This window comes from Thalassophryne amazonica, chromosome 18 (assembly GCF_902500255.1).
Source record: "Thalassophryne amazonica chromosome 18, fThaAma1.1, whole genome shotgun sequence".
NCBI classification, from domain to species: domain Eukaryota; kingdom Metazoa; phylum Chordata; class Actinopteri; order Batrachoidiformes; family Batrachoididae; genus Thalassophryne; species Thalassophryne amazonica.
This window is the reverse complement of record NC_047120.1, coordinates 46,001,508-46,222,639: the sequence shown is the minus strand read 5'-3', so window position 1 is coordinate 46,222,639 and position 221,132 is coordinate 46,001,508. Positions and strand designations below refer to the sequence as shown.

Below are 221,132 nucleotides of genomic sequence, written 5' to 3'. Positions count from 1 at the left end.
TTGAATTAACCACTGTGGTCACGTGAAAAGCTTGAACGGAAAAAATAATTAAGCAGGTATAAGAGCTCCAGGTCAGTCAAATATTGAGAAATGCAGACAAATCTCAGCACACAAGGTGCCCTGGCAAAAACACCCAAACATAGATGCACCAAGCTTATGGCATCATATTCAAGAAGACTTGAGGCTGCTGCCAAAGGTGCATCAACAAAGTATTGAGTAAATGCTCTGAATACTTATGTACATGTGATTCCTTAGTTTTTTTTTTTTTTTATAAATTTGCAAAAATTAAAAAAAGAAAAACTTTTTTTCATGTTGTCATTATGGGGTGTTGTGAATAGAATTTTGAGGGGAAAAAATTCATTTACTCCATTTTGGAAAAAGGCTGTAACATAACAAAATGTGGAAAAAGTGAAGTGCTGTGAATACTTTCCAGATGCATTGGAACATCCACCAATGAGAGAGGAGGCAGGTCAGTAAAAATCAAAGTTGGACTTCCAATATGTAAACCTGGGTTTGATTTCCAGTCACCCAACTTTACATGGGTACTGGCCTTGGCTGTGGATGTAACCTGTGACAGACTGGCATCCTGTCCAACAGGGAGTTGTAGACTCTCATCCACCTCATGCTATGGAGTCCAAAGATAAGTACCAGCACCAATGGGCCTCATGGGCCTGTAAAGCAATAACCTGCTATACTAAGCTAACAGTGAAAAGCTGCTGCTCCGGGCTTCATATTGGCCTGAACTACTGCCTCCAGTAGGGAAACAAAATTACAAAAGCAAACAGGTCTGATACCGTCTAAAAACTGTCAAACTACTGACATGCAGCAGTGCAGAAAAAAACCAGCACTAAGTAATGAAAAAGACTGTAGACTAAACAAGAAGTACAGAAGCTTTTGAGTAAACTTATAGCTACTGTAACAAGTTTCATTTCAACAGCTGGAGTACTTTTTTACATTGCCACTGTATCTGTGAAGGAGTCCACCACTATAAAAATGGTCAGTCTAGTCTGTGAGGTCCAGGCTCCACGACTGCTCTGTGCTCTGAGTCTGGACTCCACTGCTTGACCTTCGGGAAGATGTACTTCCACTGTCCCTGCTCTCCACAGAGTCCCTGTTACCCAGTAGGCACTCGAGACTAGTGTGCACAATAGTAGATGGGTCGCCCAGTGAGAATTGGGACTCAAGAGCAGTCAGGCTTGGTGAATCCTGGAGTAGAGGGTGCTGGTTGGAAACTGTGGGTGGAGATGATGAGAGAGGGTGGATGTTGAGGTGTGGTTCCTGAATCAGATTATGAGATTCTGACTTTGGATCACAGAGATCTTGTGCGAAGTGAAGATGGGATTCTGAGGGCAGGCAGAGATGGGGGTAAGAACTGTGAGATGGTGCCAGCAGGCCATGCATAGAAGCAGAAGAACTGGACCAAAGGCAAGAATATTCACCACTGTCACCAGGAATCTGCAGGCACAAAGTCGGGTGGGACTGGCTGATGGTTGCCCGGGCAGCACTGAGAGGTCTACTGCTAGAGTCTTCATGCCCAGTTTGAGATGCAAGTCCTGGGTTGATGCTAAGAAGACATGGACCAGTCCGAGGATGTGTGATCACATTTCCAGAGCTATGACACAAGCCTAATGTAGGTTCAGAGTTTACAGTGAGGGGCAAGTAGGAGTTGGGATTTACTGTACTCAAAGATGAAGACTGGGAGTGGCTTTCTGTTTGGGTTTCTGCAGTGGCACTGTAACTCCAGTGGCTGACAGGTGGGGTGCTTTGATGGCCACTGCTCTCATGGATGTCCGGTTTGTGACAGAGGTACTGGTTTGAAGCCAGGTTGAATGATGTACCCGTGTTAGAAGCTGCGGGAGAGTTGGATACCCTGTGGACACCATGTGGGTAGGATGGAAGGGCGGCTTGGTGGTGGTGCACAGACACATGGGCCTGGAGGAGGTGCATCATGTGGTGCAGGTCCTTGGTGAGCTCAGACACCTCTTGGTTTAAGGTGCCCATCTGTGTTGAGAAAGCAAACACGTTTATTGTGACAAAGCAAAATCCTATTTTGAAGGTTGAACTCAAATTCAGCTTCAAATTACAGTTCTAATCAATTAAGCAAAAAATTAATCGCCTTCTATCGTTAAGACCTGTTTACAGAGTTGTGCCCAGACATAAATCTTAATGATCTCCCTAAAGAGTACTAAACAATTTATAATCTCCTCCACCGACTTGAAGAGGTTGTTTTTTTACGCAACTGTGAAATCCAGAGGGACCAGGATCCGAGGCGAAGTGACGTAAATAGGGAAGAGAAAAAAATACCAAAAACCAGGGAAACTGAGGAGTGAAACAAATGCCAGGGAAGACCCACATCCAAAACTAGGTTGTCATCATAAAAAAAAAAAAAAAAATCCTCCTATAGACTGTTGAGTCAGCGTTACTAACTTTTCTCTGCATTGCAGAAGCTTCCTGCAGATTAATTAACATCAACTTCAGACAACACCTAACGGCGCCCATCTGGATCCCGGCTCTGCACCTGCTCTCCCTTTATCTTCACAGACAAAATCCGAAAACAACGTGTAACCTTAAGGGCAGCACATGCATAAAATAACACATAACTGCTGGATATATGAAATAAATATGTAACAGAATAATGAATGCTAAACAAAGATTAAATAATTCTGTGATGTTTCATCTTAACTCTTCTCCGATCAGCTGTTTTGCAGCATTATCTGTCCAACGTAATTCTAATTTGGCCTTGGCTGTTTTTTTTTTGTTTGTTTGTTTTTTTCACCTTTTGGGTGAGCTGACTGATGCTCTGTCTGACCTCCTCAGTCTCCAGCAGCAGGGTGGCATGAACCTGTACAGCATCTGTAAAAATAAGGTGAGAAATGTAAGCGGCTGATTTAGGAGTACTCACCTTATGTGCACGACTAAAACATGCAGAATCCGCGATGCGTGACTGAAGAGGACATTAACTTTGTGCCTTTGTTGACTGTGTACACCTGTATCATCTCTTTCAGAGGTCGACACAATACAAAACAGCTTAAATGGGTCATATTGTGCAAAATCTCCTTTTGCAAGAAAATGTTTTTAATTTAAGATGGGTAAAGTTTGTCGTTGTGGGACTTCAACGACAATCCTGTGCATGCACAGGATTGTCGTTGCAGGATTGTGCACACACTATCCTGTGCATGCACAGATAGATATACCTTAGTATATACTAGTAGAGTTGTACCTTAAAATTGGAATGTATTATAGGAGACATACCTTACTGAATTTTCATGCACTATCCTGTGCATGCGCTATTGTCTCTGCTGCAAGCAAAATTTAAGCACTGAAACAGCCCATTTTAGCCTGCTGTGACATATGGCGCAGACGTCCACATGTGAACTTCTGCATCTTTTCCTGGACACGCCCACATGTCATGTTTGATGCTGTATATTAGCTTCCACAGAAAGGGAAAGCTGTGAAAACTGTATAACCTGTGTGACAGCAGTACTGCATGTACTCCAGTGGGAGGCGCTGTAGAATGACCAGAAAACTCACATCCAGATGTGAAATCTAGCTTCTGACAAAGAGAAGATGTACTGGATAGTTCAGTAGTGTGTACTGCTATATACTTTGTATCATATATTTTGCGGATGCTTTCAGTGATTAATTACTCTAAGTTCTGCATCCAATGCCGCCAAAATGCTTTAATTAGGCGTATTTTATCTGAGCTGAATTCTCTGTCAAGTAAAAAGGTCAGGTCAGGTAGCTGTTAGCCTCCTTTGACATGTTGGATGACTTTCTGGGCACTTAGTGGCTATCCTATCCCTCTGCTTGGCGTACTGTAGTAGCCGCTGCTTGAACTCTACCTCCAGTAAACTGGCACCGAGGGCGCCCTTGCAGCTGGTGGCGGTTTTACTTACCCTGGGTGCTGCCTCTTGTGCTGGCTTTCAGCCCACTGTGTTCCATGTTGAAATGGAATGTGTGCCCATTGTCTTCGATGCCGTCTACAACCCTGGAGGGAGGAGTGAAGAGGGGGAGCTGATGTTAGTGTAACAGTAGAGCTTTTTTAATCATCATCAGAGCCAGCAGGTGACCTCAGAATGAGTCATGAGAGCTGCTGCTGGCAGACGCCCATGTGGAGTTAACGTGAGGAGAAGAAACCGGCCTGGACGAGCAGACACCTGAGATGACTGCACCGAGGCTTACCCATATCTGGTGGGACTGGGTGAACGGGAGACACGTTAGGAATACACATGGTGCAGACAGGTGGCAGCTGCTGAAATACGCAATCCAAACGCTCTATTTACATTAAGTAGATGGTGCAGGTTCCTTTTGCTTGATATCAGGTGTCTCGTGCCCTCAGCTTACTAAGATCATCTCAGAGGTTGTGACACAATTATACTCAGGACTAACAGCCACACTCAGTGGGTTCTAACTAGTTCAGTGGAACAGGTTTTTTTTTTTCCCTTAAAGCACTAACTCAAAATATGCTGTAAATGTTACATGGAAACTAGATCCCGGTGTGTTTTTCCACTATTGCATCAAAAATAAAACTTCTTCAAATATACAGTGCATCTGGAAGGTATTCACAGTGTTTCCCTTGTCCCACATTTTATGTTACAGCCTTAATCCAAAATTGATGAAATTAATTTTCCTCCCCTCAAAATTCTACACACAATACCCCGTAATGACAATTTGGAGGAAAAAAAAATCTGTAAATTTATTAAAAAAATAAAAACAAAACAACAACTAAGAAATCACATGTACGTAAGTATTCACAGCCTTTGCCATGAAGCTCAAAATTCAGCTCAGGTGTGTCGTGTTTCCACTGATCATCCTTGAGATGATTCTACAGCTTAACTGGAGTCCACCTGGGGTAAATTCAGTTGACTGGACATGATTTGGATAGGCAAAGACCTGTCCAGACCTGAATCCAATTTAAATCCTCTGGAGAGATATGAAAATGGCTGTGCACCGACGCTCCCCGTAAAATCTGATGGAGCTTGAGAGATGCAGCAAAGAGGAATGAAAAAAACTCCCCAGAGATAGGTGCACAAGCTTGTGGCATCATATTCAAGAAGACTTGAGGCTGTAATTGCTGACAAAGGTGCATCAACAAAGTATTGAGCAACTTTGGAGGAGGTTATGTTTTTTTAATAAATTTGCAAAAATAAATACTTTCATGTTGTCGTTATGGGGTATTGTGAGTAGAATTTGGAGTGGGAAAAAAAAAAAATTAGTCCATTTTGGAATAAGGCTGTAAAATAACAAAATGTGGAAAAAGTGAAGCGCTATATTCCACATTTAGTGGTGGCACAAACAAGCCTTTTAAAATTTGAGCCAAATAGGCCAATTTCTTCAGTAAATTATTTTCTATTTAGTAATACTCAAAAAGAAATGTCAAATGTCTGATTGATTATAAAACTGATTTGAAACAAATTCTTAAAAGTGTTAAATTGAGCCACTTGGAGGTAACCCTGGGGGTATGTCAGATGAATGACTAAAAAATGAAAATCATTAACCATTAAATCTCCTTTTTTAGTTTTCACTTTTATGATTTATTACAAGTGTTTTGTGCTTCTATTTTCCAAAGAGTTGATGGTGATGGTTTTTATTTTACCTTGGACTGAGATCTGGGGGTGCAAAGCACGCGACGGTCGGGATGAGTAGCTTGGAGGGTTTTTGCTCGTTCCCCAGCTGCGTGTGTGCTGAAGGTGAAGCTATGGAGGGGGCTGAGGTGTGGATGCTGTGTTCTTTTTTTGGTGGTGGCTGAGGGGACAAACTGTGTCCGTGAAGGGCACGGCTAAGGTTGGGTGAACGGCATCGTCGCAGAGCGTTAAACTGGCGCAGCTCATCTCCCAGCAGGTTCCCCAGGGAGGTACGACGAACAGGGCTGGCGAAGCTGGGCAGCAGTAGGTTACGACGCGAGCGCGCAGCCGGAGAAAGATGGAAGGGTTCGTCGAGGTTATCACCTTTGGATTCCACGATAGATGGCAGCCGGTGTTCCTGTGTGTTTTGGAGTACAAGAAAACAAGTAGATAGGCAAGATGTTGTTTGTTCAATCAGCTAACACAGTAACAAATAGGGGAAGAAATGCACGCCACTTAAAAAGACAATTGGTGTGGACAGACATCTACACTCTGTGAGCGCCCAGTGGAACCCTGGTAGTTGTTACTACCAGACAACTGCCAGACAGAAAATGCAGATAACATTACAGTAGAGGAGCACCCAAAACTAAAAAGCCAAATATTCAAAATGGTATTCAAAATTATGCTGCTGGTGTTCTGTTATTATTAATTCTATGTTTTGTTGCATTTTAAGGGCATTGAAATGGAAAAGGTTATTTGGCTGTCATATTGGATGTAGTTCGGATTTAAAACTTGTGAATGAAATTATTTAGGCACAAATGTATTTATTTTAACTTAAAACTGGCTTCTGTCAGATTTTTCTTTTTAAAACTGAGGCCTTTACATGTCGTTTTAATGCATTTTGTTCCAAAATAGCTGCCATTTTGAATATATGCACTGATATGAGGCCAGTTTTAATTTTGGGGAACAGCCTGTTTTTTTTTTTTTTTTTTAAGGGTTGTCTAAGAAACCTAAAAAGAGTTTCCTAAATACATAGCACTGGTACCACAGTCTCTTATACAAAGAGACTGATAGCATTTTTGAAAACGTGGCTGTGATTGGTTCATCTGATACGTCGGCCGCTATTGGCTATCACGCCACACTCTGTGATTGGCTGTGGCGTAACCACCGAAAATGTACTTTGGTTCCACTTCTCCAGAGACTGTGGTACCAGTGCTACATTGTAAACAAAGGCTGCAGCCAATCAGAGAGTGGCGTGTCTCAGCCAATCAGCAAAATGTCAGAATCCTGACTAAAAGTCACGTGACCAAATAACCCGATACCGACTCCTTTGCATTGGCTGGAGGAGTGGAACCAACTTACCAAAAACATTTCCTGAAGGAGGCAATAATCCAACCTGCTTTATTTAAAAGAAGGCAACAAATGTTATTTAACATGTAGTGACCAACAGCCACTTCAATTAAAGAACAGGGTCATCTTTTTAGCAACACAGTCATATTGAAACAGTGTTAGCAATCAAGTCTCTGGGTGCCCTACTCAAGTTTGACAACTGCTTCATGTGAGAGAAATCCCATTTTCAAAAACTGCTATAAAAGGAAATACATGGGGATTAATGGGGGATCCAGCAAAAGAGCTTTAAATGAACTCAAAACCACATTTTTTCCAAACCTTAAATTTGCCTACTATACTTATTAACATGCTTCAGCATTTTATTTATACTTAAAATGTCTATTGATGGTGATATTATTCAATGAAAAGATGAATTTTTTAACATATACTCAACAAAAATATAAACGCAACACTTTTGGTTTTGCTCCCATTTTGTATGAGATGAACTCAAAGACCTAAAACGTTTTCCACATACACAATATCACCATTTCCTCAAATATTGTTCACAAACCAGTCTAAATCTGTGATAGTGAGCACTTTCCTTTGCTGGGATAATCCATCCCACCTCACAGGTGTGCCATATCAAGATGCTGATTAGACACCATGATTAGTGCACAGGTGTGCCTTAGACTGCCCACAATAAAAGGCCACTCTGAAAGGTGCAGTTTTATCACACAGCACAATGCCACAGATGTCGCAAGATTTGAGGGAGCGTGCAATTGGCATGCTGACAGCAGGAATGTCAACCAGAGCTGTTACTCGTGTATTGAATGTTCATTTCTCTACCATAAGCCGTCTCCAAAGGCGTTTCAGAGAATGTGGCAGTACATCCAACCAGCCTCACAAGCGCAGACCATGTGTAACCACACCAGCCCTGGACCTCCACATCCAGCATGTTCACCTCCAAGATCGTCTGAGACCAGCCACTCGGACAGCTGCTGAAACAATCGGTTTGCATAACCAAAGAATTTCTGCACAAACTGTCAGAAACATCTCAGGGAAGCTCATCTGCATGCTCGTCGTCCTCATCGGGGTCTCGACCTGACTCCAGTTCGTCATCGTAACCGACTTGAGTGGGCAAATGCTCACATTCGCTGGTGTTTGGCACATTGGAGAGGTGTTCTCTTCACGGATGAATCCCGGTTCACACTGTCCAGGGCAGATGGCAGACAGCGTGTGTGGTGTTGTGTGGGTGAGCGGTTTTCTGATGTCAATGTTGTGGATCGAGTGGCCCATGGTGGCGGTGGGGTTATGGTATGGGCAGGCGTCTGTTATGGACGAAGAACACAGGTGCATTTTATTGATGGCATTTTGAATGCACAGAGATACCGTGACGAGATCCTGAGGCCCATTGTTGTGCCATACATCGAAGAACATCACCTCATGTTGCAGCAGGATAATGCACGGCCCCATGTTGCAAGGATCTGTACACAATTCTTGGAAGCTGAAAATGTCCCAGTTCTTGCATGGCTGGCATACTCACCAGACATGTCACCCATTGAGCATGTTTGGGATGCTCTGGATCGGCGTATACGACAGCGTGTACCAGTTCCTGCCAATATCCAGCAACTTCGCACAGCCATTGAAGAGGAGTGGACCAACATTCCACAGGCCACAATTGACAACCTGATCAACTCTATGCGAAGGAGATGTGTTGCACTGCATGAGGCAAATGGTGGTCACACCAGATACTGACTGGTATCCCCCCCCAATAAAACAAAACTGCACCTTTCATAGTGGCCTTTTATTGTGGGCAGTCTAAGGCACACCTGTGCACTAATCATGGTGTCTAATCAGCATCTTGATATGGCACACCTGTGAGGTGGGATGGATTGTCTCAGCAAAGGAGAAGTGCTCACTATCACAGATTTAGACTGGTTTGTGAACAATATTTGAGGGAAATGGTGATATTGTGTATGTGGAAAAAGTTTTAGATCTTTGAGTTCATCTCATACAAAATGGGAGCAAAACCAAAAGTGTTGCGTTTATATTTTTGTTGAGTGTATATATGTGAGATGTGCCAAATAACTCGAGCTAGCTTGTAACACTAGCGCAGCGTTGATATACCAGCATATTCAAAGAAAATGCACAGTTAACTGTAATTTGTGAAATGTTTCATACCACTAAACATATCACAGGTTTGAAAAATGCAAACTAAAGTGTATGTGTTGCTGCATTGCTATCGTGAGCATATGGTGTTTTGTTTTATTTTGTTTTTAACTGGCTGTCATACTGGCTCACATGTGGGAAGCTTGAATCCTAACAATGTTTAATAGTATATTGGCACTAATCTTTTTAAAGTTGAAGTCATGAAAATAATTTTCTTTGGCACCAGTACAATTTTATTTATTAGCCTTTAAATGGGTAATTCAAAATATGACATTGGTAATATGATCAAAATTTGCATTGTCTGAAAAAAAAATTAATTATTTCCCCTGAGGGGAAAATTTCGAACAAACAGATGGTGTTGAACTACTTATGGCAGCTATGTTTGCGACCATAGTGATGTTATCGATTAATTGGGGGCTTTCCCCAACCCACGCAAGGGATGCTGGGAAGCACAAGGTGGCAGCCAATCAGAGTAGACATTAACTGGCTGCTCGCTCAAACAAAATAAACAAAGATGGCGGGAAATGCGCTGAAACAGCTTATTGCTGTATAAATGTAATATGTTTGTCATATAATTTGTAAAAGTTACCAAATTGACATTATAATGCTTGGATATGGAGATAAACTATATTTTGTCAGTTTTGTGAAATTTCAAAGACTGTACAGCTTTAATATGACAAGTGCTATTATCAGGGTTTGTAACATGAAATGGTTGGACGCAAATGCTTTGCTCAGAGACAGAAGGGATTCATTCAAAAAAGTTTACTGAAGGAACAAGCAGGGTCCGGTACACAAAAAGACAGTCAAAAATCAGCAACGGTAACAGAATCATGACAAAGGCACGGTCCAAAAAACAAGCAGTAGGTCAACAAAACACAGAGAGGCAAACAGGATGAGAAAAACACAGAGATCAGGACTGTCCTGGCAGGGAAGACAGGGAAAAGAGAAGCTTAAATGCAGGGTGTGATGAAGAGGTGATGAGGAACAGGTGTGCAGGGGCGGTCCAAAGCGGGCGTGGGAAACAGAAAGGGAACCGCCCACCACCAATCATCCAAGTGACAGACAAGAGAAGGCAGTGACACAAACCACAAGCAGAAAAGAGAAAAACAAACACAATCCACAACCCATGAAACGATCTCCAAATCAGACAAACAGACAAAATAAAATCCACAACACATGAACAATCCCCAAACCTGAGAGCTATAAAAAAAAAAAAAAGTGAGTTTATTTTTTAATTCTGCTATAATACTTTTACTCACAGCTGAATATGCGGTTAATAAAAAAACAAAAACAAACTATTGCATTTATACATGATTTTAATGAGACAAAAATGGGAGGTAAGCGTATGGTATGTCGCGAGAAAAGTAGCACATAAGGTTTTCAATTCAAAGCACTATTGTCCCAGTTAGTGGACAACAGCAGTGACAGAACTGCACCATGTACCAAATGAATTTAAACCTGTAGGGAAAGTTATTGCACAGATCCTCCTATAGCCACAGCACTCGCTGGCATAAACCCCAGAAAAACAAGGGAAGGTTTCTAACATGAGTCACCAAAAAAAAAAAAAAAAAATCCACTAAATAAACAAGAACTTGAACACACCGCAAGTCACAATCACACTCGCTACGCCATATGTAATAGGGTTTCAAATAAAGTCTTAATCAGTTATGTGGAGGATTTCCTGTCGTGTGGTGGAGAAAAAAAAAAAAGATTCATCTGGCAAAGAGTTGAAAAGCATGTTGGACTCACGTGAGCAAGCCTGGGTGACCTTGAGATCCTGCTGATACCCTGCAGTGAGAAGAGAAAGCATCAGATGCAGGATGCTGGGATAAAACTATTCTGCATCTTTGTTCAAAATCCAATTAAATTTAACTCAAGCAATGGCATCTTTGCAATTAATTAATGTGTTGTCCAACTGCTTGTTTTATGTCCGTGTGTGTTTAATCTAGTGGAACTGTTTTCTCATTTTCTACTGCTTAAATGACCTTGGCAAAAGATGCAGAAACAGAAGCTAATTCACATCACAGAGCTTTGCTTTTTTGTTAAATTATTATTAATTGCAGAAGGGTTCGGCGATAGTTTTCCTTTCAGCCAATGTTGGGCGAAATGGTAATTTACCATACTTACCAGGTTATAATTTAGATTATGTAACTCAGATTATAACACAGATAGATAGATAGATAGATAGATAGATAGATAGATAGATAGATAGATAGATAGATAGATAGATAATCATTACAACAAGCACAACAAAATTTCTTCACACTCAATCACCTCAGACAAAAATACAATTAATCCACAATTACTACAAGTTGAACGTAATAATGGGACACATCAGAATTAAAACAACCATACATATATATATATATATATATATATTTGATTGTTTACATATGTACGCTAAACATTAAGACAGTCCGTCATCCGAATTGAGGCAATGTGAATGTGGAGGGCAGCAGCAGTGTCCCGTGCAGCCGCGAGCTCGAAGGGGCGTGCGTCATGCGTGCAGATGAGATGAGTTCGTATCAGTCAGATGAGTTTGTATCGGTTTCTGTCAGTGTGTGCATAATGTCTGGAGTTGCCTTGACAACATAAGACTGTAGGGGAGGGCAGAAGATAAAAGGGGCAGCCGAATGGTTCACCAAGGCTGTAGAAATTCTTCTGAAGGAAAAGAGCAGGGAATCATAGTAACAGCCCAAAACACCCAAATTTACACACTTTTCATATCTCAGTAACATCTAAGGTTCCACAATGTTCAGGAGAAATCTGATTGCTGGGAGGGTTTGAGTCACCCGATATTCACATGGTATTGGCAAAACATCCCAAATGTTCCCAAACAGTGTCAAACAAGTGGTAAATACGTAGTTGCTAATCATCACAAACACTATGTTTGTCCATTGTTATTCACAAGCACTTTCTCAAACATTCATGTTCATGTTGCTAATTGTCGTTAAATTTTGCTAAATGTCACTAATGACAGAGACCAAACCCTGATTTTTGCCACAAATAAAAAGAAAAAAATCACAATGTTCATCAGCATTCACCACTCTGTGATACTAGGAAACAGCTCTTGGCCTGAGATTACTGAGACAACTGAGTTTTCATTTGTGATCATGAAACATTTTAGCCTCAAAATGACCAGAAAGACTTGACCTGCCTGTTGACTCCCCCAAAAAATGGCAAAATGGTATCAGGTGTGGATCCAGCTTTGTCATGGAGGGGTTGACTACGGGGGTGCAGGGGCATCCCCCCCCCCAGAAAATTTCAGAATTGAAGATGCATTTCCCTGCAATCTGAGGTACTTCAAGCATGTATTTTGGACATTTGAAACATTTAATTATAATTTTATGAACAAGTTAAGAGAAATGATACACAAAAAAATTATTTCAGTATCTGACATCAAATGTCACAATATTGTTTTAAACTCTGCATAATGGTCAGGTTCCACACTAGCAACCAGGCAGTAGAAAGTTAGAAATAGCACATCACTATTTGGAGATATTAATGAGCCTTTACAGGATTTTTAAACTGTCAAAAAATTTGAATGAAGGCCGCCGAAAACCTCAATTTGTCCGTATTTCTTTTTGCTGTAGTTCTTGACATTTTTTTTATCGTTTGCTTCGTTTTTGTAACGTTAGAGTTTAGTTTGACTTCGTTCAACCAGCTGAATGTTTTCATTCAGTGCAGAAGCCGGGTGCTGCTGCTGGTGCGTTCATATGCCGGGCAAACTCAGCCTGTTTGCTTGGATTTTTTTTTGTTTTTTTATCTTTTTTTGTGGATACAATTAATTATTTTGCCACAAGCAACTGCTGAATTTGAAACAACAAAAAAGTTGTGTAATTTCCGACGGTACTGTGTACGCAGCATCAGTCTGCTCTCGGACATGCCTTAACGTGCCTGGACATGCAGATGTATGTCTCCTATTGGAAAAACGCAGAAGACGCTATTTTCAGGAGACAATGGAGTATTTAATGGGCCACTACTGGACGAGTGGACATTTCCACGCACATGACCTGTGCGTGAGGCCTTCTTTTTGCTGTGGACTTTATTTGGATATCTTTACACTGGGGTGAATGTTTTTTTTTCCTTCAACTTTTGCTTTGTGTTTTCAATGATATAGAGCCCTGGAAGTGTCATCGCAAAATGTTTTGCATATAGAGAGAATGTGCGCACGTTTTATTATCGTTGCGTGGAGATCAACATTGGCTTCGGTTTAGTTGTGTTTCAGTTGTTCAATTTTCAATTTATTTTTATTTATACAGCGCCAAATCACAACAAAGTTGCCTCATGGCGCTTTACACAATTACACAAGAACCCACTCTTGACAATCTGTATAATGCATGATCTAAAGTGCATTTGGGTTATGTCCAATTACACTTCGTTATTTACATAAGTAATCTGAGCATAAATTAAGGTGCAGGGTGCAAAAGGGATGAATGTAGTCACTTAATTAGACAAGGGTTGTGTTTTGAACATAACATGAATTACACCAATCAGACATCTGTCATCACCATGAAGAGGGTGGACACATGAATCTGGCATATTGCTATTTAGATCGTGGACTCGGATGGCATAAGTGAAAGGCATTCTGACAAGGAAACAGATGTGCACTTTGACATGCCTCCGAACATTTACAGAAGCGCCAGTCATCCGCTACAAATTCCTGACATAAAACACTTGAGCGCTCTGTTCTTGAAACACTTCTTGTTCCTTCCTCCATCTCCATTCACCAGAAATAGAAGAACAATAAGGACTGCATTTCTATAGCACTATTCTATCTGTCATATGATCAAAAGCGCTTTACAGTGATGCTTCACATATCCCCAGCCAAGGCCAGTACCCATTTTTAAAGCTGGGTGGACAGAAACAATGCAGATTAAGTGACTTGTCCAAGGACATAGACAGGAATCAAGAGGAGAATTTAAACCTAAGTCTATATATTAGCAGGTCAGCTCAACACACACACACACACACACACACACACACACACACACACACACACACACACACACACACACACACACACACACACACACACACACACACACACACACACACACACACACACACACACACACACACACACACACACACACACACACACAGGGCTTGTTCCCTGAAAGGGTTGTACTTTCAGTTGTACTTTACTTTCGGCACTTTTTATTTTCACTCCTCAAACACTTCTGCTTTTTTAGATCCTTAGATGTTTTTGTGTTCCTACCACCAGTGGGTTCTCACAGCACTGTTGTCTTGCTGGTGTATCAGGCTTAAAATGAGGCCGTGTACACAAAGCGCTGTCTGACCAACCTGTATTGCAAACCCCGTGACCACTGCCGAGGTAATTTTCCCTGTGGCAACTTGGTCATTACACTCTACCGAGCCTCAACTCTCTGCTGGCTCCCTGGTGGTGACACGACCTTCCCGCTCTGTCCAGGACAACATGATCACTTTGTCTCTTTTAAAACTCACCTCACTTTGAAAATACACCATATTTCTCTGGCATTTCAAGCAGAGCCTATTGTAGTAGCCTCAGTTTCTCGTATTCACCAAATTATGCACCCCTACAAGTAGTTTCTTTTGGATTCTCTCATTTTTGTTTGGAAACAACGCAGTGGATCCAGCATAGATCTAGATGTTGACTTGCAATTTTTGTTATGCTGGATACCTTTCATAACGCAACTCCAGATGTACAAGGAGTATAGGGCATCGGTGACTTTGAACCAGGGCGCTTCCTTTTGGAAGCCATGTATACAAACAAAGCCACCGTGCTGCTCGATTTCAACATCATCCTATTACTTGTGTTCTGCAGTGGGATCAACTGGTCAACTGGCTTCGTTCCAGATCCAGACAAACGATCCAGATTTATGCTTTTATTTTATTTTTATTGAGGACCACAATGGAATTAAGTTTAATGCTTTATTTTGTTTTCCTCAGGAATTGTATATACTGTATTGTTGAGACGCAACATTCTTCAAGTCGGTGAGAGCACTGCCATCCACAATTTCTTCCTTTTTTCTCCTCTGTGGAGCCACCCTAGGCTTTTTATTATTATTTGCAGGGCTCTGCCTTCTGTGGCTACAGTCTGGGGTATTTCCGCACCCTCTTTTACATTATAACAGCATCATAGCAGCCCACAGCCACCCTGAGCACTGTGTTCACAGATGTGTCATAACGTGCCACACTGAAAAAAGAGAACAGTTAAACCAACTTAAAAAAGCATTATAATTGGTAAAACATGAATGAATTAAGTTGTTTGAACTTATGTTTATAAGTTAGATTTTGATCTAAGTTACAATATAAGTTTATACTTAAGTTGTGTGAACTTAACTTTGTAAGTTAACTGACAAACTTAAGTTCAATCAACTTAATTCAGGTTTTACCGATTGTAACGCTTTTTAAAGTTGGTTCTTTTTTCAGTGCACATGCGAAAATTGACGAGATCCTCGCACCTGTCAAGGCATCTGTGAAGGTTACGCTCAACATTCACGAGAGTGCAGTGCAGCATTTGAGTGGCACTCGCTCGATACGCATGCGATTTTTGGCCCTAATTTCATAGACAGTCCATGTGACATTCGGGCTATATTTGGGCAACATGCGCTAACATGTTCTAAGTACCAATTCAGCGAGATTCCTACTAAAAAATGTTGCTATTTCACATGTTTTGTTGCAAATTTGTGTCTCCTACTACTCCTAAACAGTCGCAGCCCAGTGAGATGCGATCCTAAGCACTGATACTCTGAGACTTGAATGGCAACTCAATGACAATCCAAAACCATGCTCATTCCATTTGTGTGCGACCAGAAGACATGATGCAATTAACGTGGCAGGCGTACACGTCCTGTATTGTGTCTTCCAAGTCAAATCATCCTACAGAAATGAATAAACTAATGAGCAAGAAAACCTTGACGCTATGAGAAGCCTGTGGGAGCCGAGAGGGATGCCTGGAGTGGAAAATCCACGGGGAGCTTTGTCACTTTTGTCAATCACACATCAAAACCACAGTGCCGTTAATTTGGTAGTTCAACAAAATGCGACGTGAAACAGTAACTGTACCTCAGTGTTATGCTTCTGCAGCATAATGACAATGGTAATTAATATTTTTTTAGCAAAACGTGTGAAAGAAGTGATGTTTTCGTGCTGCACAGTGGGAGCTCGCCTTGTGTCATACTTTCTTAGATAACTGTCAGGAGTAATAGCGGGCAGCGCTGAGGTCAGTGTGTGGATATAAAGTGATCCTGTTCTTCTCTGGGGTGGTAACAGAGAAGCGATGTGGCTGCCAGTGCAACCCACGCACAGTAATTGGTGTGACAATCCAGCTACCAAAAACCCTTTGGTTGTTTGGACAGAATGAGAGTCATGGGGAGAGTGGGGGAAAAAAAAGTCTTCTGTTATGTTACACACACTGTTCACGAGTCAGATTGATGAAAGAGGAAATGGTACTGATACACAACACACAAAGTAATAACCTGTAATACTTTGTTTTGTGCACTGTAATAGAATGCAATATCCAAACACCAGAATATATGTTAGATACATTAAGCCCCCTCACACAGACGCCATGTTCGTGGTGTTTCCAGGTGCGTGTAGCACGCGCCACCCAGTTTGCTACACAACTTGCCACAAACACATCCCACAACGTCAAGTCAAGTCTGTGAGCATGCGGTAGTGCTCCATACTTTCAGACACATCGAGGACATCGCGGAACTGCCTTAGGTCATGGATGGCAACCATCTATCTGCCACAGTCAGGCCGGGTCCTCAACTATCAGGCACCTGTGTGCTGAATCATGCATAGAGAAATGGTTCACATAGCCAAAATGTTGAAGATAACATTTACTCACAGTGCAAGTGACACTCTTAGTCTCCCCAAGTAACCACTCGTTTGATACAAAGTCATTCTAGAGGTGCCCAAGGATCCTCCAAAGAGACCTACTCCCCTTAGGTCACTGGTTAGTGTCCAGGTCTTGCAACCATACAGTAAGGCTACACAGTAAATTTTAATGTGTAGTAAAATAACTCTGCTGGGATAACATTCGGTCCCTGTCGAAATAGAGTTAAATACACTCTATTAGCTTTACCCTTCTGTCAAATCAAGTTTTTCTACGCCAATAAGAGTCATTCACAGCATGATAGAGTTGATTTTATACTGTGATAGAGTTGATTTACCACTGTGATAGAGTATATTTAACTATTCGGACCAGGACCAAATGTTATCCCAGCAGAGTATATTTTACACTGAAAAATTTACTGTGTAGTATCTGATTAGGTTGCGACAGCTTGCGAGTGGCATCTGTGAGAAAATTCGCAGTTTGCCACGAGGTTCGCAGCTGTTCACCGTCCCCTCGCCTCAGTCGCAGGGCGGCGCCCACGCATCCCTTGATTGTTGAACAAACCAAAAAAAAAAAAAAAAAAATCACAACGATGATCCTGAACTCCCTTGCCAAATCGTCAGGTGGGCACATCGTACCCCCTCATTACGTCGCCTCTGCAACTGAATGTATGTTCTGAGTTGCAGAGGTGACGTAAGAGTTGCACCCCTTACAAGCTGTCTCAGAACATGCAAGACAACTTGTGAGGGGTGGACACACACACTTTCCCTTTTATACAAACGGAGAGTATCAGCACTTCTGGAAACGACTGAACACTCCAGCAGCCTCCAGCCAGGCTGCTCTGCAGCCAGCCAGCACCCACCCCACCCAACGTGCACGTTCATGAGCAAGCTGGACACATCCTGTCCAGCCACAGACAACCTGCACAGACTGGATTTATTGTATTTATTGATTTATATATTTATTTTTCTGAGGAAAGAAGTAGAAATTAAGTTTAACGCTCCTGGTTGATGCACACCCCCCGTGCATGCGTGCACGCTGTGCTGGACGGATGATGGCAGCACTCTGTCTTCCTTCTTTTATTTTATTTTTATTTGAGGACTTCCAAAATATCACAGTGCCCGTGCATCTGTTCCTGCCACAGATGAGCCTTGCCATCTAATGCAACTCAGTTTTATGCGGGGCCTGGCCGCAGATTCACATCTATTTATTTATTATTTTATTATCATTTACAGTGCTTTTCTGCCTAAAGTCAGAGGAATTGTCACAGCCTCTTTCACATTACAGTGCATGAGAGTGCTGCATATTCATGCGCAAATCCATGCGCCTGCAAAGACTGCACAAGTGGCGCTCGACTTTCGCGCGTGTGCTGTGCGCCATGCCAGTGGCTCTCACATGGTATGTGTGCAGACTGCTCAAGATTTGTGTCCGTAATTTTTGCCGTCACTTTGGATGGCATTCGACATTTGGCTGTCGTGTGCACTTGTCGGAAGGACCAGTTCAGTGAAATTCCACATCAAAAAGTTATCGCCTTTTCACCTGTTTTTGCTCGATGTTGCGTCTCTGCTTCCTCTCCATCAGTCACACCTCAGTGAGATACTACCCTAAGACAGGAAGTACCAAGATGCTAAAGACTTGGACCTTGGACCAAGTGGATAAGAAACTGGCTTGCCAATATGTAGACCTGGGTTTGAATCCTGTTAATGTTATGTGTCTGTGGACATTGTACGTCATCTAATTTGTCGCAGTCTGTCCAGTTGTACAGTGGGGTAAGAAGTATTTACTTAGCCCCTGATTGTGAAGTTCTCCTGCTTAGAAAGATGAGAGAGGTCTGTAATTTTCAACATAGGTACACTTCAACTATAAGAGACAAAATAAAAAAAATCCAAAAAAATCACATTGTAGGATTTTTAAATAATTTATTTGTAAATTATGGTGGAAAATAAGTATTTGGTCACCCACAAACAATCAAGACTTCTGGCTCTCACAGACCTGTAACTTCTTCTTTAAAAGGTTTTTCTGTCCTCCACCTGTTACCTGTATTAACGGCATCGTTGGAACTCGTTATCTGTATAAAAGACACCTATCCACAGCCTCAAACTCAACCATGGCCAAGACCAAAGAGCTGTAGAAGGACACCAGGAAGAAAACTGTAGATGTGCACCAGGCTGGGAAGAGTGAATCTAGAATAGTCAAGCAGGTTGGTGTGAATAAATCAACTGTGGGAGCAACTGTAAGAAAATGCAAGACATACAAGACCATTGATAATCTTCCTTGATCTGGGGCTTCACGCAAGATATCATCTCATGGGGTCAAAATGATCATGAGAATGGTGAATCTCAGAACTACACGGAGGGACCTGATGAATGACCTGCAGAGAGCTGGGACCAAAGTAACAAAGGCTACACACTATGCAGAGAGGGACTCAAATCCTGCAGTGCCAGGTGTGTCCCCCTGTTTAAGCCAGTACGTGTCCAGGCCCGTCTGAAGTTTGCCAGAGAGCATATGGATGATCCAGATGAGGATTGGGAGAATATCACATGGTCGGATGAAACCAAAATAGAACATTTTAGTAAAAACTCAACTAGTCATGTTTGGAGGAAGAAGAATGCTGAGTTGCATTCCAAGAACACCATATCTACTGTGAAGCATGGGGGTGGAAACATCATGGTTTGGGGTTGTTTTTCTGCCAAGGGGACAGGACGACTGATCCGTGTTAAGGGAAGAATGAAGGTGGCCATGTATCATGAGATTTTAAGCCAAAACCTCCTTCCATCGGTGAGAACATTGAAGATGCAACGTGGCTGGGTCTTCCAGCATGACAATGATCCCAAACACACCGCTCGGGCAACGAAGGAGTGGCTCCGTAAAAAGCATTTCGAGGTCCTGGAGTGGCCAAACCAGTCTCCAGACTTCAACCCCATAGAAAATTTGTAGAGGGAGTTGAAAGTCCGTGTTGCCCAGCGACAGCCCCAAAACATCACTGCTCTAGAGGAGATCTGCATGGAGCAATGGGCCAAAATACCAGCTACAGTGTGTGCAAACCTGGTGAAGACTTACAGGAAACGTTTGACCTCTGTCATTGCCAACAAAGATTATATTACAAAGTATTGAGTTGAACTTTTATTATTGACCAAATACTTTTTTTCCCACCATAATTTCCAAATAAATTCTTTAAAAATCCTACAATGTGATTTCCTGGAATTTTTTTTTTCTCATTTTGTCTCTCACAGTTGATGTGTTCCTATGTTGAAAATTACAGACCTCTCTCATCTTTATAAGAAGGAGAACTTGCACAATCAGGGGCTGACTAAATACTTTTTTACCCCACTGTAACTGGGTACAGTCCTTGGTTGGGGAAGTGACCTGCATCATACTGACATCCAGTCTAGGGGGAGTCATATAAACTCTCATCTGTTTCATTCTGTGGAATCCGGAGTTAAACACTGGTGTCGCAGACCAAACGGTCCGCCCTGCCTCCACTACGCATGCATCAATTGTGACCAGCGCAGCTCGTCTGAGTCTAGCTCTCTTCACCCAAAGTGATCACAGGGAATAATGTGATTATTAACCATCAGATGGCAAAGTAAAACGTCTTAAATTATTCTAAAGTCAGTTTTAAGCAGAAACGAGGGCGTTTTAAGCAGAAATGCGGTGAAACGAGGTGAAACGAGATGACGTTTTGAAATAACCGATGCGCAGTGAATGCATCAACTGTGATAATCGGTGTACCGCACCTAATGACGCATACACAGCAAAGGCAGGGCGGACCAATTTTTAGTGAGGATCGTTTGCCTACTGAATGATCCCCCCGATGACGCGGTTCACAGATTAACACCTCGTTTCTGCTTAAAACTGCACTCCAGTCATCATCTATCTCAGCGACAGATATCTGAAGCTTTTGTACAACAATCATTTCCACATAAATTCAGCATTATTTCATCATAAAAGGCAGCGGAAGCGATCACTGTGTGTTGGTCATTTCTCATTTTCACGGAATTTCATCGAGTTTCTGCTTAAAACTGACTTTAGAATGATTTAAGAGGTTTTACCTAATATCATCTGATGGTTAATAATCCCACTAATCCATTTGATTGCTTTGGGTGAAGAGACTTCATCTCAGACGCGCTGCTGTGGTCCGAAATGACACATGCGCAGACCGCTTGGTCTGCAACACCGGCATTGACAGGTGTCATGGCCTATACAGAACTTTCTTCCTCTGTGTGTTTGATAAACATCTGTGTAAGATGACCCTTGAAGATTTGGTCATGCAGAAGTCAACACAGGTGTTGAGCTACAAAATACGTGACTGCAACAAATACGCAACTCTAACAGTTTATCTTCAGTTTGTAAATGTATCGGAGTGTAGTCGCCCACCTCATCCTGGCTGCCCTCACGCAGGTTATATGTGAGGTTGTTGTGGATGTCAGTCGTGAACACACTGGCGTATTCCGGGTAGAGATCCAACACCTCCCTCAGGCCGCGCACGCTGATATACTGGAGGTCACAGTAGGTCAGGGCCTTCACATCAGCATTGGTCTTGATTGCCTGATCTGTCCCAGGCAGGTCTGAGCCAATCAGGTCTCCCTTTTCTAAACTCCAAAACAGAAATATTTGCTTTCCTGCATTGCCAGTGTATTACAAGGACCACAACTTTGTGCAGGCAGTACTGAACCTAATACAAACCTAATATGGCCAGCACCATGCTGTCTTTCAGCACCTCCAGAGAACCGGAGCAGACAAAATAGGTGGCGTGCAGTGCATCGCCTTGACGGATCAGGTACTCTCCTGGAGCGCAGAAGGAGGTTTTTATGTGGAGGGAGAGTGAGCGCAAGCAGCCGTGACTGGCCCCTTTAAAGACAGGCAGTTGGAGGATGTCTTTATTGAGATGCATGGCGATGTCTGCCCGTAGCTCGTCAGGGAAGTCATGCAGAAGCTGTACAACAAACAGCACAGAATGTTGACATTGATGGGTGACTAGGGAATAGAGGTTGGTGCTACCAGTTACCCTCTGTTGGATTTCAGTCAGTTAATCCTGTGGAGGCCTCAGAAACAGAGAATGAGTAGGAGAGTTTCTTTGGCGCCTACCTCGTTGGCGTCTATGCCGTTGTTCACGGACCACGTGGTCTGAAAACACTCCAGCATACGTTGTTTGAGCTGCTGGGGCAGGCGATGGACACGGATGAAGTCCTTCAGGTCCTTCATGCGCGTGTGGTACAGAGAACGCCGCGAGTACATACGCTGAATGATGGCTGTTACGTTACCGAAGACAACAGCGTGCATCAGCGCTGTGTGTGAGACAGACAAAAAGAAGGAGCATGAAAGACAGCAAATGCAGGCAGGCACATTTAAAATTTGGATGTACAGATGTTGCATGTGCTTTATGACAAAAATGTCAGACATGAAAAAAGGCAACAGTTTGTTGTTGTTGGGGGGGGGGGTTAATTAACATTTGCAAATTTCATATTTGGTCTTTTTCTGGCACAGGAATGAAGAAAAATCAGTAAAATATTTTGTCAAAAAAAAAAAAAATCCTATGGTGCATAAAACTTTTGCACAGTACCCTGTAATCTGAGATTAAAGTTGATTTCACTGGATTAACTTCAATCTCATTCCCTTTAAACTCTTTCTTATATGAATAATGACAAGCTTATCCAAATGTATTGTGGAGTACTTCTAAAAAAAATTGCACATAAACAAACAATAATTATCATCTGGATTATAACACCAATATTTCTCTTATATAAAATTATCTGTTTAGTGGCGTAATAAACATTACAGCCCACTTTGTCTTTAAGGTCTGCCAAATCATCCAACCCACTTCCTGCTGAGTTTCCTGCAGTGGCCTGCCAACTGAAGGTATCATCCTGCCAGGATGCTGCAGGGTGACAGTACGTTATAGTGTCAGACATACCACCGATGAGCATGGTGCAGATGGAGAAGATCTTCTCGGCGTCTGTGTTGGCGCATACATTGCCAAAGCCCACACTGGTCAGACTGCTGAGGGTGAAGTAGAGGGCAGCGATGTAGGAGCTGCGCACAGACGGGCCGCCCACTGTGCTGTTAATGTAGGGCGTCTCCAGACGTTTGCCCAGCTCATGCAGCCATCCTTGGATGAAGATGCAGAACATATGAGAAAGACAATTTTTCAAACAGTTCCCATCAATTCTGTTTTCTGTAACGTGCAGTGAGTGAATGAATGGACAGATAAATAAATTAATGTGTATATTCCCTCCAGTCTGTTACATGATAACTCAAAAAAAAGAAATGCGATCATGTTCTGTGTCTCCAAATTAAAAGGCCACATAATAATCTTAAACTGATTAAGATTTGAGGACCTTTCAATCAAAAAAGCAAGTTTGTTTTGCTTGTGCCTGCTGAACACTGCCAGCTGCTGGGTGGAATACTGAATAGATAATGAAAATCAGGAGCAGGTGTGGTTGAACTGTGGGCGTGTCTTGTCTGAAAGAAAATTAGGAGTAGGCGTAGTCGAATTTATATGTAGCTTGAAATTAACTTGTTTGTCAGTTTCTCTCAACTCCAAAGCCAAGGTTTTTCATCCATTAAGGTCACTGTTGCCTTTCTGTTGATTTATGGGCGACGTACTTGTGCATTTGTAACAAAAAGAGCTTCACGATAGCATCAGGAAGCTAGCATTCCAGTGTTAAACAAAGCAGAATCAAACGTGCTTCTGAGTATTGATATAAAATCCGGGGGTGAGCACCGGCACCAGTTGGCCTCATGACCTATACAGCACTTACTTCTGAGTTCATAGTTTAGGGTATTTGATTCTAACTATAGCCACCAGGTGGCTGAGTCTGTAAAACCTTGTATACACAATGTCTTGTGAAAGACTTTCTATCAAGATGAAGCTTGATACACATGGTCTTTTCACTAAGACCTCAGATAAGTTTGACATTGGGCATGCTTTGGGTCTAACTGTGGCCATGAGTGGGTTGAGTCTTGGGAACATTAGCGGTATCTTGAAAAAAGCCAGAAGACTTTTTATATCAAGGACAAGTCGGAAACAAAAAGAAACAAGAATGTGCAAAACATCAATAAAATCACAGGAACTTCCTTCAGTTTGGGGTTAGCTCATGATGCAGTGCTAGCTACAATGTTTATTCATAAAAACAGACAAATAAAGATAACATTTACTTATAATGTTGGGCTGTTTTCTGTGAAAGTGTGTTATATTTGAATTTTCTATTAACAGATCAGCTTCTATAACTTAAATTTTGGTGTGGATCTGGACAGAAGAGCAAACTCTGACTTCAATCCTGAATGCTCATCTTTGATCATGATTCCTTTGATCCTGAATCACATCATTCCATAAATTGTATCTTAGTTTAGCAATCAAGAACAAAAGTATGGATCAAAGACAAATGATCAGGATCACAGGTCAGAGATCATAAACAGGTGTTACCGACCCCATGATTGTCTATCTACAGGTTGTACTTTGGTCCAGAGCCAGATACAGATACCGATCTTGTGAACAACAATGTCGTTTTGCGGACAGGAGTGGACCATTTGAGTGAACTAAATCAAATCAAATCAATTTTATTTATATAGAGCCAAATCACAACAGTTGCCCCAAGGCACTTTATATTGTAAGGCAAAGCCATATAATAATTACGGAAAAACCCCAACGGTCAAAACGACCCCCTGTGAGTGGAATTTGCTTCGGGACTTATTTAAATCAAAGGGGACTTTGGAAACTTGGTAGAGGCATGCACTTTATCATTTCCAAATGTCTCCTATTATCATTCTGGCACAAATGAAAAGCTACACTCTGAAGATCTGTAGATTTATATATCTAATGGAAACATTTGTCGAGATTCGCCTTCATGTTTCAAATAATTCATACAAAAGAAAAAAGTTTTTGATTATGACATATCAACACTAATTAAGTGCTAAGCTGCTACTTGCGCTGTCATTTCTTATTAGGAGGAAACAGCCTTAAGAATATAGAAAATACTGTCAGATTTTCAATGAGGGTTTTTCTGGGTCTCTGTGTTGAATCACATTTGAAAAGAGGTATAAGCAAGACATTTGTGTGACTCCAACTTTGAGCAATTTTTTACAGTAGCGTTTGATCAAGATTCAGACAGTCCTCATTAGAGCGCCAGCTTCTAGTGTCACTACATTGCTCCGCTGGGCAGAGCCACACGTCCCAATAGGTGAACCAAGACTATTTATAGCTGAGGACAGAGCGGAGCTACAACAAACCTCGACACAGCTTATTGGCACAAGCCAGAGTGTAGCTTCATTTACTGACATATTTGTCAAGTTAAGCAAGGAAGAAACTCCCTCATGTAGCATCTCTGTGCTTGAACTACACAACAAACTCTTAATGAAATGGCATTACAATCAAACTTATGTGAAATGGAACTTTTTTTGAAGATACCCACGTGTCAGGAGTGATTTGATTCAATTCAATTTATTTCATTTATATAGCGCCAAATCACACCAATTTTGTGTCAAGGCGCTTCACACAAGTAACGTCTAACCTTACCAACCCCTAGAGCAAGCACACAGGCGACAGTGGTAAGGAAAAACTCCCTCTGATGATTTCAGGAAGAAACCTCAAGCAGACCAGAGGCAGATACTTAAAGCAATATGTCTCAAAAATCGAAAAATGCACAACAAAACAAATGAGGAACGAATGGGAGGAAACTGGAGTCAACGTCTGTGACCGAACTGTAAGAAACTGCCTAAAGGAAATGGGATTTACATACAGAAAAGCTAAACAAAAGCCATCATTAACACCTAAACAGAAAAAAAACAAGGTTACAATGGGCTAGGGAAAAGCAATCGTGGACTGTGGATGACTGGATGAAAGTCATATTCAGTGATGAATCTCGACTCTGCATTGGGCAAGGTGATGATGCTGGAACTTTTGTTTGGTGCCGTTCCAATGAGATTTATAAAGATGACTGCCTGAAGAGAACATGTAAATTTCCACAGTCATTGATGATATGGGGCTGCATGTCAGGTAAAGGCACTGGGGAGATGGCTGTCATTACATCATCAATAAATGCACAAGTTTACGTTGATATTTTGGACAATTGAAAGGATGTTTGGGGATGATGAAATCATTTTTCAAGATGATAATGCATCTTGCCATAGAGTTAAAACTGTGAAAACATTCCTTGCAAAAAGACACATAGGGTCAATATCATGGCATAGGGTCAATGTCAACGAGCAGATCTGATTTGATGCAGGTGTTAGTTTGGGGGATGAAAATTTACAGGGTGATTCCATAATTTATTCCTCAGAATTGAGTGATTCCATATTTTTTCCTCTGTTTAGTCTAAAAAAGTAACCGTTACTGCCTGTCACAATCTTTTTTTCTTGATTTCTTATAGTGTTTCTTAAAGCCAGAAAGTTGCCATTTGAAATGACTTTAGTTTTGTGTCATGTCTGTGATCTGCTTTTTTTCTACAAAATTAAACAACTGAATGAACATCATCCGAGGCCGGTGATTCCATAATTTTTGCCAGGGGTTGTACATTGTGGTTCCCGTTTTAGTTCAGAATTTAATTTTGGTATCTGTATGTTTTCTTTTCTTAGGTTTGTCAGTTTGTGTGTATGTTTGTAGGCATGTCTTTGTTACCTGGTCTTCCACACAGCTGCGTTACATTCCCAAACACTCCACCTGTTGCTCGTCTGTTCGTTTGTATCACTACTTTAGACCTGCACTGTTCCCCTTTGCTTTGCCAAATTATACTTTGACACCTCCTGGTTGTTTGCTATTTGTGACGTCTTCATACTGATCGCCTTTTGTCTGACCCCAGTTGTTTGTTGCCTTCCACCAGTGGTGGGCACAGTTCCGCTAATTATCGAAGATAATGTTTCCATTATCGGATTAGCTTTTCAGATAACTTTGAAAACCATTATCGGACTAATTATCTTCTGATAAGTTTTGGTCTGATAATTTTTAGACTGCTAACATATTTTTGCAGATGTGGTAAACAAAGCTGAATAGTTGCAAACATTTATGAAGTCTAACATCAGTTGAGTACCTACCTGTTAAATGTTTTGTAGTAGATGTGCAGTTCTATCCTCTGCAAACAGAGGAGAGCTGGTTTCAGAAGAAACCACTCTATCCTCTGCAAGCAAAGAAGAACTGGTCACAGAAAAGAAAAAAGCTCATTTCTTTTAACCCCATACTGGTACGCTGGCAATATCACCGAAGTCATCCAGAGGCATACAGTTTTAACTTATGGTTAAAATTTTAACCAAACTAATTTCGGACAAGTTATTTAAATTAACGTCACATCTGAAGTTTTATAATGTGAAAATATCAGATATATGTTTTAGTTTTAAAGTAATGCATTAGTTTTGAAGGTTTTAGTGTGGACATGCTGTCTCCAGGGGCATTATGGGTAATATCAGTACATTCACGACAGAAGAAATGCATTTGAGATGCTCTGATCAGGCTCCACACGGACAACAGCATTAAACTCTTTGTATATTGTGCCTAAAACTCATGAATATATTCTCTGGGTTTATAGATGTTGTTATTGTGTTTGTTTTATATAAAAATGCCAGAAGAAGCTCAGGTTGCTTCTCCATTATTTTCAATTGGATTCATTGTAATCGATTCCTGTTTTCTATTTAGGGTCCTGCTTTATTAAACACTGTCTGTTGTCTTTGTTCCACAGTAATATACATAAGATGTCTGAAATTCAGTTTGCATTTATTAAATTCCACGCAAGTTAAACGTAGCAGACACGGATTATCTAGAATTTTGTTTTGTCAAGATTTCACGGTCTCTACTGCCATCTACCGGCCAGTAGTATTCATGCCAATATTCGCCCTAAAGCTGGGCAGACACTGTACAATATTTTCAATCATTGTACTCGGCTCCAGCTCAAACTGTACAACAAAACCGCATGGTGTAAAAGTTCAGAGCACACGATTTAAGTTCTCACACTATACAGCCTGATGCTCACATTGTACATTCAAAAACCACACGTCGTAAACAGAAGCTTTTTTTAAAACTTTATTTACATTTCTTATTTTTACAAGAACTCTCAATGGGAGACATCAGTTTAAAAAAAAAAAAATCAATACAAGACTTTACATGAGTTGAAGAAAGGAGGGAAAAGATACGGAAGCTGCTCTCCCAAAGAGATAATCACTGTTTATGATCTCTCCAATTCCACATCGGTGTTTGCACATGCACAGTGCAAGAGGTTTGGACGCTTGTAGCGCTTCAGCAGCGGGATACCCTCACGACAGCCGACCAGAATATCAACAGGTTTGATTTTCTTCTGACCATACGATTGCCGATCAGGAGGTGGTCGTGAGAGGTTAAACGCAGCTCGTTGCTCCATGTATACTACACGATGCAGGATGCGCGAATAAGATGAAACTTTGCGACCCAAAAAAATTCTCTCATGAGTGAAAAATAGACTGAAAAGGAGCCAAAACTCGCACAGTGTAAGCCCAGTTTAAGTACTGAGCATCTGGGCAGTGGCAGATGGCAGTGTTCTATTTATTTTGACACCGGTTATATCAGACGGTTATCCAATTACAAATTGGCGCCTTTTTTTGAAAATGGCTTTTTTTTTTATTAAAAAATGGCATATTTTACAAAAGCACATTTATATGTAAACACCAACACACACCTCACAATAACGTGTTGATTTTTACATAGAATGAATGAGTCAACCAATGAGTGTTAGCGGAGGCACATTTTACCCATAATCCCTTTGGGATCTGTCTGTTTGTTACAAAACTTCAGAATTAGTGCATTATTCAACATTAAATGATGACAGAAATGACATTAATAGAGTTATTCTATCGGTATTAATTTTATTCATAAACCAAACTATAAGTCAGCACTGCTTTATTTCCAAGACCTACGCCTCACGGCGATGCTGTTATTGAGTAGAGAGTTGAGCTTCGCTGCTCCTCTCAACTGCTTCATTGCTGGAAGCTATGTAATAAACAGGAGTTTCCAGTAGTGGGCAGGGCGCTCAAAGGCAGAAGTGCTGACTCATTGTTTGGGTCTGTGGTCGTCTTTGTTGCTACCAGAAGCGATCATGGTGTTAAAACTCAAAATCAGCTTGTTAGTAGTTGCAACTTTACCGCAGACAATACTGGAAGTTATCGGTTAGCTGTAGCTTCCGATAAATTGGTGATTATCTGTTATTGAAGCTAAGTTTTTGTTTAGCTGTACCCACCACTGCCTTCCACTGCCTGTGTTTGTTTGAATTCTACACCAACTCCTGTTGTGCTTATTGGATGCCTTCTGTTTGTTGGATTGGACCTCTACTCTAATAAATAAATCACCTTTGTTTTCCCTTAAGCTGCATTTACACATAATGACGGCAAGTCACAAATGCCACGAATTATACATTCTTCATTATTCGGGGCAGAGGCACCAAGTGTCCTCAGGAACTGTTGCAACCTGTTACCACGCATTATGATTAATGGCAAATGTTGCTGGAGAATTATCAGGAAAAATTACACACGGTCAAGAATAATGTTCAGCGCTATCGCAGGCAACAGCGCATCGTTAAGTTCTGTCACGTTGTGAATGAGGTGAATTGTCTCCACACACACCCATATCCATCCTACCGTCAGCTGCTGAACATTTCAGATCGCTCCAGTTTGCTCCTCAATCCGCACCATAAGAACTTTGTGACTGCATGCTTACTTGGGTTCTGTGCCATAGAGTGGCGCAGAGAAGAGGAAGAGACGGAGAGAGCCAGATGTGTGGCTTCACGCAGCTCTCGTCTCGCTCGTTTTCCCAAACATCAGGCACATGCAGCAGGTGGAACACCTGCAGGAGTGCGCAGGAGCATTGGAACGAGACTTTTAGCCGTCTTGGTGTCACTGTCCTCCTTCAGCACGCTGCAGCAATGAAACTGAATGCAGTGCAGCAGGGTTTAATTGTGCACACGTCAGAAAAGAACGCTGTCACGCTCTAATAAGGATCACCAACCAAGACGGATCAACACGCTCAGTTGAGACGAAATGAGGGTGGTGTGTGACATTTGTGGAAGATTTTTTGACAGCCAAAAACATGCTCCACGAAAATCACAAATATCACACACCAACACGAACTACACTCAACAAAAATATAAACGCAACACTTTTGGTTTTGCTCCCATTTTGTATGAGATGAACTCAAAGATCTAAAACTTTTTCCACATACACAATATCACCATTTCCCTCAAATATTGTTCACAAACCAGTCTAAATCTGTGATAGTGAGCACTTCTACTTTGCTGAGATAATCCATCCCACCTCACAGGTGTGCCATATCAAGATGCTGATTAGACGCCATGATTAGTGCACAGGTGTGCCTTAGACTGTCCACAATAAAAGGCCACTCTGAAAGGTGCAGGTTTATCACACAGCACAATGCCACAGATGTCGCAAGATTTGAGGGAGCGTGCAATTGGCATGCTGACAGCAGGAATGTCAACCAGAGCTGTTGCTCGTGTATTGAATGTTCATTTCTCTACCATAACCAAAGGCGTTTCAGAGAATTTGGCAGTACATCCAACCAGCCTCACAACCGCAGACCACGTGTAACCACACCAGCCCAGGACCTCCACATCCAGCATGTTCACCTCCAAGATCGTCTGAGACCAGCCACTCGGACAGCTGCTGAAACAATCAGTCTGCATACCCTTACCAAAAAGTAGTATATGCAAGTATGTTTCAAGTATACTTCTAGTTTACTTTTTATATACTTATCAGTACTATTTTTTGGTAAGGGTAACCAAAGAATTTCTGCACAAACTGTCAGAAACCATCTCAGGGAAGCTCATCTGCATGCTCGTCGTCCTCATCGAGGTCTCGACCTGACTCCAGTTTGTCGTCGTAACCGACTTGAGTGGGCAAATGCTCACATTCGCTGGCGTTTGGCACGTTGGAGAGGTGTTCTCTTCACGGATGAATCCCGGTTCACACTGTTCAGGGCAGATGGCAGACAGCATGTGTGGCATCGTGTGGGTGAGCGGTTTTCTGATGTCAATGTTGTGGATCGAGTGGCCCATGGTGGCGGTGGGGTTATGGTATGGGCAGGCGTCTGTTATGGACGAAGAACACAGGTGCATTTTATTGATGGCATTCTGAATGCACAGAGATACTGTGACGAGATCCTGAGGTCCATTGTTGTGCCATTCATCCAAGAACATCACCTCATGTTGCAGCAGGATAATGCACGGCCCCATGTTGCAAGGATCTGTACACAATTCTTGGAAGCTGAAAATGTCCCAGTTCTTGCATGGCCGGCATACTCACCGGACATGTCACCCATTGAGCATGTTTGGGATGCTCTGGACTGGCGTATACGGCAGCGTGTACCAGTTCCTGCCAATATCCAGCAACTTTGCACAGCCACTGAAGAGGAGTGGACCAACATTCCACAGGCCACAATTGACAACCTGATCAACTCTATGCGAAGGAGATGTGTTGCACTGCATGAGGCAAATGGTGGTCACACCAGATACTGACTGGTATCCCCCCCCAATAAAACAAAACTGCACCTTTCAGAGTGGCCTTTTATTGTGGACAGTCTAAGGCACACCTGTGCACTAATCATGGTGTCTAATCAGCATCTTGATATGGCACACCTGTGAGGTGGGATGGATTATCTCAGCAAAGGAGAAGTGCTCACTATCACAGATTTAGACTGGTTTGTGAACAATATTTGAGGGAAATGGTGATATTGTGTATGTGGAAAAAGTTTTAGATCTTTGAGTTCATCTCATACAAAATGGGAGCAAAACCAAAAGTGTTGCGTTTATATTTTTGTTGAGTGTATTAAGAAACCTATTCAGATGTGTTGTCACGTTAAGAATGTCAGGAATGTGCCAAGAATGAAGCAAATATCACATTCGTAATGCGTCTTGCCTATGTGTAAACGCAGCATTACATCCTGTGTGGTTACTGTCTGCATATATTGGGTTCATGATCACACAACATAAAATAACAAATAAAATAAAATTGACCACACAAAACATGAAATATGTTGGCTTCATACTGACTGCAGTTACGCAAATAGAAATCAAAGAAAATGTCAGGATCATTATGAGTCAACCCCACCACCACATTTTCCGTATCATCCAAATGTTCCTGATTTGGGGTCACAAAAAAACAACAACTAAAAAGAACAATTAAAAAATAGTTATACTGTATGTAGAAAAAACATATAAGCTGTGTTATCTTTATTCATTCATTTTCAAGGTCAAACATGCTTTGTGGCTCCAGAATTGTATTTGTGAAAGATGGGACAAAAATTTCTCTTCTGACACTGACAGTAAAGGTTGCAGACCCCTGTCCTGAGCCCTTAGAATATTCCAAGTCCCTACACTCATCACTAGTTCCATTCTGTTTTAAAACACATAAAAGCTTATTGGAAACACGCACAGGATGACTGAAGGTGGGAAAACTAACATAACCTCATACAAAAGAACCTCTGAGGAGATGAAACGTACGTCAAATGTCAGAATTGCGAAAATGAATATGTGCAAAGTACATTACTGAGTTACAGTCTTGTTTGAAATATTAATTTCTCAAGGGGAAAAAACCCTATTTATAAATTATTTAGTTGTACATTTTATGAAACAGCAACGTCTTTGTGATGGCAGTCGACAGAAATTCTGCTGTGCAGGATGAACGTGAGGTCATTGATGACAGCCAGCGTGTGAGAGAGAAAACGCTCTGCTACTGTGCCGACTGTCAAAACTGTGGCGCTACAAGACTATTTAATTAAATTATACTTCTCTGAGTGCAGGACCAGTTATCAAATACATTTCAGATACTTCATGAGGGGACGGAAGGGATTTAGAATTGTTTCAGTTTTCAGAGTTCAGTATGTTGCTCAAGAACACTGAGCAAGACACACAGTCAACAAACAAACCACTTTACTACCTGAACTCTAAAATGAGCAATCAAAATAGACACAAGATAAAAACCTGGAAAAACTAGACCAAAAGACAGCACAGTGAAGCCACACCCACATTTTAAAGTATCAAATGTAGAGTAAATGTCACCTGAGATTTTAAACAGTCAAGTCTGGGAGCATGCGATAGTGTCACACTTCACCACATCCTTGAACTTGAACTTATTTATTTGGCACACAACTCGTCAATAACAAGACAATTCCACAGTGACATGTGTGACCAAAAAGGGGGTGAGCAGAAGCAAAGCTTATAAACGCCACCCCATATATACATACATACATATATACACATTACCTACCCCCAGAGCAAGCACACAGGCGACAGTGGTAAGGAAAAACTCCCTCTGATGTATTGAGGAAGAAACCTCAAGCAGACTAGCCTCTAAGGGGTGACCATCTGCTTGGGCCATGCTACAAACACATTTAACAACATAACCTCAAATCCCATTATCATAAACATATCAAGTGAACACTGTCGTCTACATACATATTTACATACATATCCTCAACACCACAAAATCACGCTGGGTCCTTGATGCCAATCACTCAGGCAAACAACCGGTCCATCCATCCCCTTGACTTCTCAAGCCAAGGGGATCTTCACCACATGGCCAAAATGTCAAAGCTGACATAAAATCACAATGCAAGTGATACTCTTCTTCTGAGTTTCCTTAAGCAAGCCTTCGTTCGTCATTCAATCGGTACCCAAGGATCCTCCAAAGAGACCTTGTACCAAAGACATCCAATCATTGCCTTAGGACACTGGTTAGTGTCCAAGTCTCACAACCATACAGTAAGACAGGCAGCACCAGGACCTTAAAGACTTGGGCCTTCATTCTCCTGCAAATACATCAGCATAGCCAAACACCTCTGTCCAGTGACCTCAGGACTCCATCAGCTCTTCCCATATGTCAAGTTCACCAACAACATAACATCTAAATTCATTTCCATAAAATTTGATATTTTCTCATAGATTAGCCTGAAGATAGAAAGTTGACCCTAATGATTGACCTTCATTATCAACCAATCCTTACCTCCCTTCCATAGGCCCATTGTATCTGCCAAGATTGATAGAGATTAAGACATAAACATAGATATAAACATAGTCACATGGAAACCAAGCCAGTGGCATCACGAAAAATTTAATTTCACTGCCACCTTAAGCCATATTAAACATAACAAATGGCACGGTCTGGAAAATTAGTAAACATTACTACGTCATTTATCTTTTACTGAAAAAAGCATAATTGTACCCTGTATAGCTATTGTGATCTGAACTGATCAGAACTGGCATGGAGGCCTCACTCAGACTCACCGATATCCCATGTGTCTTGATTATTTGTCTCTATCTCTTTGCGTCCAATCATGTACCAGATGCAGGCCATCCAGTGGGCCAGCAGGGCAAAGACGGACATTAGTAAGGTCAGAACCATGGCACTGTACTGAGAGTAGCGGTCCAGCTTCTGAAGCAGACGCAGGAGGCGCAGCAGTCGTACTGTCTTAAGCAGATGGACCAAAGATGTCTTGGGAGGGCAGGGCAATTAATAAGGAGGCAAAGAAAGGAGGAACATACTGTTTAGAACAAATTCCCTTTGTCGTGTTCTGGAAACTAATTTCAGCGTTATCGATCTACACACACAACTGAATATCACAGCTTGAATCCACACCTCCAACTAACTAAGTACTTTGTTCTGGTCTCACAAGTGGGCAGTTAAAAATAAAGCCCCAAAGATGCCAACTCATGCATTTCCAAATTCTGCACATTTCAGAGCAAAGTGGTTTGTCATCAGTACTCACCACGGTGATGTTAAAGGCATAGAGGAGGTCAAAGGGCAGTGCAGCCACCAGATCTACAAAAAACCACGTGGTGGCATAGTGGATGCAAATGGACCGCGGCTCATATACCACCTGACCCGACTGGCTTACGTAGGTTGTACGGAAGTTGAGGATAATGTCTGTAAACACAAAGGATTATGTTAATTAAAGTGGACATAATATGCACCTTCTCAAAAGTGGAGCCCAGTGAGCAAAACGTAACATGTCCCCATGCAATGTCAGAAGAACCCCCCGCCCCAAATAGATAAAAGAAAACAAAGACATCTGACATGTGCACATGTACCACATGACAAGCAGAACAAATCAATCACACCACATTTCCAATTCTAACTACTTGAACTGCGTTTTGAAAGCAGGTTGCTTTCTTTGACAAGGCCAGTACCTTTTTGTAGCTGTGTGGACTGAGACGATGCCAATAAAGTGTCTTATCAAATGACCGAAACAGGTAGCGTGCCTGGGAATCAAACCCAAATCTATATATCAGGAGTCCAACTCATTATCCCACTGATCAACACGCTCTAAAATGGCTTAAAATTAACGCAAGAGGGAACAGCGTGTATTTGTGGTCATTCCCATGTGAGCACAAACCAGGTGGCGATGTGGAGCAGCTGGAACACGTTTGTGTTTAAAGGCATCGATATGGAACAGCGCATTTGCCAGACAAATAATCTAACTCATGTTTCAAAGCAAGCAACCAATGAGCAGAAGTCAGAGTGTCTGATCTCATGTACTGTAGAAAAAATGGCACCCGTCATCCCAGCTGTTGATGCATAGCGAGAGAGCTCATCACTCAATAAGTATTTAATGTATGGGGTGTTGGAATAATGATTATTATGGTGGTAAAATGACTGTATATAAAGGGAACACAAGCCATGAGGAGGAACACTTGATTTGGTGGTTGTGATTGATTTCCAGCCATGCTGGGGAAGATCAGGTGTGTCAGGACTTAGCAAATGGGTGAGGAGCATGTCACATCATATGTACGTGGTCCCTGCGCGTGGAGTTGGGCACCCTGGAGCTTGGAACTCCTGAAGATACTTGTGTGATGGGTGGAGCAACATTTGGTTGGGGATGGAACTGGGTCGTGTACTAAATTTGGTTACTGAACTAGCACTGGCCTAAATTCTGGTTGTCCTTTCAGGCCATCTGTCCTTGTGAACACTGGACTATGTGTGGTTTTCAGGATTCCTCAATTCTATGGCCAAAGCAGATGGTCATCCTACTGGGTCTGGTCTAATTGAGGTTTTTTCCTATTGTGACTGGAGGATCTTTGTGGCTGGGACGGCGGTGGGATCAAACCTCGGACTGCTTGAACTAAAGACCAGAACTCTACCAGGTCAGCCAAAGGAGACTTCCCCATTAGACAAGCTAGCGGGAACATCTTTTCAATCCGGATTTCACCTTGCTACATACCTCCCCACCATTTTTGACTTTGTCCCGAAGTCACAGGTGCATTTAAGCATGTTCTGTGACTACCCACATCCTGCCGACAACACCAATTGTGACCGGAGGACCTTTGTGGCCAGGACGGCGGTGGGATCGAACCTCAAACTGCTCGAACTAAAGACCAGAACTCTACCAGGTCAGCCAAAGGGGAATTCCCCGTTACCCAAGCTAGCGGGAACATCTTTTCAATCCGGACTTCACCTTACTACACTATTATTAAAAAATGTCTGAGGTAGTCTTTCTTTACCAATGTCACCAATTTGCTTGCTCATGGGGTGGGTAAAGTTTTAACTTTGCCCATGTATTATATCTATATTGTAATTTTGGCCGTATCAGTAAATTGGATTGACACTCATTATTCCAATTAACTAAGAAGTGACCAAGATGAAGTTTGCAGACAAAAAGAACAAATGGATTCTGGCCTCCCTCTGAGTAACAGGCTGATGGATTGAGAAATTTGACAAGACCTCCAAATTAAATCAATGTTGATTTATACCATCAATTCATCCCATGGCTGCCAGCATTTCAGAGATTTATGGTCATGATCAACTGGGAGAAGTAACTAATAGAGACCCAGGAGATTCTACAAAATCCATCTCGCCTACGGGGTTAAAAGGGGGAAACAGCATCTTGGGATGCTGGAATGCTGGAATGCACGAGCTTGCGATGACAAGAATATGGATGGATGGAACGGCACAATTGAGTCTGATGATTACCCCAAAATCAAATTAACAAATGCGTCCTCTCTTTCCAGCCTCACCTAAAATAAACAGCATTTCCACCACAATGTCGCTGACGATGGTGGAGCGTGCCGTCGCGTCCGTGACATACGTGGTGAAGCTGACATTGTAGGGCACGGTCACGGCCACGTAGAAGGTGGCGAGCAGAATGAGCCAGTCCCACAGGGCCTTGGATAAGCTGTAATGGAGCAGAATGAAGCGGGACTTCTCCACTGTTGCCACCTTGTACTCGGGCACCGTGGGCTTATCAAACACGTTCTGTTAGAGGCAAACACAGGGAGGGAAGAAGGGAGGAAAAGAACAAAAGCCTCTTGAATTTCAATCTGCAGTTGATAAAGGTACAACACAGAAATGCACACTGGAGAAGCTGCATACATGAATATCTTGATAAGCAGATGGTCAGGAGGTGAAGTGCTTGGGGTTTTTTAAGATAATCAGATGGACACTGTGATGCCAGGATTTTTGTGGGGAAAAAGGGGATAAAAATGTCAGCGGTCAGCGCCTCTCCTGTGCACTGACCACTGATGTTTCTGCACACTGCAACGGATATGATAATGTTGCGAGTTATCTGTTCTGCACAGCCGTGCACAGACAGTGATTACTTTGTTAAATGATTGAGAATTAACATTGCACAATGACAGGAAAAGTGCTGTGGTCAGTCAGGGGGAAAGCCTATTGCCAACACTGCCACCTGGTAATTTCAGACATTGCTTGACCTTTACTTGACTTCAAGCATTTCAATATCATGAGTGCTTTAAGTCTCAGCTGATACAGCACAAAGACAGCTGTGCCAGTCCAACAAAATGAGAAGGTCCAGAATACTGACTGTGCACTACTGCGAGTTTCAAAGGTTATCCTCGTTGCGTCATTGTTTTTTTTTTTTACTGGGAAAATCAAACTGCAACACGTATGAACGGTTATGGCCGATGAGCTGGGGAGTTCATTTGACGCATAGTGAGGCGGCAGGTCTATAATGCGTGTGTGTAGTTGGAACAAAATACCCTTAACCATGTTTGGAAGTCGGCAGGAGGAGAAGCTATTACCTTTGAGAGTGGTGAGAAGAGTGAGGAGAGATAAATGAGCCATAATCCATCCAAAAACAGTGTGGTGATTTCACAAATGAGAGAGATAAAAACAATTTTGTGTGATTGTGTTCAGGAGCACTTAAATTGCTTGTGAGTATAGAGGGAACAGATCGACTCCACCGGAAAGTAATTGGGAGACGGTGGCCAACCATTGCTTTTACTTCAAAATGAAAAGAAAGATGAGAGGGAAAAAAATGACTCTCTCCCAATCTCATGAAGCAGGGAAATGTTTAAACTGCTCAAAATAACTTATCATATGGAATATTACATTACAAAGACAAGATGCACTTGAAATCCCTCAAGTTCTGCCAAATATTAAGGTCCCAAGAACCCTTATAAAAACTAGAGCGCAAATCTGCATCAACACTAGTTTCCAACTCCACAAAATTTTACCTTGGAAAAAAATTTCAAGGTCAACGTTTTGTTTGAAGTGGCTTTTCATAAGCTAAATTAGATGTTCATGCACTTGAATCAAAGTTTTTTGTGGTGTTGTCAGGTTTGTTTGTTTTTGTTCAAAGTTTTTGGTTTCTGAATTCTTTTTCATATAATTTTCACAGAACATTGGTCATTGCTTCTATGCACAATTTGTCATTGCTTCTGGGCACTTGGTTTCTGGCTGTTAACTGGAAGATAGACAAGCAGTCATAAAATGGGAACCTCCATCCAATTTTAGTGGTGTAGGTAAATCCATAACAGAGAAATGAGAGTGACTGAGGCACTTTTGATTGAGATATAATGCAAAATATACACCAAATGGACTTTTCAATATTAAATTCAAATGTCGACAAAATCCATAATCCGGATCAGATCCGGATCAAACTTTGTCAAGTGATAGTGAGTGCCAGTCTGCACCTCACACTCACATATGAGAGTGATTGGTTTGTGTTTGATTAAAATATAATGTAAAATATACATTATTGGTTTTCAATGTTAAATTTAAATGGCCGCAAAATCTGTAATCCGGATCAGATCCAGATCAAATGTTGTCAGTCGATAAAGGATACCATCCTCAGGGGCGTAGCACCAAATTCTGGGCCCTAGGTACTAGCCATATTTAAGACCCCCCACCCCCACCCCCCCACTCCCACTGTTATGTTCTTTTTTCTTAAGGCAAACACCAAATTTCTAATGCGTAGTCAAACCAGGTCTAAATCATGTATACCTTAGATCACACCTGAGAGTCAGAACCCTTTTTAAAGTTGGGGGAGCAATACTGAGTTGGGGGTCTGGGGGACCAAACTGCACCATTTTCTATAAAAATGGTGCAATTTGGTGCATTCCCGTCTGTTAAAATGCACAGGAATGCACCAAATTACACCATTTTTCTAGAAAATGGTGCAATTTGGTCCCCCAGACCCCCCATCTCAATATAGCTAGCTTTCAAGCTCACGTCTCTTTTCAAAGAATTTGGTTAGGAGCTGCTTTCCCTCATTTAGTTTTCCTTCCCTGTCCTTTTTTCTCTTCTTTTTTGAAATACGGACTTTGATTTTTTTAGGAAAGACATTTTATTTCAGCCTAAACACTAGGGCTACAACTAACGATTATTTTACTAATCATTTCATCAGTCGATTATTTTTTTCAATTAATCGTTTTGTTTTTTTACTTACATGTACGTTTTGCCATTATTTCTTTAAGTGAGTTATTATTAAAAGGCCTTTGTCACACAACATTAACGTTTGACCTTGTAACAAAGTTATGTTATATTCTCGTCAAAAACATACCTGGAGTAGTGTTTTGTTTTATTTTGCATACGAGGGCTGTCAATAAAGTAACGGTCCTTTTTATTTTTTTCAAAAACTATATGGATTTCATTCATATGTTTTTACGTCAGACATGCTTGAACCCTCGTGCGCATGCGTGAGTTTTTCCACGCCTGTCGGTGACGTCATTCGCCTGTGAGCACTCCTTGTGGGAGGAGTCGTCCAGCCCCTCGTCGGAATTCCTTTGTCTGAGAAGTTGCTGAGAGACTGGCGCTTTGTTTGATCAAAATTTTTCTAAACCTGTGAGACACATCGAAGTGGACATGGTTCGAATAATTAATCTGGTTTTCAGTGAAAATTTTAACAGCTGATGAGAGATTTTGAGGTGATTCTGTCGCTTTAAGGACTTTTCACGGTGCGAGACGTCGCGCAGCTCTCTCAGGCAGCGTCATCAGCCTGTTTCAAGCTTAAAACCTCCACATTTCAGGCTCTATTGATCCAGGACGTCGTGAGAGAACAGAGAAGTTTCAGAAGAAGTCGGTTTCAGCATTTTATCCGGATATTCCACTGTTAAAGGAGATTTTTTAATGTAAGACGTGCGGGCGGATTGCAGCGTCAGCTCGCAGCCGCAGCGACGCTCCGTCACAGGAAAAACACCTCTGCTGGAAGCCTTAAGGACAAGTTGGAACATCTCCAGCTGATAAACAATTTCTCATATACTCACTCCACTGAAAGCCATCAAAAGCCAACTGGATTTTACAAATGGTTATCAACACGGAGGTGTTTTTCCTGTGCCGCCGCACCGCGCCGGTTGCGTCCCGACGCGCGGACCCGTCCGCACGTCTTTCATTAAAAAAAATCTCCTTTAACAGTGGAATATCCGGATAAAATGCTGAAACCGACTTCTTCTGAAACGTCTCTGTTCTCTCACGACGTCCTGGATCAATAGAGCCTGAAATGTGGAGGTTTTAAGCTTGAAACAGGCTGATGACGCCGCCTGAGAGCGCTGCACGACGTCTCGCACCGTGGGAAGTCCTTAAAGCGACAGAATCACCTCAAAATCTCTCATCAGCTGTTAAAATTTTCACTGAAAACCAGCTTAATTTTTCGAACCGTGTCCACTTCGATGTGTCTCACAGGTTTAGAAAAAATTTTGATCAAACAAAGCGCCAGTCTCTCAGCAACTTCTCAGACAAAGGAATTCCGACGAGGGGCTGGACGACTCCTCCCACAAGGAGTGCTCACAGGCGAATGACGTCACCGACAGGCGTGGAAAAACTCACGCATGCGCACGAGGGTTCAAGCATGTCTGACGTAAAAACATATGAATGAAATCCATATAGTTTTTGAAAAAAATAAAAAGGACCTATACTTTATGGACAGCCCTCGTATACAACCCCTGGCAAAAATTATGGAATCACCGGCCTCGGAGGATGTTCATTCAGTTGTGTAATTTTGTAGAAAAAAAGCAGATCACAGACATGACACAAAACTAAAGTCATTTCAAATGGCAACTTTCTGGCTTTAAGAAACACTATAAGAAATCAAGAAAAAAAGATTGTGGCAGTCAGTAATGGTTACTTTTTTAGACCAAGCAGAGGAAAAAAAATATGGAATCACTCAATTCTGAGGAAAAAATTATGGAATCACCCTGTAAATTTTCATCCCCAAAACTAAGACCTGCATCGTATCAGATCTGCTCGTTAGTTTGCATCTAAAAAGGAGTGATCACACCTTGGAGAGCTGTTGCACCAAGTGGACTGACATGAATCATGGCTCCAACACGAGAGATGTCAATTGAAACAAAGGAGAGGATTATCAAACTCTTAAAAGAGAGTAAATCATCACGCAATGTTGCAAAAGAGGTTGGTTATTCACAGTCAGCTGTGTCTAAACTCTGGACCAAATACAAACAACATGGGAAGGTTGTTAAAGGCAAAGATACTGGTAGACCAAGGAAGACATCAAAGCGTCAAGAGAGAAAACTTAAAGCAATATGTCGCAAAAATCGAAAAATGCACAACAAAACAAATGAGGAGCGAATGGGAGGAAACTGGAGTCAACCTCTGTGACCGAACTGTAAGAAACCGCCTAAAGGAAATGGGATTTACATACAGAAAAGCTAAACGAAAGCCATCATTAACACCTAAACAGAAAAAAACAAGGTTACAATGGACTAAGGAAAAGCAATCGTGGACTGTGGATGACTGGATGAAAGTCATATTCAATGATGAATCTCAAATCTGCATTGGGCAAGGTGATGATGCTGGAACTTTTGTTTGGTGCCATTCCAATGAGATTTATAAAAATGACTGCCTGAGCAACCCAGTCAAGTCGAAGATTCAAGCTTCTCTACTATGGAAACCACCTGGACAACTGAGAGCCTACACAGAAACATGACTGCCTGAAGAGAACATGTAAATTTCCACAGTCATTGATGATATGGGGCTGCATGTCAGGTAAAGGCACTGGGGAGATAGATGGCTGTTATTACATCATCAATAAATGCACAAGTTTACATTGATATTTTGGACAACTGAAAGGATGTTTGGGGATGATGAAATCATTTTTCAAGATGATAATGCATCTTGCCATAGAGCAAAAACTGTGAAAACATTCCTTGCAAAAAGACACATAGGGTCAATGTCAACGAGCAGATCTGATTTGATGCAGGTGTTAGTTTGGGGGATGAAAATTTACAGGGTGATTCCATAATTTTTTCCTCAGGATTGAGTGATTCCATATTTTTTTCCTCTGCTTGGTCTAAAAAAGTAACCGTTACTGACTGCCACAATCTTTTTTCTTGATTTCTTATAGTGTTTCTTAAAGCCAGAAAGTTGCCATTTGTGTCAGTTTTGTGTCATGTCTGTGACCTGCATTTTTTTCTACAAAATTAAACAACTGAATGAACATCCTCCGAGGCCGGTGATTCCATAAGTTTTGCCAGGGGTTGTACATACATCACCGACACACCACAAAGAGATTTCTATCAGGTTTAGATGCCTGCAGCAACCATCTCAACCACTGACAACATATTACAGCAAGAGTCCACGAAAGTATTTTAAAGGCCTGACGAAAGTGTGTTATATTTAATAAGATATTTTCATGAAAAAAGACACAATGTGCAGTTTACTGCATTTTATTTTTTTCTTGTGTAAAAACACAGCTTAGATGTGGTTTGACTGAAACAAATTGTCATTAAACTTAAATAAAACAGGGATGAAGTGGAGGTTTAAGAGTCAATAGGTGTTCACAGGAAACAGTTATTTCTATATTTATTTATGTTCATTGTTAGTTGGTTTAATCTTTTCTGTTTTATCAGATTCTTTTTGTCTGCTTCTCTAAAACTGTATTGTGGCATTATTAGTTATTATTATTACTTTATTGTTGCTGTTTATATTATTATTATTATTATTATTATTGATATATAAACAAAAATGAATGAATAATGAATAAAATGAATAAAATATTACAACTTGTCATACATTTGACTCTTTTATGACAACAAACGCTGAGCCATGAATTATTATACAGAAAACAAATGTGCTGACAGCTGCAACAGCTTAATGCTAACTTTAACATTGAAAACGCCATAGACATGCTAATGCGTTAGCATCGGTCCCGTTTTTAAGTTATAAAATACATCTATCAACTGTTTCAGAAGACCATAACAGGTCAGATTAACATAAAAAGGTAAACATTACTCTCAGACATATACTCTTTGGGGTTTTAGTGGGGAAAAATTAGATTAAGCGAAATAAAACACTGAATCAACAAAGCACCAGATCGAAGCACTGCTTTGATCTGCGAATCACTGCTTCGATTGGTTCAATGTTCAAAGCAAAGCCGCGCTGCAGAAACGGTTGATTTATATGGAAGAAACAAAACATTTGCGGTAAAAGAAAGTTATTTAACAACTAACTGATGACTAAATTAGTTGACAACTATTTTAATAATCGATTAAAACGATTAGTTGTTTCAGCACTACTAAACACCTCCTCTTTCTGTCAGATCCCGTTTGGGGCGTGTGTGTGTGTGTGTGTGTGTGTGTGTGTGTGTGTGTGTGTGTGTGTGTGTGTGTGTGTGTGTGTGTGTGGGGCGCAGAGTGCCACCTGTGTGCCTGGACTAAACCACTGTACAACTGTGCAGGGGTGGAAGGGCCCTCAGAGATCTTTCAATATTATTGTTAGAGCAGAATTATGTTTTGCAACATTTATACATTCATTCTAATTATATTCTTTTACAACATGAATTGTATGGACATTAATAACATGCCACACAAAAATGTATTTAATGCCAGTTTTTTGTGGGCCCCCCCCCATGCTCTGGGCCCTGGGTACATAGTACCCTTTACCCCCCCCCCAGTCCGACGCCCCTGACCATCCTACATAACACTCTCAAATATAAAAGAAATTTGATCTTTTTTGACAGTTATGCATTTTTGAAAATTCATTCAATGTAAAAGATAGGGATTTTTCCAAATTTCCAAAATTTTTTCCTGACTTTGACCTTTAACCTATAACTTTGAAATTGTAATCAGTTCTTGCCTATCAGGATATGAATCTTCAGTAAAAAATTTCATAACAATATATGAAAAATTGTGGGCTCCAGGCTGTTCACAAACATAAAACATAACCTCCTCCAACTTGGCTGGCAGAGGTAAATATAGCATCTGTAATAAAAACCCCAATTAGTACCCTCACACACAAATACAAATACACACACGCCCAGATACGTAGCTTTCTTGAGACAGCTGGTCTGTGCATTTCCCTCACACCTTACTCTTTCAACTGCATTTCCCAGCATGCCTGAGGCCTTACCACAAATTAAAAAGTAGATTGTGAATGACAGGAATGAGGATAAAAGCGTGGCTTTCCACAAGAATCAGGCAGTAAACAATCCCTCAGTTTGCTAAAGAACAGAATCTATTCCAGATCTGACTGTACTGCAGAGACTGGATCATCAGCCTTGTATTTTTATCCTCCAATCTTAACTTTTCTTTCCAAGTGATTTCTCTTGATAATAGAGCAATGCTGCTGCAGAAGCGCTGAAATCATTACAGCTCTGCTCCGGCTTAAAGCCGCATTCCTTTTAATGCAAGCTCAAAATCAAGTATTGTTTACTTCCAGAGTTATAGGGGCGGTCAGCAATTTCTGCTTGAACTTGTTTAATAGAAGAATTCATGCAAAGTCCTTAAACAAACACACACATAAAAAAGAGACTTGGAACAGATTGCGTATGAAGCCGATTATGGTTGAGTAATTCTAGGTCAGTCAAATTTTATATAGATAGATAGCTTTTATTATCGTTGTCATTACAACAACGAGATTTCTGCACTCACATTCCACATACAAACAGCAATTAATCTACAATTATTACTTGTTTACCGTAATAATGGCACACATCAGAATTAGGACAACACATACGAGGGCTGTCAATAAAGTATAGGTCCTTTTTATTTTTTTCAAAAACTATATGGATTTCATTCATATGTTTTTACGTCAGACATGCTTGAACCCTAGTACGCATGCGTGAGTTTTTCCACGCCTGTCGGTGACGTCATTCGCCTGTGAGCACTCCTTGTGGGAGGAGTCGTCCAGCCCCTCGTCGGAATTCCTTTGTCTGAGAAGTTGCTGAGAGACTGGCGCTTTGTTTGATCAAAATTTTTTCTAAACCTGTGAGGCACATCAAAGTGGACACGGTTCGAAAAATTAAGATGGTTTTCGGTGAAAATTTTAACGGCTGATGAGAGATTTTGAGGTGATACTGTCGCTTTAAGGTCTTCCCACGGAGCGGGACGTCGCGCAGCGCTCCCAGGCGCTGTCGTCAGCCTGTTTCAAGCTGAAAACCTCCACATTTCAGGCTCTATTGATCCAGGACGTCGTGAGAGAACAGAGAAGTTTCAGAAGAAGTCGGTTTCAGCATTTTATCCGGATATTCCACTGTTAAAGGAGATTTTTTTTAATGAAAGATGTGCGGGCGGGTCCGCGCGTCGGGACGCAGCCGGCGTGGTGCGGCGGCACAGGAAAAAACACCTCCGTGTTGATAACCATTTGTAAAATCCAGGCGGCTTTTGATGGCTTTCAGTGGAGTGAGTATATGAGAAATTGTTTATCAGCTGGAGATGTTCCAACTTGTCCTTAAGGCTTCCAACAGAGGTGTTTTTCCTGTGGCGGAGCGTCGCGGCGGCTGCGAGCCGACGCTGCAATCCGTCCACACGTCTTTCATTAAAAAAATCTCCTTTAACAGTGGAATATCCAGATAAAATGCTGAAACCGACTTCTTCTGAAACTTCTCTGTTCTCTCACGACGTCTTGGATCAATAGAGCCTGAAATGTGGAGGTTTTAAGCTTGAAACAGGCTGACGACGGTGCCTGGGAGCGCTGCGCAACATCCCGCTCCGTGGGAAGTCCTTAAAGCGACAGTATCACCTCAAAATCTCTCATCAGCCGTTAAAATTTTCACCGAAAACCAGCTTAATTTTTCGAACCGTGTCCACTTTGATGTGCCTCACAGGTTTAGAAAAATTTTTGATCAAACAAAGCGCCAATCTCTCAGCAACGACGAGGGGCTGGACGACTCCTCCCACAAGGAGTGCTCACAGGCGAATGACATCACCGACAGGCGTGGAAAAACTCACGCATGCGCACAAGGGTTCAAGCATGTCTGACGTAAAAACATATGAATGAAATCCATATAATTTTTGAAAAAAATAAAAAGGACCAATACTTTACTGACAGACCTCGTATACATTTGACACTGTTTATGTGCACTAAACTTGAAACAGTCCGTTTTCCAAATTGAGGTGATGTGAGTGTGTTGGTAGCCGCTGCAACTGAAGTTGTGCCGCCTGCCAGCTTGGGAAGAACGGGGGCCTGCCGCGGGAGTGGGGGGGCAGGAAGAAAGGTAAAAGGAAAAACTGGAGCATGCTTCAGTCCATGTGTAAGTCAGTTATTGTCTTTGTGGGTTGAGATAAGAATGGAGCCAATTGATCTCACCAAGGCCTGAATAAATTCTTCTGGAGATAAACAGTGGGCAACTGACCTTGAGGCTAGATAGTCTGTAGTGTTGCTGCTGAGCAGTGAAAAACACTAACAGTTCCACTTGAACAGCCAAATCCCAATTATGAATTAAGAATATTCACCGGCCTCCGAAACCTTCAGCTTCAATTGCAAGGCATGCATCAGCTCCAAGGTGTCATCCAATTTGCGTCTGAGTTCAAGAGTCAACGCAATCTGAGAATGCACTGCCTTGCTAACCTTGTTAATCATGACGGACAAGCGAGGGCCCGTGGTTCTTGATGCCGCCATCTTGCCAATTTTCTGGTAGATCAGGGCAGCACATAAGCCAAAAAGTATGAGACCAAAAATGAATAAATCCTCGACATCCTCAACGGAGAAAGGCGCCAAGCATGCAACACACCAAGACCCCCAGGAGTCGAGGACATAGCCCGCAGGATACGTTCCATCTGGGCAGGTAGGATCCCCCGGTCCTGACCTTCTTGTAGAAAAAATGGTATCAATAGCGTTCAGAGACAAGCTGATCAATTCCATGGTTAATCCAATAGTAGTCCAATAGATCCAGAATCCAATATAGTTTTGAGGAATTCACAGTCTGGTGAAGTAGGGACTTGAAGGTTAAAGGCAGAGAGATAAGGGAGAGTGGAGGAGATGCGACCCAAGCTACTGCAGCTATCTGCAGTAGCTTTGATAATCTATGACCATCCCCCCACAGTGTTGTAGAATATGCTTAAATTTGGTGGTATGAAGAAGTGACAAAATGGAAAACATTATGCGATAATGGATTCTTGATAGAGTCCTTCATAGGAAGGGTTTAACTAACAGACATCTGTGCCAGTATAGTTGTTATATTTGGTGATGAATCTCCAGCTTTATCAACAGCGTGAAGTGAGTTCGCCTAACTTACAGTTGTAACAAGGGTAGACAGAACCTTGAGGAACCTGTGTCACCACTGTGATAAACATTGAACGCTTTCAGCAGATGGTGATGGATGACGGGAGACTTAACTATCAATCACATCACAAATGCTGTTGGAATCTCCAGTTAGAGAGTGGAGAACATCCTGTATACACAACTTGGAATGATAAAGGTCTGTGCTTCATTTGTCAACTCAGGATGACTGCTGGGTCCTTCACTTTGATACAAAGTTAGAATCTGTGCAGCAGAAAAATGCATCTTCTCTTATTCCAAACACAGTCCAAGACATTTCATCTATAGGGGAAGTGATGACCTCAGTTTTCTTCCATGCAAAGGGAACTGTGTTCACATCTTTAACTCGCTTCAAAAGGGCCAAACCATTAAGAAGCAAAACCATGCACAGTTACTGAGGCAGCTACACAATGCCATCAAGACAAATGGCTCAGGAAAGCTGAAGAATGTGGCCTTCTTACATCAGGATAGTGCCCCAGCTCACAAGACGTAGTTGCCACAGCTGCTGTTGGTAACTGTGACTTGCACTATACTCTCCTGATATGGTACCATCTGACTTTTATTTGTCTCAACACTTGTAAGAAATATTGCAGCAATGATAACATAATATATCCATTTGATGGCTTTATTGTCCATGAGGATTAAAACTTGTATGCTAAGAGGATCCAATAGCTGTAGCACTACAGCAAGAAGTGCATAAACATTAAAGTAGAAGAAGAGAAAGTCCTAAATAGGCTCTGAGGGTCCATTGGTGCTGGAGGATATCACCAGATTCTGTACTTTGAAGCAGATTGGTGCCTTAGACTCAATTGTGAGGGATGCTAATTTGACGCAAGTTACATCCCTCGCCAAGGCCCGCATCCATTTACAGTTGGGTGGACTGGAACAAAACCAATAAAGTGTCGTGTCAAAAAACCCAGACAGGTAAGATGACTGAGAATCGAACCCAGTGAACTACCTGCACTACACATCAAAGAGGACCAAGTTAAAAATCTATATTATGTAATTTTCCACAGACCCTCATAATCTGTTTTGAGTCTGATCAACATCCAGAATAAGCTGCACACATTGTCAAATGCCTTTAACTCTTCCAAAGGACATTATTAAGTACAACAAGGCTGCATTACTGATATAACTGTCATATCTGTCAGAGAGATGTTGTTAAGAGGTGTGATGGTCGGGTACCAACCCTCCTATGTGATTCCAGTGTGGTTTAGTACGGGGAACTGGGACATGGTGAATCATGGGGCACAGTGAGTCAGTAGCTATATCTGCAAAACTACATATATATTTGCAGCAGTTATGCCATATTTTTATGCATAAAGACATCCCCCTTATAAATTAGTGTTTTGTTTTTGGATACATTAAGGGTAAAACTAAGTGGCAAGTGAAGTCAGTCTTTTTACTATCAAAAGTAAATTTTGAGGATGTCAGTGTCTTTGTATTTATTTCTCACAACAGAGGAAAGGTGGCCCAAAAAATTTTGTTAGTTCAAAGACTAAAACCCCGTCCAACTGATGAGTATGTGTTATGTCTTCTCCAGACTATCAGCTATTTGATAACATGACTCATGTGTCACATCCACCCGGGGCACAGTTAATCAGTCTAGAAAGTGATTTACTAAGCCCCAGTATCAAGTGGATGACAAATATTACTTGTTGCAGCTTATACATTTATTTTTTCCCCATGAATTATTTCTATAATTTTTGTATATAAACAATTGTTTTCACGTTTGAACAGAAATGACGACAGTTGTATTTATAATAGTTTCTAAAGTACTTATATCTCTATATAAGACACTCACACATTACATAGCTGGTTTGCTGGATTACAGCTTGTATATGCATCAGCATATATTTCATCATTTTAAAGAAATCTTTATAATCATGTGTTTTTCATTATATTCTAAGTTGATTCACTGTGCCCCGTGAATTAGTGTCCGGGGCACAGTGAATCAAAAATTTTAAAATTGATTTTAAACAACTGTAAATTACACTTGGGGAAGAAGCAAATAACACACCCTTATAAACAATAACTTGCTGTATTAAATCCACAATAGAATGACCTAAACCTATGCATAATGTGTTTATGCTGCCACAAAACATTTCTGATCCACTGTGTCCCAGCTTCCCCAAAATGTGAGAATCTATTTTGAAACATCCCCAACACATCTTATGTTTTGTTGTGGTTGAAGGCCAAAGACAAGTGGCAATCATAGAGAGATCCATTATGCTTTTCACAAGGAGGAAGCCTCTTCCTGATAAACAGACCTGCCTGAGCCTCTCATTGCCTGTAATGGTGAGTTAGGATATGAATGATACTTGGTGGTCCCGGACATGTGCACAAACTGGTTCGCTGCATGGAGGCTTGTCAAAGAAGAGCTCAGCTGTGACGGGTATCTTGGCTGTGTGGCACAGGAGGTGCCAGCTGTTATCGCTGATTGTGAGGAATGTATGCTGCATTTCAAAATAGTGAATCTCTGAATGTATTCAAAATATGTGCAGATTCTGGTGTACAAAGAAAGAAAGGATAAAGTACAGTGGAAGCATTCAGGACATTAAACTCAATATTATGCGCTCTCTGTATTTCAAAGTCAGGCGAAGAATTATTTGCATCATAACTTAAAGGGCTTTAAGACTGAACTCTTTTTCCCTCCATAGCCATTTGACAAGTGCACCGATTGAGAGAGAGAGAGAGAGAGAGAGGGGGAAAAAAAAGCAATTGCGGCTCTCCTCTGGGAAATAGAGCGGCTTCAAATAGAGTCTGAGCTACTTGCCAGGATGCCACGGATAATAGTAGCTGCTAGATTCATGGGTTGACAGCATCAAAATTGGCAGAACAGACATAGAATGCTGGCATTGGCAAGGAACCTTAAAAACTCTCATTTTTTTGCAGGTGATGTAATATTATAAATCATTCTTATTAGTTTTCAATCTCGACAGGGATGTGTAGAATTTCATAAACTGCAACATATTTCCAGTTGCAAAGGGTTGAATCTGTAATTTGGTTTATTAAAAGTCTGAGGAGTAACTATCACCCCAGTCTCTTCACCATCTTTTGATGGTTGCCCTCTCATTTAAAAATCCAGTAGTGACTCCGAGTTGCGCAGTTAAAGATAGCACCGTCCTTTTTTATTGTGTGATCGGCAGGCTACAAATAGACTCTCGGTCAGGGCCGACTGGATGGCTGTGGAGAGGAAGCAGCGAAAGGCACTGATGTTGAGACTGTTGAGGAAAAGGAGAATGATGGAAGGATGAGGGAGAGCGAGAAAAAGATGTATGAATGACAACCTATGGTTTCATTTAATGAACCATAGCTACATTTAAAATGTCTCTGAATGCATTTTAGCGAACACACGTTTCTGCATGGGCAGCACGACAGCTTAGTGGTTAGCACTGTTGGCTCACGGCATGAAGGTCATGGGATCAATTCCCACCTGTGGCCTTTCTGTGAGGAGCACATTTATGAAAATAAATAAAAGTACTTCATTTAGTCATATCTGGAGTCAGTTTGGGTAAACTGCTGGAGTCAGTTTGGGTAAATCGCCGCACTGCTGTGCTCACATTCAGGTGCAGCCTGATTGACTGAGGATTACACTGACTGCCTCTTCTTATGGTCCTGTGTCAGGGGAGGGCTGAGCTCCTGACACTGGGAAAGATCAAAAACTTGTAAAGATGTGAAAAAATAAATAATTACCCAGGAAAACAGAAAAGGATACACTAAATTTTATCATCTGCATTGTGGAGCAGTGACATTGTGCCATTGCTTGGGGAGAGCCCTGGACTATTGATGTTGTTTAAAAATGCAAAAGTACTTTTTATCCGATTACTAGATTAATCACCAGAATAATCGATAGAAAACTCGATTACTAAAATAATCAATAGTTGCACCCCTAGTCATAAATACTGTTTATTACAAGAGAAGGCGAGTAAGCATGAATCCCTGTTGACAAAGACACAAAAGGTAAAGGGAAACAAACTCAAAACCGGCTATGGCATAATGCAATCTGCAATCTCACCACTAGATGGCACTAACTCCCCCACAGTGTAGCTTTAAATGACAATATGTGGAGTTTACATTTCTTCATGTCAAAGCTGAACTCTGACGTAAATATCTTTAATCAGAATACTCATACAATTCAACAGATCATTCTCATGAATCAAGACATCCATATAGATGCCAGATTTGACTGTTACTAATAACCTTTGGATATCTATAATGTGATCCTTATCTACTAATAAATATTTCAAAACAAAAGTGGTTGCCAAAGAAAACAGCATATGAGACACATGGTGACACAGTGCACAGTCAGAGGGGTGGAGGCGGGCAGATGGATGGAAGACGAAAGTAATCGAGCTGTAGCAAAAAAGTGGGGGGAGGAAAAGTGAGACATAATAAAAAGAAGGCAAGAATGCATGAGGACAGATAGGCAATGAGAGAGAGAGCGAGAGGGCACAGTCCAAAGACATGAAAGTAGGTAAGTAAGTAGGTAGGTAGGTAGATAAGTAGAAAGATAGATAGATAGATAGATACACTCAACAAAAATCTAAACGCAACACTTTTGGTTTTGCTCCCATTTTGTATGAGATGAACTCAAAGATCTAAAACTTTTTCCACATACACAATATCAAAATTTCCCTCAAATATTGTTCACAAACCAGTCTAAATCTGTGATAGTGAGCACTTCTCCTTTGCTGAGATAATCCATCCCACCTCACAGGTGTGCCATATCAAGATGCTGATTAGACACCATGATTAGTGCACAGGTGTGCCTTAGACTGCCCACAATAAAAGGCCACTCTGAAAGGTGCAGTTTTGTTTTATTGGGGGGGATACCAGTCAGTATCTGGTGTGACCACCATTTGCCTCATGCAGTGCAACACATCTCCTTCGCATAGAGTTGATCAGGTTGTCAATTGTGGCCTGTGGAATGTTGGTCCACTCCTCTTCAATGGCTGTGCGAAGTTGCTGGATATTGGCAGGAACTGGTACACACTGTCGTATACGCCGGTCCAGAGCATCCCAAACGTGCTCAATGGGTGACATGTCCGGTGAGTATGCCGGCCATGCAAGAACTGGGACATTTTCAGCTTCCAAGAATTGTGTACAGATCCTTGCAACATGGGGCCGTGCATTATCCTGCTGCAACATGAGGTGATGTTCTTGGATGTATGGCACAACAATGGGCCTCAGGATCTCGTGACAGTATCTCTGTGCATTCAAAATGCCATCAATAAAATGCACCTGTGTTCTTCGTCCATAACAGACGCCTGCCCATACCATAACCCCACCGCCACCATGGACCACTCGATCCACAACATTGACATCAGAAAACCGCTCACCCACACGACGCCACACACGCTGTCTGCCATCTGCCCTGGACAGTGTGAACCGGGATTCATCCATGAAGAGAACACCTCTCCAACGTGCCAAACGCCAGCGAATGTGAGCATTTGCCCACTCAAGTCGGTTACGACGACGAACTGGAGTCAGGTCGAGACCCTGATGAGGACGACGAGCATGCAGATGAACTTCCCTGAGACGGTTTCTGACAGTTTGTGCAGAAATTCTTTGGTTATGCAAATTTTGTTATTGTTTCAGCAGCTGTCCGAGTGGCTGGTCTCAGACGATCTTGGAGGTGAACATGCTGGATGTGGAGGTCCTGGGCTGGTGTGGTTACACGTGGTCTGCGGTTGTGAGGCTGGTTGGATGTACTGCCAAATTCTCTGAAACGCCTTTGGAGACGGCTTATGGTAGAGAAATGAACATTCAATACACAAGCGACAGCTCTGGTTGACATTCCTGCTGTCAGCATGCCAATTGCACGCTCCCTCAAATCTTGCGACATCTGTGGCATTGTGCTGTGTGATAAAACTGCACCTTTCAGAGTGGCCTTTTATTGTGGGCAGTCTAAGGCACACCTGTGCACTAATCATGGTGTATAATCAGCATCTTGATATGGCACACCTGTGAGGTGGGATGGATTATCTCAGCAAAGGAGAAGTGCTCACTATCACAGATTTAGACTGGTTTGCCAACAATATTTGAGGGAAATGGTGACATTGTGTATGTGGAAAAGGCTTTAGATCTTTGAGTTCATCTCATACAAAATGGGGGCAAAACCAAACGTGTTGCGTTTATATTTTTGTAGATAGCTAGATAGCTAGATAGATAGCTAGATAGCTAGACAGATAGCTAGATAGCTTGTCATTACAACAAGTGCAACAACATTTCTTCCCACACAGTCACCTCAGACAAAAATAAAATTAATCCACAGTTATTACAAGTTGAACATAATAATGGCACACATCAGAATTAGAACACCCATACGTATACATTTCATTGTTTATGTACGCTAAACTTTAAGACAGTCCGTCATCCGAATTAAGGAAATGTGCATGTGGGGGGGGCAGCAGTGTTCCGCACAGCCGCAAGATTGGGGGGAGTGGTAAGGAGGAGGCAAAGGGGAGTAGTAGAGGTGGTGGGGGGGGAGATGAGGTGTGCGTCATGAGTGCAGATGAGATGAGTTCGTATCAGTCAGATGAGTTTTTGTCAGTGTTTGCATAATGTCTGGAGTTGCCTTGAGAACAACAGACTGTCTGTCAGGGAGGGCAGAAGATAAGAAGGCAGCCGAATGGTTCACCAAAGCCGTAGAAATTCTTCTGGAGGAAAACAGCGGGGCGTTTTGACCTTTGGAGGCTGATAAGCCTGTCATGTTTAGAGTTGAGCAGAGAAAGCACATTTGCAGCTCCTCTAACCAACCAAATCCAATTTTGAGTATTCCCTGATCTCAGACATCTTCCTTTGCAAGGCAGACATTTGCTCCAAGATGTTATCCAACTTATGTCTGAGTTCAAGGGTTAACGCAGTCTGAGAATGTACAAGCTACTTTGTGTGCCTTCACAAGATGAAAACCATCAGTGAGGGACACAGGCCTGGTTTTTGTTGTGACCTTTAATAAACTAAAAATGAGGAATACAATGGTTTGGTTCTTGGTAAGCGGCAGTAAATTACATGAAAGAACCGGGTAGAAATAACACTGCTCAAACGCACATGCACAGCGTATCATTTCCTGCAGTAAATCAGTTATTATTTTTAAATTTGTAGAGTACTAAATAAAATCAGCTAAGAAGATAATGGCCACTTACCATATCAACCTCTTTGGAATAATTAAAATGAGCTTATTAGCTTGCTAAATTTTGCTAGTAACAGTTAACTGGCATGAAGAGCAAGCATTGTTACCATGGTTACCCTCAGTAACTACTGGTACAGTTATAGAAATGCATGTTTGTAATTTTGAAAACTTACAGACTTATTACAAATGGTCTAATGGGACAGAGCAATAGCAAAGTGCAGTAACAAATTAGCGCTAACGACATGGGTCAAAATGAGCCATTCTCATGTGCATCTATGAGTTACGCTACTTTTCTCAACATTTCTGTCATTTTATCATCATTTCTTACGACTTTCATGTCTTAACAGCAACAGCACAAGCTATAAAACACTAATTTAGTGTTCACATTATGATTTTACGATTTATGAACATATAAATGAAATGCACCATTTGAGAAGTGCATGAAGAAACTGTTGAGAGAAACTGTGTCTATTAAGTCTGAGGCTGTGAGCACTGGAAAATATATTTGTCTGTGTGTAGCCTTCTAAAAAACTGTCTGAAATACAAACACAGAGGATAAGAAATTGCTAGATGCACATGCATTACGAACCCACCTCCATATGTGTGTCATGTTTGGTGGACAGTGAAGTGTAACTATACATTTTGCCATTTGATCTCAATGACTTTGACCTTTTCCAATAAATGGAAATTGGACCAAAGACTTTGGAGGAGTAGGAGAAAAAATTATTCATATAAACAGTGCTTAAATGACAACACAATATTAGTTTAGTAAGAAAGGTAAAAAGCAGGAACAGTGGGGGTTACAATGTTTTTGTTTATATCTTTAAATTTGTGTTATGTTTTATTTTTGGTGTATATACATTAGATTACAAAAAAAAAATTAAGTGCGAAAAACAAATACAGAGCAAGCTGCGGACCTTCACTGTATAATTTAATATCCCTGGACGGTACATTTTGCATATCGGCGGCTGGCATGAGAGTGAAAAAGAACGAGTGTAGGTGTGAATAACTGATAACTGGGATCCAAAGCACTGTGAATCACTTTTATGATAGCTCCGTGTTGATATTGTGCCATATGTTTTTTGCTGCTCTCCTCAAAGTGCAAGTCATCACTTACAGTCTGCCTCCATATCTGTGTGAATTATTTTGCATTTGCACATGCACTTTTACAACAAATGTGCACCTGCATGTACCATTCCAGTGCCATCTGCAAGTACGTGGGATTGGAAACGTGGCAGCAGGAGTTTTGGCAAACATTAGAGCAGGTGGCAGCACACTGATTTTCAGGATTGCACTTTCAGGATGACAGGTCAGCCTTAACCCTCTGGGGTCTGGGGGCATTTTTTTGGACAGTTCACTCGCCTGGCATAAATGTTTTATTATTGCTGTTAACAGCTCTCCCTGCATCCCACAATCAAGTTTTATGTCTTTTTTTCAGGACAACCTGTGCTTTCAGAATATACAACCCCTGGCAATAATTATGGAATCACCGGCCTCAGAGGATGTTCATTCAGTTGTTTAATTTTGTAGAAAAAAAGCAGATCACAGACATGACACAAAACTAAAGTCATTTCAAATGGCAACTTTCTGGCTTTAAGAAACACTATAAGAAATCAAGAAAAAAAGATTGTAGCAGTCAGTAACGGTTACTTTTTTAGACCAAGCAGAGGAAAAAAAATATGGAATCACTCAATTCTGAGGAATAAATTATGGAATCACCCTGTAAATTTTCATCCCCAAAACTAACACCTACATCAAATCAGATCTGCTCGTTGACATTGACCCTATGCCATGACATTGACCCTATGTGTCTTTTTGCAAGGAATGTTTTCTCTTTTAAGAGTTTGATAATCCTATCCTTTGTTTCAATTGACATCTCTCGTGTTGGAGCCATGATTCATGTCAGTCCACTTGGTGCAACAGCTCTCCAAGGTGTGATCACTCCTTTTTAGATGCAGACTAACGAGCCGATCTGATTTGATGCAGGTGTTAGTTTTTGGGATGAAAATTTACAGGGTGATTCCATAATTTATTCCTCAGAATTGAGTGAGTCCATATTTTTTTCCTCTGCTTGGTCTAAAAAAGTAACCGTTACTGACTGCCACAATCTTTTTTTCTTGATTTCTTATAGTGTTTCTTAAAGCCAGAAAGTTGCCATTTGAAATGACTTTAGTTTTGTGTCATGTCTATGATCTGCTTTTTTTCTACAAAATTAAACAACTGAATGAACATCCTCCGAGGCTGGTGATTCCATAATTATTGCCAGGGGTTGTATATGTTTTTGTTGTGTGTTATAAGTGTAATAAAGGTTTACAATCAAAAATAGGCAAGTAAAAAAAATAAAGCAGAAAATAATTTTCCACACACATTTATTTTCCACACACAGCAAACTATAATAAACAACTGTTTTGACACTTTATAAAAGTAATTTGAGGTCTTGTGTGAAAGACTGTACAACAAAAAGGTTCAAACAATAAACACAAATGCACATTTTGAGCAATATATACAAAATGGTCTATGTGTTTTGTTGTCCATTGATATGGTAAACAGTGCCTTACGCAGAGAAAGCAACAGAGTTATCCATTAACATTCACATGCAAACTAGTGGAGCAATCCTGATAGTTACACACTCTTTGTTTGAGCACGTGAGATTGTCATCAGAGGCTCTCCGTGTGCTCCTGCTTTCACTGATCGCTGTGCGTAATGGCGCAGGGCGCACTGAGTATGTACTCATAGTATGTACTCATTGGAGCACCCAGGGAGCTATTCAAATGGGCCAACTAGTAACATATCACTCCTGAAAATGATCTTTGGCTTTTCACGTGAGGAAAATCTGCCCTACAATTGGATTTTGGAAAAACCATGTGACGGTGAACCAATTCCGATTGGACACTCACATTGTGCACGTCATCACACAGCTTCTATGAGGATTACAAAGATGGCCGCAGAGTTAACTTTTCAGCAAAAAAAAAAAAAAAAAGAGTAAGTTTCTATCTCATATCATTCAAAAGTTATTTATAATTTAGTAAAGCTTGGTCTTAGCCGTCGTATATGACGGCATCGGCCCCAGAGGGTTAAAACCAACAGCTCAACGTACACTTCTGGAAGTGTTAAGTCTGCTGGCAGCTCAGATTATTATTGTCTGCCTTTTCAGACAACGTGTCAGTGTTGGCTTGATTGTTTTTTTCTTTCTTTCTTTTTGCTGTTGCTTGAATTCAGAGCAAACAGTATTTTTTTTTTTTTGAAAAAAATTTAATGCATCCCTAGTCCCTTAAAAAATATAGAGTAAACTCGACCCTATCCTCCTTAAATGCTTTGGTTGGATTATACGCTCATATTCAGAATAACTCATGAAGTTATGGATGGATTATTATGTAATTTTTTATTTTTCCCTTTTTTGTGGTGGAGGTGGGGAGGCAGACTGGAACCAACTACTTAAATTTTGGGTTACTCAGGATTTCAATATCTGAATATTTTCAACATTTGGCTCCTATGACAAATTAAATAAATTCAACTAAATGTAAAACTTGATACAAGGTCACTGAGACTCGGTCCTTCTCTAGAATGAGTCAAATCTAGGAGTAGCTCCAGCATCTAGGCTATTTGACCTGTGCGACAGCAGTGTGGCAGGGTATTTTGTCTTATTGGTCTCTCGACTGGCTCCTTCTATATCTTGAAATGATGATTACACTCATAGTAGTATCTGTTTTCAAGACTTCTTTCCCATCTAGGTGTAAAACAACTGTCTATGTTGACTGCAATGTGTGTCTCTTGAAAAAATTCCAACAACAAATTTTAATAAGGTGTTAAAATGTCTTACATAGATTGTTAACCAAAAAGAAACAGGACAATTTTAAATATTTTTATCTTTGATATGTGAAATCAATCTTGGGGGGGAAAAAAGTCTGTTCAATAACCTTTTTATAACCTTTATCATTTTTTCTATTGGTTCATTCTCAACAAAATTGGTATTGGAACATTTCAGGTTTTTGTTTGCAACTTAACACTAATTTATTTTTGTTCCTTGAAAAAGTTCAAATACTTGCGTTATACTGTTAAATTTAACGCCGCAACTACTACATATGATCACATTAAAAAGTGTTAAATTTACTCTGTTAGGGAGTGGCAGGAAGTGATCAGTGTTAATTTACACTAATAATAATTTAAATTGCACTGCATATTTACAACATAAATGCAAAGTGCTACACAGCATAAAGTCAATAAAAGAACAATAAATGAGCAAATATTAAAAATAATTATGTTAGAACTGATTCAACAGTATGTTACATTGAACTAAGTGTTAATTTAACACTCCAAAATGTACTCTGTATTTATACAAAAAGAATTGCAACAGAATCATCCTTCATGATCTGGTGTGCAGAAATGTGTGCCATAATTGTTATAATCTATTTTACTGTGACATTTGTAACACTAAAACTCCTCAAATGGCAGATGTGTTTATTTTATAATTTTTAAATGTCTATTTTTAGGCCTTTTGCCATTATTGACAGTATTCAGGTCAAAGCTTTAATTTGGAAATAATATTTTAATCATCTATATTTTTGGAAAACAAAAATGCAGAATTGTAAGATTTTTTTTAATCAAGTGAACAGGATACATGCTTCTTGTATCAAAGGTCAAGATCCCAATTTTAATCTCATTTCCTTTGCCTTTTGTAATGCAGATAACCTTTCTGGAGTTGATAATCCCACATGCACTGAGGAAGACAAAGTTAAGATTTACAGATAGATATGCAGGGACTACTTTATTTTAAAATGTGCGACAGCCCCTGGCTTTCATTTCTGTTGTTTTCAAATGCCATATTAATTCCCTGAATGAGTCACAGACTTCTCTCAGAGGCTTTACACTTTTTGAAATTTTAATTTAGCCCAATTAAGTTCTGAATTGCTTTTAGCCTCCTGAGAGGAAATGGCTCTTTATGAAGGATGGATTTGAGTACTGACAGGGAGGGAGACTGTCTCAAAATGGTTTGTTCAACTAACCCAATAATTGTTGGGAGCAAAACGTGAGTTTGAAGCTCTGTAATGCTGCACGACTTTAATATTCAGTACTCATAGAAGCTTTTGTTGTGTTAAAGCAAAAAATAAAAATAAATAAATAAAAACCAAGTGTCAGTGGAACATGACAGAACTAACGTATATTTCTGCACAACAAACACCCTCCTGAAAGACAAATACAAGTGGCAAACAGACAAAAGCAAGCAATTCCACAGTTAAGTGGCACACTTAACTGAAAGGGTTTGAAAACTATTCCACGTGGAATGAACCAATTTTGTGCACGTACTGCTCTAACCAGCAGGCTGTAAACACCGCAGAAATGTTATTGGATTGAAGCAACAGCAGCTTTGTTTGAACATAATGGTGACGTAAAAACCTCCTGTATATCCTGGAGGTTCTGCTGAGATGTTGGCGTATCCACACAGTTCCACAGTGACAGAAGCCACATTCACACATGGAACCGAGTACATTTACATAAGAATATAAACCCGGCAGCAGCAGCAGCACTGATTTGCATTCATCTGGAGTTTTTACCGAGTACATTTTCTGTATCTGCTCACAAATTTGTGTGGTCATATTTGTAATGACGCGAGTACCCGACTCTGCTGTGGTGTGCACCACAATAAAGCCATTTTGAAGGAGGGTAAGGTGCCAATGTGTGGCTACAGATCATTCAAATTTCATGCTGTGAATTTTGATGTTGACATTTGTTGCCCCCCTACTGGCTGCATGAAGCCTATGATATGTAGCCACCCTTACAGGTTGTCTGAGGTGCTGATCTGGAGATATGAATCACTTGTGACTGAATTTGTTCCACTTAAATCTAGTGTAAAGTGATAAGTTTTCACTGTTTTTTTTAGAAAATTCAGAGTGGTACTTAAAACATCTCAACATTACACAATCTTAACACTTTTGTTTTTGCTCCCATTTTTCATGAACTGAACTCAAAGATCTTAAACATTTTCTATATACACAAAAGACCTATTTCTCTCAAATATTGTTCGCAAATCTGTCTAAATCTGTGTTAGTGAGCACTTCTCCTTTGCTGAGATAATCCATCCCACCTCACAGGTGTGGCACATCAAGATGCTGATTAGACAGCATGATTATTGCACAAGTGTGCCTTAGGCTGGCCACAATAAATGGTCACTCTGAAATGTGAAATGTTTACAGTATATATCGTCAACCAACCCACCCTGACCTACACACACAACCCCTCCCCTAAACACACAACTCCCCAGACACATACAACTCCAGCATACAACTCCCTTACCCCCCCCCCCCCCCCCCCCCACACACACACACATCTGAGCAGACATGTGAGTACAAAGTCTGAGGACCTTTTCACCACAAGTTTAATTTTTCAATTTCTGCTCCTCAAATCCTGCGTGATGTGATTTTAAAGGGATCAATTAACATCAAATTATCATCAAAACTGCGCAAACACAGCAGACGTGGGGTTAAAATCCACATAATTCAGGAGACATAAAATAGCAAACCCATTTGATGAATTTTCCATTGAGATAAGCCGCTGATTCAAAATCTGGGTCAAGACTTTCCTCATATTGTCTTCCTAAAAACCCATCTTTAAGAAATCAATGTTAATAATTGAAGCCTGAGCACGAAGGCGCTGCATGTGTGAGTAACTCCCGACTGGGTGCTTTCACAAAGGGTTAGGTGTTGAACATGCTCACGGCTACCCTGGCAGCCAACCAATCAAAGCACAGCGCGTGCAAGTGGTAAAGAGACTCACTCGGCCCAGGTTGACCTCTCCTTTGCCTCCTCTGGAAAACTGGCTGGTCAGCTGGTACAACATGGTGCGCCCACGCTTCCTGGCCTCGCTGAAGTGAGAGCTGCTCTTCCGTCTGCGCCTCTTGTCATCTGGAACTGAGACACAGTCACAGAATTGGGATCATGTCAGTTGGTATCACAGACTGGATATAAATACTGGCCAAACTGTCCGTGATGTCGTCCATCAGTTTTCTGGAAAGCTGGTTTGAAATTCAAATAGTGCAGCTCTAGATGCTGCCATGTTGGCAGTGCTTAACTCTGCCCAACTCACAGTCAGCCCATGAACAGGTGTAACATGGGAAACATGCATGAATTACACCAGAACACATCCCCCATCTCAGAGTCTCTACAAGCTTAAGCTAACAGGTGAATCTTGGGTATTGTTTTTGCAGACTGGGTGGTGGTTTTATAACAGGGAGCTTGGGTGCGGGCATTAAAAATCATGACAGGCTTACTGTATCAGTACCCGTGGAGGAACAGGGGAGCTAGCATCACCAAGCTACCGACCACCATGCTAACAGTGCTAACATACAAATTAAATACAGGCAAATTTCACTCAATGGAAATACTGGGGCGCAGACCTCTTAAATGGTAAGTTAGTACAATTAACTAATTGCTAGTGGGGCTCTGTTCACTGGCACACATTAGCTGTCATTCGAAGTGACCACACCCCTAATTATTGATAACTTTATGGATTACAATGTCTTAAACTGATGAGTATAGAAAAAACAAATATTCAGTGAATGGGGAAACTAGTTATCGAGGCCAAAAAAGTTGTTTTGTTTTTTATTATTATTATTATTATTATTATTTATTTATTTATTTATTTATTTGTTGTTATTTTGTTTTGTTGTTGTTTAGGCTGTAAACAAGTTAGTTTCTGTTGTAAATCTGGGAATCTTAACTATGGGGGTCCATGAGGAGTGACATGTTTTGGAGCCAGCCACAAGGGGCCATTCAAGGATCTTGAAGTATTTCCACTTTTGCATTGGCTTCATTTATAGACACTGGAAGTTGGGGTTTGGTCAGTCTAAAACATATGGAAGGGTGTGAATGCCCAGGGGGGATATTGTGATACTTCATTCTAAATGGTGTCAAGTTGTATGTTCAGCTGTACTTACAATGTTTCAAGTCTACAGCCACCAGTGATGTGCTTTATTGCTCGACGGTCTTTCTGTCCATTGCATTACAACAAAAAAATGCTCTGCTTCCCTCTCTTATTTGTTGCAGAAAGTGTCCAGGTTCCTCTGCTGCCCAAACTAAACCCTCAATTGGAACAAAAATTGTCTGACTTCAGAGCACGAAAGGCAACCCAAACAAAGCGAATGTGTAGAATGTGACAGTGATGAACAAGTGTGCAAGGAGAAAATGAAGGCTGGGGGGCAGAAGACGGCCTGCTCATAAATCATGACCAAAGTAAACAAATAAGAAGTGCACGGTTTGTTTTTTATACAGGTTGTAGCCTACCTTCTTTCTTGTTGTTGTGGTGCCCTTTTCCGTGGGTGTCAGTGATGTCCTTGAATGAGAAAAGGAAGAGAACCATCTCCCCTTTCTCATTCTTTATGGGTACGATGTCCAGAAGACACCAGAAAGCAGATCCTGAAACCAAAAACATATTCAGAAGACATACACACTGTGTAAATATTTTAGGCATCACAGATAATGACAATAATGATGATGATGATTTTACATGAGTAGGTCAACAACAACAAAATGTCAAAATATACCACAAAAGTCACATCAGTTATGTTGTCTCAAATTTCATTTTCAAAAATAGACTAGTGCAGTGCCTGTAGGAAGTTTGTATTCCTATAGAAAATTGGGACCATCCATTCTCATGGATGGTTATATGAGGCTGTGTTTGAAGGTGGGATGTAGAAAGAGGTGTACTTATATTATTATTTTAATATAGTATTTCATATTGTTTAAAAACATCTGTTTTATTATATGAAATTAAAAGGACTCCTATTAAACAGGTTATTGGAAGAGACTCGGGCAAAATTAAACAGAACATTTCGAATATTTGAAACAGCAAATCCCATCTCCTGAACACAGTTTATTTAAACTTGAACTCTCAGCAAATATAAGCTTTTATTCAGCTTATGTACTTAATGAAATGTTGTACAAATTGTGGAATAATATATTTTATTCAGCTTATGTATTTACTGAAATGTTGTACAAATAGTGGGAAATTTGTTGGTGTTATCAAACAGCGGATTTTAGCTAACGTCTCCTCAGTGTTGTCAAGTGAAACTCAGTCGCAAGGAACACTGACACCACACCTTTCATAGTAAAATATTTTGGCCGTGGCTATTTGCACGGCAGCCGTGTCCATAACTCTCATTTGGCTATTCGCATGGCAAGACTTTGGTGGCAAAACTTGGAACTACTTGTATAAACAAACATACTGCATTCAGGATGTCATAACTCCTTTAATATTTTTCGATTTGGATGATTTTTTTATTTTTTTTTTATTTGGCTGTGTCCATAACTCTCATTTCACTATTTGCACGGCAAGACTCTGGTGGCAAAAGGCCGACCCTATTCGAACGGCGGCCGTGTCCATAACTCTCATTTCATGCAGTATGTTTGTGTATACAAGTAGTTCCAAGTTTTGCCACCAGAGTCTTGCCATGCAAATAGCCAAATGAGAGTTATGGAAATGGCAGCCGTGCGAATAGCCACTTCCAAATATTTTTGCTGGGATGCTAGCATTAAACATCTTATTGTGAAACGGTGCAAGCAACATGAGCTATCTGATATTGTTTAACTTTGCTACCAGTAACATCAGCGAGCCACGCCATCTTGGAAGTATGAATGTTTCAATGTTAATCAAAATAAAGGAAGGTTTTGAGAATTAATTTCAAAAATTTTCATAATAAAGGATGCACATCATCATGCTATGCACAAGCCATATCCGAAAGCTGAGGTTGATCTGACAAATAGAGATATACGAGCCACATACACATACTGCTTAGTAGGTCACAGAGACAGTCGAGATAGTCAATACATACACACACACACACACACACACATATATATATATATATATATATATATATATATATATATATATATATATATATATATATATATATATATACACATATACATATACACATATATATATATATATATATGTATATATATATATATATATATACACACATATACATATACACATATATATACACACATACACATACATATATATATATATATATATATATATATATATATACACACACACATTATATATATATATATTCTTATGCATGAGTGAGTGCATCAGTTGCTAGCAGTCAGCCTTAGAGTGAACACGTGTATTGAGCACCTGTCTGATTCTCATTTGCATGATGGAACAATTTCAGCAAAAGTATTTTATCAAACTACATGGCTGAGCCATGCATGTGTGCGCATAGGTTTCAAAGATGATAATATTGTTATAAAAAATACACCTCAGGTTAGATTAGGAAGGCATTGAGTGTGCATGAAAAGAAACAGTGAGTCTGAAAGGTGAGGACGATTACAGCGAGTCAGGCAGAGACGGAGCCGCACAGATCTGAGACTTCGCCATAACCCAGTCTGCTCATTAGCAACTCTGCAGAAACTGTTCTCTGCCACCAAACAGATGTTTCACATCTCCACAGTGTCCCGTGTGTGTGTGTGTGTGTGCGTGTGTGTGTGTGTGTGTATGTGCATGGGTGTGTGTGTGCTTGGCCTCCAGAAAAAGAGGGAAAAGAAAACAATGTTTGTATTTTAGCTCCAGTTGTAGGCGTAAATTCAACATGGGAGAAGATGTGTTTTGTGTGTGCATGCTCAAAGCAACACTGCACATCCCCTGAATGAATGAATCCCTTTAAAAATTGGATTTTTAAAAAATTACTACCGGTATTTGTAAAAGAAAATATCTCTCCATATAAAATCTCCTCTCAAATAATTCTGTTTGGTGAAGAGTGAGATCGTTCACGTTCATGTTTCCGAGAATACTGTATTCTGCCCGAACGGCTGTTTCCCCTCTGTGCCGTGTTGTTGTGTCTCTATATTATTTTGGGTAAACAATGTCATCGACTCTGTCAGCTGCAGCTAATTGTTTCAGCTGCAGGAGGAAAAACATGGCCATGCTTCCAGCTGTCATGGAGCTTTGGTAATCCATCAGAGTAATTATTGCTTTGCACGCTGATGCTGCAGGTTTTGGGGATCTGTTGGAGAAATGTAAGCTTCTCTGCCAATAAGCGCGGCTTATGCTTGCTCTCTCAACACGATATGTTGAATCCACAACTTCAGCAAGCTTAGAAGCTTGCAGTTCAATTTCATATTTAAGCAACACTAAAAAGAGATGGTATAGTATTTTTTTTTTTTCTGCATGGAATCCTGCACCAGAGTTGATGTTAATGAGTCCTCTAACATGCTATTTACTCCTACCAGCTTTGGAGTAAAAAGGTTCACTTCATTTGATGGTGTTGTATGACAATGATAACTACGCTGGGGTTTTCAGTGACTGTTTTCAAAACTGGGAGTCATTTATGACCCCAGGCATATATTTTTATGCACAATTTTCCTAATTTTAATTGGATCAGCTGATCGTGTGGCGGGAAGATCTGTGAGATTTTCAACATTATAGCTTCAGATGGTATTGTAATTTGCTAATGCTAATTAATATATTTTACTGTTTTGTAGGGAAGCACAGCCAACAGACCTACAACAGCAAAATTTACAGCTGCACAAACATTGAGACTGATTCTTGATGGCCAGAATGAGGATGAAAATAGCTCGTGATTGTCACAAAGGATGACTGATGGGTTCACTGAGATTTGTGTTAAAGAACTGGTATATTTGCTAGCAGTGTTGCCCAGTAACTTTGAAAAGTTACTTTATACAGCTACATTTTACAGTTACTTTATACTGTTACTTCATTAGCAGCCGCGGACAACTTTCGTCAGCTGCTGAATGTAACTAATTAAGTACCCAGCAATCTAACTTGGTTATTTTTAAGGGCCCTGTCCCACTGGCGTTTAGGAGGATTTGCGCATGAAATGAGGAGACAAAAGCTGAGCGTCCGCAACAATGGTGGGCGGAAATGACAAATGTCCCGGGGTGGATCAGCGAATACATGAGGAAGAAAAGCGGATATAACAGGGAACAGAAGCGAAGATGACCGCGGAGGCGCCCCCATGAGGGGCACAGCGGGCGTGAGGCACTCGCTTCATCCGTGCCCACTCTGTCTGCATGCGCGACATACCATTTGCGACCGTGATGTGGCTGTGCTGGGCACGCGTCATATCTGTTTTGCACGCTGTCCTGGTCCGCCGCCAAGCCACGCCAACCCGTCGGTTGCGGATATCAGCGGATGACAGGGGATATGCGGCGCGTTGGTTGTGTATGTCCTGCGTATGTCTTCAGTATGTGTTCAGGCAGTGAGGCGGATCTCATCCGCAGCAGGATTTTTGAGCCGCTCAAAAATCCTGGCTGCGGACATGCGTGCCTCTGCGGATGATCACGGACGTGTTCAGATGGCGGCCGACTTATACAGGAATGTTACATGGTTATTGCGGTTGTTTGGCGGATGTGGGCCACTTTTGTGCGCATTCCATCCGCAAATCCTCCTAAACGCCAGTGGGACAGGGCCCTAAGATTGTGTACTCAGAAAAGTAATGATTAGTTACTTTGCTGATTAGTTGTTTTGCTGATTACTCAATCTTAAGAGTAACCAAGTTAGACTGCTAGTTACCTTATTAGTTACATTACTTATTAGTGGTTAAAGTTAGAGTTGGGGGTAGGAGTAGGGTAAGTAATAGTGAGTTTAACCCCCCGTCACAAAAATTTGAAACATTTTGTGATGGGGGCACGAAAAAAAAACCAAAACAAAAACGTGAGACTGGGCTGGCTGCTCACAGGACACACGTGTCAGGCTGGGCCCATGCCCCTGTCCTGTCAGACAAATGTGACATTCAGATCACCTGCTGCGTGTCCACATGAAATGACAGTCCGTTTCTCCAGCCCGTCGCAAAAGCAATATAGGTTTTTATGTATTTCCACGTGAGGACAGCAAGCACACACGCACGTGTCCGTCAAAACAGGGTACGTGTTCTGCAGCTGTGATGTCCAAGACCAGAGATGTCTCAACACCTGCAGCTGTTGGCAGACACACCCCGTCAGTCCAGCGCACACACCAACACACCATCTGTCATCCATATCAGCAGCTCAACCAAGCGCGCAAAACATGCACGATTCACATGCATGGCACAAGTGTGTGAGGGGGGAGCTGACACTCTGGCACCTCACGTGTATTGCTGTTTGCAAAGCCACGCTCGTGGGGGCACTTAAACAAATTTCACCGCCAGGTCAAAAGTGATCATCTGCAAACTGTTGTCGTGCTAACAGCGCAAATGGCCATACATTTTCTAAGTGCCAAGCAAGCAGTTTTACTTTTGAATAATAATTTGAAAAAGTTTCACAAGTTAAAAATACTCTTGCGTCAACTATTTCGGAAAGTGGCACAGGCATTACTTATCACTTATCATAAAGTATATTTATAAACACTAATAAAATTGATAACCAAAAAAAAAACATTTGTACGGCTTTATTTTGAATAAAAGTAATTTACAGATCTGTGATTTATGTTTGCACAACATGTTCCACCTTTTTGGTAACTGATGTTTGCAGAAAATCAATGTGAAGTATCTCAGCCTTTCCGGCCACTCACCATTCTTCTTGTAGAAGCGGACCTCGGCCTGGTACTCTTCTCGGCCCTCTAGGGCTTTCGCCATCTGGTGTGCAACATGTTCGCTGGTGTCCGTCCCGTACAGGAAGCGGCAGCTGCAGTTCTTCTGCATCACCTCAGTGCGTGTGAATCCCGTCAACTCACAGAAGCCGTCCGAGCAGTAGACGATGGGGTAGCCGCGGTGACCCTGGGAGTTACCCAACAGGAAGTTACTGTCTGTGATGGAAAGTGAGAATGGAAAAACAGTTAGTGGCAGCGGGGCATCACACATTTTAAGAAAGCTGTAAGTTCACATCCAAAGTGTCGCTGGCTGAACATGAAGGCTTGCTGAAACCTGAAATGGCAAACAGACTACCTTTTTAATTAATCCTATGTAAACACTGTTCAATAACTCACTGCGGTCTCCCAGTGCACCTTATGCTAGACTGAATTTGGTGGATCTTTTTTTCTTGGCACCAATATCCGGTTCTATTTCCATTAGCTCGAATCAAAGACTGTTTAGCTCTCTGAACTCACGTCAAAGCTTTGTAAGCTCGGCCCAACACAAGAAACAAGTTTAAGATTTCAAAGCAAACATCATTCACACTTTGTTGTGTACTCAGTTTCACACTAAATTTTCCCCAGGCTGTCAAAGGCTACTGAGTGGATAAAAATGGGAAAAAATTCTTGGACACGCTGAATCAATAAGAACCCATGACAGACATCAGCCTAGAATTTAAAAATTGATTATATAATAATGAGGGAAAGGGATTAGCAAGGAAAAGAGATTAGTATGAAGATTTAAGATGATCTGAAGTTATTATAAGCTTCAGTGTACCTTCAAAAAGTCAAACTGAAGTCAATTTAATATGTCAATGTGTAAATAAAATATATTTTGTATAGATCATGTCAGTTTTTGGTTTTAGTGCATTATATACAGTACAAAAATATAAATGCAACACTTTGTTTAAGTCAACACTAAGATTTCTTGTAAGCACATGTTTAATTTCCTTGAATTTTGTTCACAAATTTGTTGAAATCCATGTTAATGAACATCTGATCTTTGTCAAGATCATCCAGCCATCTCACTGGTGTGTCAGATCAAGATGCTGATTAAGCAGCATGATTATTGCACAGATGTGCCTTGTAAAAGCCCACTTTAAAATGTGTGGTTGATCTTGAAAAAAGGTCTTCCATAGAAGAAGTCAGATGTGGTGGTCTTGGGCTGTCATGGTCACATGTCTCATTGGTTGGAAACAATTTTAGCTGTGGCTAAGGGCCCATTCACACTATGAGGTGAAGTGTCTGACACTGGCTGATGAAGCAGATTCTCAAAGGTCTCTGTGAAACGCCAGAAAATGCTCAGTCCAGGGTCCAAATTTCCCGTCTTCAACACAGGTTGATGAAGCTCAGCAGAGGGCAACATTGTACTAGCGGAGCTCAACGTTTGGTGAAGGTCCACTGATTTACTTTTGGACGTAGTTCAACTTTCGCCATTAGAAGATGAGCACTTTGGTCGCACACACTGCAGAACAGTAATACAGCTTGGCGGAGCTGATTGTCAACTCAGCATTTGATAAGGCATGTGACGTAGCCTATATTAACTAGTCGTAGATCTGTGATTGCGTCACTTGCCATTGGTGCGCCATTGAGACGAGTTCTAGATATTCGTTTGCATTTCTTCATATTTTAACATATTTCTTCATGCCCAGGGGATCCAGAGGAAGTGGTGCATCCTCTGATGTTCAGTGGAGGCCGACAGAGGGCAGCACAGCAGTAATGGTGCACTAGCAGAGGTGATGTAACAGTAGCGGAGCTCAACTCTTGCCGCCGTTTCAGCATGAACGTCGAAAATTTTAAACATGTAGAAGATTTTTCTGGGACTACGACATCAATGTTGCCCAGCTGATGTCGACTTAGCTCCTGTGGCAGACTTAGCTAAGTCTGCCGCTAAGTATGGGAGCGCGCTCCCTCAAAACTTGTGACATCTTGTGTGTTAAAACGGTACATTTTAGAGCAGTCTAATCGTGATCAGTCCAAGGTAAACCTGTGCAATACTCATGGTGCTTAATCGGGATCTTGCTCTTCCACACCTGCCACATGGATGGATTATCTTGACAAAGATGAAGTATTCATTAACATGGATTTTAACAACTTTGTGAACAAGATTTGAGAGAAATAAAACTTTGATGTGCATAGAAATCTTAGTTTTTACTTCAATGTATGAAAAAATGGGAAGAAAAAAAAAACAAAACTGTTGCATTTATGTTTTTGTTGAGTATATGACACCATTTTGGGTCTGCAAATATGTCATGCCACACAGGTATGTCACCTTTTATTTATTTATTCATTCATTTTAATTTGAGGAGCTTTGTGAAACCCCCATCACATCTCCTCACCACCAATGAAGCTCAACTTGCAGAACATTTAATAACCGGATCAGATTTTTAAATCATAATAAGTTTCAAGCACAAGTTAATTTGCTATTGCAATCAAAAAGCAAAAGTAATTAGTGGAAAAAAACGATTGGTGTTTGTGGTCCTTGTCATTATGTATGGTCTGCAAGCTGAAATAAATTAAACTAAATGAAAGAAGTCCTGCTGTAAATTTCAACATTCCTTATGAATTACTATTAGATGACATTAGGAATTTATGCAAACCATTACGACATTAAAATGTAGGTGTGTCTCTGAGAAATTCAATACTCTCTTGAATTACTACCTCGGGGCATGATGGTGCAAGAACTCAGATGAAAAAATCCGGTATAATTATCCTGTTTCCAATATCATCTCCTGTGTGAGTGCCTGTGTTCAGATCTAATGTGTGTGATCAGGGACTGATGATCTAACCTGTGTGTCCACATAATACAAAGCAATGCTTTGGGACAATGCAGTGACGAGGGTCTGTAGAGGGTGTGGGACATTAAATATCCGGTGTGGTGTACACATTTCTCTTATCGTTCCACTAATGTGATTGCACGCGTTTAGTTTTCTGCTGCGCTTTCAGTGCTGCAGACATTGAAGTGCTGAGCTCCTCCTTTAGTCATCTCACATTACTGCATGTTGTTTACCTACAGCCACACGTTCCAGCCGTCTGCTGTGGGACCTCGGACTACCAGTCCGCAGGCCATGCACACATTCTAAATACCGGCAGATTAATCATGGTGCTACAGTTTGACGTCATATATTCCCCTGGTTGCAAGTCGCCTATGTCCTTGAGAAGCTGAAAGAAGTTCCTGCTGCAGTGTGGCTTTATTGTTAAAGCAAGATCCTTCAGCATTTAAATAGTCTATCATGACAAATTCATCATCTTTGGGTGTTTGAGATTGTTGTCAAGGCAAAACAAGGAGCCTTCAGATCTCACCACGGTATCACTGCAGGTTGATCAGTCATAAAAATGGTTACTCGCACTCACATCAGCCTCGGGAAAAGCACCAAGACGTTAAAGTAAAGTACAATTAAGTAAAACATTTACAGAGCTTAACCCATTACTTCTATTGTCACAGCACTACACCAAAAACTAATTGTGAGGCTGTGCACAGCTGGAGCATCAGATCCACACCAGAGGTGAATGAGTTTTTCTTCTAATTGTGAATAAATTTTGCGTTAATTGTCATAAGCATCTGTTCATTTCTTTTTGAGGAATCCTGCTAAAATAAAAGAGACAAAATGACAACTGTCATAACCTGCAACTGTCATAACCTGCAGATGTGTTGCAATAATTTATGCACATTTTTCTGTATGGTTTATGCCGATAAAAGATGCATCACAATAAAGCATTAAAGGTGCACTAAAACCCCCCAGAACACACTCACACACTCATTTATCCATCTTTTGAATGATGTGTAATTATATATTACAGGAGCTATTTGTGGATATTAGCATGTGCCTCAACAACGAACATGATCATTAAGGCCATGAACTTTACTGAATGCCAACAGGGGTGGGTGGGTTTGGGGGGGGTGGGGTAGTACAAAGACAAATGTGCACAATTGCTGCAGAGTGAGCCTCCAAAGGAGGAGCATTACACAGCTGCTGCCAGGCTTTCCATAATCGAACACCTTAATTGGCCACGGAGAACAGAAGGCAGTCCATAGGGGACGTCTTTTCTGAGCACAGACAATGTTTCTTGGTTGTGCAATGAGCAGCAACTAAACTGTCATCGTGGAATTATGGGAAAGGAGGCAAACATCAGGTGGAGAGCAGCACGAAGTGGGAGATTTACACCCTGCCTGGTAACGCCGTTGTTCCGAGGCTCCAGCAATGAGAAACTGAAATATTTATTTTATTGCCTGCTGCAGATGTTTGACAAAGTGAGCTGTCTGAAATCGCCCTGAAAACAACAGCTGAAGATGTGTTGCTGTGAATAAGCCTCCTCTTAATGGGTGTTCAAAAAAATAAAAAAATAAATAAAAAATTTCCACCACCTCAACTTGGTGAGCCAGCAACTGTTTGAGAGCGAACACATTCATCTCCGGTTTACGTAAGATTTAACCAAGAATAGGTACATCTCTACTCAGCATCCTTAAATCAGTCTTTCAAATAGGTCAAGGCCAGGTGTAGTCATAAATCATTTTGTAAGGATGGACCAAAACCCACACACAGCTGGGGGGAGGGGGCAAACCCTGCTGCGTTTGGTGCTTTGCAAACTGTGCTGCTTCACATCATCGATCAGAGTATTCTCTTATCTGCATGAATCAGAGCAGTTTTATTGAAACAGAGATGGAGATCCAGTCATCCAAAAAAAAAAAAAAAAAAAAAAAAAAGGATTTGTTTAAATAACAAAATCAAATGTGTTTCTGGTCTTATTTTGAGCCAAATTCGTATCATGTTGATGCTTGTCATGACACTCAGCATCCTCACTCACCTCAGGTGCTACCAAAACCCGTGCACGGGTGCAACAGTGCCCATGTGGACCATGTTTGATAATTGGTGTGTGTGTGTGTGTGTGTGTGTGTTAGAGAGACAAAGAGAAAGAGAGAGAGAGACTGTGACAATGCATCAATTCTTTGGCAATAATCCTCTCAGGGATATTGCTCCGAGTGGCCGCTCCACTGTGCCGGCTTCCTTAATTACACATCTGTGCTGAGGAGCTACAATTGTAATCTAACATGACGTGACTTGCTCCCGCTAACACTGAGCAGCCTGCGTCGTGTCCGTGTCATGGCATGTGCAGGGGACAAAGCCCATGAGGTTTTTCCTGTTCCTCTGCAGCTTCAGTCACGCACAGGGGCAGATTAGTCGATGAGAGCTCCTGCAGAAATGTACCTTACACCCAGGAATCATGTACTTAAAATCAGAGAGTTTCAGGTCTTTCAACATCATACCCTCTCACTCAGGTGACCCAGGCAGGGTTGATTGCACCCTGTCTTGTGCCCCAGCAGTCCCTCCTTTTAATCCTAAAATAAAACACTAGGAGGCCCTCCCTGCAGCCTCCGTGGTGGACTTGGGGGGACCTATGTTGTGATTTGACACTATAAAATAGAACTGAATGCATATGCACCTATCGACCCAGGTCTACATTTTGGTACCCCAACCCAATGGATCTCAACATGGGCCTATGGATCTATAACTATGGATCTTACCAGGTGGTACCATATATAGAGGAGGAAAAAAAAATGAGGAAAAAGAAAGGGCCCAACACAGAACCTTGGGGCACTCCATATTTAACTACAGACAATTTAGACGTAATGCATTATAGAAAACAGACCATCCCCTCCCCCTCTCAGATAACTATGAGCTGAACCATAAGTGGACCTGCCAAGCAAGATTTTCCAAATCTATATGCAACAACCAACAATGACAAAACTATACAGATACTGATGAAGTGGAACACACACTTATACCAAGCAAAAGATAAATGGTGCAAAGAAAGTGCTATTTGACAGGTGTGCCAACTGAGAAATAAGGATGGCTAGACACACATTCAATATCAAAAGTCAAAACAAAAGAGATCTTGCACATAATTTGATACCAGAATTAAGACAGTATGACCAGCAGTTCCTTAGATATGGCGTACCATCCACTGAAGCACACACTGATGGATGAACAGGCAGAACATAGTGCACTATGTCTAACGTTTTTGGTCAATATGCAAATTGTACAATGACTATCCCTGGAAACATAACAAAAAGTGTAGCAAACCTTTACTATTATGTTTTAAGTACAACAGTGAGAGACTACACTGTTTTTATTCACTTGCACACTGTGATAAGACAGATGAAAAACCAAAACAACATCTTGACACGATGCAGAACAAAAAGGTCTATTCATTTGACTGAAGTATCCTTGGTGATCCGAACCTGTAAATAGTAGGTGGACATCATTTATGCAGTTTTTTTAATCCTGAGAGCAGTGCAAGATCCTTTATAAAACCTCGCACCCACTCACACCCATATTTATACACACATGGTACCGGAGGTGCCGTGTGAGGCGCTGACCTGCAGGTTTGGATCACAGTATTTTGCTCAAAGGCACTGACATGGGGTTATGAGGCACCAGAGATTGAACCTCCACCTGTGTGGTTGCTGGGAGACTTGCTTTCACAGGACAACGGTCCTGTCAAATCCACATCTAAATCAAACTTGGCACCTCTAGAACGGTTTTGGATTTGGTATGTCTGACTAAAAATGCAGCAATGATTCTGGCTCGTTTCTGTCCGTCTGCAGGCTTGTGATTTCGCAGCTGCTTGTTCAACAACCGGGCAACAATAAGCGCTTGTAGGAAAAGTCTGACAAGGCTTTGGTCGTCTTTCAACTGAAAAGTATTCCGGTTGAAAATAATCCCGGTTCTTATCTCTGCCTTCAGCTGCACGGCGGTTATGACGTCCCACAGGGCGGAGGCTGGCATCAGTGCGGAATCGTGCCAGGGAGGACAACTAGAGGCGCACATGCATGCTGTGACACATGCATGCACAAGCCAAGCTCAGCATGGTTGTGCTGCAAGTAGACAAGTAGATGCACCTGGTTTTAGCCCATGTGACAGACGTCTGTATTGCTGAAGCACCCTGGAGCAACTCCGGGTGTGCTGCAGTGTGACCTCTGGCAATTTTCCTTCAGGGGATCAATAGACAAAGAGCACAAATGTGCATCCTGCAAAACTGTTCCCGATTCACACAACAAACAGCCACGGAGCCTTAAACGTAGACACATTTCTGCAGAATTCATTTGCAGAAAAACAACCCTGACATAGGCGACATCTCCAATATGGGCAGTGATGGTCTAGTGGTTAAGCGTTGGGCTTCAAACCAGAGGATCCTTGGTTCAAACCCCAGGCTGACTGGAAAATCACTAAGGACCCTTGGGCAAGGTCCTTAATCCCCTAGTTGCTGCCGGTGTGTAGTGAGCGCCTTGCATGGAAGCACCCTGACATTGGTGTGAGTGTGTCTGTATGAGTGGGTGAATGTAACCCTTACCAAAAAATAGTACTGATAAGTATATAAAAGGTAAACTGGAAGTACGTATACTTGAAACATACTTGCATGTACTACTTTTTGGTAAGGGAAGGCATAATTGTAAAACGCTTTGAGTGTCTGATGCATATGGAAAAGTGCTATATAAATGCAGTCCATTTACTGTTTACATGGCTCAAGGACAAATATGGTGCAGTGTTATTTATTGACTCCTTCTCATATTTTGCTTTTATACACACCACGGTCACATTTTTGTCATTTGATTTGTTAGCCTGAGCGCAACGCAATTCATATTTGCGAAGTTTCGGCCAAGGCCGGAGAGTGTGTTGGGGTGGAGGGGTACGTTATGTCATAAAAATGATTAATTTGTAGCTGCAAAATGGATGATGAAATACCAGTGTTGTGAAAGTAACTTTGACAAGTTACTTTTTAGTTACTTTTTCAGTTGATTTATATAGTTACTTTATGCAGTTACTTCATTAGCAGCTTTATGCAATTACTTTATTAGAATCTGCCGAAAACCTGCAACTAATAAGTAATGTAACGAATAAGGTAACTAGTAATCTAACCTGGTTACTCTTAAGATTAAGCAATCAGCAAAGTAACCAATAGTTACTTTTCTGAGTACTAAATCTTAAAAATATCCAAATTAGATCACGAGTTACTTTATTAATTATATTCAGCAGCTGCTGACAAGTTGTCCGCAGCTGCTGATGAAGTAACTGTATTAAGTAATTGTAAAATATAACTGTATAAAGTAACTAATGAAGTAACTTTCCAAAGTTACTTTGCCAACACTGTGAAATACCAACTTTGACTTCATGAATAAATAGATTTAGCCAAAAGGTTAGTTTTTACCTAAAAGTAAAATAATAATAATAATAATAGATTTATTTATTTATTTTTGGCCAGGTGATTCTTACTTGCCCTGTCAACGTAGATTTGTTTTGACACCTTTCACTTACATCTAGTCAATACCACATTGTTGTGTGCCTCACACTGTAGATTGACAAGTGACACTGATTTGTTGATTTTATGATATGCCTACAAAACGCCTACGAATAATGAATTGGATGAACCTAACAGCCCTTTGAGCATCAAGAGTAACCACACTGAAAAAAGAACCAACTTAAAAAAAACATTACAATTGGTAAAATCTGAATGAATTAAGTTGTTTGAACTTAAGTTTGTAAGTTACAAACTTAAGTTCAAACAACTTAATTCATTCAGGTTTTACCAATTGTAACGCTTTTTAAGTTGGTTCAACTACTCTCTTTTTTCAGTGCAGGAATCAAACCAATAACATTAGGTCATATGTGCAGTAATTGACACTCAACCCTCTTCATTATATACTCAAACTGAGCCGCATGTATTGACAGATGTGGCACATCTGTAAGCAGTGAAATAATTAAATACGAGTCAGCAATGTGTTGGGATTGTCAGGAAAAAAAGCCCTCTTTTGTTATGAACAAATTCAATATTGAGCAATCTGCTCAATATTCATTCTGGATTGGGACTTTAAGGCTAAATTGAACATTGCAGAAAACTGTAATTACCAGCTTTGCAAAGTAATAGATAGGAAGAAGATGTATTTTCTCTGCTTTTCACTCCATTACCTCAGGCGGCCAGCTGCACCACCTACATACAGCACTGCTTGTTTTAAGATGTACTTTTCCAAACAAAGGCACAGCTGCATTTTAAAGTCTGCAATTGGACGTTTAAGTGTTATTGCTTTAGCCGACTGTCTCTTCTCAAACATCCGAGTGTTCAAGCATCATCCACGTCAAGTAGCGGGACCCCATCTCCCGGGCAACATGGATGGAAGCTATTTTAAACCATGGGCACTCTGCCACTCATCTAGGAGCCACAGCCTTCTGGTGACTTTGAAAATGGCAAAACTGGTATGTCATTTCAAAAAGGTGGCCCTTGCTGCTAGCGGCATGTTTGCTCTGTCGGATACAGACAGGAAGCTATGCAATACTGATTATATTGTGAAGTGGTTATTGTAAATGTAGAAAATATTCGTTGTTACATTGGTACCCATCTTAAAGCTGCAGTGTGTATGATTTAGTGTCATCTAGTGGTGAGGATGCAGATTGCATTATGCAATCCACAGATATGATTTTGTTTTCTGTGTTTTTTTTTTTATTTTTTTTTGCTTCTTTGGTGACGGGGATTCATGCTCACTTGCCTTGTCTTGTGATGAGCAATATGTGTAATCCTATATTTTACAAAAATAAGGGTTCTCAAACTTGTTAGTGTTGTGTATTCAGTGTCTGAGTGAACCCAATATATGCAGACAGCAACCACACAGGATGTAAAGGGAAAACAATGGTGATTTATTTACCAGAGTAGAGGTCACGTCCAACAAACAGAAGGAGTCCAGTAAGCTCAACAGGAGTTGGTGTAGCACTCAAACAAATGAAGGTAGTGGAAGGCAACAAACAACCGACCAGGGTCCGACAAAAGGCAATCAGTACAAAGACATCACAAATAGCAAACAACCAGGAGGTGTCAAAGAATAACCTGGCCAAGCATTGGAGACAAGTGCAGGGCTAAAATAGTAATGCAAATGAACAGACGAGCGACAGGTGGTGTGATTGGGAATTTAAGGCAGCTGTGAGGGAGACCAGGTGACAAAGACAAGCCTACAAACATACACAGAAACTAACTAAGTGTCACAAACCCTAAGGAACACTGGGGATGAGTAGAAAACTAACACATACCGAAAATAAATACTGAAATAAAAGGGGAACCACAAGGTAAAAAATCCACAAACCAAAGAACAAATGACTAACAACTAAAGTGGAACTCAAAACAGGATAAAGTGTGCAAGGACAGAAAAACAACATGTCTAATAGATAAAACACAGACAGGGGACAGACCACAATGGCAATTAACACAAGGGCAAAAGACACAGACAGGGGACAGATCACAACAGTTAGTTTACGAAACCATTGATTCCTCTTGTCATCTTCCAGCCATACTGCAAACTGCTGAGTAAATACGACCCTTTTGGGCTCCTCTATCAACATGGTGGCCTCCATGAGGGAGTCCGCATAGATATGAAAGGCAAATTCAAAGCTTGGGAAAACATATTGACTCATTGTTGCAAGTAACTAACTATACACTAATGAACAGATGGCAATAAATGTTAGATTACACTACAGCTTTAAGTAATATTGACAATGATGACTGTGGGGATCCAATTCATGTATTGTTTACATTATTAATAACCTGAATGAGTCATTATGCTAAACTGGATTGAATGGTTTCATGTTAATTCACAATGTGTATTTTACAGGGTACCTGCCAAGGCATTTCCAAAGCCTAGGAACCTGGACATTCAGCACTAATTCTGGTTTCAAAATGCAAATATTCAAGCACACCAATAATGTTTACACATGCATGTGCATGTCTTTTCCTTATCGATGTAGGTTGCAGCTTCCTACACCAGCAAATGATGTTTGTAGATGTACTGTACATCTGACACTGACATGTTGGCAAATCAAAACATACAATATTACATCTGGATCAATAGGGGGCAAGTAGACAGGTTCATTTTGTCATTGTAATAGTATTACTGTGGTGTCACTTCCATCAGCCACAACAGGGAAAGAAGTGCAAATGATCCACTTCAGCCTTCGCAATTCCATTTTGACAGGGACCGATCACGTGAATGATGACAGCCTACTTTTTTTCTGTAATTGTCTGGAAGTGCAAATCAAACATGAAAAGCAAACCAAATTACAACTCAGTTTGATCACAGATACGGACCACCTTGTTTAGTTGAACCACAAATAAGCTCTTGCCGTGGCCACTTTAACGCCTCTCTGACCAAACCGAGCAGTCCAATAGGCCAAACCAAACATGGCGCATGTTGAGAGCACCGTTGAAGCTACAGTATGGAGAATTTAGTGGTGTTTATAAGCATAAAGGGAAGGGGGACCCCCCATATTCTTCCACCATGTCCATACAACAGCCCAAAAGGGACATACTTACTCCACCTTTCACATTTTGCAGCATGGCTGGAAGACTAAAAGAAAACAAGGAACAATAATTGTTCTGTCCCGTGTCCACTGTCTACTGGTCACTAGTGCAGGCTAACAACTTTGACAACCTTCATTTTTGTGAAATAGAGGATCATACATATTGCTTATTACGAATCATCAAAGAAGTGAAAATGTTAAGCAAGGGGGGAAAAATGCGGCTGATGACAGCATAATGCAATCTGCAACCTCACCACTAGATGACACTCAAACCGTCATAATGTGGCTTTAAAATTAATCAGCAACAAAGCTAAATGATTCTACTTGAGTGTCAGTGTTTCCAGGCATGTCTTTCAGTAATATAATAGGAAACAGAAATAGATTAGAGATGCCGTCCTTGTGTGTCTAAGGGAATGCTGCCTGTGGACAACTATTCTTAGAAAAAACAGAAGGCAAAAGGGTTGTTCTTCCTTCCTTTCACAGCGAGGCCAGAGAGCAGGTTTGCCCACAGATCATCCCCCTGGAGTTGGACAGGACTTCAAGAACTCATCAGTAGAGAAGACAGAAGATGGGGTCATGACTTATGGTGCTCTATTTGAAATGTATGACATTACAATTAGTGTGTGCATCTTCTCATTTCATCAAACTCCTAATTTGCTTTCTTTTTTTTTCTTTTTTTTTTTTTAGCTGTAGTGAGAGCTCTGGTATGGTTCTGGATGGGAACTGTGTCAGTGCTTTAAGCTCTTCTTCCACCTCATTAGAAGGACTGACTCCGGAGTCAAAGCTCTAATTACGTAGCTCACACATCAATTACACAGTAATACCATCAATTTCACTTTCCCCGCTGTGGAAGTCAGAACAAATGCAGGCCTGGCTCAGAGACAGACGCTCATCTGGGCTGCTACGACTGACAGAGGGACGACAGGCTGGATCAACAAGTGCACAAACACAGCCGTCCCCGTGGTATTTATTTACAATGAACCCCGCAGCATCCCCTGAGGAGGTATGAGGTACAAAACAAAAGGCACAAGCCACGCAGAAATGGATGTACTGGTGACTTTAAAGCTATGTGAAAGAACAGATCATGGAGGTAATCGATTATATTTAAGAGGATTATGTAATCAAGCTGCAAGTAACTAGATTCTATTAAAGAGTTAAAAGTCATGTAGCCAGAATACATTTTGAAAAAATAAATTTTTTTGCACAACACCACAACAGATCTCTCGCCACTGTGCTGTCGAGTGGCGTTACAACAGGATATGTCTATAGTAACAGAATTCCAATCAGAGCAAATTTTTAAATGGTGGGCTAAAATATGATCACATTATGCTTTAATCATATAGTGTATCCAGAAAGTATTCACAACTCTTCACTTTTTCCACATTTTATGTTACAGCCTTATTCCAAAATGGAGTACAATAATTTTTTTCCCCTCAAAATTCTACTCACAACACCCCATAATAACATGATTTTTTTTTTGTAAATTTATTTTAAATTACATGTACATAAGTATTCACACCCTTTGATCAATACTTTGCTGGTGTACCTTTGACAGAAACTGCAGCCTCAAGTCTTCTTGAATATGATGCCACAAGCTTGGCGCACCTATCTTTGGGCAGTTTTGTCCATTCCTCTTTGCAGCACCTCTCAATCTCCATCAGGTTGGATGGTCCAGAGATGTTCAGTTGGATTCAGGTCTGGGCTCTGGCTGGGCCACTCAAGGACATTCACACGTTGTCCTGAAGCCACTCCGTTGATATCTTGGCTGTGTGCTTAGGGTCATTGTCCTGCTGAAAGATGAACCGTCACCCCAGTGTGATGTCAAGAGCGCTCTGGAGCAGGCTTTCATCCAGGATGTCTCTGTACATTGCTACATTCATCTTTCCCTCCATCCTGACTTGTCTCCCAGTTCCTGCCTCTGAAAAACATCCCCACAGCATGATGCTGCCACCACCATGCTTCACTTTAGGGATGGTGCCTGGTTTCCTCCAAACATGACGCCTGACATCGACGCCAAAGAGTTCCATCTTTGTCTCAGCAGACCAGAGAATTTTGTTTGTCATGGTCTGAGAGTCCTTCAGGTGCCTTTTGGAAAACTCCTGGCGGGTTGCCATGTTCCTTTTACTAAGGAGTGGCTTCCATCTGGCCACTCTACCATACAAGCCTGATTGACAGACTGCTGCAGAGATTGTTGTTCTTCTGGAAGTTTCTCCTCTTTCCACAGAGGAGTGATGGAGCTCTGACAGAGTGACTATCAGGTTCTCCATGGTTAAGCCCCTTCTTCCCAGACCCCTCAGTTTAGAGCAATCGGAGCTAACCCAGCTCTAGGGAGGGTCCCAGTGGACCAAACATCTTCGATTTACAGATGATGGAGGCCACTGTGCTCATTGGGACCTTCAAAGCAGCAGAAATGTTTTTGTAGTCTTCTCCACATTTGTTCCTCAAGACAGTCCTGTCTCAGAGGTCTACAGACAATTCCTTTGACTTCATGCTTGGTTTGTGCTCTGACATACACTGTCAACTGTGGGACCTTATATGTAGACAAGCACGTGTCTTTCCAAATTATGTCCAATCAAGTGAATTTACCCCAGGTGGACTCCAATTAAGCTGTAGAAACATCTCAAGAATGATCAGTGGAAACAAGATGCACCTGAGCTCAGTTTTGGGCTTCATGGCAAAGGCTGTGAATACTTATGTACACGTGATTTCTTAGGGGGGGGGTTTTTTTGGGGGGGGGGGGGGATTTTAATAAATTAGCAAAAATCTTAAAAAAAAACAACATTTTTCACATTGTCATTATGGGGTATTGCATGTAGAATTTTGAGGGGCAAAAAAAATTTATTTCATCCATCTAACAACAAAATGTGGAAAACGTGAAATGCTGTGAATACTTTCCGGGTGCACTGTAATTCCTTCACAGTAGCATTCCCCTCATGGAACTCTGTAGAGCCCAAGGAACACTCCCTTCTCTAAAGCCGCATCATCAGTTGTACATCTGGATGAGTTATGCTGCATTCTCATGTTGGCTGTAAGCAGCAAATAATAAACCGGATATTAATTTATTTTCAATAAGAGGACGGCACAAAGTTCAGCTGTTGCTAGCTGCGAGTGCGCCACAGCGATGACACAGACAGAAATTAAAAATTTCCAACTTTTCAGTTTGCAGTAGAGACAAGGACAAACCAGATGTAGTTTTATAATTAACAACAAGAAAAGATGGGCAGCGAGAGATGGACTATTTAATTGCAGAGGCGCATGGCTTTGTGTCACGTAAACAATAATTTATGTGATATTACATAAAGGAATTAAGCTGTAGTGTTTAAGCAACCATCAGAGCTAGAGCTTCTTGTATAAATATAATGTGCAAAGCTCTAAAACTTTGTTGTATTTCTCAATTAAGCAAATTATAGCCTATTTCATTAAGACAATAATAACAGCGAATCACAGACAGCAGCAACTGTGCTATAACAACCGATAACGATTGATTTTCTACAATTAACCTGTGAGTGCACAACGGTTATGTGTGCAGTTTGTGTCAATACAACACAGACAAATCTATTCTGTTGCGTGATAATGGAAAAAGCATCTAACCATTATTAGACTGCTGCTTAAAGATTATAAAATTCTAAATCTGTGAAAAGTGTATTTCATTTAGACACTGAATAAATATTTTACCAGTATCATATTGCCTGACAAAAGAAACAAATAAAGGTTGTTTCAATGCATTTGGCTAATACAAGCTATCATTCACCTGTGAGCTGCATGGACTTATTGGATGGATTGGATTGGATGGACATCCATTGGAAATTCAAAGCTTTGAGACTGATGCCACATCAGTCAATAAAAAATAAACCCTGAAATAAGTAAATAACACATATCTGTGATCAGCCAACCTGAAATATAAAATTATTTAAATTTATCAGCTTTTCATATGTAATTCTATCAGTGGAAGCACATTTTATTTCTAAAGCTGAAAATGTAAATTATAATATTTATTTTCTATCTTAAATTAATCCTATATTGAAGTTGGATGTCTTAAAGAACACACACACACATATTTTTCTTCTGTTGCCACAGTGCATTTGAGATTGTGATAAGACTTATTATTTAAACAATTAGCATCTTTATGAGAATACATTTTTTTAATGTTACCCTTGGAAACCTGATGAAACTGCCCCCCCCAAAAGTTGGTTTCTGAAGGATATTTTCCCACTCATAAGAGTGGAAAACAAACTTCCAACCCCTTGACAGCTCCTCAGCAGGCAAAGCTTTATTAGACAGCATTGTGCCAATTGTGGTGAAAATACAAAGAGCCAGAGGGTAACACCAAAATAAAATCCTCCCCAGGTGATGAGAAGAAATGAATTTTTATTCTGGCACTGCCTCTTTCATGTAGAACCCAACGTGGTGCATCCAAAGACAATTACTCAGTGTGGAGTCCACAATGAAACAAAGGTGCCAGATCTTTCTTTATATTTATTTTACTTACGGGTGCCATCAAAGCGGGTAGCGATGGTGTCCAGAAAGGTGTTCTGGGGGGCCAGAAGGCCCTTCATCACCGGCATCTTGACCCAGATGTGGGATGGCCAACAGCTGGCTGGAGGTCACACCATCCCAGATGCACAACGGGGAGCTTCCAGGGGCTCTCAGCGGGTGCAGGAGTCCTTAAAGCAGACAGTCCACTGCTCCTCACGGGGACACACATCTAAACGTGGCCACTTTTCTCCAAGCGATGCTTTTCCCAAAGACAACAATGCAGGCTGGGAAGATTAAAACAGCACACTCCAACAACACAGAGGTTCAGTGTGGATGTCCCAGATAAGTACCATAAGGAAAATAAGGGTAGAAATCACTAACGTCTGCCCAGTCAGCATGGAAGGACGAAGTCCAGGTGACGCTGAGATCTGTCCATCATCAGCTCTGAGTGCTCAGCTGTTGCTCGGCTGCACCTCACACTCAAAGATGTCATTCCAACAATGTGGAGAAAGTTAAGTCCACTGTGCTTTGCATGTAACACCCGATCAGTATAACGAAGACAAAAAAGAGTGCACGCCTCTCCACTGCTCGCATCCTTTGTCAGGATGCTGTGGCAGAGTAGTTGCATCTTCTTATGTCTCGTTCACCTCTTCGCTACTCCCTCCCTCTCTCGCCTGCTCCCTTCCACTCCTGTGATATACGAGCCAATGAGATTCTGCCATTCTCTGTAGAGACCTGTTTTCATCTGTGTAGGGGGCAGGGAGAGAGGGGTGTGGTGGAAGGAGGAGGGAGAGAGGATGCTTTTGGAGCAGTGACAGCACCATTACATTCCACAGTTCTACTATTAGCACATGGCTTTTGTGTGCATGTCTGCAAATCAAGGAAAGATTGATTACCTGCATGTGTGGCTATTGTATGTCTGCTTTCTACTGGGCCATGATCCAAGGGATGTTTTGGGGGGGAAAGGAAGAAAGGGGGAAATTCAGAGATATTATTTTCTTCCTTACTTATCTTACTTGTGTAATAATACGTCAAGAGCTGCTGGACCTCGAAGAAACCAAAAGTGTCGCTGTGTTTCAAACTTGCCCCTCTCTGAGCCCGGAGCCTCATGACAGAATTAAAAATGTGGGGTGGTGGGAGGAGATGCTGAGAGTTGATTAAAAGGATAAGACTTGAAATTTTTTCATGAGAAATTGATGCTAAACACACCAAAATAATAATGTGACTTCATATAATTGCAAATATGACATATATATTTGCAAATTTATTAAAAACAAAAAATTCTGCTTGTTTGATATCATATTTTTTTAAATCTTTTATAAATGTCCAAACATCTTTAAAAAAAAATACTTTTTCACTTTATCATTATGGGGTACTGGGTGTGGAATTCTGAGACAAAAAAAATAAATAAATAAATAAAGAAAGAATTTCCTCCATTTTGGAAAAAAGTTGTAACATAAACTAGAAAAAGTGAAGCGCTGTGAATACTTTCCAGGTGCACCATAATTTAAACCAGTGGCAGCTCCAGATTTTATTAATTTATCATTTATGAAGATGGGACTAGGTGGGGGCACAAATACTCAGTGATGGAGAGCTAGAATGTGTACTAAATATGCATGTTTAAGTAAAAAACAAGTCCCTATCGTATACAGTACATGTTACTTCACACATGCGATACACAAGCTAGAACAGTAACCATTAAAATATAAATATATATATATATATATAAATATATATATATAATGAAAGTTGCACTTCTAACAGGACATGCATGCAAATTTGTGAAATCATAGAAACAGAAGAACAGAAAAACTACACAGCTAAAGACACAGTCTGGAGGCTGTTGTCCTTTAGGTGGAGCTACTACACTGTCATCTTCCCATTTCTCAATTTCAGTTATCCAATTTTGACCACGCCAACATACCAGATGATGCAGCTCAATGGGATAAGGAGTTGGGCTACTAATAAGTAGGCCTAGGTTGTCTTCCCAGTCATGCTACCTGCACTTCATCACTGGTAGTCATTCATTGCCTCCATCCACCCAGCTGTAAATAGGTACTGGCCGTGGCTGGGGAGATAATCTGTGAGAAACTGGCGTCCCATTCGGGGGGAGTTTTAGACGTTAATCTGCTTTATGATATGGAATCTGGGTTATCCCCAGATGCTGGCAACAATGGTCCTCAAGGCCTACTTCTCCCTTACCAAAGCAAAGGGAACAATAAACAAATATATCTTGCATTCTGCAAGCGGCAAAGTTGCTGAGTAGTGATGTGCATAAACAAGATCCTATGGGTGCTGTGGAAACTCGGGTGCTGTAAGATGAGGTGGCAAATGTCAATTATCAGATGATGGGTTTGGTGAGGCCACTGAAATTGCTTGCAAGGTGCTGGGTGGGGGGGGGGAGCATAGCTATTAAAGATTAAAGCAATTAAACTTTTGTATTCTTTTTTGTAAAGGTGTTACAAAATGTGCAGATGCTCAGTATTAGAAGTCAAAATTTTATTTATTTATTTATTTTTTTACATGGTGGTTAACGCTGTAATTAAGGAATGAATCAACAGCAGTGCTGAGGTTGTCTAGAAATCTCCAGAAGTAATATTAAAACCCTGAATAACAAACACCTTTTTGAAAGCCTTTATAAACAATTCCACTTCTATATTCAAATGAAATGGTAGATCATGAAGAGGAATAGCTACCTGAAATATTCACTTGTGCCTTTTGACATCTATAAGTGGGAAAAAAGTTACCAAATCTGCACAATATATTTGCTCAACAATATAAGCTTATGTGAGAATGAATGAAGTAACGGAAAGCATGAGAACAGAAATAAATGGTGCAAATGGAGGCACTGGTAATGTTGGAAACATTGTGCTGTCTCAGCAGCTGTGTGGGTGTTTCCTTAGGCGAGAAATGAAGTTTGTACGCTTCAGTGTGAAACAGAAGTCTTGACTTGATCTTGATTGACAGAACAGGAACCGCTTTAATTGACAAGTTCTTGTCTGAGACTAGCTTGAGTTTAAGCAGTGGAGAATGACATACTTTGGAAAGGATATAATTTACTCTCCTTGAAGATAAATTTTGAATAAAATTTAACAAGGGGGGGAAAACAGCACGAGAACATACTTTAAACAGCAGCGAGAACACGTGCAGTGTAGACAGAGAGATAAACACACCGAGAGCAAAGTCAGCTTAGAAGTCTTTATGAATAATAGATTTGGGTAAATGCACAAGAGAAAAAAAAATAGAGATATGGACTACTAAACTCAGAATCGCCCTGAGTTTAGGACAGGTACTTGGATCATAGAATAAAAGGGTCATATGACTCCACTCATGCCCATCAGTTGCAAACACACCAACACAAATATCCATCAGAACCACAGACAGCTCCAGGATCAGCACCCTATAGAGCAGCTGTGATGTACAGTGCAACAGTCTATTCAGATCAATGTTTGACAAATGTTTGTAGGCCCATTGGCAAACTGTGGAGAGATAACAATGAATGCAATTAAACTAAGCGCGCAATTAAACCTTCAGCCACAGGCAACAAGTGAAAGTAGCTCAGTGCTGCTCTCCTTCTTTCTGATCCTGTTCGAGCCCTGGCAGCGCTTCGATCTTATTCATTTTTAATGGCTTCTCATTGTCCCTCTTTCTTGTACTTCATCCATTTGTGCTTGTCACTAATAAGGAGGTTAAATCATTAAACATGCTCACTATCTACCCCAGTTTAATACCACGGAGTGGTGCACAGTCAGCCGGCTGAAATTTTATCCTCAACACATTCATCTGCAGGTTGCGCTGGTGTTTAACCCAACGCAGCACTTTCCAACTTTACCTGTTCTAACTTTGAGTCAAGGATGGATGGGTGGGTGGGGGTGGGATAGATTGGACTCGGTGCTGCTCAGCTATTTCTCAAAAGCACTTTAGAGAAATGCATTCCCACAGCTTGAAGTTGAAACAATTCATTTAGGTCAGATCAGGTCAACACCCTCACCATGCACCCAACTTGTAAAATCCCTTCCTCCAATTAAGCATGTCCTCCTAGCTGCAGCAGATTCATTGAGAAATCTGTGCTTCCATTCTCAAATCGGGGTTGTTGACACTGAATTAAGTTGTGGCTGAGCAGATGTGCCTGTGCAGCTCCGCGTGTTTGTATGTGTAAATCCTCACAGCACGTGAGAGACATATCGAGGCACACAGACTCGCTAAGCCTGGCACTGAATAAAACAGCAGGCCGAATAAAGAACCATCAAAACCTACAAGGAAAAAAGTATATTGCTGGATTTCAATATGTTTCACTTTTATTACATATAAACACACTTTGGTTTTTGCTCCCATTTTTCACAGCTTTATCCAATCATAAAAACTCAAAATCTTCAAGGAGAAAAGGCACATTTTCATCTATGACTTCTTCAAATTGCCATTGAGGTAAATTTAGCACGCTCATTTCACTCCTGTTTTGGCCAAATCCCACCAAGAAGCCAAAGTAAAGAGAGAGTGGTATCAAATCTTGCTGAAATGGGACATTACTAAAAATATTAGCCTACTTTGTGACAGAAGAAACCTTCTGGAGAGAAGCTGTGCAACAACACACAAAGGTGCTCATAGAGGGGCAAATTGAATAATAAAGCCCCTTGATATGGGGCTTTATTATTCAGTATCTTCCATATCTCACTGGTTTAAAGCATCATTTGGCTATTGGATAGAAATCTGATATTGATTTTCTTTGGCTGTGGTTTTATGTTGGACCGAGTTGCAGAGAATGCTGCATTTGGACCCCAAACAAGTACCTGTTAAGGTAAGACACAGTAAGACAGACAATTATATTACATAGAATCTATGCAATATAGTACTGTACATATTCACTCTATGGTTAAGTATAGGAATAGCTCCCTCAAGTGGCTGTTCCTTTCTGATAATCTGCATTACAAGAGTAAAGTGCTGTGAAATTAAAGAGGTTTATTTACAAATATCAACAGTGGGTTCATAAAATGTGAATGTCACCTTCAAGGATTTGTGGAATGAAAATGCAAATATACAAAATTATTTTCATTACCAACACATTCGGTCTGCTCCACTCTGCCAAAGGAACAAATGAATAGAACAGCTAACGCTTAGGTTTGTTTTTAACTACATGAGACATAGGATTACTGCTGACAGAGTGAAAATGAAGCTAGTCTCTATTCCACTCACTCACTCTCTTCCAATGAAATACCAATTTGTATTCAGAAGTTGAAAATATTTTTGGATTTAAAAAAAAAAAAAAATCTGCTAAATGTTGCCATGAATGACTGCAATAATGTGAATTATATAACACCTAAATAGATCCTTGTCATTTGATTGGTGGTTTGTATGTCATGTGATATGGATCATATGTACCATTTGCCATTTTGTTCTATTTATTGTGCAATTCTGGTTCTATACGTTTTGTTAGAACCAATACGAACAAATCTATACGTTCTTACCATTGCCCTCAAATATTCATTATTTGTATGTTAGAATTCTGCGCTGTCCTGCACTAACATTAGATGCTTTCTGCTGAAGCAGCACAACCAATATATAACAATGTATTTTTTAAACAAGCTTTGCATCAGAACACTGTCACTGTATCAGCTTAGAAGAGCCACATAACATAGAAATATTGGTGCATCCCCTTCTGAAATCATATTTCTGACTATGATGAGGAAGAACATAACGAAAACAGTAAGTTAAACAATATATGAAATGCTGCAGTACTGCTTTGTCTTACTGATAATGTCGGAAAGGATCATTCATGAGGCTGTGAGCAGTTATGAGAAAACCTGGAGACGATGTGAGCATATCTCTTGAACTTCAGTCAGTGCTCAATGCAGTCTACGTGGCTCGTTCCCCCGCTGCTTTTCCTGCCGCTTTCACGAAACGGTTTTTCCCAACAGAAAGTCTGCATACTCTTTCCTACGCAGCACACGGTGCATTTTGAAGGTGTCGGCTGAGGTGTTTGAGATGGTCATCATCAGACTGCGGAGCTCCTTGAATGCGCCCTCGGCCACCAGCTGCACCCTCATTGGTCCGATGCTGCCTTTGATACGGAATGACTTGTAGACAGCAGAGTCCTGCTGGAGACAAATGTCCAACTGGACGGAGGGTGAAAAGACACAATTTAGACAAAGAGTGTAAACAATAATTCCACAGCAAAGGGCATATCTGCTTGTTTGATACTGGTGGCTGAAATAAAAAAAGAATGTAACCTTGTATCGTTGCTCCTCTGTGAGATTCCTCACTCCTTTCAGCTCGATAAACACCTGGTAATGAGGATCTGAACCGCCTGTCGAATCTCCTACATCAGATACAGAAAAGTTGACTTCAGTGTGAACTTGCTCTGACCGAAGGGTATAAATGAGACGCATTACCAAGGACTCCACTCTCAGCACAGCTGTAGTCCACCAGGTGAGCGCCAGGCCACTGAGCCACAGCTTTCTTCAGCGCACCCAGAAACAACGCCTCCGACACTTTCTCCCCTCGAACGTTCAACATCTGACCTCGTCTGACAGGAACAGGAGGACAACATACGACAAATGTATATAAAAACATAACCAGTGGATGTGACACAGCAAAGCCCTCAATATACTGAACCTGTACTGAAACTCCACAACTGGACACTGGTTATGGAAGGTGACGACTTTCACAACGTCTCCGATGCGATACCTGTCAACAAATATCACCGTCACACAAAGTTCAAACACAACTGTTGTTCATGAATTACCCGTAATTACGTCACATGGATATTAAATGGAACAGACACTGATTAAGTGTATTAGATCTGTGCATCTCCTGACAATAACACTGTCTGATATGCAATTAAAATTTATAGATGGTTGGAACTATACACGCCACAATTAAAAGCAGGTTAGGTATCAGCCACATGCAGCTGATCCACATTACAGTAACTATATATTGTTTCTTTGAGACTGTTCTCATTAAACTCAGCGTCTCTGCTGGTTCCGTTTTCAGCGTCCTCTCAATGTTTTAATATTTTACAGCGTCCTCTGTAAAACACTCATCACCAACATAAGTGGGGAAAAGCAGTTTAGAAAATTAATGAATTAATCTGATTTTTCACTTAGTTCAACATATTGACAGATGTAACAGATTTTAACACACACACAAGCACACAAAACTGTGGTAAAAGAACAGGAATCTGGGCTTCTAGATTTTATAAACTATTGGCAAAGAAATTCCTGAAATGATGAAACCATAATTATGGTGCCGGTGTCACAGACCGAACAGTCCGCCCGTTCTTCACCCAAAGTAATCAAATGGATTAATGGGATTATTAACCATGAGATGATAAAGGTAAACCCTAAATCATTCTAAAGTCAGTTTTAAGCAGAAACGGGGCAAAATTCGGTGATGCTTTGAAATGTCCAACGTGCAGTGAACGCATCAGGTAGCAGCTCCTTTAGCTGCGGAGCTCTGATCACTTCCATCGCCTTTTGTGATGAAATAATGCTGAATTTATGTGGAAATGATTGTTGTACAAAAGCTTCAGTTATCTGTCGCTGAGATAGATGATGACTGGAGTGCAGTTTGAAGCAGAAACGAGGTGTTAATCCATGAACCGCGTCATCGGGGGGACCATTCAGTCTGCGACACCGGCGCCCAAATGTTCATCGGCACAACGCAATTACCAGACATCATTTAAATCAACAAATATATCTGCTTGTATTAGAACGAGTAACCCACAAATACAAGAAAACTCTGTCTCAAACAGTGGGACTGTAGGTTTATTTTTTTTAATGTGAAAAATTGTGGATATTGTCTATTAAATATTTTAAATGGAACAGCTTCAGGCTGAGAATTGTTAGTACAGAGAGGTGTTATTTCAAAAAATTTGGAAATCTATGAATGTTTGCATGGAATATGGAAATATACACAGAATAAACCATAGCAGGATAAATTTTGGGTCATTTGGTTCCAAAAACCCATATGGGCGGAGCGTTTGAAAATTTCAAGTAACGCGTGTGTCGTATGTGTGCTGTTGACGTAGAAAACCACTCTGTTGCTTATAATTAGTTCATTGTGGCCATGTCATTCTTTACATGTGATGATTATACTCAACTGATGTTCCTGAAATAAAAACTACATAGATTTTGTTTGTTACAATTGATCGTAACATATGTACTGAAATTAGGTTTTTTGTCAATTACTCTTAAAAAAACACCAGATAGGCTTATTGTTACTATAGAAGTTGAATATAAACTTGGGGTCAAGCAACATTTGGAGCCAAATTTCAAGTCTCTAGGTGCAGCGGTTCTCAAGATATGACATTTTCGTCAATATTTTTGGCGATTTTTGAACCCGATATCTTCACTGGCTCCATCCATATGGGTTTTTGGAACCAAATGACCAAAAATTTATCCTGCTATGGTTTATTCCATTTATATTTCCATATTCCATGCAAACATTTATAGATTTCCAATTTTTTTTAAATAACACCCCTCCCTACTGTTAGCTGGAGAATTTAATGACGTGAACCTGGGTTGTGGGAAAACTCCAATTGAATTTTCTGCAGCTTAAAAATAAATCAATACAAATTTAGCAAAAAAACATGTAATCATCTGATCAATCTGTTATGAAAACAAATTACTTGCAGGCAAAGACAAATCTGTCATTAAAAAACAATAGTTGATGATCTTGTTTTACAGACTATACTTTCAAAATCTTTTTATGACATTTGCTCATACACAGGTGTAGCTTATTTTTCCAGGTGACAGTTTAAATCTACCCAACAATGTCAGGCAGCTGCACTGATGCAGTGTGGGAACAATTATTTATGGCCATAAAAGCTCTTTACTGTGTTAAGACAGTCAGCCAGGGCCCTGTTGTTGAGTGCTGGGCTGTCACAGCGGTACAAAACAATGTCATGGATGGACAAAAGAATTTTGTTCCAAAAAAGACCCTCTGCTTGGGCCATGCTACAAAACATCATCCATTTGTATCTGCAGAATCATCTTGTAATCTTGTTTGACTAACTGCTTTTCAGAACACTATGGGTGTATTTTGCCATGTGAATGCATAACCGAGAGATATTAGTTCCTTCTTACATTTGCTAGAAACGAGTAACCTTGATTGTTTATGTTTTTTAATGAAAGTCTTTCGACATGTCCACTTTCCATTTCTCCAAACCTTCAACACAGTTGTGCTCAAAAGTTTACATACCCTGGCAGAATTTTTATTTTTTTGGCCATTTTTCAGAGAATATGAATGATAAGACAAAAACGTTTTTTTCTCCACTCGTGGTTTGTGGCTGGGTGAATCCATTTCTTGTCAAACAACTGTGTTTAATCTTCTTCAAACATGAAAACAGAAACTACCCAAATGACCCTGATCAAAGGTTTACATACCCCTGTTCTTAATACCATGTCTTGATCCCTTTAACATCAATGACAGCTTGGAGTATTTTGTGGTAGTTGTGGACGAGGCTCTCTGATGGTGAAGCTGCCACTGAATATGTCTCAGACTTTATTTACATCAACTATGAAGAAATACAAACAATATGGCACTCTATGGTAAATCTGCATGGAGTAGACAGTTCTCAAAAATTGAGTGGCCAGAGGCCGAAATACATTTTTTAACCTACTTGCACTGGTGCTAGTAACAAAAAAAAAAATTACTTGCACAACCAGAAGTCCTTTATTTCACAATTATGACAGAGTTTGAGGGGGAGAGCAGCAGCGTCGGCAGACAGTTTTTTTTTTTGTTGTTCACGTGCGCACGCTAACAAATTGTCTGTGAAGATTATTTTATTTATTAACTACACAGATGTATAATAACACAAATGGTGACTGGTTTATAACACAATTATGACAGAGTTTGAGGGGAGAGTCAGCGAGGAACTGCAGCGGCAGCCAGTTTTTGTTTTTTTTTCCTCTTTCTTTGTTTACATGTGCGTGCGCGCGAACGGGACAGGATGTCCTCAAACTGCAGCTCCTGCAGCAAGTAACTGGAGCTACAGGAGCCGCAGTTATTTGCTGCAGCAAATAATGAAACTCCCCGAATTGGGAATGTCTCATGAGGATGTTGTGAACCCAGGGACAGCGCTGCTGGCGACGTTTGTCAGCTTTCCACAACACACAGATCACAGCAACTGCTCCGTGTGTGAGAGTCATAAAACGCAGGGAAGACGAAGACAACACCCAGGAAATTGTTTTTTTTCCTTATTTATTCCTTTATTGGTTCATTCTACTGGTGCTTATAGTTGATAAAACTTGGATAAAGTTACTTGCACCAGTGCTAGTGCAGTATAAAATTATGTGCACTGCTCGAATAATATGTGCACAAACTAGCACATGCATGTACTAATTTAATCCCTGGTGGCTGTGCATGAAGGAGGAGTGAGGAAAGCCACCAAGACAGACAACCTGGAAGACGTTATAGGCTTCTGTGGCTGTGATTGGAGAAATTGTGCACAGTGCAAGCTTTGCATTTTGTATCACCAATTATATAGCTTCATGATGAAGTGGTATAGAGGAGGATTTTCTTAAAAAGAAGACCTGAACGTTTAGATACAAATTACGAGAAGGTACATCTCAGATGCAAGCTTATGATTTAAAAAGAGCAAACACAGTTGTTTGACAATAAATGGCTTCCCCCAACCACTAACCATGAGTGAAAAAAAAGTTTTGTGTTATCAATCATATTCTCTGAAAAATAGCAAAAAAAATAAAATAAAATTTAAAAAAATTCTGCCAAGGTATGTAAACTTTTGAGCACAACTATATACATCATATTCCATCATTATCAATTGTTTTGGGTAGTTTTGCCCTTTAACTTTGACCAGCGTGCACCACATAAAATAGAATGCCAAGTTAGCTGACTGTTGTATCCATTTTCGACTGGAACTAAAATCTGACCTGAAAAGTCCTGCGGCGTTTGTGATAACAAGCTCATAGCTGTGTCCCTTCTGCACCTCCTCCATGAGCAGAGTTGCCGGCTGGTCCTCTTCCATGCTGCTTTCTGGCACAAACTCACAGAACATGGAGCGCGGACACAGCAGGTAGTGTCTGGAGGGGTCCTGAGGCCAAAGATTCACCCCAATTAGACCTGTGGGGGCCCACATGTACAAATAAAGCAAGCAATAGACATTTCAGAATATCCAGTTGTAAACATATTAATATATTCAAACACCTTAAAAAAATTAAATAAAACTTTCATTGCTACTTTCAGTAATCTCTGCTAAGGTTAATTCTCAACCTCACTGGACTTTCTTGGGAAGGGTTGGGGAGGAGTTGACCTCCCAAATTAGAATAAGTAGGTATAGAAAATGAATCAATCAATGAATGATTGCAGAAATATCAGTAAGCCAAAAATCTTTTTTTATCCCTAAAAATGTAAATACCATTTTTAAAATAACTACTTGAACATTCAGCTTTACTCAAACCCTTAAATATTAAAATTTACTGAGTAAATCCCACCCTGACGTTGCCATTTAAAGTATTGCATCACAAACTATCCCTTAAAAACAGGATCCCACCTTCAGTAGCGGCATAAAAGGGTGAGTAGAAAGGAATTCCTTGGCAGTAACTCTCCCGCAGCATTTCCCCGTAGATCTGATTAGATCCCGAGTCCACTGCCAGTACCAGGTTCAGTTTGGGCCACAGGCGCTTGGCAATTCCCTGGAAGCTGTCCTGGAAGTGTGCCTGGAGTTGAGCGGCCCTCGCTCGGTCTGGCTTCATAAGAGCATTGATTCTGGTCCTCACATTGAGCTCCAGAGCCAGAGTGCGGCTAACAGTCCCTCTTTCGATGTCGTCCACGAGCTCCTGCCAGCGTTCCTACAGGACGATCACATCAGATGCAGAAATACTTTTCTCATTATTAGTTACCTCGATGGAGAAAATATTATTACACAAGGCTCATCTACATACAATGTTACAAAAAAAAAAAACACAAAAACAAAAAAGAGATCAGCTACGCCCTTATAAGCAACAAGTTCATGTGTTGTAACATTACATTTTACTGATAAAGTCACAAAAAATGAGATTCTTTCAGAAATTACAGCAATATGTTTAGAAATGTAAATGTAACTAGAGATTTAATCACCAAGATTCTCATACACTGGTAACAGAGGGAACATTTCTCAACAGGGGCATTAGTAAATATTTAAGCAACACTGTTTGTCATTTTGACCAAAACATAACTAATACAACAATGTGATACATACACAGAGAACTGGACAGAGAACACAACGCTCAATCAGCACGTGCCTCCGCTAACTGAATATTACTGTCCAACATAACTTACTGTCCAACGTAACTTACTTCAGTTACCTTACAAACTGCTACAGCCTATATAGATCTTTGTGATGTCATATGTTCCTATCAAACAAAGGGAAAATCCATCTTGTGATGGTAAGTAGACAAAAGCAAATGGCAGATTACAGGCAGTTATGATCACCAAAAATTCACGCAAGTATTGCTTGACCTCTGAGGATGCCTCACAAACAAGAGTTTATTTCTTTAGTTTCTAACTCATAATTCAGACTGTACAACCTATAACTTTTTGGAATCTTCATGACCAGACAAATAATCTGGTATACTGAAACATTTTTTTATTTTTGATTCCTGTATAATCCCTAACTGACCCCCATCTGGCTAAGACTGCCACTATGGTAAGATCATTATATTCTGTGTGCACCACACTATACACAGGGTGGGAGGGGTGGTGGTCAAATGGTTAGTGTGCTTGGTTTCAGTGCAGAAGGTTCCCGGTTCAAATCCCACCCCTGCCACATTTCTCCATATAATGTGGCGTTGCATCAAGAAGGGCATCCGGCATAAACCTTGTGCCATTTGTGGTGACCCCAAGTGCAAACAAGGGAGCAACCAAATGGTCTTACTTTAACACTATACACAGGCTGGAATATAAAAACCATTTAGTTACCCAAGGTGATACTGTCTAAATAAAAATAAAAAAAAAATTGGCTGTGGGCCTATGGACTAACTTTGCACATAGATACATGGTGTTTAAACTGCAATGAGTTGGCATTTGTTTGTTTTGTTATCCAATTATATCAAACATCTGCCAAACAACTGGAACTGTCGCATTTTCTGTGAGAAATCTTGATATTCTACAAATGATAATCTGTACCTGTAAGGAAGTGAAAGCATAAAAGACTGTGGAGGCAAAATTGGACTCCAGTGTTCCCACATTAGGATCTTTGAGAGCAAAGAGGAGATGCAGATAGAGGGCGTCCTTCTCACTGGGAACCTGAAATAACACAGAAGAACCCAATCTAATGGAAAATGTACACTAACAGAAAACAAATTAATCAAAAACATCCTATGAATTATTCAAAAACACCCTATGACACATAGCACATGCTACTGGTGTCGATCGCACCTCAAAGGCAGCTGCTGGAGTGGTGTAGAGGTGGAGCATATGGCAAGAAGAGACTGGAGTGGATGAGTTTGGACCAATGGGAATGCCGGCCTCTGACTGTCGAAAAGTAGGCGTGTAGAAAAACTTGGTGGTACGCTGAAGGCGCTCGCTAGCTGGGAACGCCTGCCACATGGCGTTGAAACACACTGTCACTCCCTGGTGGAAACATACACATAAAATGATTATTCCAAAAAGAAGCGTGGTTCTGCGTGTCCACATAGATGACAAAGCAGTTTCACCTGCAGGAAGAACTCTTCGTTTGTGTCCTTGGTGCTGAGCAGCATGGTGCTGGATCCCGATGTTCCAGATGTCATGGCCAAGACCTTTGGCTTCTCTGTAATAACATTCTCCTCTCCTGCTGCGATGCGTCCGATGAACTCACGGTAGTGCTCATATGTTGTGACGGGATGACGTGCCCTGAAATTAGCGACGTCTGAAAAACATTCACATAACAGTTCAAATACTTCCTCTTTCTTTGTGTTGAAACTTCAAAACCTACCAAATGCCACCTGAGTGTTCTACCTTTGACTGAGCTGAAGTCATGCTGCTTTCCGTAAAGCGTTTTGGCACTTTTGGCCAGGCGCCTCAGCAGCACCTCCTCCTGGACTCTCTTTACATGGATCGTATCTTCTTCCAGTTTGCGTCTCTGTCTCCGTCCCAGCCAATGGAGAACCTTCACAAACACATACTGACAGAGCAGGCCACTCCAAGAACGGCTTCTGTCTCTGACCTTTGACCTCAGGTGTATCCACGTGAACGCCACGCAGCCCACGAAGAGGAGGAGCAGAGCAACTGCACGGGACACAACAAAGAACCAGGTGGGGGCGCTGTTGGTGACCGCTGTAGCCATTTACCTGCCCGTTATGCACGTTAAATCTCAAACTTCATTTTGTTTTCAGTTTCAAACTGAAACGCTTACCTTCATTTTGTCCGCTAACAGCCAGAGCGACGGCTAAAACCACAACACACAGCGGCAGCGCAAAGCGAAACCCTAACAGAGTCATTTTAAAAAAAAAAATAACATGAAGCTTAAGTATAACTTTTGTTTAATGGTTAACACGAATAATAAGTTTAAATAAACCTAAACACGCCGCACTTTTAACTTTTGAAGTCGCTTAAGCTTCTTCCGCGTTTGGTCGCAGCTTGTCGTGCTGATTGGCTGACAGAACGATCACGTGTCTTATCTTTAAAAATAATAATAAACATAGATATATTTTTTTTTACTGAAGCAAAGTTTACATTAATAGGGTGTCAGTGTAAATTAAAATATAAAACGTAGTGCATTTCACATATTGACTAACTATTTGATTTTTTATTATTATTATAAATTGGCGTCTAAATATTATTTCAGACAAAAATTAACAAATTTTTCACACAGATGTCTAAATCTGTTTTATTGTTGCTATAAACCTATACAGTTAGAACCTTATATATTTTAACACTGGCAAAAAAAAGCTGTACAATGTAGCATTTTATCAAATCATGAAAGTAAATCATATATTGTAGTGTAGATTATCAAATTTCATTTGGAAATCTTTACAACTGTTGAAAATTTGTTTGTTTGTTTTTCCTTTGCATGCCAACTAGACTTATTATTGAATCCACTATTGTAATCAATGTGCATTGCAATAAATAAATAAAAAAATTACCCAGTTAAATACATACAAAAAATATTTTCCACTTCTTGAGAAAGTAAATGTAAAATGCGAGCACTGTTGTTACCAACGTTGTTACCATCCCCTAGCCGAAATTGAGACAAAAATATAAGTTAGAACAAAGGTTTTGTTTTAACTATTAATGTGACACATTTCCCTTTAAATAAGAAAATAACGTTCATCAATTACAGTACTGATGGATTGTGCTCCCTTTGTGAACATGTTGGCTCAGTTTTGTCAGGACATTAAGTCCTTTATAGTAAATAATATTTTATTAAATGGCTTTCGTATATTTGAACATGATAAAATAATGTAATTTATATGACCAGAGTAACAGTTTGATGAAATTTCAGTCCTCTCTCTATCACATTATGTAACAGGTGAATTCAACATTCAGCTGTCACAAATCGGCTTGGAATTTGACTTTTATTTTTATGTGTACATTCCTAATAAAATAAACGACACCATGACAAATCCACCCCCAAAAATGTCAACGCACTCTACCTCACTTATTTCATGACAGAATTAATTTAATTAGAGAAGAAATTTGGCATAATGACCTTCCTGATTAACACAGCATCAACGTGGTCATGATTTGACCTTTTTTTTTTTGTCTGCTTGTTCATGATCCAGTAAATGGTTTCTTTGTGTCTCCATAATGTGTCAAGATTGACTTTTGCTGTAAAGAAAAAAATAACTCCTCACAGAAGAACAAAAGCTTAAGAACACAAAGGGAGCAGTCAGGGGCATGAAGGTCTTTCCTCTGTGGCCTAGATTTTGTCACAATGAGAACTGTCATTTCCAAAATGTATTATTTCCATTCATGTTACATGTAGATTGCAAAGACATAATTCCCATTATTTATTATTTCTTTAAATGTATGTATAGCACTGAATGTATTTCATTTTATGCATTATTTTTTCGATGTGAACAAATAACCTGTTTTCACCGATAAGTATGAAAACTGAGTCAGCGTGTTCTGTTGCGCGTGAACATTGTAAACCTTTGTGTGCTTTGCTGGTGAACATATTGCAGGTGATATACTAAGAATAACTGTGCACATGGCAGAGGGTGGTAACGTGACATAGACAGCAATATGCAAATAAGGATTTAGCATTAATGACTGTGATTCCGAAAAGGAATTCAATCAGCTACTGATCAACTTCTTGTACTCTCTAAATGCCTTTTCCTTAGCTTTTGCTACTTCTCTTTTCGCCTTACGCCACATCTTGTGCTCTTGTCTACTTTCTTCATCTCTCTGACTATCCCAATTCCTTTTCGCCAACTTCTTTCTCCTTTCCTGAACGTCTTCCTTCCATTGTCCGGATGTCACTAGCTCTCTTCCTCACCACATCTGCAGTACTTTTCCAGTTGTCCAAAATGCCTTCCCCTCCATCCAGTGTCTCACCTGCTCACTGAATTTCACACGTCTTCCTCCTTCAGCTTCCACCATGTAATCCTTTGTTGAGCTCTGACTCTCTTCTTCTTCTTCACCTCTAATGTCATCCCTACAAACCACCATCCTATGCTGTCTAGCGACTCTCTCCTGCCACCACCTTAGTCTCCAATTTATTTTAGCTTACATCTCCCACAAAGAATGTAGTCCATCTGTGTGCACCTTCCTCCACTCTTATGTCACCCTGTACTCCTACCTTTTCTTAAAATATTTTTTCACCAGTCCACTACCATCTGTCCTTCCAGATTCCTGTCCTTGATACCATATCTACCCATTACTTCCTCATCACCTCTGTTCCCTTCACCAAAATGCCCACTGAAGTCCGCTCCTATCACCACTCTTTTATGCTTAGACACACTCTCCACCACCTCATCTAACTCACTCCAGAAATCTTCTTTCTCCTTTGTTTCATAACCTACCTGTGGGGCATATGCACTGATGATATTCATCATCGCCCCTTCAATTTCCAACTTCACACTCATCACCCTGTCGGACACTTGCTTAACCTCCAACACACTCTTCCTTTAAAATGACCCCAACACCATTTCTCTTCCTATCCTGACGATACAACTGGAGGCCACCGCCTATGATCCTGGTTTTACTTCCCTTCCACTTGGTCTCTTGCAACACAATATGTCCTCCATTCTCCTCTCCATCATATCAGCCAGCTCTCTCTTTTTACCAGCCATACTGCCAACATTCGGAGTCACAACTCATTTCCACCCTTCTAGTTTTCCTCTTCTGCCACCGTCTCTGGACACGTTCTCCTCCTCTTCTTCTTCATCCAGCAGTAACCCAATTTCCGCCAGCACCCTGTTGGGCAACGGCACCGGTCATTGTTAACATGGGCCTCGACCAATCCGGTATGGGAATTCAATTTTTACTACAACCCCTGGAAAAAATGATGGAATCACCGGCCTCGGAGGATGTTCATTCAGTTGTTTAATTTTGTAGAAAAAAAAGCAGATCACAGACATGACACAAAACTAAACTCATTTCAAATGGCATCTTTCTGGCTTTAAGAAACACTATAAGAAATCAGGAAAAAAAATTGTCAGTCAGTCAGTAACGGTTACTTTTTTAGACCAAGCAGAGGGAAAAAAATATGGAATCACTCAATTCTGAGGAAAAAATATGGAATCATGAAAAACAAAAGAACGCTCCAACACATCACTAGTATTTTGTTGCACCACCTCTGGCTTTTATAACAGCTTGCAGTCTCTGAGGCATGGACTTAATGAGTGACAAACAGTACTCTTCATCAATCTGGCTCCAACTTTCTCTGATTGCTGTTGCCAGATCAGCTTTGCAGGTTGGAGCCTTGTCATGGACCATTTTCTTCAACTTCCACCAAAGATTTTCAATTGGATTAAGATCCGGACTATTTGCAGGCCATGACATTGACCCTATGTGTCTTTTTGCAAGGAATGTTTTCACAGTTTTTGCTCTATGGCAAGATGCATTATCATCTTGAAAAATGATTTCATCATCCCCAAACATCCTTTCAATTGATGGGATAAGAAAAGTGTCCAAAATATCAACGTAAACTTGTGCATTTATTGATGATGTAATGACAGCCATCTCCCCAGTGCCATTATCTGACATGCAGCCCCATGTCATCGACTGTGGAAATTTACATGTTCTCTTCAGGCAGTCATCTTTATAAATCGCATTGGAACAGCACCAAACAAAAATTCAAGCATCATCACCTTGCCCAATGCAGATTCGAGATTCATCACTGAATATGACTTTCATACAGTCATCCACAGTCCACGATTGCTTTTCCTTAGCCCATTATAACCTTGTTTTTTTCTGTTTAGGTGTTAATGATAGCTTTCGTTTAGCTTTTCTGTATGTAAATCCCATTTCCTTTAGGTGGTTTCTTACAGTTCGGTCACAGACATTGACTCGAGTTTCCTCCCATTCGTTCCTCATTTGTTTTGTTGTGCATTTTCGATTTTTGAGACATACTGCTTTAAGTTTTCTGTCTTGACACTTTGATGTCTTCCTTGGTCTACCAGTATGTTTGCCTTTAACAACCTTCCCATGTTGTTTGTATTTGGTCCAGAGTTTAGACACAGCTGACTGTGAACAACCAACATCTTTTGCAACATTGCGTGATGATTTACTCTCTTTTAAGAGTTTGATAATCCTCTCCTTTGTTTCAATTGACATCTCTCGTGTTGGAGCCATGATTCATGTCAGTCCACTTGATGCAACAGCTCTCCAAGGTGTGATCACTCCTTTTTAGATGCAGACTAATGAGCAGATCTGATTTGATACAGGTGTTAGTTTTGGGGATGAAAATTTACAGGGTGATTCCATAATTTTTTCCTCGGAATTGAGTGAGTCCATATTTTTTTTCCCTCTGCTTGGTCTAAAAAAGTAACCATTACTGACTGCCACAATTTTTTTCTTGATTTCTTATAGTGTTTCTTAAAGCCATAAAGTTGCCATTTGAAATGACTTTAGTTTCGTGTCATGTCTGTGATCTGCTTTTTTTCTACAAAATTAAACAACTGAATGAACATCCTCCGAGGCCGGTGATTCCGTAATTTTTGCCAGGGGTTGTATGCATCTCTATTTTGCTTCATTTTACACCGGATGCCCTTCCTGATGAAACCCCACTCATTTGTCTGGGCTTGGGACCAGCACTTATACTGGCTGCACGCCCCATGTGCCTGAGTTCAACATTTAATAATAATCACAAAAAAAAAATTAAAATGAAGGAAGAGAACATATTGTACCTCCTCAAGTGACGGTTAAATCTGTCAAATAAATAAATAAAGTCAAATTGGTGCTGAATTCTCAAATATTCCAGTTGATTTCAATGTGTGAAGCACCTTGCAATGTTGGAATTGTTTCTTAAGGTTAATCACAGAACTCTGTACAATTTAAATATCTTCATAGTGCTGCAGCTAAGAGAATATTTACAGCAAAATCATGCAAATGGTGATACAAGCATCAAATTTGGTAAATACTCAGGCGGCCAGGTGGGGGTCAATTGAAGAATTACACAGGGGTCAAAATTAGAAATACTCCTATCAAATTGAAAACTACACTACATTATTTGTCTGATCATAACGATTCCAAAAAGTATAGCTTGGATTATTTATGACTGAATGTTCAGGAGTTATGGGGTAAAAACAACAAAAATGGTGGCAAAGGTCAGTTTCAGTTTGTACATGGGTAAAAAGTTAAAGTTGCTCCAATTTTGGGAAAAAAAGTGATGCAAATTATTAGTTGCATTAACAGGGTTTTAAAAAGGAATAAGCATGTATCATGCTTAGTTATGTTACAGGGTAACATATGTCACGTCATAGAATCCAGTAGACGTTGACCTTGTTTAACCTTTACTTTGGTGTTTATAAAATAAGTAGCTAACATTTTTCAAGGGTGGTAACAAATTATGCAAAGTTTCTATAATGATTTTAATTGAAAGTGCAGGAAATTAAAATGAGAAAGTTTTCTGAATAATTATGTTTATTATTTGGCACAGCTGGTGTCATGTTTTACAACTGGCAAGGCTGAAGTATTTCCTTTGTTCAGAGCTTGTCTGGTTACCAGGGACTTATTAATGGTGATATCAATGTCTACTGTTCATTGTTTTTTAAATAATATCCCTAATTTCTCCAATAATGTTAGTCCTATCAACTTTACGTTTTCACAGCATTCATCCTTGACCCAAAATACATAAGTAAACCAAATGGCAAATATCAGCTCTCCCCAGTTTCTCTGATCATTGAAGGTCCACACGCATGCACGTACACAGAGGCCACTTGGCTTTTAATATATAGATAAAGGACAGACAAGAGATGATTGTTAATCTGTTATTTGTTTAATAATGCCAAATGTGCTTTGCTCTGAGAAAGCAAGAACAAAAACAGGTGACATAGTTAGCTGGTGATTGTTCTTACGGTAATCACAAATTGTTTGCATTTAAGTTACAGTTTAGTGTTCCTTTAGATGCTTGCACAAAATAATCTGCATGCACATAAACCGATCAAAAACACATTTACACAACACTACAGTGCATTCAAAAGGCACCTGTTCCCCAAAATACAGGCATTTTCCTACAGGTGTTAAAAACTAAAGTATATCACTTACATGTACAGATTCTATAGTAACACGGAACCTTTGGGGGACAGATGAGACACATTCAGGGAATAACAAATTTATTTCCTATTTATTTTCTAACATAAAACAGTCACACAATAGAATGTAAAACACACTTCTCAGGTAAAGTCAAGTTGATGCTGAAGTTTTACAAAGGCGGCCAGAGGATTCATGCAGTACAGTACAGTTAGGGGCCCCTTTCTGTGGGGACTTTTAAACATTGAGGGCTCAGAATTGCTTGTCTGTATGTTTCTTGCCAAGTTCAGTTTCAACACCACAAAAAAATGAAGTGATTTTATCCTATACTACGATTTACCACATTCTCTTTTAAATAACATACAGTACATATCTGGTCTTCAACATGCGATGAGCGCCATTCATTGAATAAATAATAATAATAATGGATCCCAATCTTTGTTTCTTTCACATAGATTTGAAAAAACTGCATGGAACTCTGCAGGGTTATGTGCATAATTTAATGAAGCACTAAATAAATTGTAACTAGTGACCCCCCGCCATCAAGTATTGATATAGATTCAAATGTTTATCATCACACAACATTTTTCTTCCATGTCAAAAATGTCAGAGACGGGCACATTCAGAGTGTCTTCACATTAACTATGCGAGACTGGAGTCTGCAGCATCCCCTCTAATCAGCACAGCAACCCATCAAACCTCCAGCTGTCTTTGCAATGTGCACTTTAGCAAACAGTGTACACATAAAAGTCAACATTTTTCACAATTCTACACAAATGTATTCTGCCAACAGTGCATGGGGGAGGGGGGAATATCTAAACAGCAAGTGCTTTTAATGACATAATTTACAGTAAAAATAAAGGCAGTTACTTGTTTGACAGCTATCCAGTGATGCATTATTATCAGCTTTAATTTTCAATTTATTTTGGTAGTAGAATGTATTCAGGTGTTTTCTCCCATGCTGTACGTTAAGAAAACTGAATTAGTGAAAACCAGTCTCTCATTTATGTTGCGCTACAGAAAGTTAATTGTTTATTCCCAACCTCTGTGACACACAAAAAATTAAGTAACTTATCAGGATTTCTGTGTTTTTAAGTATTTATACTATTTTTCTAAAGGTAAAACAGTACAGGGAAAAAAGGGTACTACGTAATTCAGGTTTCTAAAATAACCGTCACAGAACAAAACGGTCAAGCAGAAAAGAGACTGTTTATGTCCATGTATGTGGAATTCATAGTCTAAGTTTATCTCAACACTAAAGACAAGAATTAGCTCATTTAATACAAAAAAGACATGTCTAAAGGTAGGAGACACTGAGTGGCTATAACAGAATCCAATAGCACCTTGCTGTGATTATTCTTGCAGTGTATCGCAGCACTAACATGAAAGTTTTTGTTTAAAAAAAATCTAGCAAGGTTAAATTCTTGATCTTTTTGCAGAAATGGTGTTGCCATTTTGAATTTTGGTGGAAATCCAATGAGACTGCATGTATTGTAGCCACAGAAAATAAAAAATATGGATACAATACAGGTAACCGTTGCATGGTGCCACTGGATTAATGGTAGAAGTAGGACTGCAACAGTATTTATACACTGTCATAGCTGCTCAGAGTGTCAGACCACCGCTGTGCAAAAACGTCTATCATGGCGCATCATCGCATCGGTGATGACTGACACCAGTGTGCCACCCACCTCTAAAGCCTACAAACAGGCAACATTATGCACATTTGTGTTGAAGTAGTCGTGATTGGTTGGATAGAATGAAACATGATATTTATGGTGGCTAGAACATTAATAATTACATCATACTTTCAAATTGTGGAAATGAATTGGGTGTCTACTTAAGTTTTGTAAAAACACACATTTTCTAAAAATTTACCAATATCTTAAATAAGCAGCTCAAGTGATCTGCTTTTAACACAAAGGGTTCCTGGTGAAACACCATTTGTGCCCATTCTCCATGTAACGTGGAGGGGTAAACAGTCAGTGTAAATCCTGTGCCAAATTAAAAATACGGATCCATTTTGGACCTTGAGTAAATAAGAGGAGACAAGCTAAGAGAAATAATGTTAAATAAATAGGCTAACACTTAACAGCACTAACCATGATGCTTGTTATGACAATGTTGCCTTCACTGAAACTGGAGCTTATTTCAGACAGAGTGGAAAGAACTGAGTTGCAAAAAAAAAAAAAAAAATTGGCTTCACATCACAGCTTTACCATTGCTATCACCAATTTCCCCCATCTACTGTACAAAATGCACATCTACAATCAAAGTGTTTTGCAGCTCATTACCATCTGAACTTTAGAGGATGTGGTGGCTGGTGTTAAGGATTGCAGTTACTGCTCTATGTAACATTCACTGAAACGTTAAAAGTATAATGTAAACAGAAATCAAGCTCACTCCTTCAAATCCTTTGACAGACCAAGTAAATGAAAGCACTTGGATACCAGCGATTTGAATGCACTTATTGTAAAAGCTTTGTTATAGGCTTATTCTACGGCAGACTTTCTAGAGGTACATCTTGCGAAAATTTGGCACAGATAAACTAATTTGCTGCTCATTATTTCGATGTCTCAAAATGGATACGGCACAGTATAACTGACCCTAAATTCTCTGCAAGGAATGTTCAAATTTGATGAGTATTTTTGCAATTGAAACTCAGATGACCACACATTATGTGGACGATGCCGTTCCTCGAGAGTCAACAGCTATTTCTATCGGATGTTGGTTACAGTATTAAATTAGTTGCTGAATTATGAGACACATTCAGGGTTCCAACATTTTAAGGAAAGACAGATTTACATCTTTTTTTTAATGCCAGTTGGAATTAAATTGAAGACCAACATTTCAATAACCGTGCATCATGTCTGTCTCGCTGAAGGTGTGTCTCTGCTCTGAGTATTTCAGCAACAAACTAGAGACTTAATGGTTCTGCTATACTGCGTTATGAGAGACTTTGAATTATAAATAGATATTGGCTTTTATTTTTATGTTTCTATCTCAATGTCAGACGAAAACATGACTAAAATCCTACTTTCCATGTCTTGGCATTTTTAAGACTTTTGAAAGTGATTTCAAAACCAATAAAGTCCTTATTTTTAAATGAACAAATTCAATGCCGTTTTAAGAATCCACAGCAACCCTGACATTGTTATGGCCTAAATCAGGGGTGGGCAATCATGTGCCATGAAGGGCCGAAACACTGCAGGTTTTCCTTTCTACCAATCACCTCAGCAGCTGATTTCATTAAAGATCAGGTGTCTCAGCAGGTGATTTCATTGACTATCAGGTGTTTATGTTCAGAGGAGAAGCTCATCAGCACCCACCTGCTGAGGTGACTGGTTGCAAGGAAAACCTGCACTGTCTCGGCCCTCGTTGCCCACCCCTGGCCTAAATGCAGGTATTTCTATTCAAAATTAGCTTCAAAGTCTGTAGACTCTCCGTTACCGGTATTGTAGTGGAGTGTGAAAGGAATACAGCAGTGTTACAAACAAGAAGAAAGCACATTTGTTCGTAGTTATATTTACAGTTATAAGATGGATATTTTGCTTGTTTTCTGCATTTAAAAAAACCAGCTTGCTTTGCTTGGACTGCTGTAAAAGGGACTTGTATTTACTAACCTGTTGGAGTACATTTAATAATTACAATTATTATATTAAAACCACTCAATTTCACTGCATAATTTCAAAAAACAGAATGACTTCAAGATGTACTGCTATAAGAATAGTAACTATTTTGTTTTTCTTTCATAAGCTGCACAGTTCTAAGATGGTGGGTGGTGGGGGTCACAGACTGTAACAAAAGGGAAGACTGGCCTCAAGTCGCTTCTGGCTAGAAACAGTTAGTGGCTTTCATGTGAAGGCACTTCCTGGTAAAGCTTTCCACAGAGTAGCACCTGGGATTGTTTCGAAGTAGCCAGTAGAAGCCCTTGGGATGGAAGCAGCCTAGAGTCCAGAGGTGTCCAGGTCACAGCAGTGTGAAACCTAAGATGTACTGTAGAAGCTTGTTCCGATTGGCCTGAGGTAGAAAGGTGCTGCTCAGCTCCAGAGTGGTCACCAGATTCTCTCTTTTCTCCTTCAGAACCTACAAGCAGGATGCAGATCTTAATTCTTCCTGGAGGTCCCTACCAAGTGTTTGGTTAAATTTTGCAATCAACACATTAAACATAATCTATTAACACATACTTACCCCCAGCTCTTTGAATGTCCTTACTGTGTTTTTAACCAGGTAATGAGTTGCACTTTCACCTGAAAGACACGGGAAATTAAATGGTTGTTCTCCAATTAATACATTTTCCTTCAATCTCCTGTTTCAAAAGGGACTAATTTCTGCTGCAGGAGTTGTCTTTATCCACATCCAATGAATACTAATTCAAAGCTTTTCATTCCAAACCACTGTTAGCCTGATGGGCACCTCCAAAAATAGAAATTACACATCGAGATGACAGAGACCGCACGGGCTGTGATTGGTGTACTAACTGCATAATTTCTGGAATCTCACATTTCTGGTTTCGCAATCGACGACTGTCATGGGATATTAGGCCAGTCTCCACAAAAGAGATCACACCCCCTACTGTTCTGGCAGTGAATTTCACTGTGACACATACCAATCCAGACGAAGAACATCGAAAGAGTCACGACTCCGTTGAAGCGAATGCATGGCCGCAGAGTTACGGAGTAGTAAAAGCATAAAAAGGTCTATAGTGGGAAGACTAAAGTTAAAGGACAGATCGGGTGTGTAGCAGCTGCATTTTTCTCTGTAGCAGTTGTTTTAAATCTGGTTCAGAAAATTGAACAGTGCAATCTTAAGCAACGCCGTTAATCGTCATCGGCTCTTGTGGAGCTGCTCAATGGTCAACAGATCAGACTGGGATTGTACTGTGAAGCGCCTAGGTGCGTGGCAAGTATGCACAAGCCTGAAAACAGGACAGTGGTCTCACTGCAATGATCTTGTATAAATAAAGTTTAAAACAAATAGGAGGAGGGCAGCATGTATGTTTTTAGCTATAGTTAACCCAAAGTTGTCAATAAAGGTGGATGATTATCTGTATTGTACATGAGGAAACAGAGCAGTATTACCATAAGCAGCCACATCTCTCTCTGTGCGAGTGAGCAGGTATTTGAAGAGTTTGTGGGTGTACTCGGACTCTGTCATGGGTTGATTCAGACCGTGGACAAAGATCGCAGCCCCGCTGTAGGCTTCCAGCACCGGGCCAAGCAGTTGCTGCAGAAAGGCAAAGAACTCCTGGTGCTCTGTGGATACGCTCACCTGATGAGAAGGAACAGAATGTTTGGACCAGTTTACATTTGTGACGTTCTCTACAAATTACTGGTGTGTGGTGATGTTCTGCCGGACAGAATAAATAAGCGCCTCCACTCTATGAATATCACAATAGCGAACCTTTAGGTAGCGGTCTCGCTGCTCCTCTCCAAAGTCACTGTCCTCATCCTCTTCATCACTTCTCCAAGAAAGAGGATCAGGGAACTTTTTGGGCCAGGGATCTTCTGTGGGACTGGGACTCAGTTCCTCTTGATCCTCCTAACACCACAAACACAGATACGACCACATTAGACAAAGGGTCAAGGAAAGAGCTACTACTAAATATTACCTACCAACAAAACAATTTTCCATCGCTGCCAACGGTATTACACAGGAACGTCACTACAGCAACTGTTAAGTATTATTTCTGTCAAGTCTGTGAACTGACCTCTGCTACGTACAGAACTCCATACTGTATGAGCCGCATCACTGCATCATGAAAGACCTGGTAAATAGTCTGACAGGGCTGTGTGACAGAGAGGAGGAGAAAACAGGACACTGAGAAACATGAAACTTGGTGTCAACCTTCAAAATAAGAACAACTAACATTCACTCAAATACTGAAGTCAACTAATCTATCAGTCTAACAACTAACGTACAGTATCACTGCTGTATCTTGCACTTCTCGGCTGATGACTTGTTGACATATTTATGTCATCATTAAGATTATACAGAATAATATGAAAAGCATCTAAAACATTGATTTGAATAGTGAAAGTATGGTTTGCAGCCACCTGGTGGGCTGTGAAAGGTCACAATACATATTGGAGTTTAAATTACATACATATTCTTCATTTATCTCACTCACACACACACACACTTTTCCATTTTTGTCTCGTGTGATGATCAAAACTGTGATTAAAGGTTCAGATTTTAAAATGGGCTGCTATGTTTTTAAATTTTGAATGACTGGTCTAAAATATAATTGGACCATCAGGAGTGACAAGACACTTTAAAATACACAATAAATGTGTAAACAAACAAACAAACTGCAAAAGTATTTGTCAAACTGGAAATGACACAGAAATGTCTTCATAAGCAGAAAATGATTTGCCACAGTAGCAAATGGATTAACAGCTGGTCCACAATTTCGTCAAACTGTTTTTATTATTATTATTATTAGAGAACTAATACCAATGACTCCATGCAGTGCTTGGTTTTATTCCTATGACTGAAATTCCACACAATTTAGGCTGCTTCAGAATTCCTTAGCCTAGAGGTGTAAAGTTTACCAAGTCTATAAAGATGATGGACAACAGCAGAACTTACTGATGCCACAGCCACCTCGTTGATGAGAAAATGGGAGAGCCCAGCAGCCTTAAGTATGAGTCTCTCCTGACTGAGAGGGAGACAACTGGGGTTGTCAGGCTGGTGATCAGACTCTGACTCCATGACCATCTCCCGCTGCAATGCCAGGACACTGCAGGCTGAAACATGAAGGAATGTGTTGGAGAAAAATCTGAAACATTTAGCCTCAAGGGACACTGGAATTCACCTGATGGTTTCAAAGAAATTAAAAGCAAATTCTATCCAAAAAAATGCAGCTTAAAACAATGGTCACATTAATATGAAGTCCTGCACAGTAAATTTTGCTGAGTAAAATTTACACTAACAGGATAACATTTGGTCCCAGTCTAAATAGGGCAAAATACACTATTATAGAGTGAAATCAGCTCTACCGTTTTGTCAAATCAAGTGTTTCTACTCCAATAAAAGTTGATTTTAGAGTATATTTAACTCTATTTGGACTGGGACCAAATGTTATCCCAACAGAGTAATTTTTACTCTGCAAAATTTACTTTGTGCATTGAGGGAAGCTTTTGCTTTTTTGAGGACTACCAGAAGGATTTTACAACAACCAATCCGTTTGCTCAATTTACCTATAATTGCATCAGAAATGAAGACATGGAAAAGGCCATTGCTGTAGAAGTTGAGCTCAAAAAGTGCTGGTACAGTGTGGCTCGGTGAGATGGTGAATTCGCCATTGCGATTTGCACCGCTAGTCACATTGACACAGTTTTCTAACAGATGGAGGGCTCTCATAACCACATCCTCGGAGTTGCCTGAAAAGCCCAGGTCAAAGTCCCGTGACAGAATCTCCTCCTTCATGTTGAAGAAGTCTTCCACCAGCTTTGATAGTGCCACCCCCTGCACCAAAGTGGAGGAAAATATAAACAAGGATAAAGAAATATTTAGCACATTCTAGAAGTACGAGCCTCCTCTCAATGTGTAGCACTAGCAAATTCTTCAGGACAAACACATTAATAAATAAAAATCCAAAGCAAAAACAAAAAACTTTTTCCCCACTGTTACCCACTTATAACACTATGCCTGCAGAGGGCACCATCACAAAGGAAAGTCAAGCTCTTTAATAAACGATGCAGAGGAATATATGATATTGGAATCACTTCTCACATAATGACAAAGCACAATAGGCAAAAGGTAGATTAACAAAAGGACAAAAAAAGGAGTAAGTGTGCGTAATGGGGCAGGAGGAACACAACAGATAAGGGGAAAGGAAGAGAAGCAGGACAGGAAATAAAGCGTATCATGGGTCAGTCAACTGGACTCACCTTTCTGTGTCTGTACAGCAACAGACAGGCTACAATGTGGGTCGACATTATCGCTGATGACTTATTAGCAGCTGTGGAAGACAAAAAAAAGCAAACAATTGAGCAAACAATATCAAAACCTATACCATAATTCAGGGGTGTACATCATTCTAAAAACGATATGTATAACTAGATACATGGAATATCATACAATTCAGGGACTATATATATTTTTTAAAATGGAACAACATGATTTGGTGCATTCTGAGGTATTGGGCATACACCAGAACAGGGAGCAAAAATGTGCATTCAACCTTGTGCCTAAATGGACTTTAAAGTTCTGAACCCGTGAACTTCTCGTATTGGCCTCCTTGAAGACATGAAAGTAGAGTAGGCGTATAACAACTTAACAAATTCATAATGTTAAAATCTAAAAACTTGCGACTGTTGTGACAGGCTCTGGCTCCAGTCCCAGTCCCCACCCCAACCCTTGATTGGGGTAAGCGGGGTATAGAAAATAAGTGAATAAGGTTACAATCATAGCATCTAACGGTTAATTTACTTTAAAACTGATTTCTGATGTTTGCAAATTAAAAAAATGTTCAAAACTCTGCCAAAGAAATTTCACTTTATTAAATGTGAATGATGTAAGTCTCCAATGCCAAATATCAATAGAAGCAAGTTACATTTACTAATAAATGGGACAAATGCACACATTCATTACAATATAAGACAACCCACACTATTATACATATATATAAATTTTACATGTATTCAATAAAAGTGGAATTTCTATGTAGTGATTTAAAATAAGGTTGATCCCAAATATGTATAATGTTCAGTCAGGGGTGGCCAAGTTCGGTCCTCGAGAGCTACCTTCCTGACACTCTTAGTTGTCTCCCTGCTCCAACACACCTGAATCCAATGAAAGACTCGTTAGCAGACTTTTAATTGGATTCAGGTGTGTTGGAGCAGGGAGACAACTAAGAGTGTCAGGAAGGTAGCTCTCGAGGACCGAACTTGGCCACCCCTGCTTTAGGTATATTTAAGGCGTGCCATTTTCAACTGATGAGCAGGTTTTAAAACATCCCAAATAAAAACTTCTGTTCATCTCTCAAAAGAAATGAACACATCTTCTGTGTTTGTGTCTTAAGACGAGATACCAGAGATCATCTTAAGCACAGTGCACATCCGTGAGTGTAATATTAGCAAACTGTAACCATGGTGCCGGCTGCACTCCTCCCCTCTTCTTCCCTTTGTCCTATTGGCTGAAAATAACATGCCACCCAGCTGTAGACACTGTAATTGGTTGAGGATTAAAAAAAAAAATAAAAATAAAAAAATCGAGCTAGTGCAGGAGAATGCAGCTGAATGAGATGGGAACAATCGGTATGTGTTGTGCTCACCCAAGGGCAAAAAGCGCTGAGGTGAGAAGTAGATGGACTGATGCTGTGTTAGATTTCAGCTACTGAAGACAATAAGATGGGTAGAATTTCATGAGCGCTACAGCAAGCAGGTGCGGCTCTGACACAGAATGACAAGAACATTCAGCTAAGCTGAAAGGAGACACATATAGATATATTTGTTTTTAATACAAATTAAAGGTGAATGAATAAATCATGATACGTTTGCATAAATGTGATATCCTTCTGGGATCATACGGTTAGCTACATGCGATCTCTTTTTATCCCTGGGCAGCTGTGAGGCCAGAAAGGGGATAAACAAATACATTCCATCCATGTGTCAGTCACTCTTTCTTGTACACATAACTTGAACAAAATGTAATGATTTTATTGGACCACTGAACATTCCAAAATGAGTGTTCCCCAGACAATTTCATTTTTGATTACTATTTGGTTTCATGACGACCCTCTACGGACTACACACCTAGTACTGATTACTGTAATTTATTATCTCCATAAGAATTATTAGTAACAAAACCTACTGTGAACCAACAAACCCATTATTTAAGTATTTTGAAATTCTGGGACTTGGTTGATTTTTTTTTTTCCCCCTCTCTCTTTCCTGCGCTTCATGAAGTGGAGAAAGCATTTTGGAACAGTCTAAAAGGTAATTAATTGTAATGTTTATATTGTAATAGCTTGGTAAAACAGTTGCATGTTCATTCCTTCTTATGAGCATCTGTAAAAGTATGTTTATGATAGATTTATTTCATAATTGATCAGATGAGCTGCGCTGTGATACGGTGCACTGACGCAATGACTCACACTCACACGCAGTGTTTTTAATTGTTTACGCAATGTTCACGTAATTAAGGCGTGACAGAGATTTTGAACATTTCAAAATTTTCTATGCGCACTTGCACGGCTATGCACAGTTTACAATGAGATTACTCTCCTGCATGTCAGAGATCAAAGTCATGCAAGTGTCAGTCTCCACAAGGCACAAAACACGAGTAAGGTTTAAATCTTACCCATCAGTGAGCAAGCACATTGGCAACAGTGTAAAGAATAAACTTTTCTGATTGTACAACCCCTGGCAAAAATTATGGAATCACCGGCCTCGGAGGATGTTCATTCAGTTGTTTAATTTTGTAGAAAAAAGCAGATCACAGACATGACACAAAACTAAAGTAATTTCAAATGGCAACTTTCTGGCTTTAAGAAACACTATAAGAAATCAGGAAAAAAAATTGTGGCAGTCAGTAACGGTTACTTTTTTTAGATCAAGCAGAGGGAAAAAAATATGAAATCACTCAGTTCTGAGGAAAAAATTATGGAATCATGAAAAACAAAAGAACGCTCCAACACATCATTAGTATTTTGTTGCACCACCTCTGGCTTTTATAACAGCTTGCAGTCTCTGAGGCATGGACTTAATGAGTGACAAACAGTACTCTTCATCAATCTGGCTCCAACTTTCTCTGATTGCTGTTGCCAGATCAGCTTTGCAGGTTGGAGCCTCGTCATGGACCATTTTCAACTTCCACCAAAGATTTTCAATTAGATTAAGATCTGGACTATTTGCAGGCCATCACATTGACCCTATGTGTCTTTTTGCAAGGAATGTTTTCACAGTTTTCGCTCTATGGCAAGATGCATTATCATCTTGAAAAATGATTTCATCATCCCCAAACATCCTTTCAATTGATGGGATAAGAAAAGTGTCAAAATATCAACGTAAACTTGTGCATTTATTGATGATGTAATGACAGCCATCTCCCCAGTGCCTTTACCTGACATGCAGCCCCATATCATCAATGACTGTGGAAATTTACATGTTCTCTTCAGGCAGTCATCTTTATAAATCTAATTGGAACGGCACCAAACAAAAGTTCCAGCATCATCACCTTGCCCAATGCAGATTCGAGATTCATCACTGAATATGACTTTCATCCAGTCATCCACAGTCCACGATTGCTTTTCCTTAGCCCATTGTAACCTTGTTTTTTTCTGTTTAGGTGTTAATGATGGCTTTCGTTTAGCTTTTCTGTATGTAAATCCCATTTACTTTAGACGGTTTCTTATAGTTCGGTCACAGACGTTGACTCCAGTTTCCTCCCATTCGTTCCTCATTTGTTTTGTTGTGCATTTTCGATTTTTGAGACATATTGCTTTAAGTTTTCTATCTTGACGCTTTGATGTCTTCCTTGGTCTACCAGTATGTTTGCCTTTAACAACCTTCCCATGTTGTTTGTATTTGGTCCAGAGTTTAGACACAGCTGACTGTGAACATCTTTTGCAACATTGCGTGATGATTTACCCTCTTAAGAGTTTGATAATCCTCTCCTTTGTTTCAATTGACATCTCTCATGTTGGAGCCATGATTCATGTCAGTCCACTTGGTGCAACAGCTCTCCAAGGTGTGATCACTCCTTTTTAGATGCAGACTAACGAGCAGATCTGATTTGATGCAGATATTAGTTTTGGGGATGAAAATTTACAGGGTGATTCCATAATTTTTTCCTCAGAATTGAGTGAGTCCATATTTTTTTCCCCTCTGCTTGGTCTAAAAAAGTAACCGTTACTGACTGCCACAATTATTTTTCCTGATTGATTATAGTGTTTCTTAAAGCCAGAAAGTTGCCATTTGAAATGACTTTAGTTTTGTGTCATGTCTGTGATCTGCTTTTTTTCTACAAAATTAAACAACTGAATGAACTTCCTCCGAGGCCGGTGATTCCATAATTATTGCCAGGGGTTGTACATGTAGGAAGAAACTTTATGCAGCCCAGACGCAGTACTGTTATAGCCAAAACTAGCAAAAGAAAAGCGCTACAAAGAATTGTCAGAAGATGCACTGCCAGAACTGTTGCTTCACTGCAATATTTTTGTCAGTTAGCCACAAAAAACATTAATACAGGGTCGACATAAATTGTAAATCTTCCAGTTTAAAATTTTAAAGAAGAACAGCCAATATTCTGCCCAAATCTCAGCATGCTTACATCAGCAGCACAGTGGGTTGCTTTTATTTCCAAATATAGCATCAGAACATGAAGGACAAGCGTCAGTAAAATCGAATGCCATGGTACAAATTACCAGCGGGAACACTCGGAGCATGAGTGTACCTTTGTGTTTTTTAATACTACAATGTAGTAACAAAATACTGACTTTGAAGTAAACAGATGGGGAGATCATTTATATCTCTGATGATGATTTATGTCTAAATACTGTATTGTCCAGAGTATATGTCACACCTGGAGTATAAGTCACAGGACCTCCCAAACTTTAAGGAAAAAAAAAAAAAAAAAAAAACTAGAAGCATTCAGAGAGTGCAAACCTCCGCCAAGGCCATGGGGTCACTGACGCCATAACATCTACACGCCGTGGAATCATTGAACCTAAAAACGTCTAACAATGTTTGCTCAGTAGTAAAAAAAAGTTTCATCTGCTGTGACTGGATAGCATGTATCCTTAGCGCTTGGCATCACAGTTTAATTCAACTTGCACCTTTCCCAGAAGCTACTGTCATCTGAGCACTGATATTGATATTGCATGTGCTTATAGACAAAAACAAATAAGAGACAAAATTCAATTTATTATTCAACTAAACTGCAAATATATGAAATTTTTTAACATTTATGAAACACTTCTCTAAACAAGGCCATAGGGTCACTGACCCTAAAGAGATTCCCTCCTTGGCACAGTGATCTATTTCTTTTTGTCTCTTTCTCTAAAATTGTATATAATAATCATTAGATTATTAATATATAAACAAAAATAAATTTAAGAAATAGTACAATATGAAAACAAATGCACCCGAATGTGATGACAGCTGCAACTGCTTAATGCTAACTTTTAGCAATGAAAATGCTATAGACATGCTAACGTGTTAGCATCGTGATCCGGATCGTGATCCGGATCACCACTTGTTCCTCTTGTCATTTCCAACCACTCCACAAAGTTTCTATAAACAAAAATAAATTTAAGAAATATTACAATTTGAAAACAAATGCACCTGAACGTGATGACAGCTGCAACTGCTTAATGCTAACTTTTTTACATTGAAAATGCCATAGACATGCTAACGCGTTAGCATCAGGATCCGGATCGTGATCTGGATCACCACTAAAATTTAATCACTTGTTCCTCTTGTCATTTCCAAAAACTCCACAAAATTTCATCAAAATCCGTTCAAAACTTTTTGAGTTATCCTGCTGACTGACAAACAAACAAACAAACAAACGTGTTGTGTGGGCCGCTGAAGAGGAGGTACTGCTGGCCCACTACCAAAGGGCGCCCTGCCTGAAGTGCGGGCTTCAGGCACGAGAGGGCGCTGCCGCGTCACAGGAACAGCCGGGGTGACAGTTGTCACTCATCAACTATGACAGCTGTCACCAATCACCAGGTCTTCAACCACACACACAAAAGCCGGACGACATCTCCACCTCGTCGCCGAGATATCGTCTACCTCTATGGTAAACTCTCAGCCGTTTGACTGTGCCGTTACGCACGTGATTCCTTTTCTGAGTGTTTCCGACAGTCGGAGACGGTGACCACCTGGGGACTCGGGACTTGGCGGCTCCAGTATCCTTCGGGTTCGGTGGCAGTGGAAATCGTGTGGGATCCAGTTCTTCTCGGGACAGACGTCTTCTATCCTCGAGCCTACCCACACATCACCTTGTATATTTTGACTGTGATCCAAATTCTGCATTTGTCTGTATTCTCGTTGTGCATTTTCACAACAGTAAAGTGTTGTATTTTTGGCTCATCTATTGTCCGCTCATTTACGCCCCCTGTTGTGGGTCCGTGTCACTACACTTTCCCAACAGGATATCTCGGCCATCGTCATGGATCCCGAGGGGCGTCAACCATCTGTTGAACAGTCAATGGAAGAGCAAGGTGCACAGGTGTCTGCAGGAGGCGTGTTAGGTGAGTTGCAGCAAATCCTCACCACCTTTACTGCTCGGTTGGATCTAATGACCGAGCAGAACATCATCCTCAATCGCAGGATGGAGGCTCTCACCGCGCAGGTGGAAGCGCGCGCTCAGGGCGCTGCTGCAGCTCCTCCTGCTGACCCGGTGCCGAATATAGACGTTCCACTGGTCATTCAACGACCCCCCCCACCATCCCCTGAAGCATACATAAGTCCCCCAGAGCCGTACAGGGGTTGTGTGGAGACGTGCGTGGGCTTCTTAATGCAGTGTTCGCTCGTCTTTTCACAGCGTCCCGTGATGTACGCGTCCGATGCCAATAGGGTGGCTTATGTGATTAATTTGCTTCGAGGTGAGGCACGCGCCTGGGCTACGGTGCTCTGGGAGCAGAATTCACGGCTCCTTACCTCTTATACTGGGTTTGTGAGGGAGTTCAGAACAGTATTTGATCACCCAAACAGAGGCGAAACTGCTTCAACAGCACTGCTGTCAATGAGACAGGAGCATCGGAGTGCAGCTGAGTATGTGGTCGACTTCCGCATCACGGCTGCGAGGTCCGGCTGGAATACCGCTGCACTCCGCGCCGCCTTCGTAAACGAACTGTCGTCAGTCCTGAAGGAGCATCTGGGGCTAAGGATGAGCCGCGGGATTTAGATGGGCTTATTGATCTGGTCATACGATTAGACAATCGGTTAGAGGAACGCCGTCGGGAGCGAGACGAAGTGCGTGGGCGGGTACGCGCTGTCCCTCTCCCTTCCGGATCCGAAAAGGTACCGCCCTCCCCGCGCTCCACTGCCTCAGCGCTCCGTTTGGCGACAGCTCCCCCTGCTGACGATGCTATGGACACGAGCAGGGCTAAAGTCAGAGCCACTAACAGACAAACGAGACTGGTCCGCGGAGAGTGCTTTATCTGTGGCTCAAACGAGCATCAGCAGAGAGACTGCCCCAAACAGTTAAACACCAACGCCCGCTCCTAGAAACTGGGCTAAGGGTGGGCCAAGAAATTCACGTGGGACAAACCCGTCTTTCTGCACGACTCCCAGTTACGATCCTGAGTGGGGATTTAACCCTTCAGGCCCCTGCACTGGTGGACACGGGGTCAGAAGGGAATCTGCTGGACAGCAGATGGGCAAGGGAGGTAGGGCTCCCTCTGGTGGTGCTTCCTTCGCCACTGAAGGTGCGGGCACTAGATGGCACCCTTCTCCCTTTAATCACACACAAGACACTGCCAGTAACTCTGATAGTGTCTGGGAATCATCGGGATGAGATTGAGTTTTTTGTGACTCCTACATCCCGCGTGATTTTGGGCTTCCCTTGGATGATCAAACACAATCCCCGGATTGATTGGCCGTCTGGGGTTGTGGCTCAGTGGAGCGAAACCTGTCACTAGGAATGTCTAGGATCCTCAGTTCCGCCTGGTTTGACCGCTAACGAGGAGGTTAAAGTCCCCCCCAATCTTACGGCGGTGCCTGAGGAGTACCAAGATCTCGCTGACGTCTTCAGCAAAGAACTGGCACTTACTCTTCCCCCACACAGTCCGTACGATTGCGCCACTGAACTGATCCCGGGCACTGAATATCCGTCCAGCCGGCTGTACAACCTCTCACGTCCGGAACGCGAATCAATGGAGACCTACATCCGGGACTCGTTAGCTGCCGGGCTGATCTGGAACTCCACCTCCCCGATGGGTGCAGGTTTCTTTTTTGTGGGCAAGAAAGACGGCGGACTCCGTCCATGCATTGACTACAGGGGACTGAACGAGATCACGGTTCGCAACCGGTACCCTCTACCCCTGTTAGATTCGGTGTTCACGCCCCTGCATGGAGCCCAAATATTCACAAAACTCAATATTAGGAATGCGTACCACCTGATTCGGATCCGGAAGGGAGACGAGTGGAAGACGGCATTCAACACCCCATTAGGTCACTTTGAGTACCTGGTCATGCCGTTCGGCCTCACCAATGCCCCCGCGACATTTCAGGCTTTGGTAAATGGCGTCTTGCGGGACTTCCTGCACCGATTCGTCTTCGTATACCTAGATGATATTCTCATTTTTTCCCTGGATCCTGAGACCCATGTCCAGCATGTACGTCAGGTCCTGCAGCGGTTGTTGGAGAACCGGCTGTTTGTGAAGGGCGAGAAGTGCGAGTTCCACTGCACTTCTTTGTCCTTCCTGGGGTCCATAATCTCCTCCAACTCCGTCGCCCCTGATCCGGCCAAGGTTGCGGCGGTGAGAGACTGGCCCCAACCGACAAGCCGTAGGAAGCTGCAACAGTTCCTCGGCTTTGCGAATTTCTACAGGAGGTTCATAAAGGGCTACAGTCAGGTAGTTAGCCCCCTGACAGCTCTGACCTCCTCCAAAGTACCATTTACGTGGTCGGATCGGTGCGAGGCCGCGTTTAGGGAGTTGAAACGCCGGTTTTTGACTGCACCAGTTCTGGTGCAGCCTGATCCTAGCCGCCAGTTTGTGGTAGAAGTGGATGCCTCGGACTCAGGGATAGGAGCCGTGCTGTCCCAGAGCGGGGAGTCTGATCAGATTCTCCATCCTTGTGCCTATTTTTCACGCAGGTTGACCCCAGCTGAGCGGAACTATGACGTGGGCAATCGGGAACTCCTCGCGGTGAAAGAGGCTCTTGAGGAGTGGAGACATCTGTTAGAGGGAGCCACGGTACCATTTACGGTTTTCACGGATCACCGGAACCTGGAGTATATCAGGACCGCCAAGCGGCTGAACCCCAGGCAAGCCCGCTGGTCACTGTTCTTCGGGCGTTTTGACTTCCGGATCACCTACCGCCCCGGGACCAAGAACCAAAGATTGGATGCTCTGTCCCGGGTTCACAAAGTCTAAGTCAAAACCGAGCTGTCGGATCCGCCGGAATCCATTCTACCTGAGTCCACTATCGTGGCCACCCTCACCTGGGATGTGGAGAAGACCGTCCGGGAGGCCCTGGCATGGAACCCGGACCCAGCTAACGGACCAAAGAACCGCCTCTATGTCCCACCAGAGGCCAGAGCTGCCGTCCTGGACTTCTGTTACGGTTCCAAACTCTCCTGCCATCCGGGGGTGCGAAGGACCGGTGCAGTGGTCCGGCAGCGCTTCTGGTGGGCGTCCATGGAAGCCGACGTCCGGGACTATGTCCAGGCCTGCACCACCTGCGCCAGGGGAAAAGCTGACCACCAACGGGCACAGGGACTCCTCCAACCGTTACCTGTGCCCCATCGCCCCTGGTCCCACATCGACCTGGACTTCGTCACGGGCCTCCCGCCGTCCCGGGACATCAATCAATAAATTTTTTTATATAGTGCCAAATCACAACAAACAGTTGCCCCAAGGCGCTTTATATTGTAAGGCAAGGCCATACAATAATTATGTAAAACCCCAACGGTCAAAATGACCCCCTGTGAGCAAGCACTTGGCTACAGTGGTAAGGAAAAACTCCCTTTTAACAGGAAGAAACCTCCAGCAGAACCAGGCTCAGGGAGGGGCAGTCTTCTGCTGGGACTGGTTGGGGCTGAGGGAGAGAACCAGGAGAAAGACATGCTGTGGAGGGGAGCAGAGATCGATCACTAATGATTAAATGCAGAGTGGTGCATACAGAGCAAAAAGAGAAAGAAACAGTGCATCATGGGAACCCCCCAGCAGTCTACGTCTATAGCAGCATAACTAAGGGATGGTTCAGGGTCACCTGATCCAGCCCTCACTATAAGCTTTAGCAAAAAGGAAAGTTTTAAGCCTAATCTTAAAAGTAGAGAGGGTGTCTGTCTCCCTGATCTGAATTGGGAGCTGGTTCCACAGGAGAGGAGCCTGAAAGCTGAAGGCTCTGCCTCCCATTCTACTCTTACAAACCCTAGGAACTACAAGTAAGCCTGCAGTCTGAGAGCGAAGCGCTCTATTGGGGTGATATGGTACTACGAGGTCCCTAAGATAAGATGGGACCTGATTATTCAAAACCTTATAAGTAAGAAGAAGAATTTTAAATTCTATTCTAGAATTAACAGGAAGCCAGCCAATGAAGAGAGGCCAATATGGGTGAGATATGCTCTCTCCTTCTAGTCCCCGTCAGTACTCTAGCTGCAGCATTTTGAATTAACTGAAGGCTTTTTAGGGAACTTTTAGGACAACCTGATAATAATGAATTACAATAGTCCAGCCTAGAGGAAATAAATGCATGAATTAGTTTTTCAGCATCACTCTGAGACAAGACCTTTCTGATTTTAGAGATATTGCGTAAATGCAAAAAAGCAGTCCTACATATTTGTTTAATATGCGCTTTGAATGACATATCCTGATCAAAAATGACTCCAAGATTTCTCACAGTATTACTAGAGGTCAGGGTAATGCCATCCAGAGTAAGGATCTGGTTAGACACCATGTTTCTAAGATTGTGGGGCCAAGTACAATAACTTCAGTTTTATCTGAGTTTAAAAGCAGGAAATTAGAGGTCATCCATGTCTTTATGTCTGTAAGACAATCCTGCAGTTTAGCTAATTGGTGTGTGTCCTCTGGCTTCATGGATAGATAAAGCTGGGTATCATCTGCGTAACAATGAAAATTTAAGCAATACCGTCTAATAATACTGACTAAGGGAAGCATGTATAAAGTGAATAAAATTGGTCCTAGCACAGAACCTTGTGGAACTCCATAATTAACTTTAGTCTGTGAAGAAGATTCCCCATTTACATGAACAAATTGTAATCTATTAGACAAATATGATTCAAACCACCGCAGCGCAGTGCCTTTAATACCTATGGCATGCTCTAATCTCTAATAAAATTTTATGGTCAACAGTATCAAAAGCAGCACTGAGGTCTAACAGAACAAGCACAGAGATGAGTCCACTGTCCGAGGCCATAAGAAGATCATTTGTAACCTTCACTAATGCTGTTTCTGTACTATGATGAATTCTAAAACCTGACTGAAACTCTTCAAATAGACCATTCCTCTGCAGATGATCAGTTAGCTGTTTTACAACTACCCTTTCAAGAATTTTTGAGAGAAAAGGAAGGTTGGAGATTGGCCTATAATTAGCTAAGATAGCTGGGTCAAGTGATGGCTTTTTAAGTAATGGTTTAATTACTGCCACCTTAAAAGCCTGTGGTACATAGCCAACTAACAAAGATAGATTGATCATATTTAAGATCGAAGCATTAAATAATGGTAGGGCTTCCTTGAGCAGCCTGGTAGGAATGGGGTCTAATAACATGTTGATGGTTTGGATGAAGTAACTAATGAAAATAACTCAGACAGAACAATCGGAGAGAAAGAGTCTAACCAAATACCGGCATCACTGAAAGCAGCCAAAGATAACGATACGTCTTTGGGATGGTTATGAGTAATTTTTTCTCTAATAGTTAAAATTTTGTTAGCAAAGAAAGTCATGAAGTCATTACTAGTTAAAGACATGACTACCATCCTCACGATAGTGGACCGATTCTCCAAGGCGGCCCACTTCGTGGCCCTCCCGAAGCTCCCTACGGCCCAGGAGACAGCAGACCTCCTGGTCCACCACGTCGTGCGTCTGCATGGGATACCAACAGACATTGTCTCAGATCGTGGTCCCCAGTTCTCCTCTCAAGTCTGGAGGAGTTTCTGCCGAGAACCGGGGGCCACCATGAGCCTCTCGTCCGGGTATCACCCGCAGACCAACGGACAGGCAGAACGGGCCAACCAAGAACTGGAGCAAGCCCTGCGCTGTGTGACGTCCGCACACCCGACGGCTTGGAGCGAACATCTGGCCTGGATCGAGTACGCGCATAACAGCCAGGTGTCCTCTGCCACCGGCCTCTCCCCATTTGAGGTGTGTCTGGGGTACCAGCCCCCATAGTTTCCTGTGGTGGAGGGAGAGGTCGGTGTGCCCTCGGTCCAGGCACACCTGCGGAGGTGCCGTTGGGTGTGGCGCACCGCCCGTTCTGCCTTGTTGAAAGCCCGGATGAGGGCCAAAGCCCATGCAGATCGCTGGCATTCCCCGGCCCCTGCACACCAGCCCGGGCAGGAGGTATGGCTTTCCACAAAAGCCGTTCCTCTACAAGTGGACTCCCCAAAACTAAAAGACAGATACATTGGACCATTTAAGATCCTCAAGGTCATCAGTCCTGCCGCAGTGAAGCCGGGAGCTGTAGCTTCACTGCGGATCCACCCAGTTTTCCATGTCTCCAGGTTGAAACCCTATCACACCTCACCCCTCTGTGCTCCCGGACCGGCGCCGCCTCCTGCCCGGATCATCGACGGGGAGCCCGCTTGGACTGTGTGTCGGCTCCTGGACGTCCGCCGGAAGGGCCGGGATTTCCAGTACTTGGTGGACTGGGAGGGTTACGGACCCGAAGAACGCTCCTGGGTGAAGAGGAGCTTCATCCTGGATCCGGCCCTCCTGGCCGATTTCTACCATCGCCATCCCGACAAGCCGGGTCGGGCGCCAGGAGGCGCCCGTTGAGGGGGGGTCCTGTTGTGTGGGCCGCTGAAGAGGAGGTACTGCTGGCCCACTACCAAAGGGCGCCCTGCCTGAAGTGCGGGCTTCAGGCACGAGAGGGCGCTGCCGCCTCACAGGAACAGCCGGGGTGACAGCTGTCACCAATCTCCAGGTCTTCAACCACACACACAAAAGCCGGACGACATCTCCACCTCGTCGCCGAGATATCGTCTACCTCTACGGTAAACTCTCAGCCGTCTGACTATGCCGTTACATACCTGATTCCTTTTCTGAGTGTTTGCAGGAGTTGCTGTAGCTGCTGTCAGCTGGGTGCTGAGTTTTGTGGTTCCGTGAAAGAGTGACGTTCTTCACCCTCACGCCAAAATGCTAAGTAGCTCTTTGGCTCTGCACAACTGTGTTCTGTGTTAAAGGTGGAGGTGTTGTTTCCCACCTGGAATAACGACTTGCTGACTGTTTACTGAGTGTATTGTCACACACTCATCACATCTGTTCTTCTGCCAGCAGTACCAGATCCGACAGTCGGAGACGGTGACCACCTAGGGACTCGGGACTTGGCGGCTCCAGTATCCTTCGGGTTCGGTGGCAGTGGAAATCGTGTGGGATCCGGTTCTTCTCGGGACAGACGTCTTCTATCCTCGAGCCTACCCACACATCACCTTGTATATTTTGATTGTGATCCAAATTCTGCATTTATCTGTATTCTCGTTGTGCATTTTTCACAACAGTAAAGTGTTGTATTTTTGGCTCATCTATTGTCTGCTCATTTACGCCCACTGTTGTGGGTCTGTGTCACTACACTTTCCCAACAAAACGTGACCGATAACATAACCTACTTGGCGGAGGTAAAAAACAACAACAACAACAACAAAAACCCTGTGACTTATACTCCGTAAAATATGGTATTCTGTAGATTTCGTTATGGTACAGAAAGTCAAAGACTGTGCGATGGTGAATTCCTTACTGAAGAGGACATGTTTGGCGAGGTTATTAATGATTTGTCGTCTGAAAAGCTCATCAGGCAGCTCTCTGTTGAGTTCTTCCACCTCCTGCCCTTCAAACAGCAGAGAATCAGGTCTGGAAGAACAGAAATCATGTTCATATACAAGAGCATGCATTTGTAAAACTTGAATGGTTACTTTCTCTCGTGTTGATGATGTTCTTGTAATAAAGAAAACAAGTTAGTCAAAGTTACTATGAAAAATAATAAATGCACCACTAGATTAAAAAAAATATTGCACGATTAAAGTAATGTGAAGGACAAATTTCTTTTTTTTTGTTTTGCTAAATTGGGAACAAAACAAAACTCACCAACCATTTAGCTTCCTGACGATAGACGAGGCACTTACAGTTGGAAGGGGTGGGGGGGAATTCACTGACTGGACAGGATGACATTTTATCTGATATGGCAAAAATTTCACTGAGGGGACAGGGTGACATTTTATCTGAGCCTTAGTTTTTTTCCCCGTTTTTCTTGTTAATTCCTTGAATGAAAAATAGGAAACATCTAATTTTACTTAGGAGACGGAACTATCTTTTTTATTTATATACACTTAATTTCTTTAAATGTCAAATCATAGTAATACTTTAATACTAAATACTGATGTTTTTTCCATCCATGTTGACCTGGTAAGTTTTTTCCTTTTTTTCATGGGAGGGTGAAGGATGAAAATACATTTATATACTTGAGGCTCAGAATACATTGCCATGGTTGCAAGCAACTGAAACTTTTTGACTAAACTTTCTGTGAGTGGATGGCAGAGTGCCGAAGGCACAAGGTCCCCCTAGGGATGTCTGGGGGCATGCTCCCCCAGGCAATTTTGAAAAAATAAATAAATAAAAAAATGGTGCAATTTGGTGCATTCTGAGAACACTTTGGTCAGTTTTTCTTGGTTTTAAAACACAGTGGTATTTGACTCATATTGGAACAAATATGGCTCAAGTCTTGATTTCATTCAAATTTATTTACTATCTTGTATGCATTGTCTGTAATACGTTTCCACAGATAGACTGATTGCCTACATTAATTGACCTTTAATTCTGCTTTCATTCTACATTTATCAAATTTGAAGTGTGTCTTATAAAAAAAAAAAAAAAATTAAATAATTGCACCCTTTCTGCTTTAGTAAATAATAACCTAAAGATATAACTACGAGGTCTGTCCAAAAAGTATCGTACCTTTATATTTTTTCAAAAACTATATGGATTTGATTCATGTTTTTACGTCAGCCAAGCTTGAACCTTCGTGCGCATGCGTGAGTTTTTTCCACGCCTGTCGGTTGCGTCATTCGCCTTTGAGCACGCCTTGTGGGAGGAGTGGTCCAGCCCCCTCGTCGGATTTTCATTGTCAGGAAATGGCGGAATGATTTGGGCTTTTTTTTTACCATCAGAATTTTTTCAGAAACTGTTAGAGACAAGCAGCTGGAAACCATTCAAAAAATTTATCTGGCTTTCGGTGAAAATTTTACGGGCTTCACAGAGAATAAGGACTGTTACTACAGCTTTAAGGACGCCCCACAATGGCGCACGGCGTGCTGCGCTCCGAGTCGCCATTGAGAGGCAGAAAACACACATCATTTCTAAACGGATGGCTGTGTGGAGCTGGGACCGTCATGAGCAATTTCTCTGGTTATCACAAGAGCTGACATCAGCCATTTTCCGGCAGATTTCACTTTTAACAAGAGATTTTGTCATGGAAAGCCGCGCGGAGGCTTCGCGTGTCAGGACCGATTCAGTGATGAAGCGAGACAAAGGAACATCTCCGTTCGGAGTGTTTAAAGGACAAGTTGGGACAAGCCTAGCTCTCCACAATTTCTCTTATACTCACTTGACTGGTAAGCACTGAAAGCTGAGACAGACATGTCCCAACTTGTCCTCTAACACTCCGAAACGGAGGTGTTCCTTTGTCTCGCTTCATCAGCGAATCGGTCGTGACGCGCAAAGCCTCCGCGCGGCTTTCCATGACAAAATCTCTTGTTTAAAGTGAAATCTGCCGGAAAATGGCTGATGTCCAGCTCTTGTGATAACCAGAGAAATTGCTCACGACGGTCCCGGCTCCACACAGCGATCCGTGTAGAAATGATGTGGTGGTTTCTGCCTCTCGATGGCTGCTAGGAGCACGGCGCGCCGTGCGCCATTGTGGGCAGTCCTTAAAGCTGTATGTAACACTCCTTATTCTCTGTGAAGCCCGTAAAATTTTCACAGAAAGCCACATAAATTTTTCGAATGGTTTCCCAGCTGCCAGTCTCTAACAGTTTCTGAAAAAATTCTAATGGGAAAAAAAGCCCAAATCATTCTGCCATTTCCTCGCAATGAAACAACGACGGAGGGGTTGAACCAGTGCTCACTCAAGCCTGTCCACAGGCGAATGACGCAACCGACAGGCGTGGAAAACTCACGCATGCGCACGAAGGTTCAAGCTTGGCTGACGTAAAAACATAGAATCAAATCCATATAGTTTTTGAAAAAATAAAAAATAAAAAAGGTATGATACTTTTTGGACAGACCTCGTATTGCCAATGAAAAGTCTTTTGCCTCTTGTAAGTCAGTTAAAGCTTATGCAATAGTTAATACCACAGAATTATGCCAAATACCACCACCAGACCAATTGAATTCTAAATAAAGTGTTGTGAAATGCCAACATCAGAATGCAGTGGTTTCAAATGCCACCATTTCTAATATAAATAACAAAAATCATAACCAGTGAATATACCTGTATAGTATTCAGCACAGTGCTAATTTTACGTAGTAGAGAAGCTTGAATCTTCGACTGGACTGAGTTGCTTGACACGAGGATGTTTCGCTTCTAATCGCAGAAGCTTCCTCAGCTAAAATTCTTGCTCTGGTAGTCTGACTTCTGTCTTGACTCTTGTAGAGAAGAATAATCAAGAAGACACAAAAGCTGGAGTTTAAACCTAACCAGACCCCTCCTACCGGGAGACAGACTGCTATTGGCTAGTGACTAACAATTGCTCTAATTAGTACCTACTGTGCTCTAGTTAGCACCCTCCTAATGGACAGGGCAGCTGTCCCTCCTAACGATGGGACTGACGCCTCTCCTGATGATGTGAATGACTCATTACCATGAACAAAAGACTGAAACTGCTTTGACCTGAGTACCCCATTGTAAACAGGGGCAAAGCGTGTCTCAGACCCCCTCCCTGGTTAAGTCTGGGTTTCATCTGTTTCACATACATGCTTCCTTCACTCCCCTCTCAAACATTTTTTTTTCTCTGGCTAAGATTTTAACTTTCTTGTCCTCAAATGTGGGTTAGTGTCTTTAAGGTGAAAATGAACTGCAGACTGAGGTCCACCAGCGCCCTCTCTGCGGTGCTGGTATAGCCTTTTGTGCAACAGCTGCTTACCCTTACCAAAAAATAGTACTGTTAAGTATATAAAAAGTAAACTGGAAGTATACTTGAAACATACTTGCATGTACTACTTTTAGTAGGGTAGTCTCACCTATGTTGTGTTCGTTACAGTTTTTCCTGACATCTGAAAGAATACACTACATTGCTCTGTTTGTAACTAGGGATCCTTTCCTTAGGGTGAACTAATTTTTGTCTCAAGGTGTTAATAGGTTTAAAGTAAACTGGGATTTTGTGCTGTCTGAAGATCCTCTGTAGTTTTTTCCCCTACTCCTGCTATATAAGGTAGAGACACTCTTCTTCTTGGTTCTGTCTCCTGTCTGTCTGGTCTTTGTTCTTTGGGACTTCTGCACTTTATCCAGGGACCATCGTGGGTACCAAACAGAGCAATGTAGTGTATTCTATCAGATGTCAGGAAAACTGTAACGAACACTACATAGATGAGACTAAGCAGCCGTTGCACAAAAGGCTATACCAGCACCGCAGAGAGGGTGCCGGTGGCCCCAGTCTGCACTTCATCTTCACCTTAAAGACACTAACCACACATTTGAGGACAAGGAAGTTAAAATCTTAGCCAGAGAAAAGGAATGGTTTCAGAAGGGAGTGAAAGAAGCATTGCATGTGAAACAGTTGAAACACAGCCTTAACCGGGGAGGGGGTCTGAGACACGCTTTGTCCCATGTTTACAATGGGGTACTCAGGTCAAAGGCAGTTCCAGTCTTTTGTTCATGGTAATGATTCATTCACATCATCAGGAGAGGCGTCAGTCCCATTATTAGAAGGGACAGCTGCCCTGTCATTAGGAGGGTGCTAACTAGAGCACAATAAGTGCTAATTAGAGCAATTGTTAGTCACTAGCCAATAGCAGTCTGCCTCTCCATAGAAGGGGTCTGGTTAGGTTTAAACTCCAGCGTTTGCTGGCTTCTGTTATTCTTCTCTACAAGAGTCAAGACAGAAGGTCAGACTACCAGAGCAAGAATTTTAGCTGAGGAAGCTTCTGCGATTAGAAGCGAACATCCTCGCGTCAAGCAAACCCAGTCCAGTCGAAGATTGAAGCTTCTCTACTATGGAAACCACCTGGACAACTGAGAGCCTTCACAGAAACATTGCTTTATTTACCTCAAAATATATTTAGTCATTTTTGAATGGTTTATCTATTAAAGAGTAAAAACTGAAGGAAATCAATTGTAAGGCCTGCAAGAAGCTTCTGTAGTAAGTATTTTAACCCATAAGGTCAAGTGTGGCTTTTTATATACTTGAAAGACACTGGATTCATCAAGAGGATTTAGGACTGCTATAACAGACTGATGCAGAAGGTGGCAGCAATGCAACAATAAGGATGCTGGCTGCCGTTAAACACCACAGAAGAAGAGAGGCGGCTTCATGACATTTCAAAGGCATTTTGACTGCGGGGTTGTGGATGTTCAGTGTGGAGGAAGTGTGCATGTTTGCACTTACTGCGCAGAAATAATAGTGGGCATCAAAGTATGTTCCAAGGAAACTGGTGGTGGAACATGACGGCTTCTCTGGATGTCCAGGTACTCCTATGTAGACACACACACACACACACACACACACACACACACACACCACACACACACACACACACACACACCACACACACACACACACACACACACACACACAGTAAGAGGTGATGGGCTAGCAACGTTTGTAAGCCTAGAAGAAGAAAAAACTCCAAGCTGAACATAAAAAACTAGATATTAATAAAATTAAAAGGCAACAGAATATTATAAAGGTAATCACCACATGTAAGGCATTAAAACCAGAATCCCAGAGGCAAAAGTAAATAAAACACCAAAGCTAGATTCAGTTCCTCCATCCACAGTGATGCCTATTTTTCCCAGGTAGAAGTTAAGTTACACCCCAGTGCTTGGCGACCTTACTTTGGCAACATGCCTTTGTGGTTAAAAATGCTGCAGCTGACTTCCGGTCGGGACTTGATGATAGCGGCAGCGTAAAAACATTGCTCCCCGACTTTTAGGTTGGGTGAAGCCCTGAGTGGTGAATTTTGCCGTGTAATCCCTAAAATATCAAGGCATAAATGGGCTTTTGATAATGACAAGAGGAAAGACGAAAAAATCTTCTAGAATCACTGAGATACACACGGACGAAGAAGAGCGGGGTAAGCTAACACCAGAGCTAACAGAGCTAACAGAGGTACATGCGGAGGAGGAACGGGCAGTGCACAGGTACCCCGAACCCAGGAAAATGTCAGAGCTGGAGACTGTTCTGCATGAAATTAGGGAATTTCGCCGTGAAACAGTGGAAAATCTGAAAGATATCAGGGCAGAAATAAAAACGGCCAATAGCAGAATTGATGAAGCGGAAAAGACGTATTGAAGGGACTGAGGACCGAGTCCAGTGCATTGAGCAAGCGACGTGAGCTGATCAAGATCCAGAGAAGGCTGGAGGAGCGGTTGGTGGACCAGGATGGACAGGGCAGACGCGAAAATATACGTCTGCACAACATCAGAGAATGGGCTGAGGAGAGCGCGGAGTCAGTGTGCACATTCGTGGAAACTTTACTCCGGGAAAAACTTGAGCTGCCACCGACATTTGCACTCCGAGTGGAGAGAGCACACAGAGCACTTGGACCACGTCCCCCACAGATGCCCTCCACGCTCGATTATTGCGAAGCTGTCAAGTTACAAATGTAAAGAGGAAATCATAAAGAAGGCGTGGGGAATGAGAGGCTTCATGTTTGAGGAGCAACGGGTGTACGTGGATCATGATTATGCACCCGAAGTCATGAAAAGGGGAAAGGAATACGCTGAAGCAAAGCGAGTGCTGAGAGAGAAAAAAATCAGATTCCAGACGCCCTTTCCCGCGAAGCTTCGCGTTTTCTATGAAGATGAAACTCGCTTGTATACCACGGCAGCAGAGGCAACTAAGGATATGGTGGCGAGGGGTCTCCAGGTCTGGATCATCAGACCCGTGGACGACCCCCTGGAGAGGCTGTCTCGTCTGATGTGGCGCTCTGCTCGAGGAGGGGACAAACCGGACCAGGCAGCATCTTTGGGATATAAGGAGAAACTGCAAGCCTTCAACTACAGAAGAGCGGGGAAGAGGACCAGTAAGCCACTGGACCAATAGGACCTTCTCTCATCAAGACAACAGTGTGGTGTTATGGAAATTATGTTGAAAATGACTGTGTGTATTTGTTTACAACAGAGAGGGAGCCTTCCTCTATTTAGTTAATTTATCAGTCGGGGAGTTTATGTTTATTTCAAAGTGGACAAAAAGTGGGAGGAATGAACAGGGCCAAATATGGTCACAAGGGCCCCCTACCCTATGGGGTTATCCCTCAGAGCTGGTACTTTGCTCTACAAAGGTCTCCTTTTGGACCTCATGTTTGGAAGTCTTGAGTATACTTAGTTCAAAGTTGTTCTTCTGTATTCATTACTGTTCCAAATGATTGTTTTATGTAGCACATAGGGTGAAAGGAATAACAATATTTACATTATGTAACATAGAATGGCATCACAGAGTACTCATATAAAAGTAGCCTCATACAATGTTAATGGTCTCCTCAATCCAATCAAGAGCGGCAAGGTGTTGAGCAAGATGAAAAAAGAGGGTGTAGAAGTGCTATATTTACAGGAGACCCATATGACTGATAAAGAACATGAAAAACTCAAGAGAAATGGATATAATCAGGAATTTTCATCTTCATATCAGTCAGGGCATAGAAGAGGGGTTTGTATATTAATATCCAATAGAATAAGTTTCGAAATGCTTAAAACTATAAAGGCTAAGGAAGGTCGATATGTAATAGTTATAGGTAGACTAGAGGGAAGTTCTGGTTACATTGCTCAATATCTATGCCCCCCCAGGCTCGGATTGGAGTTTCTTCAAACCTCCCTCTTTGAGCTGGTGATAACAGAGTGAAGGAGTGTTAATAGGGGGAGGTGATCTAAATCAACGTCTTAATTCGAATTAGATTCGACAGGAAAACCCAACAAAAGACCACTACTGGTAAAAGAATTTTTAATTATTGTCAGAACATGGGATTTAGATATATGGCGGGACCTAAAGCCACTCAAAAAAGATTACACCTATTATTCAGCTCCTCATGCTCTGTATTCACGAATCGATTATTTTTTTAATTAACTCAAAAGATCGTTATCGAGTAAAAGAATGTTATATGGGGGTTAGGACCTATCTGATCATTGCCCAATATTTTTAAAATATTCACAGGGACTGAAAAGAAACAACAGTATGAGACTAATTCAAGTTTGCTCAATGGTCAGATGAAAGAGGAAATTGAGAGGAATATTTGCGAATATATTAAAGAAAACGATAACGGTGAAGTGTCTCCACCTATACTATGGACGCACGCAAGGTGGTATTGAGGGGAAAGCTGATAGCAAAATCTGCTCACATAAAAAGAATGAGACAAGCTGAACTAAAACAATTACAAGCAGATTTGGGAAAAAAAAGGAAAGAGAGCATAAAAACCAACGTTGATGAGAAAACTAATGAAGAATTAAAGATAATACAGGCAAAAGTAATGACATTTTTTCTCAAGAAATCCAGAAAAAAATGATTTACACAAAGCAAGATATTATGAGGCGGGGGAGTAAATCTACAAAATTACTTTTGTATAAACTTAAAAAGCAACAGACATTAAGACAAATTTCTAAGATGAAAGACCCTAAAACAAATGGTATACAAAACAGAGGATATACATAGATGTTTTGAAGATTATTATGCCAAGTTGTATTCACAAACAGAAAATATAATGAATCTCAAATAGACATATTTAGACAAGTTACATTTGCCACAAATAACAGAGGAGCAGAATAAGAAATTAATTGCTCTAATAACGGTGGAAGAAATCAATTCAGCCATATCTAGACTTAAATCTGACACCAGTCCTGGTGCAGATGGTTATGGCTCCGAATGGTATAAAGTATACAGGAAAACTTTAATCCCTTTATTACAAAAAACTTTCATTGGATTTACAGGGTGGGACAATTCCAGATTCTTGGAGGGAAGCAATCATTTCTGTTATTGCAAAAGAGGGTAAGGACGTAACAAATTGCTCTAGCTACCGACCTATTAGTATACTTAATGTGGATTATAGAATTTTTACAGCAATTTTAGCTCAAAGAATGGAGGACATATTACCAGATATTATCAGTTTAGAACAGACTGGATTTATAAAGCAAAGGCAAACACATGACAATATTCGCCGTACATTACTTATTATGCAACACATCAAGAAAGAAACCTGGAGGCCCGCCATACTGGGAATGGATGCAGAAAAAGCATTTGATTCCGTTAAGTGGGAATTTTTATTTAGAGTAATGAAAAAATTTAACTTTCATGATGGTTATATTGAGATTGTTCGATCTCTGTATGTGGACCCAATAGCAAGGATCAAAGTCAATGGTAGTCTGTCAAAGGTAATCAAATTACAGAGGGGTTGTCGTCAAGGCTGCTCAGTCAGTCCGTTATTATTTGATATTTTTTTGGAACCGCTAAGCCAGAGGATAAAACAGTGTGTCAATATCAAGGGAATAACCGTATCAGGAATAGAGCAGAAATTAGCGTTGTTCGCAGATGATGTCTTGATCTACCTGGAGAACCCAAACTCATCACTACCAGTCCTGATGTCATTCTTGGCAGAGTTTGGAAAGCTGTCAGGATATAAAATTAATGTGCAGAAAACCCAAGCTCTATCATATAATTATATAACAACCAATTTATAAAACAAAATATCCAATTAATTGGGAGCAGCAATCAATGAAGTACTTGGGCATTCACCTTACAAAAGATCTTGGACATTTGAAAATCTCAAATTATGACAAGGTGATGTCTAACATCAAAGCAAACTTTTCAAAATGGAACTTAATCCCTGTCTTAGGCCTGGTGTCAAGAGTTGAAGTGATTAAGATGAATATTTTGCCACGGTTGTTATATATATATATTTCAAAATCTTCCTATTGAATTAACTGAGAGGGACTTTAAAGAATGGGACAAATTAATATCTAGATACATATGGCAGGGGCAAGACCACGCATTAATACAGAACTTTACAGTTGTCAAAAAAACATGGAGGTCTAGCTTTACCATGCCTCAAGAGCTACTATCAAGCTGCTCAGTTGAAGGTGTTGATGGGTTTGTGTGATCCAGAATATGTAGCGAAATGGAAAGATAGAGGGGAAAATGGAGCCACCAGTACAAGCCCTGACGTGTGATTTGCAATTACAGGTAAACTGGAGACAAAATGTGAACCCTTTGCTGCGGGTTTCTCTGGGAATCTGGTCTGAAATTTTGAAAAAGTATAATTTAGTTGAAAAATGTAGGCTTTTGAGATGGATTGCATATGATACTGATTTTGTACCAAATGCACTGGACAGCACATTTAAATTGTGGGGAAATGGTCCAAGAATGCACTGGGAGATAATCAAAAGAGATGATGTAATGAGTTTTCAACAAGTAAGAGATGTCTTTCATCTTGGAAATCAGGATTTCCATAGGTACCTGCAGCTAAGGCATTATTTAAAGCAAAAAATGAAAAATAAGGATATGAATATTACTCGGTCAAATATACTCAAACTTATCCTAGATGCTTATAAATCAGAGTTAAGTTACAAAGTTATTTCAAAATTATATACAGCTTTAGAGGAGTTAAAAGGGGATGCCACAGGATATGTCAAAGAAAGGTGGGAGAGGGAAGCAAACATTTTAATTTCAGAGGGGGACTGGGATCAAATACTCCAATATCAATGGAAAACAACAAGCTCTTTATTCTGGAGAGAATATGGCTGGAAAAATGTAATAAGGTTTTTCTTAACACTTGCTCAAAGAAAATATGTAGACACAAAATGTTGGAGATCATGTGGGGAAGACAAAGCGGATCATTTTCACATCTTTTGGGGTTGCCCTTTAATGACTCAGTATTGGTCTGAAATCAAAAACATTATAGATGAAGTAGTACGGATCAGAATCCCGTTAAGTTTTGAAAAGTTATATTTGACTAATATAGAAATGTTACATTTAAGAAGAAAAGATGACTATAAAATTATGAGAATCATGCTTTTAGCTAGTAAAAAAGCAATCACCAAAGATGGCGAACAGATCGGATCCAAAGGTGGAGGAATGGGTTGATGTCATGTTAAATATATACACTATGGAAAACGTAACAGCATCTGTTAGATTGGAAGTTGACAAATTCAATAATGTATGGAAAGGATGGCTACAATACATTAGACAATATAGATGACTTTATATAGGATTTTACCACATACATATTAAGTAAGAATGGGGGGAGGGGGGTACAAAAATGTGTAAATGCTGTAGGTGAATCTGCTTTCTATGTTTTCAACATATTTCAATGGACTTTCACAAAGTGGACTTATGAATAAGATTATTTCTTTACACCCGGGTTCAATGCTACAGTTCTCGATTAATTTAAAGGGGAAAAAAAAGTAAGTTTTCACAAATGTTAATTATTTTGTGGGATGCTACCAAGTTCAATCTGTGCATATGTTTGTGTAAAACTGTATCCTTTTGAAAACTAAAATAAAGTATAAATTGAAAAAAAAATGCTGCAGCTAGAACTTTGACTAGAAGCAGAAAGTTTGACATTACCCCCAATTTTGGCCTCTCTTCACTGGCTTCCTGTCCTCTGCAAGGTCTGATTTTAAGGTTTTGTTACTAACTTACAAATCATTGACTAATGCCTGCCTTACCTGGCTGACCTAATAAATCTTACATACCAACCTATGTTCTGCATTCTCAGGACGCATGATTATTATGTGTCCCTAAGGTTAAAAAGAACTCAGCAGGCCACAGAGCTTTCTTTTATCATGCACCTACTCTGTGGAATGATCTGCCTGCAGAAATAAAACATTCTGATTCTCTGGATTCATTTAAGTCTAGATTAAAAGACATCTGTTTTCCCCATCATGTGGTTAGTATACGTGTGTAGTATCAAACTATTTTTCTCTCTTTTAAATTGTGTATTTAACAATGTATCATGATGACACCCAGAATTTAGATCTAGCCAGGCATCAGCCTGACTGGATATAAGTTCTGGGTTTGTTCATGAAGCATAGGGCTAGCTGCCAGCCACCACTTTGGTACCCTCTGTGCTTCTCTTTTGATTTACTGCTGGTGAACAAATGCCTTAAGGCCCGGTTACACGGCATACGATGATTCCTGAACGAAGGTAAAAAAGTCACTAATCATTGGGAAAAGGTAGACAAATGAGCTTTTGACGTTTCCCATCACCGAATAGCCTGCGAATCAAGAGCGCAAAAGGAATGAAAGAGGAACAAAACCGAAGCCAACACTGATCTCCACGCTTTAAACTAAATGCACCTGGAGTCACTCCTGGAGCAGTGTGTGTCTGCGTCCTGCTCTGCGTTCCAGGACTCGACGCTGGGACAGAGCTCTGTTGTGCCCGAGTCCTGGAGAACCTGCAAACAGAAGCGCGCGATTGATCCACTGTGGATCTGTGTGCACGTCGGTGGATCACTTGCTCTGGTTCCTCGTCCAGAACAACAGAGTGATCATCTCCATCATCAGAATCCCCACTGTCTGGTTCAGACTGACGACACGCTGCCAGCTCAGTCTTCCTCCAATTAAAAAAAAACAAAAACAAATGGTGGCTGCTGTATCACCGTATTACGTTACTAAGCCATATATATTGATTTATAACAGAAAACTGTCAAAAGGGGGAATAAATATAAGTGTAAAGACGACTTGATATATCAGAGCAGTAAACTGATCAGTCGGTGTGAACGCCGCGCATTGACTCACCATGTCCAGGTTTTCTACCAGCTGGGTTGTGGAAACTGTGCCTTCCAGAACAGCTCTGATATAATCATCTGAATCATGTACCTGTTGCCACATGTACAGAAGGGCTGGATTGTCATTCCTACACTCATATTGTTGTATATAATAAAAAATAATAAGTGCATGCAGGAGGCAATCACTACTGCTGCTGCGTTCAAGTACAGTTGAAAATTACCACAACTTTTTGCTGTTTCAAATTCAGCAGTTGCTTGTGGCAGGAGCGTGGTTTCATTTTAGTTTTGGTAAAATAATTCATGTATCCACACAATAGATTACTTCTGGCCTATATAAGGTGTCTGAGCCCAGTGAAATGCGCCCCCCACAGATAAAAAAAAAAAAAATCCAAGCAAACAGGCTGAGTTTGCCCGTATATTTCAGATGGTACATAACACAGTGACGGCAGCGGCAGCAGCAGCAGCGCTCACAAACCGGCTTCTGCACTGTATGAAAACATTCAGCTAGTCAAACAAAATCGAACTAAACACCAACATTACAAAAACTAAGCAAACGATAAAAAAAACGTTAATAATGACAACAAAATACGGATGAATTGAGGCTTTCAGTGACATTCGTTCAAATTTTTCAACAGTTTAAAAATCCTGACAAAGCACCAGTTGCAAGAACAAAGCTGCGCGAAGGTTAATCGATGCCAACGAAAGTCCAGATTTCTTGTTTTGTTTGGGCTTCATTGCCCTTCTTTAAGTGCCGTGTGACCAGGCCATTAGGTGCTGTTATTTCCAGCCAACTGATTCTGCTGTTTTTCTCTGTCTGATAAAGGTTTTAGATTATGTATACATTAACTGGCAATGATCTAGAACCGATATGGAACTGTGAGATGAACTGCTTGGTCTTCTGCCCCCATGGCCCAAAGAAGCTGCTGAAAATTAATGAACTAAGCTAACTAATTATTCCACAAACCACTCCGTTTTGATGAGTCACCTTTAGAGAGAAGGGCTGGTTGAAGTCAACTCGCACGCAACCATAGTTCTTCCTCAGCATTCTGAACACTCCACATGCAATACCCCACAAACTCTCATTCTTCTTTGGCTTGCCCTGACAGAAATGAGGAGTTAAGACTTTTACTATGTAGACTTGACACAGTGGGACCATACAGATACAGCTATCTTCTGACAAATGCAGAAAACATCACGCAAGCCCTTACCAGCTGCTCGCTGTTGTAGTTGCCCTCAATAATGCGGTCATATGAGATGCCAACTGGCACCACCAAAACGTCTGCAATGGACCCAGTGCACAGTGTGTCTACCACAATGGACAGCATGCCGGCACGTGCTGGAGATGGCTTACCACTACGAGAGCGTGTACCTTCCAGGTAGACTTCCAAAAACTGCTTCTGATGTAACAACTCCTCTGTATACTGAAGGATGTTTAGAAGAACAACAGGATATCAAAAGTAAAATAATACACTTAATGTTTGCTCACAGTTTTAGTCCACAGAACACACTGCATGGAATGAGACACCTGCCAAGGTAACTGTGTTGTTTTAACATAATCCTCTTGACCTGACAGTATGTGCACACCTGTGTTTTGCTGCAGAGACACTTTGGAGAAGAGTAGTGTTGTCCTGAAATAGACTTGACTGTAGCAGTCGAAGGAGTAACACTAATGCTTTCTGTAATACAGGCATGCTTTGTTAAATGAACTGAAGTAGATTTAAGAAACACTTACTCTACTTTTTATGATTTCAGTGAAAAGTACACATACTTTGAATGGCAAGATGTGGGGGAAACGAGGAATTCAAATAAAATGTAGGGCATCCATTCCAACCATTGTTTATCTTCAGCAGACACTCTTAGGTTTGCGGTACAATATAGTGCTCATGATTATAATGCTGAGCAGTGTAAAGAAACAAAACACAAATACTTGGATATCAATGTGTTAAACCAGCAACATATACCCATGATGCCTTTAATACAATATATGAAACGTTAAGAGTAATATTTCCTGTATATTCCTATGAATTTCCATCTGTGTTACATATTTAGCATTTTCATTTCGTATTTAGAAATGTGTGTTAGGGTTAGATTTAATGTTACAATTACGAAAATGAGTATAAAACAATTCTCCACGTTTGCTCAGATGAGCTGAAAAATACACAAGAATGTGTAAGAATTTTTTTGCATTATTTTTTGTACATTTGTCTACGAATTTTGAGTGCGAATAGGCTGCCAGGATTAAAATAGGGCTGCAGCTAATAACTATTTTCATTCTCAATTTTTTTTTTTTTGATAAATCAATTAGTTATTTGGTCCATAAAATTGCAAGGAAACAGAAAAATGCTAACAACCCAAAGGTATTTAGTTTACTGTCAGAGAGGACTAAAGAAACTAGTAATCAAACCAGAAAATAATCACATTTAAGAAGCCAAAATCATATCATTTTGCAATTAAAAAGAAAACAAAAAGACTCAAAAGGATTAATTAAAAGGTTAGTCTGTTTCTTTGTAAAGCCTTTGGTACCACTGCACATTTGTCCGTGATTTCCTCCTCCAACATGAAGGACCATGTCAGATGGTGCTTTACATTGTAGAGAGTTTAAAGCTCAGAAATGAATTCTTGTGATTTGGAGATATATTAGTGCAACTCATTCAGATTTTCTGCAGAGGACCACCGTACTCTTGAGACTTACTGCATGTAAAAGAGATCTGTACAAAATGTCTTTCTTCCCATCACCAGTCTCCTCCATTTTTCTTCTTATAAAGAATCCGCCCAGTTTACGGATAAGGGTGCTAAAAAAAAAATGAGAGAAAGTTAAAAAAAACAAAACACTGGTTTCCAACATGTAAACAGCCTAATGAAGTGTTAAAGTCATCAGATTTGTAAAATCTTCTTACCCTATTCCCTTATATTTATTCCCTTTCCTTGATTAAAATTCTTATTTTATTTCAAGAAACGTGGTGTAATTTTTCTCGTCTGAGGAATTCGGGGGTGAAATTATTATTTTTGAGTCTTTATCTTAAGTCTACTAGACAAAACCAGTGTCTGGCTGTCAAATATTTTAAAAGCAGAGACAATAATATAGTCTCAAACTACTGGAAGATCAGGTCCAAGGCTATTTATATTCCAAATATCAGTCTTTGGTCTCTTTTCATGGTTGAGCTTTTATACATCTATGTTCCCTTTTAAGAGAGTTCCTCTTTCTCTTGATGCCAACCTCATCTGTCTTTATTACCGGAGAATAGGAATGCTTAGGTTGTTCCCGGCAGCAATGTGTGGAGCTTTGATGTTGTGACAAAACAGGATCAGGGTGATAAGAAGGTAGTCAATATGGGATTTGTGGACAGGGAGGAAGACCATGGGCACATTTTGCTGCAAAGAGATTTAGAGACAGTGGAAAACAATCATTAACATCTCTTTTTTAAACAGATGTGAACAATATGAGTCTCAAAATGTGAGCAGACTCCAGTGTATACGGTGACAATGAAAGTGCAAAAATAAAATTAAAAGTAGAAGAAGTCCTATACAGGCCCAGAGGCCCATTGGTGCCGATGCTCATCTACAGAGTCTGTAACAGGATGTAGATCAGAGTCTACAACTCCCCCTGGATGAGACAGTCAACTTCCCCATTCAAGACTGGTACCCACTTACAGCTGGGTGGACTGAAATAATGGAGATGAAGTGTCTTGTACAAGAACACAGATAAGTAATGTGAGTGGGAATCAAACCCAGGTCTACATATTGGTAGTTCAGCTCTTTATCCTAGTGAGCTACTTGTTTTACTCACAGCAACATATTTGGCAATTGACATTGTGCATCTTATTATTATAGATGAAAATCACTGCAACTAATCATGCGACAGTCTGAAGTTTCAGTAGCTGCTGACCTCTGTAGCAGCTTTCTTCACCATGTCCAACTGGCCCTTGTGGATTTGGATGCTCCAGAAGAAACCATTAAAGAGCTTGAGGAGCACCCACCCAGTCAGCCTGGTGATCAAAAACACGATTCAAAGAACAGAACACTACAGAAAAGAAATCAAAAATGATGTTGCAACAGTAAGACCACATGACGTCCATTATTCCATCAGCATTCTGTAAACACATAACTGCCCCCAACTTTTTCTACCCAGTGCAAAGCAGCACACAGCACAGCAGAAATGTCATTGCTAATTTCAACCAGAAGCAGTTATTTTCACACCCAGCACCAACATTCTTTTAATAGTAAGTGTACTTCTGCTCATCTGTGCACCCATGACTGTGATGATCTCAAAACAAGGTGCAATCAGGTGCACTGATGATTCATTGCTAATGTGAAGCAGCAGAAAGTTATGCCACATAGACTGCCAAAAACCCGGTCTAAAGTCAGGCACCGTTTTTCTGTTATAATAAGGTGCGACATTCACATACAAGTTACACAGGTGGGTTTATGATGCACATATATTCTGCTTGTACACACAGGTATGCACATTGTGCATACCTACCAAACTACAAAAAAATTAAAACTGAAATAAAAAGTACAGACTACTGGAAAAATACAAAACTTTAATAACTGGTTTGTACCATTTTTAATGTTGACTTTCTTCTTTTCAACACAGGGCTGATCATGGGGCAGTGCAGGTGCAGCAAGGGAGGTGGTCTGCACCTGCTACACCTGCCCATGTAGGAGACTGGTTGGGCAGAGGAGGAAGGTTGCAAGAGGCACTGCAATGCATCACCTCAGGGACCTGTGGTGGATGTCTTCTGCTTGCCTACTTTGAAGCTTTGCGTGCACAAACCTTTTCTCAGCAGAAAACTACTGAGTGCACCATGTAAACAGCAATTCCCCTGGTTGCTGTTGCACCTGTCTCCTAAAGGCGATGGCAGGTGACACACTGGTTATACACTGCTGTGTTATGCCCAAATCATGCCCAAGACTAAGTGAGTAAATTCAACCTCAAATTGCGTATCCTACAAATGGCAAAGTGGAACTGGGCACACCTGAAATGCATTTGTGTTATGCACTTTAGACAGTCTATAGTAGCTCAAGACTAGTGCACGTTTTAAAAGTAGGCAATTTTCATGCACAATTCCTGTATTATTCTATAGTTAAAACTATTTTGACTATAACTGAATTTAAAAATATCCACCCTTTGATAGGATGTTTGATTTCTAGCAAACACAAGAGTCATCAGGAGATGACAAATACCACAGGTCCCCACAAATCAGTAATACAGAGTGTTGGGGGTCACCCAAATACACCCTTATGCTAAATATGAATGAAATTGGTCAACTGGTTCTTGAGATATCGTGTTAACAAAAGTGGCAATGACAATATTTGGAGTACCTCGCTGTGACCTTGAAATTGATCCTAAGGTCACCATAATCGACCAGTGTCGGGGATCACCCATGTACACCCTTATCCTAAATATTAAGGAAACTGGTCAACTGGCCCTTGAGATATCGTGCTGACAAGCGAAAACAGACAGATGGACATTCTGTTTACTATATCCCCCCGTATTTCATAATGGGGATAAAAATGAAACACCAACATGATTAAAACCCAGTTCTAAAAACAGAAAAAAAAAAAAAAAACCTTACATTTTTTTTTTTTTTTAATGGCCAACACAATGTCAATCACTGGTTAAAAAGCCACTTCTTCAGCATGTACCTGATGAAGGCAGGGGAAATGTTTGCCACCATCTCTTGGAGGAAGGCTCTGGCTTTCTGTTTCACTTTGCTGACAGCTTTATGCTCCTGGCCAAGTTGCTCAGCTGCAACATCCACATCTGTAGCTACCCTCACAATAGCGTTCTCCACCCTACATTAGACACAGTCCAAATGCAAGTCTTCAAACCTCGTCTGCTAAAATGATCAATTTATTTGAGTAACAGAGTCAAAAATACACACTTTCTACTAAAAATACTGTTCAAAATTGACTTATTATAGCATTTATTATCATTCTAGAGCCCACACTGATTCAGGAAGAATGCCATTTCAGGGAATCAAAAATTTCAATGAACCAGGTCTCTTTTGCTTCCAAATGTAATTAATTACATTTCCACTTGTTGTAGTTGCCATATTTCCTTAATTAAAAACCAGAGCGTTTATTTTTTCCAAACCGTTCTCAGACCCAGCGCCTAAGTGATGCAGGCCTTTATTCAAGCCTGGCGATTATTACAAAATGTTGCTTGTTGCCTGCACTGTAATATTGTATTAAGCTTCACACATATCCTCAAGGTTGGTGAACCTAAGACAACTGCTTTAGATCAGAGCCCTCTGCATTGCTGCGAAATCTCTCTGTAGCCTGACGTGCACCTCCCAAAATGATGAAGACCGCAAGGACTGTGATTGTTCACTTTTCCAGTTTTCACTCCTTACTTTCCCGTCATAAAAGTTTTTCCAGTGCGCATGCTGATTACATTTCAATTATGGATTAAATAGAGGAATGTTTGGCAGAAAAGGCTGCAAATATGACCAACTTTACAACACAGAGTTGAAAAACTACAAAGACGCTCAAATGACTTGAAATTCATGGAGGGAAATTGCATGTAGCATAATGTTGCTTTGCAGGTTGATGATTGTATAAAGAAGTGGAGCTTGCTGAGGGACAAATTAGTCCAGAAAAAGCCACGGTTCCTGTGGTAAATTGTATTACGACAACAACCAATGTGACAGAGAACTTCGAAAGGGTCACACCCACATCAACGTCATTGCTTGAACATGGAGTTAGGGAGTTGTCGAAGCAGAAATCAGGCTTTACCAGTCCGCAGCAGACTTTAAAAAAAAAAAAAAAAAAAAGAGTGACTGGACTAAATGCAATCCTTTTTAATGCACATAATACCTACTGCTTATTCAAGGCAGGCGTTTATTGTTTTCAGACGAAGTTTTGACCTGCCCATTAAATGAGGCAGGTCCCTATTCAAGGTCAGGCATTTAATCAAGGAAATAGGGTACGTAATGTTTAAACGCTTGTGTTTTAGTCGCATTAGCTTACACACTCTTCTAACTGTAGAAAATGCTGGACTATCACTACTATCATCATGCTTTATCCTACCTGCTGCTGTTAAGCACGTTGTCAACCACATTCCTAGCAAACATATCCTTGTGAACATCTCTTTCCGTGACAAAGAGCACATAACTCAGTCTGCGTGCCAACCAGCCCCTCTGTCTGTATGAAAACACAGTGCATACAGAGAAATACACAGTCTCAATATATTGTAGGTGAACACACTATGCACATCTCATTGAACATGTTTGAGGCCTTCTGAGCACTGTTGTTTTTGTTAGATAAAGGTACCAGCTCCCAGATTCTGAAATGCTCACTCTAGATATCAGTGGATAAGGTACAAACCTTCAAAGCAAGCTTAACTACTGGTTAGCTCTCACTGATGCGGTGCGAGAGTCCCAGCAGTGTTCCATCCATGAGCGTATCACCTTACTGCTTGTGTGTTCAGCTGTCCGTGCATGGGTGTGCCATTGATCCATGTGTGCAAGAATTGCCTTCACCATGTAATGTCTCAACATGTTTGGGATGCAAGTACTGTACATCTCACAACACTGTTGCAAGAGTTAACCTAAGAGTTGACCTAATTCTTCAGGGTCAAGGATTCAAACTTTAGGAAGTGCCCTTTCCCTCTTCTCTACAGTACCAATTTGGGGGGGCTCTCACAGTTCTCTTGTTAAGGCCTGTTTTTAATTTTGTGCTATTTATTTTTAATGTCTTGGCTAAATGTCATTTTTTAATGCTTTTATTTTGCATTCAATAAACAGCCTGCACAAAGCTTTCTCTATTGCAAAGATCGCATATGATTTTGAAAAATCAAACATGCTGAAGTTTAATAGTATAGTAAAGACAGATAGAGACATATAACAGAGGAGAGCAAGCTTAGGATACAATCAAGGCATGTTGCAGACCACAAGTTGTGCTATATTACCTGCACTTTGCCCACTATGCCAGCATTTACAGTATCTACTTGAGTTTTGCCTCCTAATGTCAATGCTGGACATATGTGGATTGTGTCCACTGACAAACCCTTTGAATTATGCGTAAGTCTACCTTCCCATTTATCTCACGTAGAGATCGTCTCTCTTACTTCAATAAGAGACTTTAACAGCTTGTTAGAATGTCAACACTTTCCTGGAGTGGTTTTTGCTATTAGGCCACTGATTCAAAGTTATCTACCTCTAAATCCTGTCAGGACCCTTTATCTCAGAGGTGACTACATATTTTAAAAGCTGCTTCAAAGAAAAGTATGTATTAAAATGTAGTCGAATTTGCTTTGCTTACCGAGTGTGGGTCTCATTAATGTAGATAACATTGCGCAATCCCAGAGAAGGAATACTGGAGTTGAACAGTCGTTCCTGGGTCAAATAGACAAAATTTATTACAAACACTGAAACAAAAGCTTGAATCATCATAACTTAAAAGCCTTTGGGTAAAATGATTTATTTAAGCAACTAATATTAACAATTCCTATTGGAGTAATAGACTTATACTGTAGTACTGCTATACAAATGTAAATAATACTTATGCTCTACAACTGTATTAGGGCAGAAATGTCAACGTTGGCTGCATAATAAATTGCACTGATAAAAGTCTTCACTGGACTTGCTGTCTTTAAACAGGCATTACAAATTGTATTAACACACACTTTACATGGCATGCAAGTACTACACTGTCAACTTACTAGCATTTACATCAAAACAAGTAGTGCACCAGGCCTGACTGGAATCAGACACATGTAGTCATGTGCTAGTTTTAATTAGTCTTGGTGTAACGTTACCCTGCTCTGTGGTGTGCAGGAGTGACAACAACGGCCAACAAAAGGCCTTTTTCTGTTCAGCAGGCCTTCCTTCCACGTGCTGGTAACACTGCGCAGGACTGAGGGGCTGGTGCTACGGTCCTGGACACACAGTCATGTTCATCGGCCATTCAGATAATGCAGTTACAAAACAACAGACTCATTCATTCTAAAAAATATTAAATAATTTTTTGCACCACATTATGTGTAATGCTGCTTAGATAATGTCACAGAGGGAACTCTGCATGTGGGTGTGGCTTACGAAATCATCGCCAGGGTGTTTCCAGCGATTAGACCACTGCTCTCCGTTGTTGACCTGCAGTAATAAGCCATCGGACAAGTCCATAATCTCTCCTGTCCTTCTGTCTCCTTCTGGTCACACGTACCACGAGCTGGCAATCTGGAAACAAACAGTTATCAGAAGTCTGCACTTTACTGTTACACAAATGTAGGTTTAGTTAGTTCAGAAACTTGTGATTTTTCTGGCTGAACAGCATCAGCTTTTAATGTCATAGGTCTTAGCCAATAGAAGGCTCAAGCTAACCTATCAAATCACATTTACTTAGATGGGCGGAGCAGCCTTTAAAATATGCCAGTGTCAGTTTTTTGGGCTATGCCCACAGGTTGAAGTTTACGATACCAATGTATATACAGTTTCCTCAGCTTTTGTTGTTGTTGGCAAAGCTTTACAAAGATTACTGTTCATGAGTGTTTCAGGAGGATAGGTTCTGCAGAATCTCTGTTGCTGTTCAGATTTGCTGAGAGTTCTCTCAAAGACCAGAACCATTTCTGTCAAATCTAGCAAACTCATTTTCTGTAAATGGACAATTATTTGATGTTTGTCATTCTCACCTATTTGCAAGTAGAGTGGTCCCTCACTATAACGCGGTTCACCTTTCCCGGCCTCGCAGTTTCATGGATTTTTCAGTGCAATTTTGCATGCTTCTTCTTCTTCTTCCTCTTTTTTCTTTTTTTTAAACAGCGTATTGTGTTTTGTGTCCTTATCAGACAGGCCGGTCGCGACACCAGTCGGCATCACCGCGATTGCTCTCACTGCCTCCGATGTGCTTACCGAGTCTGCAGGCTCAGTAAGTGCCACAGCGGGCCACTCACACCCGCCCCACTGTCTGCTGTGCGGAGTTGCGCCCAAAATCTGGCAACAGGTCCAGAGACTATGCTCGCTGTTTTGATGCAGAGCGCTCCAGCAGCCCGCAAGGATAGAATTCTTGTGGAAAAATCTGCAGCGCTGCATGGTCTCTGTAACCGCAGCCGCAGAGCTCCATGGCCACTGAGAGAGGTTAGTATCTTTATAATGACTTGGATTCTTTGCGGGTCCCGCATGCGTCCCACAACGATAACACCGGAGGCAGTGAGCGAAGAAAAAGCACGTGCATTGTGTTCTGCGTGTGCCTGTTTATAATCTTCTCCCCCAGAAGAAAAAAAGCGCCAACAACTACCCATAACTGTGTTCTTCACTCGGAAAAGACACCTGCACTGAGGTCTCACTCAGTGGAAAAAGACACGACAGCGGAGCGGCGCCAGGACGAAGAGGTGCGGTCAGAGGAACTGTGAAATACTGGTCAGTCACTATTAATAATTTCTTATGTGTCCAACCTCGTAGGTTGATCGTTAAAATTAAATTCATTAGTTCTAAAAGCCATCATAATTATTTATAGGAAAACGTTCTATTTTTATTTTTCAAACAAATGTTTGGGCCTGAAAACAGGTTTTGATCTTTGGTTTCATTCTATAATACTGGACTTATTTTTCTACACTCGACAAAAATATAAACGCAACAGTTTTGGTTTTGCTCCCATTTTGTATGAGATGAACTCAAAGATCTAAAACTTTTTCCACATACACAATATCACCATTTCCCTCAAATATTGTTCACAAACCAGTCTAAATCTGTGATAGTGAGCACTTCTCCTTTGCTGAGATAATCCATCCCACCTCACAGGTGTGCCATATCAAGATGCTGATTAGACACCATGATTAGTGCACAGGTGTGCCTTAGACTGCCCACAATAAAAGGCCACTCTGAAAGGTGCGGTTTTTTTTGTGGGGGGGGGGGGGGGGATACCAGTCAGTATCTGGTGTGACCACCATTTGCCTCATGCAGTGCAACACATCTCCTTCGCATAGAGTTGATCAGGTTGTCAATTGTGGCCTGTGGTATGTTGGTCCACTCCTCTTCAATGGCTGTGCGAAGTTGCTGGATATTGGCAGGAACTGGTACACGCTGTCGTATATGCTGGTCCAGAGCATCCCAAACATGCTCAATGGGTGACATGTCCGGTGAGTATGCCGGCCATGCAAGAACTGGGACATTTTCAGCTTCCAAGAACTGTGTACAGATCCTTGCAACATGGGGCCGTGCATTATCCTGCTGCAACATGAGGTGATGTTCTTGGATGTATGGCACAACAATGGGCCTCAGGATCTCGTCACGGTATCTCTGTGCATTTAAAATGCCATCAATAAAATGCACCTGTGTTCTTCATCCATAACAGACGCCTGTCCATACCATAACCCCACCGCCACCACGGGCCACTCGATCCACAACACTGACATCAGAAAACCGCTCACCCACATGACGCCACACATGCTGTCTGCCATCTGCCCTGGACAGTGTGAACCGGGATTCATCCGTGAAGAGAAGACCTCTCCAACGTGCCAAACAACAGCAAATGTGAGCATTTGCCCACTCAAGTCAATTACGACGACGAACTGGAGTCAAGTCGAGACCCCGATGAGGATGACGAGCATGCAGATGAGCTTCCCTGAGACGGTTTCTGACAGTTTGTGCAGAAATTCTTTGGTTATGCAAACCGATTGTTTCAGCAGCTGTCCGAGTGGCTGGTCTCAGACCATCTTAAAGGTGAACATGCTGGATGTGGAGGTCCTGGGCTGGTGTGGTTACACGTGGTCTGCGGTTGTGAGGCTGGTTGGATGTACTGCCAAATTCTCTGAAACGCCTTTGGAGACGGCTTATGGTAGAGAAATGAACATTCAATACACGAGCAACAGCTCTGGTTGACATTCCTGCTGTCAGCATGCCAACTGCACGCTCCCTCAAATCTTGCGACATCTGTGGCATTGTGCTGTGTGATAAAACTGCACCTTTCAGAGTGGCCTTTATTGTGGACAGTCTAAGGCACACCTGTGCACTAATCATGGTGTCTAATCAGCATCATGATATGGCACACCTGTGAGGTGGGATGGATTATCTCAGCAAAGAAGTGCTCACTATCACAGATTTAGACTGGTTTGTGAACAATATTTGAGGGAAATGGTGATATTGTGTATGTGGAAAAAGTTTTAGATCTTTGAGTTCATCTCATACAAAATGGGAGCAAAACCAAAACTGTTGCGTTTATATTTTGTTGAGTGTAGAAAAATAAGTCCAGTATTATAGAATGAAACCAAAGATCAAAACCTGTTTTGTTGAGTGTACTAAGGTTTGAACTTTGAGAGTGTTTACACAGGAGAGAAAAGTGAAAAAATGTTAATGACTGTTTGAGAAAAGTGTATAAAGTGTGTAGTGAGGGGTTTTACAGCCTTAAAACATCTATAATAATTGTAAAAAATAACGCTGAATACTTCGCGGATTTCACCTACTGTGGGTTATTTTTAGAACGTAACTCCCGCGATAAACGAGGGACCGCTGTATACAGACTTATGTTACCGACTGTTTTAATTACGGTAATTAATTAAGGTATTTTATGGCTGGAAAAATCCCATAATACTACTACGTCAGTCAGATCCCACTTTAAATAGTTTACCGAAAAATATACCAAACACATTAAATGGACTGCATTTATATAGCGCTTTTCCATCTGCATCAGACGCTCAAAGTGCTTTACACATCAAATGCCTCACATTCATGATGCCAAGGCGCTGCCATGCAAGAAACAACTACACAACTAGGGGATTAAGGACCTTGCCCAAGGGCCCCTGGTGATTTTCCGGTCAAGCTGGGATTTGAACCAAGGATCCTCCTGTCTGAAGCCCAACGCTTTAACCACTAGACCATCACCTCCCCAGGTTGCCTCCTTGGCCAAATTATTACACCGACACACATCCAAATACATTCCACCTTCATTACTAAGCCTGACATTTAGTCAAAGTGCATGTTGTGGACTGTGCAAAAAATCCTGCACAAAAACTGGAAGAACACACAAACTTTATAAATGAAGGCTGCACCTATCTGGGGCTTAATCCAGATTGTTTGCAGTGTAATTCTGTAGCTGCTTAGTGAAAATACAGTACTCAGAGTTTAGAAGGATGGACTCTGCTTTCTTAGCTTTGAATAATTAGCCAGTCATAACAAACAACAACAACAAAAAAACTATCAACTATTCTGCTAATCAACTGATCATGAATTATAATTCATCAATGAGAAATGTCACCTCCTTTCGTTCACTTTCTAGTAATATGAGGACATGATATAATTCATTCATTTTCAAAATAATGCATTGCATTTAAAAAAATGAAGCCCATCCCACATGACGCATAGTGTTGGAATGGGATGACAAAAAAATTTGTTTGATCCAGTTAAGCCAGACTGTGTAAGCAATGTGATGGTAATATTGTTTCACTTGCCAGCAGACACCATGGATTCCACATGAGACGTCCTACAAAGAACTGTGTCTGGTATTATGAACTACACACACAAAGATCTGAAGCTACAACACCTACAGGGACAAAGAGATGACACAGACCTACTTAGAGCCAAGCCTGTAATGCAACTCAAACAGGTGGATTTATATGTGATGTGCATTCTTTGTATTTGAACGCTGATACAGGTCTTAAGTTACACTCTCCCACATTACTTCATTCTTAAAAACTGCATGGACTACAATGACTTTAGGGGAATGCTGATTTAATTTAATGTAACCAGGTTAGTCCCATTGAGATTGAGATCTCTTCTGCAAGGTAGACCTGGACAATTACAGTTTCCAGTTCACTTAACCTGCATGTCTTAAAATGTGGGAGGAAGCTGTGGCACCCGGAGGAAACCCACGCAAACATGGGGAGAATATGCAAACTCCACACAGAAAGGCCACAGGTGGGAATCGATCCCATGACCTTCTTGCTGTGAGACATCAGTGCTAACCACTAATCCACTGTGCTGCTCAACTAAAACTAATCTATAGTTTTTAACTTTTTTTGTAATATTATACAATGTTTTTGTTTTAAATACACTGAGTTGGTAAAAATGTTGACAGATTATTTTGACAGCAAATCTGGTATTGCACAAGCAACATTCATGACTGTGGGTAATCATAGCCACTAAATATTAAACTTATCATCTGACCTGGAAGCACATTCCAGACATCTGTGGAGACTCTCTCTCATCCAGGTCATGGCATCCAAGTTAGCTCACTAAGGTCAACTGGACTTGTTTAGTTCCTTTAAGATGTTGAGCTCTTCATCCAGAAAATTTTAATCAGTTCTAGTTGGAGAAGTGAGAGACTGCAGTGGGGTCACTGATGTCACAGTGTGTAATGACAGTCCTTGTCACTGGAGACCACTTGAGTTCAGTGTGTGATGCTACTGCTCTTAGTTTAATTTGAGGAGAGGACAATTGTTGAGTGAATGGTACTGATGAAAGGACAGATTTATAAGTGGGAGAAAGGTAGTATCTCAGCCTCCACATTTGTTTAGAGAAGGTTTCATCACCTGAACAAAGACAGCTTCTTTAACGCCTCTTTTAAACCAGCCATCTTCTCTGTCTAAAGTATGAACACTGTTATTTTCTAAGGTGCGTCCTTCCTTTAGATGCAGGTAAATGGTTGAGCTCCTCTAAAGTAGCACAGGACCTTGGTATCCATTCCATGTATAGGTTGGCCCATAATGGGTGATACTGATGAGCCCTCAGCACATCCATACTTCTGTCTGTAGAACCCCATAAATATTGAGTCACTAGTCCAACTACAACTGATGAAGCTTTTCTAGATGGAGAGAAATGTGTTTAAAGGCAGAAAATGAGTCCAGTTGACCTGAATCAACCTGAAGGCCGGTCACACGGCACTTAACGGACAGCAACAAAGCCCAAACGAAACAAGAAATCTGGACTTTCACTGATTTTCGTTGGCATCATTTAACCTTTGCGCAGCTTTGTTCCTGCAGCTGTTGCTTGGTCAGGATTTGAAACCGCTAAAAAATTTGAACGAATGCCGCTGAAAACCTCAATTCGTCTGTATTTCGTTTTGCTGTCGTTCTTGATGGTTTTTATTGTTTGCTTAGTTTTTGTAATGTTAGCGTTTAGTTTGACTTCATTCAACTAGCTGAATGTTTTCATACAGTGCAGAAGCCGGTTTGTGAGTGCGGCTGCTACTTTCATGCACCGTCGGATATTACAGGGCAAACTCAGCCTGCTTGGATTTTTTTTTTATCTGGGTGAGGGGTCAGCTTCACTGGGCTCTGGCACCTTAGGCCAAAATTAATCTTTTGTGTGAATACAATTAATTATTTTACCAAAAATAAAATTAAAACCATGCTCCTGCTACATACAATCAGCTGCTGAATCTGAAATAACAAAAAGTCGTGTAATTTCCGACGGTATTTCAGCAGCAGCAACAGCAGCAGCAATCGCCTCCTGCGTGCACTTATTTTTTATTAAATATAATAACATGAGTGTAGGAATGACAATCCAGCCCTTATGTGCATGTGGCAACAGGTAGATGATTCAGATGATTATATAAGAGCTGTTCTGGAAGGCAGAATTCACATTGTGGATCAGTGGCAGCTCATGGAATAACCACACATGGTGAGTCAATGCACAGCGTTCAGAATGACTAATCAATTTACTCCTCTGATATATCAAATCATATTTACACTTATATTTATTCCCCCTTTTGACAATTTTCTGTTATAAATCATTATCTATGGCCTAGTAACGTAATGCAGTGATACGGTAATCCACCACGGCACACCAGCGTTATTTTTTTTTTTATAAATTGGAGCAAGACAGTGCGTGCAGTGTGTCGCCAGACAGTGAGGATTCTGATGATGAAGGAGAGGATCCCTCTTTTGTTCTGGATGAGGAACCAAAGCAGGTGGATCCACCGACGTGCGCACAGATCTCCACAGTGGGTCGGAACATGTGCTTCTGTTTGCAGTTTCTCCAGGACTCAGGTGCTATGAGCTCCATCCCAGCACCAAGTCCTGAGATGGAGACACACACTGCTCCAGCAGTGGCTCCAGGCATGTTTCATTTAAAGCGTAGAGTTCAATGTCAGCATCGGTTTCATTTTGTTCCTCTTTTGCCCCTTTGCGCTCTTGATTTGCAGGCTATTCTGTGACAAAGCTTGTTCGTCCACCTTTTCTCAACGATTTGTGACTTTTTTTTTTTTACTTTTTCCCTTTGTTCAGGAATTGTCGTATGCCATTAGGGATGCACCAATCCACAATTTATCACTTCCAATCCGATCCCGATACCTGAATTTGGATATCTGCCTATACCGATACTTCTCTGATCCAATACCAGAGCTCTGTTTGCTTTAATATTATTATTGATTTCATATGAGGATTTTCCAGAAGTTGCATCTAAGAAGAAAGCCTCGATTTGATGTTTTGGTGAAAGAATTAAGTACTTTTACTTTTATAGCCTTATTTTTATAGACTTAAAGAGAAAACACGGCACTCACTCTCCCTGCCCGTCTCCCTTTCTCTCTCTCTCTGTCTGTCTGTCTCTCTCTCCTCTTTTTCTCTTTCGTTGTTTAAGTGTTGCGCAAACTTCGAAATTTTGGGAAACAAGAAACCTTTCAACTGTAAAATAAATATCATCGACCCTCACAGGCAGGATTTAATGGAGACTTTTCCCCTTTCAGCGGACAGAATCTCTGTTCGCTGTCCTCCTCAGCTGCACGCTGAGCTGGTGTTTTACAGCCTCGGAGCAGTGGAGCGGTTTTTTTAGCACACATTTTCAGCAACAATTTTGTTAATTTTCCGGAAAATCCGTGCTCAACGAACAGACAATTTAAAGCTGAGAGCTGGACGGAAATTTGCCGCTACCTGCAGCTAGAACACTGCGGAAAAGAGCTGTCTCAAACAGCTCAACTTCAGAATACCTCCCTTTGTCCCGCTCGGCAATAAACAAGCAGAGAGCAAACAACAACAGCTGAGAGGATTCACAGTGGCTCTTCTTTGGTATCGGAAAATGTCACGGGATGGATTGGTATTTTCCAATACGTGAATTACGTAGGTATTGGAACCCCATAGCAGAGAGCAAACAACAACAGTTGAGAGGATTCACAGTGGCTCTTCTTTGGTATCAGAAAATGTTGCGGGATGGATCGGTATTTTCCAATATGTGAATTTGGATCGGTATTGGAACCCGATACCGATCCAGGATATCATATCAGTCCCATCCCTAAATGCCGTGTGACCGGACCTTAAAGGGACACATTTCAGAACTGCCCAGCAGATAGGTCAGACGGGAGTTTACATTAAAGATGCTTTCCATTTGATCTAGTGCGTCAAAGTTAACCCCATCAAATCGCTTCATCCTGATGATTTGTTCTTAATTTGGGGAATTACAAGACGATAACGGACACAATTATGCAGACACACAAATGTGTAGTAGTTGATAGATCTAGATTAACCGTGTTTATTCACAAAATGCAGATTACCATCTGAATGCACTGAAGCAAGGCAATTACTCTCCAGCTGAATAATATGAATCTCCTGTGCAGCAGCTCAACCTAATTTCTGAATGCATGCATTTAATTTGTCATTCCCTTGTGGGCAGGCCCCCTGATTTTGATTAATTAAGACATGAAGTAGTCTATATATGGTCAAAAGGCCTAACAAGGGAGGGACAAAGTGCAGAAAACAGCACAAATATAATTACTGAGAACCTCCACAACCTCTCCAAGGCTCTGACTCACTTTATGAATGAATGTTCTTCCACCGGTCTGTGCATCTGAAATGTAGTGAAGCTCAGTGTCCTGTGAATCTTAAGCCTGAGTTATACATGCAGAGCTGCTGGGAAAATGTACTAGCTGAACTGCTGGCGAGAAGTGAATGAAATCACTTGGAGCCACTGTCACACTGTAGTGTTGTGGTGGACAGGAGGTGACGTGCACACTGATGCGGATTCTGGACTTTCAGAAGGGTCAATGACCGAGGGTACGCCACACAATGGGCGATTTGGGGGCGGGGGACTAACTTACTGCAAAGTTGATAGCATTTGGGATTAATTTGAAGATTTGAATGCACCGTAACTGCAATGAGTGTGATGATGAGCTTGTGTGGTAGCCATTCAAAAAAACATCTGGTCCAATTTACAACATCAGAGTTATACTGCACAGGAACACATTTCAGAGCTGTATTACGGTATGTTGTCCTTCACGCACACTACAGTGCCACCAAAATGGATCAACAACAGTCCTTCAACAGATCAAGCTGCATAGAAAAAAAATTTAATGTTGGAGTTGCAAAACAGAGGAATGGGTGCTACAGAGCACTGGTGGTTAATCCCCTTTGAACTGTTTTTTTTGTGTGTGCTTGTGGATGCAAGTGAGGGGAGGGGCTGTGCGCAGCTGTGTTAACTGGAGAAAGGGAAGGTAGTACTGTTGGCATCAATACTGTTACAAATGAGCATGTAATTCAATACTAGTTTTTAGTAATGATTTTGTAATGATTTTTTTTTTTGGAAAGACTACAATAGATGGAAGCATCAAGTGCTCTAAAAGATCCTGGTAGACAGCTGTGTTGCCTTTAGACTTGATAAAAACACAATGGACAAACACCAACAGATAACATGGACCCAAATCATCACTGACTGTGGAAACTTCACACTGGTCTTCAAGAAACCTGGATTTTCTGCCTCTCTACTCTTCTTCCAGACCCTGGGACCTTGATTTCTAAATGAAATGCAAAATTTACTTTCATCTGACACAAGGACTTTGAAACACAAGTGCAACAGTTCAGTTCTTTTTCTCCTTAGCCCAGGCAAGATGCCTGTGACATTGATTCAGGAGCAGCTTAACACTAGTAATGTCACACTTGTAGTCCATTTCCTGAACATGTGTGTGCTTGGTGGCTCTTGATCCACTGACTCCAGCCTCAGTCCACTCTTTGTGAAGCTCTGCCACGCTCTTGAATTGGCTTTGCATGACAATGTCCTCAAGGCTGCAGCCATCTCTGTTACTTGTGCATTTTCCCTTCCAGTCAATTTTCCATAAATATGTTTTGATACAGCACTCTGTGGACAGTCAGCCCTTTCAGCAATGACCTTCTGTGTCTTAGGGAAACTTGACACTTGCACAAATTTGATCCCCATACTGCCACGCAATTCATCGTGCCAATGCATCCCGTTTGCCCCACTGGATGCCATGGTATAAAAAAATTTTCCTAGCCGATGACACATTTGCTGTCAAAACTTGGCTGATGAAACCGTTCTTCATCACTCTTAGAATCACAGAGAAATGATCTACAGCTGCAGGTTGTCCTGTGCACATTGTGTGGTGGAGAATGCATTTGGAATCTTGTCTATGGTAATTAGTTATAATATTATATAATAATGGACTGGTAAAACAGCTGTTCCTTCTTATGAGTTACATAATGTATCTGTAAAGTTATGTTTATCATAAATGTACCATCTCATAATAATCGCAATTTCAAGTTCAGATGCACTGCACACAGTGACACAGGTTTTTGAATAGGTTGTGCAATGTTCACGACTATTTCAAGAAATACTTGCCAGAAGTGTTGAACATTTCAAAAAAAATTTTTGTGCACTGGCACGCAGCCTCGCACAGTTTACGATGGGTTTAGGCTATTCAGTGGCACGCCAGATTGCATGCCAGTGCGGAGTTCAAATTCATGCAAGTGTCAAGGTGCCTTTACACTCATTGTGGAGGGTGTTAATGAGCATCTTCTGGACAACTGTTAAATCAGCAGTCTTCCCCATGAACGTAGTTGTGTGTGTACTGAACCAGACTAAAGCCACCTTGACCCTTGCATGAACTTGATCCCTGCACTGTGTGCGGAATTTTTTTTGAAATGTTCAAAATTTCATGTCAATTGCGTGAACTAGTCGTAAACACTGCACAACCTATTCCAAAACACTTTGTGTCATTGCGTGCAGGGCCTTGTAGTTTGTAACAAATTTACTCATTGGCATGCAAGATTGCGTGTCAGTGCAGGGATCAAATTCGCGCAAGTGTCAAGGTGGCTTTTCAATCATACCATTGTACCATCTAATGACATGCATTGGCACAACGATCAATGCACAATGCCTTGGCAAGTGCAGGGGGTCAAATTCGTGCAAGTTTTAAGGTGGCTTAAGAGATTTACTGCTTTATATGGCATAAATACTAAGTTACACAAACTTGAATTTAAACTTAAATATTCTATTCTGAGATACCGTTTAGCTGTGAATTAAAAATATGCTTCAATATTTTAGTTGATTTGTAATGAGTGTATAAAACTTATAACTTCACTATAAAGTATTATGTTTAAAGAACTTCTCATTTCCTTGCAATAAAACAAATGGTCCCATAGGCGGTTTAAACAAGCTTTTCTACTTATTACGACTAAACTAGCGTCATTTCAGCATTGCATTGGCGACGTGAGGGTGAAAAGAATGTAAACCTGACATGCTAGTTCCAGTAAAATACCGCTTAACACGTGTAAACGTATAAAGCTCCAAGGTTACTGCCAAGAATCTGTTAACCTCAATGTCGACGTAAAACTTAACCATCTTAAATTCTTCCTTTGGTTGAAGATTTATCTCTGCCAAACGCCACGTTAACTACAGTTGTATTCTTTTCATTTAGCTCAAGTGCATTAGCGACCTAGCTAACATGAACCGGCGAGCGAGTCTCGAAGGGAGCCAAATCTCACTTACATCGTTCTGCTGAATCATATCTCAGAAATAATTGTGGACGAAGCTGCAGTGAGTTGTAGAGTCGTCCAGCGCTCCCTCTCCGCCGTGTCTCCCGGTGTGCTCCGCAGAGGACCGAATGACGGCGGCAGAACGGAGATGCGCCGTCATTAAGGACAGTGCGGTTCCTCCAAGAGCCACTAGAGGGCAGTGCTGCTTTCCTCAGTTTTGTTGCATTGTTTCCATCAGCAGATAACTGAAACAATCATGCAAATGGTGATAAAAGCATCAAATTCGGCAGAAATACTCCTTAGAGACTCGTCTTTTGAAAAAAACGATTGGTCACTTGAATTTTCAATCGGTGGTCAGGTAGGGGTCAATTGACGAATTACACAGAGGTCAAAATTAAAAGATGCTCCAATCATCTTGAAAAATATTCCACATTATTTGCCTGATCATAAAAATTCCAAAAAGGTATAGTTTGGACTATCTGTGATTGAATTCTATGGAGTTACGGGATAAAAACAGCAAGAATGGTGACAAAGGTCAGTGTCATTTTGTACAGTGGTCAAAAGTTAAAGTTGCTCCAATTTTGGTAAAAAGTGATGCAAATTATTGGTTGAGCTAATAGGATTAGTAAATGGAATAGTGCTGAATGCTTGGTCTCCGAAGTAAAGGTCAAACAAGGTCTGCCTCTATTGGATTCTATGACATGTGACATACTATGTTACCCATAACGTGATAAGTAAGGATGATATATGGTCCAAACTATTCCTTTTTAAAACCGTGTTAACTCAACTAGTAATTTGCATCACTTTTTACCAAAATTGGAGCAACTTTAACTTTTGACCCCTGTACAAAATGAAACTGCCCTTTGTCACCATTCTTGCTGTTTTATCCCGTAACTCCATAGAATTCAGTCACAGATAGTCCAAACTATACCTTTTTGGAATCTTTAAGATCAGGAAATAATGTAGAATATGTTTCAATATGATTGGAGGATCTTTTAATTTTGACGTCTGTGTAATTCTTCAACTGACCCCTACCTGACCACCGATTGAAAATTCAAGTGGCCAATCGTTTTTTCAAAAGAGGATTGTCTGAGGAGTATTTCTGCTGAATTTGATGCTTTTATCACCATTTGCAGGATTCCAATATTCTCTTTATCCACTGTACTAGATGTGATTGTGATATGCTACAGATAGATAGATAGATAGATAGATAGATAGATAGATAGATAGATAGATAGATAGATAGATAGATAGATACGAATTTGACAAAGTAATTATTAGATTTGCTCAATTTTCAAGTGAGAATTCTGGACAGGCAAGATGAGCTGTCTTATCAGTAAAATAAAATAGAATACTAAAAAACCGTTCGCTATCCAATCATTAGGGGGGAGCTGCTGTATAGTGGCCGTAAAATATGGTATTCTGTAGATTTCGTTATGGTACAGAAAGTCAAAGACTGTGCGATGGTGAATTCCTTACTGAAGAGGACATGTTTGGCGAGGTTATTAATGATTTGTCGTCTGAAAAGCTCATCAGGCAGCTCTCTGTTGAGTTCTTCCACCTCCTGCCCTTCAAACAGCAGAGAATCAGGTCTGGAAGAACAGAAATCATGTTCATATACAAGAGCATGCATTTGTAAAACTTGAATGGTTACTTTCTCTCGTGTTGATGATGTTCTTGTAATAAAGAAAACAAGTTAGTCAAAGTTACTATGAAAAATAATAAATGCACCACTAGATTAAAAAAAATATTGCACGATTAAAGTAATGTGAAGGACAAATTTCTTTTTTTTTGTTTTGCTAAATTGGGAACAAAACAAAACTCACCAACCCATTTAGCCTTCCTGAACGATATGACGAGGCACTTACAGTTGGAAGGGGTGGGGGGGAATTCACTGACTGGACAGGATGACATTTTATCTGATATGGCAAAAATTTCACTGAGGGGACAGGGTGACATTTTATCTGAGCCTTAGTTTTTTTCCCCGTTTTTCTTGTTAATTCCTTGAATGAAAAATAGGAAACATCTAATTTTACTTAGGAGACGGAACTATCTTTTTTATTTATATACACTTAATTTCTTTAAATGTCAAATCATAGTAATACTGTTAATACTAAATACTGATGTTTTTTCCATCCATGTTGACCTGGTAAGTTTTTTCCTTTTTTTTCATGGGAGGGTGAAGGATGAAAATACATTTATATACTTGAGGCTCAGAATACATTGCCATGGTTGCAAGCAACTGAAACTTTTTGACTAAACTTTCTGTGAGTGGATGGCAGAGTGCCAAAGGCACAAGGTCCCCTAGGGATGTCTGGGGGCATGCTCCCCCAGGAAATTTTGAAAAAAATAAATAAATAAAAAAAATGGTGCAATTTGGTGCATTCTGAGAACACTTTGGTCAGTTTTTCTTGGTTTAAAACACAGTGGTATTTGACTCATATTGGAACAAAATATGGCTCAAGTCTTGATTTCATTCAAATTTATTTACTATCTTGTATGCATTGTCTGTAATACGTTTCCACAGATAGACTGATTGCCTACATTAATTGACTTTAATTCTGCTTTCATTCTACATTTATCAAATTTGAAGTGTGTCTTATAAAAAAAAAAAAAAAATTAAATAATTGCACCCTTTCTGCTTTTAGTAAATAATACACCTAAAGATATAACTACGAGGTCTGTCCAAAAAGTATCGTACCTTTATATTTTTTCAAAAACTATATGGATTTGATTCATGTTTTTACGTCAGCCAAGCTTGAACCTTCGTGCGCATGCGTGAGTTTTTCCACGCCTGTCGGTTGCGTCATTCGCCTTTGAGCACGCCTTGTGGGAGGAGTGGTCCAGCCCCCTCGTCGGATTTTCATTGTCAGGAAATGGCGGAATGATTTGGGCTTTTTTTTTACCATCAGAATTTTTTCAGAAACTGTTAGAGACAAGCAGCTGGAAACCATTCAAAAAATTTATCTGGCTTTCGGTGAAAATTTTACGGGCTTCACAGAGAATAAGGACTGTTACTACAGCTTTAAGGACGCCCCACAATGGCGCACGGCGTGCTGCGCTCCGAGTCGCCATTGAGAGGCAGAAAACACCACATCATTTCTAAACGGATGGCTGTGTGGAGCTGGGACCGTCATGAGCAATTTCTCTGGTTATCACAAGAGCTGGACATCAGCCATTTTCCGGCAGATTTCACTTTTAACAAGAGATTTTGTCACGGAAAGCCGCGCGGAGGCTTCGCGTGTCAGGACCGATTCAGTGATGAAGCGAGACAAAGGAACATCTCCGTTTCGGAGTGTTAAAGGACAAGTTGGGACAAGCCTAGCTCTCCACAATTTCTCTTATACTCACTTGACTGGTAAGCACTGAAAGCTGAGACAGACATGTCCCAACTTGTCCTCTAACACTCCGAAACGGAGGTGTTCCTTTGTCTCGCTTCATCAGCGAATCGGTCGTGACGCGCAAAGCCTCCGCGCGGCTTTCCATGACAAAATCTCTTGTTAAAAGTGAAATCTGCCGGAAAATGGCTGATGTCCAGCTCTTGTGATAACCAGAGAAATTGCTCACGACGGTCCCGGCTCCACACAGCGATCCGTTTAGAAATGATGTGGTGGTTTCTGCCTCTCGATGGCTGCTAGGAGCACGGCGCGCCGTGCGCCATTGTGGGCAGTCCTTAAAGCTGTAGTAACACTCCTTATTCTCTGTGAAGCCCGTAAAATTTTCACAGAAAGCCACATAAATTTTTCGAATGGTTTCCAGCTGCCAGTCTCTAACAGTTTCTGAAAAAATTCTAATGGGAAAAAAAGCCCAAATCATTCTGCCATTTCCTCGCAATGAAACAACGACGAGAGGGGTGAACCAGTGCTCACTCAAAGCCTGTCCACAGGCGAATGACGCAACCGACAGGCGTGGAAAAACTCACGCATGCGCACGAAGGTTCAAGCTTGGCTGACGTAAAAACATATGAATCAAATCCATATAGTTTTTGAAAAAATAAAAAATAAAAAAGGTATGATACTTTTTGGACAGACCTCGTATTGCCAATGAAAAGTCTTTTGCCTCTTGTAAGTCATTTAAAGCTTATGCAATAGTTAATACCACAGAATTATGCCAAATACCACCACCAGACCAATTGAATTCTAAATAAAGTGTTGTGAAATGCCAACATCAGAATGCAGTGGTTTCAAATGCCACCATTTCTAATATAAATAACAAAAATCATAACCAGTGAATATACCTGTATAGTATTCAGCACAGTGCTAATTTTACGTAGTAGAGAAGCTTGAATCTTCGACTGGACTGAGTTGCTTGACACGAGGACTTTTCGCTTCTAATCGCAGAAGCTTCCTCAGCTAAAATTCTTGCTCTGGTAGTCTGACTTCTGTCTTGACTCTTGTAGAGAAGAATAATCAAGAAGACACAAAAGCTGGAGTTTAAACCTAACCAGACCCCTCCTACCGGGAGACAGACTGCTATTGGCTAGTGACTAACAATTGCTCTAATTAGTACCTACTGTGCTCTAGTTAGCACCCTCCTAATGACAGGGCAGCTGTCCCTCCTAACGATGGGACTGACGCCTCTCCTGATGATGTGAATGACTCATTACCATGAACAAAAGACTGAAACTGCTTTGACCTGAGTACCCCATTGTAAACAGGGGGCAAAGCGTGTCTCAGACCCCCTCCCTGGTTAAGTCTGGGTTTCATCTGTTTCACATACAATGCTTCCTTCACTCCCCTCTCAAACATTTTTTTTCTCTGGCTAAGATTTTAACTTTCTTGTCCTCAAATGTGTGGTTAGTGTCTTTAAGGTGAAAATGAACTGCAGACTGAGGTCCACCAGCGCCCTCTCTGCGGTGCTGGTATAGCCTTTTGTGCAACAGCTGCTTACCCTTACCAAAAAATAGTACTGTTAAGTATATAAAAAGTAAACTGGAAGTATACTTGAAACATACTTGCATGTACTACTTTTTAGTAAGGGTAGTCTCACCTATGTTGTGTTCGTTACAGTTTTCCTGACATCTGAAAGAATACACTACATTGCTCTGTTTGTAACTAGGGATCCTTTCCTTAGGGTGAACTAATTTTTGTCTCAAGGTGTTAATAGGTTTAAAGTAAACTGGGATTTTGTGCTGTCTGAAGATCCTCTGTAGTTTTTCCCCTACTCCTGCTATATAAGGTAGAGACACTCTTCTTCTTGGTTCTGTCTCCTGTCTGTCTGGTCTTTGTTCTTTGGGACTTCTGCACTTTATCCAGGGACCATCGTGGGTACCAAACAGAGCAATGTAGTGTATTCTATCAGATGTCAGGAAAACTGTAACGAACACTACATAGGTGAGACTAAGCAGCCGTTGCACAAAAGGCTATACCAGCACCGCAGAGAGGGTGCCGGTGGCCCCAGTCTGCACTTCATCTTCACCTTAAAGACACTAACCACACATTTGAGGACAAGGAAGTTAAAATCTTAGCCAGAGAAAAGGAATGGTTTCAGAAGGGAGTGAAAGAAGCATTGCATGTGAAACAGTTGAAACACAGCCTTAACCGGGGAGGGGGTCTGAGACACGCTTTGTCCCATGTTTACAATGGGGTACTCAGGTCAAAGCAGTTCCAGTCTTTTGTTCATGGTAATGATTCATTCACATCATCAGGAGAGGCGTCAGTCCCATTATTAGAAGGGACAGCTGCCCTGTCATTAGGAGGGTGCTAACTAGAGCACAATAAGTGCTAATTAGAGCAATTGTTAGTCACTAGCCAATAGCAGTCTGCCTCTCCATAGAAGGGGTCTGGTTAGGTTTAAACTCCAGCGTTTGCTGGCTTCTGTTATTCTTCTCTACAAGAGTCAAGACAGAAGTCAGACTACCAGAGCAAGAATTTTAGCTGAGGAAGCTTCTGCGATTAGAAGCGAAACATCCTCGCGTCAAGCAACCCAGTCCAGTCGAAGATTGAAGCTTCTCTACTATGGAAACCACCTGGACAACTGAGAGCCTTCACAGAAACATTGCTTTAATTTTACCTCAAAATATATTTAGTCATTTTTGAATGGTTTATCTATTAAAGAGTAAAAACTGAAGGAAATCAATTGTAAGGCCTGAAAGAAGCTTCTGTAGTAAGTATTTTACCCATAAGGTCAAGTGTTGGCTTTTTATATACTTGAAAGACACTGGATTCATCAAGAGGATTTAGGACTGCTATAACAGACTGATGCAGAAGGTGGCAGCAATGCAACAATAAGGATGCTGGCTGCCGTTAAACACCACAGAAGAAGAGAGGCGGCTTCATGACATTTCAAAAGGCATTTTGACTGCGGGGTTGTGGATGTTCAGTGTGGAGGAAGTGTGCATGTTTGCACTTACTGCGCAGAAATAATAGTGGGCATCAAAGTATGTTCCAAGGAAACTGGTGGTGGAACATGACGGCTTCTCTGGATGTCCAGGTACTCCTATGTTAGACACACACACACACACACACACAACACACACACACACACACACACACACACACACACACACAACACACACACACACACACACACACACACAGTAAGAGGTGATGGGCTAGCAACGTTTGTAAGAAGAAGAAAAAACTCCAAGCTGAACATAAAAAACTAGTTAATAAAATTAAAAGGCAAAGTATTATAAAGGTAATCACCACATGTAAGGCATTAAAACCAGAATCCCAGAGGCAAAAGTAAATAAAACACCAAAGCTAGATTCAGTTCCTCCATCCACAGTGATGCCTATTTTTCCCAGGTAGAAGTTAAGTTACACCCCAGTGCTTGGCGACCTTACTTTGGCAACATGCCTTTGTGGTTAAAAATGCTGCAGCTGACTTCCGGTCGGGACTTGATGATAGCGGCAGCGTAAAAACATTGCTCCCCGACTTTTAGGTTGGGTGAAGCCCTGAGTGGTGAATTTTGCCGTGTAATCCCTAAAATATCAAGGCATAAATGGGCTTTTGATAATGACAAGAGGAAAGACGAAAAAATCTTCTAGAATCACTGAGATACACACGGACGAAGAAGAGCGGGGTAAGCTAACACCAGAGCTAACAGAGCTAACAGAGGTACATGCGGAGGAGGAACGGGCAGTGCACAGGTACCCCGAACCCAGGAAAATGTCAGAGCTGGAGACTGTTCTGCATGAAATTAGGGAATTTCGCCGTGAAACAGTGGAAAATCTGAAAGATATCAGGGCAGAAATAAAAACGGCCAATAGCAGAATTGATGAAGCGGAAAGACGTATTGAAGGGACTGAGGACCGAGTCCAGTGCATTGAGCAAGCGACGTGAGCTGATCAAGATCCAGAGAAGGCTGGAGGAGCGGTTGGTGGACCAGGATGGACAGGGCAGACGCGAAAATATACGTCTGCACAACATCAGAGAATGGGCTGAGGAGAGCGCGGAGTCAGTGTGCACATTCGTGGAAACTTTACTCCGGGAAAAACTTGAGCTGCCACCGACATTTGCACTCCGAGTGGAGAGAGCACACAGAGCACTTGGACCACGTCCCCCACAGATGCCCCTCCACGCTCGATTATTGCGAAGCTGTCAAGTTACAAATGTAAAGAGGAAATCATAAAGAAGGCGTGGGGAATGAGAGGCTTCATGTTTGAGGAGCAACGGGTGTACGTGGATCATGATTATGCACCCGAAGTCATGAAAGGGGAAAGGAATACGCTGAAGCAAAGCGAGTGCTTGAGAGAGAAAAAATCAGATTCCAGACGCCCTTTCCCGCGAAGCTTCGCGTTTTCTATGAAGATGAAACTCGCTTGTATACCACGGCAGCAGAGGCAACTAAGGATATGGTGGCGAGGGGTCTCCAGGTCTGGATCATCAGACCCGTGGAACGACCCCTCTGGAAGAGGCTGTCTCGTCTGATGTGGCGCTCTGGCTCGAGGAGGGGAACAAACCGGACCAGGCAGCATCTTTGGGATATAAGGAGAAACTGCAAGCCTTCAACTACAGAAGAGCGGGGGAAGAGGACCAGTAAGCCACTGGACCAATAGGACCTTCTCTCATCAAGACAACAGTGTGGTGTTATGGAAATTATGTTGAAAATGACTGGTGTATTTGTTTACAACAGAGAGGGAGCCTTCCTCTATTTAGTTAATTTATCAGTCGGGGAGTTATGTTTATTCAAAGTGGACAAAAGTGGGAGGAATGAACAGGGCCAAATATGGTCACAAGGGCCCCCTACCCTATGGGGTTATCCCTCAGAGCTGGTACTTTGCTCTACAAGGTCTCCTTTTGGACCTCATGTTTGGAAGTCTTGAGTATACTTAGTTCAAAGTTGTTCTTCTGTATTCATTACTGTTCCAAATGATTGTTTTATGTAGCACATAGGGTGAAAGGAATAACAATATTTACATTATGTAACATAGAATGGCATCACAGAGTACTCATATAAAAGTAGCCTCATACAATGTTAATGGTCTCCTCAATCCAATCAAGAGCGGCAAGGTGTTGAGCAAGATGAAAAAAGAGGGTGTAGAAGTGCTATATTTACAGGAGACCCATATGACTGATAAAGAACATGAAAAACTCAAGAGAAATGGATATAATCAGGAATTTTCATCTTCATATCAGTCAGGGCATAGAAGAGGGGTTTGTATATTAATATCCAATAGAATAAGTTTCGAAATGCTTAAAACTATAAAGGATAAGGAAGGTCGATATGTAATAGTTATAGGTAGACTAGAGGGAGTTCTGGTTACATTGCTCAATATCTATGCCCCCCCAGGCTCGGATTGGAGTTTCTTCAAACTCCTCTTTGAGCTGGTGATAACAGAGTGAAGGAGTGTTAATAGGGGGAGGTGATCTAAATCAACGTCTTAATTCGAATTTAGATTCGACAGGGAAAACCCAACAAAAGACCACTACTGGTAAAAGAATTTTTAAATTATTGTCAGAACATGGGATTTTAGATATATGGCGGGACCTAAAGCCACTCAAAAAAGATTACACCTATTATTCAGCTCCTCATGCTCTGTATTCACGAATCGATTATTTTTTAATTAACTCAAAAGATCGTTATCGAGTAAAAGAATGTTATATGGGGGTTATGGACCTATCTGATCATTGCCCAATATTTTTAAAAATATTCACAGGGACTGAAAAGAAAACAACAGTATGGAGACTAAATTCAAGTTTGCTCAATGGTCAGATGAAAGAGGAAATTGAGAGGAATATTTGCGAATATATTAAAGAAAACGATAACGGTGAAGTGTCTCCACCTATACTATGGGACGCACGCAAGGTGGTATTGAGGGGAAAGCTGATAGCAAAATCTGCTCACATAAAAAGAATGAGACAAGCTGAACTAAAACAATTACAAGCAGATTTGGGAAAAAAAAGGAAAGAGAGCATAAAAACAAAGTTGATGAGAAAACTAATGAAGAATTAAAGATAATACAGGCAAAAAGTAATGACATTTTTTCTCAAGAAATCCAGAAAAAAATGATTTACACAAAGCAAAGATATTATGAGGCGGGGAGTAAATCTACAAAATTACTTTTGTATAAACTTAAAAAGCAACAGACATTAAGACAAATTTCTAAGATGAAAGACCCTAAAACAAATGGTATACAAAACAGAGGATATACATAGATGTTTTGAAGATTATTATGCCAAGTTGTATTCACAAACAGAAAATAATAATGAATCTCAAATAGACATATTTAGACAAGTTACATTTGCCACAAATAACAGAGGAGCAGAATAAGAAATTAATTGCTCTAATAACGGTGGAAGAAATCAATTCAGCCATATCTAGACTTAAATCTGACACCAGTCCTGGTGCAGATGGTTATGGCTCCGAATGGTATAAAGTATACAGGAAAACTTTAATCCCTTTATTACAAAAAACTTTCAATTGGATTTTACAGGGTGGGACAATTCCAGATTCTTGGAGGGAAGCAATCATTTCTGTTATTGCAAAAGAGGGTAAGGACGTAACAAATTGCTCTAGCTACCGACCTATTAGTATACTTAATGTGGATTATAGAATTTTTACAGCAATTTTAGCTCAAAGAATGGAGGACATATTACCAGATATTATCAGTTAGAACAGACTGGATTTATAAAGCAAAGGCAAACACATGACAATATTCGCCGTACATTACTTATTATGCAACACATCAAAGAAAGAAACCTGGAGGCCGCCATACTGGGAATGGATGCAGAAAAAGCATTTGATTCCGTTAAGTGGGAATTTTTATTTAGAGTAATGAAAAAATTTAACTTTCATGATGGTTATATTGAGATTGTTCGATCTCTGTATGTGGACCCAATAGCAAGGATCAAAGTCAATGGTAGTCTGTCAAAGGTAATCAAATTACAGAGGGGTTGTCGTCAAGGCTGCTCAGTCAGTCCGTTATTATTTGATATTTTTTTGGAACCGCTAAGCCAGAGGATAAAACAGTGTGTCAATATCAAGGGAATAACCGTATCAGGAATAGAGCAGAAATTAGCGTTGTTCGCAGATGATGTCTTGATCTACCTGGAGAACCCAAACTCATCACTACCAGTCCTGATGTCATTCTTGGCAGAGTTTGGAAAGCTGTCAGGATATAAAATTAATGTGCAGAAAACCCAAGCTCTATCATATAATTATATAACAAACCAATTTATAAAACAAAATTATCCAATTAATTGGGAGCAGCAATCAATGAAGTACTTGGGCATTCACCTTACAAAAGATCTTGGACATTTGAAAATCTCAAATTATGACAAGGTGATGTCTAACATCAAAGCAAACTTTTCAAAATGGAACTTAATCCCTGTCTTAGGCCTGGTGTCAAGAGTTGAAGTGATTAAGATGAATATTTTGCCACGGTTGTTATATATATATATTTCAAAATCTTCCTATTGAATTAACTGAGAGGGACTTTAAAGAATGGGACAAATTAATATCTAGATACATATGGCAGGGGGCAAGACCACGCATTAATACGAACTTTACAGTTTGCAAAAAAAACATGGAGGTCTAGCTTTAACCATGCCTCAAGAGCTACTATCAAGCTGATTCATGTTGAAGGTTGTTGATGGGTTTGTGTGATCCAGAATAGTAGCGAAATGGAAAAGATAGAGGGGAAAATGGAGCCACCAGTACAAGCCCTGACGTGTGATTGCAATTACAGGTAACTGGAGACAAAATGTGAACCCTTTGCTGCGGGTTTCTCTGGGAATCTGGTCTGAAATTTTGAAAAAGTATAATTTAGGTTGAAAAATGTAGGCTTTTGAGATGGATTGCATATTATACTGATTTTGTACCAAATGCACTGGACAGCACATTTAAATTGTGGGGAAATGGTCCAAGAATGCACTGGGAGATAATCAAAGAGATGATGTAATGAGTTTTCAACAAGTAAGAGATGTCTTTCATCTTGGAAATCATGATTTCATAGGTACCTGCAGCTAAGGCATTATTAAAGCAAAAAATGAAAATCAGGGATATGAATATTACTCGGATCAAATATACTCAAACTTATCCTAGATGCTTATAAATCAGAGTTAAGTTACAAAGTTATTTCAAATTAATACAGCTTTAGAGGAGTTAAAAGGGGATGCCACAGGATATGTCAAAGAAAGGTGGGAGAGGGAAGCAAACATTTTAATTTCAGAGGGGGGGACTTGGGATCAAATACTCTCAATATCAATGGAAAACAACAAGCTCTTTATTCTGGAGAGATATGCTGGAAAAGTAATAAGGTTTTCTTAACACTTGCTCAAAGAAAAGATGTAGACACAAAATGTGGAGGATCATGTGGGAAGACAAAGCAGGACTCATTTTCACATCTTTTGGGGTGCCCTTTAATGACTCAGTATTGGTCTGAAATCAAAAACATTATAGATGAAGTAGTACGGATCAGAATCCCGTTAAGTTTTGAAAAGTTATATTTGACTAATATAGAAATGTTACATTTAGAAGAAAAGATGACTATAAAATTATGAGAATCATGCTTTTAGCTAGTAAAAAAGCAATCACCAAAAAGATGGCGAACAGATCGGATCCCAAAGGGTGGAGGAATGGGTTGATGTCATGTTAAATATATACACTATGGAAAACGTAACAGCATCTGTTAGATTGGAAGTTGACAAATTAAATAATGTATGGAAAGGATGGCTACAATACATTAGACAATATAGATCTGACTTTATATAGGATTTTACCACATACATATTAAGTAAGAATGGGGGAGGGGGGTACAAAAATGTGTAAATGCTGTAGGTGAATCTGCTTTCTATGTTTTCAACATATTTCAATGGACTTTCACAAGTGGACTTATGAATAAGAGTATTTCTTACACCCGGTTCAATGCTACAGTTCTCGATTATTTAAAGGGGAAAAAAAAGTAAGTTTTTCACAAATGTTAATTATTTTGTGGGATGCTACCAAGTTCAATCTGTGCATATGTTTGTGTAAAACTGTATCCTTTTGAAAACTAAAATAAAGTATAAATTGAAAAAAAAAATGCTGCAGCTAGAACTTGACTAGAAGCAGAAAGTGGACATTACCCCAATTTTGGCCTCTCTTCACTGGCTTCCTGTCTCTGCAAGGTCTGATTTTAAGGTTTGTGTTACTAACTTACAAAATCATTGACTAATGCCTGCCTTACCTGGCTGACCTAATTAAATCTTACATACCAACCTATGTTCTGCAATTCTCAGGACGCATGATTATTATGTGTCCCTAAGGTTAAAAAGAACTCAGCAGGCCACAGAGCTTTCTTTGATCAGCACCTACTCTGTGGAATGATCTGCCTGCAGAAATAAAACATTCTGATTCTCTGGATTCATTTAAGTCTAGATTAAAAGACATCTGTTTACCCCCATCATGTGGTTAGTATACGTGTGTAGTATCAAACTATTTTTTCTCTCTTTTTAAATTGTGTATTTAACAATGTATCATGATGACACCCAGAATTTAGATCTAGCCAGGCATCAGCCTGACTGGATATAAGTTCTGGGTTTGTTCATGAAGCATAGGGCTAGCTGCCAGCCACCACTTTGGTACCCTCTGTGCTTCTCTTTTGATTTACTGCTGGTGAACAAATGCCTTAAGGCCCGGTTACACGGCATACGATGATTCCTGAACGAAGGTAAAAAAGTCACTAATCATTGGGAAAAGGTAGACAAATGAGCTTTTGACGTTTCCCATCACCGAATAGCCTGCGAATCAAGAGCGCAAAAGGAATGAAAGAGGAACAAAACCGAAGCCAACACTGATCTCCACGCTTTAAACTAAATGCACCTGGAGTCACTCCTGGAGCAGTGTGTGTCTGCGTCCTGCTCTGCGTTCCAGGACTCGACGCTGGGACAGAGCTCTGTTGTGCCCGAGTCCTGGAGAACCTGCAAACAGAAGCGCGCGATCTGATCCACTGTGGATCTGTGTGCACGTCGGTGGATCCACTTGCTCTGGTTCCTCGTCCAGAACAACAGAGTGATCATCTCCATCATCAGAATCCCCACTGTCTGGTTCAGACTGACGACACGCTGCCAGCTCAGTCTTCCTCCAATTAAAAAAAAACAAAAACAAATGGTGGCTGCTGTATCACCGTATTACGTTACTAAGCCATATATATTGATTTATAACAGAAAACTGTCAAAAGGGGGAATAAATATAAGTGTAAAGACGACTTGATATATCAGAGCAGTAAACTGATCAGTCGGTGTGAACGCCGCGCATTGACTCACCATGTCCAGGTATTTCTACCAGCTGGGTTGTGGAACTGTGCCTTCCAGAACAGCTCTGATATAATCATCTGAATCATGTACCTGTTGCCACATGTACAGAAGGGCTGGATTGTCATTCCTACACTCATATTGTTGTATATAATAAAAAATAATAGTGCATGCAGGAGGCAATCACTACTGCTGCTGGCGTTCAGTACAGTTGAAAATTACACAACTTTTTGCTGTTTCAAATTCCAGCAGTTGCCTTGTGGCAGGAGCGTGGTTTTCATTTTAGTTTTGGTAAAATAATTCATTGTATCCACACAATGATTAATTCTGGCCTATATAAGGTGTCTGAGCCCAGTGAAACTGAGCCCCCCACCAGATAAAAAAAAAAAAAAATCCAAGCAAACAGGCTGAGTTTGCCCTGTAATTTCAGATGGTACATAAACACAGTGACGGGCAGCGGCAGCAGCAGCAGCGCTCACAAAACCGGCTTCTGCACTGTATGAAACATTCAGCTAGTCAAACAAAATCGAACTAAACACCAAATTACAAAAACTAAGCAAACGATAAAAAAAACGTTAATAATGACAACAAATACGGATGAATTAGGCTTTCAGTGACATTCTTTCAAATTTTTCACAGTTTAAAAATCCTGACAAAGCACCAGTTGCAAGAACAAAGCTGCGCGAAGGTTAATCGATGCCAACGAAAGTCCAGATTCTTGTTTTGTTTGGGCTTCATTGCCCTTCTTTAAGTGCCGTGTGACCAGGCCATTAGGGTGCTGTTATTCCAGCCAACTGATTCTGCTGTTTTTCTCTGTCTGATAAAGGTTTTAGATTATGTATACATTAACTGGCAATGATCTAGAACCGATATGGAACTGTGAGATGAACTGCTTGGTCTTCCTGCCCCATGGCCCAAAGAAGCTGCTGAAAATTAATGAACTAAGCTAACTAATTATTCCACAAACCACTCCGTTTGATGAGTCACCTTAGAGAGAGGGGCTGGTTGAAGTCAACTCGCACGCAACATAGTTCTTCCTCAGCATTCTGAACACTCCACATGCAATACCCCACAAACTCTCATTCTTCTTGGCTTGCCCTGACAGAAATGAGGAGTTAAGACTTTTACTATGTAGACTTGACACAGTGGGACCATACAGATAACACTATCTTCTGACAAATGCAGAAAACATCACGCAAGCCCTTACCAGCTGCTCGCTGTTGTAGTTGCCCTCAATAATGCGGTTCATATAGAGATGCCAACTGGCACCACCAAACGTCTGCAATGGACCCAGTGCACAGTGTGTCTACCACAATGGACAGCATGCCGGCACGTGCTGGAGATGGCTTACCACTACTAGAGCGTGTACCTTCCAGGTAGACTTCCAAAAACTGCTTCTGATGTAACAACTCCTCTGTATACTGAAGGATGTTTAGAGAACAACAGGATATCAAAAGTAAAATAATACACTTAATGTTTGCTCACAGTTTAGTCCACAGAACACACTGCATGGAATGAGACACCTGCCAAGGTAACTGTGTTGTTTTAAACATAATCCTCTTGACCTGACAGTATGTGCACACCTGTGTTTTGCTGCAGAGACACTTGGAGAAGAGTAGTGTTGTCCTGAAATAGACTTGACTGTAGCAGTCGAAGGAGTAACACTAATGCTTTCTGTAATACAGGCATGCTTTGTTAAATTGAACTGAAGTAGATTTAAGAAACACTTACTCTACTTTTTATGATTTCAGTGAAAAGTACACATACTTTGAATGGCAAGATGTGGGGGAAACGAGGAATTCAAATAAAATGTAGGGCATCCATTCCAACCATTGTTTATCTTCAGCAGACACTCTTAGGTTTGCGGTACAATATAGTGCTCATGATTATAATGCTGAGCAGTGTAAGAAACAAAACACAAATACTTGGATATCAATGTGTTAAACCAGCAACATATACCCATGATGCCTTTAATACAATATATGAAACGTTAAGAGTATATTTCCTGTATATTCCTATGAATTTCCATCTGTGTTACATATTTAGCATTTTCATTTCGTATTTAGAAATGTGTGTTAGGGTTAGATTTAATGTTACAATTACGAAAATGAGTATAAAACAATTCTCCACGTTGCTCAGATGAGCTGAAAAATACACAAGAATGTGTAAGAATTTTTTTGCATTATTTTTTGTACATTTGTCTACGAATTTGAGTGCGAATAGGCTGCCAGGATTAAAATAGGGCTGCAGCTAATAACTATTTTCATTCTCAATTTTTTTTTTTTGATAAATCAATTAGTTATTTGGTCCATAAAATTGCAAGGAAACAGAAAAATGCTAACAACCCAAAGGTATTTAGTTACTGTCAGAGAGGACTAAAGAAACTAGTAATCAAACCAGAAAAATAATCACATTTAAGAAGCCAAAATCATATCATTTGCAATTAAAAAGAAAACAAAAAGACTCAAAAGGATTAATTAAAAGGTTAGTCTGTTTCTTTGTAAAGCCTTTGGTACCACTGCACATTTGTCCGTGATTTCCTCCTCCAACATGAAGGACCATGTCAGATGGTGCTTTACATTGTAGAGAGTTTAAAGCTCAGAAATGAATTCTTGTGATTTGGAGATATATTAGTGCAACTCATTCAGATTTTCTGCAGAGGACCACCGTACTCTTGAGACTTACTGCATGTAAAGAGATCTGTACAAAATGTCTTTCTTCCCATCACCAGTCTCCTCCATTTTTCTTCTTATAAAGAATCCGCCCAGTTTACGGATAAGGGTGCTAAAAAAAAAATGAGAGAAAGTTAAAAAAAACAAAACACTGGTTTCCAACATGTAAACAGCCTAATGAAGTGTTAAAGTCATCAGATTTGTAAAATCTTCTTACCCTATTCCCTTATATTTATTCCCTTTCCTTGATTAAAATTCTTATTTTATTTCAAGAAACGTGGGTGTATTTTTCTCGTCTGAGGATTCGGGGTGAAATTAGTATTTTTGAGTCTTTATCTTAAGTCTATAGACAAAAACCAGTGTCTGGCTGTCAATATTTTAAAAGCAGAGACAATAATATAGTCTCAAACTACTGGAAGATCAGGTCCAAGGCTATTATATTCCAAATATCAGTCCTTTGGTCCTCTTTTCATGGTGAGCTTTTATACATCTATGTTCCCTTTTAAGAGAGTTCCTCTTTCTCTGATGCCAACCCTCATCTGGTCCTTTATTACCGGAGAATAGGAATGCTTAGGTTGTTCCCGGCAGCAATGTGTGGAGCTTTGATGTTGTGACAAAACAGGATCAGGGTGATAAGAAGGTAGTCAATATGGGATTTGTGGACAGGGAGGAAGACCATGGGCACATTTTGCTGCAAAGAGATTTAGAGACAGTGGAAAACAATCATTAACATCTCTTTTTTAAACAGATGTGAACAATATGAGTCTCAAAATGTGAGCAGACTCCAGTGTATACGGTGACAATGAAAGTGCAAAAATAAAATTAAAAGTAGAAGAAGTCCTATACAGGCCCAGAGGCCCATTGGTGCCGATGCTCATCTACAGAGTCTGTAACAGGATGTAGATCAGAGTCTACAACTCCCCCTGGATGAGACAGTCAACTTCCCCATTCAAGACTGGTACCCACTTACAGCTGGGTGGACTGAAATAATGGAGATGAAGTGTCTTGTACAAGAACACAGATAAGTAATGTGAGTGGGAATCAAACCCAGGTCTACATATTGGTAGTTCAGCTCTTTATCCTAGTGAGCTACTTGTTTTACTCACAGCAACATATTTGGCAATTGACATTGTGCATCTTATTATTATAGATGAAAATCACTGCAACTATCATGCGACAGTCTGAGTTTCAGTAGCTGCTGACCTCTGTAGCAGCTTTCTTCACCATGTCCAACTGGCCCTTGTGGATTTGGATGCTCCAGAAGAAACCATTAAAGAGCTTGAGGAGCACCCACCCAGTCAGCCTGGTGATCAAAAACACGATTCAAAGAACAGAACACTACAGAAAAGAAATCAAAAATGATGTTGCAACAGTAAGACCACATGACGTCCATTATTCCATCAGCATTCTGTAAACACATAACTGCCCCCAACTTTTTCTACCAGTGCAAAGCAGCACACAGCACAGCAGAAATGTCATTGCTAATTTCAACCAGAAGCAGTTATTTTCACACCCAGCACCAACATTCTTTTAATAGTAAGTGTACTTCTGCTCATCTGTGCACCCATGACTGTGATGATCTCAAAACAAGGTGCAATCAGGTGCACTGATGATTCATTGCTAATGTGAAGCAGCAGAAAGTTATTGCCACATAGACTGCCAAAAACCCGGTCTAAAGTCAGGCACCGTTTTTCTGTTATATAATAAGGTGCGACATTCACATACAAGTTACACAGGTGGGTTTATGATGCACATATATTCTGCTTGTACACACAGGTATGCACATTGTGCATACCTACCAAACTACAAAAAAATTAAAACTGAAATAAAAAGTACAGACTACTGGAAAAATACAAAACTTTAATAACGGTTTGTACCATTTTAATGTTGACTTTCTTCTTTTCAACACAGGGCTGATCATGGGCAGTGCAGGTGCAGCAAGGGAGGTGGTCTGCACCTGCTACACCTGCCCATGTAGGAGACTGGTTGGGCAGAGGAGGAAGGTTGCAAGAGGCACTGCAATGCATCACCTCAGGGACCTGTGGTGGATGTCTCTGCTTGCCTACTTTGAAGCTTTGCGTGCACAAACCTTTTCTCAGCAGAAAACTACTGAGTGCACCATGTAAACAGCAATTCCCCTGGTTGCTGTTGCACCTGTCTCCTAAAGGCGATGGCAGGTGACACACTGGTTATACACTGCTGTGTTATGCCCAAATCATGCCCAAGACTAAGTGAGTAAATTCAACCTCAAATTGCGTATCCTACAAATGGCAAAGTGGAACGGGCACACCTGAAATGCATTTGTGTTATGCACTTTAGACAGTCTATAGTAGCTCAAGACTAGTGCACGTTTTAAAAGTAGGCAATTTTCATGCACAATTCCTGTATTATTCTATAGTTAAAACTATTTTGACTATAACTGAATTTAAAAATATCCACCCTTTGATAGGATGTTTGATTTCTAGCAAACACAAGAGTCATCAGGAGATGACAAATACCACAGGTCCCCACAAATCAGTAATACAGAGTGTGGGGGTCACCCAAATACACCCTTATGCTAAATATGAATGAAATTGGTCAACTGGTTCTTGAGATATCGTGTTAACAAAAGTGGCAATGACAATATTTGGAGTACCCTCGCTGTGACCTTGAAATTGATCCTAAGGTCACCATAATCGACCAGTGTCGGGGATCACCCATGTACACCCTTATCCTAAATATTAAGGAAACTGGTCAACTGGCCCTTGAGATATCGTGCTGACAAGCGAAAACAGACAGATGGACATTCTGTTTACTATATCCCCCCGTATTTCATAATGGGGATAAAAATGAAACACCAACATGATTAAAACCCAGTTCTAAAAACAGAAAAAAAAAAAAAAAAAACCTTACATTTTTTTTTTTTTTAATGGCCAACACAATGTCAATCACTGGTTAAAAAGCCACTTCTTCAGCATGTACCTGATGAAGGCAGGGGAAATGTTTGCCACCATCTCTTGGAGGAAGGCTCTGGCTTTCTGTTTCACTTTGCTGACAGCTTTATGCTCCTGGCCAAGTTGCTCAGCTGCAACATCCACATCTGTAGCTACCCTCACAATAGCGTTCTCCACCCTACATTAGACACAGTCCAAATGCAAGTCTTCAAACCTCGTCTGCTAAATGATCAATTTATTTGAGTAACAGAGTCAAAAATACACACTTTCTACTAAAATACTGTTCAAAATTGACTTATTATAGCATTTATTATCATTCTAGAGCCCACACTGATTCAGGAAGAATGCCATTTCAGGGAATCAAAAATTTCAATGAACCAGGTCTCTTTGCTTCCAAATGTAATTAATTACATTTCCACTCGTTGTAGTTGCCATATTTCCTTAATTAAAACCAGAGCGTTTATTTTTTCCAAACCGTTCTCAGACCCAGCGCCTAAGTGATGCAGGCCTTTATTCAAGCCTGGCGATTATTACAAAATGTTGCTTGTTGCCTGCACTGTAATATTGTATTAAGCTTCACACATATCCTCAAGGTTGGTGAACCTAAGACAACTGCTTTAGATCAGAGCCCTCTGCATTGCTGCGAAATCTCTCTGTAGCCTGACGTGCACCTCCCAAAATGATGAAGACCGCAAGGACTGTGATTGTTCACTTTTCCAGTTTTCACTCCTTACTTTCCCGTCATAAAAGTTTTTCCAGTGCGCATGCTGATTACATTTCAATTATGGATTAAATAGAGGAATGTTTGGCAGAAAAGGCTGCAAATATGACCAACTTTACAACACAGAGTTGAAAAACTACAAAGACGCTCAAATGACTTGAAATTCATGGAGGGAAATTGCATGTAGCATAATGTTGCTTTGCAGGTTGATGATTGTATAAAGAAGTGGAGCTTGCTGAGGGACAAATTAGTCCAGAAAAAGCCACGGTTCCTGTGGTAAATTGTATTACGACAACAACCAATGTGACAGAGAACTTCGAAAGGGTCACACCCACATCAACGTCATTGCTTGAACATGGAGTTAGGGAGTTGTCGAAGCAGAAATCAGGCTTTACCAGTCCGCAGCAGACTTTAAAAAAAAAAAAAAAAAAAAAAAGAGTGACTGGACTAAATGCAATCCTTTTTAATGCACATAATACCTACTGCTTATTCAAGGCAGGCGTTTATTGTTTTCAGACGAAGTTTTGACCTGCCCATTAAATGAGGCAGGTCCCTATTCAAGGTCAGGCATTTAATCAAGGAAATAGGGTACGTAATGTTTAAACGCTTGTGTTTTAGTCGCATTAGCTGTTACACACTCTTCTAACTGTAGAAAATGCTGGACATATCACTACTATCATCATGCTTTATCCTACCTGCTGCTGTTAAGCACGTTGTCAACCACATTCCTAGCAAACATATCCTTGTGAACATCTCTTTCCGTGACAAAGAGCACATAACTCAGTCTGCGTGCCAACCAGCCCCTCTGTCTGTATGAAAACACACAGTGCATACAGAGAAATACACAGTCTCAAATATATTGTAGGTGAACACACTATGCACATCTCATTGAACATGTTTGAGGCCTTCTGAGCACTGTTGTTTTTGTTAGATAAAGGTACCAGCTCCCAGATTCTGAAATGCTCACTCTAGATATCAGTGGATAAGGTACAAACCTTCAAAGCAAGCTTAACTACTGGTTAGCTCTCACTGATGCGGTGCGAGAGTCCCAGCAGTGTTCCATCCATGAGCGTATCACCTTACTGCTTGTGTGTTCAGCTGTCCGTGCATGGGTGTGCCATTGATCCATGTGTGCAAGAATTGCCTTCACCATGTAATGTCTCAACATGTTTGGGATGCAAGTACTGTACATCTCACAACACTGTTGCAAGAGTTAACCTAAGAGTTGACCTAATTCTTCAGGGTCAAGGATTCAAACTTTAGGAAGTGCCCTTTCCCTCTTCTCTACAGTACCAATTTGGGGGGGCTCTCACAGTTCTCTTGTTAAGGCCTGTTTTTAATTTTGTGCTATTTATTTTTAATGTCTTGGCTAAATGTCATTTTTTAATGCTTTTATTTTGCATTCAATAAACAGCCTGCACAAAGCTTTCTCTATTGCAAAGATCGCATATGATTTTGAAAAATCAAACATGCTGAAGTTTAATAGTATAGTAAAGACAGATAGAGACATATAACAGAGGAGAGCAAGCTTAGGATACAATCAAGGCATGTTGCAGACCACAAGTTGTGCTATATTACCTGCACTTTGCCCACTATGCCAGCATTTACAGTATCTACTTGAGTTTTGCCTCCTAATGTCAATGCTGGACATATGTGGATTGTGTCCACTGACAAACCCTTTGAATTATGCGTAAGTCTACCTTCCCATTTATCTCACGTAGAGATCGTCTCTCTTACTTCAATAAGAGACTTAACAGCTTGTTAGAATGTCAACACTTTCCTGGAGTGGTTTTTGCTATTAGGCCACTGATTCAAGTTATCTACCTCTAAATCCTGTCAGGACCCTTTATCTCAGAGGTGACTACATATTTTAAAAGCTGCTTCAAAGAAAAGTATGTATTAAAATGTAGTCGAATTTGCTTTGCTTACCGAGTGTGGGTCTCATTAATGTAGATAACATTGCGCAATCCCAGAGAAGGAATACTGGAGTTGAACAGTCGTTCCTGGGTCAAATAGACAAAATTTATTACAAACACTGAAACAAAAGCTTGAATCATCATAACTTAAAAGCCTTTGGGTAAAATGATTTATTTAAGCAACTAATATTAACAATTCCTATTGGAGTAATAGACTTATACTGTAGTACTGCTATACAAATGTAAATAATACTTATGCTCTACAACTGTATTAGGGCAGAAATGTCAACGTTGGCTGCATAATAAATTGCACTGATAAAAGTCTTCACTGGACTTGCTGTCTTTAAACAGGCATTACAAATTGTTATTAACACACACTTTACATGGCATGCAAGTACTACACTGTCAACTTACTAGCATTTACATCAAAACAAGTAGTGCACCAGGCCTGACTGGAATCAGACACATGTAGTCATGTGCTAGTTTTAATTAGTCTTGGTGTAACGTTACCCTGCTCTGTGGTGTGCAGGAGTGACAACAACGGCCAACAAAAGGCCTTTTTCTGTTCAGCAGGCCTTCCTTCCACGTGCTGGTAACACTGCGCAGGACTGAGGGGCTGGTGCTACGGTCCTGGACACACAGTCATGTTCATCGGCCATTCAGATAATGCAGTTACAAAACAACAGACTCATTCATTCTAAAAAATATTAAATAATTTTTTTGCACCACATTATGTGTAATGCTGCTTAGATAATGTCACAGAGGGAACTCTGCATGTGGGTGTGTGGCTTACGAAATCATCGCCAGGGTGTTTCCAGCGATTAGACCACTGCTCTCCGTTGTTGACCTGCAGTAATAAGCCATCGGACAAGTCCATAATCTCTCCTGTCCTTCTGTCTCCTTCTGGTCACACGTACCACGAGCTGGCAATCTGGAAACAAACAGTTATCAGAAGTCTGCACTTTACTGTTACACAAATGTAGGTTTAGTTAGTTCAGAAACTTGTGATTTTTCTGGCTGAACAGCATCAGCTTTTAATGTCATAGGTCTTAGCCAATAGAAGGCTCAAGCTAACCTATCAAATCACATTTACTTAGATGGGCGGAGCAGCCTTTAAAATATGCCAGTGTCAGTTTTTTGGGCTATGCCCACAGGTTGAAGTTTACGATACCAATGTATATACAGTTTCCTCAGCTTTTGTTGTTGTTGGCAAAGCTTTACAAAGATTACTGTTCATGAGTGTTTCAGGAGGATAGGTTCTGCAGAATCTCTGTTGCTGTTCAGATTTGCTGAGAGTTCTCTCAAAGACCAGAACCATTTCTGTCAAATCTAGCAAACTCATTTTCTGTAAATGGACAATTATTTGATGTTTGTCATTCTCACCTATTTGCAAGTAGAGTGGTCCCTCACTATAACGCGGTTCACCTTTCCCGGCCTCGCAGTTTCATGGATTTTTCAGTGCAATTTTGCATGCTTCTTCTTCTTCTTCCTCTTTTTTCTTTTTTTTAAACAGCGTATTGTGTTTTGTGTCCTTATCAGACAGGCCGGTCGCGACACCAGTCGGCATCACCGCGATTGCTCTCACTGCCTCCGATGTGCTTACCGAGTCTGCAGGCTCAGTAAGTGCCACAGCGGGCCACTCACACCGCCCCACTGTCTGCTGTGCGGAGTTGCGCCCAAAATCTGGCAACAGGTCCAGAGACTATGCTCGCTGTTTTGATGCAGAGCGCTCCAGCAGCCCGCAAGGATAGAATTCTTGTGGAAAAATCTGCAGCGCTGCATGGTCTCTGTAACCGCAGCCGCAGAGCTCCATGGCCACTGAGAGAGGTTAGTATCTTTATAATGACTTGGATTCTTTGCGGGTCCCGCATGCGTCCCACAACGATAACACCGGAGGCAGTGAGCGAAGAAAAAGCACGTGCATTGTGTTCTGCGTGTGCCTGTTTATAATCTTCTCCCCCAGAAGAAAAAAAGAGCGCCAACAACTACCCATAACTGTGTTCTTCACTCGGAAAAGACACCTGCACTGAGGTCTCACTCAGTGGAAAAAGACACGACAGCGGAGCGGCGCCAGGACGAAGAGGTGCGGTCAGAGGAACTGTGAAATACTGGTCAGTCACTATTAATAATTTCTTATGTGTCCACCTCGTAGGTTGATCGTTAAAATTAATTCATTAGTTCTAAAAGCCATCATAATTATTTATAGGAAAACGTTCTATTTTTATTTTTCAAACAAATGTTTGGGCCTGAAAACAGGTTTTGATCTTTGGTTTCATTCTATAATACTGGACTTATTTTTCTACACTCGACAAAAATATAAACGCAACAGTTTTGGTTTTGCTCCCATTTTGTATGAGATGAACTCAAAGATCTAAAACTTTTTCCACATACACAATATCACCATTTCCCTCAAATATTGTTCACAAACCAGTCTAAATCTGTGATAGTGAGCACTTCTCCTTTGCTGAGATAATCCATCCCACCTCACAGGTGTGCCATATCAAGATGCTGATTAGACACCATGATTAGTGCACAGGTGTGCCTTAGACTGCCCACAATAAAAGGCCACTCTGAAAGGTGCAGTTTTGTTTTATGGGGGGGGGGGGGGGGGGGGATACCAGTCAGTATCTGGTGTGACCACCATTTGCCTCATGCAGTGCAACACATCTCCTTCGCATAGAGTTGATCAGGTTGTCAATTGTGGCCTGTGGTATGTTGGTCCACTCCTCTTCAATGGCTGTGCGAAGTTGCTGGATATTGGCAGGAACTGGTACACGCTGTCGTATATGCTGGTCCAGAGCATCCCAAACATGCTCAATGGGTGACATGTCCGGTGAGTATGCCGGCCATGCAAGAACTGGGACATTTTCAGCTTCCAAGAACTGTGTACAGATCCTTGCAACATGGGGCCGTGCATTATCCTGCTGCAACATGAGGTGATGTTCTTGGATGTATGGCACAACAATGGGCCTCAGGATCTCGTCACGGTATCTCTGTGCATTTAAAATGCCATCAATAAAATGCACCTGTGTTCTTCATCCATAACAGACGCCTGTCCATACCATAACCCCACCGCCACCACGGGCCACTCGATCCACAACACTGACATCAGAAAACCGCTCACCCACATGACGCCACACATGCTGTCTGCCATCTGCCCTGGACAGTGTGAACCGGGATTCATCCGTGAAGAGAAGACCCTCTCCAACGTGCCAAACAACAGCAAATGTGAGCATTGCCCACTCAAGTCAATTACGACGACGAACTGGAGTCAAGTCGAGACCCCGATGAGGATGACGAGCATGCAGATGAGCTTCCCTGAGACGGTTTCTGACAGTTTGTGCAGAAATTCTTTGGTTATGCAAACCGATTGTTTCAGCAGCTGTCCGAGTGGCTGGTCTCAGACCATCTTAAAGGTGAACATGCTGGATGTGGAGGTCCTGGGCTGGTGTGGTTACACGTGGTCTGCGGTTGTGAGGCTGGTTGGATGTACTGCCAAATTCTCTGAAACGCCTTTGGAGACGGCTTATGGTAGAGAAATGAACATTCAATACACGAGCAACAGCTCTGGTTGACATTCCTGCTGTCAGCATGCCAACTGCACGCTCCCTCAAATCTTGCGACATCTGTGGCATTGTGCTGTGTGATAAAACTGCACCTTTCAGAGTGGCCTTTTATTGTGGACAGTCTAAGGCACACCTGTGCACTAATCATGGTGTCTAATCAGCATCATGATATGGCACACCTGTGAGGTGGGATGGATTATCTCAGCAAAGAAGTGCTCACTATCACAGATTTAGACTGGTTTGTGAACAATATTTGAGGGAAATGGTGATATTGTGTATGTGGAAAAAGTTTTAGATCTTTGAGTTCATCTCATACAAAATGGGAGCAAAACCAAAACTGTTGCGTTTATATTTTTGTTGAGTGTAGAAAAATAAGTCCAGTATTATAGAATGAAACCAAAGATCAAAACCTGTTTTGTTGAGTGTACTAAGGTTTGAACTTTGAGAGTGTTTACACAGGAGAGAAAAGTGAAAAAATGTTAATGACTGTTTGAGAAAAGTGTATAAAGTGTGTAGTGAGGGGTTTTACAGCCTTAAACATCTATAATAATTGTAAAAAATAACGCTGAATACTTCGCGGATTTCACCTACTGTGGGTTATTTTTAGAACGTAACTCCCCGCGATAAACGAGGGACCGCTGTATACAGACTTATGTTACCGACTGTTTTAATTACGGTAATTAATTAAGGTATTTATGGCTGGAAAAATCCCATAATACTACTACGTCAGTCAGATCCCACTTTAAATAGTTTACCGAAAAATATACCAAACACATTAAATGGACTGCATTTATATAGCGCTTTTCCATCTGCATCAGACGCTCAAAGTGCTTTACACATCAAATGCCTCACATTCATGATGCCAAGGCGCTGCCATGCAAGAAACAACTACACAACTAGGGGATTAAGGACCTTGCCCAAGGGCCCCTGGTGATTTTCCGGTCAAGCTGGGATTTGAACCAAGGATCCTCCTGTCTGAAGCCCAACGCTTTAACCACTAGACCATCACCTCCCCAGGTTGCCTCCTTGGCCAAATTATTACACCGACACACATCCAAATACATTCCACCTTCATTACTAAGCCTGACATTTAGTCAAAGTGCATGTTGTGGACTGTGCAAAAAATCCTGCACAAAAACTGGAAGAACACACAAACTTTATAAATGAAGGCTGCACCTATCTGGGGCTTAATCCAGATTGTTTGCAGTGTAATTCTGTAGCTGCTTAGTGAAAATACAGTACTCAGAGTTTAGAAGGATGGACTCTGCTTTCTTAGCTTTGAATAATTAGCCAGTCATAAACAACAACAACAACAAAAAAACTATCAACTATTCTGCTAATCAACTGATCATGAATTATAATTCATCAATGAGAAATGTCACCTCCTTTCGTTCACTTCTGCTAGTAATATGAGGACATGATATAATTCATTCATTTTCAAAATAATGCATTGCATTTAAAAAAATGAAGCCCATCCCACATGACGCATAGTGTTGGAATGGGATGACAAAAAAATTTGTTTGATCCAGTTAAGCCAGACTGTGTAAGCAATGTGATGGTAATATTGTTTCACTTGCCAGCAGACACCATGGATTCCACATGAGACGTCCTACAAAGAACTGTGTCTGGTATTATGAACTACACACACAAAGATCTGAAGCTACAACACCTACAGGGACAAAGAGATGACACAGACCTACTTAGAGCCAAGCCTGTAATGCAACTCAAACAGGTGGATTTATATGTGATGTGCATTCTTTGTATTTGAACGCTGATACAGGTCTTAAGTTACACTCTCCCACATTACTTCATTCTTAAAAACTGCATGGACTACAATGACTTTAGGGGAATGCTGATTTAATTTAATGTAACCAGGTTAGTCCCATTGAGATTGAGATCTCTTCTGCAAGGTAGACCTGGACAATTACAGTTTCCAGTTCACTTAACCTGCATGTCTTAAAATGTGGGAGGAAGCTGTGGCACCCGGAGGAAACCCACGCAAACATGGGGAGAATATGCAAACTCCACACAGAAAGGCCACAGGTGGGAATCGATCCCATGACCTTCTTGCTGTGAGACATCAGTGCTAACCACTAATCCACTGTGCTGCTCAACTAAAACTAATCTATAGTTTTTAACTTTTTTTGTAATATTATACAATGTTTTTGTTTTAAATACACTGAGTTGGTAAAAATGTTGACAGATTATTTTGACAGCAAATCTGGTATTGCACAAGCAACATTCATGACTGTGGGTAATCATAGCCACTAAATATTAAACTTATCATCTGACCTGGAAGCACATTCCAGACATCTGTGGAGACTCTCTCTCATCCAGGTCATGGCATCCAAGTTAGCTCACTAAGGTCAACTGGACTTGTTAGTTCCTTTAAGATGTTGAGCTCTTCATCCAGAAAATTTTAATCAGTTCTAGTTGGAGAAGTGAGAGACTGCAGTGGGGTCACTGATGTCACAGTGTGTAATGACAGTCCTTGTCACTGGAGACCACTTGAGTTCAGTGTGTGATGCTACTGCTCTTAGTTTAATTTGAGGAGAGGACAATTGTTGAGTGAATGGTACTGATGAAAGGACAGATTTATAAGTGGGAGAAAGGTAGTATCTCAGCCTCCACATTTGTTTAGAGAAGGTTTCATCACCTGAACAAAGACAGCTTCTTTAACGCCTCTTTTAAACCAGCCATCTTCTCTGTCTAAAGTATGAACACTGTTATTTTCTAAGGTGCGTCCTTCCTTTAGATGCAGGTAAATGGTTGAGCTCCTCTAAAGTAGCACAGGACCTTGGTATCCACCTCTTCCATGTATAGGTTGGCCCATAATGGGTGATACTGATGAGCCCTCAGCACATCCATACTTCTGTCTGTAGAACCCCATAAATATTGAGTCACTAGTCCAACTACAACTGATGAAGCTTTTCTAGATGGAGAGAAATGTGTTTAAAGGCAGAAAATGAGTCCAGTTGACCTGAATCAACCTGAAGGCCCGGTCACACGGCACTTAACGGACAGCAACAAAGCCCAAACGAAACAAGAAATCTGGACTTTCACTGATTTTCGTTGGCATCATTTAACCTTTGCGCAGCTTTGTTCCTGCAGCTGTTGCTTGGTCAGGATTTTGAAACCGCTAAAAAATTTGAACGAATGCCGCTGAAAACCTCAATTCGTCTGTATTTCGTTTTGCTGTCGTTCTTGATGGTTTTTATTGTTTGCTTAGTTTTTGTAATGTTAGCGTTTAGTTTGACTTCATTCAACTAGCTGAATGTTTTCATACAGTGCAGAAGCCGGTTTGTGAGTGCGGCTGCTACTTTCATGCACCGTCGGATATTACAGGGCAAACTCAGCCTGCTTGGATTTTTTTTTTATCTGGGTGAGGGGTCAGCTTCACTGGGCTCTGGCACCTTAGGCCAAAATTAATCTTTTGTGTGAATACAATTAATTATTTTACCAAAAATAAAATTAAAACCATGCTCCTGCTACATACAATCAGCTGCTGAATCTGAAATAACAAAAAGTCGTGTAATTTCCGACGGTATTTCAGCAGCAGCAACAGCAGCAGCAATCGCCTCCTGCGTGCACTTATTTTTTATTAAATATAATAACATGAGTGTAGGAATGACAATCCAGCCCTTATGTGCATGTGGCAACAGGTAGATGATTCAGATGATTATATAAGAGCTGTTCTGGAAGGCAGAATTCACATTGTGGATCAGTGGCAGCTCATGGAATAACCACACATGGTGAGTCAATGCACAGCGTTCAGAATGACTAATCAATTTACTCCTCTGATATATCAAATCATATTTACACTTATATTTATTCCCCCTTTTGACAATTTTCTGTTATAAATCATTATCTATGGCCTAGTAACGTAATGCAGTGATACGGTAATCCACCACGGCACACCAGCGTTATTTTTTTTTTTTATAAATTGGAGCAAGACAGTGCGTGCAGTGTGTCGCCAGACAGTGAGGATTCTGATGATGAAGGAGAGGATCCCTCTTTTGTTCTGGATGAGGAACCAAAGCAGGTGGATCCACCGACGTGCGCACAGATCTCCACAGTGGGTCGGAACATGTGCTTCTGTTTGCAGTTTCTCCAGGACTCAGGTGCTATGAGCTCCATCCCAGCACCAAGTCCTGAGATGGAGACACACACTGCTCCAGCAGTGGCTCCAGGCATGTTTCATTTAAAGCGTAGAGTTCAATGTCAGCATCGGTTTCATTTTGTTCCTCTTTTGCCCCTTTGCGCTCTTGATTTGCAGGCTATTCTGTGACAAAGCTTGTTCGTCCACCTTTTCTCAACGATTTGTGACTTTTTTTTTTTTTACTTTTTCCCTTTGTTCAGGAATTGTCGTATGCCATTAGGGATGCACCAATCCACAATTTATCACTTCCAATCCGATCCCGATACCTGAATTTGGATATCTGCCTATACCGATACTTCTCTGATCCAATACCAGAGCTCTGTTTGCTTTAATATTATTATTATTGATTTCATATGAGGATTTTCCAGAAGTTGCATCTAAGAAGAAAGCCTCGATTTGATGTTTTGGTGAAAGAATTAAGTACTTTTACTTTTATAGCCTTATTTTTATAGACTTAAAGAGAAAACACGGCACTCACTCTCCCTGCCCGTCTCCCTTTCTCTCTCTCTCTGTCTGTCTGTCTCTCTCTCCCTCTTTTTCTCTTTCGTTGTTTAAGTGTTGCGCAAACTTCGAAATTTTGGGAAACAAGAAACCTTTCAACTGTAAAATAAATATCATCGACCCTCACAGGCAGGATTTTAATGGAGACTTTTCCCCTTTCAGCGGACAGAATCTCTGTTCGCTGTCCTCCTCAGCTGCACGCTGAGCTGGTGTTTTACAGCCTCGGAGCAGTGGAGCGGTTTTTTTAGCACACATTTTCAGCAACAATTTTGTTAATTTTCCGGAAAATCCGTGCTCAACGAACAGACAATTTAAAGCTGAGAGCTGGACGGAAATTTGCCGCTACCTGCAGCTAGAACACTGCGGAAAAGAGCTGTCTCAAACAGCTCAACTTCAGAATACCTCCCTTTGTCCCGCTCGGCAATAAACAAGCAGAGAGCAAACAACAACAGCTGAGAGGATTCACAGTGGCTCTTCTTTGGTATCGGAAAATGTCACGGGATGGATTGGTATTTTCCAATACGTGAATTACGTAGGTATTGGAACCCCATAGCAGAGAGCAAACAACAACAGTTGAGAGGATTCACAGTGGCTCTTCTTTGGTATCAGAAAATGTTGCGGGATGGATCGGTATTTTCCAATATGTGAATTTGGATCGGTATTGGAACCCGATACCGATCCAGGATATCATATCAGTCCCATCCCTAAATGCCGTGTGACCGGACCTTAAAGGGACACATTTCAGAACTGCCCAGCAGATAGGTCAGACGGGAGTTTACATTAAAGATGCTTTCCATTTGATCTAGTGCGTCAAAGTTAACCCCATCAAATCGCTTCATCCTGATGATTTGTTCTTAATTTGGGGAATTACAAGACGATAACGGACACAATTATGCAGACACACAAAATGTGTAGTAGTTGATAGATCTAGATTAACCGTGTTTATTCACAAAAATGCAGATTACCATCTGAATGCACTGAAGCAAGGCAATTACTCTCCAGCTGAATAATATGAATCTCCTGTGCAGCAGCTCAACCTAATTTCTGAATGCATGCATTTAATTTGTCATTCCCTTGTGGGCAGGCCCCCTGATTTTGATTAATTAAGACATGAAGTAGTCTATATATGGTCAAAAGGCCTAACAAGGGAGGGACAAAGTGCAGAAAACAGCACAAATATAATTACTGAGAACCTCCACAACCTCTCCAAGGCTCTGACTCACTTTATGAATGAATGTTCTTCCACCGGTCTGTGCATCTGAAATGTAGTGAAGCTCAGTGTCCTGTGAATCTTAAGCCTGAGTTATACATGCAGAGCTGCTGGGAAAATGTACTAGCTGAACTGCTGGCGAGAAGTGAATGAAATCACTTGGAGCCACTGTCACACTGTAGTGTTGTGGTGGACAGGAGGTGACGTGCACACTGATGCAGGATTCTGGACTTTCAGAAGGGTCAATGACCGAGGGTACGCCACACAATGGGGCGATTTGGGGGCGGGGGACTAACTTACTGCAAAGTTGATAGCATTTGGGATTAATTTGAAGATTTGAATGCACCGTAACTGCAATGAGTGTGATGATGAGCTTGTGTGGTAGCCATTCAAAAAAACATCTGGTCCAATTTACAACATCAGAGTTATACTGCACAGGAACACATTTCAGAGCTGTATTACGGTATGTTGTCCTTCACGCACACTACAGTGCCACCAAAATGGATCAACAACAGTCCTTCAACAGATCAAGCTGCATAGAAAAAAAATATTTAATGTTGGAGTTGCAAAACAGAGGAATGGGTGCTACAGAGCACTGGTGGTTAATCCCCTTTGAACTGTTTTTTTTGTGTGTGCTTGTGGATGCAAGTGAGGGGAGGGGCTGTGCGCAGCTGTGTTAACTGGAGAAAGGGAAGGTAGTACTGTTGGCATCAATACTGTTACAAATGAGCATGTAATTCAATACTAGTTTTTAGTAATGATTTTGTAATGATTTTTTTTTTGGAAAGACTACAATAGATGGAAGCATCAAGTGCTCTAAAAGATCCTGGTAGACAGCTGTGTTGCCTTTAGACTTGATAAAAACACAATGGACAAACACCAACAGATAACATGGACCCAAATCATCACTGACTGTGGAAACTTCACACTGGTCTTCAAGAAACCTGGATTTTCTGCCTCTCTACTCTTCTTCCAGACCCTGGGACCTTGATTTCTAAATGAAATGCAAAATTTACTTTCATCTGACACAAGGACTTTGAAACACAAGTGCAACAGTTCAGTTCTTTTTCTCCTTAGCCCAGGCAAGATGCCTGTGACATTGATTCAGGAGCAGCTTAACACTAGTAATGTCACACTTGTAGTCCATTTCCTGAACATGTGTGTGCTTGGTGGCTCTTGATCCACTGACTCCAGCCTCAGTCCACTCTTTGTGAAGCTCTGCCACGCTCTTGAATTGGCTTTGCATGACAATGTCCTCAAGGCTGCAGCCATCTCTGTTACTTGTGCATCTTTTCCCTTCCAGTCAATTTTCCATAAATATGTTTTGATACAGCACTCTGTGGACAGTCAGCCCTTTCAGCAATGACCTTCTGTGTCTTAGGGAAACTTGACACTTGCACAAATTTGATCCCCATACTGCCACGCAATTCATCGTGCCAATGCATCCCGTTTTGCCCCACTGGATGCCATGGTATATAAAATAATATTTTCCTAGCCGATGACACATTTGCTGTCAAAACTTGGCTGATGAAACCGTTCTCTCATCACTCTTAGAATCACAGAGAAATGATCTACAGCTGCAGGTTGTCCTGTGCACATTGTGTGGTGGAGAATGCATTTGGAATCTTGTCTATGGTAATTAGTTATAATATTTATATAATAATGGACTGGTAAAACAGCTGTTCCTTCTTATGAGTTACATAATGTATCTGTAAAGTTATGTTTATCATAAATGTACCATCTCATAATAATCGCAATTTCAAGTTCAGATGCACTGCACACAGTGACACAGTGTTTTTGAATAGGTTGTGCAATGTTCACGACTATTTCAAGAAATACTTGCCAGAAGTGTTGAACATTTCAAAAAAAAATTTTTGTGCACTGGCACGCAGCCTCGCACAGTTTACGATGGGTTTAGGCTATTCAGTGGCACGCCAGATTGCATGCCAGTGCGGAGTTCAAATTCATGCAAGTGTCAAGGTGCCTTTACACTCATTGTGGAGGGTGTTAATGAGCATCTTCTGGACAACTGTTAAATCAGCAGTCTTCCCCATGAACGTAGTTGTGTGTGTACTGAACCAGACTAAAGCCACCTTGACCCTTGCATGAACTTGATCCCTGCACTGTGTGCGGAATTTTTTTTTGAAATGTTCAAAATTTCATGTCAATTGCGTGAACTAGTCGTAAACACTGCACAACCTATTCCAAAACACTTTGTGTCATTGCGTGCAGGGCCTTGTAGTTTGTAACAAATTTACTCATTGGCATGCAAGATTGCGTGTCAGTGCAGGGATCAAATTCGCGCAAGTGTCAAGGTGGCTTTTCAATCATACCATTGTACCATCTAATGACATGCATTGGCACAACGATCAATGCACAATGCCTTGGCAAGTGCAGGGGGTCAAATTCGTGCAAGTTTTAAGGTGGCTTAAGAGATTTACTGCTTTATATGGCATAAATACTAAGTTACACAAACTTGAATTTAAACTTAAATATTCTATTCTGAGATACCGTTTAGCTGTGAATTAAAAATATGCTTCAATATTTTAGTTGATTTGTAATGAGTGTATATAAAACTTATAACTTCACTATAAAGTATTATGTTTAAAGAACTTCTCATTTCCTTGCAATAAAACAAATGGTCCCATAGGCGGTTTAAACAAGCTTTTCTACTTATTACGACTAAACTAGCGTCATTTCAGCATTGCATTGGCGACGTGAGGGTGAAAAGAATGTAAACCTGACATGCTAGTTCCAGTAAAATACCGCTTAACACGTGTAAACGTATAAAGCTCCAAGGTTACTGCCAAGAATCTGTTAACCTCAATGTCGACGTAAAACTTAACCATCTTAAATTCTTCCTTTGGTTGAAGATTTATCTCTGCCAAACGCCACGTTAACTACAGTTGTATTCTTTTCATTTAGCTCAAGTGCATTAGCGACCTAGCTAACATGAACCGGCGAGCGAGTCTCGAAGGGAGCCAAATCTCACTTACATCGTTCTGCTGAATCATATCTCAGAAATAATCTTGTGGACGAAGCTGCAGTGAGTTGTAGAGTCGTCCAGCGCTCCCTCTCCGCCGTGTCTCCCGGTGTGCTCCGCAGAGGACCGAATGACGGCGGCAGAACGGAGATGCGCCGTCATTAAGGACAGTGCGGTTCCTCCAAGAGCCACTAGAGGGCAGTGCTGCTTTCCTCAGTTTTGTTGCATTGTTTCCATCAGCAGATAACTGAAACAATCATGCAAATGGTGATAAAAGCATCAAATTCGGCAGAAATACTCCTTAGAGACTCGTCTTTTGAAAAAAACGATTGGTCACTTGAATTTTCAATCGGTGGTCAGGTAGGGGTCAATTGACGAATTACACAGAGGTCAAAATTAAAAGATGCTCCAATCATCTTGAAAAATATTCCACATTATTTGCCTGATCATAAAAATTCCAAAAAGGTATAGTTTGGACTATCTGTGATTGAATTCTATGGAGTTACGGGATAAAAACAGCAAGAATGGTGACAAAGGTCAGTGTCATTTTGTACAGTGGTCAAAAGTTAAAGTTGCTCCAATTTTGGTAAAAAGTGATGCAAATTATTGGTTGAGCTAATAGGATTAGTAAATGGAATAGTGCTGAATGCTTGGTCTCCGAAGTAAAGGTCAAACAAGGTCTGCCTCTATTGGATTCTATGACATGTGACATACTATGTTACCCCATAACGTGATAAGTAAGGATGATATATGGTCCAAACTATTCCTTTTTAAAACCGTGTTAACTCAACTAGTAATTTGCATCACTTTTTACCAAAATTGGAGCAACTTTAACTTTTGACCCCTGTACAAAATGAAACTGCCCTTTGTCACCATTCTTGCTGTTTTTATCCCGTAACTCCATAGAATTCAGTCACAGATAGTCCAAACTATACCTTTTTGGAATCTTTAAGATCAGGAAATAATGTAGAATATGTTTCAATATGATTGGAGGATCTTTTAATTTTGACGTCTGTGTAATTCTTCAACTGACCCCTACCTGACCACCGATTGAAAATTCAAGTGGCCAATCGTTTTTTTCAAAAGAGGATTGTCTGAGGAGTATTTCTGCTGAATTTGATGCTTTTATCACCATTTGCAGGATTCCAATATTCTCTTTATCCACTGTACTAGATGTGATTGTGATATGCTACAAGATAGATAGATAGATAGATAGATAGATAGATAGATAGATAGATAGATAGATAGATAGATAGATAGATACGAATTTGACAAAGTAATTATTAGATTTGCTCAATTTTCAAGTGAGAATTCTGGACAGGCAAGATGAGCTGTCTTATCAGTAAAATAAAATAGAATACTAAAAAACCGTTCGCTATCCAATCATTAGGGGGGAGCTGCTGTATAGTGGTTTAAAAATTATGTAGTTACAAATTAGCTTTAAATAAATTGTTATATTTACAGCACTTCAAGTTGATGTAGCGCGCCCTCCAGTGTTTTGAAAGCAGCATTACAAATGAGTGGAGCATACCATTGTGATATCGTGGGGACAATCTATTAATGCAATCACCGTGACCAATCAAGCAAAGTTAACTTTGATTATGATGTGGATTTTAATCTTTTAATTTACGTCTCATTACATACTCCAATTAAATCAATAACTGTAGCTGTTTTGGGCGATATTAAGATAAGGGTCGAGTAACCTCGCCCGTTGGGTGTCATGGTAGCGGCTCTCAGGAAGTGTTTTCTTTCTTTAGCTACTACTTTCTGTAACCATGAGGTAAGATGATTAGCTGCGTTTTAAAGTTGTTTTTAATTCTCAAAAAATGTTAGGTTGCTGTGTCGTTAACTTTAATGTAAAGATGACTCGAGAGATACGGGCTCCTTTATAGTTTGAATAAAAGTTATTGTACTTGTTTTATCCGTAGAAATGAGAGCGTTGGCTAATGTTAACTTTTTTGGTGTTAGATCAGCGTCAGCTAACATGTCACGACATGTCAAAGGGTTTACAGCTTTGTACAGCGATTATTAACTGGTTATAACTGACTCTTTGTATTTCACAATAAATTAACTTTAACTTAAGTTTAGCAGAGTGCAAACTAATGTTAAGTACTTATTTACAGCAAGGCACATAAGTTAAGGTTATCTTCTGTTTCTTTGTCAATTTTGAGTATTTGGTGTTTAGTAGTTACCCATAATGCAGTACGGTGCGACACTAAGGAACGTGTTCCATGAAGTGTATGAACCAGGACAAAGTTGGAATTTTATTTTTTAAACTGCCTAATATGACCACCATTTATGAAAGCTGTCAGAATGAGGCTCAGCAGCTGTAACAGCTGCCTAGTAATTTTGCAAGTAAATTTTTCTTATAGTTTAGGGTTAGAATTGGAATAAAGCTTCAGTCACATGAGCTGCAAGCAAGAGGCGAAGTGACAACTTCATTCATTTTCAATCAGAGTGGTTGTTTTGCAGTGGCAAGATACAGAAGTCACTCTGCCATGGGCTAGGCAGGGCCGAAATAGACCTGAAGTCTATTTTATGCAAATACTGAGTGACACGACACGGCCATAGCCAGTCAGAGTGAATGGGAATACTAACCTCAAGTGGCTGTGAGCTCAAACTAAATAATCCAACATGGCGGAAAACACTCCGAAACAGCTGTATTTCTGTATAAATCTAAGATGTTTCTCATATGTTTTATAAAAGTTAGTGAGAAATAAACACTTCCAAATCTAAAAACAGTTCTTCTAACCAGACGACACCTCTGAAGTGAGTTTTTGTGGAGTTGCACAATTCTGATATGGGTCATTGCCCATCTGAGAACAGTTCAGATGTGCAAAATGCATGGAAGATATGCACACAAAATAGAGTGAAGCGTTTCACTTTGTGTTTCTCTGCAAGACATGAATTTATGTTGTCAACGCTGTTATTACAAGATCTTTCAGAATAACCATCCTAAGATCGCCAAGGCTTCGGGAGCTATTAGCAAGGAAAACTGCAGCTGTCAATATCTTTTATTTCATGCATTTTTTCACCTTAAATAGTCAGGGACAGGCAAAACAATTCAAAGTAAAAACACATCTTCAGCAATTTCATGCACATTCACCTTGGCGTGCAACATGTATAATGATGGGTAACTGTAGAAACTAAATGGGTGACATGCAGTTTGAGAATATGGACACTTTCGGAATTGGGCTTGGACCAAGTTGGAATTCTGCTGCTCAGAACTTCCAGAAGTGTACAATGCTGATGCACGGATTTGTAAATGTTCTCTAAATTTTCAGATTTTTTTTTTCTGTTTCATAGAAATTTTTCTGTTAATTTAACCCATTTCAGAAATTCATACACAAGAAGGGAGGTAGCTGAGACATCAGCATAGTGCTTGGAGTGCACTTCTGAAAATACCACTCAGTTTCATGAGTACAGAATATTCCAAGTTTGTCCTCATTGTCGCTGGGAAAGTGGATAAACCTGGAGGATTTTGTGTTCCCAAAACTGACATCCATTTCCAGTGCCCTGTATGCTTCTGAATTTGAAACAAGGCTCTATAGTGATGTCTCAGCTGTTTGGTATCACTATTATGAAGAAGCTAAAGCTGTCAAACTCCCTTTTTTTTTTTTTTTTGGATGTGCTCAACTGAATGCTTCTGCACTTCTCAGTTATGGCCACCCTATTCCATGAGATAACAGCAACAGTGCTGATATGTTAGTGTCATGTCACACCTAATAACCAGTTTTACTGTATTTGTAGTGCTTTTCCTTTTCCGTGTCATTCTGTGGGTGTGACTCATGGTGTTGAATCCAACTGTCATTTGAATATCGGATGTCATTCTGGAACACAGTTTTAAGTCACTCAAGAAGAAACACGCACCAAATTAGAGGAAACAAGTGCCGTAATTCACATCACTTATAAAAACATTTGTAGTGTAGCTAACCAGAGTCAGTTAAATTTGTACAACCCACCTGTGTTTTAGTAAATGTGGTGACACACAACTACACCCAATAATTTATTTTTTTAAGGTTTGAAGAGAATTTTAAAGGCTTTCCTAAATGTAACACATGCTTTATGTTGTCAGAAAAAAGTCGAGGTGAAACAGTCTAATATCTCTAGTGATGATCTTCTAACGTGGCTCATTTGTTGAGTTTCACCATTTCTGCACATCATCTCTTGCCATAATGAATAAATAAGACTTTATGTCAAAGTGCCCCTGAAAGTTTTACAGCACACATGTGAGCACATTCCACCACGCTATATGGGCAGTTGACTTTGTGTTGTGTTTTGCTTTCTTTGAACCATTGGGTGATTTATTCCTTGTCTCATCCAGGGTGTGGAAGATGCTGTGCACATTGTTTAGCTAACTCCACATTTAGCTCTGAATGGGCACGCTAAATGACAGTGTTTGCTTGCTGATTTTGTTACGACTCTGCATTTCCTAGTCAAATAAGTAAAAGCCAAAGGGTTTCTGTACTTGGGATTTTAACCTCTTAAACCCTAGAGTCCCCAAATTTGGGGACTTGCCCTGTTTTGGAACATTTGAACACTCATAACTAACCAATGATGACACCTACATACACTTATTATACATCAAAATGTCAAGCGAAGTCTCCTCTACAAAAGTATCCACCTTAGTCACATATCAACTAACCACAGCTGAAACGCAAAGCAAATAAAGACATAAATTGGAATTCATTTTTTGGGGAAAAAACCTCATGTACTCCTACCAAATATTATTTACTTTCAATTTTTTTGCATCCACAACATCCCCTAGGACCTGTCTTTTAGCTGATCCAAACTTTTGCATTTTTGACCTTGTACAAGATGAGAAATAAATCATAATGTATGGGTATGTAATTTTGGTGAAATAGGCTCTAGGGATTAAGGGGTTAAACCTGGCATCGTAATGACAAGGCATTTGGCTGTCTTTTCGAAATGGAGATGAGGTCCTCATGCTGTACTCAGATTGGGTTGACAACAAATGCATTACACCCTCTTCTGGATCAAAGCAGTAACAATTTTCCTATGTCATCCAAGAAAATGCTAAAATGAAGCAACTGGACATTTCTCCATGTAATGTGGATTTGCGTCAGGAAGGGCATCCGGTGTAAAACCTGTGCCAATTCAACATGCAGATCCACTTTGGATTTGCTGTGGCGACCCCGAGTGCAAACAAGGGAGCAGCCGAAGGGACTTACTTACTATTGATTGTGGAATTTAAAAATTGATGATAGGGGAGGTGATGGTCTAGTGGTTAGGCGTTGGCCTCGAGACCAGAGGATCCTTGGTTCAAATCCCAGCCTGACCGGAAAATCACTAAGGGCCCTTGGGCCAGGTCCTTAATCCCCTAGTTGCTCCCGGTGTGTAGTAGGTGCCTTGCATGGCATCAGCCTTACATTGACGTGAATGTGAGGCTTTGATGTGTAAAGCGCTTTGAGCATCTGATGCAGATGGAAAAGTGCTATATAAAAGCAGTTTATTTACCATTTATTATATTGTGAAACCAGATTTAATGATACTGAAGAGAATATTTTTCTCCCACCACTAATACCTTCTGGTTTTTTATTTATCCAGCATGCTCAGGCTCCAGAAGCGCCTTGCGTCCAGTGTGTTGCGCTGTGGCAAAAAGAAGGTGTGGCTGGACCCCAACGAGACAAATGAGATCGCCAATGCAAACTCTCGTGAGTCGTTTTCTTTCCATTGCCATGTTGTCTTGACTCGTTGTGGTCTGCGCACTGTAAAATCAACTTGCCACAGTCAGGTGTGTCCTCTACCTTTATATCATTGTGTTTGTGCCACAGGTCAGCAGATCCGAAAACTGGTAAAAGATGGATTGATAATCAGAAAACCTGTGACGGTCCACTCTCGTGCCCGCTGCCGCAAGAACACACTAGCACGTCGCAAAGGACGCCACATGGGTATTGGTGAGTAAAAGCCACTGGGTCACAGTTATTAACTGAGTGTGGCCTTTTGTATATTACTTGACGTATTCTCTACTTGTTACATAGGAAAGAGAAAGGGTACAGCCAACGCTCGTATGCCGGAGAAGCTCTCGTGGATGCGGCGCATGAGAATCCTGCGCCGTCTTCTTCGTCGCTACAGGGACTCCAAGAAAATTGACAGGCACATGTAAGCTTGAACTTTAGCGCTTTTTGCAGAACAAGCTGTTTTAGTTTTTAATGAATATTTTAGAAGAAGAGCATATTTGCATTGAGATACCGTGAGTTTGTTTTTTTGTTTTGTCTCCAGGTACCACAGCCTGTACCTAAAGGCCAAAGGTAATGTCTTCAAAAACAAAAGAATCTTGATGGAGCACATTCACAAACTGAAGGCAGATAAGGCTCGTAAGAAGCTCCTGGCGTAAGTTCCCGGCGTCATAATTTCAGCATGTTTTACTTTTGATTTCAGTCTTAATTATTTCCAGATGTGCTATCAGTTACTATAGTAGAGGACCTAGCTGAGACTTGTATGCACATCATTTAGGAGGGGATTACTGAACTGTTCTACACGAAGACCCCAATGAACAACTTGTGATATGTGATATGTGCCATAATCTCTATCCAGGACAAACAGCCCAAAAATGACCACGCCCTTTTAAAAAATGACAACGCCCCTTTTCGTCCTGTGTGTTACTTCAAATACAGCTGTATTTTCTAAACTGCAGCAGCTATAGATTTTCTAAGATATTCAAAATGTTCAGAATGACAAGTACAACCCCTGGCAAAAATTATGGAATCACCGGCCTCGGAGGATGTTCATTCAGTTGTTTAATTTTGTAGAAAAAAAGCAGATCACAGACATGACACAAAACTAAAGTCATTTCAAATGGCAATAATTTTTTCCTCAGAATTGAGTGATTCCATATTTTTTTCCTCTGCTTGGTCTAAAAAAGTAACTGTTACTGACTGCCACAATCTTTTTTTCTTGATTTCTTATAGTGTTTCTTAAAGCCAGAAAGTTGCCATTTGAAATGACTTTAGTTTTGTGTCATGTCTGTGATCTGCTTTTTTTCTACAAAATTAAACAACTGAATGAACATCCTCTGAGGCCGGTGATTCCATAATTTTTGCCAGGGGTTGTACATGTTTGGGAGGGTCATAGAAAAGTATAAAATTTCTATTTTGATATTTTAAGTGAGAATGGCTCAAATAAGTGGGTCAACTTATTACCGAACATTTGCCAAATAGAATGAAATTTTGTTTTCAGTCATACTGTTATCAATGGAATATTGATTTAAAGTGGAAAATACAAAACAAAACTTGTTTCTTTAGCAGACAGCAGTATCTAGAGATCTTAAATGTTTTAAAGAAGGCACTTTGCGCCACAGTTGTGCCATCAGATCACTTAGCGGAGTGGAGCCTTATCCCCCCACCCCTCCAAACTGGTTCTCTGTCTTGGCGCAACAACTCAAAAAAGTCACAGTGCCTCATTAACATCTAATTTACCACAGATTCCATCCAATCCTGGCTGCACGCATTGAAAAGGAAAATTTAAATTATTCAGTTCACCGTGTGGAGCAGAGACACCGTGCGTTTGTGCTGGATGACGTGTGCGTTAATATTTACGTGTAACACTTCAGGGGAAAAAAGCATTTACGGTATGTACCTAATTAAAAGTTAAATCTTTCTAACATCTTTCTGTGTAAATATCTCATGTTACAACGTGGAGACCCACGGCTTATAGACAAGTGCAGCTTATTTATGTACAATTTCTTTTTCTTTTTAAAATTGGTGGGTGCGGCTAATATTCAGGTGCGCACTATAGTCCAGAAATTATGGTATGCACTCTCTTGAATACCTATCTAGGTTCTGGTTAAATTCACCTTAATACTTTTGTCTCATCTCTGTCTCTCTTTTCCTAACCAGTGACCAGGCTGAAGCTCGTCGTACAAAAACAAGGGAGGCACGCAAGCGCAGAGAAGAGCGACTCCTTGCCAAGAAAGAAGCCTTAATCAAGAGCTTGGCAAAGGAGGAAGAAACTGCAAAGAAGTGAATCTGAAATCGTATCTTTAGGTTTCTGTTTTATGACACATAAAGTCTGATAAAAGAGCCAACATGATGTATTTGTATTTAATTCATGCTGTGTGTGACATAGGAGGGAGTCATTTTTTTTCTTTGGTGATGGGTGATTGTGCATTGTACAAAGAAGCTGGAGTACTCATCTTGTCAGAGACAAGCGTTTCTGATATCAGATATGTTTTAGGTTGTTGATCTAAGGATTTCCAACAGGGGGCAGCAGAGAACTGGCATCAACGTCATTTCCTCACCAAGGCTGACATACCTCAGAAATATTCAGTGTTGGAGGTCTTGAGACCAACCGCAGTCTCAAAGACAAAGCAGAAACCGCTCGTTTTTACTCATTTTTGCACCGTTTACTTCCCACCAGCAGCTGAGGCTTGAAATCACGCACAGGCCAATGGAAATGGGGACCGTGGCAACTACGATAGACTTTCTGTAAGCCTCAGCCTCCAGTTGTGACTCGTTTTTGGCCTTGGCCTAATGGGAAAGAGTTCATTGTATCTGGGCTATCTCCCATTATGCCCCAAAAGAAGAAAAATTATTTTTTTGTGATTGCAACATGGACTTGTTTTTAATTCAAAGGGTTTAACACACACATATATGTATACACATACACCTAAAAAATATAATGGCTAATGACTTGCACTTGAACTTAATAGAGACTTTATTTTTACCAAGCAAACACTTGGTAAAGCACCGACTCATCTTTGGAAATATTTACCTATAGCACCATCTTTTGGTGGTTATATTGAACTACAAATTCTTTCAAGATTGAAATTCGAGCTGCCATATGGACAAGACTACTTCAGATGTGGTGCAGAAAGAATTTAAAAATCAGGGTTTTAATTTGTTACAGGCCAAATAGAGTTAATTTATGTTTGAACATGTCCACTGTGGAGGCCTGTGGACTTCACGGCGGCTGTCAGCCATAAAAGGTTTCATAGTTTTAATTTTCCAGAATTCAGTACAGCACAGGCTATGGGATTAGATTTGTGTCCATTGTAATAGGGTTGAGGGTTTTTGTTTTCTTTTGTGCTGGCATGATCTAGTACTGAGTATCTGACAATACAGAGTACAGTCCCAATACATATAAAATATTTTCAATTTGAAGTTTTAATAGTTTAACAAACAAGCAGTGCCTGCCAGGCCTAGGTTTTGTAAGTGAAAGAAACAAGCTCATTTTAAGATGTTTCACCAATCACATTGACTCCTATTTTCCATCATCCACCTTGCATCCCCCAATTGTCCAACTGGTGGCAGATTGATCTGCTGCAAAAGTTCAGTAATATCTATTTCACCCCATTACATGTTTTTATTTGATGAGTTACAAGAGGATAGCATTTTAGAAATACCTTTTATTGTGACCACAGGTGCACGCGCAATAATGTTGAATCAGCATCTTGATATGCCATGCCTGTCAGGTGGATGAATTATCTTGGCAAAGGTGAAGTGTTCACAAAGGAGAAATAGGCCTTTTGTGTGAACTGAAGTCTTAGCTCTTTTACTTTAATGCATCAAAAAAAAAAGGGAATTTAAGAACATGATATTTTTGTTGAGTATACACTGAAATGGCTGATGATGCGATTATTATGGTTACAATTTTTATTTTCTGTGAATATTGTTAAAAAATAATTCTTTGAAAACCTGACATAAATCTAACTAGCGCATTGCCCATGGGGATCCACGGGCTCTAGATTGGGCCATGTTTATAAAATAGATATCTGACATTTTTCAATTCAATTTTAATTCAGTTCAATTTATTTCATTTATATAGTGCCAAATCACAACAAAATTGCCTCAAGGCGCTTCACACAAGTAAGTTCTAACCTTACCAACCCCCTCAAGGGTGGTAATAAATTATGCAAAGTTTCTATAATGGGTTGGAATGGTGTGTGACTCCAGAAAGTTTTTAGAGACTTAGACCTTAACTGTTTTTGGAAGCACTCTATCCTTTTATTCTTGTTATTTACAAAAACTTTTATGTTAATTTACCGTCTTAAAGTATTTCTAAATTGTTCAGGTTCTTGTTATCATGTACACACTATTATTATCATTATTATTATCATCAGTATTATAATTCTGTTATTCTATTTTGTCATTTGATTTTTAAATGGACCACAATGGAAATAAGTGTTTTCACTTTCTTGTATCATCCATGTCTTTTTAACGTATTTAGAATTATATTACGTACTTGAACTTAATAAAATCATGCACGCGCTTTTAATATAAAGGAACATGAGCAAAACCTACATTCATAATTACATAAATACATAAAATAAATAATCACAGAACAAAGGAACAGAGAGTGACACTTTGTTCTGTGAGCTGATCTCAAAGGTGAGTGTAGCCGTGCCAATAGCAGCTGTTGGGATCTGTGGACTCTCAAGTCACAGCTGGGAAACACATATCGTGTTATGTAGGATATGACCTTACAACACTCCACCGTGAGGCGCATGCATAGGCATGCTGTCCTCATGTGGAAATACATAAAAACAGCGCCTTTGCAAAGCAGCGGCGACTGCATCAGCACGCACATCAGGCAGGCTGCCCCATGTGGAAAGCTCCATGTGATCATGTGAACACTCAGCTGGCAATCAGACTGTCATGTCCACCACATGAGTTATGGGCCACATGTCCTTCGGCGCGATGCTGGCTAATGTGTCGACGATATGAGCGCACAGCTTCATTCATGTCAGTCCATAAGCTTGTTTCTATGCATGACCATGTACACAGCGGAACAGGAAGATGATACTTGTATTGTCCGCTATTCATAACAGGAATGAATTATTAGAAATTGCAATTTTTTTTTATTTATTTTTTTACAGACAGCAGATTCATGACCAGTAATGATTGTGTTACATTTAAACAGTAGATTAATTTTTCCTATAATCTGAATCTGTGGTTCGCATTATTTTGGGCTTCCATATTTTCGTTGATTTCTGTACATATGTCCAGCATATAATTGCTCTGCTGCTGTAGGAGCGCAATGTGGTGTCACACGTTCCACGTGTGTGCACTGCGTTCATGCATGTGCACAAGCGTGCATGAAACTGTTGCCACGGTATCGTTCATGCTTGTCTGACCATGCGGACCTCCTGACAGCAGGTGGAATTTTTCGAAGTTGCCCAATTTCTTTTTTGTTGCTTTTTTTTTTCCGGCCAGTTCCTGCTTTTTTCGCCCAACTTCATGTTATGTGTGAAGGAGCCTTAAGCAACTCCTGTTTGTTTTTAAGCTAAGCATTGCTTCTACAACCCCTGGCAAAAATTATGGAATCACCGGCCTCGGAGGATGTTCATTCAGTTGTTTAATTTTGTAGAAAAAAAGCAGATCACAGACATGACACAAAACTAAAGTCATTTCAAATGGCAGCTTTCTGGCTTTAAGAAACACTATAAGAAATCAGGAAAAAAAATTGTGGCAGTCAGTAACGGTTACTTTTTTAGATCAAGCAGAGGGGAAAAAAATATGGAATCACTCAATTCTGAGGAAAAAATTATGGAATCATGAAAAACAAAAGAACGCTCCAACACATCACTAGTATTTTGTTGCACCACCTCTGGGTTTTATAACAGCTTGCAGTCTCTGAGGCATGGACTTAATGAGTGACAAACAGTACTCTTCATCAATCTGGCTCCAACTTTCTCTGATTGCTGTTGCCAGATCAGCTTTGCAGGTTGGAGCCTTGTCATGGACCATTTTCTTCAACTTCCACCAAAGATTTTCAATTGGATTAAGATCCGGACTATTTGCAGGCCATGACATTGACCCTATGTGTCTTTTTGCAAGGAATGTTTTCACAGTTTTTGCTCTATGGCAAGATGCATTATCATCTTGAAAAAAGATTTCATCATCCCCAAACATCCTTTCAATTGATGGGATAAGAAAAGTGTCCAAAATACCAACGTAAGCGTGTGCATTTATTGATGATGTAATGACAGCCATCTCCCCAGTGCCTTTACCTGACATGCAGCCCCATATCATCAATGACTGGAAATTTACATGTTCTCTTCAGGCAGTCATCTTTATAAATCTCACTGGAACGGCACCAAACAAAAGTTCCAGCATCATCACCTTGCCCAATGCAGATTCGAGATTCATCACTGAATATGACTTTCATCCAGTCATCCACAGTCCAAGATTGCTTTTCCTTAGCCCATTGTAACCTTGTTTTTTTCTGTTTCGGTGTTAATGGTGGCTTTTGTTTAGCTTTTCTGTATGTAAATCCCATTTCCTTTAGGCGGTTTCTTACAGTTCGGTCACAGACAGCTCTCCAAGGTGTGATAACTCCTTTTTAGATGCAGACTAACGAGCAGATCTGATTTGATGCAGGTGTTAGTTTTGGGGAAGAAAAATACAGGGTGACTCCATAATTTTTTTCCTCAGAATTGCAATAGCACCAATCGTACAGTACCAAAATTGCATGCTAAATAGCACTATTGCACAGTGAGAGGAACACAACGGTAAATGGCACGAATTATCCATGTCACGTGACATACAAACCACCAATCAAGTGACAAGGATCTGCTCAGGTGTTATATAATTACTTAAGTTAATGTTGAGATAAATATTATAAGGAAAGCATTTCAAATGATAATTTACATGTACTTACATCGGACATAGCTCATGTTGTGAACATGATGGTAATTTGCTGTGTTTTGTGTTGGGAAAGTGTAGTGACACGGCCCCACAACAGGGGGCGTAAATGAATGGACAATGAATGAGCCGAAAATAGAACACTTTAGTGTTGTGAATGTGCACAACGAAATACAGACGATTACAGAATTTTGTATGTAGTCAATCTACAAAGGTGACGTGTGGGCAGGCTCGAGGATAGAAGACGTCCGTCCAGAGAGGAGCCGGAACCCACACGATTTCCACCGCCACCGAACCTGGAGAATACTGGACCCGCCAAGTCCCGAGTCCCCAGGTGGTCACCGTCTCTGGCTGTCGGATCTGGTACTGCTGGCAGGAAGTAGAAACAATCAAGGGTGGGTGTGTGCACACACCCAGCAAAAAACAGTCTTTAGTTTCCAACGGAGGAAAAACCTCCACCTCCAATCCAGAAACCCGGCACGTGCAGTATCAGTGAGTTACTTAGCGAAGTTTGGCGTGGGGAGCGAAGACGTCAGACCTCCACGAACCACAAACCCAGCCTCCAGCTGCAAGCACTCACAGAAACGACTGCAAACAATACAGAAGCAAAAAACTATGTGAAAGACTCAAAAACGGCTGAGCAGTTTACCTTCTTGGCTTGAAGATATCTCGGCAGCGAGATGGAGATGTCATCCAGCTTTATGGAGTGGTTGATGAATGACAGCTGTCATAGTTAATGAGTGACAGCTGTCACTCATGGCTGTTCCTGTGAGGCGGCAGCGCCCTCTCGTGCCTGAAGCCCGCACTTCAGGCAGGGCGCCCTTTGGTAGTGGGCCAGCAGTACCTCCTCTTCAGCGGCCCACACAACATTTTGTTTGGTACAGTTTCACTCTGTCTTTGTGAAATGATGCAAAGAGTGATACTTACTACGACTCAGCTTCATTTCTGTAAGCAAGAGTTTGGCTCGTCATATAGCTACAGTTCCTATACTGTAGTGAGGACAACATATATGGCCACAATATAACCATTTGATCAAAAGGACTTAAATTGTCACAAGATGTTGGAACACACATTTAAAAACAAAAACCTGAGAATAAGATAGAACTATATCACTTGTGATATTTGTTTCTTTTTATGTTGTGTCTGATCAGATGAAGTGATCTAAATGCACAAATTAGAAGGTGACTGCAGGATTATTGTATTTATTTATTTCCACTTTATTGCTTAAGAGAAAATATCATTGGTAACTATTTCCTTCCTTCTGTATTTTTTTTTTTTACACAAACACTGAATACATTACATAAATCTCATGCACTTCATGAAGAAAGTGAGAAAATGAATCATCTGGTTGTGCAGCAGAAGACAGTCATTTTATATTTTAATCACTTATTGACGTTCAAGCCCGAGAGATTTGTTAAGAAATGAAGGGTTTAGTTTGCAGCTGCATGTGACTGTAGCTGTATTAATTCATTTTATTCTGTCTGCTGCAAATCTGTGGGTGCACGCACATAATAACTGCCAACCACGTGTTAAATGGGTCTTTTAAATCTGCAATGCTCAGCGGACAGATTCAAGAAAATGAAAAATGTTGCGCTGCAAATTCCCGCTACACAAATGCAACAAAGGTGTACAACGTCCAGAATCGACCGCATAATAATTTGTAATGAAAAGCAAACAGTAGTAGCTGCAGCCAATAAGACATTTCTTAATTCAATCACATGGCAGATGCACATGCAGTCCAATGATTTTAATGGCACTGCTAAAATAACAGATCATCAAGAAAATACTGGCAAAAGGAGTAGTGCAAAACTAATCTGCTCCAACACCTTTACCTGAGCTGCTGCAGACTTACTTAGACCACAGAGTATTAAGCACATAAAAGCTCTATACTCTCTCATTGCTCACTGCTTGTGTGAAGTACATAGTGTGCTCTTTTAATCAGCATGCAGTTCTGCTTTCTAGTGCAGTCTGAACACATCCAATCAGACTTTTTTTTGTCTTTGGTGTGTGCGTCATCACATTTTTTCCACTTGCACATGTGTCACAGCAAGGGATGTGATGGGTAGGCCCACTGTTCCCTTAGCAAAAAGAAGTTTATTCAAGTGTACTATGAGTATACTTATTTTTTACTAAAATCGAGGAAGTATACTTGAAGGTGACTTTTTATAAACTGTATTTTATATACTTAAGAATAGTATAGTGAAGTATACTTGGCTTATACTGAGAAGTATAAACAACTCTAAGTACATTAATACTAAGACTTACACTTGTACTTTAATACTAAAACTTATACTTTAGTATACTTTTTACATCTTTCTGTCACAAAGTACTAACACTTATTATGCACTTGGAGCAAGATATACTAAGTCAAGCCATTGACTCAAGTAACTGAAAAGAAGTCATAAAAGTACAGATTTTTTTTTCTATGTAGTTATTTATTTTTGGTTCCAAAGGTTCGCACTTTTCTTTTACCTTTTTGACAAGGAAGGGCTTTAGTTCTCAGTTGAAGACGGTATGTTTACATTTTTACAAATAAGGACTTGATCTTGGAGAGCCCATTATGGTTACATTTTACATGCACTTTTTCCTTTAATTTTCTCCACAAAGGAAGGACTTGATTTCACAGGTCTTTATTTTTGAAATGTTTGAAAATATATCAAACTTGTTTTCAACATTCTGTCTTGTGATTTTGTTTAAATGCATCACACATACAGTATGAGTAAACCTTAAGAATACTTTAACAAGTATATTTTCAGTATATAAATAGTAAGCTACAAGTAATATGCCAAGCAAAATTAAAGTATAAAAAGTAAAACAGTGAAATAACCAATGTGTATAACAGTATACTTTAAGTATATGGTAGTAAACGTAAAAATAGGGACTCAAAGTATACAACTAGTACAATGGCAGTATATCGATAAGTGCACTTGTGGTAGCTATACTTTAAGCATAGAAGAGGGATATATCAAGTACATTGATAGTATATAGATGAGTGTTTGTTGTATACTCCAGAGTGTACTTTTGCAAACTTAAAACGAACTTTAAAATATACTTTTATAAACTTGAAATGTTACAATTTAGTCTGAAAAAGTATTAAATTTGTGTACTTTCTAGTATACTAACAGTAGACGGTTTGTAGTATACTTGCTATACTTATACTGAAGCATACTTAATAAAATTAACTTTAAGTATACTACTTTTTGTTAAGGGTTACCCACTACTGGTGTAGAGGTTGGAGAGGTGGACTTGCGACCAGAGGATCCTTGATTTGATTCCCCATGACTAAGGTCCCTTTGGCTAAGTCCAAGTTGCTCCCAGTGTGCAGCTGACTACCTTTCCCCCAACCACCACCACCATATGAAACTTGGTTCATACAGGAGTTAAACTGCCATCCTCAAGATCAGAGCCCGATTTCATGAAGCAGTCTAATCTTTAGTTGACTAAACTCACTTAGTCAACTGATCTTTTGATGTTAGTTGTTGCACAAAGCGCTTAGTCGGCTAAATTTTTGCGTTACCCGACTAAAGTTTTTAGCCTGCTACAGAGGAGGCTAATCTTATTTTAGCTGACAAAGCTACAGTATCTTACCTCAAAATGGCAGCTATCATGTACCACCAATTGATGGAGGAAGAAGGAAGGAGAGACTTGTGGCAGGAGCGAGTGTTCGGGATCGGAATAATCCACTGGAGATGTTTTCAGATGCCGAGGTCAGGAACGCTTCTCTTCTACTCTGGTGGACTCAGCCATGTTTATAGCTGATGGACCAACCTGGAAGTACACAAAACTGTCATGCATTGAAGGCGTTTCTTGGCAACGGCACTCACAAGGCCACTATGACTGTGAAAATGGGTATGTCCACTTGAGGCTACCTGTCTGTGTTCTTTGACAAGACAGTTGATCTGCGTTGTCCCAGTTCAACCAGCTGTCAATGGGCACCAGCTTTAGCCTAACTTGCGGTCTCCAAGAATAAGCACTGGCTTGAAAGGATGCCGGTTCAATAGCATATGTGAGTCTAGATCTGATCTATGGCTTCTGCATGAAAAGGTTAGATCAGATTCAGATCCTTCACACACATGAATATAAAGTGTCCAACTCTGACCAAAAAACAAAACAAGTCAGGTCAATTTCATTATTATCTTAGATTACTATAGGCACGATCGGGCCTACGTTACTTCCACTTAGTTACGGCCGCCATTTTGAATCGCCGCTGAAAACAAACTAAGCACGCTCACAGCCATTGTTGATACAGTCATCTTTACCGCTGTTTATTTGCAAAGGCCTGCCAATTTGGTCATGCCACATGGCGTATGAGTAGTGGAGATCCTTGATAGGTGTGCAAAAGTTGCTGCAGTTAAAAAGCTTGGAGCTGGGTCTTGGGATTGAGCTGACAGCCCACCATGAGGTGAGCTGGCATCTGTCCCAGCCCCTGCCTCTTAGCGCCTCCTCGATGCTCTTAGCGTTTACTTTGAAAAAATTACAGTGTTCAAAGTGGCCCGGTCGCCTGAATACCCCAGCTAGGAATAATGGAAGAGGACTCCAGTTCTATTTTGTGGGTTTTCTTTCTCTGAACTGGGGCCATAATTAAGAGGGACGGCTGGGGGCGTTCGTATTGTGCTGCTAGAGGTGAAATACTTGGACGGGCGCAAGACGGAGGACAGCGAAAGCATTTGCCAAGAACGTTTTCATCAATCAAGAACGAAAGTCGGAGGTTTGAAGACGATCAGATACCATCGTAGTTCTGACCATAAACGATGCCAACTAGCAATCTGGCGGCATTATTCCCATGACCATCCTCACGTACTCGGCTGAAAGCAGTCATTTATCCCTTCTATCTGGACTTTTGTGGCGCTTTGGGAGCTCGAAAAACACACTTTTCAATCTTTTAACTTATCGTGGTTGGTACAGCCAACTGTAACACACGATCGTGGCATTCTCTGTGAAAACTGGTGTATATTAAGTAGAAAAAACCGTGGCAGAAAGATGGGCACGCGATGGACGTCAAGTAGGAAATGCGTACAACAGCGGTTTGTTTTCAGCGGCTCACTGGTTACTATGCACGTTGCTATGTGCGCGCGCATCAGGGACCCGGATGTCGACCGTACCTATAGCACTTTTCAAGGAACCCAAGGTCACTTGACACAAACTGATCAGGGTTAGAAGCAGCGATAAGAAAGCATCCTGTCACATCAAGCAGACAAACACATTCATACCTACGGTCAGTTTGTTTCCAGATCACCTAAAATGCATGAGTTTGGAGGCTGGAGGAAGACTGAGCACCCGGAGGAAGTTCACGCAGAAACAGGGAGAACGTGCCAACCCCACACAGAAAGGAACAGTCTGTTTCACGAGGCTTGAACAACTAAACAAACCAGAAAACTTAACTGCTTTGAACAATCCAAGTACAAAAAGAAAATATTTATTTTGAAAATGTTTCACTGTGGGGATTGTTTTGTTCAGAAAATAAGTCAGTTTTTCATAACACTCCCTAGTGTGTATATATATATATATATATATATATATAAATGAACAAAATCCTACAGCCACCTAAATTAAACCATTGTTTCAGAGTGGACTGGTGCTAAATTGTTGGTGACATCATCTTACAGTTAACCAGTGCATATCATTCATGTTCTCTAAAATGTATCTGTCCATCCTCCAAAATCCCGAGTCCAAAAGGTATCAAGAGACCTGATGACATCAAGACTTGCATCTTTTGTACAAATTTGATTCAACACAGCAGATGATGGTCCAAAGGTTCATTACTATGAGGTTGAAGCAATTCTTTAATAGTAAATGGTTATTTTTAGAAGGAAAACACCTTGCTCATGTTTTTATAGATTTTTTTGATCTTCTGATTTTACTTTGTTTTGACAACATTGAAGACAAACTGTAATAAAGAGTGTCGCTTGGTTTCAGCTCATATGCCTGCACTTATTTAATCCCATTAAGGCTCACGCTTCAGGAAATAGGAGCGCCTCTCGGTAATGAAGAAATACATTATCTGAGCTACAAAACAGTTTCGGTGCACAGACTGTTTTCCCCTTCAGTTATCCTGTAGCATCTCCTTTCACATCTCACATTTATTACATACTGGTTTTCCCCCTTTATATTCACACTACTGATCACATAATGAGTTTGCGCATTTAATTTGCATTATCAGTAAATGAACTGTGACTAAATCTGTTGTGTATCAAAAGTTAATCATGGTATTATGCTGTCCAATCCCAGATTCAAGCTTCTCAGGGCAGTTGAAAGTCAAATGTTAAACATGAGATATCAGGTATCTGTATTATAATTGCCAAGTGGCCTCTGTGTGCGTGTATGTGGGTGTGCATGTGTATGGCTTTGATTGTGGAGAAACTGGGGAGAGCTGGCATTTGCCATTTGGTATGCTTATGTATTTTGGGTCAAGAACGAATGCTGCAAAAACAGAAAGTTGACAGGACTAATATTTTTTGAGAAATTAGCTATATTATCTAACAACAGTGAACAAAGGACGTTGTGCTGCAATGCACCATGGGGGTACAGGTTTTGGGGTTTTAAATGTTATTGTGGTTCATGTTAGTTTAACAGTGCTGTTAGTGTTATTGATTTATTGTTTTTTTTTAGTTCAATTCATTTAGTCAGTTTAGTTAAGTGTCATGTTGCCATTACCATGAGTGAGAACTGTGGTGCGTTTGATGTCTTCTGTCACAGTCTCTGTTTGTGGGTGTGTAAAAATAAAAGCACCTGCTTGCTGAATGCAGAGAAGACCAAAAGCTGTGTGTCCGTGTGTCTCACTTCAATCACTGACAAACTGAGGAGGACATTTGATGTTTGGTATGCTTATGTATTTTGGGTCAAGGATGAACGCAGCCAAAATGAAATGTTGATAGGACTAATATTTTTGGAGAAACTATGGATAGTAGCTACACAACACTGACCAATGGATATTGAAAATTACTTTCTGGACTTACGCCTTTCCAGCAGGGGGCGGTAAATCATTAGGGGCTCCACAACCTTTATTTTCCCCAAATCTGCATCTTTTCAGTCTTCTCCTCCTCTGCTGTCTTCCTGAAGCTCTTGAAACATTGCAAAAACTTATTATAAACTCTTTCATGGTCCTGCTGATTCTTCAGTATTTTCCTCTTTCAGAATTGCTGTTTGGCAGGAACAGTAAGAAAAAAATAAGCTTTGCTTGATAGCAAGCAAAGCATCTTTACTCCCTCCCAGAAAGATCCTATTATTCAGTAATCCCTGCACCTTGGAAATAAAACCCAAAAGTTCTGTGACACATTTCAGGCTATCAAAAAAAGTGATTTCATACCAGAATTTACCTTAAATTTGTGTTAAGGAAAACAACTTGGCCTGTAAAGTGTCTCCGTGTTCCCACCTCCAGCTGCCTGTCTCACAGCATCTTCTGTACGGGCATATCCACAAATACAGACAGCAAAGGAAATCCTATACGTGTAATTTTAAATCCTTTTTCTTTGCGACTTAGTTATACTTTGACATACGCTTTCAAGATTTTAGAGCGCACCAGACTTCCAAACACTGACAGGCTGAAGCTTTTCGAAGTGAGACACAGAAGTCTAATAAGATGCTGGAGGAAGGATCTGAGCTTGAAGAGTGTCTCAATGTTAAAATGATGTTTATGAAAATCAAAATGTGGTTGTTGAGTTAGTTATGGACCCGACTGCTGAGGAAATAATTTTCACTTGATCTGCACTTAAAACTCCCAGTTTGAAAAATCTTTCAACTTAATTTAGGGCCATTTAAATATTTCTAACATATCAAATTCACATTTTATAACATTATCCAATTACATTTTTTCCACAAATCTGATTGGTTAAGTGTGTTAGATTTCAGGCCGTATAATATCGGGGTAACGGTGGCAAAATATTCGACCGTTTTATTATTTGTTTATTACTCCGCACCCTGACTGGTGTTCTGATGTCATTCCTGTCCTCTGCGCAACTGCAAATGTGCAATATTGTTGGGATGCAGAACTGTCGATTTATGCGAAGAGACGCACAATTCGACAGGACACCGGCTGAGCACGCTGCTAGCTGTTAGCACTGTTAGCTGAGAGTGAGAGAAAGTAGTGTACTGACTCCACCGCCTAAATGGGTGAATTTAAGCTACCATACAAAAGTATCAATGAGGATTCTGATACAGAATTACAGTTTCACATTTGATGGATTACTCTGCACCCTGACCACTGTTGGAGCGACGCTGCCTCAGCTCGATAGTAGGCCTCGCCAACCAAATTACCTACAGAAAAATAAACCGTGCAATCGATGGAATTAAATTAGAATGGGAACAACCCCCTTGTGTCTGATGATTTGCGGATGCTCATGCTGTTATACGGTCGCAAATAGCCATTTTACCGGCTCCGCTAACACGTCACCGGTAAAGCTCAATTTGCAACCGTATAATCTGCATGAACATCTGCAAATCAGTCACAACAGGGTTATTCCCTAATTAATAGATTGTTACTGATATTTTAGCAGCCCTTTCATGAATAATGAAGAATTTTCTGTTTCAATTGAATGGGAAGTGTGTCCAAACCTTGACTCAGTGTAGATATGGTGGTTATAATTCATGCTAAGAAAGACCCCCAAGTTATACTTGTTTTTATGCATTTCATCACTGTGAGGATGTGCTGCTGCTGCACAGCTTTGAAAGTTGCAAAAAAGTGAATAGAGACATGGTAAGACAGGGAATCAACCTGCTTTTTGGAGCAACCAAAAGAGAATTTGGGATTAGTGGTACGGTAATGCACAACCGTCTTCAGCAATATGAAGTCAGGAATTCTAGAAAAACACACATTGCAGCGTAATGTACTGCCAGATGCACGTGTTCTTTTCTCCCCATGGGGATGAAAATCACATTAGATGCAATTTGATAACAGAACTGGGTCATGATTTGAGAAATGTTCCTCACACGACAGCAGGCGCACAGACACGCGACACTCCTGTTTGCCAGTTTAGCCACGGCCCTGCCAGCAGCTCCTCCGCTGCCAATTAATTTTATTGGGAGTTAAACATATTATTTATGGTCATTAAGAACAAGCAGGATTCTGTGGCTATGTGCCGCCATCTCGAATGAGAGGCGCCCAAGTGGCGACATGTTCTCTGTGACAATACAGCTTCTTATGGGTGAAATATATGGCGAAGGTGCAAATTTTAAGTGTCTAATTATAGTATTTGATGATGAGGTGAATAAAAAAAGAGCTGCGAAATAAAAGATGGCAGTCTGGCCCAAATGAGGGATGAGTCCATATGCTTATGTTGTATACCCAGGTTAGGTTTAGGGATTTCAACACAAACACCAGTTTTGAACAAATGTTTCAGCTTTTTATCCCCCTCAGAAGGCCCTACGGGTGGGGTAAACCCTAACTATACAAACAACTAATAATATACCCCCTTCATATAGTTATGTAAGGGGTATGGAGCTCAGAAACAAAACATTACTGGGTTAAATATAGAATGAGGCGGTTTTGACATATTTTAAGAATGTTGGGGGCCCTTAAAGGTCCTTTTCTGCTGTTTGACCATAGTTACGTTAGAAGGAATTCAAGACAAACTCATTTATGATATCCAATTCAAATTTGGTGAGATGCACAAAAAAAGTGTGATTGACACACTTATGCACACAAGGAATGCAATTCAATATCCCGCTTTTACCCAAAAACAGTCTCCTCTGCAAGGTCACTCTTAAGGTCAACTCAGAGAAATTCATCATATCAGCTCATGGAAAAGGTTGGCTGACTGCATCACCAATGACTCTATTGTTGGGGTCACTGATTTAATTGAGCTTTGGCCCGTGACTGAGCAAAATAGTTTGTCCAGATCAGGGTGGAGAATTACTGCATCATGCAAAAGTATTCACCCGGTGTGATTGTTTTGTGGGATTTTTAAAGTCTTTTTTATGTTCTTGTTTATGGTATGTTTTTCATTGCAGCAAAGGTGATTCCACCCTGGAATCACTTAAGGGACCAGACAGTTGAAGCCTGTACAGAGAATAGTTTCAAAAGTAAACTAGCAACACTATCTGGCTTAAAATCAACACAAATTCAGGTACTAACTGACCCTTGTGCACCACTTTTTATAAACCAGTGTGAACTAAGATACCCAAGGTATACACAACGATCATTACATTTTGATAAATCATGTGATTACCCACATGAGTATAATCAATAACAAATAATGAATGTTTATGAGTATAATGGTAAGAATATTTCATTCAGTGAACGAACATTTCACCGCATGAAATACATTCCATTGCACAAATGAAAAAAACATTTGTTGTATATAACACCTAAGATAGATCCATCTTTCACTGCATGAAATATTCTTTCCATTGCACAAATGAAAAAACATTCATTATTTGTTGTATATAACATCTAAAATACACCCTTGCCATTTGATATTTTATTAATTTAAAAACAATAGAAAAGGGACTTACATTTTGGGTTGGTTCCAAACAGTCTAACGCAAACTTTAAATAGCAATCCAATCCAAAATTGTTCTGAATCAACTTGCAACAAGTCAGTTCAAAAACAATCCTGATGATGTAGTCCGTACCTGATGCAGTTCATTGACTTCTTCATGTACAGACTGCCGTCTGCTTTCCTCAGTTCAGTGAAAAATCGCGACAGAAATTTGTTGAACTCTTCATCTGACAGTGCTTCTACCCCAGCGACAGATGTCCCAGCGAATACTGCAGATGCCTCCAGATAGCTTACAGTGTACTGGATTTGTTTTTTTTTGTGTTGGAAGAATGAGCACCATCAATAAGCTCGCTCAAATCACCACGAGTGTGAGCCCGCAGCAGTGTGCCATGGTACAAAATGTAGTCAATGAAATTTGTACGTTAAATGGAACACAATGGCAAATGATCAACATCATAACCTACCATCCCTGGTTCTCAAGACCAGGCACCTAAGTGGCTCTACTCTACTCTTTTCTACTCTTCTATTTTAGTCTTCCTTTTTAGATATACCTTAGTATACTAGCATAAGTCCACCTTAGAATTGGAACATAAGATATACCTTACTGAATTTTCATGTGACATACAAACCACCAATCAAATGACAAAGATCTATTTAGGCATTCTATAATATTGAATGACATTTACTGATGAATTTACTTAAGGTAAATATGACAAACCCCATATAAAAAACAAATAAAAAAAACAGCGTTCAAATATGACTTGAGTTGTAATTATGAAGTGTTTTTTAATATTCTTAAAGCCATATCATTCTTCAAAACTACACATTGTTGTGACTTTATTGCAGAAAATTTTGTTTGTCTTTGTCTAGTGTTACAACAAATTAATTCATCAGTCATTAAATTAATAACCAATTATTTTGGTAATCGATTAATCATACCGAGTCATTTTTATTTCCAAATTATCTGTTTTCAGCTTCTTAAATCCGAGCATTTTCTGGTTTCTTTTCTCCTCTTGGACAGTAAACTGAGTATTTTCAGTTGTGGACAAAACAAAAAATTTGATCATGTCATCTTAAGCTTTGTGTAATACTGATGGATACTTTATATACCACACAGTTAACTGATTAATGCAGATAATAGATTAACAGATTGATAATGAATAGTTGCACCGCCATGAAATTTCATTTTCTGCTTTTTTGTGTCTCCTGCATGAATACCTTTTTAATTATAGACACTTTATCCTTCATATGTTGGGACTTTTTAAAATTTTGTTATAACAACATAATTGAATGCAAGTTTGAAAGTTCTTGGTACAATGTATGGTTATGCTTTACTGGGAAATTATTAATCAAAAATTGATTAATGAGATTAATTAATTACAAACATACTCATTAGTTGCAGCCCTATAAAGCACACCACTGGACAACAAGGTGAACAATGAAAGAAATAAGAAAAGGCAAAGCTCAACTTTAAAATCTGACTTTATTGAGACGCGAGGATGATAGGCAGCCATGCAGAGAATCAGCCTGCTACCGAGTGTTCCTGAGCCAGTCTTGGTTCTAGTCGGTGACAATAATGCTTTATGATTAAAATGGTCCAGACTGATCCAGGGTAAAAGCCAATACTTATTTTAATCAATCAATCAATCAATTTTTTATATAGCGCCAAATCACAACAGTTGCCCCAAGGCGCTTTTAATGCAATTTTAATGCACGCAGTGAAAGTATACATGGGGTTAAGAGTTGAGTACAAAGTAAAGTGAGTGACTAGAACTGTTGTGCATAGTACAGATTTGTGCTGATAGGCTTAGATATTAATTTAGCAAAGAGATGCATTCATACCGTAGATATGTGGAACGATAATCTCCTGGAATTTATAATTGTGAAGTTAATGCCCGTAGTTGGCTCTTGGAGAGACCAAATTTACAGATTATACTGCTATCATAGCTTGTATTGTTTTTATAAGGCTATTTACAGATACTGTTATAGTCTTATTTACAGTTATTGCCCCAACAAAAGGTAGGGTATCCCTACCTTACAGTTAATAACAACATAAAAGATGAACCCAAAGATCACTTGATCGCCTTTGGCTAGAACTCTGCAGTCGATGAAAGTTATGAAAATGCAATTGAAGAAGCCATTCACCAAAAATAAGCAGTTTTGACAGGCTGTCACGTGCATGCACCACAAGCGATAGGCACCTAATATCATAAAATATGGTGGCTGAGAGATACCACAACACTTCCAAATTAAGACAAGTAAATACAAATAACGCCTTCATCAATTCTAAAAGCTGTGCATGTTTGTGTTCTGTGTTTGCAAGTGTTTTCTCAATTGGCAAAACTTTTTTCTTTTTTGCAGTTTCAACTATCTCTTTTAAAAATGATGCATTTTATTGTTGCGCGTGTGTGTTTATGTTTCAGCATTAGCTAGTGTTCTCTCAATTTGTAAGTGTTGCGGCCTCTCTCGGCAGCCGTGCAAACTTTCCTTTGATCGTTTCTTTTTCAACTCAGTGAAGCAAACACCACAAAATAAAGACAGCAGCTTATCCTCATATTGTTTCAGTATGACAACAAAGACGAAGACATACGTACAGATAACGACAGGCTGCAGATTGCAGCAGACATAATGAACTGCAGCAGCTGTGAGCGGAGTGTGACTGAAGGGTAAATGCATTATTCAGTATGTATACATTATTGACATATTTATAGATGAATAAAATTTACTGCTCCCATCTGAAGCTCCCTGGGGGGCACACAATGTGTGTGTCACGTCAGAGGTGTGAAGAGCACAAGAGCAAGTGTAATCCAGTCAGTGGGAGACACACACACACACACACCAAAGACTTTCATTTGACCAAGATCTGGTACAAAAATTGATTTTTAAAGTCACACTGAAATGAAAAGTATTGTAGTACTTGGCATAATATAGTATATAACATAGAAATATAATATATATAACTATAGAAATATAGTATATAACAGTACAGTATTGCATGTAATCTACATACATCCTCTTCTTATCCAGAAAAGGTCATATTTTTGTCTACTGGTTGTTTTGCTGGAGTTTATTTCAGATTTACTGGGGGGGATTTGAAAATGTAGATCAGTAATCCTAGCACGTTCACATTTTCATATTCTGATGCAGTCACTGTCTTACAAAAATCTTTCATTTTAAAACACCACGTTCAGCATGCCATACATGAATAATATATTTAAAAATGAGTAAAACTCACCATTCCCATCAGGCCCTTAATCCCTTTACTTTGGGAAAACAAGGTAGTTACTAACTTAAAAATGTGCTCTAATACAGTTGTTCCCAAAGTGTGGTTGGCTGCGAGCTGCAAAAGACTTTGATTTTCAAATTTGTAATGAATGCATTAATGAATGTTTAACATAATATAAAAATACATGGAAATACTTCATCTTAGTCTCATGTGTCAATCAAAATTATGATAAAAAGGTTGTGCGAGGGCGACAGACAATTTTCATATTTAAAAGTGGGTTTATAATTTGTCAAAAAAAATCAACTTTAACATACTTTTATGCATTATTCACTTTGTATACACTACTGACGTATTTATAGATGAATAAAATATACTGTTCCCATCTGAAGCTGGATTTAAATGCATAACATGCAGCCAGACTGAGTATGAATGCACATTTTGATGCCAAAAATGAATGTCAGTGTGTTAGCATGACTAAAGCAGATGGTCATCCCTCTGATTCTGATCTGTTTGAGATTTCTTCCTGTCATCAAAATGCCTGAGGCAGTTTTTAATGTAGTGTTTACCAATGTGTTCGCTCGGGGAGTGGGTAAGGTTAAACCTTACTCGTGTGAAGCACCTTTGGGGTAAGTTATGTTGTGATCAGGGGCTATATAAATGTAAGATCTTGGTGAAATGACCAGATCTTGTTCAAATGTACAATATAGCACCAAATTTGAATATGAAAGTAAAGATCACTATGGTGCAAACTTGGTATGTGCACTATACAATGTGAATGTACATTAAGACACCAAATTTGAATGTCAATGTAAAATTTAGTACCCAGTTTGAACATCAATGTGCACTATGGTACAAAATTTGTGCAGCATAGTGCCAAATTTGAATGACCACGAGCAATATGGGGCCTGGATTACTGATCACAAGAAGATCTGTAATTTTGTACTGATCATTGTTACATCAACATGGTGCATCTGACTATTGATGAGCCATATTAAAGAAAATGCTAACTGCTAGCAACACAATTAATACCATGACCTGGATGGCTGAGAATCTCCACAGCAATCTTGCATAAAAGATTATTATTGCAGCCTGTTAGCATGAACTGCTGTTCGCATAATTCACACGTTGTACCTTATTGAATATAGCCCATTCTTATTTATATCCAGTGTGCAGTATAAATGTTGGCACACAGCAAGCCTGTAAATTTTGACAAAACATTTATCTCTGGTGTGATTTCTTGCAGACAAATCCTCTGCTACCATCAGTTCATCATTATCCCTAGTCCATGTGCAAAACATATATTTGAAGTACTTTATTCCCTTTCAGATGATTTTAATAATTCTTTGTGGATCTTTTGTGTCTATTTTTTTAATTAGATGGTGATTGAACTGATATC

The 221,132-nt window shown here is 40.6% G+C and overlaps 5 protein-coding genes across 6 annotated transcripts; 1 reads left to right on the top strand and 4 right to left on the bottom strand.

Annotated features, from left to right (window-relative positions):
• Window positions 1-604: 604 nt before the first annotated feature.
• On the bottom strand, window positions 605-84,724 carry kcnh4b (potassium voltage-gated channel, subfamily H (eag-related), member 4b). 2 transcript variants are annotated; one of them, XM_034194016.1, is made up of 16 exons: window positions 84,113-84,724; window positions 68,228-68,461; window positions 62,989-63,120; window positions 61,484-61,617; window positions 36,864-37,101; window positions 34,619-34,776; window positions 34,137-34,344; window positions 22,805-22,999; window positions 21,979-22,178; window positions 21,577-21,826; window positions 21,268-21,482; window positions 10,816-10,850; window positions 5,597-5,995; window positions 3,897-3,988; window positions 2,777-2,853; window positions 605-2,001 (listed from the first exon to the last, which is right to left on the bottom strand). In XM_034194016.1, exons 1-16 carry the CDS (start codon window positions 84,186-84,188, stop codon window positions 1,003-1,005), a joined length of 3,642 nt encoding a protein of 1,213 aa, XP_034049907.1. In that variant the 5' UTR covers window positions 84,189-84,724; the 3' UTR covers window positions 605-1,002. The 2 variants fall into 2 exon arrangements, with proteins under 2 accessions (XP_034049907.1, XP_034049908.1); XM_034194017.1 differs by having other exon boundaries at window positions 61,484-61,611.
• Window positions 84,725-89,976: 5,252 nt separating this feature from the next.
• Window positions 89,977-98,664, bottom strand: ghdc (GH3 domain containing). The gene is made up of 11 exons (XM_034194026.1): window positions 98,432-98,664; window positions 98,035-98,304; window positions 97,752-97,945; window positions 97,474-97,668; window positions 97,222-97,341; window positions 95,609-95,906; window positions 94,989-95,178; window positions 90,709-90,780; window positions 90,486-90,619; window positions 90,324-90,412; window positions 89,977-90,209 (listed from the first exon to the last, which is right to left on the bottom strand). The coding sequence occupies exons 1-11, from the start codon at window positions 98,514-98,516 to the stop codon at window positions 89,988-89,990; spliced, it is 1,869 nt and encodes a 622-aa protein (XP_034049917.1). The 5' UTR covers window positions 98,517-98,664; the 3' UTR covers window positions 89,977-89,987.
• Window positions 98,665-108,284: 9,620 nt separating this feature from the next.
• On the bottom strand, window positions 108,285-159,312 carry gpam (glycerol-3-phosphate acyltransferase, mitochondrial). The gene is made up of 21 exons (XM_034193325.1): window positions 159,144-159,312; window positions 147,543-147,680; window positions 147,263-147,382; window positions 146,767-146,840; window positions 145,534-145,647; window positions 144,148-144,297; window positions 142,388-142,487; window positions 141,737-141,873; window positions 141,194-141,293; window positions 139,710-139,922; window positions 139,487-139,600; window positions 131,174-131,259; window positions 126,313-126,425; window positions 112,611-112,681; window positions 111,918-112,185; window positions 111,307-111,464; window positions 110,426-110,503; window positions 110,119-110,256; window positions 109,797-109,986; window positions 108,907-108,965; window positions 108,285-108,801 (listed from the first exon to the last, which is right to left on the bottom strand). The coding sequence occupies exons 2-21, from the start codon at window positions 147,624-147,626 to the stop codon at window positions 108,685-108,687; spliced, it is 2,484 nt and encodes an 827-aa protein (XP_034049216.1). The 5' UTR covers window positions 147,627-147,680; window positions 159,144-159,312; the 3' UTR covers window positions 108,285-108,684.
• Window positions 159,313-174,093: 14,781 nt separating this feature from the next.
• On the bottom strand, window positions 174,094-193,655 carry LOC117531012 (glycerol-3-phosphate acyltransferase 1, mitochondrial-like). The gene is made up of 10 exons (XM_034194006.1): window positions 193,484-193,655; window positions 181,845-181,982; window positions 181,562-181,681; window positions 181,065-181,138; window positions 179,831-179,944; window positions 178,443-178,592; window positions 176,685-176,784; window positions 176,036-176,172; window positions 175,495-175,593; window positions 174,094-174,230 (listed from the first exon to the last, which is right to left on the bottom strand). Exons 2-10 carry the CDS (start codon window positions 181,926-181,928, stop codon window positions 174,116-174,118), a joined length of 993 nt encoding a protein of 330 aa, XP_034049897.1. The 5' UTR covers window positions 181,929-181,982; window positions 193,484-193,655; the 3' UTR covers window positions 174,094-174,115.
• Window positions 193,656-195,201: 1,546 nt separating this feature from the next.
• Window positions 195,202-201,517, top strand: LOC117531013 (60S ribosomal protein L19-like). Its single transcript, XM_034194007.1, has 6 exons — window positions 195,202-195,250; window positions 199,039-199,145; window positions 199,266-199,388; window positions 199,473-199,593; window positions 199,714-199,824; window positions 201,330-201,517. The coding sequence occupies exons 1-6, from the start codon at window positions 195,246-195,248 to the stop codon at window positions 201,454-201,456; spliced, it is 594 nt and encodes a 197-aa protein (XP_034049898.1). The 5' UTR covers window positions 195,202-195,245; the 3' UTR covers window positions 201,457-201,517.
• Window positions 201,518-221,132: the final 19,615 nt, after the last annotated feature.

Bases quoted from the DNA above. Each gene is read 5' to 3' on its own strand.
- LOC117531013 (XM_034194007.1), top strand. The intron at 199,594-199,713 runs GTAAGCTTGAAC...TTTTGTCTCCAG, and splicing joins AAGAAAATTGACAGGCACAT to GTACCACAGCCTGTACCTAA. The intron at 199,825-201,329 runs GTAAGTTCCCGG...TTTCCTAACCAG, and splicing joins GCTCGTAAGAAGCTCCTGGC to TGACCAGGCTGAAGCTCGTC.
- ghdc (XM_034194026.1), bottom strand. From the start codon at position 98,516: ATGACTCTGTTAGGGTTTCGCTTTGCGCTGCCGCTGTGTGTTGTGGTT. The intron at 98,305-98,431 runs GTAAGCGTTTCA...TGTCCCGTGCAG, and splicing joins TGTTAGCGGACAAAATGAAG to TTGCTCTGCTCCTCCTCTTC. The intron at 90,781-94,988 runs GTCAGATTTTAG...ATTTGTTGACAG, and splicing joins AACGCCGCAGGACTTTTCAG to GTATCGCATCGGAGACGTTG.
- gpam (XM_034193325.1), bottom strand. From the start codon at position 147,626: ATGGACTTGTCCGATGGCTTATTACTGCAGGTCAACAACGGAGAGCAG. The intron at 126,426-131,173 runs GTAAGTGCAAAC...CTGTTCTTCCAG, and splicing joins CCCACTATTATTTCTGCGCA to ACCTGATTCTCTGCTGTTTG. The intron at 111,465-111,917 runs GTAAATTGAGCA...TTCATGTTTCAG, and splicing joins CATTTCTGATGCAATTATAG to CCTGCAGTGTCCTGGCATTG.
- kcnh4b (XM_034194016.1), bottom strand. From the start codon at position 84,188: ATGCCGGTGATGAAGGGCCTTCTGGCCCCCCAGAACACCTTTCTGGAC. The intron at 63,121-68,227 runs GTGAGTGGCCGG...TTTTGGTTTCAG, and splicing joins CCGCTTCTACAAGAAGAATG to GATCTGCTTTCTGGTGTCTT. The intron at 21,483-21,576 runs GTTTGTATTAGG...TTTGGAGTTTAG, and splicing joins CATGGTGCTGGCCATATTAG to AAAAGGGAGACCTGATTGGC.
- LOC117531012 (XM_034194006.1), bottom strand. From the start codon at position 181,928: ATGGACTTGTCCGATGGCTTATTACTGCAGGTCAACAACGGAGAGCAG. The intron at 181,139-181,561 runs GTAACGTTACAC...TATTTGACCCAG, and splicing joins CCTGCACACCACAGAGCAGG to GAACGACTGTTCAACTCCAG. The intron at 178,593-179,830 runs GTAGGATAAAGC...TGTCTAATGTAG, and splicing joins AACGTGCTTAACAGCAGCAG to GGTGGAGAACGCTATTGTGA.